At 42.3% G+C, this 280,476-nt stretch overlaps 3 protein-coding genes across 7 annotated transcripts; 1 reads left to right on the forward strand and 2 right to left on the reverse strand.

Moving 5' to 3' along the window:
• Positions 1 to 15,366: 15,366 nt before the first annotated feature.
• Positions 15,367 to 16,658, reverse strand: HTR1A (5-hydroxytryptamine receptor 1A). The gene has a single exon (XM_045022030.1). It carries the CDS (start codon positions 16,656 to 16,658, stop codon positions 15,423 to 15,425), a length of 1,236 nt encoding a protein of 411 aa, XP_044877965.1. The 3' UTR covers positions 15,367 to 15,422.
• Positions 16,659 to 102,669: 86,011 nt separating this feature from the next.
• On the forward strand, positions 102,670 to 218,481 carry RNF180 (ring finger protein 180). Of its 5 annotated transcripts, XM_045022047.1 has the most exons (10): positions 102,670 to 102,759; positions 103,873 to 103,940; positions 104,048 to 104,160; positions 108,943 to 109,081; positions 120,632 to 120,727; positions 129,198 to 130,163; positions 194,882 to 195,107; positions 198,134 to 198,259; positions 201,436 to 201,538; positions 215,853 to 215,990. In XM_045022047.1, the coding sequence occupies exons 4-9, from the start codon at positions 108,980 to 108,982 to the stop codon at positions 201,450 to 201,452; spliced, it is 1,533 nt and encodes a 510-aa protein (XP_044877982.1). In that variant the 5' UTR covers positions 102,670 to 102,759; positions 103,873 to 103,940; positions 104,048 to 104,160; positions 108,943 to 108,979; the 3' UTR covers positions 201,453 to 201,538; positions 215,853 to 215,990. The 5 variants fall into 5 exon arrangements, with proteins under 5 accessions (XP_044877982.1, XP_044877977.1, XP_044877981.1 ...); XM_045022042.1 differs by lacking the exon at positions 201,436 to 201,538 and having other exon boundaries at positions 215,850 to 218,481; XM_045022046.1 differs by lacking the exon at positions 201,436 to 201,538 and having other exon boundaries at positions 215,853 to 218,481.
• Positions 218,482 to 238,150: 19,669 nt separating this feature from the next.
• On the reverse strand, positions 238,151 to 253,700 carry LOC123373232 (mannosylglucosyl-3-phosphoglycerate phosphatase-like). The gene is made up of 8 exons (XM_045022098.1): positions 253,665 to 253,700; positions 251,830 to 251,981; positions 248,190 to 248,770; positions 246,362 to 246,509; positions 244,249 to 244,414; positions 243,271 to 243,418; positions 242,517 to 242,700; positions 238,151 to 239,055 (listed from the first exon to the last, which is right to left on the reverse strand). Exons 2-7 carry the CDS (start codon positions 251,873 to 251,875, stop codon positions 242,557 to 242,559), a joined length of 1,233 nt encoding a protein of 410 aa, XP_044878033.1. The 5' UTR covers positions 251,876 to 251,981; positions 253,665 to 253,700; the 3' UTR covers positions 238,151 to 239,055; positions 242,517 to 242,556.
• Positions 253,701 to 280,476: the final 26,776 nt, after the last annotated feature.

Below are 280,476 nucleotides of genomic sequence, written 5' to 3' on the forward strand. Positions count from 1 at the left end.
GACCCTGGTTTTGAGTTCACTGTTTTCCTTTTATTTTGGACTCTAATGCCCTGGAAAAGGTGGGACTCAAGTGTTCTATAGCCAGAGGGCTAAGGCACCACGGCACCGGACCCGTGAGGGGTGGCACCGGACCCTGGGGGACCCACAGCTGGGTGAGTCTGATGGGACACAAGAGGATACCACCTAGGCAACTTGCAAATTTGTAGGCATGGATCTAGCCCCTGTATAAGGGAGCAGGTGAGGACTTAAACCTCCCTAGTAGCATGAACATGGAACAATTATTGAAATAGATGGCAGGACAGAACAGAACTCCTGATACCAGCAACTCTTGCTGAGATGGCCACCCAGCAGCAGCCACTGATCTGAGATTTAGCTACTCAGCAGTAACAGCAAAAACAACAGCTGGTACAACAGCTCATGACCATATTGCAGCTTCCTGCAACAACTATGCCATCTGGCATGGATCCAACAGGTCCCCAGTACCGATCAGGCTGACAAAGATGGGACTTGAAGATGATCCAGAGGCCTTTCTTGAAACATTTGATCAGGTGGTGGCAGTGGTAAAGTGGGCACTGTATCAATAGGCAGTCTGACTGGCCTCATATTTCATGGATGGTGCAAGCTACCTATCACGAGTTAGACCCAACAACAGCGTGGGATTATGCATGGTGAAGTCAGACATTTTGGATTTGTTGGGCATCTCAGAGGACACGTTCTGCCAGTGATTTGGGGATGAACGATTTCCTCCAGGCATGTGTTCCCGCATGATGGCACAGAAACACTGATACTGGTGCTTGGTGATGGCTCAAACCCAAGGCAAGGATGGGGATTCAAGTAGCGGAAATAATTCTGTTTGAACAATTTACTTGGCTATTCCCTGCCGGGGGGAGGGATGGGATATTATGCCACCAGCCTGAGATAATGGCTGAAGCCATCCAGCTAATGGAGAACTATATGGCAGCTAGGACAACTGCAGCAACATCCAGAAAGAGGTCCCCTGGGACCAGAGCTAGGGGAGTTGACATCCTGAAAAATCCCACCCAGGTCCTCCCTTGCCAGGATTTAAACCTGGTAAGTTGCAGGGCTAAGGTACCACAGCACAACACTTGTGAGGGGCAGCCCCCAACCACTGGGAACCTGCAGGCCACAAGAAGGAACCGTGTAAGCAATGAAGTTACACCAAGTTTTGAATGAATTGACCAGATCAAATGACAAGCTCTTTCACTAAGCAAATGTGCATGATCATATAGATACTAACTTTATGATACAGCTAATACGTTGGTAGTTTCTGATAACTTTTCAGCCACTTCTTCAAAAAAGTCCGACAGGTGTAAGGTAGAATACATCACTCAGGAGTGCTATTTGCTCATACAAGCATCTATAATCCAACAAAACAATGGTAATGTAATTGGACAGCAAATTGCCTATAGTGTTCATGTTAATTTAAACTTTGGTTGAAATTGTTTAGCTTTTTACTGACCAGATTCAGCAATGCTTACAGCAGAAGTTCCATTGTCTTCAATTTTGAATGAAAACTACATCCTGCAATAGGCAACTTGATGCATTTTAATGTACAGTAGTATGTCATTTATACAATACCATTAACAAAACCATTCAAAATTATTAGAGTTTAAGAAATGATTTCTTAAGGGTTAGCATTTGCCAAATTAAAGTGCTAACCTTTCCTTTCTTAGCTAAGTGCTTAAGCTAGTAGCCTTCTCTCAACTCTCCAGTCGTCTCTCACACAACATCTTTAGCCAATTTGAATATGGTTTTCATGGTGGCAATACTCTGAACCCAATTTACCTGTATTGTTGACATGTATTGGTGAAAGATATTGTTATATTGAGAAAACAGTAAGGATATGGAATTGCCCATGAGAGAAATGTGGTCTGAGTACAGGCTCAAGAGCCAGGAACTCCTGAGTTCTAAGACCACTTCTGCAACTGACATCTTTTGAATTGGGCAAGTTTTGTCACTCCTCTGCCTCAGTTTCCCCATCTATAAAATGGGGATGGGTACTTACCACCAATATTTCACAGGGAGCATGAATTAATTAATGGTTTCTAAAATGCATCACATCCCAGTACTAATAAAAATAATACAGAAATAATAACCTGCACCCACAGAAAAATCCCAAGGCACTAATAATTTAACTTTTATTCATAAAAGCCAAGCAAATTTCTGGGCAGCAGCTTTAGCCCAATTTGGGTATATCACTTCATACACAAAGGTATTTTACCACCCACTTCAGATGAAAATATCAGTCTGAGAGCGAGACATGCTAATGAATTTGGTCTTCGAGGTGTATCTGCAGTAGGCATATGCCTATAATGTTCAAGACTTTGAACCTGGGAGTCTCCTACCTTACACCCAAAAGTGCATTGTTAACTAACTAAAAGGACAGGGCCTACAAGCCATGTGATTATGGTTCTGAGTCCTGAATGCATTCATATCCTAAGGTGCAGTTTGTGCATCTTGTTAGTTTGTTTGTACAGCATCTAGCACCTTGGGGTCCTGGTCTATGACGGTGCTGTCCGTGACTGGCAGTAATACTGCCACCGATGATGATGATCTGTGTAGATATTTTTTACTTACTGGCAGATAATTTCACTGCAGAGCAGAGCATCTCACTCTCTTAATGGGGAAAAGGAAACCAGGCTGTATGATGTGTACTGCCTCTCAGAGCACAAAGAACAGTGAGTTGAGCACAAACCAGAACCACAATACTGACCCCTTAGGAATCTGTTTAGTCACATTAGCCATCCTGGAAGCACTAATCCCAGCCCTAGTCACCACCAGGATCTGTGACCCTGACCTTTCTCAGCTGATGAGAAGCGAGAACATCTGGGGGCCCTGCTATTCGAGATTGTGACCACCACCTTGGAAGAAGGGAATCTGCCACCACCACCCTAAAGCTCGCAGTAGTCTGACCAATACTAAAGAAACTGTCACTCGGGGTTTGCAATCTTGCAAACTTGACTACCACTCAATATCAAACCTCTGCTCTCTAATCAAGCTGTGCAAGAAGTTAGTTAGCAGTCTCCAGTGTCAGCTGCCTGTCCTTGGGGCCTTTTCAGTCAGGCTTTAAGCCATGGCACATAACAGAGCACTTGTTGCTGTGGGGGATAACCTCCAGCCTATCAACAAGGGCCAAACCTCCATGTTCATGCTGCTAGATCTCTCCATAACGTTGAATGCTCTTTTCCCACTTTCAAGAGACTGGAAGTTTGAATAGACAAAATGGCTCAAGTCCAAACCCAGAAAGTTGTAATGGGCAACAGACCTCCACCTGCAAGGTTCTACAAGGCTCAAACTTCTCCCCATGTTGTTCAACATCTATTAGCCAGTGGAAGAAATTGTGAGACAATATGGACTGAAGTGCCACCAATACATGGGCAATACCCAGCTGTACATTTCATTTACATCAAACATAGAGTGCACCAACTCCCAGCTTGCATGATGCTTGGCTGAGATTCATTTGCGGATGAAAGGCAGCTGGCTGAATCTGCACCTGGGCAAGACCTCTGACTATGGCTCAAGTACTGTATCTGTAGGAACTTTACACTTCTCAAGCACTAAGGGGGTTGGAAGACGGCCCCCGGATTTAGAGCGGCTGAAGTGGTTCCCACCCCCCCCCACACTCGATCAGGAGACACACAGATTAAGCGCCGACCAGGTGTGTACCACTGGAATACGCAGTGCATAGAGCACCAATCAGGGGAGGGGGCGAGGAGTTGGATTGGGGTTGCACATGCGCATAATAGAATGATTTATGTAACCATTATAATAAAAGGACGTGGAAAACCCCCGCTTGGGGCGCTCCACTGGAACAGACTGACGGACTTGGCTTCATTTATTGCAACAGTATCTGACACATTGGGTGTTCTAGAGTTCAGTCAAAGCCCAGCTCTGTTCTCCTGGCAACATTATTTTACAGTATAATTTTAAGTGAAAGTCTAGTGACATTTTGAACATTAAAACAAAATGTTTAGGTTCTAAATCTAACACATTCTAATGGTTTCACAGCTATGCTTGAGCCCAAAAAACCTGTGGTTGGGCTGAAAAATCGTCCAACCTTTTCAGTGCTGTGGGTTGGATGCTAGTTTGGTGGCACCCGTGTGGGACACACACAGAAATATAATTCCACATTCTAGAATCAGATCATTTTTTTGTTTTGTTGATTTAGCCATTGAGGCATTGATGGGGCTAAGAAGTAACATTAAATTCAAATGAGAGAAGAGGTGAGCTATTAGTGAGAACCAGAGGAAAGGTGGGGGGGGGTTGCACTAGTGTCCCAATTTGGACATCAATATTTGTAATAGCAAGCTGGGGACAGCAGCAAAGGGTCTCACATGCTGGCACACAACGCATCATGGTTGTCCATTACTCTCAATGAACAAGCAATCTTCTTCCCACTTAGTTTGAAATACCCTTTTCTCTGCATTAGCTTTTTTTTCTTAGTTGCAGCCATTGCAGTTACTTGCACCCTGTTGCACCAGACTGTAACATGCCATGTTTAATTCCTTGCAGCACATACCACAATAAACACAATACACTGATATTCTCACAGCAGAGACTTGAAAGCAACTATCCTGACTCAGGGAGGAGAGTCTGGCAATGGCCTTACAGCTGCCACATAGCATGGAGGCACAATGGGCCTGCAGGGCTGCATGCAGGTGAAAATCATTCAGGGGCTGGACAAAATCATCCTGCAGGATCCAGCCCTCAGGTTGGACCACTGGCATCTCAAATAGCTAAATATTCTAATTATCTTTCGACACCATGTAGCATTAGATCACACCCAACAACTTTCTTTCAAACCACAGAATGATGTTTGACTTTAGTCACCTAAACAGAATATCACAAAGCCAGATTTACAGTTGCCTCTGCAATCTTAATTTTTCTGCATCATGCATATGCATTATGATACAGTCTCTTCACATAATTGCATACTATTTTTCCACAGGAATCTTTCCTCATTCAGTGCTCAGGAAGGACAGAAGGCAGAGTTGCATAAGGAGATAGGATTGAGGTTGTACAAGCAACCATGAATCTGGAGTGTGTGTGTGTGTGTGTGTGTGTGTGTGTGTGTGGATATTTCTGACTTTGGCGGTGATTGGTAGCTATTTAGCACCAAAATTCAGGGTTTAAATGCAATACCACTGAGGTTGACTCTGTAATTCTTTCTTAAAAGACCAAACTCCCTCTGCCAAGTGTAGGTACACCTCTACCCCAATATAACACAAATTCGGATATAATGCGGTAAAGCAGCACTCCAGGGGGGTGGGGCTGCGCGCTCCAGCAGATCAAAGCAAGTTCGATATAATGCGGTTTCACCTATAACACAGTAAGATTTTTTGGCTCCCGAGGACAGCGTTATATCGGGGTAGAGGTGTATGTGACTGTAAAAACACCTGCACATAATTTGCCCTGCTATAGCCTATTTACACACAGGGCCGCCCAGAGGATTCCGGGGGCCCGGGGTCTTCGGCGGCGGGGGTCCCTTCCGTTCCGGGACCCACCGCCAAAGTGCCCCGAAGACCCGCGGCGGGAGCCCCCCGCCGCCGAATTACCGCCGAAGCGGGACCCGCCGCCCGGTCTTCGGCGGTAATTCGGTGGCGGGGGGGGTCCCCGCCGCGGGCCTTCGGGGCACTTCGGCGACGGGTCCCGGAACAGAAGGGGCCCCCCGCCGCCGAAGACCGGGCTGCGCTTCAACGGAGGCGGGTCCCGCTTCTCCCCCGCCCCCCGGTTCCCGCCCGGCCCCGGCCCCCGCTTCTCCCCTGGCCCCGGCCGCCGCTTCTCCCCCCCCCCGGCCCCGGCCGCCGCTTCTCCCCCCGCCTGGCCCTGGCCGCCGCTTCTCCCGCCTGGCCCCGGCCCCGGCCCCGGCTTCTCCCCGGCCCCGGCCTCGGCCTCTTACCGAGCGCGTCGCGGCAGGGCCTGAGCTCCGTCCCGCTCAGAGCCGCGTGGTGAGGGGGCAGGGCTGTGAGCTCCACGCCGAGCGGAGGCAGCTGCCCCGCCCCCTCCCCACGCCGCTCTGAGCGGGGCGGGGCTCAGGCCCCGTTGGAGCTCCCAGCCCCGCCCCCTCACCACGCGGCTTGGATCGGGGCGGGGCTCAGGGGCTCGGCCGGAGTCTCAGCGCTTGATGCACCGAGGCTCCAGGAGAGTGGCGGAGGCGGGAGCCTCCGCTCTTCTCTTGGGGGCCCCTGCGGAGCCCGGGGCAAATTGCCCCCTTTGCCCCCCCCTCTGGGCGGCCCTGTTTACACATAGTTAACTGATGAACTTAAGGAACTTCAGTATTGCACAGCTAGTCTGGGGTGAAATTTTCCCTCTGATTTCACATGCTGTCTTCAATAAGCCTCTAATACCCAGTTTCTTTCTCTGAGTTTACATGCTGCTGTTAGCCTTCCATCCAGGCCACCCTTACAAAGGCAGCTCTGTGATAATTATCCCTGCATGATAGCTCAACATGTAAAGGAGTGTAGACAAGTTATATATAGTGCAAGTAAGTCTATTTAAGTAGCCAAAAACAACCCATCAGGTTCAAAATCTATGAAACAATATTTCACTCAAGTCCCTGAATGTGTAAGCGGCTCCTCTTAGCAACCCCCACACTGATATCCAGTGGGACAGCTTGACTACTGAGCAGGTGGGTGGAAGGGGGATTAACTAGTAGATGATTTAGGGCATCTGTCCCAAACTTTATTGTCATATTTTAATGTTTGGAAATTTTCACCAGCAGCCTCCTGCTGCTCACACTGGAGTCTGTGTGCAGCCACCACCATGAAAAATGTTTTGCAAGGGAGCTGGAAACCACAAGGCCTCCATCTGCCTGGGCATTTTGTGTTTGTTCTGGTGAACAGAGAATTTCATAAAGGGGTTTAAAGACACTCCACACAACCACCTTCTAAGGTAGGTGAACTCTGCCCATTTTACACAGAGGGGTTCTAAATCATTTACCAGCTCGCCAGAGATGAAGTCATTGTGAGAGCCACAATAGAACATGGGAGTCTCTTGCCACAATACATCTCATGATAGTCCCTCCTTGTGGTCAGAGGTAACTCTGACTGCTCAGTAAGGGAATTAGTTCAGCTGCAGACGGCTGGCTAGGATGGAGGTTGCCCCAGCACAAATACCATCTGTAACAAGCTGGGTTATCTTGTACCCCATAACTATGGACTGGTCTGGGATCCTCCCCAAAACAGGGAACTACAACCCATGGGTTTCCTGACCCCAAAAGCCAGCTCTGGGTATTGTAGAGGGAAAAACAGTGACAAACTTTCAGGTCTAGCAATTATGCTCTAGAATATTTTTGCCAGAAAAAGGGTTAGGAACTTATTGGGTATTTTAGAGAAAGCTAAGGTATTTCTAGGTCTACCAAACTGGTGGTAGGCAGCATGGCCAAGAGCCTTACAGTCCTGAAAGATTGGCTCTGGAAAGTGGCAAGCATCCAGTTCTTTCTCTCTGCATCCATGACTGACTTTGATTAGTGTTTAAAACTATATGTTCAGCAGCATTCATATCTTCTCTTCCCTTCTCCCAGATCTGTGCATGACTCAGGAGCTCCTTGCAAAGTATAGCCCATAGAGAAAAGATGTTAATTTAATGGAACATTACCCCTTCACCATTCTTGGTGTAGAAAGACCAATCCTTCAGTTACTAGCAGTAAGAAGTCACAGAGTGTACATTTGGGAATGGGCACCTAGAACAATCCATTGCAGTCACATTTGGCAGCCCTCTTCTGTTCTTGCATTTAGGAAACCACCATTTTGTCACCAACTCTCCTATAATTAGACAACATTAGTTGTGATATAGGAATAATGGGGTTCTTTGGAATTGCAGGGGCTTTTGCCACTTCCACCATATACAAATCTAAAAGCCCATTCCAAAGTGACAGTTCAGGGTGCAGAACGTTTACACATAGCACTTTCACTTAGAAAGCATGATGCCAGCAGGACAATGACAGGATTTTTGCCCATTGCAGCTCTCCGCAGCAGCGCAACCATTTTGGATTTTCTCACAGACATATTTGAAGCTTGAATGGTTAAAAATGTTTCTCTGAGAAAGCATAAGGGGCTGCAAAATCTCTCTCTCCCAGTCATCATCTTCCCTATGAAAAGTGATTCCCTGGTGAGCTCAGTTTTAAAAGTGAGTTTCAGGATGTTTCTTGGAGCAATGTTTGGAGAAGCATTTTGAAACTCAGTTTTAAAGCTTGAAACATGACTATTAGGACTCCTTTCTCATGCCGGATCTACATTGGAAACTTTTCCTAGTATAGTAACATGGGTTAAGATTGAGGTGTTTTTTTTTTTCAAATAACTTTTTTATACTGACAAAAGCCCTAATACAGTGGATGCAGTTATACAAGCATAAAAGTGCTTTTGCTGCTGTCGCTCATTTTGTTTGGAGAACTGATACAAGCTATACTGGCAAAATCACTCATTTGCTGGTATAACCTCCATCTACCCAGGGAGGGTTTTGCCAGCATAGCTATGCCAGCAAATCTTTTCTACTGGAGACTAGGCCTCAGGCCCTGGTTCAACACCTTTGAAATCAGTGGAAAGGTTCTCATTGACTTCAACGGGAACTGGATCGATCCCACACAGTAAGAAAAATTCCTTCTGCCACTGCTGACATTTTAAAATCTTTTCTTTAGTTTTGCAAAACCCCAAAGAAACATTTTAAAATGAAAAAGAACTTACCGCCTCAATAGCTGCCATAGGGAATCACTTGGAATTGATGATGTCTGTTGAGGATCACTTCCCTCCAGCCCCATTTCAGACTTTAAAAGCTTTTGCTTTCCATTTAGAATTTCTCTGTATTCATTGCCTGGTCTTAAACAACCATCTTAGAAAGAAAATAAAGCTTTCTAAACTGCGAGGAAGTTGCTTGTTAGTGGAGCAAATCTAATACTGCAACCAAGCACAAATATTGACTTGATATAGATTTGATTCTTCTTTTGAAAAGAGTAAGTCCTTTTTTAATCTTATTGGGAAATCAAATTAAGATAGTGTGAAAACTACATCCCACAGACAAAATGTCCCATCCTTGAAAGCAGGCTATTTATTCTGTATCAGAGATGATAAACTCAGCGCAAGAGAATGGGAATTTTGCCATTGACTTCAATGGGGCCAGGATATCAGCCTTCGTGCTTATTATATACCACTTCTGTGCCACATTTTCTGCATAGTGATTTTTTTCAAAACCACCTATAAAGAACGTCACTGGCAGCTGGGCAAAGGCTGACAATTGGTAAGAAGTTGAATTCTAGTAAAGCTAAATACAAATCAGGAAATTACATCAGTTAGTGAAAGCACATAGCTGACCCATTTGTCTGCACAACATTGTCTCTTAAGGTTTACTCAAATTAACTCTAATTGTATTACATCAAGATACTGGAAAAGGAAAAAGCTCCCCACAAGCTGCTGTACATATGTGATAATAGAGCTGATCAGAAGTCAGACCAATATTCTTCACCTCAAATACTCTCAAACCCTTGCTGCTTAGCACAAAGGTAGATTCTCCTTAGAATGTTTGCCTTTTTTTCTACTTGCTCTCGAGTTTTTTATTTAAGAGCTGAGCGTACTGTCTGATAGCTAATTAGTCTTTAGGCTAGATCCTGATGTCCCTGCGCATGCTGAGTAGTACTGAACTCTTGTGAGTTCTCCTCTTGATTTCAGTGGGACTATTTTCAGAAGGACTATTTTCAGAGTGTACTATTCAACACACCTGAGGGCATCAGAATCTGGCTTTTTGGTCTGAATAATCTTTTGTGTATCCTGTTGCTCACCCCGCCAAAGTAAATGAGGGATAATGGAAGTGATATCACTCAAAGAGGTGCCCGCTGTGGAGTCTGATTTTTTTTTCTCCTGCGTCCATCATTTCTCCACTCCCTTCCTAATGCAATGGACCTGCTGATCGGCTGCACACTGTACAGCTGTTTCTTTCCCACTAGAGCATGATACATTTTCAAGTGAGTTCTTGTGTCAAAGGCTTCTGTGTGAAAACCCTCCTTTCCCATATATTTTGTTTCCATCCTTCATTGTTATGTCTTGGGAGGTTATGGAATCTCCATCATTGGAGATTTTTAAGAGCAGGTTAGACAACATCTGTCAGGAATAGTCTAGATAATACTTAGCCCTGCCATGAGTGCAGGGGGACTGAACTAGATGACCTCTCGAGGTCCTGTCCAGTACTACAATTTCATGATTCTATAAACAGCAGCTTGCATAGCTGAATCATTTTATTCTAGGGTGGGGAGGAAACTTCTCTAAATTATACAGGTTTTATTTCCAGGTGGTTTATCTTCTCACTTCTCCTCCAATACCAGTGCCCTGTTGCTGCATAAAGATGCTACTTATTTCTTCTCTAGTCCCTATTTCTTTGGCATTATCCCCTGGGGAGCTTTTCAGAACCTGGTTTTGCCCTGAGCCTCCGACTTTGAGATCTTGGATTTCTCTGAATTATCATACCAAGTTCAAAAGTGGCATCTGACCCTTTCTTCTGACATGGTGTAGATAATACCAACCTTCTAGAAGCCTTTCCATAAACAGGCACTCTGCTTTGCTCCATGCTTAGTGACTGTGACATTCCCTTGTCTCAGCTGACAACAGAACCCAAACCTGGTTTTGTGTTTTCCTGCCATGATCCAAGTTTTAACGTTCCCTAGCAGCATTTTTTCACTTCACAGGTACAGACCCCACCAACTGAGTTTTCTCAGCAAAATAACTGTTTATCTCTTCCATGTACATGTGTTTTTCCCTGCTTCTTTTATTTTATTGATGGGAGCAGGGGGTAATCTGTTCTTTTCTAGTATCAGGGGGTAGCCGTGTTAGTCTGTATCCACAAAAACAACAAGGAGTCTGGTGGCACCTTAAAGACTAACAGATTTATTTGGGCATAAGCTTTTGTGGGTAAAAGTGAGGTGTTTTTCACCCATGAAAGTTTATGCCCAAATAAATCTGTTAGTCTTTAAGATGCCTTGTTTCTGTTCTTTTCTGTATTTCTAGTGTTTGCTACTTTTTGGTATGTAAAAGAAAAAGTTGGTAGAGTTATCAGGAATAACCTGGAAATTTGAAAATAAAATGTCAATATTTTGTGCCTATGTATTTTTAAATGTAGTTAATACTCTCAGAACTCTTTCCAACCTGGCCCTGGGATGAGTGTCACTACTGTTGATGATATGGAAGAGAGGGAGATCAGTTATACAGTGGTTTGAGCATTGGCCTGCTAAACCCAGGGTTGTGAGTTTTTAATCCTTAAGGGAGCCATTTAGGGATCTGGGGCAAAAATAGGTCAGGGATGGTATTTGGTCCTGCCATAAAGGCAGGGGACTGGACTCAATGACCTTTCAAGGTCCCTTCCAGTTCTGTGAGATAGGTAATCTCCATATAATGGATGCAGGCTCCTTGAGTGGATGCACACTTTTAGTTAAAAAACCACAGGGATAAAATAAGAAAAAGTGGATTGTTGAGAGCATATTTTTCACCTTTTTGTGAAACCAGTGGAAAATCTACACTAATGTGCTCTGGTTTTACATTAGAAACCTCCTCCCGTCATTATATATCTACCACAGCAGTTACACTCATTTTCTTTAACATACATATCAGAGTGAGTATTGTTACCTCTTCCTGTAGTGCTAATACACAGTCTTTACTAGGATCTAGTGCTCCTTTCTTTTAGCATTTTAATCCTCCTTTGGAGCACCAATTAGCATGGTCAATTAGCACGGACAGACTACTAAAGAGGCCAGAGTGCTGTCAGGCTGGTAGCTACCATCCCCTAGACAAATCACAGCATCTGCATTGAACTGAATTTCTCTCACTAGTTCTCCAGAGTTTTGCTTGCAGGAACTCTCCGGAGTCTGGGTACAAGAGAACAAAATCCCACCCGCTAAATCCCGAGCGATTGAGTGAGAGGTGCTGGGGCTTCATCTCCAGTGATCAGCTTGGAAATAAGTTTCCGTTCCCTGAAGAAAAAGGAAACAACTCCAGCCCCACACGAGTGCTCTGAGCCGGCCATGAGTGCGAGAGGTGAGGCTGCGGCCCTCCCCTCTGCCAGCTGCGGCCCGTCTCTCTGAGGTGGAGATTGTGGGGGCAGCAGATGAAGGGCCAATGGCAGACACTCATGGTTTTAGCAGAGGGCTGCAATCCTCGCCTTACTACTGTTCCTGGCCCGTAATCCTCTTGGAGCTGCTCTGTAAGTACCCGAGAGGCTGGTGAAATATAACCCCCGCCCCCTCCCCCCCAGAGGCCCCTCCTAGGGGCAGCTGAGGCACCCCAATGACTACAAAAAGAGGGGCTAGGGAGGGGAAATAGAGTCCAGGCTGAAACGTGCTACTGTCCCTTTAAAACCAGTTCCCCTGGGCTAGGGCTACGTCTGAGTCAGTCGTTAAAGCCCTTTACTGCCTTTTGGCTTACGTCATCCCTAAACTGTCAGAAGCCAAACGAGCCAGCACTCATGATCCAATGCTAATAATGATGGGTGGTTTTGTCAGCTGACCAGTGGTGGCCTGCCTCCTGCTCTAGGGGTCAGCGTGCGCAGGGGAGGCCCTTTAATGAAGAACTCCGCCTCGGTGCAGCTGTGCTCTAGCGTCATTGAGCATGGGATCACGCTGGAGCATGCTGCACGGATGGCATTTCCAGCCCTTTCACTCTAGACCCCGACCTGCTGGCCAGATCAATCGAGTGACCTTGGAGATGGCTCCCTCCTGCAAACACGTCCTCGTTTTTTGTGCTTCCACCCCTAGTGCAAAGCGTGTACGCTTCCTCATTGGGACAGGGGGACCACCTCGTCTGGACTGGAGCTATCGCTTCTCTTTGAGTAAGAGGGGGAGAGTGAAACTGAAACATCGATCTATTGGCTAGGATAAAAGTTTTCAGCTTTAGCAAGTGTTTTTTTTTTAAAGTTTCTGAAATGCCTGGGAGATTCTGATCTCTGCTGCAAGTAGAAAATGCGAGGGGGAGGGGGGACGGATTGCACCGTTCAGATTAAATTTAAACAGGTTTAAATTTGAAATATAAGTGAGATGTACATAAAACCACCAACCCACTCTCTCACACACATACACAGACGCAGTGTGATTGTACCATTGTTTCAAACACACGCCGGCTACTGGATGTGTATGTGGAGATAGATTCCTTATAGGTTCAACAAAATTAAAACTAGTCACTTAAAACGCACTTGCTGGTTCTTTGAACTCAAGTCACAAGATCTTCAATTTCAGTGGTAGGCTAAATTTTCAACTCCTTCATAAATGGCTACATTAATTTTCCTTGGTATCTTTTTGCACTTAAAAATATAACTTCGTTTTCAAATAAAGAAAACCCAGAATGTACACGTAGTGAGGAGTGATCAGAGAGAAAGGGGAAGATAAGATCAAAGTTCACTTTAATTGAGAAAATGAGGTCAAATAAATTTTCTTATAATAAATTAGACTATCTGAACATATTCAAAGCATTGCTATCATTTAACTTTGAAGGCTGTTTAAATTCATAAACGACTTGACATTTACATTCACGTGAAGCACAGAATTAACATTCCCATTTACCTATAGGTAGTACAGATTACGACAAACTAAAGAGGAAAAATATGTATTTTTGGCTCAAGCATTCGATCTCAAACTACCTTCCCAAATACAAAGAATTCAACCCGTTTAATAGTGCAAAATAATATGCAACCCTGTCAGATCTGAACAGAATAACAGATCATGATGCATACCCTGTATGAAACTAAGAGGCACTGTACAAAATAGACATTCTGGCAATTCCGTTGAAATCACAGTTTAGGCTACCCCAATTTCTGACTTAAGAAAGAGCTGTTAGTAATACCTTTCAGTACAAATCAGGTTATTTCTTCATTCTCATCAAAAGCAAAATATCAAAAAGAAAAAAGAAAAAAAACCTCTGCAAACTTTCTTGAGTCAGAGGTGGGTTTTTTTGTTTTAAAAGGTGTGTGTGGGGGACGGGGGGGGGGGAATTAGCATTAGGCCAAGTATTCAGGAAAGTTTTGTTGAACTGCCAAGAAGACAGAGCTGACAGTGTTTGTTTACTTTGCCATACTTTGCAAGTGAAGTGACTAGTACACTTCCTTTATGAGTGTTTGTTCGGCAACAATACCGTAGCTAATCACCTGTGCTGGGAGAGAGACTCATTGATTTAGCCCATAATTGCCCTTTTCACTACACAGCATTAAAATGAGATTACTCTGGTTTGGCGGGGGAAGAGGGCAAGAGAGAGAAAGCAGCACCTAGCAAATAGCTTCAAACTTCAGGAAAATGCTGCAAGGCTGTTTGTTTCCCAAACGAGCACTGTGATTCCTAGTAATACTTTTAAGGGACTTTTCAAAATGAAAACCTGCGTCTTATTTTCAAGAATTTTTAAACAATATACTTATTTGCGTCTCATAGTCACGCAGATGGGTTCCGTGGGTTTTCTTAATGAGAAATCCTCGTTCGATCAGGGTGGTTCTTTAAAAATCTGTTTGTAATTAGGTGAATTGTAATGACTTCATGTTTAGCAAAATCCTTCTCATGTAAACAACGTAACTCCCATGCACTGAAAGATAGTAACATAACAAGCGGGCTATTATAAATACATGGTACAGACATATCAGTTAGTAATGTGATCAGAAGCAGTACCTTGAAAGGTTATAAAATTATGCTCTCCCCCCCCCCCCCCCACAACGAAATTCACTTTTCAAATCTCGCTGCCAGCGACGTAACTTTTAAGCCCCTTCTTCCACTGTGGAAAGAACTGCTTCAACCCCTCCACGTTCGTACTTACTCGACCAGATCTAGGTTAGACTCAGAGCGCTCTGCAATCTTCTTTTAATCCAAGAAAAACAGACAAGAAGGTTTTATGCATAGGATGGTTTATTTTACCGATGCTACTCGGGCAGACAAGGTGGGTAACAGCGACCACAAGCAACGATCTGCAAACCCAAGGTCTACCCAAAATAAATACAAGTGGCGAAATAGGGTGTCATTACACAGGCTGAGTACTGTGTAAACTCAGAGGAGCAGACGGTGCTCAGGTAAGTTCGGGAACACGTGCCAGTCAGTTTCCAAAGCGCTGAATTGCAAGCGCTAAATTTGCAGTAGTTCAGAAAGGGGCTGACTCAGTTTGTAACGCTTTGAGAGGCGAGGGATTGGAATCCGGAGCGGCATTGTCTCCCCGGGGAACAATGGCAGACGCTGCACCAGAGTCTGAACTACTTGGATTTGCCGCGCGCTGTGTGTTGTGACGAGTCGAGGAGGAGACGCTCCGGTGCTGCGCGGTAAAGTGGAGCTGCCCCTGCCGCAGTCCTGGGGAGAGTGGTCACCGGTGGGGGGGGGGAGGGGGCACAAGCAGATACTCTAGTAGCAGAAGAGATGTGGAGTTTGATGAAGCAAGCGCAGGGAGCCCCCGAGAAGGGAGTGTCCTTCACTGCCTGCAAAACTTGCACTTGATAATTTTCTTAAAAGCACTTTGGAAATCTTTGTTGAAATAGGCGTAGATGACGGGGTTGAGGAGGGAGTTGGAGTAGCCCAGCCAGTTGATGACAGCCCCCAGCCAGTCCGGCATGTAGCACTCACTGTCACAAAAGGGCAAGACCAGGGCCACGATGAAGAAGGGCAGCCAGCAGAGGATGAACGTGCCCATGATGATGCCCAGGGTTTTGACCGTTTTCCTTTCCCTGGCCAGAGCCATCTTCCTCTTGGCCTCGGTGCTCCTCTCGTTCTTCTTCTCGAAGGACGGGGCCAGCGGGGTGCTGCAGGGGTCGCTGGGCAGGGGCAGGTGGGTTTTGGAGGAGTTGTGATAGTGCTGGACCTCGATGACCTCCAGAGCGGCTCCATCCTCCCCGTGTCTCACGGCCCCGTTGACACAAGCGCTGGGCTTGGGCTCCACCGTCCGCTTCCAGCTCTTGCTGGGCTCCCCGTTGCTTTTCTTCTGCTGGCTGTCCGGGGAGACAGTCAGGCAGGTGTCGGCGATCTTCTTCTTCTCCGCTTTCTTGACGGTCTTGCGGATCCGGAACCGGGCCGCCCTGAAGATCCGCCCGTAGAGCACCAGCATTAGCAGCAGGGGGATGTAGAAGGCGCCGAAGGTGGAGTAGATGGTGTACCCGTGGTCCTTGCTGATGGTGCAGGCGTCGGGGTCCGACCTGTCCTCGGGCGTCCGCCAGCCCAGCATGGGCGGGATGGATATCAAGAAGCCGATGAGCCAGGTCAGGCTGATGAGCACAGCCGCCCGCCTGGGAGTCCGCTTGTTGACATAGTCTATGGGGTCGGTGATGGCCCAGTACCTGTCCAGGGCGATGGCGCACAGGTGGAGGATGGAGGAGGTGCAGCACAGCACGTCCAGGGAGATGAAGATATCGCAGGTGACCTGCCCCAGCGTCCACTTGTTCAGCACCTGGTAGAGGGCGGCCATGGGGAGCACCAGCACCGAGACCATCAGGTCGGTGACGGCCAGGGAGCCTATGAGATAGTTGGCCACGTTCTGCAGGGAGCGCTCCAGGGCGATGGCCGCGATCACACAGGCGTTGCCCAGCAGGGCGCAGAGGATGAGGGCGCTCAGGAAGAGCGAGGTGAGGAGCTGGTAGCTGAGGGTCACCGCGGCGCCCTGGCCCCTGGCGGAGGACTGCTCGGTGGGGGAGGTAGTGGTGTTGGCCACATCCATGCCGGGGCAGCTAGGAGCGCATGGGCAGAGCGCGGCACTGTCACTCCTCCGGGCTCGGGCTGGCAGGTGGGGAGCGCTCCGCTCTCCTGCCGCGAGTCATCGCCTCGGGCCCCCGGGCGCGCCGCGCCGCCAGTGCGCCTGGCCACGCCGGAGAGCCAGGGGCGGGAGCGGCTGCGGGCATCCAGGGAGCGTCAGGCGGCGGAGAGAGGCTGTGCCTGTCCAGCCCGATCCGGCCCGGCACTCCCCTCCCAGCAGGCGCCTGCCGGGCTCCCAGGGGCTGGCACGGAGCAGCCTCGCTCGCGCTGGCTGCTTCTCCCCTTCGCTCCCTCTGGCTGGTCCTGCTCCCCCTCCCGCTCGCTCGCTGTTTGATCTGCGCTGCCTCTCCCCCGCCCTGTCCCCGCTTTCGCTCTCTTCCCCCGCCCCCTCTCCTCTCCTCTGGGGTGGCTCTCGCTGCTGGGCTGCCATTGTACTCCGGCCCCTTTCATCAACCGCGCGGGCGGAGCATCCTCTGCACCCGCCGGGTCAGTATCGAGCGACGCGAGTCCCCCCCTCCTCCTCCCCCTTGTTCGTCCCTCCCAGTCCCAGAGGGAAGCCCGGGCAGCCCGTTTGGAACTGGCTGGTGCCTCCACACTGCGCTCCCCAACTGCCTCCGGCGTCACCCTGTGATCCGCGCCAAGGCACCAGCCAGCCCCAAGGGCCCGGGGCCCGGCTGGTGGCGTTCGTGGGCTTGCACCTTCCCCAGCCCCGTGGCCAGGAGCCCGGCACGCTGGCGGGGGGAGGGGGCTAGGCGGTGCCGTGCCAGCTGTGGCTACGTGCCAGGGCTGAGGAATGGGGGCGGGGGTGGACGAGGCACATAACTGAGTGTGTGGCTGACTCCTGTTCCACTCCCCGCGCGGCTTCAGCCCTTTCCTTCGCGGTTCGCTTTTACATGCAAACTCCTGCCCCAGCGGGAGTCGCTCTGTTGGCCGCGTGGAGCCGGGAGTGACAGGGAAGGGGTCCCCGGCCTTAGCTAGAGCAGCCGGCTCTGCGGAGGCTTTTCCCGAGACTCAGGTGAAACTCTTCGGCCGCTGCCACGGGCCAGCTGCGTTCAGTCGCTTCGCGTTCCGCCTTCAGCACCCGGGACAGCGCCAAACTTCAAGGGCATTTGTCGCCACCTGCAGGTACACGGCGTCGGGCTTGCCAGGGATCGCGGTTCTCACATACCTGAGGCGACAAGGGTCCGGGAAGAGATCACACAAGGCAGCTGGAGGTGACTTCTCCGCAGAAGTCATTCTCTCTCTGCAGCACTTCAGTTCCTGGAACACGCGGCTTCGCTTCTCCAGGGGGAAAGTTTTAAATCGAATTGCCCTTCCCCGGGGGCCTTTGCAAGTCGCGCAGCAAGAGATGCAAAGGCGGGTCATTGGAGCCAAGCAGAACCAACCCAAACACGTACTTTTTGTATCATATACTTGGGGAAATTCTGCGCTTTATTTGCATGCCACACACAGATTACAATACATTACAAATTTTCCCACATTGCAGTTTATCACTCCAATTTGAGGTTATAATTATTTGGCTCCTCTACTAGACGGCAAAGGGTTTTTATAATTGCTTGAACGAAAGGAACAAATGAGTGGCAGTCTGAATTACAAAGGAAAACAAATGTATGCAAATATGGTGAGTGGCGTGGGGAAATATGCATGCCTGGAATTGTCAAGATACAGGTAACGCTCTCGTTTTATTGAGTCATGTATTTTTAAATCAAAGTAAATGGCAAAGTGCTACCAAGTGAAGTGTGCGGACCACGACGTGGGTATAGATAGGTACACACACACGCTACAGGTAATTCCTCGTACGCTGTGTCAAATGATGGTTCTGTCATCAATGATCATGAAACTCTTGGGCTGTTAGATGGGTAGCAGAGCAATCAATAAAGCAACTTAAAAAAATCAAGATAGGTCGATGTACAGTAGTGTGGTGTAGGTGTCCTGTGATGTATTGTTTGTGCACGGTTCCCACTCAACCATTTAAAAGCGCTGTAGCAATGAACCCCCTATTCGTGGTGATTCATGTCATTTCAGCCAAAGCCCCGAAACAAGCAGGACAGTCTATGTCATCGGTGCCTTGGTACCAGTGCGCTGAAATCTGATGTCAAAGTTCTATTTCCCTCCAAACACAACAGCGCCTCGCTATCTTTCTTAAAGCTGCATTACAGGAAATTACAATGCAACAAACTATTGCAATCACGATCCTCAGAAGATAAAAAATAACGTTACAGTTGCGCTTGATAAAAGAGGGAAAGGCTGGGTCTGAAAGAGAGAATGAAATGAGAAAAATATCACTGGGAACAATCTTAAATAAAAATAGTATCAGGTTGACATATCACAAATAAATAGGTTAATATCCAGTAAACATTCCAAACAGTCAGAAGAGTAGGAGACAGCTTCTGATCAGGGATCACATGCAAAGTTTTATGATTGAGAGGTTTAACTTTTGCTTTACTTGGAAGGTGACATTACTGGGAATCTTACTTGGTATGATTTTTATCCTCTTGTCACTCAATAATTTGAATGTCGTGAAAGGATCTTTCAGATTAGTTTGCGTTGCTGCCAAGCAAATGTCTTGTCAGAAAGATTTTTGGCAATTTCCAAATAAATTACATTTATAATTAGGACCAATGACCCATGTACACACACTCATACTTGTTAATCTGTACTTAAGAGTGGACCCCAAAGATACCGCTGTGTTCAGAACTTTATCAGGTTTGGATAACCTCTTTAGTTTGGGTGTGACTCATTGTGTAGAAGAGAGGCAATGCAGCTGCAGAACTTAACTTTCAGGCTTTCAATCATTCCTGCTTGAAATCCCTTGGGCACATAGAGCTGATGGGCAGACATAGTAGTAGCCTGGAATGTTTTCTGGTTATATACCCTATGCCTCGTTGTATGAAAGGTGAGGGGAAATAGGACATGTCAATGACTGATACTTAGGTATGGCTTACTCCTGAACACAACAGGGCTCAGACATTATTTCCCTGCTAATAGCAGGTGAAAGTCACAGCACATAAGTCTCGAATATTACTAAGCATGTAAATGACGGGAACAGTCCAAATGAGGCCTAGCTCCTCGACTGTTCCCCCCGACCATGGCAAGATGAGACCTTAAAGGACTCTGCTGCCCTTGCAGTATCCGCCTGGGCCATAATCCCCACTCTAGATGGAGGACACAGGGTACAGTGAGAATTAATTCAGTTGCTAGTACATTATCCCACATGGATTTCCACTCAGGCTTCCATCAGGTCTCAAGAGAAGCATGTCATGTAGCATGCTCCCCAGATCTGTCCCTGCCCTACTCCTGACATGCCACTTCCCCACCCTGAGTAACAACCCTGCATAGATGCTGCTTCCCTTCCCCCCTCAGCCACTCCAGTTCCCACAGAACACTACCAAAGGCATAACTTGCTCAGCCCTTGAATGTTTGGGACTGGTGCCCTGGATGAGCATGAATATGATTATTTATTTAATTTCAAAGATTATTCTGTATTTCAGAAAATTGATTTCAGTTGCTCAATATAGAGAAGGGAACAGACTGTCTCTAGTTGCACCATTCCTGGTTATGATGCTACTGAGGATGGTGTCACACATTGCTTTGAATTTTATACTTGAATACTAGCAGGTTGCAGTTAGCTACTTTTTTGTTTCACTTGCTATCCTAAATTATTATTGGTGCCCAATCAAAAATGTTGTCAGTGTTCATAGAGTGAGTCTCCTTTATGCCGGGAGCTCTCAGAAGAAACTAAAATTATAGCATAATCCTGAGTGAGGACAATTTACGCCTCCTTGCACTGGCCCTGAGAATCTGGGTCTCACTTTAGTGACTGAAAATTACATGAGAAGCATTAGGCCAGATCCTCAGGACTGGCCCTTCTACACCTGCTGTAGCTCTGGTGGGGAAAAGGGTTACAAAGGTATTGTAAGCCATCCCTGCACTTTCCTCATCTTCACACTGTTGAGCACAGGTCTGGTATCACAGAGCAAAAAAAGCCTTAGTTGTGTCAACTGCAAAGATATTCAGAGGAGCATTCATACCACCTGTGCCTGAGTTTAGGCTCCAATATTTTGGGATTACCCTTTGTCAGGGGAATACCCATGCAGTCAGTTAAACCAACATTAAGGGAGCTTTGCACCACCTGAATGGTGTGAGGCAGCCTTAAAAGGCCAGAATGTAACCCAATGATTTTAAAAGATACAATGTTATGCTTGTAATTGCCTTAGACAAATATACTCTCCCAGGTCATTTTTCTCATCTGACATTAGCCAAATAAATCTTTATAATAAGAGCTCACTGTTACATAATTCTAGAATGGCTGACTACAATAACAGAACTTCTTGGTAGAATCGGTCTTTTACTAGCTGCTAATTAAGATGACTGCATCTACTTCTCAGTAAACATTTATATTTATCTTTTAAGAGCAAACCATAAAACCAGTTTACTATTAAAATTATTAATTTTTCTGTAGTTGAACGTATACACTGGATTCCAGTAATTTGGCAATTAAGTTGTAGCTGGACAATTGCTAAAATGAGTATTAACAATCCATTTCAGGATTTATAAGGATGTTCTCAGCCTTAAATTGATATTTATTTTTATTTTTATTCACTTCACTTTTAATCTTTCAGCTTTCCACCCTCCTCTTTTTTTGGATAAATTGCAAGAGATTTATTTCCCCCCTAAAAATATAGAATAGCCTGTACTATATGCAAGAGAGACCTTTATTCAAATGATATAAAAAGGACTTTGAATAAATATTGGCTTCTAGATAATGATTTGTGAAGAAGTCAATAGGAATTGCCATTTCTGAAAGTAGATGTATAGCAGCATTCAAAGGAGCCAAAGTAATAGAAAGAGAAGTGTAAGTGTTTTAGAGTGCAGTGAAAATTCATCATTTCCCTGGCTATGTTTTTATAGGTCTCAGCTTCAGGGATGTAATAAAACAGTAAACCTGTTTATCATTTTATCAGAAATAAAAAAAATAATGTTCTTGTGTTAAATCACCAAAGCATAGCTGTTACTAGTGGCATCCGGCTGCTGTCATGTCAGGGCTTTATGCAACATGGAAGATTAAAGATGAGTTATGTAGGATCTTTTTTTCCCTCCTTAATCAATAAAAACGTCTGTTCCAGTGTTAAACAGCATTGCTTCTGAGGGAAAGAGACTGTATTATTCCATGTGTCACATAGGATTTTCCCAAAGGAGTTCAATGACTTAGTAAGTCAAGTGTGTGGTTTTATTCCCCAAACAAAGATTTGTGTCAGTTTGTGAAAATTTGCTGTGCAATATCTTACTTAGCTATGAATAGAAATACTATTTTAAACCAAATCTGTGTATAATCTCCTAAAACAATCACAGACTATACTGTATGTGTAATGGTAGAAAAGCCTAGTAGAAGAAAAGGTATATTCAGTGTATATAAGTTAAATTTTAGGAAGGAATGAGCTCTACTGACTGAATTTATCCTGTTAATTGGATAAAGGTCTTGCAAGTGTATATAAAACAAATCATTTGTTTTATGTCCAAATATCATGAATGTCTAATCACAGTGAGGACATGGGTCAAATTCCAAAACTTACTGCAAATATAGGGAAAATTACTTTTCCAATGACATCTGCCAAGACCATCAAAACTGTACTATTCTAAAAGTTGTTCTAATCCAACTGTTCATATGTTCATACTATCAGAAACCCCACACTTGAGGTACTTATAAATTATAAGTACTACATTATTGAAAAAATTAGTTAGAAAGCAATTTGCCCTTCAATTATCCATCAAGTCTTGTGTCCATGATTCTCTTTTAGCTCCAAGAAATTACAACTCAAGCAATTAAAACAGCCCAGGGAATTCTTATTTCACTTTCTGCTCTTTACAGAAGAGGTTAATGCTCACTCTTTCCATACTAACAAGTGCAACACAGTTATGAAATTAAAACAAAATAATTCTTAGGTTTGTAAAAGAAAATATTTGTGTGTCTATCTTCATCTTTTCATTGTACCTTTTGTATTTCTCTCATGGGACACAAACAGCTGGTTGAATCCCTGAGATCACTTGAAACTGCTGGAAGTAGCTATGTAGTGAATGCCATCTAATTGCTTTGTGTGTCCTGGGAATAAATACAAAGCCACTATATGCACTTCTTGGTTTTGCTTGATGCTTCCTATAAAAAGAGCCTGCACTTTTTATCTGTTCACAAAATAAAATCCGAGAGCATTTCAAACATGCTGCTGAGAACGTTCTGAACAACTAGAGTTTGAAATAGCCCATTAGCCAGGCCTTCACCTCAATATTTTTAGAAGTCATAGTTTATGGCCATTCATATTAGATCATCAAAATGGATTGTACACAATCTACTCATTTCAAGATATTCCATTTTCATTTAAAACAAACTGTTTTTCTAGCTAATGTATGTTTCATGTTAATCATTTGGGGCTAGCCAGTCCTTTTTCCCTCTATCCCAGGGTAAGAGGTGGCACATAACTGCATAGTCCTAGAACAGCCCAGGGAAGGAAGGAATTGTGTGCATCTAAATAGAGGAACAATTCCTTCCCTGCTTTCGGGGAATAGTATTAAGCTACTAGCCTTTACCAGTAGTTGATTAATTATCCTCCATCCTAGAACTAGCTCAGCTATGCTGGCCACCGCAATGGGGGTGGATGCAGAATCTCTTTCCACCACTGCCCTTCAAGGGGGAGAAGTACCAGGCATGCAGCCCCCGCTTTCCTCCCAAGCCCCTGCAGCAGATATGAATGGAAGCCATGCAGGGGCATAAAGACCAGTTTATTCCCCATTAGTCCCCATAAATCAGACCACAATCTGAATTCAGTTTAACCAAAAACTTAACAAAAATTCTTCATGGACTTTTCTAAATACAGTTAGTTGGAATTAATGCTACAACCATATATAAATTTTGCACGTCTATCCACTTCTACCACTCCTGTTCCACCTCCTCTTCCTTTTTAGGAAGAGGTCAATATTGTGATCCTTGACTTTGAATTCAGGCTGTTTGCAGCTACATTTTATTTGCTTTCCATTTTGTGTTTCTGTGGACCTTTCTGGTAACATTTATAAGTTAATACGCCAGCTAAGGATTCTTGGGGGGAGGGGAGGAAATTAGGAGTGAGATGGTGTTTTTTGAACAACACCCAAATAAATCTGGTTTTGTTTACCTCAATGTCAAAGCAAAATTGCCATCTTGGGGATAAATTATGTTGCATCCAATTATTACTGGACAAGGAGGGATAAGGAAGAAGATATTTATAGTTCCTTATTCTGGTGATAATATGATCCAAGAAAAATAATCTGCCTGGCTTCTAAACCACATAGAACTGGGTTCTGGAAAAACAGTATCTATGATCTTGCTTGTATAGCTCAAAGGCTAGAGGGATTTTCTGTTGAATTTGGGATTTATAGCCTCTAAACAGTGGTTAAAATATCATTGTTCAGTATTTCAGTCTAATCACAAATTAGTTAGAATGACAGTTAGATAAAGCAGGTTCTGAAAAAAATCAGGGATGAAATCCTGGCCCCACTGAAGTCAACAGAAAAACTGCCATTTGAGTGGAATGGAGCCAGGACATCACATCAGGTGCCTCCAAACACTGAGCCAGATTCTCCTCTCAGCTACAATGAGGCAAATCAATTGACTTTAAATTCTTGAAATCAAGGAAGTTGCACCAGTGTAACTGACAGAAGGATTTGGCCCAGTAGCTCTTCAGACGCTCACAAGCAGTTTTCTATCTGCACTTAGGTGATGCCCTACCAGTTCAAACCAATGGTCCCTCTTTCTATGACTATGGCCAGCACCAGAAGTTTCAGAGAAAGGTGTAAAACTGCATAACAGACAAGTATGCATTAAAATATCTATGGGCTATATCCTTAATCCCAGGCAATCTGAGATTGATGTATGTTCTGAAGCAGGAGGGTTTAGATTTATATCCCTTAATCTATATTAGCTATATTCTAGCTAATATAACTGAGAGCAATCTTCTTAGTGATATAAATCTCTTACTCTTTTTGGAACCCTCCTGTGTGCTCTTGGCATCAGTGCTAGATTTGGCAGTGAGTTCCACAGATTAATTATGTGTTGTGTTTAAAAAAAAAGTCATTCCCTCTATCAGTTTTAAATTTGTTACATCTTAAATTTAATTGGATGTCTTCTTGTTCTTCTCTTATGAGACAGGATAAATAGGAGTATCAGAATGATCTTCTATATAATAACAATAATTTTATATCTCTCTCTCATGCCCCTTTTTATTCATCTCCTTTCTAAATTAAATAATCCCAGTCTTTTCACTCTCTCTTCACATGGAAATCTTTCCATCCCTCCAAGCTCTTCTTCTGAACATCCCACTTGCTGCCATGTTTTTTATTGCAAAAGTTCCATCCCCAGAAGGAGTACATTTTTTGAATAAGGCTACAGAGTTAAGTCCTTTCCTTTTGAGGATAAACATGAATAAGTGTGAAATTTTAAAATACCTGTGCATGACATCTGGGCAACTAATTTACTTGATATTATGTTCTGGCTTTTCAGAACTATGTATGCTTCTGTAGGCAAGGTTTCTCGCTCCTTGCAGTAGGATACCCAAGGCATGTATAGTCAAATTTTAATCCTTAGTGGGTTATGTACAACTTTCAGTTTCTCCAGCATGTTTCTCTCCAACTTTTAAATACACAGCAGGCTTCCTAACCATTTCTTATCAGTGATAATGTTGACCATCTTACTAACTCTGAATAGTTTACCTGATTAATTGTTAACATTCAGGTGAAATAGCAGGGTCCCAACAGCAAATCCTAAAAATGTTCCTGAATTAAGAAGCTTGAGAAATGGTTAAAGTTAACCTTTTAAATGTATGGGACCAGATCCTCAGCTGCTGTAAATCAGCATAGCCTCACTGAAGTCAAACACATAATTAACCTGTAGAACTCATTGCCGCAAGCTATAACAGAGGCCAAGTGCTTACTGGGATTCAAAAATGAATTAAACATGTCTTTAAATAACAAGAATATCCTCTGTTACATAAGAAAGGGTAGAAAATTAACACTGATTTCCACTGAGTTATATCAGTTTACACCAGCTGAGGATCTGGCTCATTCAGATATTGTCCAGGCTTCTGTGTTAGCTGTGTGGCGGTAAGAAGAAGAGGCTGAAAAAATCAGCTGACAGAAGGCACCCTGCAGGGTCTCTCTAGTATGCAATTGCCTCTCAATTATTCTTTAGCACTCAGTAAAGCAATGCTGATAGTAACATTTTAAACCTGCCCCATTTTTATAGGGATGGGGATTAAGACAGTTTCACGAGACACAGGAAAGTGAATGGAAATCCATGATTATGCTAAGGTGCATGGACAATTGTGAAAATTGTGAACATGAAAATATTTGCCAACTGTTAAGTGGGACAGTCACTGGAATATCTGCCACACTGCATCATAACCATGAGCCTCTCACAACACTGATCACCATATCAGGAGGTACAGCCTCCAGGGCTGCATGCCTGATTTGGATGACAGACAGTTTTTGCTGCATCAGTGCACAAATTGTTCCCAAACAGTTCACTCTTACCCTAACAGCATCCTTGTAATACCTCTGTTTTCTATGGGAACTTGAGTTGCTTCTTGCATGAGAGACTGTTGTATAAATAAAAGCTGCCTAGGAGAAGTTTCAATTTGTACATATTACATTTGCTAACTTTTTTTTTTTAACATTTTCCATTCAATTGCCAATCTTTGTTCACTGAGGCTGGATCTGCTTTAGTTTCTTCCTTCTCTGATGATATTAGATGTATGATACACCTCATACGTATCAGATAAGTGTCCCAATTTATATCTAAATTCTCAATAGAGAAATATCAATTAATCATAAATTAGGGGCAAGTCATACAGTCTTTGCTCAGGAAAATTCCCCACTGACTTTAACGTGCATTTTGCATTCATAAGGGCTGCAGGATTAGCCACTATTTATGGAAAGCTGCCTAATGCCACTCTTTTCTTTAAAATAATTTGATAATCAGGATTATGGAAAGCATAAATCCTTCCACAAAGGGTCTTTGGAATCTACGTTCACATGACAACTATTTTCTTCTAGGCACCACTTAAATTCTCTCCAATCAAAGTGATTACTTATACTGAAGATATGGACCTTGAGTCAGCAAGGTATTTAAGCACTTGTATAACATTAGGCACTTCAGGAGGCACCAGGCCAATGGAACTATTAAGTATGCCCCTGAATTTGGGTTTATACTCAGGAAAATACTTTCTAGTACGAATAACAGGTAAAATCCAAGCCCCAATGAAGTCAATACGAGTTTTGCCATTGACTTCACTGGGACCAGGATTTCATCCAACATGTATTTCAGGCTTATAATTAATTGAATCAGGATCTTGTTCATTTTTCCAGGACACCACAAATCTCAAATCCAGAAATGTTTGAGCATAATCAGAAATTAAAATCCATAAACACATATTTGACTTTATCTAGAGGAACAAGAAACTTGAGAGGACAAAGAGCAGCAATAGTATTCCTAATTCAAGAAACAACCTTGTTATTATTAATGTTGTTAATATTGTTAGTTTATTTTTCACTTCCCAAATGCATGTTAGATACTTTGAATAACTACAGTGTCATCTCTTATGTAGTTTGGGTTAAGGTCCCAAAAAGAAGATGAACCAAATCCTGATCGCCTGATTCATGAGTCATGTGAGCAGATATTAACCTTAGGCTGGTTTATCTGTCCTGGAGCACAAGCATCTTTTACTTCACAAGTACCCAAACCCTGTTTTTATCACAGAAAGATGAAAATATTATGTTCAGGAATTGAGAGTCTCCTGTGCTATCCCAGAATTATTTCTCAGTCAAATCAGATACAGTTGTGGGACTCAAGAAAGACCAGAAAATCTAGATACATTTATAGTAAAGACCAGAGCATTGAAAGTTGTTTTAATTATTTGTTTGAAGTGTTGCTATAGCCGTGTTGGTCCCAGAATATTAGAGAGAGAAGGTGGGTGAGGTAATATCTTTTGGTGGACCAACTTCTGCTGGTGAGAGACAAGCTCTCGGGGTACACAAAGATCTTCAGGGACCTGTGTAGTTCGAGAGCTTGTCTCTTTCACCAGCAGAAGTTGGTCCACCAAAAGATATTACCTCACCCACATTGCCTTTTTAATCATTTTCAGTTATAACCAATTATCTGAAAATAGTCTCAGCTCTTTCAATTCCCTCTTCAACCTCAAAGCTCTGATTATTAATAAACACGTATTTGATTTTCTAAAATTCCTACTTTTGTAGGCAAAAAAAAATTTGTGAGAAATACTAAGGATGAATCTGACTTAACTGACTCAATTTCAGATTTAAAGCTCTCTGGGGTGGTACTCACTCATAAATTATCTACACTGTCTCAAATGCTGTTTCCAGTATAACCAACCTGGGGCCATATGCTTCAATCTTGGCATCCAACAGGATCCCCATGGAGTTGATTGCAAACAGAATAGTTTTCATGGAGATCTGAATTTCTAAAATTCCAACAGCAGCAAGTTCTAAACTGATAGCAGAGCAGGTAGGGCTAAGTCATTACTTAAACGGATGGTTTAGCAGCTACCACAGATGAACTACTGTTTGTAACTGCTTCTCCAATAGTGTTGGATCCTGTCCTAAAACAGAGTTTCCAGGAGCAGTGTCTCTGCCAAGGCTTCTCTAGAGACATTCATCTATGGATAGCATAAAGGTAATTGGCTGATTTGTCTCTCTCACACAATGAATTTACATCAGCATAACTCCAATGACTTCAATATACTTAGTCCTCAATTATACCAGAGTAATAAATGTCAAGGCCAATGGGTACTGCAAAGCTCAAAGGCAATTTCCAAGAGTCCCAGTAGCTGAACAGGACTAATAGGCCACAGGCTGCAAATCCACAGCCTAATTGAACAGTTCCAGCCTCTTTAAACCCTCTTCCTAATACAAGTGGCCTGATTTCTGATTTCTGAGAAGTACATTGGTGTTTGCGTGCCCAATTCTAAGATTTTTGTATGTGTGAGAACTTGGACATCAGACAATTATTAGTACACAATTGTACTTTCAAGAGTGTCTGTAACAGGACAAAAGTAAATAGTTAATGGATCAAATGTTGATAGGTGGCACTCAAGATCATGTACTATAGTTCCTAGGTTTCATAGGACCCAAAACACATTGTTGTACAATGCAAATAGCTTCCTCTTTGCAGCTCTTTCCATGAAGCCTTTAGCAGCCCCTACAGGACATTCCATCTCAAACTAGAACAGCCCTGAGGCTGAACCAGTTCCCAACTGCTCTAAGGACTGGGAAGGCAGAAAAGTGGTGGAAAGCCCCAAATGCTACTCCACCCATCCTTTATCACTTGGCAGGGCTCAGACACACCTGGAAATGTTGAACGGTCTGTGAAATTGTTGTGGCTTCTTCCTCCCTGCCCCAGCTTTGGTGAATCTGAGCCAAGGGAGGTATTATTTGTGCAAGACATTGTGAGAGCTGCCATGCAACCACACATTGTCCCAGATTTGAATCCTTTTTGGTACTAAACATTTGGAAACAACAGTGGAGGTCCAGGAGAATTCTGCTTGGAAAACATTTAAAAGTTAACTTGCCTCTCAGCCTATTGAGTGTGGATGTAAATTAGTCATTCATCTACAGAAGTAACAAGATTGGCTTTCACACTGGAAAAGAAACGAGTCTTCCATGCCCGAATCAAACAACAAGCCCAGTGATCTGGCTGACTGGAGCTGATAAAACTTATAGCTGAGTTGTGAAATGGCCAAAATTCCTCACATCTTCTTGTGACTAGTACTTGGAAAAGTTGGGCAGAAACCTTAGTAATGTAACAAAAAAGGGGGTCAGGAGGACCCTGTCACTAAATAACAAGCAGTTAAAGAAAGTGTTAAAACCATGACCAAAGTTTGTTGTTAAATGTTTCTTTGTTGGAATTACAAAGAAGTGCAATAAAAACCACTGACTGGAATTTATATAATCCAACAATAAAGAAACTGGTAATTTGAAAGAATAATCTTTCAATTAAAAAGGAAAAGCCAGGGTTTAATGTAAATGGGTTATAATGCTCACAGGGTACATGCTTAAGTATGGAAGCCTGGGGTAAAAAGCAGGGAAACCCATGGCTAATTATCTGGTTCTCAAAATAAATGCTAACGCGTCTTCAAAGACGATGATTAAGACACTTGTGATGAAAATACATCAAGGGAAAACTGATCCAGTCTATACTCAGTAATCCTGCCCCCTCCGCCCTGCGGCCTCAGAGGCACAGCCAGTAGAACTGGTGCAGTTTTGCTGGGTGGAGAGACCAGGATGCAGGAAACCCAGATGTCGTTGTGCTTTGCAGGGCCTTCATCTCTCAATCAGTAGGTGGGTTGTGGTGTAAGGCAGAGTGGGGATGGAAGTTTGTATGATGGACCTTTAATGATGCGGATACTTTGTGCAATCCTCTGTGTGAGTGAGAGGGTCACAGCTGCTGGGGGGGTTGCCGCAGCCATGACAATCTTTTTGTGGGTGCTACACAGTTGATTTCAATGGGATCAGAATTAGGGCAGGGCTGAATTCTTTTGAAAATCCCACCTCAGTGTTAAGAAAGTACTCACTGGGGAAGTGTGAGCTTTAGATATTAAATTATTATTCCCACTGTTATTTCCAGTGTGAAAAGATTGGTAATATCCAATGGCACCACCCAATTCTGCAGCTACAAACATACAAAATAAGGACCAAGACAGGAGGCCCAAGGTCCAATCAAAATTGCACACTTACATTTTCCTGTGCAAGTGCCACATATGTAAACACAGCTAGCTGGTGCCTCAATAGACAATTACACTTGCAATTGACCAGTTTGTCTGCTCACTAGCAGTAATTGCATGGGCAAACGTGGGTGTATAAACTCATGTCTCCTTTGTTATGGACTTCAGGCCTTTTTTATCTTGACAGTTTGTCCAAAGCGACTCAGCATCTGAAGTTCTCTCTGCTAGAATTAGTGAGGGCCACATGAATAATTATGATGTTGGACTAGAACTGCTCCCATTCATTGCACTGTTCTATAGTCCCCTGTCAAACAGCTCACGAAGTAGTGTCCCCAAGGCATTTATGAACTTACATTAAGAAGCATGTTTTATTCAGCTTACTAACTGATAATCTGCAGAAAATGACCTAAATGGAACCTCGCTTGTCATTGGCTAGCCTTGATTGATTTAAACAATGGTGACTTTAGACATAGGTTTTAGTCATCCCCCCACACTTCCTTGTTGCCTGTCTTCATGCCTGTGGCAGCACATCAGTATCATTACCAGCCAGTTGGAAGACATCTTTCACTCCTCCAACCTGAAAATATAATCTGTTTCTGCCTGCTGAGAGGCACTATGCAATGCTGGGTAGTTCTTCCTCAGCCCTTATGCTAGAGACCCAGGCATGAAGAATTAGGGGCGATGAAGAGGAGCTGAAAAGTGTGAGATCAACAAAGAAACCTGGAAGGGGTTCCTTGGGGTAATGGGGAATCTTGGAAACTTTTGCTGAGTTTCATCACAAAAGTTTTGGGCACAGCATCTGCAACTTCCCCTGTAATATGCTGCCAAGAGCATATTGGAGGGAGGATTGCTTTATCTTTTATCTTAACACATAGGATTGACTTTCCATTGGTTATAGGACTTGGGGGATTTTTGTTTTGCTTCAACACCTGGAGGGGATTTTTTCCCAAATGACAAAAAGGGAAGTTGATTGAATTTGCTTGACAGTGACACTGAACTTGGCTACAGATTAGAAGCCTTTGGCAGCTTCACTGAAATTAGAGATGAAACTTCACTGAAATTAGCAACATTCACAACATAGAAAAAGGTTTGGTAGATGGGTATGACAAGACCTCCCCCGCCCCTGTACATATTTGTTGAAGTAGCTTCAATTTGGTTAGTGAAAGAGCATGTTGGGAAGTAGAGAAAAGAGCCTTTTTTCATAGATTTATAGTTTCAGGCCAGATGGGCCCATTAGATCATCCAGTTTGAGCTCCTATATCTCACAAACCATTACCCTTTGCCCAATCCCCATGCATGGAGTCTGTGATGGAGTGTTCACCCCACACTTGCCCTGAAAGGGTTAATGCAGACTGAGAAAGGGGCTAAGTCACCCAACAAGCTGCAGCTGAGGGGAATCAGGTAGCTTAATCCCCTTATTGAATGAGGGAGCTCAGCTGAGGAGGAAGGAGCTGGGCTGGATTTACAAAGGTGGGAAAGTGTTAGTAGAAGAGAGGCTGCTGGGAAAGTCAACAGTCATGCCCTGGGAGGAGAGTTTGGGGACTGCAGAGATGTGTAGCCTGGGAGGAGGGAGCAGTGAAGTTGGCAAACCCAGAGAGGGCGGGAGTGCCAGATGGTAAGGAAAGGGCTCCAGGAAAGGCAGTAAAGTCCAAGAGGGAACAGGCCTTGACTTCTGGTGAGAGGGTCCCTGAGCAAGAATCTGGATTAGGGGGTGGGCCTGGGTTCCCCTGCCAGCCTCTGAGGAAATGGCATTATGAGGCAGTGAGTGGGAAGATTGTCTGGGATTGTGGAAGACACCCTTTGGTACTGTGGAAGGGGAAAACACGAATAGTGACCTGGCTGGAGGGCTGACTCACAAAGAGGCAACTCCCGGGTGAGAGAGAGGCTGCAGTAAGAGAGAAGCATGGAGAAATGGTGTGCAACTGTGGGATGGGGGGGGGTTGACCTCATGAAGCTAATCCCCAGAATGGCCAGAAGGAAGCACCATCCTAGCAGTGAGTAAAGCACCCTATCTCAGAGCCCAGTAACTTGTGTTTGACTAAAGCATAATTTATGCCTAGCTAAAGCATCTCTTCCATAAAAGCATGCAGTCTTGATCTTAAGACATCAAGAGATGCAGAATCCACTACTTCCCTTGGTAGTTTGTTCCAGTGGTTAATCACCCTCACTGTTATGAATTTGTGCTTAATTTCTAAACTGACTTTCTCTGGCTTCAAATTCCAGTCACTGCTTCTAATTTATGGGAATTAGAATCTTCTTTATAATTTTTTTCCTTCCAGTATATGTTCTGGATTTTTAGCTTTAGGATATTTCAAAGGACATAGTCAATGTATTTTTAATAACTTCACACCAATATTTTCTCCCTATTTGAATATCTCTTTGGAAGTTTGCAATACATGTCCTCACCATTCTCTCCTCTTCCCTGCCCCACTGCCGATTTATCAGTCATGAACACTGGTTTGTTGTTTTAGGGCTTCTCACGAGCGCTGAATAGCTTCCACTGATTTCATTGTGTAGAGTAAAAAGCAAACAAACAATCACTCATTTTTGAAAATAAAAACATTAAAAATGACTCTGCTTTTGCAAGGAAGAAAAGGCATATCCCACTTTAAACCCTGACAAAATCCTTTTCAGCTTGTGATGCTATAATTAAATGAAAATTAATTCCATGTTACTGCACGTTACAGATACATATTTAACCAAAACAACCACACTTTTTAAAAAGTATTTTGGCAGTGCTCAATATTAAATTATAGAGATCACTTTGCAAAGAAATGACTTTGGAATCAATTAACAGGTATTATTTGTGCTAAACAACACCAGAGCTGGTGTAGGAGGGGTAAAACCAAGGAATGGGATGACCTAGCACTCAGTGGAGTGTCATGCTGTACCAGCACAGATCTGTTCTTTCAGAATGTAGGTTTAAAAATCTATCCTTTCAAATGTGAATGAATGGCCATACAGTATTGCCTTATTGAGTCCGTAAGCAGACAGATTGAAACAACAGCCCCCAGAGAGGTGTGGATTGCTGTACTCCTCTCACTGTGTTGCTCTCTCTGAAACCTAATGATGACAATTTAAATATCAGCATGGTTAGCTGTTTCACTGCCGATCATTTGAGGAGAAACAGCTGCTGTATGAGGGACACCTGCAGCTGTGGATTGAGTTAGGGTTTGTGGGAGTAGAATGCTGCCATTTTTTTCCTCTGTGTTGCCCCCTGGGTAAAGTACTTATTCTATCAACTAGTATCTACGTGTAGCATTTAAAACTCAGACATCTCTCCCGTATGCTTGAGTGCATATCCTTTCATTGTCTGTTTCACTGCCTACTCTACTACAAGCTGAGAATGGTGGGCAGGAATCCTTCCTTTGAGTTAGGAATTGTTAATAGAGCAGTCCTATGTCACTCTTCAGAACCAGTTATGATAGATGCTTTATGATGTTTTTAATGTCTCTAATAATTAGTGTTGGCTTTTATCTTAGTCAAAGGAAAGTGTTGTCTAATGATTAGAGCAAGAGTTGCTTGCATGGGCGTGCGCTCTCTCTCTGTCTCTCGTACATACCCACCCACCCTGGGCTAAGAACACTGCCTCCACAGCACTGGTGCTGCTAGACAAGATTGGACCAAGAATTCTACTAGTCATAAGATGACCAAAGGCAAAAGAAATCCATAGAGGTCCATCAGTCTCTCCTGCCTTTCAGCCCCAGAAAAATGTTAGTGTTCTTAAAGGAATACCCCCTCCCCATCTACATATATACAAAAATTCTGGGGTTACACCTTGTGAAACATAAATGTAATGGTATATTTTTTCCAATTTGTAGAATAAGCACGCAGTGCTATATTAAGGCCAGGTTCACATTTATTTCCACTAGTGGAATGCCAGGAGCAGGGCCCTGGAGGCAGAATGTCAGGCAGTGGCAGAAGGCAGCTACAACCTGCTCTCCACTTTTTTTTTAGGGTGGTGGGGAGTGCACATAGGAAGCCAAAATAAACCAAAATATTAAATGCACTGGAGAGGGAGTAGATGCAGCTAGGGTAGCTGGGGAACATGCTGATTCAGCATATCCCATAAGGATCCCCCCGATTCTAGAAGTGCCTTTTCCCAGTAAAAAGCCCTACAGGGAGGGCAGGTATCAAACTTCCTCTTCTGTCTGTCTGATCAACTCCCATATACACCTCTACCCCGATATAACGAGGTCCTCGGGAGCCAAAAAATCTTAGTGCGTTATAGGTGAAACCGCGTTATATCAAACTTGCTTTGGCCTTGAGCATTTCCGTTATTAATAGTCAGCAAATCATTTTTGTTAGAACTAACATGGTGTATGCAGTAAATAAATCTGTTCTACAATTTAACCATTGTATCTCCTTTCTTTAATTACAACAATTATTTTATAAGCTTACTTAAAAGATACAGTGTATTAACACAGATACTAAACACTGCTTATGCAACCATGTGGGCTAGGTTTCATCATACATAAATCGTTTGGTCTGTGTGTAATGCTTAGGAAAATGCAAAATTCACATAAAATATCAGAAAACCCTTTTAATTACACATCCTTACAAATTGTTGTAAAAAGGATTTTGGTATGTTAGCAAATAGGAACATGGGCCACTTTGTCACTTAGCCAACTACTGTATGTTATACGTAGATTAAGTAATATGAACTGTTAACTATTAAATAGTTTGAAAACATTTTGGAGATGGGAGTTTTTACTTATAGAAAAGGTTAAAATGAAGCTAAAAAGGGAAAGTAATGAAGTTTTAGAGACATTGATAAAATGGTAAATCTCTTTTTGGGGTACAAGATACTTTCTTATTTAAGATGTACCCTCTTAACATTTTTTTTAATTTTAAAAAAATCTTGTTATTCTTTGTTGCTTCATGCTACTGCGAGCCTTTTTCTTCGCCAGGTCAGTTATGGATTTTAACTGCAGTATTTGCAGTCTATCCACATCCTGGCTTTCTAGCCACTTAAGACCAATCTCTAACCCTATAACTGCATCAGCAGCTTTGGGCAGTGGCTCCGAGGGTTCTTCGTCACTATCCTCAGGGCTAGATGCATTTTCTGAGGCACCAGGTGGTCGAGGGGCAACATTATGAATTATATCTACATCTGTAAGTCGTTCATAAGTTGGACACATAGCATCCACCTCCATCCATTCATGAACATCAGCTATCCCACTTTGAGCCATAAGTTCCCTTTAGACTCGTTCTGCCTCCATGGCCTCTTCTTCCGTAAAACCTTCAAAGTTGTTCTCATCTTCATCTTCCTCATCTTGGTGGTTGTCGCTTTCAGTGACAAAAGCACTTTTGAGACCACGATGCCAACATTTCTCTATCATTGATGGAGTGATTCCTAGCCAGACTGTCTCGCCTAAGTTAAATACATCCAGCAAATTCAATTTCTTGATTACATCCATTATGCTACTGTTGTCCTCAACAATTTTCTTTACTAAGGCTTTACGATAGTTCATGTTAAATATGGCTATAACGCCTGGATCGAGGGGCTGTATTTTGGACATCATGTTCTTAGGAAGGTAGCCCACCTTTATCTTCCCGTCTTTGCTGGTTAAGGTCTCAACTGGGGGGCTGGGCAGGACCGTTGTCAAGTAGGAGCAATGCCTTTGGCTCCAGGTTTTGTCTGCGTAGGTGGCTCCGGACAGCTGGTACAAAATATTTCTTAAACCATTCCTCAAAATATCCAATGTCATCCAAGCATTTTTTGAATGGCAATAAATGAATGAAAGCGAATCCATGTTCTAATGGTGGAAAGCCCTAGGTGACCTGGATTCGCCTATGCACAGAGGTTTAAGTTTATGTGAACTGGTTTTATTCACGCAGAAAAGTATTGTCGCTCTCTCTTTTACCACCTTAAAACATTAGGTCTTTTGTTCTTTGGTCCTAGAAGCAAGTGTTCTATCCGGCAGCATACGGTAACATAAGCCAGTTTCATCAGCGTTATAGATTTGCTCCGAAGCATAGCTACCCTCGATGATGATCTCTTGTAACTTTAGTGGGTATTCGTCGCAAGCTTTTATATCTGTGGAGCGCGTCACTCCTGAAATTGCGATTTGCTGAATGCCATGACGTTTTTTAAAACAATTAAGCCATCCACTGCTAGCTTTAAATTCGTTAAATTGATGTGCAGAAGCGTCCTCGCCTGAGCATCTAAAATTGAGATCCTTCTTCAATTTCTCCACTTGTTTCCTTATAATGTCACCGGAAATAGTAGTATAGAAAGAATAGTAAATATGACAGGCGACCAGCTTGGCTTAACAGTGAAATCTTTGCTGATCTTAAACACAAAAAAGAAGTTTACAATAAATGGAAGATTGAACAACTGCCCAGGGAGGAGTATAAAAATATTGCTCAGGCATGCAGGAGTGAAATCAAGAAGGCCAAATCAAACTTGGAGTTGCAGCTAGCAAGAGATGTTAAGAGTAACAAGAAGGGTTTCTTCTGGTATGTTAGCAACAAGAAGAAAGTCAAGGAAAGTGTGGGCCCCTTACTGAATGAGGGAGGCAACCTAGTGACAAAGGATGTGGAAAAAGCTAATGTACTCAATGCTTTTTTTGCCTCTGTCTTCACAAACAAGGTCAGCTCCCAGACTGCTGCACTGGGCAGCACAGCATGGGGAGGAGGTGACCAGCCCTCTGTGGAGAAAGAAGTGGTTCAGGACTATTTAGAAAAGCTCGATGAGCACAAATCCATGGGGCCAGATGTGCTGCACCTGAGGGTGCTAAGGGAATTGGCAGATGTGATTGCAGAGCCATTGGCCATTATCTTTGAAAATTCATGGTGATCGGGAGAGGTCCCAGATGACTGGAAAAAGGCTAACGTAGTGCCCATCTTTAAAAAAGGGAAGAAGGAGGATCCAGGGAACTACAGGCCAGTCAGCCTCACCTCAGTCCCTGGAAAAATCATGGAGCAGGTCCTCAAGGAATCAATTCTGAAGCACTTAGAGGAGAGGAAAGTGATCAGGAACAGTCAGCATGGATTCACCAAGGGCAAGTCATGCCTGACTAACCTAATTGCCTTCTGTGAGGAGATAACTGGGTCTGTGGATGAGGGGAAAGCAGTGGACGTGTTATTGCTTGACTTTAGCAAAGCTTTTGATACAGTCTCCCACAGTATTCTTGTCGGCAAGTTAAAGAAGTATGGGCTGGATGAATGGACTATACAGTGCATAGAAAACTGGTTAGATTGTCGGAGCCATTGATCACTACCCATTGAGCCCATGTCTAGTTGGCAGCCGGTATCAAGCAGAGTGCCCCAAGGGTTGGTCCTAGGGTCGGTTTTGTTCAATATCTTCATTAATGATCTGGAGGATGGCATAGACTGGACTCTCAGCAAGTTTGCAGATGACACAAAACTGGGAGGAGTGGTAGACACGCTGGAGGGTAAGGATAGGATACAGAGGGACCTAGACAAATTAGAGGATTGGGCCAAAAGAAACCTGATGAGGTTCAGCAAGGACAAGTGCAGAATCCTGTACTTAGGACGGAAGAATCTCATGCACTGCTACAGATTAGGGACCGAGTGGCTAGGCAGCAGTTCTGCAGAAAAGGACCTAGGGGTTACAGTGGATGAGAAGCTGGATATGAGTCAACAGTGTACCCTTGCTGCCAAGAAGGCTAACGGCATTTTGGGCTGTATAAGTAGGGGCATTGCCAGCAGATCGAGGGATGTGATCATTCCCCTCTATTCGACATTGGTGAGGCCTCATCTGGAGCACTGTGTCCAGTTTTGGGCCCCACGCTACAGGAAGGATGTGGAAAAATTGGAAAGAGTCCAGTGGAGGGCAACAAAAATGATTAGGGGCCTGGAACACATGACTTATGAGGAGAGGCTGAGGGAACTGGGATTGTTTAGTCTGCAGAAGAGAAGAATGGGGTGGGATTTGATATCCGCTTTCAACTACCTGAAAGGGGGTTCTAAAGAGGGTGGATCTAGACTGTTCTCAGTGGCACCAGATGACAGAACAAGGAGTAATGGTCTCAAGTTGCAGTGGGGGAGGTTTAGGTTGGATATTAGGAAAAACTTTTTCACTAGGAGGGTGGTGAAGCACTGGAATGGGTTACCTAGGGAGGTGGTGGAATCTCCATCCTTAGAGGTTTTTAAGGTCAGGCTTGACAAAACCCTGGCTGTGATTATTTAGTTGGGAATTGGTCCTGCTTTGAGCAGGGGGTTGGACTAGATGACCTCCTGAGGTCCCTTCCAACCCTGATATTCTATGAAATTGGCATGCTGTCAGAGCGTTCTTGGGTGAACCACGTAAATACTGCTCTATCTAGTTGGTTATCCTGGCCAGTTTTTAGGCGCTTCCTTTCCAGGGCTTCACTTTCATCCAGTTCAACTAGCATTGATCGTAATTTTTCCTCATCTTTGATCCACCCTCTTAATGTTGATTCCCCCACTCCTAGTTCTTTTGAGACCTTCACTTGGCTCATTCCTGATTTCTGTCTGTCCAAAGCTTCCAATTTTTCTTTGACTGTCCATGCCTTTCGTTTCCATGGCTGTGAACTACTTGCCATCACGTCAATGGTATTTTAATACTGTATTAATGCTAACAATTTTTTAAAATTGTTTAGAAAATGTCAGCACAGAGTTACAATGTTTCCAAAATACAACTAGTCAGACAACTTAAGCTTAGTCTATACTGCACACAATTTAGAAATGAGATTAAAATAGGTGGGAGAGATGAGAATGCCTAATGCAGGGGTGGGCAAATTTTTTGGCCCAAGGGCCACATCGGGATTTAAGATTGTATGGAGGGCCAGGTAGGGAAGGCAGTGCCTCCCCAAACATCCTGGCCCTGCCCCCTATCTGACCCCCACCTACTTCCCACCCCCTGACTGACCCCTCAGAACCCACGAACCAGCCAACCCCCCCTGCTCCTTGTCCCTTGACTACCCCCTCCGAGACCCCCCACTCCTAACCACCCCTCCCAAGACCCCACGCCCATCTAAGCCCCCCTTCTCCTTGTCCCCTGACCACCCCCTCCAAAGACCCCCCCCCGTCCCTAATCACCCCCAGGACTCCCGTGCCCTATCCAATGCCTCCATTCCCTGTCCCCTGACTGCCCTGCCCCCAGAACCACCAAACCATTTAACCCCTCCTGTCCCCTGACTGCCCCCCAAGACCGTCGGCCCCTTATCCAACACCTCGGCCCGAGCCCAGCACCCTTAACATGCCGCTCAGAGCAGCGTGTCGGAGCCAGACTGTATAAGTTACACCTCTCTTCCTCAGCTTCAGTAATATGGCCTGCCATATAGAATATTTTATTATCCTTATGTGTTGCTTTGAAGCTTCCCACTTTTTCACTGTAGAGTTTCTATAATTGATTTAATCAATTTTGCTCAAGTTCCTTCATACTCCATTAGCATCTGCCCTTGGAACATATAATTTTTATGAACAGATCTCTGCATACATCTTACATTGGATTATGCTTGATCGCTGGTCCCTAAATGTTCACCACAGTTACTCTCATTTACTAAATCTGGTTTGTAATTTTGGACTAAGTCAAAAGAGTTTCTAATTTCATTGCTTGCTCAACAAACTATAAAAGAAAATAGTCTTGCATTACTTGCAGAAATATGGTTGCTTCCTTTGCCATTTTGTGGTTTTTAATGCAGTCAGATTCAGGATCGTTGAATTCTCCGATGACTAGTGTTTGTTTGTTTTTTTCCCCTTTAGGAAATGTTTACATACTCTCCTATGCTTTTTGCCAAGCTATACTTGCATGTATGTATTTATTATGCATATAAAATGTGCGCACACAATATATTTGTGTATACATGGGTATACATTTATTTATTCATTGTACATATGTATATATAAAATGGGTATTACATGCACATGTTTATGTGTGTGTGTGTGTGTGTATATATATATATATATATATATAATGTGTATAAACAAACACACACACATCTATATACACATTCAAATATATATGAAAACTTGACTTCAGTGCAAACTGATATAGCCAGAGTAAATATGTGATAGATATCTGAAGTGATGAGTCATCCCTGAACTAGAGCCTGATTAAGCCACATGCACTGATGAGTCATTCTTGTGCTAGGCTCCAGCCAATCCACAAGCCAGAAGCTGGTCTGGTGATTCTCAGGGCAGGCATATAAACGTCACAGGAGAAAGAGCCACTCAGTCTGCCCAACATCACTTCATGGCTTGGAACTCTTCCCTGCCTGACAATGGTGATAGACTTCACAGGCTTGTTCCCAGCCCTGCCCTTGCTCCAGCCTGGCTCCCAGCCCTATTCTTGCTTTGTTCCAAAGACTCCTGACTCTGGGTCTGACCTTTGTCTCTGGTTCCTGGTTTGGCTGCCACTGCACCAATCACTAGACCTGACTGCCACTGCTCCAACCACTAGGCCTGATGCTCCATGTCGGTTTCTTTTAAACTTAATTTTTATATAAAATATAAACACATAATGAAACAAAACATATAAATCCATGCAAAGATGGAAATAGCATATCCATAGCAAATTTCAATATTCATTATTTGTAAAAGATGGAATAAAAACAAAAAAACCTGAACCTGTAGAGGTCATGCAGGACCTCAATTATTAAAGTGACTGAATAGATAAATAAGTGAGAATATAACCTATGAATATTGAACTAATAGATATTAAAATGCAAAAGTATCAATAGTTTCACGTGTGACCATCCATTCTCGTTTTTCCAGGAGTTTCTATTAGGCAGAGTCATTTTTTCATGAATGCACTAGTAGAGAGCTCACTAAGCCAATTTTTTGCTTGGGGCGGCAAAAAGCCTGGAGCTGGCCCTGGTTGCAGAATGCCCCATGTAGATGCAAAGATTGGCTTTTTTCCTTAAGGTTGTGGTTAGCCTCTTAAACTTATCAATTACTGATAATTACATGTCCACAGTTACAACACGTGTGATATTTGATTCTATAATAAGATAGAATCAAAAGTAGACCATCTTCTTGCATCCTAATAATTTACAGACACATTTTCATACAGTGAGGTCCAAAGTCTGTGTGGCTTTTTATGTATGCATTTGTAGGCCTACTTCTATGTGCACAGGTAGGATATTTGCATGCACAAATGATAGTCAAGCACCTAAATGTCCATTTGCCACTGTAAATGCAGTACAGGCCCAGACACAAACAGGCAATGCAAATACGTACTCAAAACATCATATTCTTTAGTTCTCCCTTTATGTCCATAATGTCTGTCGGGTATGTTTAGACAAATGGCAATTACCTCACTTCTTTCATCTTTTTCTTTAAATGTTGTATGTTTATATTCCTTTAATTTATGTACCTGAAACCATCAGTGAATAATACCTTGGCCTTGTAATGCTTTGCAGAGATTGAGTGTTGAAGGTGGGATCATCTCACAAGTTCTGTAGTAGAAGGAATTCTTTCCTCCACCCCCACAAAAAGGAGTGGGGTCAGCTTATATCCATTAGTCTGTCACTAGACCCACAGAGAGCCCTCTGCAGGCCCAGTGGCCCACATGTTGGGAGGGAACAGAGAAGAGGTAGGAGAGGGGGATCATTCCCATCTCCAGCAACCAACTGGGATTCTGGGCAAAAAGGAACATAACCCCAGTCTGTTTTACATTTTATAGACCCCTTTCTATACTATGAAGTTCAGCAGAATAATAATAGCGAAAGGTAGCAAAACTAGGGTGCTGTGATACATGTTTGGGAGGCTGGTTTTATTCCTTGCATGGTCTAAAAGCTTAGACAGCTTGTCTGCTTTACCCACTAAGACCATCTGTCCTTTCTTTATGCTACATAAATCATACAGAACTAACATAGTGATGCAATATGAAATTACTGTACTAGTTAGTGCCCAAATACCACAATGATGGGCAGACTAAAATATATAGATACAGTGTTGTAAATCTATCCATGTTGCATACATAATTCTACAATATACAGTACTTGTTATATCTTATGGGCTTTATTCCCCTCCACACTGTACTTATTATATTCATTTACACTTGTACAGAGTAGGTGCTAAAATGATTCCAGATCAGAGTAGTAGCATTTTATGTCCACTCTGTTTAGGAGTAAACCAGTACACAGTGTGGAAAATAATAGAGAATGCAGGCCTATATTTTTTTTATCTTCCTTACCTTCTGGAGTTTGATAAAAAGTGAGAATTTCCTTCTCTCTTGTATTTCAATACCTCTTAAATATGGCTGTAAATCATACCCACCTGTCAGTCATGCTTGTTATGGAAGATGAAGCACTTACGGGTTGCCAGCGATGTCTTTTGAGACATCACTCTTTCACAATTGCTACCCCAGTATTTCTTCACTGTAAAAATAACTCACCCTCATGACCACACTTGCAGATGGTTCACACAACTTTATCAGAGCCTCTCACACAGATGTATTCAGTTATTCCTCTTATGATAGTCTCTGTAATGGAAATAACTTTCAGTAATGTATTGCTTTCATCAGAACCATCAACACTGCATGAAGTTGTTAAAATAAAATCCAGGTAAGATCGTACAGCAGGCTCCAAAATATTCAGTTTCAACTGAGTGCCCTGGGAGCGAGTATTGTAATATACTGTATATGGAGAAGACATCAAAGATCCTGATCAGATCTTACAGCAAACAAAACAATTAAAAATAAAAATCAGTTATCAGGCTAAAGACTTTCCTGTCAAACAGATGAACCCTTATGCTTTTCCATGACTTTATATCACCACGCATTACAAAAGAAATGAAATTTCAGTTCTAATCCAGGACAAGTACCAAAATCTAGCATAACTGTAAATTGTGGGGTAGCAGAAGGAATAAAGGGCTACCGTATTCTTTAAAAATCCAACAAACTTTCATAGAGCCAGAGCCACACTGCTCCCCAAAAGGACTTTTGGTTTCAATTCTGTGCTCCCCCCTAGCCTCCCTCAAACCACAGCCACCAGCAGTCCAGCTACTGAGAGAGGGAAAGCCCATTATACAGCTCCCCCATCACCTGCCCAAGAAACATTCAATCCTGAACACAGTGCACTGTCCACCCACAAGAGTATGGGTGGGTTAGGGATCTATGGGTAGGCAGGCCACTTAGGGTGCCTCTACACTGCAGCTGGGAGCCAGCCTCCCAGCCCGGCTAGACAGGCGCACACTCGCATGCTAAAAATAGTGGTGTGGACATTGTGACACCAGCAGAGGCTTGGGCGAGCCACCTGAGCTAAAGCCCACCCTGCCTCCAGAGTCTGAGCTCAGGCAGCTAGCCCAAGCCTCCACTGGTGCCGAAACATCCACACTGATCACTAGCTTGATCCCCACTAACCCAAGTCTGTCTACCCAGCCTCAGGTAGCTAGACCTTTAGAATCCAAGCAACATGGACATGTCTTGGGTGGCCGGCAGATCCTTTGCAGTCATCCTGAGAGCTCTGAATTGCTCACTGGGTGTACATTTGCCTCACATCTGTAATGATACTGGATTCCTTGAAGGCCTGCTCCATTAACCAATCAGACACAGCTGGTGCCTTACATAATCCTATTGGCATTGCAGGGAACTGCCACAAGCCCTGGCCCCTGGGAAAGGCAGTCTGCACACAGGGTGACTCTTCTACCTCAGCTTACCAGCACCCATTGTGGAGATTCAGTGAAGTGAACCATTGGGAGCTACTCATGCCTCCAGCGTATTGTCAGTGCTTGGGATTGGGTGTGAATCCTTGTGGGTCACCTCATTCAAGTGTCAGTAAATGACACTGAGCTATGTCATGCCATCCTTCTTGCCCAGCAGTACCCCGGGGGATCCCAGGGACTGCAAGATGGTTCAGTAACTCCTGCAACTGCCATCCAACAAATTTTCTGTTCAGCTTCCTCTCTGTGGAGCAGGTGCATGTGACATGGGACTTGCTTAATACGCTAGGCATTAACTATGCTGATCTCACATTTAACCAGGCTAGGTTGCCCCAGATCATCTGGCTGCTGGGAGAATGCCTCTCAACTGCTATAAAATCATCCTTTGTCCTTGTCATCTAAGCTACAGCATGTGATGCATCTCCAATGAGCCTGCCAGAACCCATGAGCCCTCTGTTTTGAAATGGGAATCCACTTTCAGCAGACAGACATCCTTCCTCACCGTTCATCACCAAAATAGAAGTAGGTTCTGCAACAGCATGAAACAGCTAATAGGTTAATTTTTATTTGTTTGTTTGTTTTTGTTTTGTTTTTTAACACAGGCAAAGACTGTCACCAAGCAAGGGATTGGGCAGAAACAAACAAAATTATCAATGTAAAATAGATGGAAGGAAATATTTCCCTAAAGCAGTGAGAGGGCACAGAGAAAACACAGTGTAAAGCACTGAAACTTAGGCAATTAAGCAGAGGCAAACTAGGGAACAAAAATTCACTGAGAAGATTTCCCAAGAAATAATGATAGAGGGTTTATTTCTTTGCAAGCAATTCCCATCAGTGGCTATTAAGAGCTTCCCACTCAAAATAAGTCTCACTTAGAATCCTAGCAATGAAAAGATAGTTGACGTGTTTTCATACATGAACTAGTTTCCATAATTTCTGTATTTTATTCTCTTTAGCTCACAGCTGAGTAAACTCTTTCATCAGCATAGTGTTTTCCTAGTAGAGTAATAGAACTGGTCTAACACATTTTCTTTGTCAGTTGAAATTCACTTATGAAGTCTATGGTGAGATCTCTTTCCCCTCTGTTTTATCCAACCTGACCCTCTCCTGTGCTATTCACCAGTGCAGAATCATAAAGTGATAGGGCCCATACAGCAGAACTCTCCATTGATTTCAATCTCCTAGACCACTGCAAGCTCTGAAAACCCTTTCCCCTCTGTGAACTATGTCACCAATTTGTCAACTCAAAGAGCTGGTCACCCTACTCATTACAATTCAGTAAATCATCTCATGCCTCTTAAATTACTTGCCCATCTTCTTGCTCACATTTGCCCATAGAAGCATATTTTTTGACACAGCTGTGCATGAAGAGAGCTTTCTCTGTACCTGAGATCTGGGTACCAAGGCATTTACTTTTTCCATACTCTGCTTCCTTAAAATTGGAGTGCACATTTTAGTTAAATGCAGGGACTGCAACTGTCCCAGATCACAGCCAGATGCCATTTCAGCTTGGCTTAAAGAAAAGGGACCAATCCTGTGCCTTAAAGCCTGGCTGCCACAGATTCTTTTATCCTGTAACAAACTGTACTGTAATTTTTCAATCTTCAGCCATATATCATGACTCATTCTTGATCCCATGAGGAGCCTAAAGTTACAAGAAACCCTCTAGGAAACCCTCTAGGAAATCCTATGTGATGTAATAAGGAAGAAAACAGAGAAATTACTCTCTTGAATTTCATAGAGAATGGTATCCTTTCTAGAAGACTTCTTAAAACAATTCTATAGAATTCTGTAGAAGGAATTTATTCTCAAATTATATAAGGTGGTTTAAAGAAAAAAGGTCCTATGGAAAGATTATGTTTTCCCTTTATGGGACTTTCCCATATAAAACAGTTCTGGGGAAAAGAATAGAATCTGACAATTGAGTACACTGAATTGTGATAGATTTTTTTTAAATCTGAAGCAGGTAGAATTCATAGGTAACTAAGGCAGTGGTCCCCAAACTTTTTCTGTCATGCAGCCCCATCCCCCATAATGTAACCTGTCCACACCTGTGGTCTGGAGCCATGGGACTTGATCGGGAGCTGGGGGTGGAACCGGAGCAGGGCTGGATCCAGAAGGGGGTTGGGTGGCACTCCCTCCCTGCCCCCAAAGAGGGCTGGCCCAGACCCTGCCGAGCCCCTCTGAATGTTCCTCTGCATCCATCTAGGGAGGCACATCCCACAGTTTGGGGACCACTGAGCTAAGGCATTTAATACTCAAAAACTATGAAAAAGTTTATTCTTCTCTATAATGTTGGGAAATCTAAGAATTCTATCATCACAGGATTTCACTATGTTTTCTATAGCCTCAGGCTTGCTGTGTACTAATTCAACATGGGTTCTCAACTTGGGTGTTGTGAACAGGTTCTTGGAGGTGGCAATCATCCCCCTTTTCTTGATAGCTAGATGAGAGAGAAGATGGGTCCCAAAACTTTTTTTCTGTTGTACTGGGGGAGTCCCAGAACACAAGGACAAAAACCATTATTTTTGGTTGCTGATTCTGTTTGCTCATTTTAGGAGAAACCAAATCTAGTCTTAACCCAAAGGACCTACTTTGCAGTGATTGAATCCAGAAAAATTATTTTCTAGGGAAACTTTTGACAGCAGCTATGTATGTCTGCCTGGAATCTCAGGGGGTTACAGCCTATGGGACGTTGAGAGAGACTGGTGCTGACGTGGGGCAGGACTATGACACTGCCTCCTCCCCTCCTTCTCTGTCCCCTTTTTGGTGACATGCACTCCAAAGGGCAGGGAAGCCCTGTGCAGTTGCTCAAAGGCTCTCTGGTGCACCCCACCTCCCTTGTGCAGACTCTCACAATGGCCACTCACAATCTGGTCCTCAGCTTTTCTTTCCTCCATTTGAGAATCAGAACCCAATCTTGTCAACTACACAAATGGTTGTTTGCATGTTGAATTCAGTTGAGTCATCCATGTTACGTCATTTTTTATAACAGGAGTTATGAAGGCCTCAGGCTGGACAGCCAAAGGAAAAAAATTCCTTTTATGCTACATAATGCATAAATCATATGCTCTTTATCACATTATATTATACTGTGTATTGATTGTATAATTTATAACATAGGGTGACATGATTTATGCACTGTGCATCATACAAGGTTCTTGGCTGGTCACCTCACTGTCTAGCCTAGGGCCTCCCTAGCATTATGTTGAATAATGAGAACACATGTGACATGGATGATTTCATCCACTCAGATGCACTGCAATAGATTGCACGGGGATGATTGAAGATTACAGTGGTAGTTGCATATATTGTATACTTTTCAAACAAGCCCCACTGTGCAAAGACAAGCTGAGGCATTGATTACTCTCCAGCAATTTTTTTTTTCAAAATTGTGCAATCCATTGTAAAGCACCAACAGGTGGAAATGTCTGGGATTCGGTGAGTCTCCTATTCACTCTCAACATGGGATATTTACAGAGGAGATTCCACTATGAACAACTAACTATCCCATGAACGCCTGCTGCTTTCCAGAGGATTACATTAGTTTACTGTCTGATGCTAGTTTGACATGCTATGACATGGCATGGCATGTTACACACTACCACTACTGACATGGCATGAACTATGTAAAAATAATTTTAAAAGAAGAAAAAAATTCAAAACAAAACTTTCATTGTGAAGCAAATTTTTGAAATTTCTCCAAAACTACATTGTTGGAAACAATATTTTTTAAATTTCAAAACAGTTGTTTTCCACAGGAAATTTTGTCAAAATTATATGATTTCAGGACAAAAATTGGTTTCTTCAAAATGATGTTTTCCGATGGAAAACTGTTCTCATGAAAATTTTCTGACCAGCTCGTACTGTAAATTCAAACCCGACCTTTTGGAGAAATCTGGAAATTATCTGCAGAGAAGTTGTTACCATCTACCTATCTAACAGCTTTTTTTGTGGGAGGGTAAAGGGGGAAATGTGTCCTCCTAATTTGTACAGCTAAATTAAGAGGGGCTCTCACTCTTTTCTAAAAGATAGGAATGTATATATGCTCTGTGCAGATATGGGGGAATGATAGCTGAGCATGTTGCTAATTTTCCACCGGTAGGGGGGATTATTACAGCACACAGCCACCATTGATTAGTCAATTAGCATTGATTAACTAGAGGGAAGTTGAAAGACAAGATATTGTAATCATATTTCCAGTGTGCTGAGGATCAAGGAGTTCCTGATCTGCAGCCCCTAGTGTGAGCTGCTTATAACTTTAGCAGATTCTTATACCTCTTATGGTGAAGAGCTAGGGAATATGGGGGATTGGAGCAGTGAGGGGGAATGTGGGGGCATGTGGAAAAATTTGGGGGGGGGATTGGGAGAGTGCAAGGAAGGGAGGGGATTAGAGGGTGGAATAGATGAGAGGGTTGGGCTGCAGAAAGGGGAGGGGGAATTAGGAGAAGAGGATCAGTGGGGATGGGTTGTAGGGGAGAGGTCGAGGGGCTCAGGCCATGAGGAGAGGATTAGGAGAGTGGTGGGACACTGGGTGTAGGGACTGAGGAGTGACAGAGGCAGAAGGAGGTGATTAGTTCAGGGGTTCCTGTCAACTCCACATTCTCTCCTCTCGTATATGCTGGAAACTAAAGGGGGCCTGCCCCTCTGAACCTCTCTCCCTGCTCTTCCATGTGAGTTGGCACCCGAAGAAGCCCTACCCCTCTGGGGTGAGGGTGTGAGCCCCTCTCCCTAATCACCTGTCTGAACACAAGCTGGAGTGCATGAGGAGAATTCCAGTGGCTATTGCCAGCTCTAGGGGGCAGAGTTAAGGTTGTGTTAGCATGTACTTTAACTCTGTAATTCCTGGTTCTCATAGGTTTAAGTTTAGCTGAACTGAACATTCTGGAATGGCACAAAATACCAACAGGCAACCTTAACTCTGCTCTTAAGGGTTTTTTTAAGGGGGGGATGGGGACTGGTGAATACAGTATATATTGTAAAATCCACTACTTAGAAAGGTTCACGTCCCTACTATTACGTCAATATTTAAGCACTCATAAAGCCAACATTAATTTAGCTAATTAACATGTATACTAGAGGCACTATTTTGCTGTCACTACCTTGGTGTTTTGTTCTACTTGTGTCATTTCAGCAAAGGAGTCGCAGTGTACTGTAGTACTAGGGTTCTCTTTCTTCTGAAAAAAATGTCCCAAGTATCCACGATCATGTTAAAGTATCTCAGTGGGATTTCTCTCTCTAGCTAGGTATTGATTCTGTTCTCAGCACTTTAGTATGTCAGCACAGATGTTTTCATTACATATCCACAAAATAGAGAATGGATTTTAAGGGGGTAAAAAATATTGTAGGGAGCATTACTGGATGTTTGCCCATCTCACAGAAGTTTGCATTGTGGGATGAGGGGAGGGAGAGAAACTGCAGAGATATGAGAATGGTAATTCTGTAATGCATATGAGCACTGAATTTACAAAAGTCACCTGGTGGTGGTTACATGTCTTGCAGTATAACAAATCTTGGGGAAACCACAACCTGCAAAAAATCCATCTCTTTTCTGTCCATTTAGATCGAAGTACAGCTGTGGGGGATGGGGAAAATGTTGGTCAAACTGAAAGGATAATTTATTCAGTCGTTAGGAAAAAGATGCATGAAATTCATGATTACGGGGCCCTGTACTCCTGGGACTAGTGAGGTGATGTCTGCCTTGGCAAAGCATTAAAGGAAAACTGTATCAATTCAGAACCTCATAGCCTTTTCTTCAGATAAAGGTACAAGCAAACAGACCCAAGATTACTAATCTCGATACAGGTAAACATTAGCCCTCTGTGCAATTTAACAGTTAATATTTGTATAGTAAAGTATGAGCTAATGGTTAATGCACAGGACTGGGAGTCAGGAGATCAGGATTCTATTTCTGGCTTTGCCATAGACTTCCTATGTAACCCTGGGCAAGTCACTTAATCTCTCTGTCTCTCTAATTCTCTATCTGAAAAACGAAGATAATTACCTACCTCACATACATTTTGAGAGACTTAATTCATTAAGGTTTTAAAAAGTGCTTTGACATTCTCAGATAAAAGTTACTCTGAATCTATCATTAACAATTATAATTGCCAATTGTCATTATTGTAAATTCACTGATATCCTTCCAGTGCCTGTGGTAAGGAAGCTCATGAGAAGGCTGAATGGACTTTAAGAAATCATTATATGCAAACTTGATTGGATTCTGCTGAATCTGGGTGGAATTTATATATATAATCACTTCCTTCTCAATCATAGAGAAATCTGAAAATTGAAGGAATTTGTATTGCTTATTAATGTTGTTGCTTTTAAAACTTGTCCCTAATCACTAATGAATTAAATCTTAGAACTATTGTGTTGCCATGGTACCTAATTTTCAATATTTCTTTTTATGGATGTCTCATACTCTTTAGTCATAGAGTCAAATTAATTTTCTTTCCATAGTATCCTTTAGAACCCCTGTATCCCTATAATCAAAAACTGCAATACAGAGATATCAAGTTATTACCATATTATGGAGTTATTGCTATGATTGTATAGCTATATACAGACAGATTGCTACAAGAGGCTGCATTAAGTTTACTTAAGATATTATGTAATATGTAAGATAAGATGTAATATTACATCTATTTGACAATCTTGAAAATATGAATCCTTTAGAGGAGGTCTAAATGAGGTCACCTGTGTCATTTTACCAAAGGACTTATACTGTTATCTTTGCTAGCTATTACTGTTGTCGGGTATATTTAGACCAGGATAAAAGATGTTGGGGCGGGTGGGGAGGGGAGGCTTAGAATGTGTTGGCTAACACTTTCACCAACAGTTTTTAAAACCTTAGTGTACATAGGGCACGTTGTATTTTAACGTGTATTAGCTAGCTAAGGGGTCCCATTGGGGAATCAGAAGGTTAATCTTGACCAGCTAATACATGTTAAAATACAACTTGTGCTGTCTACACTAGGGTTTAAAAATGTATTAACTAACATGTCTCTTTAAAATACCTTTTATCCTATTCTAGACAAACCCATATAGAAGACCAGGTATGAAAATAATCGATAGGCCTGTACTGACGAGAATATTGAAGAAAGTCCCTTTTATATGACTGTTTACTGCAGGTGTTTCACATGAATTGTGCAAAACTCAACTGGTAACCTTTAACTGTCAAGAAAATCTGTGACTGATGGAGCTTGTCGGCTGGACGTATCTGATAGGACAGTATCAATTTGAAACATTAATTTTAAACATAGCCATGTGATGTTCGGTGCCGAAATATTTCTGTGGGAAATATTTGACGCGAGTGTCAGTCCAAACAGCACTGATTAAATTGTCTTTCCAAAATTCACATTGGCTCCATCATGCTTTCCAGCCTCCTGTGCAAAACCACAGTGAACCTTCAGTATAATTAGGAAAGTGATGTAGCTCGGATTTCAGTCTCTGATCATAAAGAACCTGGATGGTTGGGTAGCAAGTTATGGATGTCAGGATTTTGAATCTTAGCCGATAGACTAGATGCAGTTAAGAAGGCAATTCTTATTTATAAATAGAAATTGGCCAGACTTGTGATAGTATTGTGAGAGTTGACAAGATGACTAACTTATTAACAATAAGCCTGTGATGCTTTGAGGGCCTACCCAGACCAGTAAGGGGTTCTGTCACCACCTTCCCTGTAAACCTGGGTGCTCCTGTGCTGTGCAACTTTGGCTCCGAGCCCTGACACCGGCAGCCTGCTTATAGCTCAATGGCCTCACTCTGGTTTGCACCAGCCTGATTACTCCTTGAGGGTGACCCCAACAGCCCTCCAGTCCTGAGTCGCCCCCAAACCATCTCCCCTGCAGTGTCCAGTCCCTCTCACTGGATCCTGACAGAAGTTATCAAGTTTGCTGCCTCCAAAGAGAAAGCACACATCAGCCTGTTAGTTTTGGCTTCAGATTTTACCCTTCAGTTTGAAGCACAGCGCTGAAAAGGTTTTGTAGTATTGTAAACAAGATTATGTTTATTAACAAAGAACAGATTTAAGTGATAATAAGTAAGAATAGGAGACAGAGGAAAGGTTACAAATAAAACAAACACAACTTGCTTTCTAGTGACTAAAACTTTATTCTAGCAATTTGCAACCTTTGCCTACGCAATTTCCTTACTTGGATCCAGTTTTCAGCACCCCTATTCTGCCAGATTAGGGGACCCACCTTTCTTAGGCTTGAAGGGTGCTGAATCCTATCATCCCCTCAGTGATGAATACCCCAAAGTCAGTCAGCAGTTCCTTATGTCCCCAAAGTTCATCTTTGTTTTCAAAGTCAGGAAGACCGCCTCCTGTTCTTCCCTTCCTGATTGATTTCCCATCCTCCTGCTGATTTGATGTAAATGTGGATTCCATTGTTTGGATTCCACAATGCTTAATTTACCCTGGAGACAAGTAGATGGCTACCTTCCCTCCTGCCTGGGAGAGAACCTGTTTTCTCCCTTTGTTTAGTCATGGACTTTAAAGCATAATATCAGTGAGTATCCATAATTCCTCATGTGTGTAATACCCACACATTTCACAATATCATTGATCACCCATGTGTCACCAGCTTAAATAAGACACATTTTTACAGTAAAGTAATATTGTGTAATCTCAGTTGATTCACTTGCGTATGCTTTAGGGTTCAGACCCTCTGTTCTCCTGCTGACTGTCAACAACAATATTAAGTCCATCATCTTGTCCCAAGGCCAGAATGCTTCTAGGGCTGATAGTTCAGTGTTGCTCAGTCCACCTCAGACCGAGGAGCAGCCCACCTTTTTATAGCTTCCAGCTAGAAGGCCCTTCTCTTAAGACTGTTATTCCTGGCAGGTATTGCAGTACAGGGCTAACTTCAACCTGTGTCTGCAAGAAATCATGGATCCCTTCCTGTCTTCAATGAGTGATGGTGTTGGGTTTTTTTCCACCACTCCCATCACATACATTTTTTGCATGACAATAGTATCCTGGTGCAGCACTTCAGTATGGAGACTGCTGCTAGCCCCTCCCACATATATATTGTTCCACTTTGCGTTGAGAGATATGATTCTCAGGCATCAGAATGGGGCTTATAGGCAATTGAATAAATCCTTTGGTATTTGAGAGACAGGTGTGTCCCCAAAAACTAAAAATACAGTGAAATATATACATATTTTTACACAACATTCATTACATTTAAGTTTAAGAACACATATCCCCCTATGACATGTTTACTCACCTGAAGATAAAATAGTTTATAACCACGGAATAACTATAAACAAATCGCTATGAAAGAAACAAGTGAATATGGAAAGAATACTTTCATCTTGCTTTTAACATTTTTTTCTTTATTTTGGTCTTTTTTGTACTTTTAATTGGCTTTTTGAGTCATCTAATATAACTGACATCCTCAGGCACAAGTGATACAATTTTTCATTTTCTTAACATTAATTTTATTAACTTCAGTTCTCCTTTTTTTTCTTCTCAGATTAGTGTTCTGAAACAAAATTAAAAACATGATGGAAAGGCAATCATGAGGCTGGCAGAAAGGAAGAGACAACAACAGAGACACAGGCCTTGCCTATATACAAAAGTTTCATTAGTTTAACTAAATCAATTAAAATTGATAGAATTAAACTGGTGCAAACACAATATAGGTACACTTAAGCCTGGTCAACCCATGTATATATTTGTTTAACTTACATAGATAATTTACTGACTCAAGCTAAACTGAGTTAAACTAGTTTAAGTGAACCTACATTAGGATTTTAACATGGTTTAAGTAAATTAATTTTAAACTGTTGCAACTTTTGTGTACAGACAAGGCTACACACACTCCAGCCACAGATACAAGCTTAATGTAGGCGAATGCTAAAGATTGCAGTGTTAAAATTACACTTATTTTAACATGCACAATGGAGCAAATCCTGCCCTTGCCTCTGTCAGTGTGGAAAGTCTTCTGGTGGTGGAACTGGTGATCTGCTCTGCATGCGTGGGTAAAGTCAGTAGAGGCTATGCATGCATTCATGCCCACACAAACCTTTAGCTTCAGGCTCTCTTCCCTTAGTCTACTTGCCTCAAATTCCACTTTAACATTACATGCATTCCCTAGTGGCTTCCCTCTTGGGACTCTGCTGCATGACCATTGAAGAGGAGCGCCCAATGACAGGACTAGCAGTAGGGTATGGAAGAGGTAGCACAGCAAAGGAGGTTCTTGCATTGGCAGCATCCACCACATGAGTGTGCAAGTGGTAGCTACAATCAGCCACAAGACACTGATCACTAGCTGCACAGTGACAGGATAAGCCTGTGTCTCTTGCTGTGCAGCCAAAGCTCCTAGTTGTCCAGGGCTTGCTCAAAGACATATAGTGTGTGCTTCCAGGCCACCAGTGCCCAGTTGTATCAAGAGAATGTAAACCTAAAGCAACAGAAGATTATGTGCAACTAGGCTACAACGTGCAATGCAGTGGGACAATCTGACAACTGCTGCACCACTTGCAGTTGCCAATGCCTCCGCTTGAGCTCTGGCTAAACCATGGAGTGGGAAATCTCGAGACCCAGAACCTAGTACAGATCTCTGTGCCACCTCTGGAGGTGGAGACAGAGTTCTTATGTCCCTGGCCCCTTCCTTTCTTTTCTCTGAGAGAGAGAGAGAGAGAGAGAGAGAGAGAAGAATTGTGGAGTCTATTTTAACTCCAGAGAAGGTGTATAAATAACCTGAAAGGAAAATGTCCAGCATGTAAGGCTAACAGACTCTTTAAAATATAGTTAAGAAAACTCAGCTGACTCCAAAAGAGAGAAATGTACTGGCCAAGTAAAAAATGAAAAGAAAGAGCATTGATTTGAGTGACAGAACAAAAAAACAAATCCCTTCAAAACATATCAAGTGGAACAGGCTGTTAGATTTACATGGAAAAAATATCCTGTAAAAACTACTTGTAAAAAGCAGAAACATGAATGGATGACATGACAATCCAGTACTTCACCATTTCCTAGACATTTTAGTAGAGAAGACATGCAATGATTTTTACTCTACACTCCTACTTAGTCAAGGAAACACCTGAGGTTAATATTCATCATTGTTTCCAATACCAAGCTAAAGACCTTCACAGTTGCCCTCTTCAGTACTTTTCTTCATGTGGTGAGCTCAGCCATGTGGCAGTGTGCCCTGAGCTCTCTTCTGTTAGCTTTTGTTTTTCATTACTACTAGTGCAGCAGGGCCCAAAATCAGCCTGGGAAAAGAGGAGACATTTTGCATTTCAAAGTAAAAATGATACCCCATGAATTCATGGAGCTCAGTACCTGCAAGGAGATTGTGGCCATGAATGCACTGCCCAGACCTTCTCATGCACACCTCCTAATTTAGCTGAGCTGTATTCAGCACAATACCATTTTCTGGCCCCTCAGTACTTATTCAGTCAGCATTGGACCAGTCTCCCAGTAAAGCTCATTGCTGCCTGATAGCTGCTGTAAACTACCTGGCTGCCAAGAGCCCTCAGGGCTGTCTGGCAGCTGGGAATCAGTCACATACACAGTCTACCTTCTTTTCAGTCGGGAGACCCCTTGCAGTGGGGGCTATGGGGAGGGGGGTAGTGTAGTAGTCACTAAGGCAGCTGAAAATAACCTGGTGATCCCTTTCACAAGTGATACCCTCCACAGGCTGGATCCTTCCTCTTTAGGGCAGTTTCACACCAGGATGCTGAAACAAACGTATCTGAACTGACTGTCGAATCTAGTCCTTTGCCATTAATTATTGTCTTAATGTGAGTAAGGGAGTACAGCCCCCAACGTTTCTGACATGTATAATGCACATTATTAGGTAGTGCACAAATTACATTAGTGTTAGTGCTAAATTCTGCCCTCGTATACATGCCTTACTCCATTGAAGTCTGAGAGAATTTGACATTCAGTGATGCACCGGAGAGGTCTCCTATTCACACAGCAGAGCTAGCTCAGCTATACAGGAAAGACCAGGCCTCAGTTCTGCCTTGTGCATCATCATGGGGGCTGTATGAACAGAAAGGCCCCAGTTTGACTTTCAGATCTTGGATGAGTTTGAAATGTTGGTAGTTGCAAGGCAAAAATGCTTTTTTTGAAAGCTGGGCAGATCTTATATGGAAGTCATTGAGAGCATACTTGTGACAATATTTTATAACCACTTATCTGAGTAAAAGCTGACTTTATAGACTTCCGTGCACTATTATTTTCATGAACACTGTAGCAACAAAACTAACTATGGCCATTTCCAACTGCTCCGGGCTTTTTGTATAGAAATGTAAATGTAAGAAAAGCAGAGCAAAGGAGAAGAATATACGTCTCTAACCATTTACTTGAATTAGACTCTTAATAGATGGTAATGAAAATGTGCAAACTGGCTAATGCATAAAATTGCTGTAGCCCAGACAGGAGAGATTTAGTTAAGCTATAACCAGCTCACCTTGGGACATCAATAAGGTCTCAGATCAGATTTCTTTTAGGGATTTGTTAGTCAAAGTTCAAGGAAGTGGTTGGAAAGAAAAAAATCAGAAAGGATTTAACTATGGAGTGATTTTGCTTTACTTTTCTTGTGAACTGCAATTTTTATGCTATAATTATAGGAAAAGGGGAAGTGCTGAATTGTAGAAAGTTGCCTATCTGCTTATGTCCATGAAAAGTGGTCGTGTTTGTTTGCATTACCGCAGAGCATAGGAATCCTAGTGATGGACCAGGACTCCAAAAGTAGCATCTAAACAAACACAACTATTAGACTATTAGTAACCTCGTGAAAAGATGCAGCAGGGGAGAAAAGAAAAAAACAGTTGCAGGCTAGGACTTTTCCTGGGTGTTCGTGTTTAAAACACAAAAACAAACTACATTAGTTTACTCAGAAAGATAACAGCGAAATTCTGCAGCATAGAGTTCAAACTAGTCTTCACAAGTATGGAGCCTTAGCTCTCCATTCCCTTTTGCTTCCCAAACAATCACTTCTCTAGCCTTTCTTCTAAACACTACAAGGGGAGCTGGAGTTAATGCTGCTTTCTCTGAAGCCTGGGTAGCACCAGTACGCCAGTAACATGCTGCATTTTATACTAATTAAGGGATTTGTGATTAAACTTGTAATAAGAAAACAATGTTTAGAAAGCAATTAAGATGAATATTGATTTTTTGCACCATATTTCTCCAGGATCATAAATGTGTAACTGATTGTACAAGCAATTAGTGTCCATTAGGAAAATGAAATTTTGATTAACTGAATTCTGAATATTAATGGTATAATTAGAATAATTACACTTACAATTATTCTGATATTAAAAGTGATAGGAAAAAAAACTACATAAGTCAGAGCCCAGAAAAGAGCTGGGGAAACCAATGAAATTAGAAGGCCAAGAGGCAATGAGGTAGGGTACAGATGACCCAGTCTTTTTGCAACCAAGAATCATACCTATGGCTTGCAGAGCCAAGTAAAATATGTGCACCAGATGCAAGCAGCTCAAAGCTCTGGGTGCCCAAGTGGAGTGTCGCAAGACTATGATTGCAGACAGGGATGATACACAGCTGTACAGTGAGGGAATCTGTTGGTATCTTATAGGAACTCATGGACAGAACTGGATGCCATAGTTCCTCAGATGAGTGAACCAGAAACTTATTTTATTTAAACAATCAACAAAAATCTTATTGGTTCTTCAAAAGATTTTGTGAAAAACCTTAACAATCTTAAATATAGCAGTTTAGCTAAGGACCAAATCCTGCTTCCCTTGCTCCTGGAAAGTCTCACTGAAGTCATTTGGACTGTTCGATCGAGCAAATGTGTGAATTTTTTTACAACCATAATTGCTCTGCAGCAAAGTCAAATGATTGTTTCAAATAGAAAGAAATAACATGTGCGGAATACAGTTCCTGAGGTTTTAAGATCAAAATGCAGCGTAAGTAAGTGCATATAGAAGATAAACCTGAACGTTTTTAATTACTGAACTACTTTTTCAATTAGAAACATAAGAGAAATGTATTGATACACTAGAACATTTACAGCGCAGTGCCATAAATTGGCAAATCATTGTTAATGTTTCTATTTATTCTGTGAAGGAAGATAGTTTAGTCTTCTGACTTTGTTTCTGGTGTTCTGCTAATTATACCACCTATATTTTATTTTCCACTGACTTGTTAAATTCTGTAATATCTTCATATCTGTTTTATGCCTACTTTGCTGGAAACTTCGCAGCAAGTGATAGAATGTTTTTAAAATAGGAATCATAGCAACCCTATGAGCTAATCCTCATAAATAATCTCCTAAACCAATTGAGACAGAAGAAAGACGTTCTAGCTCAAATTGAGTGTGGCTATAAGTAATAGAAAAAAATAAAATTTAATTTTGGTCTGTAACTTCATTATTTCAACTGCTCTTCAAAGGATCTGTCAGACAAGACAACTAGTTCCAGGTCAAGAGTGCAATAAAAAGAAAATCAGGTCTATTGTTAAGAAACATGTTATCCCTGGAATATTTTGTCTGTGTCTTTATAGCTCAGTCTGTGCAGTGGCTGCAGTGCAGAGCCTTAATCTGACCACTTGACTCCTCCTGTCTGGTGTACCATTTAATTGCAGAGTTATTGGTATATAAAATGCAGACCTATTACAGCAGCTTCGGAAAATATTGCTGTACCTATAGGTCTGTATCATTGCCAGTATTGATGCATTAGGAGTGCATAAGACATAGGAGTTTGCTAAGCTGGAGATTTTATTGGTTCACAAGAAGAAAAAAGCTTGGTGGGGGGGGGAAGGTTTGTTTTTGTAGAATTTTACAGATCATTTGCCAAATTCTGTTTCCACCAAAGTCAATGTAGCAAAACTGCCATTCAGTGGCAGCAGAAGCATTCACGTGCATTGAAAATAATCTACCAGGCAAACTTGCTAACATTTTATCACAATTTTTAATATAAATGTCCAATGTATAACAATTATAATTGCATGCCCTTCCCCACCTCCTTTGTCTCTTTTCTGTGTCTGGATTGCAAGCTCTTAGGCTGGGGACTCGGACATTTAATACCCTACATGAGAGATCGTCAACCTTTGGCACACAGCCCGTCAGGGAAAGCCACTGGCAGGCCGGGACGGTTTGTTTACCTGCCACGTCTGCAGGTTCGGCCGATCGCAGCTCCCACTGGCCACAGTTCACCAGCGGAGTTCCCTGACAGGCTGTGTGCCAAACGTTGCCGATCCCTGACCTACACCTTTGTAGAACAGTTGCCAACTTTCACATGGTAAATAAGTACCCAGACTTTCACAATAAGCCAAAATCAAGCTAATCCCATTTCAAAACAAGCCAATCCCTAAGAATCCCAACACCCCCAACACTCTATGTGACTAGATCCCCTCAGCATGCAGTCTGGGACTGTGGTGGGCCCACTGTGCACCCCTGACTCTCTCCTCACACTTGTCCCTTGCCCCTGCTTGGCGGGAGCTGATCAAAAAAAAAAAAGCAACAAGCTACAAGCCACGAACTAGCCAACAAGCAACTCACAAGTCTATTAAGCCAAAACAAGCCTAATTTGTGTGGGGTTTTTTTTGTGTGGGTTTGGCATGTCTGCTTTGTAGTTGAAATGAGTCAATAAACTTCCTATCTGTCTGAGCTACATAATATACCTTATATGCAGGGGAGAAGCTGTGGAAATTACCCCTATACTCCAGCTATAAGTGGTCTCTTCCATTACTCAAAGGGCTTCCTTCTGCAGCCCATACTCAGGGAAACCTCTGAAATGAATAGGAGTTGTGAGTCAGAAAGCAGCTGGCCTTAAATGCTCATTCAGTTCCCACCCAGAGTCGATATATTTCCCTCTGTTTCTGAGGTTTGCATTATAGTTTACTGACTACATTGCACACAATTCATAGTCAGTACTCTTCTGGTATTTGTGCTGCATTCGCCTCTAGAAAATTCACAAATTGTTGCAGTGTGAAACTCTTTATAATATCTTTTCTGTATAGTCATTCTTGATGTAGCTTTACTTGTGTACAAGGGACCTGACCAAAGCATACTCAGATTCAGAAAGGATGAGTAACACAAAGGCTTGCCCAGATAGAATCCCTCCATGGGAGGACACTCTATATTTCTGTTCAGGATTTACTTTTACTTGGTGTTAACAACTCTTAGCTTGATGGCAAGGAAAGAAATTCAAAATGTGTTTTTGAAGCCTTTAACAAGAAGATTTGAAATTACATAAATTTGAACAGTCAACATTTCTTAATACTTAGGAGAGGAGAGAAACACCTTTAGATCTTTAAAATGTGGGATAAATCTTTAGCTTTTCTAGCCTGCAGGTTCATCATATTACGCTTTTTCTCTCTGGCTTCCAGAACATAGACTAACTTGGCAATTAAAGAAAATCTTGTTCCATCCATGTCTGAAGGTTCTTGCTTCAACCCAGTTCCATTGATTTTCACAGCCTCAAGAGCATCTGCAGCTGGTAGCAGCACGTGGCAAGAAGAATACAACTGCAATACATATTCCAGTGATGTAGGCAGATGTTAATGTGGCCTACAGGAAAGCCTTACCAGTTTTAGATATAGAATAGGACACCCAAATGTTCCTCCATCACTGCTGCATGTGCCATCTAGGACTTGAAGCATAAATAGAGGGATTGGATTGGATTTAAAGAGGGAGTTCCCCTTGTGCTAGTGATAGGAGCCCTGCTGGGGGGATGATGCGGTTGAAAAACACTTGACTACTCATTTCAGACATATATGGAATATATTTAACTTAGACTAATGTGATTAACAATTTAATATCTTTAACTTGCCTTCCTTGTGTTAAAGTGCTTCCCTGACACCTTTGTATTTAATCAAGCAGAATATTGTCTCTGAGAGTTAATCATTGTCTTCTGATTACATCATTGTATTTAATACATTGGTTGATCATGTAGAGTGCACATCATCAGGGGGGTTGGCAAAACAATGGCCCTCTTGGGTCGTCTCACATTATTTACATAATAAATAACAGCCCTGGAATGGAGGAAATAGTTATGGCTGCCTCTCTGTTAGTACTAAAGTAATACGGCAGAGAATTCTCAGGCTTCACTGTCTCTCTTCAGAGAGAGCTAAGTAAAGATCTTGCTCTTCATTGTTGAAAGTCAGCAGGGCAAAAGCTGCTCTCAGTAGTCATCACAGTGGGAGGGAAATGGACCTGTTGGCTGTATTTCTCCACCAGAGCAGAAAGACTATAAGGTAATGAATTAATGATGGCTCATTTGACAGCACCACATCAACACTTCTGCCCTCAAATAAAAATATTAAAGTGATAAACAGTGATGGTGTTACTGTTTTAGTGTTCCCGTTTAAAGTAATTTGAGGGTCAAACACAGTCTTTACCAGATTGACAAACACCTCCAAATATTTTAAGTCAGACATTTGTAAAGAAGGTACTGAAATGAAACCCCAAACCTGAACAACCCCAGACTGTAGGGAAGTTCAGATCTGATTTCAAACTCAAGTTGTCTATAAAATACTGTGTTAACTTCTTATTGGAAATTGACAAGATATGCAGCAAGGATCAACAACAATGAGAAACTCCCATTGACTACAATGGAGATTTTTTTCCCCTTTAGTCTGCCCATTTTTCCAACAGTGCAAGTATTTTTGTACACTGCTGCTGAAGAAGCATAAAAATGGAAAACATCTTAAGAGGAAGAGCCACTTGGCCAGATGGACAGATTATTTTTGCATGCCCAATTTCCTTTTTCTAGAGTATCTTCTGGTTTCACCTGTGCATGAGAGTTCTCATAAAAGGTAAACTGGAACAAATGAGGTTCCCAATGGAAATCGTCAGCATTATTTAGGATTTAAATGAACAAAATATTGTCCCCGTAGAACAAAAACAGTGAACATACCCCCAAAGACCCTTTCAGCTTGGTATTCCACATTGGCTCACAATCAATGGGAACAGTATTATCAGAAAGATAGCTAGACTGTGTCATGGAAATTCCAAGCTTTTACAGATCTTCTTCTGCATTTTTGGTATCTTTAACATTTTCTCCAGTACTGTATTTAAACTTCTTTTTGAAGAGGTGCTGAGCCCCAAAAGCATTTATTGACATAAAGTAAAGTTCTGGATGCTCAGCCTTTCTGAAAATCAGGCCTTAAGTTTCTAAGCTCTACTTGTGAAAATATTGTTTAAATGTGAAACCTGTGTGTCCTCTAATTGAATGGGGCTGTGATAAGACATAAGCCCCACAATGGCAAATAAATGGTTAACATGGAGTCTGAGGGACCAGTTAGCCCATTCTGTGACAGCTGGAGGGGAGATTTCTAATTAAGGCTTAGATCCAGCTGGGGAGAACCAGACTGGGTGGTTCTTATAAGGAAAGGACTTCAGGCCCAATGGGAGAGAACCAAGAGAGGACAGCTGTGGTAGGGCTGTTATACCTTGGGGCTGGTCCTGAAGAGAGAGGACAGCAAAGGTAAAAGGGTTTCAGGCAGCTGCCAGAGAGGCCAAGAGATGCCCAGAGGAAGCGCCTTAGTAACACAGCTACACAGAGAGATGAAACTCCAGGGAGAGGGGACTAGAGAGTGAAGCTCCATGACAGATGCCTGCAAGCAGGCAATAGAAGGAGGAATATGCAGTAAAGACACTGTGTAGTGCAGCTGATATACTATAGGATGCAGCTCACTTGGCTACTGCTGTGGAGTCCTGGCCCTACAGTACACAGATTGCAGGCAGCAGTAAGAGGAAGGGTAGAGGGTGAGGAACTGCAAACTTTTGAGGTGCTAACTCAGGTTTCTGCCACTGAGGCAAAGAACAGGGATTCCTCCACATGCTCCCTAGAGTCCCTGAGGTACACAGAGAAGGGACAGAAATTGAAATTCAATCAGAACACCCCAACCAAGACAGTAAAGGTTTCTGTGCACCTGCTCCCCCAGTTCTTCCCTTCCACCTCTGCCCCTGATTCTCCAGCCCTCAAAATAGGGCTTAAACTGGATGTAAGTGGTGCAGAGGAGGTGTGCTGGCCCTCTGCTCAGTGGTGAATTTCACCCATGCTTTGGGGAAATGTCCTCACAGATCACAGCACTTTTGTAATGGCTCTTCAGTGTTCTCTCAGCTATTTGGGGGGTATCATACACTAGGACCAAACTCTAAACCACTGAGGAATACAATGGAGAGTTTCAGATACGCAACTACAAGTGAATAGAGCTGGTAATTATCAGCACAAATTCACAGTATTGCTGTACAGTGGGAAAAAATCCTTTTCAGTCTGAACTAACAGGGTAGGTAAACTTACTCTTAATTGTCAAGTAAGTGAAAATTTAGCTTATAAATCCAGTAACTGATGGTAGGTTCATGATACAATCTGTGTTCTTTTAATAGGCTTTATTACCAGAGGTGCTTCTATTGATCAACCTTCTGCCAATAATCGCAGCAGATCTTTATTTGAATGTATATAGAGAGGAGCTGGGTTTGATGCCCTGAATCCAAATCAACTCACTGCTGGTTTGGAAAATATGACCCTATGTACATATCCTTAATGCATAGATAGTACTGAACCTAAAGTTGCAATAGTATGAAAATAATACTCATTGAAATTATCTGTCTATTCAGATGTTCATACCTTGCCTATCACAGTGAAAACTTTGCATCTCTATGGAAAAGGTTACAATCTGCTACAGGCCTTCCAATACATTAAGTGTTGAGTTAACAACCAAGCCACTCTGGGATGGATTGGCAGATATGAAACTAATTATAGTTGCCATTCCTCCTTTTTTCTGTCAGTTTCTCTCCCACTTCTCCCATCAGCCAGCCAATCAACAGATTAGAGAGGCACACGTGAAAAATAACACTTGGCAGAAACATACTCTATTCTGCCAAATAGGGTGCAATCAAGGCTGCTTTTACTTCCTGGGGAGGAGGAGCTTATTACCAGGGGTTGGGACTAGGCTGCAATCCCTACCTAACATGGCATTAATTGAACACAGGGGCGGCTCCAGGCCCCAGCACACCAAGCGCGTGCTTGGGGTGGCATGCCGCGGGGGACGCTCTGCCGGTCGCCTGCGGGAGATCCACCGGAGCCGCGGGACCGGCGACCGGCAGAGCACCCCCCGCGGCATGCCGCTGTGCTTGGGGCGGCGAAATGTCTAGAGCCGCCCCTGATTGAACATCAAGATCAGGACCATACAAAGGGGGAGTAGGAGGAGTTTTTGTTTTCCTTCTCAAATGAGCAACATTCTGCACCTTAAAAGGTCTGGGCTTGAAAGCTCCATTTCTCTTAAAGAAGACTTAAAGCCAGGTAATGTCTGACTAAGACACATTTAAGTGCTGCTAAATTTTGAAAGTCCTGCAGAGTGCAAACCTTTTCTTCATGCACTAACCTACTTCATGCAGCTAGGTGTTTGTGCAGTTGCTGGAAGACAGCAGAGCTTGTTCTGGCTGTGCTTGGTCTTTGAGTAGGTTCCTAAGACTGGGAAGGGAGTTCTTTTGATCGCCCAATGTTCACCCATGTACTTTCTTGTTCATACAGGGACTAGCCACCATCTGAATAAACAGTCACAGGATGTGGTGAGAGCCATATTAAGCCTGGGGTTGGTAGTGAGGAGCAGGGGCGGCTCTAGACATTTCGCCACCCCAAGCATGACGGCATGCCGCGGGGGGCGCTCTGCTGGTCGCCGGTCCCGCGGCTCCGGTGGACCTCCTGCAGGTGTGCCTGCGGAGGGTCCACTGGTCCTACGGCTCCACTGAAGCCGCGGGACCAGCGGACCCTCCGCAGGCACGCCTGCAGGAGGTCCACTGGAGCCACGGGACCAGCGGACACTCCGCAGTCATGCTGCCGAAGGCTGCCTGCCTGCCGCCCTCCCGGCGACTGGCAGAGCGCCCCCAGTGGCATGCCGCCCCAAGCACGCGCTTGGCGTGCTGGGGCCTGGAGCCGCCCCTGGTGAGGAGTGGAAGGTGGAGCCGGCCTGCTGAATAGTAGTTCAGAGGGAGAAAAAATAAGTCTTTTAAAGACTAACAAAATCCCAGAGGGAAACAAGCGCATTCTTCATGATTGGTGTTTAATATTGTATCTCTATCGGTTACTTTAAAAAAAGTCTGTGACTCCTGGATAGCTTTGGATGCTTACAAATTAGGGAAAGCTTTTGTTTGTTTATTTCAACAGTGAAATAAACACATCAGCCATGAGGAGAGACACTTGATAGGAGATTACTGACTGACCAACCCCATATATTCTTTACACATAGAAACAGATATAGCCAGTAAAAACCAATAAATTCCCTCTCCTAGAGGCATTTATTACATTTGGTATTTAAAAGAGCGAATGTCTCTCTCTCTATCAGGAAGCACCAAAGGCAAGGTTATTTACCGGCAAACAGGGCTACTCCTCACACTGAGATGATTAACAGCCAAGCATGGAGAGGGACGTGAGGATGTAAATGTGGCAACAGTGGAGTCGTACAGGGTGGATCAAAGGAGAAAAGCCATGAAATAGAAAGTACTTGGTGTGCCAGTCGCATTATCAGACTAAATACTCAGTAGTCCCCAAAAACTCAACCAGCAGCACCTGGATGTGTATAAGGTTTGTTCTTTTATCTTATGAAATTTCAATAAAGATAGTTTTATAAATTTTACAATTACAGAGGAGGAAGTACTCTTGCTTAGCAGAGACTTGCTGTGGTGAAGCTTGAGAAACCCTGTATTAGCTTGTGGAACAGTGCAGTGGTGGGAGGATTTTTATCAAAATAATTAAAATGCCGGTGCAGGAGCTATTCAATGTATTTCCCTTTAGCTCTAAATACATTTTCCCATGTTGAAGTTTTCAGGGGGAAACCAGTCTTATGTGCTTTTATGGATTTATTAAAAGGCTATGACGCTAAGCTAATATGTCATGAACCAATTTACTTCTAATTTCTCTAATCTAATATAAAGCAATGCAATTTAGGTTTGTAATTGTAATTAAATCAATAGATCAATGGTTTAATGTATCTGACTGGCCAGTTACTACAATGAATAATGACATCAATTTATTAGGTTAACACAAGAATTATTCAATACTTCACATGAAAGGTAAGAAAGAATGACTTTATTTTAATCTAATCAACTGGGCTAATAGTCTGCTAAAAGCAGTCGCTGAATCTCCCCTTTGTTTTAAGGAAGGTAAACAGATTTCTTTATAGCTTCCCACTTTGGTGTTTCATCTTAGGCTATGTCTACACCGCACACCTTACAACGGTGCAGCTGTGCCGCGACAGCCCCACCATTGTAAGTGTAGCCGCTCTTTGTCACCAGGAGAGAGCTCTCCTGACAACAAAATAAAAACACCCCCAATGAGAGGTGGTAGCTTTGGCAGTGGGAGAATCTCCTGCCCATGAAGTGGTGCCCACACCGGTGCTTTTTGTCGTTAAAACTTTTGTCATTCTGGGCTGTGTTTTTTCACATCCCTGAGTGACAAGTTTTAACGACAAAAGTGCAGTGTAGACATAACCTTAGGGACTAGCCTTGATCAAGCAGTCTCCATTGTCTATGTGCTCTCTCTGAGAAGTCTTCTGGGATGGCCAGTGGGAGAGTGGATTTCCCTTAACGGGCCATCAGCGCATCTGGCTATTCTATTGTTGCACCTGAAAGGCTGGTTGTGTGTGTTCCCAACTTCACAACATATTTCAAACACACACACACAGAGCAAAACTGCATAAATCCACGTATGATGATATCTCACTAGGCATGGTTTGTACAAAACATATGATTATATGACAGTGGTGAATGTGGGTGTTCTACGGTGCTGCTTTGAAGTATAGAGAGTCACAAAGTTATTAACTGTCTTTACCTTGCAGGTAAACAATAGGTGCACCCCAGTCCGAGAGTACCTTTGAAGCGTTCCCTGGTGATATCCAGACCCTGACACCAGCTACTCTCAGAAATCTCTGCTGCCCCAAAGGAGCAGTGTACTCAGGGTTTACTTTAAATCACTGCACAACACTTATAATAAACCAAAAGGTGGTTTAATTAAGAAAGAATAGAAATTCCACTAGAAATTAGAGTGAATTTTGTTTTTTTGTAACCATTAACAAAATTATAAAATACAAACGAGGGCCTACGCTTATTAATAGTTACTTTTCCTTTCTAATAAACTAGGTTCCCCCCCCCCCCCCGCCCACCAAAGTTCAGTCTCTTGAGGAGCTTGGCTGGCTTCAGAGGAACCAGGATCCAATCTTTCATGAAAATCCACCTCACTCACCTAGACAGATCCTCTGCATCCATTCACTGAGCAGCTTTCTCCAGCCTGTGGTGTACCGAATCAGGGCTTTTGTCTTTATTCGCAGAGAGGGTGATCTCCTGTCTGTTGTAATGTTCCTTTTACCGCCATGTGGTTTTGGTCATGTGTGGTTGTCTTTGATGGTCTTCCATTGACCGACTGACTGACTTCTGGATTGGCCACCTTCATTACATCACCAGCTGGCCAGGGAGAGGTGACCATTCACTCCCCTTTGAATGGGCCATCGCTGAGACATATGATTCCTGGTGCCTGACTTTTACTCTAAGACCATACCACATACTTTTTAATATAGTTACATTATTCCTTAAATATTACTCCTACACCCAGATCACAGTGATTGAGTATTGATAAGTTACAAGCTTCCAGTGGAGATCTCACATACTACCCTTCATGGATAAATACCTTGAAAGTGGGGGTATTGAGTTTGTTAGGTCTGAGACAGGAGTTGTTTGTAAAGAACAGTGAACTCTGCTTGTTGGCACTAATGGGCCTCTGTGTTACAATACCCTATCCACTAGGCTAAAGATTATGAGGGAGGTCATCCTTTTGAGCCTTGCATGCAACTAGGGCATTGGGCTATGTATCTTTCCCTGGTTCATGGGTCACAAGCAGAGACAAGCACCTCCCTGCAGCCAGACTTAGGTGCTGATCTCTGGAGGGGCTGGGCACACACCCCTTTAGGTCAGCATCTCCCATGGGCTGACTTCTCACCTAGCATGCTGACTTTGTGGATCACAATCGAAGGTGCCTCTCTCTCCCCATTCATTGTACAGAAACCCAAGGGCCTAACTGAAGCTATGTGAGCTGCAGGGCATTTCTGTGATTTTTTTTCCTAGATGTCTAAAAGTTAGGCACCCGATGCCACATCTAACTGTGCTGCTCTATGGGTCTGGAACCTACGTCTACAGGGTCCAGGGCAGCTGCCAGGGCCACCTGACCATCTTGGAGAAGCAACAAATAGCAGCCTATAGAGCTCTACAGACTTAAGCACCACTGGATGTCCCACCCACACAGGTCCTGACTGGTGGAGCCTAATGCATTCCCTGATTGGCCTAGGCACGCTATTTAAGGCCGAGGGAAGAAACATGGAGGCTATCTGTGTAGCTAGGTAGATCCCTGGCTTGCTGCTGCAAACAGACCTTCCTGATTCCTTGCCTTGCTCCTGACATCTCACGCTTACTAGCCTGTAATTGTGAGGATCATGTCTGGAGCCTTTTTTTAAAAATCAGCATTACATTAGCGATCCACCAGTCATCTGGTACAGATTTAAGTGATAGGTTACATACCACAGTTAGTAGCTCTGCAATTTCATATTTGAATTCCTTCAAACTCTTGGGTGAATACCATCTGGTTCTGGTGGCTTATTATTGTTTAAATTATGAATTTGTTCCAAAACCTCCTCTGACACCTTAGTCTGGGACAGTTCTTCAGATCTGGCACCTAAAAAGATATTAGAATTGGAAAATGTACAGAAAAGGACAACATACATGGTTAGGGGAAGGGAACAGCTTAAAGATTAAAAATCAACAGAAGAAGTGCTTCTTCACACAAAACAAAATCAACCTGTGGAATTCATTGCCAATGGATGTTGTGAAGGCCAAAAACATAACTGGGTTCAAAAAAGAATTAGATAGGTTCATGGAGGGTAGGTCCATCAATGGCTATTAGCCAAGATAGTCAGGGACACAACCCCATGAGCCGGGTTTCCCAAAACCTCTGATTGCTTGAAGCTGTGACTGGATGACAAGGCCTGGATCACTTGATAATTGCCCTGTTCTGTTGATTCCATCTGAAACATGTGACATTCGCTGCTGTTAGAAGACAGGATACTGGGCTAGATGGACTACTGGTCTGATCCAACATGGCCATTCTTATGTTAATCCCCAGGAACTGGTTTTGCTCTGAATGCAGTATCAAAAAATCAGAGAAACTAAATTTGGAAACGCCTGCTTGGTCATCCAAAAACTACATTCCCCGCCAGTGCTGAATTTTTTTATTTTCTACATTTTGTGCTGAACAGAGACACATCCATGTGACAAGTCAGTGCAATGTCTCCATTAACTTTAGTGTTCTGATGATAATTCCATTGACAAAAATGCATTTCCTTTGTGTGCCACCATTCCTGTTTGATCTTGATTTTCTATTTTGGTGGTGGCAAGTTCAAACTCCTTTATCTTTGTAAATGTTTTATTTCTCATAAAAATGTCTTTGATTGACAAGCATATAAATAATCGAATAATACTTTTCATTTGATTTTTAAGGTGCATTTGTTCTCTTTCGCCCTCTATGTTAGACGTATTGAATTCTGGAGACCAGTGAGGGTAGTTTCTTGGGATTCTTCTGTGAATCAAATCAGTTGTAATTCATTATTTAATTCAAATCTTTGTATATGTGGAGAATGTTATCAAAACAAAATATCAAGGTAAAAATACCCTTTCCCTTTAAACCACCCTGACAGGTACTTTTACCTACAGGTACTGCCACCGTGCAAACAATGGGGTGTGAACTGCAAAGTGTACCTAAGTGTTGTGCTGTAACTGCCCCATATGGACACTACTGGTGCAAGCTGAAAGGTACCTGGTTTGTGTCAACATAGTCCTCTTTCAAACAGGACTGCATTAATGTGGACAAAGTACATAGATGAATAGAGAAGAGTTGCAGCATGCTCTGAAGATCACTGTAGTTAGGCTTCCTTAGACAAGGGGTTGGTGAGGAAACTATTTCTGGACTCGAAGGCCTTCTATTGAGAATGCCTTGTGCCCAGTGCCCTGTTGTACAAATCAGCAGCCTGTCAGCTCCTGTTCCCCAACTCTAACCCATTGCATAAGAGGATGGAGATGCACTTAACTCCCTGTAGCAATATAGTCATATAAAACTATGTATATTTCACATAGAAAAAGTCATTACCCCATTTTATAGCTGAGAAAACGTAGGCAAAGAAAAGTTAAGGTCTATGTTTTGAAACGAGTTTGCTAATTTTGGATGCCCAAATTGAGACATCTAGGATTCTGAGTTTTGAGAATGGCTGAGCACCTGTCATCCATTTGAAAAAAACAAAAGTTGTGAATTTTCAGATCTCTAAAGTGGACTCTAAAGGCTAGACACACAAAAGTATTTCGGTGCCCAGCTGTTGCTTTAGGTGTATAAATCCCAGAATTAGGCACAGGGGCGGCTCTAGCAATTTCGCCGCCCCAAGCACGGCGGCACGCCACGGGGGGCGCTCTGCCGGTCGCCGGTCCCGCGGCTCTGGTGGACCTCCTGCAGACGTGCCTGCAGAGGGTCCGCTGGTCCCGCGGCTCCGGTGGACCTCCCGCAGGCACGCCTGCGGATGCTCTACCGAAGCTGCAGGACCAGCGGACCCTCCGCAGGCACGCCTGCGGGAGGTCCACCGGAGCCGCCTGCCGCCCTCCCGGCGACCGGCAGAGCGCCCTCCGCAGCATGCCGCGCTTGGCGTGCTGGGGCCTGGAGCCGCCCCTGATTAGGCATCACTGGTATTCACAGAACCCCCACTCAGATGCCACCAGATGCTGTAGGCACCTAGACCTCCTAGGTGCCTAAGTTTTTTGCCTAGGCCTCAGTGCCCATGTTTCTACCTCTGAGCAGATGTACTACTGCCTCAGTCTAGGTGACCAGATACCTAAGCCCCAGTGTGATGCACAGACTTGGGATAAGATAGGCATTCATTCCTCTACCTAACTCATCTGTGGACATCAAGCTTGTAAGTGTGCTCAGAGCAAGCTCACACAAAAGGAGGCAGCCCCCCCCCCACCCATAACTTTTTGCCCAGTGGCTAGGGTACTCACCTGGGATGTGGGAGATCACCAGTTCAAATCCCCCTCTCTGTCTGAAAGGGGAGAAAGAATTTGAACAGGGAATCTACTACCTCTTAGGTGAGTGCCCCAACCCCTGGGCTATGGGATATTCTAATGTTGGGCTTCTTCAGCCTCTCCTGTAAAAGTTGTTCCACTGTGGATAAATAATTGGAGCAAGGGCACTGAATCATGGATCTCCTACTTTTGGGGGGAGTACTGTAATCACCAGGCAATAGTGTTCTTCTCATTCTTGTGTGAGCTTTCACTTTTTGTCTAATCCAATGACTCTTTATGTATTTATCCACATTGGAACAGCTTCAACCAGAGACTGAGGGACTAAAAGGGAGAGTGAGGGGCTAAAAATCATGAGCACATCTCTTCCCCTCTCCTCCAGTGTTGCAGTGCCTAAGTTCCTTTGTGAAACTAGCCCTAGGTGTCTCAAATTAGGTACCTAAATCAGTGACTATTCCTGAAAATGTATCTGTAGATTACTTGCTTAGGACGCACTGTGATCTTGTGGGCTACCTGTAAAAATGGAAGTCAAGAGGTCTGTGTCCAAATCCTGGTTCTGACAGTGACTTCATGTGTGACACTGGGCATTTCACTTAACTTCTCTTAGCTTCAGTTTCCCTGTTTGCAAAAGAGAAGAAAATATTTACCTCTTTGACATTGGCAATTTGAGGCCCAGTGAGAGAAAGTACTTTGCTCTTATATAGGAACATTAGAGCAATGGCAGAAGAGAGAAGATGGGGAAAAGAACTCAGGCCTCTCTGCTCATTAGCTTCTCTACCACAAGGCTTTTGGGACAGCTTCATCTTTTCCTCCAACTTTTTCAAAATTCCCATGTTCAAACTTTCACACACAAGTAGCCTTTCAACTTTTTTGTATATTTCACTAAAAACATGTTTTATAAAAACGTGCAATGTCATGGGTGAAAAATCAGAAGTGCAATAAAATATCACAAAAAAAATCATTATTCTTTTGTTTGTTTGCCATTTTCACCTGGATATACTCTTCAGGTATATTTCAAATTATAATGTGTATAGATAATAATTCAAACAATTCTCATTATTTCTACTCTGTACTTTAGCGCTGCATATAGAAGCTGAATCTCATCAACATGTAAAAGATTTGCTTTCTGAGACCTCCAGATCACTCTATAATTTTCTTCTATCATTTGTGCTTGATTCCAAACTAGGAGGCAGTGCATCACAAAATTTTAGCAATCTACAAATTAATATATTCTCTGAATCATTAATGATAAATACTGAATAGCTCTGTTCCTACTACTGATTTTGTTGAACCCTATTTCTTACCTCTCTCCAGTTTGATGTACTTTGACCTGTTATTCTTAGTTCATGGAAACTAAGTGAACTGATGTTGTACCTAAACTATAGAAGCAAGAGAACATGTTTATGATTTCCCTATTTTCAGGTAGATTTTTTAACAAACTTCTGAATATATGGGAGAAGAGATACCTACCTGGTGACTGGTAAAAAGCAAGCCAAGTTTTAGACATATTCAAGGCTTAAGCTGAGGTTCAGGCCCATCTTTATTTTGTCTGAACCAGTTCACCTCTGTCTACCTACTCTTTCCTGTTTTTAGTAGAAACTGAAGGAAAGCAGTTGTTGAATACTTCACTAAACTCCTCACAGACACGTTCTGAGAACGGAACCATCATGTTCATCATTGATCCCTACATTTTACATACAAGTTCAAAGTTTAAACTAATAAAGATTAAAGTTACTTAAGCAACAGCTACTGAGTTGTATGTTCTATCCTGGGGATTAATGACTGGTTGTGAGACGTTGATGGCCCATGGCGAAGTTGAGGGTCATTAACCCTATTAATTTCCAGGAAATGCCCTTCATGGCAGTCCATTAAAAGTATTAAGAACAAAAGTTCAACACTATCATTTTTGGTAGGCTTTATATTGTTGCTTGTTTACAACATATTGATCATTCTGAGATGCCCAGTTTTCTGGGCACTACTACAGAATTAATTGCGCACTGCGCCAGTCAATCTGCTTGTATGAGTTGTTTGCTGCTTGTTCATAATTTTTTTTCCCAAACAAGTCATAAAATTAATGTTAACTAATAAATCTTTCTGCACAAAAATGTATCATTTCAATCTATACTCTAATGAACAGACGTGAAAAATTATATAATTCAGTAACAAAATAAATTGCCCTATTAAAGGCTTAATATCATTCATCAATATTTGATTTGTAGCAACCATCAATAATAAATGTCATCACAGTCCAATGATTTAAAATAATTCCTCAGTAATGTCTTACACTTTTACTCAAATAATCATTATTTCTGCGTCCTTGGTTCTTAGACTCTTTAAACTTCTTTTCTAAGATGAGAAGAATCCCAACCAATGCAAGAAATTGCTTTCCCTCTATATAGTTTGGGAGCTGGTTGTCTTTGACACCCCTCTCCCACGCCAGTGCATCATCATCAACATCATCATTGCTTTGTCAGGAGAGGTGCTATTGATTACAGTCTGTTGGTGTTTGTTCTCATGGGCTTAAGTCAGGGCATTCTTAATGGAGGGTCACTGACAGTGGAACTCACTCCCTCTGCTGGTCTGTTAAAGGCTATGGCTTTTGCAGTGTGATGAAAAGTTCATATTTTCAGCCAAGCCTTTGCCAGATGGGTCTAAACTAATGTCTACACATAAACAACAACAGCAGCACAGCTGCAGCGCTCAGCTGTAACACTTCAGTGCAGACACTACCTATGCCAGTTGAAGGGTTCTCCCATCGGCATAGGGAATCCACCTCCCCAAGAGGTGGTAGCTATGTTGATAGGCAAATTCTCTTGTTGATCTAGTGCTGTCTACACTAGGGGTTAGGTCCACAGAGCTATATCTCTCAGGGATATGGATTTTTCACAGCCTTGAGACATGTAGCTATGCTGATGTAAGTTCCCATAGCCCTTAGGCAATGTCTTCTGATCTCTCATCTGGTTAGTGGCTGATTATCTGGAGCAAAGTTAGTACTGACAGCCATTATGTTTGCCTTATGTAAGATACTCCTGGGTGCACTGTGGGCCTCAACATGTTTCCACTGAATTCAAGTAAGGAAAGGGAAAGAAGATAATAGAAAGAAAGAGATTTAATAGAGAAGGGAGATGTTTGACAAACGGAAGAGAAGAAAAAATAAAACGGAGCAAAACTGGAAAGAGAAAAAATATGGAACATAAATAAGAAATTAGGAGTGTATAAAAATGGAAGAGACAATATCAGAAAGGAAAATAGGACCTTGAAGATAGGAGATATAAGGAAAGTCTTTGAACGGGACAAAAAGAAATTTAGAAAAATGTTAAACAGAGAAAAATGTCTGAGGTAAAACACATGCTAGAGAGGATGGAGTAAAGATGCACCAAAATATACTGTTAAAATAAAAAAAAAGAAAGAGAAGGATGAAAAAAACAGTGGAAACAGAGAGAGCCAAATTCTGTACTTATTTTCATCTGTGCAACCCTATGAAATGCTATGGATTTATCTAGGTGCAACTGAAAGCAGAATTTGTCCTCCTGAGTTTATTTTATAAAGATATATCCCCAAACATTGTCAAAACACACATTGGCTTTTACATACTCGAAGATGAGGACATGGTGGTGGAGGAGGAGGGGCAAGTGAGATCAAGTGAGGGGTTGTTGAGGGCACATGGGGACAGGAGTTCAGTCTTCCTTCACTTTAAGGCCGGAATAATCGCACTAACTATTTCTATCTATTTAGGTTCTTTTAACGATTCTAAGGCTGATTCCCAAGGGTCCTGGAGGGACAGAATTTTTGATAGTAGGCCTTTACCGCTGGAATTAAGAACTGCAAGAAATTCATTTAGGCCGGAACCTACCTACATTCAGGTAAGTGACTTTCTCCAGGTGTTTAAATAAATCCCTCATTTTCCTTATCATATTGTTAAAAGGTCTTCCTTTTCTCTGTTCTTTTTAAAGTTGTGGTGCTTTAGGAAGTCAATAGATGTTAATTTTTATATGTAGGAAATGTTTTTAACTTAATCTAAGACATGTATGGTGCCTCCAGATACTGTCTGGCTTAGTGCTGTATAAAAGTTTGCTATAAATTAATTTTGATTGTAAAGTACAAACAATTCCTACCATTTATCCTCTGATCAGGTCAAGTAAGGAGAGTCAAGCATCTTTATCATGGGATATCTCTGTGGAAATATAGATATGTTGTGTTACTCAGGATTCAAATACAGGAAGATTCAGTTGCTTCACTTATTCCTCATTAATTACAATATTTAAAGTGTGGTGTAGCATGCTAATTTATAACAAAGTTACTGTGCTGTGTTATCTCATAACATAGTAGGTAAGTAACATGTGCCTCCCTGGAAAGAATAACAATGTTAACACAGAAATCAATAAACCATTATTTCCTAGAATGTCAGTGATGTTAATAGTCCAATTAAAAGGAAAAAGATTTCCAATGCCTCTTAAAATAACCTACTGGGACACAGCCAGGGATCTTGGAATTCTGCAGCAAAGAGGAGGGAATACTGTGGCAATGCAATGATAATGAGAAACCCGAGGATCAACTGTTCATTGAAGAATGGCAGCTCACCTGAAACAAGTGAGTGCCTACTAATTTATTGTTATTATTTATAGTTTGTCTTCTGGTAGCACCTAGAAGCCCCAGTCATGGACCAGGACCCCACTGTACTCCAAAGAGCTTACAATCTAAGTAAATTGTAGTGGACAAGAGAGTCACACACACTATCATTAAGACCAAGTTCCAGGGGTTCCCTATATTACAAACCCTTCTACCCAACCATAGTTTCATGCACACACCCTCCTGAAATAAATTCCTTTTCTGTGCACAGTAAAATGTAAATATCACATCATTATAAATTATCACATTCCTTTTCCTCACTTAAACCCAATCCCACCACGTCTCCCTTTACTTCTGAATGCATAAAGTCACATGTAGATTATAAACAAGTTGGGAGTGAGATTGTCTTTGTCTGTAAAATGCCATGTACACTTAGGCCCCAATCCTGCAATTTACAATGCACAGAGTCCCCTTGTCTCCTGCCCATTGTAAATGTCAGGATCAAGACCTTTAGGCACTCTATAAATGAATACATACTAAAATACCTACTGTATTGTATTCTCTTAAAGCATGATCTTGTATGCATTACTTAAATCTACCCAGATTTTTCCCTCTATCCAATTTACACTGTAAACTTTCATATATTTGAAATCCTGATATAGCATTAATCTAGATCAGTGTTTGTCTTCTTAAAATAAGTCAATTTAGTCTGTCCCTTGGCGTATTCAATAAAATGGCACAAATATAGTGATTACAGCCTAGATTTTTCTCCAATCTTACTCTAGTTCAAACTAGTATCTGCTCCTAGGTTATGTATTGACATGTAAGATTACGATGTCATAGACTCATAGACTTCAAGGTTGGAAGGGACAATCATGATCTCAATAAAGAATCAATTTAACACTTTAATCAGTTTTCTGTTTACATAATGACTTTATCCTGTCTGGCCTTTAGAACAGATATAGAAGATAAACATAGTCAAAACTAGCTTTTATACAAGTTTTAGAACAAGCATTCCAAGGTGTTTTACAAAAGGGCAAAATCACAGAGCTGAGTTGGCCAACTGAAAAGATTTAGAAAAAGAACATTTTCATTACAAGTCCACTTAAAACAAAGATAGAGCATTAGATAGTCCAGTGCCATTGATCAGGGAACTCAAAAATCTGACAGCCTAAAAAGTTTAGGCTCTGATAAACTGAAGTTCATATTTAAGAACTATAGAGATGATCAAATATTATGGTCATGGAAGCCATCTAGACAGAGATTGATAACGGACAAATAACTAAGGGGAACAAATCATTCATTGTAGATCTCACTGCAGAACACTTTTTAGATGAACATATGACAAAAAGATTACTTGGTATATCTGTGAGATGAAGCCAGAGGCATCATACTATGATTATTCATGATATACTTGCCATTATAAGACATGAGTGTGGGAGGTTCTTTTGAATGTAACAGAATATTTGAACAGCATCCTCTTACAAAGACAATGCACCAACACACACTTGTGTTTCTTTTTATATACTGTAAAATTAAAAATTCCAAACTCTTCACAATATTGATAGGATTATGATACTAGAATTCTAGTTTCAGAGCTATAGAAAGGGGATAACTGGCTCAAATGATAAATGTTAATATTTTCAAATAGTGACGATCTTTTATTTCCTCAGTTTGAAAGTAAGGTGTGATTGGAGATGTCATGCTTTGAGCGTAAAATGAACAAGAGTGCCATCATCAGACATTCCCAATTATTTGTTTGATTATTGAAACTGAAAGCATGTACTTAAACATGCTGATTTTAGAGTAACTGCTAAATATCTAAATGCCTTTTACTTGCAAATTGATTATTGTTACATATTGAGGGTTATTTAGTTTTATAAAGTATAGTGCCTTTGAACATACTGTATACCATAGAGAGGGAATTCAAAAATATGCAAATGGAGTCTATTGAAAGAATGTGAAACAAATATAATATGCACCTGAGAGTACTCACTAGAAATCCCTGCAAAATAATTATTATTCATGCAGAAAATACTTGACCCGTAGTGTGTTCATTTAAATTTGCATTATGAGATAGGTACATAGGTCTATCTTCAAACATCATTATCTGACTTCTAAATTGTTTGAAAATAATGCAGTTTTTCAAGATGTGCGTAGCTGCATTTCTTATAAACATCCTACCCAGCCAAGGTGATTTGTCCTTTGTTTTCTAAATATAACATGTAAAAGGAGGAATTGTGTTTAAAGCTGTATGTCTTAAAACAAAAAATAGATTCTAAAGTTTTCTTTGTCAGTCAAATGACTTATTCCTTCTCTCGACTTCTTTTTCTATTTATTTGACATTTGTCAGTTACAGGATCAAATTCATTAGACATATGTATAAACACTGATTAAAAACTAAATTGATTTAATGATTCTATAAACTCAAAGCAATTTCCAGTTTGACAGGCATAATTCATTTAATTTATATGTATCTCAGCTTAGAAGCAACTGAAACTGATATGATCTAGGGAGAGTTATATCAAGTTCTGCTCTCCAAGGCTATTTCTACAATGGAGAAAAAGATAGTGGTAAAAACATCAGAATTTACTGGAGTCTTGTGTAAATTAAAGCTCCCAGAAATAGGAATTTTTGAACAGAGCTGGTTGGAGAACTTGGGGGTGGGTGGTTCGTGAAAAATCTTCATTCCCGTTTTTGTCAAAATTTCATTTTATTAGGAATTTTCCAACAAGGTCTACAGCTGAATAAAAACTGGCAGTCCACAGATGCTTGTGTCTCTTATTGATCAAGAAACTCAATCTATAGAATTAATGAGGCTCCCCTTTACCAGAGATGATATAATTACCCTTTAATCCTCCCATTGCAACAAACATGTTTAGGTTCTTACAAACAGATGTTTCATAGGAGACAACCTGGACAATTAGATCCAACCATCTTTTAGAATAGTCTCTGAGACAGTTACTTCCTTGCCACCTGCTGATGTAACTTCTTCCTTTCTGTTGTCTCTGCTGTTATCCTTTCCACCCTTATCTCTAGAGTACCACATGAGGCAGGAGCTCCTGTGTGGGAAAGAGAGAGCCAAGCCAGGTTTCCCACATAATTCCTGCCGACCCAGCACATAGTCCTAGCAGTCCACCCCAAACTATGGGGGTCATGCTCCCCCTAATCTCTGTCTGGACCCAAGACGTAGCAGGTGTGGCCCATTTCCCATGGAATTACAGCCTTCTCCAGAGGCTAGTGAATTTAGTAGTTCAAATGAGAAATTAGTAGCAAAGTGCTGAAATTTCAGGCTTCAAACCGTGCTGATGACGCATGATAGGGGGTTGTTACAGTCGTACATGATTAACTTGTATAACTTTCCTTTAAAAAAAAAAAGAAAGAAAGAAACCTAGGAAATTACATACAAAAATCCTGCATTAAAAAATACATATTATTTGTGTTGCAAAGTCAAGCATTCAAAAGTTAGGAAATGCCAGATTCATAGTTGACCATGCAACCTTGCTTCAGTCCCTGCGTGCAGCTGTATTATAATACAGTGTTTAATTCCATGATCTTGTCCTATTTTTGTCCAGTGGATCACTGCTTCATTCAGTGCACAGGTGGACCACCAGGCGGCAGAATTAAGGTTACACAGGCAACCTAATTCTGGCATTTCCTAACTTGACTTTACAACCTAAATAATGTTTTTAACAGTGTTTTTGTATGTCAAATAATAAATATTATTACATTCCTTTAAAATGCCTTAAAGAACATTTGGTGAATATAGGCAGAGTACACTCCCATTTGTCTAATGGGACTATCCCCAAGGTCTGGGCATTCTGGAACTGGATATATCAGCCAAAATGTCCCATGTGTCACCTGATTAGAGAAGTTACTATTGGGTGTATGTAGCGTAATATCAATTCTACTCAAGAATTATATGGAAATGAGTGATGTGGGTTTATGTTAACTACATGTTGTATATTAGCATAAATCAGTGTGTGCCAGCAAGCTATGTTGTGATGCACAGGCGGAGAGTACCAGCCTTGTACCTTCTCCACCTGAAGTCTACCATCTTTTGGGAAGATCTCTACTTGTTGCTGGAGGGTGCATAGTGCACTGCTACCTTTGCTCCACATATCTGTCTCGATTAGGTCTTACATGGCCTGCATCACCATAGTATCTGAGCACCATACAATCTTTAGTGTATTTATTCTCACAATGCCCCTGTGAGGTAAGAAAGTATTATTATCCCTGTTCTACAGATAGAGAACTAAAGCACACAGAGACAGAATGACTTGCCTAAGATTACACAGGAAGTCTTTGGCAGATAAGGGAATTGGACCTATCTCTCCTGACTTTCTTGTGAATGCCTTACATTCTGGACCATCCCTCTTTACATGAATCTCTGCCTACACCCAGGTGGAATGATCATGCCCTGGATTAATTACTCCTACATGCTCTTACGCTATAGGACAGAGTGATATACATCAATGATGCATACATTTGCACTGAGATTGAGATAGAAGTGGGAGGCAAACCTGCTGAAAGTCTCTAGGTAAGGATAAAAGGAGTAAAAAATAAGCATGATGTTAATGTAGGGTGTTTACTAAAGACCACCTAACCAGGGAGAAAAGAGGTGGATGAGGCTTTTTTTAAACAATCAACAAAATCATCTAAAACACAGGACTTGGTGGTGACGACAGTCTTCAACTGCCCAGACATAACACAGCCGGGCACAGATTATCCAAGAAGTTCTTAGAATGCATTGGGGATAACTTTTTATTACAGAAGGTGGATAAAGTGACTAGAGGAGAGACTATTCTGAGAAATATATCCTAGACAAACCTACTATAAGTTGGGTGCACAACTGACTGGAAGACAATACTCAGACAATAATTATCAATGGTTCACAATAGAGCTGGAAGGGCATATCAAGTGGGTCCTGCAGGGATCTGTCTTTTGTCCGGTTCTATTCAATATCTTAATAAATCATTTGGATAATGGCATAGAGACTGTATACTTATAACATTTACAGATGATATCAAGTTAGGAGGGGCTGCAAGAGCTTTGGAGGACAAGATTAGAATTCAAAATGATGTTGACAAACTGGAGAAATGATCTGAAGTAAATAGGATAAAATTCAATAAGGACAAATGCAAAGTACCACACTTAGGAAGGAATAATCAATTGCACAAATACAAAATGGGCAATGATTGCCTATTAAGGAGTACTGCAGAAAAATATCTGGGGTGTGTAGTGGATCACAAACTAAGTATGTGTCAACAATGTAATACTGTTGCATTAACAGGAGAATTGTAAACAAAACACAAGAAGTAATTCTTCCATTCTACTCAGCACTGATAAGGCCTGAACTGGAGTATTGTGTCCAGCTGTGGGCACCACACTTCAAGAAAGATGCAGACAAATTGAAGAAAGTCCAGAGAAGAGCAATAAAAATGACTTAAGATCTAGATAACTTCACCTAAAAATAGGGTTTGTATAGTCTGGAGAAGAGAAGACTGAAAGGGGACATAAGAGTCTTCAAGTACGTAAAAGGTTCTTATAAAGAGGAACATGATAAATTGTTCTCCTTAACCACTGAGGACAGGACAAGAAGTAATGGGCTTAAATTGCAGCAAGGGAGATTAAGGTTAGATATCAGGAAAAACTTCCTAAATGTAAGGATAGTTAAGCAGTGGAACAAATTATCTAGGGAGGTTGTGGGTAGAATCTCCATCACTGGAGGTTTTTAAGAACACATTAGACAAATACCTGTCAGAGATGGTCTGGCTAATACATAGTTTTACCTCAATGCAGGGGACTGGACTAGATGATTTATCATGGTCCCTCTCAGCCTTACATTTCTAAGGCCTGGTCCACACTAGGACTTTAATTCGAATTTAGCAGCGTTAATTCGAATTAACCGTGCACCCGTCCACACCAGGAAGCCATTTAATTCGACCTAGAGGGCTCTTTAGTTCGAATTCGGTACTCCATCCCGACGAGGGGAGTAGCGCTAAATTCGACATGGCTATGTCGAATTAGGCTAGGTGTGGATGCAAATCGAACTTACTAGCTCCAGGAGCTATCCCACAGTGCACCACTGTGTTGACGCTCTGGACAGCAGTCCGAGCTCAGATGTTCTGATCAGCCATACAGGAAAAGCCCCGGGAAAATTTGAATTCCTTTTCCTGTCTGGCCAGTTTGAATCTCATTTCCTGTGTGGACGTCGTGGCGAGCTCAGCAGCACTGGCAGCGATGCAGAGCTCTCCAGTAGAGGAGTCCATGCAATCTCAGAGTAGAAAGAGGGCCCCAGCATGGACTGACCGGGAAGTCTTGGATCTGATTGCTGTGTGGGGCGATGAGTCTGTGCTTTCGGAGCTGCGCTCCAAAAAACGGAATGCAAAGACCTACGAGAAGGTCTCCAAAGCCATGGCACTCAGAGGATACAGCCGGGATGCAATGCAGTGCCGCGTGAAAATCAAGGACCTGAGACAAGGCTACCAAAAAATCAAAGTGGCAAACGGACGCTCCGGAGCCCAGCCCCAGACATGCCGCTTCTACGAGGCACTGCATGCCATTCTCGGTGGGTCTGCCACCACTGCCCCACCAGTGACCGTGGACTCTGAGGATGGGATAGTGTCGAGGGGCAGTTTCTCGGCGATGTTCGCCGATGGGGAAGATGAGGAAGGGTTTGTGGAGGACGAGGCAGGCGACAGCGGTTACAATACTGCTTTCCCCGACAGCCAGGATCTCTTCATCACCCTCACAGAGATCCCCTACCAACCCTCCCCGGCCGTTAACCTGGACTCCGAATCAGGGGAAGGATCAGTCGGTAAGTGCTATAAACATGTAAACATTTATTTCTTAACAAAACAGGAATAAAAACTATATAAAAAGAAGGTCAATGCATATAGGTATCGAACAAAAATCCTCTTGGGACAGTTCAACGAAGCTCTCTGAGAGGTACTCGAAAAGCCTCCTTAGGAGGTTCCTGGGGAGAGGTGCCTTATTGGGTGCTCCGTGGAAGCACACTCTTCCGCGCCAGGCCATCAGGAGGTATAATGGGAGCATCGCCTCGACCAGCATGGCAGCATAGGGCCCTGGTCTGTGCAGGGATTCACGCAGCATTCGCTCTCTGTTTGTCCTGGAGACCCGCCTCAGGGTGATCTCGCTCGGCGACTGCTGCATCTAATTAGGGGAATTACTTTAATGTTACTATTGTGAATGCTTGACTTTTCCTTTGCATAACAATGACCGTCGTTTAACAGCCACGTGTTGTAGGCTGCAGAGGAAAAGCATACAGGGATCTTTCCCGGGGACAGCTGCGAGGGGCTGGAACAGGGTCAGACTTTATGCTTTCCAGATTGCCTGCAGCAGGAGGGCCCTGCTATCCATTAACTGTTAAGCAGCCTAAAGTTTCCGGCTTACCAGGCCTGGCTGCTACACGGATTCTGCTGTCCTGCCCCGCTTGTCCGATCTCCAGTGCAAGACCCCAGGCAATGAAAGCGAATGCCGAAAATTCGAACTTGTCCTGAGAGCACATGAGATTAGGTGCCCTGTATGGTCTTGTTCACAGAAACTGAGTAGACTGTGTTCAGTGTTCGCAAACATGTATCTTTGGAAGGAAATCACTTCCTTTTTCCCATCACACAGCTGCGGCTCTTTCCCGAACTGCCCCGGCATCCCCCTCACAGAGGCTGGCGCAGATTAGGCGGCGAAAGAAAAAGACTCGGGACGAGATGTTCTCTGAACTGATGGCCATCTCCAGAGCCGAAGCAGCACAGCAGAGCCAGTGGAGGGAGACCCTCTCTCAGCAGCAGCGCTCACACAGCGAACGGGAGGACAGGTGGCGGCAGGAAGACCAGCAGGCGACTCAAATGCTGCTTGGGCTAATGAGGGAGCAAACGGACACGCTCCGGCGCCTTGTAGATGTTCTGCAGGACCGCAGGCAGGAGCAGAGAGCCCCCCTGAACTGTATCTGCAACCGCCCTCCCCCGCCACAAAGTCCTGTCCCCCCCTCACCCAAAATCACAAGAAGGAGGGGCGCTAGGGGCCGTGAAAACTGTCACTCCACCCCAGCAGAGCGCTCATGTACCAAACAGCTCTCATTCCCTAAAGTATGAGAATTGCTTGCCTTCCTGGCTCACCTGATCCCAAATCCCAGTTTCATCCCCCAACTGTGTAGTTGAGTATTAAAAATAGTTTGCTGTTCATTACTGTTTCCGTCATGTTTCTTTGCAGAAGACTTTGTGTGAAGGGTGGGGGAGGGGTTTGTTAATTGCATAGGACAGCCACCATTAACAGGGTACAGACATGGGGGCAGGATCAACAGCAGGTCACACACAGAGTGCAGTCACTAGGCACCCGGGTCACTGTGCGAGGTGTCTGCTGCCCCAGGTCAGTCTGGGAGGTATATGTTGCCCCAGGGTCCGAGCGCCTGGCATCCACAAATGGCAAGGCAGGCTGCCCTTACCATGCCCTTCCACCCTAGCCATGAACCTCTCCGATACCCTGAGCCCCAGCCAGAGCCATCATCCACCCACACCTACTCACCCTTCCCACACACCCCTCACCCCTTCCTGCAAACCCACCCCTTCCTGCACACCCTCCGGTAACCGTCCTCCCCCCAGAGACCGCTGTAGGAGCAGGAGCCTGTCAGTCCTCGAGTGTAGAAGCGGTATGTACATCACTGCACACCGTACCCACCACAGTCTGCGTCCCTGTTGTAACCCTTGAACGAGAATTCGTTAGTAAAGAAAACTTTGTTAATTAAAAATGTTCCAATAACTTTATTTTTAAACGTCTGTTGGAAGGGGGGAAACCTGGTGAATGGGGTATGTAACCGCTGAAAAAAGACAATAGTAACTGAAACTGGGGCAGGTTCAGCTTCTCTGTAAAGAGACTGGACAGTCATAGGTTACCCTGCTCTCTGAGGAACCTAGCTTTCAAAGCCTCCCGGATGCACAGCGCTTCCCGCTGGGCTCTTCTAATCGCACGGGTGTCTGGCTGAGCGTAATCAGCAGCCATGCGATTTGCCTCAACCTCCCATCCCGCCATAAAGGTCTCCCCCTTGCTCTCACAGAGATTGTGGAGCACACAGCAAGCTGCAATAACAATGGGGATATTGGTTTCGCTGAGATCCGAGCGAGTCAGTAAGCTCCTCCATCTCCCCTTGAGACGTCCGAAAGCACACTCCACCACCATTCTGCACTTGCTCAGCCGGTAGTTGAAGAGTTCCTTGTCACTGTCCAGGGCGCCTGTATAGGGCTTCATGAGCCAGGGCATTAGCGGGTAGGCTGGGTCCCCGAGGATCACTGTAGGCATCTCCACATCCCCAACACTTACTTTGTGGTCCGGGAAGAAACTACCTTCCTGCAGGCGTCTAAACAGACCAGAGTTCCTGAACACACGCGCGTCATGAACCTTGCCCGGCCACCCGATGTAGATGTTGGTAAAACGTCCCTTATGGTCCACCAGTGCTTGCAGCACCATTGAAAAGTAGCCCTTTCGATTAATATACTGGCTGGCCTGGTGGGCCGGTCCCAGGATAGGGATGTGAGTGCCATCTATAGCCCCACCGCAGTTTGGGAATCCCATCGCGGCGAAGCCATCTATGACGACCTGGACGTTTCCACCTTTGAGAGCAGTAGGTCAACGATTGCGTGGGCTACTTGCATCACAGCAACCCCCACGGTAGATTTGCCCACGCCAAAGTGGTTCGCTACTGACCGGTAGCTGTCTGGCATTGCAAGTTTCCAGAGGGCTATGGCCACTCGCTTCTGCACACTCAGGGCTGCTCGCATCCGGGTGTCCTGGCGCTTCAGGGCAGGGGCCAGCAAGTCACACAGTTCAAGGAAAGTGCCCTTACGCATCCTGAAGTTTTGCAGCCACTGTGATTCATCCCAGACCTGCAGCACTATGCGGTCCCACCAGTCCGTGCTTGTTTCCTGGGCCCAGAATCGCCGTCCCATAGCATGAACGTGACCCATTGCCACCATGATCTCCACGGCGCGGCATACCGTGCTTTGTGAGAGGTCTCTGCCACTCTGCCACTTCACGTCCTCACCACGCTGCCGGAGCCTCCTCGCCTGATTTCTCAGCAGCTGACTGTGGAAGAGGTGTTCGATAAGGTGCGAGGAGTTGACAACGGCCATAAGTGCAGCAATGATCGCAGCGGGCTCCATGCTCGCAGTGCTGTGGCGTCCGCGCTGTCACTGACCAGAAAAGTGCGCGAACAGAGTTCCCGCCGGCGCTTTCAAGGAGAGAGGGCGGGAGTGACGGTTGAATGATGACAGTTACCCAAAACCACCCTCGACACATTTTTCCCCCAGAAGGCATTGGGGGCTCTACCCAGCATTCCAATGGGAAGCGGGGACTGCGGGAACTGTGGGATAGCTGCCCAGAATGCACCGCTTCCAATGTTGACGCTTGCCCCGTTAGTGTGGACTCACAAATTCGAATTAGTGTCCTTAGTGTGGATACACAAATTCGAATTCATCAGGTCGAATCCACAAATTCGACCTAAGTTAAATCGAACTACTCCTGTAGTGTAGACATACCCTAAGATTCTGTGTGTAAATTGGATGCAGAAGTTCTGAATATAGATGTATTCAGTGTGGAACTACAACTATGTCTAAAGTAAATGAATGTATTTTCAATATTAAAGGACCAATACTAGTATGTCAGAGTAGGCAGAGAGATCTGCCTTTCCTTGAGCTTTAAAGTAATAAACCAGGCAGAAATCTTAATCCTAACAAGTTTTTGCATTCCATAGAGATTAAGAAATATTTAGTAACACACAGAAAAAATAATTACTAGCTATAACCAACTTTGTCTACTGTGTCTCTCTGTAGAGGCAAAAACCAAAGTCTGATAACTTTGTACAGTAAAAGTTGTTTTATTCACATGTTGGGGGAATGGGAGTGCCGGTAAGTGAAAAATGTCAATTAATTCAGAGGGAGGGAGTTTGGATGCAGGCTGGAGCTTGGAGGGTTGGCAGGAGGAGGCTCGAGGTGCTGGATCTGGGGGCGCTCACCTTGGGTGGCTCCCTCCAAGCGGTGACCTGTCCCGGCTGCTCCTAAGTGGAGGTGTGGGCAGGCGGCTCTGCATGTTGGCCCCGCCCAGAGCGCTGGCTCCGCAGCTCCCATTGGCCGGGAACCACGGCCAGTGGGAGCTATGGGAGTGGCACCTGGGGGTGGAGGCAGTGCTCAGAGTCACCAGCTGTGCCTCTGCCTAGGTGCAGCAGGGACAGGTTGCTGCTTGTGGGGAACTGCCCGAGGTGAGCACTCCCGGATCTGGCACCCTGAGCCCCCTCCCACAAACCAACCCCCTGCCAACTAGACTATAAACTGGACTTTCAATGATGATCAGAAATGCCAGTTTATAGAGCTTTCCGGTTGGTGAAGTGCCGAATAAAACAGTTTTTACTGTATATCTGTATATTTACTGGTCAGCCTTTAGAGTGACTGGCTCATATCCACCACAACAGGAGCTCAAAGGTTCTGGAATCCATGTTGCTTATTGAAAGCAATGATCAATATATGTTAACTTTACCTACAAAATCAACAGTGTTCCAGTTCAGGCACGGTTTATAGGGGCAGTTCTATGAACTGCTGGCAGGTGGGTCACAGAGTTGCCTCTCTTTTACTCCAGGAACTCCTCAGGTTTGGAACCCTGAGGTCTGGGGAGGAAATACCCAAACCGCATAGTTCTCCAACCTTATGTATTTCATAAACTAAACTAAATAACTAAGAAAAGCATAAAATATGTGTAAATAAATCATATTAAAAGAAAATGGGTTAACATCAAATCATCTAATTAATTAGCAGGTTGATTAAATCATCTAAATAAACCAACCAACACTTTTATAAACTCGACGTAATAATGTGCAAAGACAACAATCTTGTTTAGTTAAGAGTCCCAGAAGTAATAGGGTATTGCCAGTTTCAAAGCAAGTTGATATATTTAGGATCCAGCCAAATAGCTGACGCAGTTAGGATCAAATCACTCACAGGTTAAGCTAATTTTGAGATTACAGCTCTGATGCCAATTAAGGCAGCCTGTCCAAATAATTGGTGGTTAGAGAATAGCCAGTCTCTCCTCCCTCAACATAGAGTTCAGTGAAACAGTCCAATACAATTCAAAATGACACAACTTGTTACATTAATATGCAAATGAAAAAATGTAGGTGAAAATAACATGATTTCTCAGCATTAAAAACACACCCATAAAATATATATATGTGATCTTTTAGAGAGCAAAGTTGTTTAACTTAGAACTGCTTTATTTATTTGAAGAACTATTCTATAGATGCCTTTCTCACATAAATCCTGTGGGTTCGAGAAACATTCTCTCTCTCTCTCTCAGACACCTGCTGACGTTAAGAACAAATGCAAGAATGCTGGTGGGTATTATTGGCAGTGGTAGGAAGGAGCAGCACTGGCTGCACAGCTACCTACTGGTTTGGCCCCCCTGGTCCCTTCAGTGAGTTGTGATGAGGGGCCTGCTGGCATTGTAAGCCCTATGTGCGACAGGAGGATTGCAGCATTACTCACTCAGTTTTGGCCCCAGTGCCATCAGGACCGAGGCGCTGTGGAGGCAAACCTGACAGTGTGATACAGCAAATACTAGACAGTGAGGGTGTGGGGGCAGTGCTGCTGCTTTTTGTTGCTGCTATAGGGCTGACTCCTGCATCAGGGTTCCTGCCCAGGAACCTGCCTGGCCTTGCCCCACTTCCAGTAGCCCGGGTCCCCTCTCAGGGATGGGGAATGACACTGCCTCTGGGCGGGCGGGACTGGAAGGTGGGGGCTAAGCATGGCATGGACTTGGTGGGCGAGGTGCAGGGGCCAGTGACTGCAAGCAGAAATGACTCTATTGGGATTGATGGTGGGTATCATTGGAAAAATCTGGGGGGCATCCCTGGTTGATCATGCTTCCATGGCTACACTAATATTTTTTGCACACTAGTTCGATGGGAGTTAGCATGACTATTGTATTTCTCCTTGAGTTTGGAATCACATTCCCAGCTCCATTAGACATACCCAGAGGAACATCCCTCTTTTACAGACAGATGCTTAAATCTTCCCCTTTATATTTTGCTACTCAGCAGCTCAACGTGGAACAAAACTTTTTTTCACACAGACATAATCTGGGAGAAAGGCTTGCATATAATAATTGACCCTCCCCTCCCCACAAATTGTAATTTATTTGTCAGGAAACCTTTTTTTAAAAAAAATGAAATGATATTTTAACTAAATCTGCCTTGGTTTAGCTAGTGGGCACTGGCTCTTGCGGAGGTCATTTCCGTGATGTAAGCACTTTTTACAATTTTTTTCAGTAGCCATGCACAAAAAAGCACTAGATTTGCTGTATCTAGGGAATCCCTTGATCTTCTTAACTTCATTTTCCCCACACAGAGTAAAATTTTCAAAAGCACACAAGTCACTTAGGTTCCTAAACCACTTAACAGTTTTGAAAATGTTACCCAAAGTTTATCCTGGCCTTTGACCAGGCATACCAATTTTCAGGTTGACCTGATTATGCATAGAAATGAAATGAAAGCAAATGTTGTTTTGTTAAATAAGCTGGAGACCATCCCTTTTCTGTACAGGAAAGACTCCAGAATTGCATAGTAATATAATGACCCTACCAAATTAGATTTGGATCTAACTCCAAATATCTGTAAAGCATTATCTCCCAGGGAAGGGGAAGAAATTACATTTTGCTACGATTCACTTTGTAACCAGAAATGTTCCTAAACTGATGAGTCAAAAGTGAAAATTAGGTATATGCTTTTCAAAAGGTAGTGAAATGCACACAGATAATCATTGCCACACAGTAAAACATATTTATCAAAACAGAATATAATTCCTGTCTCTCAAGTCTAACTGCAATATGTAACCACTCAACAGTAATAGTTAAAGTGCTTAGATATTATGAGGGGGCCCTAGAAGTTCCTACGTAATAATAATAGGATAAGCAAGCATCATTGCCGATTATTATTAGATTTAGTTGGGGTTGGACCTGCTTTGAGCAGGGGGTTGGACTAGATGACCTCCTGAGGTCTCTTCCAACTCCAATCTTCTATGATTCTATGATACCTAGCTCTATGTGGAAAAGAGAAATCACAAAGATTTAGGCTGGAATTTTCAAAGGGGCCTATGCAAGACAGGCACTCAACTTGATCCGCGTCATGTAAATTTAAACCAGTTTAGTTAAACAAGTGCAAACCCCTGTGTGAACACACTAGTATTTCAGTTGGAGAGAGGCATGTTTTGGTTTTGGTTAAATTGATTAGGAATAGATTTAGGCTACACCTAGAGCTAGTTGAAAATTTTGATGATACAGTTTTCCAGCAGAAAATGCTGATTGTTCAGAATCAAAACATTCCCTGGGAGGTGTCAATTCTGTTGAAACTTTTAACGGAAACCAGCCTGGCTGGCTGGCTAGCTAGCTGCCTCTCTTCCTGGTTTCCTGCCAGTTCACACACCACGTCCAGCTTCTCCGCAGCTTGCCTGGAAGGCTGCAGGGGAGCCCAGACTTCCAGGCTCCCCTGCTCCCAGAGTGTCCAGCTCCATGGCTAGTGGGTGTTATATCCTTGGGCAGCCGGGAGTGATGACTGTGGCCGGAACCCATTTAGCTCTGGAAGTATAATTCCGAGCCAAAACTGGCTGTCCCGGGCTAAAGGTTCGGTCTTTTGCTCTGGGTGCCCGTCTGATGACTTGATATTGCTGCTGATGTTGCACAATTTGTCGGGGTTCAGAAGGTTTCAGCAGATCAAAGCAAGTGCGCAGCTGTCGTCCCATCATTAGAAAGGCCGGAGATGCGTGGGTCGTGCTTTTGAATGGAGTGTTGTCCCCTTGCTGATTTCAAAGCGTTTTTCATTGTCTGCACAAATCTTTCAGCTAATCCGTTGGTGGACGGATGATATGGTGCTGACATGATGTGGTGTATCCCATTTGCTTTCATAAAATTTTGAAACTCCTGAGAAACGAACTGCAGTCCGTTGTCGCTCACAAGTTGTTCTGGCAGACCAAAACGACTAAAGAGTCCTCGTAGTTTTTGGATAGTACTCTCTGCAGAAGTGGACTGCATTATAGAGACTTCTGGCCATTTAGTTGAATCTTCCCAAGCCAAGACCTACCCATTAAGGCTGGGTAGTTACCTCTCACCACAAACAGTGGCAATTTAGCCACCTGTCCATTGAGCTCCACCTTAACATCAATAGTGCCCAGCATAGGCACAGCTTCTCCCGTATACGTCTTCAGAACAGTTTTTGTTGCCTTAAGCGGAAGATGCTGTAGCTTTTCTTTATACACAGTCTCGGAGATCAGTGAGACGGCTGCACCGGTGTCCAGTTCCATGCGTATACGTTTGCCATCCAATAACGGGGTTACCCAGTATTCATGTGAGCCCATTGCCAAAGACAAAACATGCAGTGGCACTTCCTCTTGCGATGAGGTGTCACCTTGATCATCCTGGGTCTGCTCTAGGGTATGCAGGGTTCCTCTTTTTGTCGGCCAGACCACAGGCCTCTTTTTCTTTTGTTTACAGGCACACTCAATGTGTCCCTTTTTGCCACAGTGTCGACACACCAGGTCCTTACACCAGCATTCTGATGCCTGGTGACCCGGCTTACCACAGCGGTAACATTCTTGACTCTGCACAGTTTTGTGGGTCGGTTCTTGTGACACTTTTTGCACCCTAGGGGGTGCACCGATGTATTGTGCCTCCCTTGTAGCCAGTTCTATGGAGACAGCAATATCAACAGCCTTCTGTAAGGTAAGCTGAGCCTCTGTCAGTAAGCGCTTCCGTATAGCTTCACTGTACAGGCCACACACTAACCTGTCACGCAGGGCATCATGTAACATTTCTTTAAATTCACAGTGTTCTGCTAGCTTTTTTAAAATGGCTACAAATTGTACAACTGTTTCATCTTCCTTTTGGTCTCTTTTGTGGAACCTATATCTTTCAGCAATTACCAGTGGTTTTGGGGAGAAATGAGACCCCAGGATTTCCACAATGTCACTGTAAGATTTAGTCTCAGGCTTAACAGGGTGTAGTAAGCTGCGTAGCAGAGAGTAGGTTTTAGCCCCTACAACAGTTAAGAATATTGGCACCTTCTTTGCTTCTGTAATGTCATTTGCAATACCAAAAAGCTCAAAACGCTCAGTATACACATGCCACTGCTCTGTATTCTCATCAGTGGGATCTTTGGCTCCCCAGCTGGTAGGATACCAGGGCTCCCCAAACTGCCCTTTTGGCAGACTGCCAGGCTCCCTGAGTGGCCAGCTCCTCAGCTGGGGAAACAAACAGCACATGCATACACACCCACCAGGCAAGCAGCCAGCAAACCAAAAATGTCCATTTCAGTTATCCCCAATTCAGAATGAAAATCTGTTCAAAATCTTGAATATTTTGTGGAACAGAAAATCCCCCTTTCTGAACAGCTCTAGCTAAACCAAAATAAGCGACTCTGAAACCAAAATAAGAGTGTCCACACAGGGGTTTATGTTGTGTGTGTAGACAAGGCCTTAGAACAACTAGTTGGCTCCCCACAAGATCAGATTTCTAGTGACCAGATCAGTGAGTAAGTGATCAGACTTGCTGAATAAAATTCACCACCTGGTCTGAATCATTCATTATAATTAACACCCTTTCCAATGTATTGGCCAAGATTTTGACCAAATCTTTTATTTTGCTTTGAACAGTGATACTGCATAACTAAACTAGCATTGTGGGAGATTGTATTCCTTTTCTGTAATTCAAACAGTTACGCTGTTGACCACCTTTTAACAAGGAGCTAACTGTAAGCTCTCCCTTACTAATGTTAAAGATTACTGTTTCCCCTAGAGAACCAAGCATGCTGGGCCACCCACAGTACACTCCTATAGCATCCATCAGCAGCAAATTAGCAAAATAATAAAATTTCCAAATGCCCTCCATTCTCATGCATCCAGTATCTCACTGGAGTAGGCCCTAATCTAGTTACAAAACAGTTGTAGCCTGGTCTTTAATTAACTCCTCCTTGTTTTTCTATTTGATTTCTTGTTTCTCTCGCCTCTTTAAAAAAACTAGTGAGACTCTCCACTTAAGTGCCTGTTAACGCACAACAGTTCAGCTCTCATGTATTTCTTTTGTATACTGCTTCTTTCAGTTTTACTTTTTAATATATTGTACATTATTTAAAATTATTCCAAAATAATCCTCTCCAGCGTCTATGGACGATGACTCTTCAATCATGTCACAGCCAAAACATCTTTCAGTTACTTTTGTGAGCAACCGATGTGCTCTACAGAGCAATGTAGAAGCAATTAGCACAGCTTCCCAACAGTAATCATCACTCTAGACTCACAAAGGACCCCGATGATCCCTCTTTTCAGAAATAAAAGAGACAGCTTTTGTGACCAGGGAGTAGTAGCTCGTTGACAGATATGCAACGAGATGGAAAAAAATGGTTCATTCAGCTCATTTTCAAAGACGTTACCATGCTGTTTAATTTCTGTGACGTTTGAGTTTAGCAACTCAATAATACGGTAATGTCTTTCCTCTAAGCTGCAATAGCTGAAAGCAGGGCTATTCTGGTAGATCTATGTTGTGGTGGTGCTCAATATTTAAAGCACAATAGTGTCCAAAGGCTCTAATGAGGATTGGGGCCCCATGTGCTAGGAACTGAACAAATATATACAAAACCATGGTCTCTGCCCCAAGAAGCTTACAGTCTACATAGTTGTGTTGTTACCAGAAATCTTGTCAGAATCAAGACAGCACTGTCAATTTTTATCTGTGATTTAAACAATGGTCTTCACACATTCCAGCAGCAGAAATTTCAGGAAAATAAGAATTCAAAAAACTGACACTGTATACTGTTGTGTAAACTGCGGCTTGTTCCCAGCTGGGAGTATTAACTGTCCAATGTGAGTAAATGTGATCAAAGGCTATCTTGACCTGCCAACACATTATACAAAATTGTTCATAAAAATGAGCACAGGTTATAGTTAAAGACATTATTTGGAAACAAAAATGAGAGAAATTGTCTAAACGGTAAAAGTGAGGCAGCCTCTTCCTTCGGCACAGAACCATCACCATGAACGAGGCTGCCAAAGGGCTCTACTCTCAGATGAGGAAAGAGCCCTGAACCCCAGCCTTGCTTCTCCAGCGTTCACCACCACCTGATGATCAGGTGGTCATTTTATAACGTTAACTCAGTCATGACGAAATGGTAAGTGCTATCTCCTTTCCTTTCTTCTCTCCACCTCTCTTCCAAAGCAGAAAAGGGTGACAGGGACAACATGACAAGACAGATGACTTATTTGAAGGAAGTGGATGTCTGATGTCACTGATATTTCCTCCTGCTGGACTCTTTTCATAAAAGAGCTCACTGATACTTTGTCAGCAATGGTGGTAAAATGCACCAGACTTTTTGTCCTGCAAGATTTCAATAGGCATATTGACAAAGACAGATGCAAATATCCCAAAATTCATCTCCTCCCTTGCCTTGCTAGAACTTTCATAGGGTATGTCTGGTCGAACCCATGCAGCTGGTTATACCCTGGACTTGATCTTTGTCATAAATGTCAAGATTAAGGACATCCAAATCCAGCCACTCTCTTGCACAGACCATCTCCTCATTAAGGCGGTGCTCAGAGACCTTTCACCTCCAGGCATAAGATCAATTCTCCTGATTCAACAACGAAGGCTCATAGTCTTTGACAATTTCCAAAGCCTGCTAAAGAGCAACAGCACTGAACCCACAGGATGTGCAGTTGAGGACCCGGCGAATCATTATTATTGTACACTATCCTTGACTATAGACATATTGGCCCCCAAACAGTTCCTCCCTTCCCCACTACCCATACAGATCTCCTTGGTTTTCTGATACCTGTGCTGGATGAAAAGAAGAGGGGTGGAAACTTGAGCATCAATGGGAGAAATTCCTCAAATCCTATGCTGAGGCTGTATTATAGGTCAAGAAAACCTTCCTATCAACCTCAATTGATGCTGCCAAATCCCTCCCAGGAGCCATCCAGAATGACTGACAATTTAATCAATCCTGAGTGCCTATAACCTGCATCTGAATTGGGCACCAAGCACTGTGAAGAACGATCATCCGACTTCACTGAAAAGATCATGCACATTAGATTTATGAAGGTTTCTCAGATGGCATGGATCTGTTCCACCTATATCCATCAACCAACTGCATTCCCAGAGTTGAGTACATTCAGTCTTCAAGAAGTTCTGGACACCCTAAAGAGTCTTGACCAAGACTTGTGAATCTGACCCATGCTTTTCATTTTTTGTGAAAGAAAATCATGAACAACTAATGCAATTCCTGACTGAAATAGGGAATGCATCATTCAAAGAAAGAACTTTCCCCTTTTCCTGCAAACATGCAATAGTCTGACCAATACTGAAGAAACCCACCCTGTGTACATCAATTCTCCCTGTGTCAAATCTTCAATTCCTGAGCAGCCTTATAGAAAAGTTGGCCAAAGCTCACATACAAACTCATCTAATTTGAAGCTAACATTCTAGACCCAGCATAATTTGGATTCAGGCTAGGACATGGAACTTAAACTATTTTAGTGGCATTGATGGATGATCTCCTATTGTCCTTTAATAGAGAACAGACATCTATTCTCATCTTTCTGGACCTCTCTGCAGTATTCAACATGGTTGACCATGAGACACTTCTGTCTTACCCGAGAGATGGGGCAGAAGTCCAGGGTAATACGCTAAAACGGTTTGAGTTCTTCCAGAAGGGATGCACCCAACGAGTAGTGATGGGAAATTGCATCTCCACCACTAGACCCTGCACTTGTGGAGTCCAGTCCTATTCAGCATCTACATCCAACCACTAGGTGAATTGGTCAGATGACATGGACTCAAATGTCAGCAATATGCAGATGACACAGCTCTACCTATCCTTCACTACACCACTACCAACAAGATATCCCAGTGCTCGGATGTAATCAGCTCACAGATGAAGCTGAACCTGAGTAAAAGAGAGGTGATACTGGTGGACAGAGAAGAGTACTCTGAAGAGTTTGTACCCACAGTACAATCTCCTTTTGGTTGCAGGCACACACCTATGATTTGTCAGTTTAGAATTCCTTTGATTCCTCACTTACACTAAGCTCTCATGTAGCAGCATCCATGAGTAAAGCTTTCTACCAACTCAAGCTGGCTAGAAGACTCAATTCCTTCCTGTTGGAAGATGACCTGGCCTCAGTTATTCATGTCTCTGTCACTTCTCGGCAAGACTACAGCAATGTGATATAGCTGGGCCTGAAGCCTTTAGAATTTAGCAAACTCCAACTAGTACAGAACACTGCAGCAAGTCTTCTCTGCAACACTGGCTATGGCAAGCACAGAAGACCTGTCCTCTGCTCTCTACACTAGCTTCCCATAGAATTTTGAATCAAGTTTAAGGTCTTGATCTTTATCTTCAATATGATCCATGGGCTGGGCCTAGACTATCTAAAAGACTGCCTACGTCTCCTGGATGAAGATTGTGGCACAATGCAACTCTCTACAGTAATGGTGAAGCTCGTCTGTGCAGGAGACAGAACTTTCTTGGGTGCCAGGCCAAAACTGTGAAATGAATTCCCCCCAGGAACTAAAGATCCTCACAAACCTAATACCACATTGCCCTCCAAGTGCAAGGTTCATGTCTTTGACCTTGCCACCTTTTCATAAATACACAGCAATGTGAATTTTGAGACACCACCACAACAAAGAAACAAAAAATCACCTAAAAGGTAAAAAAAGGTAATAATTGGAGATATACCAATCTCCTAGAACTGGAAGGGACCTTGAAAGGTCATTGAGTCCAGCCCCCTGCCTTCACTAGCAGGACCAATTTTTTTTTCCCCAGATCCCTACGTGGCCTTCTCAAGGATTGAACTCACAACCCTGGGTTTAGCAGGCCAATGCTCAAACCACTGAGCTATCCCTCCCCCCCTAACAAATGGTACCAAAACAAGTCACTCTACTGCACACACTTCTCCCCCTGCAGAGAGTATAATAAATAAATACATGACATATGTTTAATCATGTTGCTTAATGCACTACTGGAAGTCACTCAGCTACTACAGTGATGACAATGGTGGTATAAGAACCTATATAGAATAGAATGTACTCTGGATGGGTTTGAAGTGAAAAACTTGAGATTAGGAGTTTCAAAAGCTCCTGGTGAAGTCACTGGAGTGTTATAACAGGCCAAAATGTTATTGAGATGTAAAGAAGTTCCCATATATGGATGTTTGTTTTGGTTGGCTAATTTCAATGAGACAAAGTTGTCCCCACTTTTTGAACAGGTTTTTTTTTTTTTTTTTCCAGATAGTACTTGGCAACTTGGCTGGGAACGAGGAAAGGAAGAAAAGTGTGACTTTGTAACACCAAGCTTCACCATCATGGTCCTCACTTGCTGAGACCCTAGGCCAGAGATTGGCAACCTTTGGCATGCGGCTCGCCAGGGTAAGCCCCTTGCAGGCCGAGGGATGTACTGGCCTCTGCTTCCCACCGCCCCCATTGGCCTGGAGTGGCAAACCATGATCGGCCAAACCTGCGGACGTGGCAGGTAAACAAACAGGCCCAGCCTGCCAGGATGCTTACCCTGGTGAGCCGCATGCCAAAGGTTGCCGATCCCTGCCCTAGGCTTTGCCATCTCACCATGTTCCTGATCCTGAGAAATGTCCAGACCAGTCTAGGTGAGAAGGGAGCCAGCTGATAGCACATTCTCCATTGAGTCAAATGAAACTTGAGCGACACCTGGGATGTGAATCTGAGGTTGCGCCTTGTGGATGCCAGGCCATCGCTTCAAGCTCAACATGGCTAAAACAAAGCTTTTAAACTTTCCTTTGCCCAAGCCCTCCCTGCTATCTCTTTTCTCAATCACTGAGGATAGCACTACCCTCCTGCCTGTTACTTACCCCAGTAATATGAATGTCACTTCAACTCAGACCTTTCTCTGGGACTTCACATCCAGGCTAAATTTTGCCAATTTTTTTTTGTATAACACCTCTAAATATGGCCTTTCTATCCATCTGCATAGCTAAAACTCTTGCCCAGGCTTTCATCATCTTACATCTCAATTACTAGAATTCTCTGGCCTTGACAAATCAGTCTTGCCCCCCATTTAGAATGCTGCTGCAAAGATCATTTTCCCAGCCAGTCACTTTGACTCTGTCACCCCTCATCTGGCTCCCCCACCCCACTCCCGCATCAAACATGAGCTACTTATATTCATTTTTAAGGCTCTTCACAGCCTATCATTGCTCATTCACTATCAGGATAGCAGCTCCTGCCTCCAATCGACCCATTATGCCAGCCTCCATCTCTCACTTGTCAATTTTTCAAACAAGTACCTTTGTGCTTTCTCCCAGGCTGTCCCTCATTTTCCTCTTCCAAATCCCTTGTTAAAACTCTCTTTGCTGTGATGCCTATAAAAAAAACCTCAGAAATGGTTAGGCTGCTGGTGTGCTGAGATGAATGCCTATCATGCTGACAAATACTGTTTCCTTGTACTCCCCTATCTGTCTGTCTGTCTGTCTGTCCATCTGTCGGTTGTCTCTTGGCTTATACTTAGTCCCTGCCCCAAAGAGCTTACAATCTATCTTTTTGTTTTCTTTGTACAGCACCTAACATAATGGGGTCCTGCTATATAATTAGTGCTTCTAGATGCTACAATAGTACAAATACTATACAATAATCATATTATTTTCTCTCTCATAAGCCTCTTTCTTCTGATGCCTCTTTCCTATCTTTGGTTCCTGGCTGATAAAAGCTTGGCTTAGCCAGTCTGGACAATTCTCCTCTGCACCAGTATTATGACCAGAAAAGCAAGCTAAAAAATGGCTTAATCACGTGCTTGAGTTTGCCAAGTTCCGGTGTGACTACTGTAGTTGTGCATAGGATTCTGTGGCAGTGTGAGATTGTGAAAATGAATAATAGTCTTTTTTGACCTGCGTGACTTGCCAAATTCAGATTCTTGTAGTTTTTTTCCAGTTTCAAGGAGAAATGGTGGAATCTGGTACCTTTGATGCAATCTTGTTTGTTTACAAAGAATGTACAAAGTCCTGTTTTCCTGAGCACAGCTGGAACCAAAATAAAGGGAGATCGTTTCTTTGCTTACAGCCCCAAAACATACGCTTACCCAAACAATGCCCAGCCAATGCCCTCTGCCTACATGGTTCAAATTTGTGGGTAGTCTCATATGTACCATTGTTTTAGGTGGCTGCGTAACTCTCTCTCACAACTATCTTAAATGAAGGGCAGCTGCTATGCCCACCAGCCTCAAGGATGCTTCACTGAACCCACAACAATATAATTAGAACACTATCTCCTGTTTTACTTATTTAGGCCAAGTCTACACTAGCGAGCTTTCAGCGACACAACTGTAGTGATGCAGCTATGCTGCTGTAAGATAACTCATGTAGTTGCTCTATGCCAACGGGAGAGAGCTCTCCTGTTGACATAATAAAATCACTTCTATGAGTGGCAGTAGCTATGTCGGCGGGAGAAGCTGTCCCGCCAACATAGTGCTGTCCATACCGGTACTTCTGTTGGTGTAACTTATGTTGCTCGGAAGGGTGTTTTTTCATACCCCTGAGTGACATAAGTTATACTGACAAACGTGGTAGTGTAGACACAACCTTAGATCTCAAATTCCCCACAAGGGTAGAGGTGGGAGGCACTTTGCCATTGGGAAAAGCACAAGCTAGATATTTCTGCTAAAACGAAGAGTAGTGAAATAGTTAAGTGTTGAGATTTAAAGTGTTTTTAGCTTACAGAGTTGGTGACCTATTGTGATGAATGGGGATAGTGCACACTACTGAACTATAGTTTCAGTGTTTGTGAGATTACAGGAAAACAACAATGCATCAATTTTTCATGTTCATGTTTTCAAGATTTTCTCCACAATCAGAAGGGCTAGGAACATTTTAAAAAACTAGAAGCTTAGTTTTAGGATCAGTCTTCTACAGTGAGGAGAAGATTCTATGGCAATTTTACAACTCTAGAATACATTGGCACCTTTTTATACCTCATTAAACAGCCATAGAATATCTATGATGGGAGTTTGCAGCATCAGAAAGTAGATGCACCCTCTCCTTCACTGAAGGAGTCTGTGAGCATTCAGCACAACCCCAAAACATTAGTAGAATTTTCCAAGGATGAGGGATGTAGCAAGGGCAGCTGATGAATATGCCGGCTGACTGGATCTGCATGACAATCCATCAGTGAGGTTCCTAGGCTCTAGGGAGTCATATAGCTACAGTCTCGAAAGGAGGGCAGTCCAGTGATGGAAACCACCTGTTCTTCTTGGGGATGAAGCCTATCTGGAGTGCAAGAAGCAAGACTGGCAGAAGGAGTTGAAAACTGGGTCTTCTTTAGAAATCGGAACTTTCTAAAGTCCTTCCTTGCATCAGGGAAAAATGATAGGTCACTGTATATTAAAATATTTACCAACAGACCACTCTGTCCTAAAATGGGAAACAGATCACTTCATCTTTAAAAGAGGATTTTTTTACATAAACACTTGTGTGGGAGGTGGGTTTACCTTATAGCACTATGAAAAGATGCCATGTTTGATCATTAAGTTTTTAAAGACAAATAATAGAAGTAGCGTGCAAATATCTGTACAGACACTGAATGTATACTCCAGTATGAAGGGAGATTAAAATATACCTCTATCCCAATATAACGCTGTCCTCGGGAGCCAAAAAAATCGTACTGTGCTATAGCTGAAACCGCATTATATCGAATTTGCTTCGATCCGTGGGAGTGTGTAGCCCTGCCCCCCCGGAGCACTGCTTTACTGCGTTATATCCAAATTCATGCTACATTGGGCCGCGTTATATCAGGGTAGAGGTGTAATTGAGACAGGGATGGAGTAAGGACTATTATAAACTCAGGTTCATGATTTAGTATTAAAGATGTAAATATTTTTGAACAATAGATGATAACAGAAAGTCTGGGTGCAAGATAAAGGCAAATTTGGTATACATTGAGTTTATGTAGACTGAGGAAAGAAATACAGGCAGCAGGAATATACTACTGATCACTTTGCCAGGATGGTGACAGTGATTGTGAAATGCCCAGGGAGCTTAGAGAGGCTACAAAAATAGAAAATTCAATAATAAAGGGGGATCTCAACTATCTCATATTGAATGGGAACATGACACCTGAGGATGAGAGGCAGAGATAAAATTTCTAGACACCGTTATTGACTGATTGTTGGAGCAGCTAGTCCAGGAACCCACAAGGGGAGCGGCAATTCTTGATTTAGTCCTAAGTGGTCCACAGGATCTGGTCTAAGAGGCGAATGTAGCGGAAGTGCTTGGTAATAGAGATCATAATGAAATTAAATGTAATATCCTTTTAGGGGAGAAAATGCCAAAGACTCTTAACACAGTAGCATTTAATTTCAAAAGGCGGAACTACACAGAAATGAGGAGGCTAGTTAAACAGAAATTTAAAAGGAAGAGTCACAAGAATGAAATGCCTGTAAGCTGCATAGAAACTTTGTAAATGTAAGCTGCGTAGAAACTTTTTAAAAACACCATAATAGAGGTTCAAACTATATGTATGCTCCAAATTAAATAAACAGTAAGAGCATCAAAAAATGCCACCATGGTTAAACAACAGAGTAAAAGAGGTGGTTAGAAACAAAATGACATATTTAAAAACTTGGAAGCAAGGGCAGCAGGTGGAGCCCGCCCTTTGGGGAGGCTAGCCCCCAGCTCCACCCCTTCTGCCCCCTCCCCCACCCGGAGGTGCCCTGAGCCAAGGCATGTTATGAAGGCCAAAAGTATAACTGGGTTCAAAAGAATTAGATAAGTTCATGAGGATAGGGCCATAAATTTCTATTAGCCAAGATGGTCAGGGATGTAACCCCATTGTCTGGGTGTCCCTAAAACTCTGACTGCCAGAAAGCAGGATTTGATGACAGGGGTTGGATCACTTGCTAATTGTCCTGTTCTGTTCATTCCCTCTGAAGCGTCTGGCATTGGACACTGTGAGAAGACAGGATACTGGGCTAGCTGAACCAGTAGAGCCATTCTTATGTTATATTCTAAACGGATGTGAGACTTGGACAAGCTGAATGAGGAAGATTTGTTTAAAAAGCCTGATGAGAAAGTTTAAATGTCCCATTGAAACAGCAGTATTTTTGCTGTAAGTTTATTGTGAATTATTAAGATATTTGGTGTTGTACTTAAAACCCCAGCTCCTGGAATCCTGAGATTACATGAGACTCTGCTTTCATTAAAAAAGTATCTAGTTCTTGTGGTTTTGGAGAAAAGCTTGGAAACGTGATGGCTCAAAAACCTGAAGGTAAATAAAATGAACCTAAAAGTTATTACTATTACAAATCTGATGTGTTTTAAGCCAATCATGATTTTTTTGGAGCCTGCCTCATGATACCTGAACATGAGGGGCTGGCAACACAGCTCAAAGCCAGTTTCTAATAGGGGATGCTCATATCGGCTGATTCCTACAAAAAACTTGACTAACAGTTACACTGCTGTTGTGCTGTGATTCCTGCCCGTCACTGATAGTGTCTCATTGTTTTCTTGTAAGCCCGTCTGCGTCTAGCCACCTGTTGTCTCCTGTGGTATAGTTTGTAAGATGTGTAGGGACTGTGTGTTTGTACAGGGCCTAGCCCAGTGTGGTCTGGTCCCTGACAGGGGCTCTGGAATACCAACACTAGAGTGTCTTCATCTGCCCCTCCATCCAAACGGCCATTAAACATGCAGCTGACCCCTGGGAAAGGGTAGAGCCCTGCCCTAACTCCCATCCCCACCCGGGCTGAGTGAAGAGGCACCTGGCGCTGCCCTGTTGTCTCTCCCTCACCCCAGGAGACGGCGGCGGGGGTGGGGGGATCAGCAGTTCCAGTTATTAACTCTGCCACACATTGGAGCCCCCACCCCGTCTCCCCGGTGCAGCAGCCGCTTCCCGCCGCCCCAGCCTGCCCCGAACGCTTTTCGCTGCTGTTTGTCTCCCGTCTCTTCCCGTCGGCAGCTGTTGCACCCAACCCGGACTCTCCGCCCGTACCCGGCCCCGCGCCTGTTCGAGCGGCCGGCCCCGCGGCCTGACTAACGGACACCCCCGTCCGGTAAGCGGGGGGCGCTGCTAGCTCCGCCTGGCCTGCTGCCCCTATGCCGGGACACAGCCACCCCCAGCGCTGCGGGGCAGGCCCGTTGGGGCTGGGCGCCCCTCACGGCGGGTGCGTGGGCTCCGTTACCGGGGGCGGCGCTCCGTGGCCAGCGAAGGGCCGGGGCGGGTTTGGCTGTGGGGTCGCTGTCAAACCGACCGAGTTTCCCGAGGCCGCCGCCCGCCGCCGCTGGGTCCCCTCCCCAGGCGCCTCCCCCGGGGAGAGGAGCCGCAGGTTGCTTGTGTGCTGGGGAGGGGAAAACCCGCCGGTGGCTCCCAACACTTACCCCCCCCCACCCCCCAGTCCTGATTTTTTACATTTGCTGTCTGGTCACCCTGCCACTGGGGCTGAGCCTCCAGGGAGCTGGCTGGAGTTCGTGATCTCGCCGCTTTGTGCAATGAAGAAATAGCTCAGCTGTCAGTGCGGCCCCGAGGCCAGCGTGAGCGACCCCCTCGATCCCTCGCCAGCGCTGCTGGTATCAGCGGGCTTGGCGAGCTCAATGGATTTCGGGTTCCTTCTGACAAAATGCAATTCAAATGGTTTGTGCCTTCCTGCTGTCAAGATGAAGGGTGGTAAAGACCAGCAAGTTGGGGCTTGTCTAGCGCTACAGCTGAACCACTGTAGTGCTTAAGGGCATGTCTACACAGGGGCGGCTCTAGCAATTTTGCTGCCCCAAGCACGGCGGCGCGCCACCGGGGGGGGGGGGCACTCTGCCGGTCCCCGGTCCCACGGCTCCGGTGGACCTCCTGCAAGCGTGCCTGCGGAGGGTCCGCTGGTCCCGTGGGACCGGCGACCGGCAGAGCGCCCCCCCCCCCCCGTGGCATGCTACTCCAAGCACGCGCTTGGCGCGCTGGGGCCTGGAGCCGCCCCTGTGTCTACATTTGCCATTTAAAGTGGAAAAAGTCCCTCTTGCGCAAAAAGCATGGGAGCATCAACATTTGCCAATGACTTTTTGTGGTGAAACTCAGAAGTTTCACTGCAATAAGAAAACCACCTCCATGAGAGGCATACAGCTCTTACTAGTGATACTTTTGTAGTGATGTGCAAGTGAAGACACATTCTTCCTGTTTACAGAGCTTTTAGCCTCTGGAGGCTATCCCATAGTGTCTAAGTGACCACTCTGGCCCCAGCTCTGCTGCCAGGTAAAGAGACATCCACCCTCCCCCTGTAAAGCCCCAGGAACTTTGAAACTCTCCTTCCTGTTTTCTTGGCAAGTGCTCACTTATCATCATCCTGTTTTCTTGGCCAGGTGACAGTGCCTGCTCCATGGAGCAAAGGATCTCCTGCTTGGATCAATGCTGAGCTACTGGAGCTGATCAGTGCCTGGGGAGAGGAGGCTGTGGATTTCTTCATTCCACCTATGTAAGAGCATTATAATATTTGCAGACATGTCTTCACAGAGCTATCCACAATGCTTACATCTTGTTTCTGAGAAATTAAACTAATTCAGAATGCACTCTGGTGTATATTAGTTGTTAAAGTTATGCTTTCCAATTTGAATTATTTTACACTTGTCTATGTTGAATTTTATCTTCTGTTGTATTGCCCAGTTGCCTAGTCTTCTCTGGTCCTTCTGAAGGTCCTCATGGTCATTACAAGTCTTGACTAATCTAAAGAATGTTATTGGCAAATGTTGTCTCTTCACTATTCACTCCACCTTCTATGTTGTTAGTTACCTATGTTGAACAATTGTGTGAACACTGATTCTTGGGGTACCTCACTACTAACCTCTCTGCATATAGAGGTGGCTTGAACTTCAGGTTCCACTCATATTCTGGCTATGATTAGTCTTTTAAGTTCACAGTGCTCTTCAGCTAAAGGTTTCTGAACAGAGGAGACACTGATTTAAATGTGAAGTTCTCCAGCCTATTAATTTAAGTCAGCTATTATAGTACAACACTGTACAATTAAAATTGCTATGGTACTACTGTGGAAGTACTTAACAAAGAAGCAGTCCCCTAAACACTACTCATTTTAGTATAGACTCTTTGCAAAATAACAAAGTAATCTATTGTTAAGACTGCACTGTTTTCCCCCTTATCAGCCACTTCAGTAAGAATTCGAATTCTGCTTCTGCAAAATACAAACCCCACAGACACATTTGTGCCAAGTCTAGCACTAAAGAAGCAGAGTTCATTATGGGAGATTATATGCAGGCATTTACTTTAAAAAACAAACCTTTTGTTACACAGATCTTTATTTGCAACAAATTGGGCTAAAGGTTGTCTGTTTCCTCCATAGTGAGAACTGAAGAAAAGCACAGGTGTGCAGAACTTTAATAGACCTTCAGGAATTTTCTCATTAAAAACAACTGCTAGGGCACAATAATACTGCAAACTGCTGTAATTTGTTCCTCCAAGTTATTTATTTCCATTTTTTTAAACTATGGTTTGACGTAGCTGTACACTAAAGGCATTGTCTGACAGAAAAAGTAGAAAGAAATGAGACAGTTACTGTAAATTTCTTATTATGAATGCATAAAATTAACTAAAATATCTTTGCATATACACATGGTGCAGTTAAGAAAAATCTGTTTTGAAAATGCTCATATTGTGAAGGAACAAAAAACAAGTGATCATCTATTTAGCAAAATAAATGATTGTGTGCCAGATGTTGTTATAATAAGATGGATTCTTTTAATGGTATGAAAAATGAAATGGAGCATAATGTAATATATAAACAGGCCTTGCTTGAATACAGGTAAATGTCAAGGACTAGAGCTTTATTTGGAAACTTCTGAAATACAAATTTGAGCTAGTGAAAGAAACTCAAAACTGTATACAGAGAAACACCCCTTGCAGTCCTTATAGATTGGTTGTATTCTGGTGCATTGTTGGACTAAATGCATAATTATTAAGGTATATTATAAGATAGACAAGAAAGACCTACCATTAGTCAAATAGATCATAGCTAATTTTGTAATATTTATAAATGCATAATTTGGAATTACATTTTCACAATACATTTCAGGTGTGTTCAATATTATATTTGCAGGAGCACTCCCTGAGGGGTGGTATTCATTACATTTCAAAACCTTAGTTTGAATTGAATACTTTCTTGAGACATTTAAAATTCGTATACCCTTTGACTGCTGCTTTCAAATATGTCATATGCTGATGGGCTATTAAAATAACCGTAGAAGCAGCAAAGAATCCTGTGGCACCTTATAGACTAACATAAAAAAAAGAAAAAAAAGAAAAAAAGGATGCTGATCAGGTGGTTCCTCAGTTTCTTCGATAGAGTATGGCATAATCTCTCACTGTGGTCTGTGTAGTATGTAGATAGTAGTGGATTTTTTACCTTTAGTCCATTAGGTATGATGTCCATCCGTTTGCATTTGGAAAGGAAGATGATATCTGTCTGTATTTGTGCAAGTTTCTTCATGAGGTTGATGGATTTCCACTCCATACGGCTAAATGCAGTGCCTTGCATGGTGTCAAGTATCAGAGGGGTAGCCGTGTTAGTCTGGTTCTGTAGAAGCAGGTGCCACAGGATTCTTTGCTGCTTCTACAGAACCAGACTAACACGGCTACCCCTCTGATAAAATAACCGTGTTGACAGTAACTGTGTAAGCAAAACTCAAGATACAGGGATGTCCTGTGTGGTTCAAAGCATTTGCATTTTATTAAATTCTTGCCATGTGCAAGACAAGGTCTTGAATGTGAATATTCTGTTTTTGCTTAAATGCACCTACCATGATCTTTCGTTCAACTAATATTGATCTGAAGCTCCTACTTAATACTAATTAGTTTGTCTAGAAATAAAAGAATACTGGAGTTGTAACATATGTTCATACTTTTACCTGTGGATTGAAAGCTGCAGAAAACTATGAAAAGCACTGAAGCGATCTGTCTTATTTCAGTGTCTGAGCATAGGTTGTTGTTTTTTTTAATAGTCTGGCTGTATGCTATAATCATAGTTACCATTTAAGTAAACCAAATATTGTTAGAACTAAAGCTTTGGTAAGAGAGCAGAAGCCTAGTTTATTGTGGAGGAAAAAGCAGAATGAAAAGCAAGTACTTTCTGCTGAAATAAGCACTCAGTTTTTTGACATAAATATGTGGATCATTTCATCGCTTTTCCTTTAATCAGATGATCTTTCTTCAGAAACTGAGCAGACAGATGACATGCATGTTAGACTATTTCTTGTTAGAAAGAAATGCAAAGGAAGGCAATAGGCTGTACAAACAATTTGTTAGATATCTCTCAGTGTATTATTAATGAAAAGTCAATAGAAATAAGAGTGAAATTGTTGACTCAGTTGGAAATAGATATTGCAGGCACCCACAGAATCCCTTCTGTGATCTTTTGCCACTAATTTTAAATGCTGATTTTAATTTCAATGTTTAATTTCGAGGCTTAGAGTAGGAATGCCCAGAGCACCATTATCCAGGGGGCCCTTTAAACATAAATCTTAGGTTTAATTTTCAAGTAGCTGGCCCAAGGAAGTCAGAAAAAGCAAGAACAGGAGGTGGATTTCTGGGAGGGCAGGGGGAAAGGGAGAGTTTTTATGAGGTCCCTGACAGAAAGATTGAAAGAGAAGAGCAACAAGAATGATTAAAGGTCTTGAGAACATGACCTACGAAGGAAGGCTGAAAGAATTGGGTTTGTTTAGTTTGGAAAAGAGAAGACTGAGAGGGGACATGATAGTAGTTTTCAGGTATCTAAAAGGGTGTCATCAGGAGGAGAGAGAAAACTTGTTCACCTTAGCCTCTAAGGATAGAACAAGAAGCAATGGGCTTAAACTGCAGCAAGGGAGATTTAGGTTGGACATTAGGAAAAAGTTCCTAACTGTCAGGGTGGTTAAACACTGGAATAAATTGCCTAGGGAGGTTGTGGAATCTCCATCTCTGGAGATATTTAAGAGTAGGTTAGATAAATGTCTATCAGGGATGGTCTAGACAGTATTTGGTCCTGCCATGAGGGCAGGGGACTGGACTCGATGACCTATCGAGGTCCCTTCCAGTCCTAGAGTCTATGAATCTATGGGATGGGGAAGAGTCTTCAGGGAAGAGTCATAGAGAAGATCAAAGAAAATTATGGAATACAGTGATGAGCAGAGACAGAATATCAAATGTCTTCTCTTTCTGTTTGGTGGTGTCTTAATTTAAGTCTCTGTCTTGCAAGTGGGCTGACCCTTGGGCCAGAGTGATGTCCCTGTTGACTATAGTGGTAGGGGTCCTCTCACACAGAGTAACTTGCAGGATCAGAGCTTTAGATAGCAAACTCAATGGGGAAGGGACCTTGTCTTTTTGGTATTCTAAAAAAACATGCATATATATATGACGTTATATAACTGTTTACTCCTGGGGGAAATCTGCGCTACTGCGCAATGCAGAATCTTGCAGAAATGAACATTGTGCCAGCTGAATTTTCTTTCCCTCACAGAAATGGGCTGCCATTAGGGGCCAATGGACCCAGCAGAGCCCAGCTCGCATATAGAAGACACTGCTGGGGGAAGAGAAATGAGCTAAAGGGTCCCCAGCAGCTGCAGTTCCCCACATGCCCTGAGGGAAGGAGACAGCGGCATGTAGGAAACTCCACACAAGCCTGGGACCAAGCGTCAGGCTATTTCTCCCTCTGGATCCCTGGGCTCTGAGGGGTAGAGGGGCAGGTGTCTGAGCTAGGGGGCCCCGCGGCTTTGGTTTGGGTGTATTGGCTGTGGGGTCCCATGGCTGGGTTCTGGGAGGGAGGGGTTGTGGGTGTCTGGCCCCCCAGCTGAACTCTAGGGGAGGGAGGATGCAAAGATACAGGAACTGGGCTGTCGTAGGGGTTTCTTTAACTCATCTCCTGGGGGAATTGTTATGAGTGTCTGTATTGTTACAGACATACTTGCTGACAGGTATTTTGAAATAAATTACCAAAATAATTGAAACTGACATGATTATGTAGTATTATTTTGACAAATAAAATTTGCAGAATTTTAAAATATTTTGTGCAGAATTTTTAATTTTTTGGTGCAGAATTCCCCTAGGAGTAATTAGCTGGATGAAAAGTAGTTTATAAAATCAAAGTAGTAGTAGTATATGTTGCTAGTGTGAGTAGGGACTGTTCATGTGACTAAGAATCGCAGGCTGACACCTTCTGTAATTTGAACAGATTATAGGTGCTTAAACAAATTATACATTTTTATTGTCTTTATAGCTCTAACAGATAAACAGTTGAAGAACCAGACGTTAAAATGAATAGCCTAGAAGTTGACATGCTTCGTTGCTGGAAGTGTAGAAAATACATAGCAAATTCTGATTGCCTCATAAAATGTAATGGAAAACAACTATTTGAAGTAAGTATAGCTTCTTTATTTTTTTCATTGCCATTGATTTAGTACCTATATATAATAAGATTCCAGGAACATCGCTGTGTGTCACTCTGCAGCCAAAATGTCTGTACAGCAGGGTTTCTCAAATAGGGGTCGCCGCTTGTGTAGGGAAAGCTCCTGGCGCGCTGGGCCGGTGTGTTTACCTGCCCCGTCCGCAGGTCCAGCAATCCGCAGCCAGTGGGAGTCACGATCGGCCGGACCTGCGGAAAGGGCAGGTAAGCACACGGGCCTGGCCCGCCAGGGGCTTTCCCTACACAAGCGGCGACCCCTGTTTGAGAAACCCTGCTGTACAGTCAGTGTGAAGGAATGAAAACAGCAACAAGCGTGGTTCAGGGCTCTTTCTGTTCGGAATATCACCAGGTTGAATCATCACTAGATTTTGTTGTCTGTTACTGTCCAGATTTTATGTTCTTAGCCATTTTGACTTAACAAATTACTCCTGTGTGGTGTACAGCTACAGTAAGGCATGTATCTAGGCCATTCCAAGAGTCTTAACCAATGCAATGTCAGAGGTATCTTAATCACCACCCTTACTTCTACAGCTATTTTGCATACATCAGTTTCATTGGTAATATGAGGGAGACTGCACAGGTGGTAGATTACTTGACCCAACTGCCACCTGCGTAAATCAACACAAATCTCCCATCATAACCGCCCCCCCCGACACAACAACACAACCCAAACATAACATCACAGTCAGCACACACAGTAACCCCAAATACACATAGTCCCTAACCACAGCACACACCCCTCATTTGCAACCGACACAAATCAACACAATTATCTGTCAACCTGCGCTGGGAGGCTCGCTCCTGCAGGCAGTGTAGACATACCTTTTGTGGCTCTGGTCCTTAAGCCCAGCCAATTTCCTCCACATTTCACTAATGGCTAGCTTAGGCAGCTCTCCATTCAGAGCTTTTTTCTGGCTTCTGAGAATCCCTCTCTTAGGCTCCTAACTCTCCCCATACAATGCATAGGGAGTGGGCACCTAATTTGGGACTGTGAATTATTGGGCAGCAGGGAACCTAGGAGTTAGGTGCTGCAACGCCTAAATCCCCTTTGTGAATCTAGACCTTGGTTATTACCTTTATGTTCTGCAGCATGAAGAGGATTGATATGCCTTATACATTTGTATGCTAGCTTGTGTAAATGTAGATATTTTTATTATTCATGTAAAATAAAAAAACCTTTGTTTGAATCCCGATAAACTTGTTGCCTTAATATCTTGTAGCAGTGAGTTCTGTGGGTTTCATACTGACATGCATTTTTAGTAAAGTTAAATTATATATGGTAGATATTTCTACGTGTCAGACTGACTGCTGCTATTTACTTAAAAAAGGTGGGGCATAGGAGATGTGATATAAAAAAATCATAACTCACCAGAGCTGACGTCTCTTACAACAGAATGGCCTACACATTTAAAATACTACTTTTTTTTAATTCACAACATCTTAATTAAAAATAATCATACAGAAAACAATGGATGAGCACCTCCTGCTGCTTTGCAACAGCAGTTAATTATCAAGCTATCTTTCCCAAGATATTCACCACCCCGCTGATATCTTTTATGATGTTGGATCAAAGAGAAAAGTAAACAGAATACACTATATTGATTTTCTGATGCACCAGAAACACTCCAAAATGCCATGCTTGCCAGTGGAGAAGGATGTAATGACTAGGGATTGACATTAATTTTCATTCTTTTAAGAGAATAATATAAACAATATAGCATTAAATATTGCTTTACAGCCAGTCAGTGATCAGAGATTTTATACAGTTACAAACTCACAAATACATATTGGTTTCCATAACTACACAATTTAAAACCCTAGAGTCTCATAGGCTATTGGTCTCAGAACTCATCATTCATATGTCCATACAAATATGGCTGTCTCAATGTATTGATTTTTTCACAACATTATTTTTATCTCAATTGTTACGCCCAAGTTCTGGCCTGAGGCATATCTGTAAAATGGAGCCCAAACACTTCTGCAGCCACAGAATCACATATGAATGCTGAGAAGGGGTAGGGTTGCTAGGTATCCGGTTTTTTTACCAGAACGCTCAGTCGAAAAGGGACACTGGCGGGCAGTCAGCACCACTGACAGGACTTTTAATAGCCCAGTCGGTGTCACAGTGGGGCTAAGGCAGCTGCCAGCTGTGGCTCTGCGCGGCTCCCGGAAGCAGCGGCATGTCCCCCCTTCAGCTCCTATGCGTAGGGGCAGCCAGGGGGCTCCGCACACTGCCCCCGCCGCAAGTTCCGGCTCCGCAGCTCCCATTGACCGGGAACCGCAGCCCATGGGAGCTGCAGGGGCGACGCCTATGGACGGGACAGTGCGCAGAGCTGCCTGGCTGTGCCTCTGTGTAGGAGCTGGAAGGGGGACATGAGACATGCCACTGCTTCTGGGAGCTGCTTGAAGTAAGCAACTCCTGGAGCCTGCACCCCTCATCCCTGACTGCGCCCCAATCCTCTTCCCCAGCCCGGAGCCCCCTCCCACCCTCCGAACCCCTCAGTCTCAGCCCGGCCACCCTCCCAAATCCCTCATCCCCAGCCCCATCCCAGATTCTGCAGCCTTCCCCCCCGCACCTCAATTCTCTACCCCAGCTCAGAGCCCCCTCCTGTTCTCCAAACCCCTCATTCCTGGCCCCACTCCAGAACCTGCACCCCCAGCTGGAGCCCTCACCTGCTCCCGCATCCCAACCCACTGCCTCAGCCCAGAACCCCCTCCCGCATCCTGAGCTTTTCATTTCTGGCCCCATCCCAGAGTCCGCACCACCAGGCGGAGCCCTCACCCCCTCCTGCACCCCAACCCCCTGAGCCAGCCTGGTGAAAATGAGCGAGTGAGTGAGGATGGGGAAAGTGAGCAATGGGGGGGGAGGGAGGAAATGGAGTGAGTGAAGGGCAGGGCCTCGGAGGGGGCAGGGCAAGGGTGTTTGGTTTTGTGCAAGTAGAAAGTTGGCAACTCTAAGAAGAGGTAACCCTCTAAAGGCAGCTAAGTAGCTCCAATAGCAGCCACTCCATCCCACCTCCTCTCCCAGGATGGAGTCACAGATTGTGTCCACAGTTAAGATATGGAAACAAGGTGATGAGGAATGATGTCAGTGGAGACAGGGCTTTCCTGGCTTACTAGTGTAGGAGGCTGGAAATCCTCACCAGTTGACTGACAATTGGGAAAAATGAGCAGGCCTCTGCATCCCAAGTGTTCCTGGCAAAGTTGACAGCCAGTAAGTGAACATGTTGCTATTGTTCCAAGAACTTACCAACTATCCCATGGGTCCTGGTGGTAGTGGGAAGGCTGAGAGCTTGATTTTTCATTTATGATAATGCCATTTACACCCTTCTAATCAAGTGAAGGGGCCCTAATGTGTGTGTGAATATAATGTACTCCCTCTTTAAAGCCGCGTGACATGGCCAGAGCTGTGTAAAGTGGCCTTAGTGGAAATGAAATTCACCCTGACCGTGTTGTTACAGATGTTCAGAATCTGGGTGTGTGTGTGTGAGGGGGGTGTTAATATTTTCTGTTTGGTGGCTTTCAAACAAAAGGGGATCTCTCTGATTTAGGATTAGATTAAAATGGATTGTTGGAAGGACTTTAATATAGAAACTTGTCAAAGTAGGATACAAGATTTTTTCAAAAGAAATAGTTTAAAACTACTGTAGCACTAAAGGGGTTATTAAGTACAAAACAGCAGTTAGAATTCTTTTTTTTTGCTGCAGGATTTTTAATAGCTTTTGAAGTGTGCTTAGTTATTGGGTTAGAAATGTAATATGTGAATAAACACATTCACTGTTTCACAAGAATAATAGATAAGAATATATTATTTCCTCAACAAACCCATGTAACTCTCATTGAAGAGAATGGGAGTTATGGTAGGTGATTACATTAAGAATTTATTCTGTCCTATACTTTATCATTGGGACTACACTTCAGTTTATGATAAAACGATATCTTCCAAGTTTTCCCAATTAGAAAATCTCTTTCACAGTACATTAACTACTGCATCTCAGAATGCCAATTTTGTTATTTCTCATGTTCTGAAGACATTTTTGTGTTGCCTTTGTATATTCTGTGTTCTTTAATTCTTTAAATTATTTTAAAAATCCTTTCTAATGATTTGATGAGGATCTATGATCCCTAAAGAGTGTAAAGCAGGGATCGGCAAACTTTGGCATGCGGCGCTGGTGGGCTGGGCCAGTTTGTTTACCTGCCGCATCCACAGGTTCAGCCAATTGTGGCTCCCACTGGCCGCGGTTCACCATCCCAGGCCAATGGGGGCTGCAGGAAGCGGCGCGGGCCGAGCGATGTGCTGGCCGCCACTTCCTGCAGCCCCCATTGGCCTGGGATGGTGAACCGTGGCCAGTGAGAGCCGCGATTGGCCGAACCTGTGGATGCGGCAGGTAAACACATCGGCCTGGCCTGCCAGGATGCTTACCCTGGCAGGCCACGTGCCAAATGTTGCTGATCCCTGGTGTAAAGAAATGCACTATATCTAAAATTCCCTAGCTACTTTCCTCTGTGTGTGTGTGTGTGTAAGTAAAATATAGTGTGGGCTGCAAGACATATGGTCATATTTTTAAAGGTATTTAGGTACCTAGTGGGATTTTCAAAAGCACCTGGGCACCTAACTAATTTCAGTGGGAGATAGATGCTTTTGAAAATCTCACTAGGTGCTTATCTGCATCATTGGCCACCAAATACTTTTAAGATCTGACCGTGAGGTGTTAGCAGCAACTCTTATTTGGTGAGAACACCTTAAGTAAATGGGCTTCGTATAGAGAAGTGGTCTCCAACCTTTTAATGCCCCAGATAATTTTTTGAATTTAAGGGCAACCCAGGATCTACCCCACCCCTTCCCCAAAGCCCTGCCCCACTTATTCCATCGGCCCCTCGTCACTCGCTCTCCCCCACCCTCACTCACTTTCTCCGGGCTGGAGTAGGGGATTGAGGTTTGGGAGGGGGTGCGGGCTCTGGGCTGGGGCTGACGGGTTCATAGTGTGGGAGAGGGTTCTGGGCTGAGCCTGGGGCAGAGGGTTGGGGTGCAGGAGAGGGTGTGGGGTCTCAGCTCTGGGAGAGAGTTTGGGTGGAAGAGGGGGCTCCGGGTTGGGGCAGAAGGTGGAGGTGCAGGAGGGGGTACAGGGTGCTGGCTCTAGGAGGAGGGTCAGGGCTGGGGCTTGGGCTTGGGGTACAGGAGGAGGTTTGGGGTGCTGGCTCCAGGAAGGGGTTCAGGGCCTGGGGTAGGGGTGCAGCCTCCCTCCGGGCAGCACTTACCTCCAGTGGCTCCCAGTCGGCAGTGCAGCGAGGCTGAGGCAGGCTCTTTGCCTACCCTGGCCCCACACCGCTCCCAAAAGAGGCCAACATGCCGTCGCGGCCCCTGGGAGGGGACAGGCAGCACATGGCTCCACCCGCTGCCCCTCCCTGCAAGTACCACCCCTGCAGTTCCCATTGGCCACACCTCCCCATACCCGGCCAATGGGAGCTATAGGGGCAGTGCTTGCAGGTAGGAGCAGGGTGCAGAGGGAGACCCCCACCCCAGGTGCCGTGGGGTGCGTTGGCCACTTCCGGGAGTGGGGTGGGGCCTGGGCAGCCCCGCTGCGCCTCGTGAGATTGCAATCAACTGGTTGGTGACCACTGAGAGACGTAGGGGGGAACGAATTCTTAGACCCTAGCTGTGTGTTGTGTGCCTCTCCAATGTAGGATTTTTGTCCAGTGCAACTGTTTAGTAGCATATCTACCACCAGGCCCAAAAACTGTCCTCCGAGCTATGGTGGACCAAGGCCCACCTCCAAGACTGTGCTCTGATATATTTTGAGGTCTGTGTCCCTTTCACATACTGCATTCCTCCCTCCTCCAGCCTAGCAGAACTGCACTTGTTCCACTGCATTCCAGTCGTTCTGTGATCCTTACTTGGACTGGAGACTATGCCTACTATAGTTGTGAAAGGGTTTTGGATGTTTTGGTTTTGGGGGCATTGCTAATAGAGAGTTGGCACTATACCTGTTATTTATGGCAACCAGTTTTCATGGACTCCACTTAACCCTCCCAGTTGCTAAACAACTTATTCCATGTTCTTACTTCATATTTAAATATTTAAATTTCTGTAGCCTCTAATTAGCTTTGAAAACTTATAATTTGAAGGTGATATACATCTCTGGGTAGAAAAGCTTATTGTTAGCTTATTGAAATAGAAAACAACTCTTCAATGTTCGTTCCATCAGAATATTTCTTGCTATGCCTTTAGGCTACAGAGTACATATGTAAAAGATTTACTCTTTGCTAAATCTGTTTTTAAATGTCTTCGTTTTATAGACTGATTTTCAGGGGAGAGGGCAAGAGAAGGAGACAGCCTTTTTAATGAAACATTGTTTCTAGTGGAAGAGTATATACAAGTTAGTGTACAGGGTAGGAAACTTTTTTTTTTTTTTACATATTTAGGATTTAGGGCTTTTTTCATTTTTTAAACTTGGAAATTCCTACTACCTTTCTTTATGAGTAAGGTAGTTTTTTCCCCCTATGTTTTGTATGATTTACGTTGTGAGTTTCAGTGATGCTTAATGCCTGACCGTGCTGCCATTTGATTTTTCCTTTTTATTTACAAAAAAATCCCCAGTCCTCTGTGCAAAATGAGGAGTTTCTCTCCCATAAGGTGAAGCTAAAGTTTTAAAACTGCTTTATAATAATTCTATGTCAAAATAAAAATATTTCAGAAAGTTGAAATTCTTTCCAAAGTCAGCAATATTTGAGAATTAGTTTGAGTTCTCCCAGATGGCATCACATAAACACCTAGACAGATAAAAAATAATAGTATTAGCTGTCAAGAATAACTGTCTTATATTTTCTTACCAAAGTCTTTTCATCTTTGCAACTATTCTTTTAATGCAATTGTTTGAATTTGTTCTGAAATGCTATAACAGTAGCATTCTGTCATTGATCTCTACAGTATAAACCTTTGCAGTGATTTAGGAGATTATGAAAGCTATTCGGTTCCTAATATTTTAATAATAAAGGAATAAAATAAATGAAATATGAATATTTTCTATTGTTGTCATCTTAGAAAGCAAAATAAAATGCTAACAGAGGGAATATGTACTACAATTATGTACAGCAGATGTACTTTTTATTTTCTCTGTATAAAAATTCCACCAGAAAAGTTACTTTGCAGACTGCACAGTTGATAAAACAACTCATCTAAAAAGAAAGCATCATTGTTATTTTTTAAATCAACAATTAAACTGCTATTTTAAAAAAAAATGTTTTAGCTATAGATTTCTTTTATCCTTTGACATCTTTATGGCGCAAACAAAAACTTGACACAACCAAAAGACAAATGACTATCTAGTAGTGTATCCTGTTACTGGTGTTAAAAAGGAATGTGTATATATAAATTGTAACTACTTAACATTAATTGGTCAGTTAAACAATGTAAGTAACTTTTCAAGAGTTACTGAAATTACATAGTAATCTTCTCTGGATGGTGCGCTAAAATCTCCCCCCAAAATAATCAGAACTGTTTTGAGTGATTTGTATGTTAGAGACATAATGCACATAACTTGTTCAAATATGCCATAATACATTTCTGTCTGAACCTTTTTGCTATGCACATTTTTGATAGTCATTTATGAATAATCTTTCTTTATACTGATCTTTTCTCAGAACAGTTATGGCCAAATTCTGCTTTCAGTAAAACTAGTGTAAATTCAGAAGTACTCCTTTGACGGCAGTGGAGTTATTCTGGATATGCACAGTTGTAACTGAAATTGGAAGGCTCGATTATCACCTACATGAAGACCAGGAAATTTAATAAAAAAACCTCAATCTTGTTAGACTTCAGTCTGGCCAGCATCCCATCTCTGAGGCCTTACCTGTCTGAGGTTGACATAGCTCCCGTTTACACTTAGTGTACTGTAGAAAGTTTGTTTGGAGCAAGGGAATCCAAACTTTCCCACCATATAGTTATCTTATTTTTGGAATATCTTTCCGTCTGGTGTATGTTTTAAGAGATGTGTTCTTTCTTTATCAAAAACATCAACATTTATTGAATGTATTCCTTCACGCAAAAATCTCCTGTCTGGCTACTGTTAAGTACATTAACCTTGTTTGCAGTTCCTACATCCTGTTGCATGTTTTTCTTACATCCTTGGAGCGTCTTAGTTTCCAAAGACTAGGGTTATATATCTTCAGAAAAGAGAGACTTAATTGTCTATTTCTGTCCTTTAAGTTACTGCACGTTATAAGCGATTACCTCTCTCCCGCCTCTACAGAGTTTGAGGTTTTGAAACATTTTGTTACTTTATCATTAAGGTGTTTTTAATATTGTGGGAGTAGTTTCACCTTCTGGGAAAGGAACTTGTGGTCAGAGCACTTGGGGGCATCAGTATTCCATTGGTGCATGCTGGATTCTTTAGAAATTAGTGCTCGGGGAACTCCATTTTCATCACTTATAGGGATATGGAATTGAAACTAGTGCTCTGCTGTGACATGTCAACAGAGGATAACAATTAAAGGTAAATAATTTTTCCGGGACATTGAAAAGCAAGTATTGCGCTGAAATGATAAGTTCATCATCTACAGGTTGTCAGCCAAACTTTTTTTTTTAACTACCCAGGCTGAGAGAAAGCATTCACTTGAAACTCATGGTGAATATAACATAATGGCAGCTGAATAATAAATAAAGAAGACTTGGAGCGGTGGAAACTTTAGGAACAAATCTTAGGATCAGATACCGGGGTGATGAACATGATCTAAACATTTAGATAGAAATCCTGACTCTTGTGCAAAACTGGAGTAAATTTGACTTTGTGCAGGTCTTAGAACATAAGAACATAAGAATGGCCGTACCGGGTCAGACCAAAGGTCCATCTAGCCCAGTATCTGTCCACCGACAGTGGCCAATGCCAGGTGCCCCAGAGGGAGTGAAGCTAACAGGCAATGATCAAGTGATCTCTCTCCTGCCATCCATCTCTATCCTCTGACGAACAGAGGCTAGGGACACCATTCTTACCCATCCTAGCTAATAGCCATTTATGGACTTAGCCACCATGAATTTATCCAGTCCCCTTTTAAACATTGTTATAGTCCTAGCCTTCACAACCTCCTCAGGTAAGGAGTTCCACAAGTTGACTGTGCGCTGCGTGAAGAAGAACTTCCTTTTATTTGTTTTAAACCTGCTGCCTATTAATTTCATTTGGTGACCCCTAGTTCTTGTATTATGGGAATAAGTAAATAACTTTTTCTTATCCACTTTCTCGACATCACTCATGATTTTATATACCTCTATCATATCCCCCCTTAGTCTTCTTTTTTCCAAGCTGAAGAGTCCTAGCCTCTTTAATCTTTCCTCGTATGGGACCCTCTCCAAACCCCTAATCATTTTAGTTGCCCTTTTCTGAACCTTTTCTAGAGCTAGAATATCTTTTTTGAGGTGAGGAGACCACATCTGTACACAGTATTCGAGATGTGGGCGTACCATGGATTTATATAAGGGCAATAATATATTCTCAGTCTTATTTTCTATCCCCTTTTTAATGATTCCTAACATCCTGTTTGCTTTTTTGACCACCTCTGCACACTGCGTGGACATCTTCAGAGAACTATCCACGATGACTCCAAGATCTTTTTCCTGACTCGTTGTAGCTAAATTAGCCCCTATCATGTTGTATGTATAGTTGGGGTTATTTTTTCCAATGTGCATTACTTTACATTTATCCACATTAAATTTCATTTGCCATCTTGTTGCCCAATCACTTAGTTTTGTGAGATCTTTTTGAAGTTCTTCACAATCTGCTTTGGTCTTAACTATCTTGAGTAGTTTAGTATCATCTGCAAACTTTGCCACCTCACTGTTTACCCCTTTCTCCAGATCATTTATGAATAAATTGAATAGGATTGGTCCTAGGACTGACCCCTGGGGAACACCACTAGTTACCCCTCTCCATTCTGAGAATTTACCATTAATTCCTACCCTTTGTTCCCTGACCTTTAAACAGTTCTCAATCCATGAAAGGACCTTCCCTTTTATCCCATGACAGCTTAATTTACGTAAGAGCCTTTGGTGAGGGACCTTGTCAAAGGCTTTCTGTAAATCTAAGTACACTACGTCCACCGGATCCCCCTTGTCCACATGTTTGTTGACCCCTTCAAAGAACTCTAATAGATTAGTAAGACACGATTTCCCTTTACAGAAACCATGTTGACTATTGCTCAACAGTTTATGTTTTTCTATGTGTTTGACAATTTTATTCTTAACTATTGTTTCAACTAATTTGCCCGGTACCGAGTTAGACTTACCGGTCTGTAATTGCCGGGATCACCCCTAGAGCCCTTTTTAAATATTGGCGTTACATTAGCTAACTTCCAGTCATTGGGTACCGAAGCCGATTTAAAGGACAGGTTACAAACCTTAGTTAATAGTTCTTCAACTTCACATTTGAGTTCTTTCAGAACTCTTGGGTGAATGCCATCTGGTCCCAGTGACTTATTAATGTTGAGTTTATCAATTAATTCCAAAACCTCCTCTAGTGACACTTCAGGAAGAAGACAGAATCTAGTCTTTCCAGACAGCAGTGCATTAGCAAAGCAACTTTTGTAGTTTCTGGAGCTCCTCCACTAATGGACAGAGGATCTATGTGTAAGGAATCAATTTGCCATGTCTGTGATACCTCCTCCCTTCCCCTATTTCCAGCACAATAGAACTATACCTGTCCTGCTGAGTTTCATACTTTATACATGCTGCAGTGACTTGTCCTATGTCCAGTAACTTCAGAATGAAAGGATGGTGGCTGGTTGTAATTACTTAAAGTGCAGTTAGTAAAACTTCAACAATTTTAAGGCTCAACTGCTGTCGAGCAATATTCTTAGTTACAAATACTTGTTCATCACAATTTTGTTTCTTCTTTTTGGTTGTTCACATTATTGCCATTGTAACACAGTAATATACCTTGGTAATACATTTGTCTATACTACAATAACCAGCATTTTAGAAAAACAATTTTAGAACTACTTTTAAGATTATGCAATGGCCTATTCTGGAACAGATGAAAGAAAGAAAGACAGAAAGAAAGAAAGAAATATAAATATATAAGACAGATGTTGCCCTGGCCTGGCAGAGAAACTATTTTTTAAATTAATGTCCTAGCACACTTGGTTGTAGTGTAGACAAGGTCAAACATTGTTCTGCCAGATCAAAAAAAGGCAAAACTAGCTATTTATATTTTCTCTATGGTATGAAGGAATACGCGTCAGAGAATCTGTCCACTGTCTGCAGAACCAGAAACACACTGTTACTTAAAGCAGTTACCCGATTACAGGTTTAGTGGGTGCACCAGGATCTATGGATTTAGCAGTTAGTAACTAAATTAATCAGTCCATGAAGTGCTTTATTTTTTTTAAACAGTTGTTCTCTCCCCTACCTAATTTTCTAATAATTTCCTTTGTATTTGATTCTAAAAGCTCTATTCTAAGAAACGAATACATACATGAATGTTGATTAACAATGTAATCTGACTTTATTTAACAGAAATCACTTTATTCAGATGCTTCTCAGTATACTTGCAATGTATGGCACATGAACTTGGAAGCTCTCCCAGGCTGGGTAAAATGTGCAATAGAAAAGGTAGGTTCCTGGATTTATAAACATATCATTTGTATTTTATTTGGAGAATAAAGAGGGGCAGCAGGCATTAGTCAGGGCATCATTTCTGATGTATCAGATGGATATACTTCTGGTATCTTGTATAAGGGGGACTTGAGTCAATCACATGCATTAAGGCAGTGTTCTCAACCAGGGGTACATGTATCCCTGGGAGGACACAGAGGTCTTCCAGGGTAATCAACTCATCTAGATATTTGCGTAGTTTTACAACAGGCTACATAAAAAACACTAGCAAAGTCAGTAAAAACTAAAATTTCATACAGACAATGACTTGTTTATCCTGCCTTTTATGCTATACACTGAAATGAAAGTATAATATTTATATTCCAATTAATTTATTTTATAAATGATAAAAATAAAAATGAGAAGTCAGCAATTTTTCAGTAGTAATGTGCTGTGACACTTTTGTATTTTTATTTCTGATTTTGTAAGCAAGTACCGTATTTATCGGCGTATAACACGCACTTTTTTCCCCTGAAAATAGGGGGCAAATGATGTGTGCGTGTTATACGCCGATATAACCTTAACAGGGCCGGCTCTAGGATTTCTGCCCCAGGCAGAAAAGAAAAGCGCCGCCCCCCCCCCCCAGCGGCGCGGAGCGGCGCCCTAGCCCCTGCCCCACTCCCGAGCAGCGCGGCCCTAGCCCCCCCCCCAGCGGCCCGAGCCCCCGCCCTCTCCCCCCCCCAGCGGCGGGGCCTGAGCCCCGAGCCCCGGCCTGCGCGAGCCCCCACCTCCCGAGCGGCGCGGCCCGGCCCTAGCCCCCTCCCGAGCGGCCCGGCCCGAGCTGCCTTAGCCCCCGCGCCCCTCCAGAGCGGCCCGAGACCCCGTCCTCCCTCCCTCCCCCCCGAGCGGCCCTGGCCCTAGCCCCCGCCCCCCTCCCGAGCGGCCCGGCCAGAGCCGCCTTAGCCCCCGCGCCCCTCCAGAGCGGCCCGAGACCCCGTCCTCCCTCCCTCCCCCGAGCGGCCCTGGCCCTAGCCCCCGCCCCCCTCCCGAGCGGCCCGGCCAGAGCCGCCTTAGCCCCCGCCCCCCTCCCGAGCGGCCCGAGACCCCGTCCCCGTCCCCCCCCCCCGAGCGGCCCTAACCCGCGGAGCACCGCCCTAGCCCCCGCCCCCCTCCCGAGCGGCGTATTTACATACTTACATATTTTATGTGTCAGTTGATTATATTATTCTAGCATATGATGACTGTTTTGCATTGTAAGTTACACCCACGTATGAAAAATATTGGACATAGGGTGTTTAAAAAATAAATACATTAGAGATGCTTACTACCGTTGTGTGGGCTGCACTAATGACTAATTTCAACAATAGGGTGACAGATGTTATAGGTTGTATCAACAACACTTATGGCATAAACACTAGTCAGCCAGGTGTAACATACTATACAAAGCTTGTGTATATTTTCAAGTTTGCCAGAAATTATTAAAAGAAAGAGGAGAGCTGCATTTCTAAGTGCGTGCAGATGTGAATTTTGGCTAACATAGCTGTTTGTAACATTCATCTGTGGTATTTTCTTGGCAAAGAAAATGAGTATTCAGAAAGCATGACCCTAACAGACCAGTAGACATGCTAACAATACTCTAAGGAAGCAACCTTGGAACACTGAACCTAACTCATAAAACAGTTATATCTTTGATACATATAAAAATACATACAGTGTGGAGCTGAAGTGGTTTTTTTCCCTGCATTTGAAATTTAAGTTTTTTCCCTGAAATTTCCCCCTTAAAATGAAGGTGCGTGTTATACGCCTGTGCGTGTTATACGCCGATAAATACGGTAGTTTTTAAGTGAGGTGAAACTTGGGGGTACGCAAGACAAATCAGGCTCCTGAGAGGGGTACAGTAGTCTGGAGAGGTTGAGAGCCATTGCATTAAGGTGCAATTGACATATAGTACTGTATTTGTTATTGTATTTATTTATTTGCATATATACTAATATATAGAAACAGGATCTTGTTCATTAAATTCATTAAAGTTTGTGAAGCATTCTGATAACCCATAGTGTTGCACAGCATAAGGAAGCCTATGAGGAAATTAATAATTCTGTCTTCAGAGCAGGGTTTGGATAGTGTTCAGTAAATAAGGCATGAGGCCACACATTGAACAATGAGGAGGAAACAAAATATTAAATAGCGGCTCATTAGATGAGTACCGTCCAATCTGTGCACTGAATAAGACATGGGTCTTTTATGAAAAAAAATAGTATGTGATCATGTAATTAAAGATTGTATCATAATATATATGCATAAAGGGAACAAATTAAGGTTGCACAGTCATTTCCTAATTTCAAGTGCTTGACTTTGTAACCTTAACAATGATCTTTTAACAGTTTTTTTGTGTGTAATTTCCTAGGTTTTAAAAAAAGTAGACAGAAAAAACAGTAATTCCATCATGTGGCATCATACTGACACTCACAAGATTAATCAACAGGGTTGGAGCCTTTAGTTCTTCTTCGAGTGCTTGCTCATGTCAATTCCATTTTAGGTGTGTGCGCGCCATGTGCACAGTTGTCAGAGACTTTTGCCTTAGCGGTATCAGTAGGGTCGGCTGTGGCAACCCCTTGAGTGCTGCACTCATGCATTGGTATATTAGGCGCTGCCAACCGTACGTACTCTCAGTTCCTTCTTACCACTTGTGATGATTGGTTGGAGCTCCTTGCCTTCTAGATCGCAAGAGCATTTGTGGTTCTTTACAGCCTTTGTTATCTTCTTTGTATATAGTTTGTAGGTACTTAGTTAGTTAAGTTAAGTGTTAGGTTAAGTTGGTAGTTAAGAGTCCCGGCTGGGACTTCACCCCAGAGCGGGGCATACCTCACTCTTCTGGCTTCAAACCATGCTCGTCATGCAACAGGCCGATGCCTATCAGTGCTCCCCATTACAGCTGGTTGAAGTGTTTGGGGGAATCCCATAGAAAGGACAAGTGTTGAATCCGTAAAAACTTTCAACCTGTAACCCAAAAGGAGTGGGCTGTCCGCTTGACGGCTCTCCTCCTGGAGGTTGCACTTCATCCTGCATCGGAGCACTCCCACTCGGACCCCACGCTGACCACTTTGGCATCGGTGCGGAGTGCACCACTTGCACGGGGTTGTGCCGGTCCCCTTACCACCGGTACTGGCGAGCTTCCTATCAGAGATTGCCTCAGCCCAGGTCACCCTCTCTCAGATGGTCTCCCAGACCTTGGTCCCTGCCTGGGCGAGGCTGCTCCTTGTCACGGCACTGGTCCCCTTCGCCCGGTACCATTCATTGGGCAGGCGCCATTCCTGGCCCTTGCCTCGCTGGTTGCAGACCAGAGTCAGTCAGCAGTCTCAGGCTTCGATGGCGTTGCCCTGGTTGGTGGAAGGGCAGTGGTCCAAGTCGGACTGGGAGTTCAGCTCTTCACCAAGAAGAGGTGATTCACCACTGACTCGTGAGACCAGTGCGTCACCCGCAGCGACAACATGGCACCAGGAACTGTGGCCCACTCAGTGGCTATATTAGAAACCGGTGGGCGTGCCAGTAATGCCGGTCCCGTGTTCCTGCCAGCCCTCCTGGCTGCTTCGGAGAGGAAGGGGGATGCTGCTCCTCCACAGATGGTGCAGTCATCATCGTCAGACCCGGATGAAGCGGTGGCAAATCACTCCCAAACAGGCAGTCCCCCCGATAACTTCAAGTGGCACTGGGCCTTCCTTAAAAGGGTGGCTGCTAACTTGAACCCACAGATTGAGGATGTCGTGGAGGAGTCCGACCACCTCTTTAACGTTATATCCTCCTCCATCCCGGCCCGGGTCGCACTGCCCGTCCACCTCGGGTCCTTAAAAATGCCAAATTGGTATGGCAAACCCCCTCTTCCATTCTGCCGGCTTCTAAGAAGATGGAAAAGAAGTATTACATCCCTGCAAAAGAGTTCGAATACCTCTACAGGCACCCTCCAGCGGTGTCATAAACATACAGCTAAGGGTAGCATAAAATCCCTCTTTACCCTGTAAAGGGTTAATTCCTCTTTTACCTGTAAAGGGTTAAGAAGCTCAAGTACCTGGCTGGCACCTGACCCAAAGGACCAATAAAGGGACAAGATACTTTCAAATCTGGGGGAGGGAAAGGCTTTTGTTCTGTCTGTTCCGTGCAGCTTTGGCTGGAGCAAGATCAAAGAAGCAAGCAATCCAACTCCTATAGAGTTAGTAAGTATTTAGCAAGGAAATGTGTTAGATTTACTTTTATTTTGGCTTGTGAATTTTCTCTGTGCTGAGAGGGAGGGTATTCCTGGTTTTCTTTTTGTAACTTTAAAGTTTTGCCCAGAGGGAAACCCTCTGTGTTTTGAATCTGTGAGATTATCTTCCATTCTAATCTTACCGAGGTACTCCTTTAACCTTTTTTCTTTAATTAAAATTGTTGTTTTAAGAACCTGATTGATTTTTCATTGTTTTAAGATCCAAGGGTTTGGGTCTGTGTTCACCTGTACCAATTGGTGAGGATATATTCTCAAGCCTCCCCAGGAAAGTGGGTGTAGGGGCTTGGGGAGTTATTCTCAAGCCTGCCCAGGAAAAGGGGTGTAGGGGTTTGAGGGGATAGTTGGGGAAAGTGGGGCTCCAAGTGACCCTCCCTATATGTTTGTTTAAATCACTTGGTGGTGGCAGTGTTACCTAATCCAAGGTACAAGGAAGGATCTGTGCCTTGGGGAGTTTTTAACCTAAGCTGGTAGAAATAAGTTTAGGGGGTCTTTCATGTGGGTCCCCACGTTTGTACCCTAGAGTTCAGAGTGGGGAGGGAACCTTGACAAGAGGTGTCACTGGTTGTGTCTGCTGTGAATGAAAGGGACAGGCAGGGCCATGTTAGTGGCACACCAAAGAACAAAGAAGCCAAGAGACTTGATTTATTTGTCAGAAAGATTTATTCAATGGCCAGCCTACAATTCAGGGTGTCTAACCACCAGGCTTTGTTAGGCAGATACAGTTTTAACCTGTGGGACTCCCTTAACAAGTTCAAAGAGGCCGTCCCACAAGATCGAGTCCAGGAGTTCGCCGCTTTGGTGGACAAGGGCACAGCAGTGGCGAGGGGAGCCCTCTAAATGGCTGGGATGCTACTGGCTCAGCAGCCAGGGTGGTCGCCTCGATGGTGGCCATGAGGTGCAGTTCCTGGTTGCAGTCCTCCAGGTTGTCCCAGGAGATGCAGGCCACTATTCAGGACCTCCCGGTTTGAGGGGGCGGATCTCTTCTCCAAGCTTACGGACTCAAGGCTCCATGGCTTTAAAGACTCCCGGGCCTCCCTCTGCTCCTTGGGCCTTCACACTCCTCAACAGGCCAGGAAGCCATGCTTTCCTCCATCTCCTCTGCCCCCATAGTCTAGGTCCTGGAGAACTCCCCAGTTGGGTTTCTACAGGAGAAAGGAGCGAGGTAAGGGGTCTAAGCGGTGACATCCATCATCTTCCCACCTGTCTGCTCAGCCTGACCCTCCCAGAAACCAGGGAGGCCAGAAGAAGTCATTTTGAGGGTACACTCGAGGATGACGCCCCAGTCACTTCACTGGATCCACCCTCCCTCTCTTTCCTTGACCGCCTCCGCCCCTTCCGATAAGCCTGGTCTCAGCTAACCTCGGACCGTTGGGTTACACCCTGCAGTTCATAGCTGACCCTCCCTCTCACCCCCCTCCCCGTCCCTCTGGAAGGTCGTGTTCCTGGTTGCAGTAACATCTGCCCACTGGGACTCTGAGATTAGGGCGTTCACTTTGGAACCGCCCTATATAGTCTTTTACAAAGACACGGTCCAGCTGAGGGTACACCTAGTTTTCCTGCCCAAGGTGGTCTCTCAGTTTCATACAAGCCAGGATATTCTATCTTTTTTCCAAAGCTGCATAAGTCAGAGGAGGAGGAGGAGGCATGTAGGCTGCATTCCTTCTACATGGAGAGAACCAAGCCATTCTGCAAATTGACACAATTGTTCACCATGATTGCCAACAGGATGAAAGGTCACCCAGTGTCCACTCAAAGAATTTCTTCTTGGATCACTGCCAGCATTCGCTACTGCTACGATCACGTGAAGGTGCCAGCCCCGGTGATTGTAACCACCCACTTGACCAGGGCACAGGCCTCTTCAGCAGCTTTTCTGGCTCAAGTGCCTATCCAGGACATCTGTAGGGTGGCTACCTGGTCGTTCGTCCACACATTCATGTCCCATTATGCACTTACCCAGCAGGCCCGGGACGATGCTGGCTTCGGCAGGGCAGTACTACAAGCCACTAAGCTATAAACTCCGAGCCCACCTCCAAGGATACTGCTTGTGAGTCACCTAGAATGGAATTGACATGAGCAAGCACTCGAAGAAAAAATGGTTACCTACCTTTTGTAATGGTTGTTCTTTGAGATGTGTTACTCATGTTCATTCCATTACCTGCCCTCCTACCCCTCTGTTGGAGTTGCTGGCAAGAAGCAACTGAGAGGATGTAGGGTTGGTGGCACCTAATATACCGACGCATGAGCGCAGAACTCAAAGGGGCACCACAGCTGATCCTACAGATACTGCTAAGGCAAAAGTCTCTGACAACTGTGCATGTGTGCGTGCACACACCTAGAATGGAATGGACATGAGCAACACATCTTGAAGAACAACAGTTACAAAAGATAGGTAACCATTTTATCTGTTGCACAGACTTCTGTCACTTCAGCTAACTGATAAGTCACATCAGCAGTAGGTTATCATCATCTGCATGGACTGGCACTAGAGGGGTGAGACAAAAACACTTTGTCACTGGGTTTCACAGATATTTGCTGACAGCAGAGAAATGGTGAACTCGGGGATATTGGGTTCCCATCCAGGCTCTACAGCGAAGTGTGCTCTAGTGGACACAGACCCTTCTGTCTGCTCCCTAAGCTTGACTGCTTTTGCCTGGTCACCACCAACCTGTTTCTGTCCGAGTCCCCTCTCTTCCTCAGCCCTGGTCCCAATCCGATGCTCCTTTGCCTAACCAGTCTCAGTCTCCATTCCTCAGGCTTCTCAACACTGTTCTGGTCTCTTTGCTCAGGCGGTCCTAGTAGTCCCTTGAGTTCCATCTGAGTTCCAGTCTACACCCACTCTCGCAGTCTGTAACCTTTCCTCCACTCCTGGTTCCTCATCCAATCTCTCTCCTCTCCCCCCTGGACTCCAGTTGTTTTCTCCCTTCCTGACTACTTTTCTTAGTTTTTTTGTCCAGCTAGTTCCAGTTGTCCCTCTGCAGCCTAACTCCTTATCAAAATCTGTCTCTCCTTTCACCTGCTCCCCAATTCTCCATCCTAATCTCTTCACTCCCCCTACTATAAAGCATGGGGGCACTAGAGCTTGTTAAAAACATTTCTGGAAACCTTTTCTTTAACATTACAAAACAATTTATTTTCCTTTAACCTCGTTCCCTGAAATGGCTATACCATTTTGGCTGAAACCTCCCAAAAAAATTCAGCCTGAGGCAAACACTAGTTATGGAAACTTTTTGCCCAAAGTTTGTCAGAGTTATAAACAACAGGCTGAATAATAGGAAGTGTCAGGCAACCTTAATAATAGGCAGTGCTACCAGCTCCTCTTATAATATAATTTTAGGTTCCTGAGTTAGAAATATCTAGCCTACATCTATAATGTTGTCTAATCAATTGGGCCTTAATCCTGCAAACACTAAAACGTATGTTACTTTACCCATACAAATAGCTCCATTGAATAAATTAATATATTAATTTGAACTACTCCATTCATGAGTAATGAATGTGCATGAGTGTTTGCAGGATTGGAGCTTTGGTATGTATTTCCCTTAAAAAAGAAGCAGTGACATAATAATGATAAAATATTGTTGATAATTTCACTTAATAACTCCATTTTAAAATTCACTGCTTAGAGAATGTGTTTTAGTACCTACAATGTTCAGCTTACCTTTACTGATGCCAGTTCTGCTATGGATTTATCATTTTCAGTGTATTTGCTTGTACCTTACATTGGTACTTAAAGTACAAAATAACTCTTTTGAATTTGTATGATAAGTGGAGCTTTTTTCATTTTTGTGGGAAATCTCTTCCCACTGTGTTTGGTTCACAAAAGGTGTATCAGCACTCAGAAAACTTAAGTGTGAAATTATACCTGCTAAGTCACCATTAGCTTTGTGGACTGATTTAATCATTTTAAAGAGCCTAATGTTTTATTAGAGTGAGGATGGTACTATATCACTATCTATAACATTTTCTAGGAATATTTAAGAATATTTTTAAGCAGCTATATTTTGAAATGTGTTGTCTTTCTAGAGGTTTTGGTTTTTTCCCCTCTATTTATAAAGGACAGTTTTCAAAGGTCTAGTTTGATTTATGTTTGGTTTTGTTTTTACTGTGCAGTCTGTTTTTTGTCTCACAAAACAAAAAGTGGACCCCTTTGTTGGAGGAAAAAATAATCTAGTGGTTACTTTCTTTTTTATTTACAATGATTTCGTTGTTTTTTTCTCTCATCTATAGGCGGAGTGGATGATTGGAAAACTGAACTGCCCATTCTGTGGTGCCCGTTTGGGAGGCTTTAACTTTGTCAGCAATACAAAATGTTCTTGTGGTCCGTTTGCAAATATACATCTCTGCAAGAGTCGGATTGATTATCAGCCAGCTTGTTCATTTAGATTAGCAAGATCATCAGTAAAACACATGTCACTTTGCAAAGTTCCATCTGGTTCTAACAACAAAATACAGCACAGCGTGACAGGTGGAACTTTGGGACCCAGAAATCAAGGGCTTTCATACATGGCCAAAAACACAAATGGTACTGGAAGATTAACAGAAGCACTTTGCCTAGAGGTGAGATCAGCCAGCTTTGAGATGAACAATAAAAAACTGCACTTCAAAGTGTTTAATAAAAAAAAAAGTCCTTCAGCTTCATGGCCTGTGAATGAGAGATGCACTATAAAAACTTGTCATAGAAAAACACACAGTTTGGATTTGAATATCAGAGAGAGACATGTTTTGTTGCCTTGTTTGTATGGCGTTTCCAGTAAGGGGCCTATTTATCACAGGCAAAATGAAACACAATCCATTTACCCAAGAGGTAGCTTGCAATTAGAGTCCAATAGAAATAATAATTCCTTTCAGGGCCTATATAATTCTGATACTGATGAGCTACCAAAAAAGTTTTCAGTTACTTCCTGCAATACATTAACCTGTAGAGAGACAGAACGTGACTGCAGTTTTGAAGCTTCTGATCAGTGTTCTGGGGATGCCACTGCTGACCAACTGCCTTTCATGATGGACCTCTCTTCATCTGTGAGTGCTGTAGAAGAGGACATTGGACAGCAGCACATCACATCTGTTGATCTTCTGCAGCCTGCTAATTTTTCCTTGGTTGCTGTCAATCAAAAGCTAAGCAAAAGAGAGAGAAACAAGTTGAAGAACTTGAGGAAAAAACAAAGAAAGCGGGAAAGGTGGCTTCAGAAGCAGGTGAGTGTATGAAAAATGACCCACACCTTTGCTTGTACAATTTGGTGTGTCAGTAAGAGAGGAGCTTGAAGAGACTTTTTTTTTAAATGTTGCCTTTTAGTGCCTGTGAAAGATTAATAGTACCGTCCAGGCATCATGAAAACAAAAGTTGTGGAACCTTCCTACATACTAGTTTTTTCCAGTTCAGTTTTTTCTCTACTGCAGCAATACCATTTTTGCCTACAGAACCACATTTTCATGAATGGAGATTGCTAGTCTAGTCAGTTTCTGTCACATTTCTTGTAGTTTTATGATATAGAAACAAATCTGCAGTAGTATTCTAATACCACAAAACTTACTTGATATGACCAAAGCAAACTTGAACCCAGTTCTTATAAATTGCAAGCACTGACTCTCAGGATTTCCTGACTACAAAGTTAACGTGACACACTTTTTCACAAGAGTAATAACCAGACAGGTAAAATTTGTAAAAGCTGTGTCAGAAGACTTACATTTAACTATTACTTATCATAAGATGATTATATATAACAATAGTAACAGATTATTTTCAATATGAGAGATAACAGCCTTTAAGAATTTTTAAAAATTGAAGGGGTCTGATTCTCTGCTCCCTTGCAGCTTTTGTGATATTTACCCATGTGCAAAGGGGGAATAAAATCCTACCATTGAGATCTGATAACATTTTACATTTGCTTTGTGCAGATGTGAATAGGGTGACCAGATGTCCCGATTTTATAGGGACAGTCCCAATATTTGGGGCTTTGTCTTATATAGGCGCCTATTACCCTCCACCCCCATCCCGCTTTTTCACACTTGCTGTCTGGTCACCCTATGTGTGAAAGACTACACAATGTGAAAGTCAGTAGAGAATTAGCCCCAAGAAGTTTGTTTTCATATGTAATCTTTACATTCTAACTATTTTTCCATTGAAAATATCTCACTGATGAATAAAGTATCCAGCTACACTCAACTCTTTCTGATTATTTTTTTTTAAATTATGTAATAGCAGTGTGAATGCGATTATAGTTTTCTATTTACTGAAACCATAAAAGGAAAGAACAGAATTAAAAGGTGAAACTATTTTTGTTGTACCAGGGATGGTCATGAGATGTTTTACAAAATGACCAGAAACAGGAATTATAACAAACAACAAAGTTATTGCTAGATCAGAGGAAATGAAGGAATGAGATTAATTATAATCTACTGTGTGATACAAATATTAATATAACGTCCGCCGTATAAAATTCAGGAAGGATTCTAAAACTTCCATCAGTAAAATAGCACATGCCTGATAAGAGGTAAAAATAGGTATTATTCATGTCAGAGAAATAGTATCTACTCAAGAAATCACTGCTGTTTTTATGGGGATATGTAATTTTAACAATGCTAGGTAGTGACATCATGCTACTATATTTCAGCTATGGAATGTAAAGCCACTGTAAACCCAATATTTAAGGAGTTAATAATTGATTGGTTTAAACTTCATAGTGCTTAAATTTGGTACACTGTTTTGAGTGTAAAATTATGATGTATAAACTATTTGAATAGGCTGTACTCTTTTAGTAGTAGATATCAAATGTAATATTAATTTCAGTAGTTTCAGATTTTTGTGTCTTGATTTTCTTTTAAGACAGTACTATACTCTGGAGTGAAATTCACCAGTTTGCCAGAGGGCCAGCACAAGGCCAAAGCACCACTCAGGCCCTACTCGTGAGGGCTTAAGTGGTATATAGGCCTTGCACTAATCCTCTGCACAAAGTGTATTTCACCCTTAATATATATACCATTGTATAGGCGTAATTTCATTCCAATTGGATTAGGTCCATGAGTCATTTAGACCCATTACAATACATTGTAAATGGAGCCAGTAGAATATCACAAAAACTCATATTAAAATCAATGAATTGATTTCAGAATTGGTACAGTGGAAAAAATCAATCTGGACAAATGACTATGCAGGTGCAGCTGCTGTGTTTCTAAGTTAAATACAGTGTTCCAACTTGTATCTGTGATGGGCCTTGGGACAAATCACAAGATTTTGCACTGTCCCATGAAACCTATCATATTATAGCTGCAATTTTATATTTCTTTCAAGGAGAGAATTCTCATTGCCATTATGTGACATTTTAAAATTTTTGTTTTGGCTTTAAAATACCTCTCTGAAATGAAGAAGAAAAAAAAAGCTATTAAAACTTTGAGTGGGATTTTCAAAGCTAACTGAGGGGATTTGGATGCCTATTTCCCATTAATTTAAATGTAGGTTAGGTATCCAAATCCCTGAGGTAGCTTTGAAAATCTCAGCCTTAATTGCTATTGTGCAAGGAGTCCAAAATGGCAGCTACTAGGACATTTTATGTGTGGAATTTCGCAGGTTCCAGAGTGCAAAACCACATAAGACCTACACAGCCACCGCACCTTTTAAAAGTAATGGCTGTTAAGTTTCTCTCTGCAATGTTTTGGTTTTTTTTTATTTCTACTTTGAGGGCTTGAATAAGGAGAAATACATTTACAAAATTATCTTTCCTTTTTTAACCCTCACCTCCCCAATTCCTCTCTGTTTATATATTTGATGCATCAGATGATGTTGTTACACATGATAAACATGTATTGAATGTACAAATTCAAAAGAAGGTATTTAGCGATATGTGTAAACAACATGTTTACTTTAACCGAGCTGGTTTTGGTCATATGTTATGTTTGTTTTTTGCATGGCATTGGTCCTCAATTATAGCCAAAATGTGATTTAGTATTTTAATTTTAATCTTAATATTTTTACATTTTACAGTGTAATACAATGAAAACACCAGTTTTTATTTTTAAAGGATTATCTGTATTATGGAAGTCTGACTGAAGCCTAGGTTATCACACCTCTCATCATAGGCGCCGACTCTGGGGCTGGAGCACTCATGGGAAAAAAAATGGTGGGTGCTCAGCACCCACTGGCAGCCCTGTCGATCAGCCCCTCCCCAGTGCCTCCTGCCCGCCAGTGATCAGCTATTCAGCGATGTGCAGGAGGCACTGGAGGGAAACTGGGAGGAGTGGGGGCAGGAAGAGGCGGAGCAAGGGTGGGGCGTGCTTGGGGAGGAGATAGAACAGGGCAGGAAGAGGCGGGGCGGGGGCAGAATGGGGGCAGGAAGGGGTGGGGAAGAGCGGGTGTGGGAAGAGGCAGGTGGGATTTGGGACCTTGGGGAAGGGGTGGAGTGTGATCAAGGCCTGGGTGGAGCAGGGATCGAGCATCCCCGGGGACAGCAGAAAGTCAGTATCTCTGCATCTAATGGTGTGATTGTAGCCACATAAATGGAAGCAGAATCAGTAATCAGCAGGATAAATATTAATTGGGAGGTTATGTTCAGTATAATCTGGGAAAAAACTAATTTTGTAATGTCCTTGAATAAATTATTTGTTAGTTACCAAATGTAGGCCTTGCTGGAGCCACTGACATGTCTATAAGTATGAACAAAAGTAGACTGTAAACCAAAGTAGGCCTTGTTAGAGTAGTAACAGTAGATGACCAAGCAAACACATTTCTGAGAGGATGTCGCAAGAATACACAGACCTCTTGTAAAGATAAGGCTGGGATGTCAGAATAATGGATGAGGATGTTTTGGTCAAACTATGAGATATGTGGTACAAGGGTGGTAACTAATATGGAATATAATATGTAACTTGTTTGTATCAATGTATAAAAGGAGAGTGGAAGAAGAGGAATCTTTGTATTGGTTAGGGGACATTATGTTGAATGAGCTGATACCTTGTCACGGGCATACATGCATTAGTGTGCTTATAACCAGTGAACCGTGGTACTGATACCATGCTTGTCTGAGTCTTCGCCACTGAACTGAGCCTGTGGTCTTTCTGTATGATTAACTTCGAAGTCTGCTGAGGCTGCAAGCTGTGCTAATGCGGATAACATTAGAGCTTCAGGAATAGCACAGAACCGATACAGAGATACAAAAATAACACCAGAAAACAAATTGTTTAGTTTTATATGTACTGTAAGGCTAATTTTCTTATTTAAGCTGGAGTACCTTTTATGTGAGTTTAGCAGGAAAGGCCATTTAAAATCAATACTCTAGATACTCAGGATGAAATTCTGGCCCCATTGAAGTCGATGGCAAAACTCCAGTTGACTTCAGTGGAGCCAGGATTTCACCCTCAGTACTCTAGTTTTCTCGAAAGTTACAAGCAATATTCACTTCTCAGTTTTAACATAAGTTTTGAGAAAGTGATGCCTAGTTTTAGTTTTTAACTTGTAATAATAGAGTTTACCAGCTAGGTCTTCATATCTTTGATGTGAATATGAAAGAAGAGGGATGGAATTATTTTGTTTCAAAAAGAGTGGGAATTATTATTGAAATCTGATCAGTAACATCACTGAGGATATTTCTTTTCAGTAGCTTGTCTGTAGATACTGTTATTCCACTGAAATCTCTTTTCTCAAAAATGCCTCACTTGAACACCCTCACATTTGGGCAAGAAACTTCTACTGCCACAGGTTAAACAATCAAAACTTGAAATGGAAATTGCTATGTTTTAGAGATTTTAGAAGGGGCCAAGATTGGGATAAAAAAGCAATGCAAATCTGGTTCTTTAGTTGTAGAAGCTATCACCTATCCATAGTTCTATTTTTTCGTTCATTTATAATTAGAATGGACGATATTTTTGGGCTGAAACAAAAACAAAATTTTGACATTTTCCAAATGAAACATTTTAATTTGAAATGACTTGACTTTTCTAAAGTTACTTTGATTTCATTAAAATATTAAGACTTTTTAAAATAACTCAGATAAAAAGAAATGTTTCATTTCAAATTGTACACAATGTTTCATTTAACCCCAAATCAAATATTTTAGAATTTTGGAATGGCCACCGAACCAAAAATATCAGTTATCTGCACATTTCTGGCTATAATAACATAGAGAGATTTTAAGGTATATCTGCTGAGTGGGAAAACTGAAAATTAGATTTCAATCTTAGTTCTATATTTTCTGACTTCAGAGTGCTTGATTTCTCAACCTTAATGTTGCATTAAGGCTAGTCTTATATGTGGAATATTTAAATGATCATTTATAAAATGTGCTTTTCAGGCTCTCTAATCATACATGGCAAGCTGTGCAGTCATCACACCCCTACCCCTGTGATATTACCTTCCCATAAGAGTTGGACTCAGAAGTGCAAACCACACTTACAGAAATACATGACCTAGTCCAACGTGTCACAAAACAATAAAATCCTCCCTCCTTACCATCACACCTCTTTCCAAGCCTGCCCCCCTAGTTAATCTGCAAACCCGGCCCTTCTTCCTAGGCTTCCTTCACTGACCCTACCATGTCACCCCACTTTGTACCACCCTACTTAGGACCAGAGGATGTGGGTAGTGCCACAAATGGACTTGTGTTTTGAACAATGAATTGTTCTGTAGTGTCTCAGTGCCATAATTTTGAGCTTGCTTGTTACCACATACTTAGCAATCAGATGATAAAAATTCACAAAAATGAAAGTGCATAAGCTTATAGGGGGTTGATTGAAAGAGGTTAGATCGGGAACATCTCACTGCCGTGCTCTTTGTGGGAATCTCTGCGTAGGACTTTTTCCTGATGTGAGGTGAATTTATCCTAATCCTTCTCTATACAAGTGTATTGTGTATTTCATTTTTATTTATTTTTAATTAAACCTTTTCCTCCCACTATCAGCTTGGGAGAGAGAGGATATATTTTCAGACTTTGGACAAATTCATCTGTAAATGCATAGGTTTATTCTCTGGATTTAGCCCATTGAAGGTAAGTGAATTTTTCCTGTGGTACACTGAGCCATCCCCACTGCAGCCGCTGGCCCCAGCACCTCACCTGTCTGATCTGTGCCACACTCAGCCCCCGACCTTCCAGTCCATCCTGCCCAAGTGCAGTGTCACTTCTCATTCCAGAGGGGGAAACGCGTTGCTGAAAGTGGGGCAAGGCTGGGTAGGCCTCCAAGACAGAGCCCTGGTGCAGGAGCCAGCCCCACAGCTGTTGTGAGAAGCAGCAGTGCTGGCTGCCGTACTGCCCAGTGTGCCCGCTCAGGTTTAACCCTGTGGCTGCAGGGCCAGACCTGAACGGTGCTGACGCCCTTCTTCCCCCTACCCCACCCTGAATACAGAGGTTCCAATGCCACTTACTCAGTTTTGGTCCTATGACAGAGGGACTGCAGGGCCAAACCTGAGTGTACGTAATGTGCATACGGCTTGTAGGTACCACTGCCAGCTATTGTGGTAAGCCAGACTATATCAATACATTTTGTGTGTTATAATGAGGTACATGTTACAGTGTTTATAATTGTGTTAAAATTCATCAGCCTTAAATCATAAGTAGTCTGTATAGAGAGTTCTGTGGAGGACTGCATAGAATGAGATGTAATGACTAAATTGTGTTTTTTAACAGCAGGGGGCACCAAACTTCCTCTAACTACAAAATGATGGAAAATTGTTAACTTCTATCAAAGAACAGCATACAGTATAGTTAAGGAACAGGTTTGGTACAGTACTGTATATTGTTAGCAAGGTAATAGAGTACAACAGTTACAGTATTTATTTCTAACAATCATATGTTTTAAGAATAACAGTGGTGCTTCTTACTGTTACTATAGCCAAGAATCTGCCAGCATTTCTATTATAAAATGTCTTTATTAAGGATCTTGTTATATATGTACTTATACCGAAAGCGGACCTTGGCCTGAAGCTTATGATAAAATGTCTAAAAGGGCTCATCCAGGGGACTGTCTTTTTGCCTTTCTGTAAATTTGATTTTATTTGGTTTTACAATTGTTTAGTTACAGAAAGAATATGTGGTTTGTTTAGAATTTACAGCATCTCATTGGAAAGGGTCATTGAAACTCAGGTCAAGGAAAAGTGTTGGGCTCTTGGCTTTAATTTATAACTTGACAACTGATATGTGTTTTTGTATCTCTTCAATAATATATTGAAGCTAAAAAGGGTCTGTCTTACAAAGATACATGTTGATCAATTTTTAAAAGGTTTATTTTCATTATGCTACTAATGTTAATTTAAACTCAGATTAAACAGGCAGATAAGAAATTATGACAGCTTTTAAAATGCAAACCTCGCAAGATGGTCTTGTGGTTAAGATGCTGGACTGGGACTCAGGATGACAATCTAAAATTTGGTCATTTTGGATGAACCAGAATCACCTCTACTGATGGGTACTGAAAGACTCTTGGTATCAGACTCTAGTTTCTTGCTGGTATTGAACCATTCCCTGACACAGACATGCTTTCTGGTGCCCACTCAAATGGGTAGACTCCCTGTCCCATATTCATGATCATCTACCCTATCTCTCCCCTGGACTATGATGAGGGAGCTCCTCTGACTGCCAGATTTCTGTTCAGGATTCACTCAATTTCCAGTCCAGAGCTGCCTCTCCCAACACCTTCTCCATAAAGGAATCCTCAAGGCACAGGCCACCCCTTGCTCCTCCTGGTCTGAGCATTCATGGGTGCCCGCTCCCTTCCCATATGAACCTCCCCACTGGTCATTCTGGGTTGCATGGGCTATCTGTAGGGAACAGTTCTCCTGAGCTCCTAGCTACACTCATAGATCTCTACCATTGGTCATCTCCTCAAAAGGAGTCTTTTGAGAGTCAGTGGATAGATGTAGCTTTTTATCAGCCCCTGCCACTAATCTCTCTTTCTCCTCACCTGATGATGCAGTGATGCCACCATCCCACTCAGACATCCATGATTTTAAGCAATATCGGGATCTCATGATATTGCAGATTCTCTCCAGATCCTGTTGGAAGAGATTAATGAGGTTTCAGCATAAACTGATTGACATCCTTCGTACTGCCTCCACTGATAAGATAACTGCCTCCAAACAAGGTTCTGCTTGAACTTGCAAAGACAATTTGACAGACTCCAACTACAATATCCTCTACTGCAAGAGAGCTGATAAAAACTACTATGTTCCCCTTAACGGATCAGAGTCCCTATATTCAACTTCATGCTCTTTGGTAGTTAATGCAGTCAGTGAATGTAATGAGCAACACCACTTTAAGATTCACCTATCATGATAAGGACCAAAAGAGGTTCGATTTGTTTGGCCATAAAAGTTATTATTCTGCTTCACTACAATTTAGAATCACCAGTAACAACTCCTGATGACAAAATACAACTACACCAACTATGGGAAGTTCAATGCCTTTATTGACCATCTGCCACGAGAGCAACTTCAGGCTCTCATCAATGCGGGCCAGTTGTTAGTGAGGACTTCTCTTCCAGCATCCCTGGAAGAAGCTTACATTGCAGCATGCTCAGTATCAACAGCAATTGATATGTGCTGTGTTTCTTAACATCAGTCATTGGGGATCCTAAGAGAGTCCACAATACTGTTGGGGATCTCTCCTTTGACAGATTCAAACTATTCAATGAATCCCCTGATGAGTCCTTGCACTCTTAAAAAAGATTCCAGGACTTCCCTTCAATCTGCAAATAAGAAAAAATTTAGCAAGTGACTAACAGCACAGATGTCTCGCCCCATTCACTTCCCAGTTGCCATGACCAACATGTCTCGGGCTTGGGTCCATAGGATTCATGGGAGCAGCCACACTCCAACCCTCCCTCTGTGACAAGTGACAGACGTGTCTCTCGTTGGATGGGGTGCTCATCATCACAGTCAAATCGTCCACTCAGTAATCCATTCCTCACATCAACTTACTGGAACTCAGAGCAGTCAGATAGGTCTGCACACACTTCCTACCTGTGATCAAAGGCTGATCTGTAAGAATATTGACAGATAACAGAGCCCCCTATATACTATATAAATTGCCAGGGAAGAGCAAGATCAGATTTTTGCTCAATATTAGAAAATAATCAACTGGAAAGACATACCCGCAAAAGTGGAAGAAGTTCCATCATTGGTGTTTTGAACAGCTCCTTCTGAATTTGAAGAACTCTGGGCTGTCTCTGAGTTCTGTTAGGGTTCATCCAGCAGCAATTACAGCTTTCCACTCCATAGTCAAAGGGCTCTCAGTCTTCATGCACCCCACCACCTCTCAATTTATTAAAGGATTATCAAACCTTTTCCCCCATGCTAGACAACCTTAGTCTGGCATGGGATTTAAATTTGGTCCTTAATTCCCTGATGAGGCCTCCCTTCGAACCACTGGCTAAGTGTGTCCCCGTCTACACCTCTCCATGAAAATTGCATTCTTACAGCCTATTACCTCTGCTAGAAGAACTGGAGAATCAGGATCTTAATGGCTGACCCTCCCTACACCACCTTTTATAATGAAAAGGTATCTTTCTGGACATAGCCCTGCTTTTTGCCTATGGTCACCTCAGACTTCCACATTAACCAGGTCACTAAGCTTCCAGTTTGTACCAGAAGCATCTCCAAATTAGAGAGGAAGCTGCTTGTCATACCCTAGATGTCAGAAGAGTCTGAGCCTTTTATTTAGAAAGGACACAACCGTTTAGGGCCTCCCCCAGACTGTTTGTCTCTTTCACATACAGAGTTAGAGGGTAGCATTCTGATATATTTTATACACGCTTCTTTAAAAGTCAAACATGGACCCGGGAAAATTCCTTTTTTCAAACATTGTTTGGGATTAGGTCATGATATAAAATTTGGCAAAATGTTTACATACCACACTTCTAATCTTATGAGGAGCTGAGCATCCTCAACTCCTATTGAAGTAAATAGGAGTTGGGGCACTTGGCATTTCATAGGAGTGGGCTTCAAAAGAAACAGCTTGATTTTAAAAAAGGATTTGCTAAACTTTAAGAGCACACATTTTTGGTCAGTAATAGTTTTCTTTTTGGCTCTGGGAGTAGTTCTTTTTTCTGTGACCCTTCTTAATTTGGGAGGCACTGCATGCTTCTTGCATACAGAACAGAGTTGTTATAAGTGGAGAAAAGAGCTCAACAGATGGTAAAAAGAAAATCTGCAGTACTAAATGAATTTTGTAGAAGGAGTGTTTTTGCAGAAGTACTTGTAATTTGATTGTGTGCCAACAAATGAATGTTACTGTTCTCAGTAGTGTATAATTTATGAGAAATCATTTTGAATAATTTTTCATTGTTTTGAGGCTTGGTTTTCAGATCTGGGCTCTATTTTTGTAGGCATAATTTTGTACACTCAATTCCTGCATACTTTCTCCAAGCAAGTCACTGCAGGTTCACAAGTGTGTGTGCATAACATTTAATAAACAAAATTCCATTCACAAAAATGGAGGCATGGCTTGAAATCCACGAGGTAACTGGAACATATCAAGACTGAGATAATATGTCTTTGAATACATACATGTGTAGCTTCTTTGTATCGCTTGCTTTTTTGTTTTTTTGGTTTTTTGATGTGATGATTTTGAAGTTAAACTGCATTATTCTCCAGAATTACTGTTTCAAATAATGGGCCAAATGAACACCTGGTGTAATTCCAATGATAGGCTTTGTTATATTTCTTATGTATATATTTTCAGTAGTTGTGCAGGTGGTACGGAGTCTTGCCATTAGAGCAGGAGCTCAGAGAGGCATTTTGTGTAGTGTATGCTAACCTTTTGGGGGGTTGCATTGTGTGCTCCTCTTTGTGGCAGGCCACATTTGCTGTCTGCAATGGCCCTGTTTCCTTGCTGCCCCTTTCTGGGATAGTTTAGCATTGCTAACTCACTGCTGCTCTTGTCATCAGAATAGCAGAAATAATGCAGTTGTGCCCAGCACTGCACAGGTTGGGTGGAAGACTCCATCATCTGCCACCTTGCAGGGTGTAGTGGGTTGCCCAAGAGCCAGGACATTTGGCAGCGGTGAGTTTGAGCAGCACCAGATGGAACTTGCAGGGGCAGGGTGTGTAGGTGAGTCCTTGCCACCCAATGTAGCAACGGGTGTCTGTAGGGGGGACTTTGGTGGGGTTCAGCGATCTGGCTCACTTTTCCCCTTGGGGGACTTACATGGGGCAGGGGAGGTTGGACCTAGCAGGGAAATAAATAGACCTGGGGGAGGATCAGGAATCCTTAGAGATGTCTGGAGTACACACACCTTTTGTAGATGCTAATGGTATTACACAGCTGCTGCAAGCTAACCTGCAGTTATTTCAGCAGCTGGGAGCACACATGGGTGTGGGTAGTAATGGAAGCCCAGCATGGTCCCGAGTTTGGGAGACAGGCAATAGGTGGGCTCGACCCCTCTCCAGAGGATGGGAGCCCCTAATGGTGGGAGATTTCTGGGCATCTTTCGAATCACCCATTAACAGAGACTGTAAATTCGTGAGATAGAATTGCTGCCCCAAGGGTTGCTGCGGCGGGGGTGTGTGTGGCAAAAATGCACTGAGGGTGCTCCAACAGTCAGTCATGAGGATGATAGGGTTGCTAACCTAATGGGAGTTCACCTGGCCAGTAGCACTAGGGATAAAATTTTGAGAGGTGACTATGTAGACATATTATCTTTGTTGCACAGGGAAGTACTGACAGACAGTAAGCCAGGACAGAGCAAGCAGGACAATGAAAAATCTGAGCAGCCAGGGGTAGCTAGAGCATGGGAAAATTGGGAGGCTGCCTTCCTGATCTATACAGGAGTTATTGCAGAGGCTTACCCAGACAGAAGCCCAGCATTGTTTGAATATATGGTTATAATCAGATGGTTATATAATATATTTGGGGCATGTCTTGGTTTAATTATGATTAACAGTTTAGACTGAGGGCGACAACACAAATTGGGATCCGGTGGGACATACCACATCATACGCTGGGGTTGGAATGGAATGGATAACACCACAGCAAGCCCAGCAAAGGCCTGAGGCGTGTAATGACATTTGCTAGGCATTCAATGAAAGTGATTGTTTTCAAAGCATCTGCAAATTCAGGCATGCTTGCAAAATGTGCTTTGGGACTCATATAGCCAGGGCCGGCTCCAGGCACCAGCTTATCAAGCAGGTGCTTGGGGCGGCAACTCCGGAGCAGGGCGGTACTTACAGGTATTTGGTGGCAATTTGGCGGAGGGTCCCTCACTCCCGCTCGGAGCGAAGGACCTCCCGCTGAATTGCTGCAGATCGCAATCGCAGCTTTTTTTTTTTTTTTGGCTGCTTGGGGCGGCAAAACCCCTGGAGCCGGCCCTGCATATAGCCTATTTTTGACAGAGCAATAAGAGAATATTGTAGTGGGGGAATGGGCTGGGGGATAGGTCAGATGCCACTCACAGGCCCATGGGGCATTAGCAGAGTATGGGGGACAAAACACAGGGAGGCATGGAGGGTGAGCTGAAAGCAGTGAGTTGGACAAGGGCACTATCCTCAGTTAAGACGGAGATTTTAAGGGTGCTCCTTTGGAATGACCCTAACAAAGTAGTTGGGGCATATTTGTGGGATGAGTTTATTGTGTGATTTAGCATCCTCTATATGGAGAAAAGAAGTCATGTGATGTCTGAAAATGTGAAGTCCTTGGTGGGGATGTGCCATATTGTAAAGAAAAAGATTACATGGGAATTAAATGAGAATAGTGTAGCAAGGTCATTCAATCAATTATGTATACAGAACTTATGGATTTGTCCCCCTTCGGTTGGTCCCTAGGAAGACTCCAGGTGAATATTGATTAATTCATTACCTGTCATACCCACAGGGTAGCTCAGTTAACAATGGAATAGATCCAGTTTTGTGTTCTATGGGCTATTCCTCTACTGATGAGGTCATGCACATGGTTAGGTCTTGAGGCCCAGGGCAATGATGGCTAAGTGTGATATCAGTTATGCTGTTTGACTGCTGCCAGTGCATCCATCAGACTTCAATCTTTTGGGTTTCTTTTTTAAGGAACAATTTTTATGTTCATAAAGCTACACCCTACAGGGGATGTGAAATATCCTGTTTGGCATTAGAAAAAATGTAGTACCTTGCTACACTGAACAAAAAATGGTCTAAAATGTACTGTTTGCTATACATTTTTTAGACTATATTTTGTTCGCAAGCAGGGCGAAGTTGGACAAGTATGTTAACCTGTTGGACACTTTTCAGGCCTTTGCTAAAAAATTGGGGGGTTTTCCTATCAGAGTTAAAACCAGAGGGACCTTCCACTACACTGACCTACCTGTGAAACGAGTTAGGTACAAAGGCTGCCATATTGCAGCTCCCTCAGGATAAGCTTCAGGAGCTACTGAGCTTGCTTAGGAGAGGTATAGGGGGCCAAGAGAGTTACACTTGGTGAGCTGCAATCTATTAATGCACACCTTAACTTTGCCTGCTGGGTGGTGGCCCAGGGCAGATATTCTGTGCCTGGCTGGCAGTGGCCACTACAGGCATAGCAAGACCTCACCATTTTATGAGAATTACTAGAGAGTGGAAAGAGGATTTGGAGTTGTGGAAACAGTTTCTGAGCCATTTTAATGGTGTATTGTTATGGAGAGAGGAATGGTTACTGGAGGCTGATTTTAAATCAGCTTGGGTGCTTTGGGAGCTATGCGTTTTGGGGTATTTTACCAACGCAGTTGTGTACCCAGCAATGGCCCACCACCTGAATGTAAAAAGAGATAGTGCAGGGCATGATGTTTCTGGAATTTTTTTCCCATTTTGGTTGCAGTGGTTGCTTGGGGGAACAGAGTTTGCTAATAAAGAGTAGGAGTACTTCTTTTTGTGGATACAGACTAACACGGCTGCTACTCTGAAAGCTAATAAAGAGTGTGTTTCTGGTGTGACAACATGGTGGTGGTATGTTGTTACTCGCCAGTCCTCCAGATCACACAGGGTCATGAGGTTGGTAAGGGATAGTGTTTCAGCCTTAATATCTGTTCCTCTTCCAAGGATGTGCTTGAGGTTGATAAGAGCATAGCAGACGCATTGATTCATTTGCAGATGGACAGATTTTGGGAGGTGGCACCAGGAGCCAGCAAGGAATCTTAGTGGATGCTGCTAGCACTATGTAACCTTGGCGTATGATCAATGTCAGTGTAGCAGCGTTAGCGCAGAGGTTGGTGACTCTGCAAGTGTTGCGGCACTATGAGAGAAGTTTTAATAAGTTTGTGCAATTTCAGATCTAGAAGCCCAGTCACCTATGTGGCCTCTATGTGGCCCATTACAGAGGAACATGTGCTCCATAGTTAAGAATGCCAGTCTTAGGCCACCGGAGATGGTGTCAGTTATCAACCCTTATGTTTGTCAGTAGACTGAAGATTTACCCAGATCCTTGCAGCAGTTTCTTAGTTTGAAGGTTTCTAGCGGGGTGGTCACAATCCACTGGAGCCAGGGAGGATACATGTCCCATCATAGTTGATATGCTTAGGGATCTGTATTGATCCTGGAGAACGTACGTTGCTGTGGACAGGAGGTGGTGGTGTTCAGGGTAGCATTTCTGGACTAGTATGTTTTAGAGCTTTTAGGCTCAACGAGTTAGTACCTGGGTCCTATAGGGATTCTTCTGGAAGGGCCTTGGAAGGAGAGAGAGACACTGGGAGGGGCAAACGGTTATATTAAACTCGCAGAAGTCAAATACAGATCAAGGAGGCCAGGATGAATCCATAATCTTACAAGCAGGGTGGTGAGCCCTGTGGAGGCTTTGAGGGCATATGTGGCGATAAGACTGGGAAGGTACGGGCCCCTCTTTATGCACTGTGACAGGAGGGCCCTCACATACCAGTTTGTTACAGGTTGTGGCTCCCAACCCAAGAATTTAGTTCCCACCCATTCAGGATTGGGGAAGAGACAGCAGTAGCTAAGCTGAGTATGGGGGCTAGAGCAATTCAGGCAATTGGGCCTTGGCATTCAGAAGCAATCAGAATGTATGTGAGAGCCGAGGTGGGAAATCAGTGTTAATTTTCTGTTGTGTTTTCATTCCAGAGGCAGGAAGACAGGCCAGGCAGGCAGTGGTGTGGTTCTGCAGACACAGTATTGCTTACTGAGCCCACAGGTGGGATCCCAGGTTGTCTGAGGGTTTGCAGGTGGGGCTCAGTGATGAAGCAGTTCTGAGCTGGCGAGGAAGGAGGGGCATGTTATGGGACCAGCTGATGCCTCTTCTTTATACTATGGGAGCCCGTGAGTGGGCAGCAGAAATAATTGTGGTGCCCCTAGGGAAAATGATCTGGGAACATGTAAAGGGGTAGTCTTAATGCTAAGAGGAGCTTGGGGCAGACCTTGGAACATTTCCCAGGAGTAAAAATTGGTAGGACATGCTGCAGTGCAGGGTGTGACTGGGAGCTGTGAAGCCCCCTCGGGTCGACAAGGCTGGGAGGTGTGTGAATAGGGAGGTGGCCAAATTTATGGGAGTCATAGCATGTTAGTAATTTCACATCCCAACATAGCATAAGGGGCACCATAATTATTCAGGGAGAATGGGGTTCACCTGTCAGACTTGGGGCTGACATGTTTTGTCGATATTAAAGGGGGCATTAGGAGATGTCTGGGAACCCAGCTAGGTGTGGGGGGAGGCAGCCAAGCTAATTGCTGGCACCTCCTTGTGGCGGCTGTCCAGTGAAGGTACTCCATAGGGAAGGGATACAGTGATCAGATAAATAGCTTGGTAAAGGATTTAGAGTTGTTTGTTAAAGAAATGGAAATGAGGGTTTGTGGCTTATATGACTGGCCCAGCAGGGAGTCAACTCCCCCCTCCTTTATAGCCCACCTTTAATCCTCATGCAAGGGTGGTGGTGCTCAGGTCCCAGCAGTGAGTTGGCTGGGAAACAGGATGGAAAGGGGGATGCTGAGGAAGCCCCCTGGGTAGATTTTTAAATGATCGTGGAGTTATCTGCACTGTATACTTTTATATGCCAGGTACTCCCAAACAGTTAATAATAAAGTTGCAGACTAATTAAAGCACATCCAGTATTTCCTGTCCTCCTTCCGTTATAGCCAGATGATAAATAGTTTTGTAGTAACTAAAGTACCTGTGAATTTTATTTAGACTCAGTCACTTTCCTTGGAATCTACACTAACAAACGTTCAGACCTGGGCATTCCACAATTACACTGAGTGGGAAACAGTCTTTTTACAAAAGGATAATATTAATTTTTACATTTCCTTAAAAATTACCACTTTGTGCAAACTGTGAATAATCACTGGGAATTGTAAGAAACTGCAAGCATCAATAGGATACCAGACAATAAAACAGAAAAATCATGTAAAAATTAATAGCAGCTGTAAATTTGATAATATAGTAGCGGTTCCTAGAGTGGAATAATTTAAAATAGCAAATTACTGGAGAGGAATTGTTGCATATGCCACTGGAAAAGACTACAGATATGTTGCATGGTAGTCTGCATCTCACAATTAAATGTGCTGTCAATAAGGTGAACTAATTAAATGGAGTCTGGATATGATTAATCTAATGATCCTGTACAGCACAATAATATATTTATCTTATACATCTGGCATTAAACAAATGAAAAAGGTTATTGCTTAGCAATTTATCCATAGTAGCAGAGGAGACATTTTCAAATTAGGCCTTTGACTATAAGATAACTGCAGCCCTTTTCCCATAAAAGATTTGGTACTTTTAATTGAAGCAGTGATGACAAGATAAATTTTGGCGTGGTGATTTGTTTGAATTCAGTTGTCAAAAATAATTATTATACATGTTTTTTAGTAATAGTCTAGCTGCTTTTGTGCAAACCTAATCAAAATATGTTCTAAATATGCATGCAGTAACTGCATTTTTTCATGAGGTTTTTTTTTTCTGTGTATGCCTTCATTTGTGTTTTTGACTTTTCATAAAGGTATATGCACTTCTGAGTATGCCATAGTCTGTTTATTTGCTATTTTATATGTTTGTTTTCTTTTAGATGTATGAAGTATAGAGAAATCATAGCTCAAAACAAGGAAGGACTTCAGTACTTACTAAGATTCAAAAGCTATACAACAGCAGGGAAAGTTTTCATTTGCAAAACCTTCCAGTGAAAAGTCTTGGTTAGTAACAGATTTTCACATTTATGTTAAGTTCCAGGTCTCTCAACCGCTTGTGAAATACTTTAAAATTACTTACAAGATAGTATCTGTTTCCTCTGGGAAATAGGTAAAATTCAGTCAGAGGTATGTAAGTACCTGTCAGAAGACCCTGAGCTGCTAAGGATAAGTCAAATAAATATGTAGTCTGGGTACTAAAATTAAGCACCTCATTGTAAGGTACTAAGGCCTGGATCCTCAAAGGTACTTGTAGTTGCAATACCTAACTTTTAGTTGCGTAGAAAATCACAGGAACAACAATGTAATCCACAAAATGTCACTTAGATGCTGAGACTCCCTGTACTTTGAATGAGGAGCGATAGGGCCTTGAAAGTGTGATCTACAAAAGTCAGCACACTTGATAGGGAAATATCTAAGTTAGCCAATAGGAGATGCTGATGACTGGGGTGTATCTTAAGGCCCAACCTTTTCATGGAGTTAGGCGTCTATGTTCAGACTGCAAGGAAGTGCTTATCTCTGCTTGCAGTTCACAGCCTGAAAACCCTCTCCTGGAGTCAGGAGGCTTAGGGGCCTATGTCATTTCTTGTGAGAATGAGTTAGACATCTGTTTCATTCCACACAATATTGCCAGAGGAGGTGGTGGTGATGCTGAACTTTTAGCTCAGTCTTTAGAGCGCTTACCTAGGAGATAAGAAACACAGGTTCAGTTCTGCCTGAGAGGGACAAAAGAGGTGGGAGGCATTTGTTCAAATCCTTTCTCCCCCTCAGGCAGAATTGAACCTAGGTTTTCCACCCAGGGCCAGCTTTAGGAAATGCGGGGCCCAATTCAAACATTTTTGGTGGGGCCCCGGCAGGGATGACTTAAAAAAAAAAAAAAAGTAAAAAAAAAAAGCTTTTCATTTCTTAGCAACTGTTTCCCTATAAAAAGTTCTGATTTAAGGGATGTGCCACAGTATGTTTTTTTTGTACCGATAGGGTTTCCATACATCCGTATTTTCCTCCCGGATGGCGATTTAAGAGCCAAAAAGCCTGACATGTCTGGGAAAATAAGGATGTATGTTAACCCTACCTAAAGTTCTTTTTTTAAGAAGATGGGCCTGAACTAGAAATGAGCTTTGTTTTACATGTGTGGGTCCACGCCACTCCCTGGGGGTGTGCTAGGGTGACCAGATGTCCCGATTTTATAGGGACACTCCCAATTTTGGGGTCTTTTTCTTATATAGGATCCTATTACCTCCCACCCCCTGTCCCAATTTTTCATACTTGCTATCTGGTCACCCTAGGGTGTGCACATGTGTGGGTCCCAGCTGCTCCCTGCCTCCCTCATTGAAGCAGATGTGCAGGGTTACTGCCCTGGGAACTGCAGGGCAGCAGTGGACATGGGGCTGGCTGGAGGCAGGGCAGGAGCTGACTGGAGGTAGGGTCTGGTTGCAGGCAGGGCAAGGGGTGCAGGGCTGGCTGGAGACGGGTGTGTGGGGTGGGCTGTCTGGCTTCAGGGAGGGCCAAAGGGGTGTGTGGCATGGGTTGGCAGGGCTGGAGACAGAGGAGTGCGTGAGTGGCTGGCTTCAGGCAGGGGGTGTGGCAGGGGTTGGCTGGAGACAGGACAGGAGGTGCGGGGCTGGTGCGAGCAGGACGGGGTGCGGGGCTGGTGCGGGCAGGACAGGGGGTGCGGCAGGGGATGGCTGGAGATGGGCTGGCTGTGGGCAGGGGGTGCGGGGCTGGCTGGAGACAGGCTGGTGCGGGGCTGGAGGCAGGGCAGGGGATTCAGGGCTGGCTGGAGACGGGCTGGCTGTGGGCAGGGGGTGCAGGGCTGGCTGCAGACAGGAGCTGGTGCAGGCAAGGCAGGGGGTGCGGGGCTGGTGTGGGTAGGGAGTGCAGCAGGGGCTAGCTGCGGGCAGGGGGTGCAGGGCTGGCTGCAGACAGGAGCTGGTGCAGGCAGGGCAGGGAGTGCAGCAGGGGCTGGGTGCAGGCAGGGAGTGCAGGTACAGGGGGTACAGCCCGCCCTGTACGGTGAGTGCCCCCTCCTCTGCCCTCCCCCACCAGGGTAGTAGCAGCAGCCCGGGGCTCGGGGGCTATTTAAAGGGCCCGGGGCTCCCTTGCTTCTACTGTCCCAGCCCTTTAAATAGCCACGGGAGCCCTGTGGAAGCAGTGGGGCTCTGGTGGCTATTTAAAGGGCTGGGGCGGTAGAAGCAATGGGAGCCCCCAGAGCCCTGCAACCTTAACCCAGGGCTCCAGCAGTGGGGCTCTGGTGGCAATTTAAAGGGTCTGGGGCTCCAGCCCCTGCTGGGAGCCCCAGGCCCTTTAAATTGCCCCCTGGGGAAGCCGGGCCACCCCAGTATGGCGCACCGGCTCTTGCCGATACGCCGTACTGGGGCTTGGGCACGGGGCCCTCTTAGGGGTGGGGCCTGATTCAGGGGAATTGGTTGAATTGGCCTAAAGCCGGCCCTGAAGTGCTCTATCCGCTGAAGTATGGGATAGTCTGATGTGATGGAGCTCCTTCAGTCTCTCTTGTTGCAGCTGTTCTGCCTTTCAAGAATCATTGGATCAGGGGACAGGATCTTTGAGTCTCCAGTCTCCCAGGTGGGTGTCCTAACCACAAGGCTACAAAGTCAGTCTCACTCTCTCACCTTCTGGGCCTTAGGCAGGAGATAGGCATCTGGATACCTAGAGTGAGGCAGCAGCATGCATACAGAGGCAGAAACATAGATGCTTAGAAACTTTTACCCTAAAATTGAGGCTCTGAGTCAGTTTAGGAACCTACATGATTTGGCAGCAGCCAAATGCGGATTTGTTGAGCTCAATCTCAGCTAAAGGTGGGGCTTAGGTGCCTAAACACCACATTTAGGCACCTAAGTATTAATGTGGATCTGGGCCTAAATTCCTTCATGTTCCATTCAGGTGAGTGGGAATTTAGAGATCTTGGTTAGCAAAATTTGGGCCAATTATGTCATAAGAACTATACCAGCAAGACAACACTTGAATGTACTGAATGGTTTAAGAAAGGAAAAAATACCAATTTGGTAGTTATCTTACATGTTCAGAAATTACAGCTAATTAGGGATGAGCAAGATGAATTATATTAAACAATGGTGCTTTTCCTTCCCCTTCATCCCTAAAAAATCCCAACCTTTTCTCAAAACACTTCTGAAACCCAGACTTTTAACTCTGCATAAGTATAAATGTTTTAGTTTATAATTTGAGTAAAGCATTATAAAAAAAGAATGTCTAGCAAAAACAAAAAGGGTGGTGCGGCAGCAGTCCAAAAGACATTTTACATCCAAAATCACCAAGTAAAAAGACAACAGACTCTTTTATCTTCATCTGGAGAGCAACATGTCTCAGCCCTAGAAGTGGGAGAGATGGGGTACAGCATTTCCTTTGAAATACACTACTAGAAAAGTAAACTTTGGCAGTGTCCATATCATAGTTGATATTTTAGATACAGAATCTGATTCACTGGTAACACAAATAACAGAGAGCTGTTTAATGCCAGTAAGAAAAAAAGCAGAAATCTCTGATTAAAACATGAAAAGGGGTGTGAGTTAATTGTCACACAGCCATCATGAAAGACAGCAAATAAAACCTGAAACAGAGTGGAGAATCAACTTGGCTAGAATGTTAGACTCATCAGGTTCCCTGAATTGGTTGGAGCAAATGAACTTGGAGCAGGAATGATTGGTCCCTAATATCTCGCAACTTGATATAACAGAAGATCCGATATATACTGAAAGAGCAAACAGGATTAGAAGAAGCATTGTGTTTAAGAATCCTGGGTAGGAGATAGGAGCAGTCTTTTTTTGGTACTCTTACAGACATCTGTGACAAAGTGAGAATTCCAGAACCTACTAGGAAAGCAAAACATACTACTATATATAAACATTCTTATAATGTTTTATTCTTTACAGAGTTAAACCCAGAAACAAAGGCAAAAGGGAAAGCATTTTCCTGTTTACGAAAATCTTTAAAAAGCTATTGCTGAAGCAGCAATTGGGTCAGATATTCAGGTAAAGAACATTTCTTTTGGGTGACTGATTTAGCACAGTGGCTCTGGAAGAGTTAAATAAGGGGATTCCACAAATGATGTCCCCCAGTTTTTATAAGACACTGAGGAAGAAGATGTCATCTTTCACTGCCTTCGTAGCTGTTGTCTATATTTTTTTCTGTTTTAAACCACTTGAATTAATGTGTAAAATGTTTGAGATTTTATTAGCTATTAAACAGTTTGGGGGTTAATCCTTTTTGGATGAAATAGATTATATATAAGGAGTTTATTTTGTTTAGATCACTAGATGCATATTGTTTAGATATTTGTTTGGGCCACTAAATACAGACAGACCCTGCAGTTCTTCCAGGCTATCTAGCTGCCAGATTTTAGTAAATAGAGCTTGTTCTAGTTAAGGTCATCCCGTGCAGGATGGGTCTAAATCCTAGCCTGGACTGACAGACATGAAAGGGTGTTCTGATTAGGATACAGTAAAGATGAAGACAGATTTCATCATTCGTAGTAGTGAAGTGGAAATTGATTATATGCATTAGAAGAAAAAGCATCATATAGGAGAACTATTCTTGGCAGATATAGATTTGTCTTGGATGGTCACATTCCTTAAACAGACAATTACTGAGCTGAAAAACAAAAACACCATCTTCATAGTTACTGTGGTGATATATTATTGTTTTCAGCTGCAACACAACAGAAGACCCTTCTGGTTTATAACAGTAAGATTTCTTTGCAGGATATAAACAGTACATCCATGAGAATTCAGGATAGCTTGAATGTCTAATTATTGTACTTTTCTACATACTATGCTAGTGACTATGTTAATAGTTATGCACACTTGCCAATGCCACATTTTCCTTAAATTAGGTGAGTCTATATATTTTTAGAGTAAAGAAATATAGTGAAGGCATCTAGATGATTATGCCAGTGTCATTCTCAAGATGAGTGTATTCCACATAGAGTCATACATTTCTAGACTAGGAAGGTCCATTGTAATTATCTAGTCTGATCTTGAACAGACTGTAATTATCTGGGAATGACTGCCAAAATACACAGTGTATCCCCCCCAAAAAAACAGGAGATTTTATTCACTGAGGTTCTTCGTCAAAACCCAATAAAGTCAATGAAAAGACTGTCACTAACTTCAGTGGACTTTGAATCAGGCCTGGAATCTTGTTTGTATAGTGCCAATAACTATAAACAGCTTTAAATAGGGACATTGCTATGAGACGGTGGCTGGTAGTCTGGAATATTAATATAATAATTTAACTGAGTTTTTAATAACTATTATTTTAAATATATACTGAACTTGTAAAAACCAATTCAGCAAAAAGTTGGACTTTAAAAAATGTTTTTAATAATAGATCCTGTATTCCTGAATAGTAAATGAAGCAAACAAAACCTTGTTCTACTTCTCAGTAGTGCTTGCACTATGAAATAATTTAGGCCCTGATCCTTCAGTCCTTGTGCCAGCACAGAGCTGCACTGAAGCTCAGGGACCCACTTGCACACAGTGAAGTGCAGTGTTAGGCCTGATTTTGTAGTTGCCTCACACTGGTGAAAACAACACTCATTCCTCATCAATAAATTGACTATATCTGTATCTTTATTTTAAAAGAAAAGAATCATCAGCCATTAAGAAATATTCCCTCCCTTTTGCCCCTTATCCAAAAATATATGCCTTTGGAATATTTTCATGTATATTGAACTTTGTAAACACTATAAACTTATACAGTGTTTAAAAAAAACTTTCAAACAATTTTAACTTCAAAAACATTTTAAATCTTTTAACTGCACAAATGATTTTTCATTAAAAGCAAATAGAAGAAGGATGAGAGCACAGCTGAACCAAAGTAATTCCTAATAAATTCTTACTGAAAATATTTTGCAGCTCCACACAACATATACTGTATGTGATATAAAATCATACAATGTACTGTGTTTCCCAAAGTCTTAGGATTTAAACTGAGTTAGCCATTTAAGGTCTGAGCAATAGGAACTGAGGGTATGCAGCACCTTACAAGATTGAGCTTTTGGTACCAAATTTAATTCCAAGGGCTACATCCTGAAGTCTTCACGTAATTCAGCACAGAGCAAAAAAGGTGAGCCATGTGCCATTTTGTATATGCCCCTGCTATGAATTGCATTAGGGCTACTTTGAAGCACGGGAGCCTCTAAGAGCCATAGACTGACCACCTACCTCAGGATTGGCATAGCAGAGTTGTGACCTAGCTACAACTTGTTTTCAGTAATCATACTTCCCTTTCCCCTCAATATCAACAGTAAGGAGGGCATGTAGTGTATGAATCCCTGTGAGCAGCATGCCACTGTAGCATCAGCCTTGCACATGGTTGATGCTGTCTGGGCCATTTACATAGCTTTTGTGACCAAAATACACAGAGTTGTGGTGGAAAGCAGGTGCAACACATCCTAGGATCTATCTCTGAATATTTTTAACCCATTTAGTTTATAGTTTAATTGTAGCAGAGTGGAACCCTGCTCCTGCCCTGAGGGGTTTAAAAGCAGCCTGGCAGGGCTTGAGAGCTGCTGCTCTAGGCTGGGCTGATTGAGGGAGTGGCTGCAGGTGAGGCCACGCCCCAAACTGAACAGGGCCTTATAAGAAGGCCAGGGAAGCTAGAAGCCAAGACAGTCTCTCTCTGCATTCAGAGGTAGAAGGGCCTGGCTGCAGGGAACTGAGATAAGGTACCTAGGGTGAAGCAGGGCTGGGGAAGGCTGGGGAGCTCCAGCCTAGAAAGCCCCAGGCTGTGGCCTAGCAGTGGGCCAACAGGTACTGGGGGTTGCAGAGGGCAGCCCAGGGGTAGGCTAAGGCAGCAGGTCCAAACCCCTTTGCCTGTGATGAGTAGGCTGATACTGCAGTCTGCCCCAGGACGTGGGGCTAGACAGTGACTGGCAGTAGCCACTACTGAGGTGAAGCGGGGATAGAGGGTGGGGGTTCCCTGGGCAGGGGAAACCCAGAGAGAAAGGGGTTACTGCCAGGGGGCAGCACCCGCATGTAAAAGGGCACCGGGTCTAGGGAGGGACACGGGGGCCAGAGGACAGGCGGATCACCGGCCTGCAGAGGGCGCTCCAGCGCTGGACAGAGCTAATTCCCGGAGTCACCAGCAGGAGGCGCCGCAGGGGTGAGTCTGACCCGTCTACAATAATACAAAACTTACATTTGTTATTTGTCCTACTAGTTTTGTGTGTGTGTGTGTGTGTGTATTTAAATCTCTTTGGATTGCAAGAGCATCATTGTAACCATGAGAGTATCAGTAAAAGAGACTTGGTCATTTGCCATTATAATCTCTCACTGATATATATCTTCAATTGAATCATTTTGTTACTTCCATCTTGAATCATAATTGTTCTCGGTGGAAATTTATAAGACATTATACTAGTGATTTCCTGTGAATGGAATTATGTTGAAGCTTGTACAATCAGTTTATTGATATTTTGCAACACAGACACAGAAATGTAGTTTATTGATCCATTGTCTACAGTTTGCTAAAATGGACTTTTATGTCTTCTTTGGAGCCGCTATATTCTTACGTGCTCACATATACTTAATGAACCGTTAATCCATGGATTATTAGTATATTATGTATCCTCAGGATATGTTGTATTGGAGCATACTGAGGGAATCTTTATTTTATGGTTCTGGCCATGTGCAATATCTCTGTACTACTGTAAATATCAGTTACATTTTTAAAGGAAACAGTGATCGGTAGCTGCATTAGAAATCAGTTTTTAAAAAATTGTTCAGAAATAAATGCCCTCATAATATATGGAATCTGACAATATTCTGTAGAGGGAGAAAAAAGAGAGACTCTGTGGCAAGAAAAATTTATTAAAATAATTCTATATATAAGTCCTTGATTAGGTCTGCGTATGTTTAATTCAATGAATGGGTGATAGATATTAGTGTAAAATGTTGAATTTTTTTATATCTGATGGGACAGATCCTAGCTCCCAGTTCCATTCCCTTTATGCCACTCTGCAATCTCAAAGTTGATGGCAGTTGTCTTAATATAGCGGAATCCCCAGCAAGTGTAAAACCTCGACAACTATGCCACTCTCTCCCCACAGGCATAGGGGTGTGGCAGGAGGCAAAACGGTTGTGACCAGGGTGGGTTGCACATCAGAAATCCACAGCCAATGGAACAGTTCTTAAGTAACTGGTATAACTAGCACAACTGAGGGATATGTGTTCACTGCACAGTTAATCTGGGCTCTTACCCAGGTTTTAACCCAACCTCCTTTTCCGCTACTATTCATATAGGGAAAACCTCTGACCCTGGTTAGAGGGCTTTAAGCCTGGCCTAATTTACATGGCTGTGTGGAATGGGTTAGAGCCTGACATCCACTTTAACTTGGGCTGGAGCCCACACACTTTGCAGTGAATTCACAGGCAAAACCATTTGAGAGCTGATAGTCTTTCAATGCCTTCCCACAGTTCCCTCTTGAAGGACAGACAAGTGCTCCTGCTATTGACACAACTGACTAGGAAAGAATCTTAGACTGTCTTAGCACAAGAACCATGGGATATGACCACAGACATATGGTCAAGTGTAGAAACGATGAGGACACAGTAGTGTGGTTAGGACTTTGCTGTGGGAACTCTCTGACCTGAACTAAGCTAACCTGGGTGTGCACACCAATGTGCCAATCACCTGAGCTAACTGTTCAGTAAAGACAAACCCTGAGATGAGATTTAATCCTCAATTGGTCCCAGAATCAGGGGACCTGAAAGGCATATCAAGGCACCCTTTCTTCTGTCCCTTCCCTCAAATCCTAGGTCCTCTGCTAAGTGTAGCCTGAGTAGAAGTGGAGAACTGACCATAAGAATATAATAAACATTGCAAACCAGCAATCGAGGAAAGATTAGTTATAACAGATTTACAAAAATAATCTGAAATTGCAAGAGTTATATTTTTATCCTATTGTAACATAAAAATGTCCAAACAGTTTTGAATAAAATTAAAAAATCACTGATTGAAGTTCTCTCTCTGGCAAATTTTTAACACCAAAGTCAGAAACTTCTGAAAATAAGGGTGTGTTTTGGGAATGCTGACACAACCTTAACTATAGCATTGACCCATTAATAAAAATTATATTGCATAATAGTACTGTTCTCTTATTACATCTCAGTGGGTACATTTTTCTTTTGCCATTGTTTTTCTTCAAAATAATGGCTTTTAGAAACATCTGATTCATTGCAGTTTCTTGAAAAATTGGAAAAGGATGCATAGTTGATACGTTTCACCACTGCATAACTGTGATAGTGGGTGCTGCTTTTGTAAGTAACTTAAAATGCTGCCATAATATGCAGTTACAAAAACTCACACAACTGAAGTAAAAAAAAAAAAAATTGGCAGAAAATCCGATCTAATTCTTGCAACACTATGCCCTGTTTTATTCTTTTCCTTGAAGCTTGTCTGGCTTAGCTTCGCTGTGCAAGATTAGAAATTCCTCTCCTAAACATAAGAAAATGGTTTTGTACTCTTTCTCCAGCTAGAGAAGTAAAGAGTCAAAAGGTTGTGCTACATCTGAACTGTAGTCCTCTTCGTGGATCTTATCTAGATCAGAATTTACATTGCCTTCTGAGGTGCATAAGCACCACAAAGCTGCATAACCTAGATACATTCTAGGTTGACCTATTCAGGAAAAAGAGCAGAGCAGCATGGAAGTGCTAAAACAAAGTCATTGGCTGCGTGCTTAGGATCTCATGAGCACATGTAATTATATAGTGTCCCTGTATGAATAGTAATAGTTTTTTACTAAAGTTCAAATCCAAAAAGTTCTATTTATAGCCAACATTTATTTAGCTATGTAGCTTTTCTTAGGAATGATTTATAGCAGCTTATTTTAAGTCTTGAAGAGTTCCAGTATTCTACAGCTTTCATTATTCTTTTATAAAACCCAATAATGTACCTCACAGTATAGCTAAAATACATGATGACTGCTTCAAGGACAGTCTACTTCAGGGGCATACAATCTACTTTCAGAAATGACTCAGTGGAAGGGAGTAACAAAACAGCAGGGAGGAGATAGTAGGAGAAGGACATGAGTTGGAGCAATAGAATTAAGCAGTTACTCAACAAAGGCTTGTACCTAGCCTGGGGCAACAAAAAACAAAAAAAACCCCAAATCCCCCCAAATAAAATAAATTCTTGTTTCTTGTAATCATTGTGACAGAAATCGGAGTTAAGGAGAGGGTAATAGCTGACCACACCATGTCAGGAAGGGATATTAAGTGTGTACAAAGCAGTATGGGAGGAAAATATTCTTATACAGTTGTTTGAGAAGCAAACAAACAGTGTAGAGTAGGAGGCATGTGATAAGAGACATAGTCAGGGTGAAGTGATTTAAATCAACAATTAGAGTTGCCAGTTTTGGTTGGACGTATTCCCGGTGGTTTCATCACACAACATCATCTTTAATTAAAGATTAATCTTTAATTCCTGGCAATTCCAGGGCAAGCCTCGTAGACTTGTAGACTCATAGACTTGAAGGTCAGAAGGGACCATTATGATCATCTAGTCTGACCTGCACAACGCAGGCCACAGAATCTCACCCACCCACTCCTGTAACAAGCCCCTAAACTATGTCTGAGTTATTGAAGTCCTCAAAACGTGGTTTGAAGACTTCAAGCTGCAGAGAATCCTCCAGCAAGTGACCCATGCCCCATGCTGCAGAGGAAGGCGAAAAACCTCCAGGGCCTCGGCCAATCTGCCCTGGAGGAAAATTCCTTCCCGACCCCAAATATGGCGATCAGTTAAACCCTGAGCATGTGGGCAAGACTCACCAGCCAGCACCCAAGAAAGAATTTTCTGTAGTAACTCAGATCCCATCCCATCTAACATCCCATCAAAGACTACTGGGCATACTTACCTGCTGATAATCAAAGATCAATTACCAAATTAATTGCCAAAATTAGGCTATCCCATCATACCATCCCCTTCATAAATTTATCAAGCTTAGTCTTAAAGCCAGATATGTCTTTTGCCCCCACTACTCCCCTTGGAAGGCTGTTCCAGAACGTCACTCCTCTAATGGTTAAAAAGCTTGGTCTGATTTCAAGTCTAAACTTCCTAGTGTCCAGTTTATATCCATTTGTTCTAGTGTCCACACTGGTACTAAGCTTAAATAATTCCTCTCCCTTCCTAATATTAATCCCTCTGATATATTTATAAAGAGCAATCATATCCCCCCTCAGCCTTCTTTTGGTTAGGCTAAACAAGCCAAGCTCTTTCATAAGACAGGTTTTCCATTCCTCGGATCATCCTAGTAGCCTGTCTCTGAACCTGTTCCAGTTTGAATTCATCCTTCTTAAACATGGGAGACCAGAACTGCACACACTATTCCAGATGAGGTCTCACCAGTGCCTTGTAAAACGGTACTAACACCTCTTTATCTTTGCTGGAAATACCTGGCCTGATGCATCCTAAAACTGCATTAGCCTTTTTAACGGCCATATCACATTGGCGGCTCATAGTCATCCTGTGATCAACCTGCGATCAACCAATACTCCGAGGTCCTGGAGGGTTGGCAACCCTATCAACAATCAGGAAAGTTTGAGTAACATCATTGATATTAATCATGTTTTACATTTGTACTTTGTAGTGATTTTCCTAAAGAAAGGTTGATTCTTACTGGTTGGTAACCATTGAAATGTGTTGATTAGCAGACTATATTTAGTTTGCTAATCTTTACACTGAATTTGGTACTTCTTTTTGCTAACCAGGAGGATACACTAGATCTTTAAAAATATAATTGCTGAAATAAATGTGTAACTTACATTTATTTAGATTTTTAATTTTTGCATTTTTATTATGCTAGAAAATGATGCACTTTTATCTACCAGATGATGATTTACATGTGATTTGTGTCAAGCTATGCTTGGATGAAAATTCAAACAATAATCCCAAAACAAGCATTTTAATTTTTTTATTAAATAAAACTACCTTAAATGTGCTGGATATATAAGAAAAAATGTGTTGCATTTAAAAATGACTTATTAAACAAAGGAAGTATTATCTGAAGTTAGTGAATTAAACTGATTGTTTCTGTTCATCATGTCCTTCAATATTTTAGAATTAGTAAATCTCCTCCTCTCACACCTAGCTTTTATTCATAGATAGGAAGAAGAAAATAAACTTTCCTTCTTTTTCACCTTCCAATTGGTTTCTTAACTTCAAATGAACAAGTCATTGAACTGAACTAATTTAATAAACTGAAATGAAGAAAATATTCTCTTTGCACCTGAAGAAGAAGCTACTGCTGTCAAAAGTAGGTTTTGCACTTCAACAAACTCTGGTTCGAGGTGGTTAGCTTGTGACTTCCATCAGTTTAGTGGTTTGACTGACTTTGCTGCCAAATTTCAAACATCTACTGGTTGATATTATTTTTTATTTACAATTCAAATGAAATTAAAATATTATAATAAGCTTAGGACTTAAGGTAGGTTTCATTTTGAAATTTTATTTTAAATAAGAGGTTTTTTTTTTTAATTCAATGTAAATAAAAAAAATAACTTTTTTTTTAATGAATCAATTTTTATCCACCATGGACCCAGAATCAGAAACACTGTGAGGGAAGAATTATAACAGGCCTTCACATTTAACCTTGATCTGGTGGAAAAAGGAAAAACAAGTATTCTTTTTTTTTTTAGGCAAAAACTGCCATTGTGAGCATGTTGAATATGGAATGCAAAATTAGGCACATTGAGAGCGGGGGAGAGGTGTGGCAGAATGCATTTAGTGATTTTCACTGATTAGAAATAGGAAAACTTTTTTCCAACAGGCATTGTGCATTATAAAAGTTCACGTAAATCATGTGGCTGACTTAATTAGTATATGAGCTACTTAATGCTGCAGAGTATTCACTGAGGCTGGTAATTTCTCCTTATTTTATTTTCTTCTACTTGCTAGCAGCCACAACCATTTCGTCCTCTAATATATGAGAACTATATTTGATGTGTGTCTGGTGCAAAGCAGGAATTAACTCCACATTTTATAAGGTATTTTTAATAAGGTATTTTTCTCCGGTTGAGTTAAAAGAAGTTGTATTGATTGTGGTGTTTTGGAGCAGTCTAAATTATTAATTTAGCTTCATTTGGCAGGTAAGAGTTTTCAGTCAATGATCTTATGAAAGACTATGCGCTTTTTCAAGAGCTGTTATCTTCATTTTTAAGATATAATAGTATTAATGAATATTTTATGTAATGTCTGCATAACTAAGTAACTGTGGTCGAAAACAAAGTATGATCTCAGTCTAAAATGCCTACTTGACAAAAGTACAGCTCCATGAAAAGCAAATCTTTCATTAAATTGCCAAGTGCCTAAGATGTTTTTCTTCAGATAATGGCCTTAAAAGTTAAACAGTTAAGTTTTTTGCCAGCTGACCATTCTGCACTATCCAGAATATGTTTTCCCTTCAAACTTTATTTAAATTAAAAATAAGAGAATCTTCTTCAAGGTGGTGTATGCAGATTCTCACTTATGGAATTCACCTTCTGGTGCTGCTCAAATTTAGTAGATGTCCAGAAAAGTAATGGCAGTTGGTACTGAATAACAGCCACCTTATGTCTCTGAATATTTGCAATTGAGGTTAAGAGTACCCCTTTTCCTTCCTTTCTCTGTGCACACAGGGATATTCACTTTTTGTTCTGAAAGTGTTCCTTAGAAGAGCTAAGATTTTTAGGAGGTCAGCAAGACTTTGTAACTTTTCTGGATCAGTGTAAAGACTTACTCATTTCCACTCCATGCGGGTCTAAATGGATTAGATTGTGCACTGAGAGATGTTATGCCTTTAGTAGGGAGACACTACTTGTAGATCAAGAGATAAGGTGTTGATGGCCTGCTTCTGTAGTGTTTTTTACATAGTTAAACACCGCTGTTTTTTTATGTGGAATCTAAATCAGATGTTTGTTTTAGGAGGGTGGTTTTGCAATCCTTGTTTAAATAGGAATCCCAAGTCTGTATTTTTAAGTTGTATTCCCATAGGAGGAAATATGCAGAAAGGTTATTTGCCATCAACATCAGTTGCTGACCACATATTCACACTATCTACCCACCTTCTGCAGCCCAGCACCTCCCACAATTCTGTGATGCTTGGGCTGTTGCAGTGTCACTGATCATGGCCATGCCCGCTTCCCCATTACCCTCCAGAATTCCTTTGGAGGTCATTTGGGGTAGAGGGCCAAATTTTATTTTTAATTATGATCCATGGGCTGAGGTATAAATTCAAGACATGGTATTCCCCGTAATGCACAGTGCTTAGTAATAGTAAATGAACATTTAGTTATTTAATATTTGTTCAGCACCTTAATGTCACATTATCAGTAAGAATATATATTTTTTCCTTTAGCCACATTGCTATTTCTGCCTTTGTTTCTGTTCCGTCCTCATTCTCCTTTCTTTGTTTACCTCTCCCTCTTTCCTGGTTTTGTGACACTTCTCTGTTCTCTTCTCTGCTTTTTTTTACCCTGCAGCAGCTCCCAGTTCCCAACTGAGGGCAGGTCAATACTTAAAATGCTGCATCAGTGCAGCTGCACCACTGTAGCTCTTTATTGAAGATGTTCCTATGCTGACAGAAGAGCTTCTCCAGTTGGTGTAGTTAATCCACCTCCATGAGAGGCGGTAGGTCTGTCGACGGGAGAAGCTCTCTCGTCGACATAGCACTGTCTACACAGGAGGCTGGGGGAGAGGGAAGGTTAGCTCAATATAACTACATTGCAGGATGTGGATTTTTCACACCACTGAGTGACAGTTATACCAATGTAAGTCTGTTGTGTAGACCAGGCCCCAGTCTGCTTCACTCCCATCCTATGCCCATTCTATCCAAAATAGTTAATGCTGACATTTCATTGTGATCTGGACTTTAAAGTTAATGCTACAATCAAGTTAATGGAGAAGAGACGTTCACACCTCTGGATGATTGTTTCAGGCTGTCTGCACACTCAGGTTACTGCATCGGTTACATTTGGTTCACATTTGAAACGTTGTCTCAACCGCTATGAGGACAAGAAACTTACTTCTTTTTGTAATTACAGCTTGGATTGTGGAGAATCAGAATGTGTCATGTGAGCCACATTAATATTCATGTATGCTAGATACCGCCCGTGGACTTTGTTTCCTGAACTAGGGCCTTAGCTTGAAATCTATGAGGATCCAAAGCACACTCTAAAACTACTAAGAGTGTTGGTGTGCAAGTAATACAGGTTCTGTCCCTTAGGAAGTAATTATCACACACTTTTAACACTGGCCTAGGTATTCTTACACAATAAACTGTAGAGGTTTGGAATTTATTTTCATAGAACTGTGAAAAGACTCCCAGGGAAATTAAACCACAAAAATGATTTCAAATAACATTTTCTATTCAACTCTATATGGGTTTCTATTTGATTCTATATGGATACCATCCTCATCATAGTGTTTGAATGCCTTCCAGTAGCCTATTAAACATGATGTCCAGTATGGGGCCTGGGCAGCCTGGCCTAGGGATTAGTGTCAGGCACAGGTCGAGCTGCCAGGAGCCAATTACCAGGAATCAGGCTGGGTTGGAATGCCAGGAGATCAGAATTGAGAGACAAACCGGAGGGCAGGGATCAAGAGTCAGTTACCGCGAGTCAGGCCAAGTCAGGGTATGAGGAGGTCAGGTTTGGGCAACGGAGCCAGAGAGCAAGAACCAGGAAGCAGTACCAAGAGTCAGGCCATAACAGGATACTAGGAGGTCAGGGTGAGAAGTCAGAAACAGGAAAACACCAGACCAGTGGTCAATGGCAAGATAAGCTGCCTGTACAACTGAGCTTCTCTGTTTTGTTCTCTGGCTTAATAGGGGCTGCGACCCCAATCAGGAGCCGTGGAGCTCTCCCAGAATGTAGGGGCTGGGCTTATGCCCCAGTTAGGCTTCCTGGATCCCAATCACAGCTCCTATCTGTGAGCTGCTGGTTAGAGAATTGGAGTGTGATGTCTCCTAAGACCTGCATTCGAGACCCAGGGGGCCTGACACATGACTACAAATCTGTCACATGTTGTTTGTTCTCTCATCCTCTCCCCAAGGGGAGAATTGAAGGGGCGGGGGAGTGTCTTGTTTTGGTAGTGTTGGGAATTTTTATTTTTTTTTACAAAATTAATGTATCTGTTGCTATGTATTTTTGTTAAAGAATGCCCCGGTCAAATAAATGTGGCTTGGACTTGGAACAGAAAGTGGTGAGGTTTGTGATGGTTCCTGGGAGAGTTCATTCCACCATCTCTTACTGGCCCTGAGAAAGTTCTGGCTCCTGCATAGACAAGCTTTACTCTTAATATTGAGAGTTCCATTGTGCCAGAGGAGTGCATTTGTCGAAAATGGTCTCTGTCCTTGTTTTAAACAGTCTTTTAGATATCCTAGGCCCAGGCCGTGGAAACCTTTGAAGATAAGGACCGAGACCTTTAACATGATTCAAAATTCTATGGGAAGCCAATGTAGAGAGCAGTGGCCAGGCATGATGTACTCATGGTAGCCTGTGTTGCTGAAGAGATATGCTGCAGCACCCATTATTAGCTGGACTTTACTAAGAACTGAAGCCTTCATGCTCAAGTATGTTGAATAGCTGTAGTCCAGCCCAGGGGTGACAAAGGTATAAAAATCACAAGAGCTAAGAAATAGGGTAATATGGTCATGGCTTTTTAGAGATGTTCTTTCATCCTTAACTTTGAATTTCTTTGCTTTCATGGATTTTGTGTTAGACACTTAAAGCTTGGATGTGCCTTGAAGAATCAGGGCTGTGTTGGTGATGGTGCAGAGACATTTCTTTCAGAACTCTACACAGCATGGGGATGCATGATGACTAGATCTGCTGGCTGGGAGTTGGCATAGCCCCACTCCCATTGTCACCAATGGATCTATCCTCAAAGCTCACACAAGAACTGGCATTTTGTCCCTGGATGGGAGGCTCCACACACACACCTTTTAAGGGTACGTTTACACTGCACATTCCTTACAGCAGGCTGTAGAGTACATACACTATACACACCCCTAGCACAGGTATAAATAGCAGTGTAGATAGTGAGGCACTGCTTAGTTGAGTAAAGACATGCCTGAACCCTGTGGGTATGTATCCTACAGAGTTCTCTAAATGCCAAAGCAGTGTCTTCTCCATCCACACTGCTACTTTTAGCAGGGTAGTGTCCCACTGTTTCCCTGTTGCTGGAGCCTTTTCCTGCCACAGGGAATTGAGGAAGAACCTGTCTCTGCTTCCTCTCCCCCTACACTCCCCAGAGCCTTTCACTGACACATGTAGCTACGCACTGCAATGTGGATGCATCCTACTTTTCACTGTGATGTATGGGTACACATACCCTACATGCTGCCATCAGTGGTATGCAGTGTAGATGTATGCTAAGACTGCACTTGTTCTGTTAGGTAGTATTCAGGAAAGTGGCAAAAGACATTTCCATTGAAACCACAAGATGAAAAGAGTGAAGCTTGGTGCATTTTATTCCTTGAACCCAACAGAAATATAAACAAGTCTGTGATTAAAATGTAAAAGTAAATTTCATTGCTATAAACATGCTCTATTTTTTATTAAGGAACTGACATAAATCACATATTTGATAATGATTTCTTTAATAATAACAAGTATGTGGCAGGCCAGCAGCCAATCAAAAGCTGGCACACTAATGATGGTACTTTGCATGCTTTATGGAAATGGGTTAATTGTCTTCCTGGAAGTTATAGTTCCTTTTCAGAACAGTTTTTTGTTCTCTCTGTGGAGGAGTGGAACTTGAGGTGCTGCACTCTGGAAAGAAATAAAAATTAAATTTATTCTGCAAATGTCTTTAGAGCATCCATTTTAACACCTTAATGTATTTGTACAGTTGTTTAAAATATACAATACTAAAGAACACTCTTACCTATTAACCTCAACTGTCAAAATATAATTTACCCAGCAAAAGAGAGCCTTCCCTCATTCAGCCACCTAAGTCTCTTAGCACATCCGCTCACCATAAGTCCAAGAGAAAAAATGTGAGTCTTACAGCATTCCTCAAGATCACACATCAGAACTGCAGCGGACTAGAGGAGAGGGCCAATTTTAAAGTTCAGGCTTTTAAAAAGAGGCTATTAAAGAGCTATCTGTAGTTGCAAGTGCCGTGGTATTTCATTGGGATCGAGCTACTTCTTTCCTCCCTAACTCCTGCCTCACAGCAGTCACATCTGAGCGGTCTAGACAGTTTTGATATTAATGTTTATCCCAGGACACTGGTCAGCATTCTATATATCTAATTGGGGAAAGTTTACAGGATCTCACTTGGGAGACGTGAATAATGTGGCATGTTCTCACGGGAGACCTCTCATCTGCAGAGGTTTAATAAGGTTATTTTGGATTTTCAGGAAAGATTATTCTGCTTTTTTCTAGGTGTAAATTTGTACTGTATGTATAAACAGATTAATTAAAAATGAAAATACACTTTGGTGTCTTGCATATTCATGTATTAGTGGAAACGCCAATGTTTTCACATGTATAGAAATCTGAAATCCGTTAAATTCTGGTAATCTGAATACATATTTTTTGTATCAGATTAGAATATAGAGCTTTGACACAAGAAGTAATTTAATAGTTATTTTGCAGGGAATCTGTTTAGAGAATGGTTATCTCCTTTCTATTAAGTTCCTCTTATCATGGAGCATATTTTAAATAACTGTACATTCACATTAAAATGTTATATAACAGTTTAGCTGCAATGCACAACTATCTCCCATTAATTCTACAAGTTTCCAAACTTGCTTGTATCTTCTTAATGTCACTTTTGAAAGGGCTTTTAGGCTGGCAGCAGTGAAATTTCTATTCTTCGGTAGCCTTTCATGGCTGAGACTGCAAAAATTGATAAATATTTCTACGAAGTGGAAACGATATTCATAATAGGTTTATGTGAAGTATGGTAAATATCCTACCATACAAGTCACTAATGTGAGACAGTTTTGACAGTCACTGGAAAATATTTTGAACTGTTTTCTCTCTAGTGAAAATACTTATTGATGTTACCAATATTATTATTTACAATTACAGTAATAGTGTCTATAACACAATGTTTTAATAACACATTATTTTTTGTAAGACATATTGGTTATCCCCAAGCACCCATTCTCTAGCCATAATCACCCAGTTAGTTTTTTGTATGCTTCACAATAAACGTGTGTCTTTAGGAAAGACGTGAACCAATTTGTATCCCAGCATTCGTATCCCAGCCTTCCAGAAGATTTGCTTCTTCTGCAAAATGTTCAATAAACTAAATGGCTGATTATGACTAGGATGGAGTTTCTTGAGGATCATCTGTATATCTTACAAAACAAAATTGTTTTGTCATTAAAATATTTTATTACCAATTTGGTATGTTTTACTCTTTTTCCTTACCCATTGTCTGTTTGTTTGTCAGTCCCCCTTTTAGATAGCATAGTCTGTGCCCTGGAGACTAAACTTTCTTTTATGTTTAGAAAGCAGCACATTGAAAGCAAACTATTGGAAACAAACAATAATAATGATAGTTTATATCTAGAAAGCATTTTACCATAGAGAGAGAGGTTCTGGGGCTTCATCTTAAAACCATCCAGAAAGTGAAGCCAGGGGAGAATACAATAGCCCATTTCTTAAATTTAATGCCTTGATGTGAGCATGTTCAACCAGTGCTCCATAATCTGCATTGGTCACCAGTGGATTTTTAATGACTGTTAAGGAGTCTGTATAAACCTGTAAATCCTTAAGTTGCCGAGGGCCTAACTCACTGAGAGATCACCAGATTCCCACAGCTGAAATCAGCAAAGGTCTTCAAGGTCTTTGAGCAGTTACTTGCATTCCTGGCCACCTGAGTGCAGGCTCCCAGGCCAGCTACACTGCCACCTACACTTCCTGAACCAGCCCTACTCCCTGAATCCCCTCCACACTATTGTATCCTGCAGACTAGTCAGCCTTTGGGCAAATCAGGGCTTGGCTGTTCCATGTCACAGGCTAGTATATGGAACAGTTGTGGCCCACACGTGCAAAACAAACCTTTCTCTGTTTTTGCACTGTGTTTGGTTACTGTGTTGTATGTTTGGATGGCAGCTGGTTTGCAAGTCAGGTTTTTACATTGGTATTTTATGTTTAAATACATGTTTAAAATAAAGTGTTGAATTTGTGCACCAGGCTGCATTAGCAATTTTTATTATATGTAATGAAGTGGAACTTCATCATGGTGCTCCATAAATTGTGGGTTTAAGTACATGGCCAGTCTCAGTAAAATTACAAAAAATGCAAGAAAAGTCATCACGGTAATCCATAAGTATAAAAAAATCTCCATACATTTCAGCACACTATGTGTAAAGGTACATTAAAAGTGTTCGCAAAATTCATAATAAAATATATTTTAAAATGCTCCCTCAGCTGCCCCACACCCAGAAACAGCACAATTACAAATACTATTTCACTTTCCCTCCTGCATGGAACCATGGATGCCCATTATGTGGGCGCACAAAGCATCCCTGATTTCTGTTGCACATGTGGATCCAGCTCCAGTAATAATAAGTGCACTTTCTGGCTGTGTGTACCAGTTCAGCAATGTATTAGGGCCTTAAATCCACTCTTGGCAAAAAGATTTTCCCTTATCCTCTCAGACATTGTGCAGAACACAGCAGGCCACAATAATGCAGTCAGCACTGACAACACTAGCATCCAAATGTTTCTGAAGGCCATACCAACAGAGTTCAATCTGCCAAATGCACATTCAGCCACCATCCTACAGCTACTGAGTGTGTAGCTGAATGTTCTTTTACCTGCTCCTCTGAAATCAGGGTTTGGTTTTGTAACTCATGGCAAAAGGCGGGAAGCGGGGGCCCCTAGAATAACAGTGGGGCCAGTGACTCCGTTTATAACGATATCATTCAGTGGGAATAATGTCCCAGCTTGTCCAGGAAGGTAAAGTTCCAATTTCCAGAAAACCCTGACATCATGCACCTTCCCAGTGCATCCCACATTAGCATCCATTAATCTGCCTCTGTGGTCTCTCAGGGCCTGCATAGCGACGGAGTAATACCTCTTGCAGTTTATGTACTTGTGTTCCTTGTGAAGGGCAAACTATGGCAAGAGTCTCATCAATGGCCTCAGCACAGTTTGGAAAAGCCAGCAATTATTTCAGGAACATTTGTAATGCCCATCACCTGTAGGTAAACCACCATCCTGGTTGCCTCACAAACCTCTGCAACAACACCCCCCACAATTGACTTCCAAACTGATTAGTAACAGACCTGTAGCAGTCAGAGGTAGCCAGCTTTCAGATAGTTGTAGCAACCTGCTTCTGGACCAGCATAGCCTTCCTCATTTGTGTTTCCTGGCACTAAAGGGTCAGGACAAGCTGATGATAAACCTCCAGGAATGTCTGCTTCATCATGCAAAAGTTTTGGAGCCCCTGCTGATCATCCAAGGTCCACATGACAAGGCGATCCCACCAATCTGTGTTTGTGGCCATGCTCTTACATACAAGGAATATGTGGATATGGCAACAGGCATGAGCAGCATCAGGGGAGAGGTGCTTTGGCAGGTCAAATATTGCCACTAAAATGTCCACCAGCATCTCACAGATGCTCTGCATGATTCCCGAAATAGGACTGACAGCATGAGTTGGAGACGTTCTTCCACTGAGTTGAGATCATGTTGATGATGACTCTGGCTTCTGGGAGCATGCAGATTCAAAAATGGCTTGGCTGGATGTGTTGGTGGGCTCAAACCACCACCTCTGATCAAGTCAGGCAAGATGGACTGACCACAATCCACTATGAACCAACCCTAGAGGCAGCTACAGCTGGCGAGGGTGCTAGGACCCCTGGGATATGTTGATGCCTCCCCAGAAGCAGATCTTACTCGGGTCTGCGTAATGCAGTATGGACACATCAGCATGGTCGGGTGGCCTGGATTTACAATGCAGTGTGGATCCCAAGCACAAGCTTTGAAATACCAAGTTCGCAGGTGCGAGTCTCACAGCCCAGGCTTACTATGCAGTGTAGACATAGCCCCCAATATTTAAGTTGAGCATCTGGCTGTAGAATGGGACCGTGAACCAGGGGGGGGAAAAAAAGAGAGAGAGGATGATCAGTCCCCCCTGCATGTGGCATTTTTAGTGCTCTTCATTCGCCCAAAATCTGGGTCTGGCTTCCAATTTATGCCTCTGAATAACTGAGCAGGATTCTTGTGGAATGTGCACAGTGAGCACACATTGGTTAAAGGAATATAGCCATAATAATTGTGCAGTATTAACAAAGCATTGTGAAGTGAGGGGCAGGTGGTAGAGAACAGGGCAGTACATGCATGCACGGTATCCCTTTTGAATGCCACATTTCCTGCTTCTGCTCATTAACTGCAATACCATAAGGTAAGTACAGGTTTCATTCCTACCTGAGAGCCCAAGTAATTTTTTGTTTTGTTAAAAACAGTAGTTTAGCTTTTTATGTAAATCCATTTCCTCCAAAATACAGACATACTTCCTCAAATGTGTCCCCTTTTCATACTTTTCTCATGATCCTTTTCTGTGGAAATTTAGCAAAATAGTCCCATTGTTGTTAATACCAGTGCAATTTCACTTGTTTTAGCCACATTGGGGTCCCAGTGTACACAAGGTAATAGCAGTCATCAGCATTTTGAGCAAGTCTCTTCTAAACCTATTCAAGGCATGTTTAATCAAAGTGGTGCTTAAACTATGGTTGACCCTGCAACACTGGGAGTCCTGGGACTCCGACAATTTGTAACTCCAGTGACGTTGTATTGGTGTTGGCAATGATGGGGAAACTTTGCAAAATCTCTGTAGTGTAGACAGGCCAACGTTTGCAATGTTGAGTAGTGTTCTGGGAGGGGAAGGTCTTAATGTACAGTGTGGCAAGTGAGCCTGTCTACACTTGGTTTTTTTTCTGCAACTTCTGATTCAGCAGGAGTACCTGTTTTTGAGTGCCAAACCTCTGTTCATCCACTTCAGCACTGATTATCCTTAATGTGCAGGAACAACCCCTTGCTGAGATCTTGAAAAGAATTAATAGAGCCACTTTCAATAAAATATGACAGATTTTTAGTTTTTTGTTTGGGTTTTGTTTTTTAAGTTTGGCTTTAAGTACTTTGTACAAGCATTTGTTCTTGATTTTTATTCTGTTGTAGAGTTGACTTAACTATTTTTATATGACTATTGATTTTATATAACTTATTTTTCTATATTTATTTTTAACAGATTGACATGAGTTTGTTGAATAAGTAGCCTCATTTTTCTTTGATGCTCTGGCATCAGTAATCTGTGTGTCTGGTTGCAACCTACAATATGGGCACTTGTGTCAAATTCTGCTCATTCTTCTGCACGTCAGCTGTATTTCCCTGGAATACCAAAAATATGTTTGGTATTTTCTTCTGAGAATCTTTTCAGCCGTTTGAAATTCCCAAAACCTACCACTGAATCCAGTGATTTGCTGTCTTCTATTTTCCCTGATCCAGGAGACCGTGTTCAATTTATGTTCTGGTTGGTCAAGATTTTTAAAAAATGAGGCCCTAAATTTAGGGATCTCAATAAGTGGCCTGGGTTTCAGAAGTGCCTGTCACCCAGCACCTCCCACTGAACAGAACTATTTAGGTACCTACTGATCTGAGCTCTGAAATCAATGCAAGCAGCTTGGTGCTTACAACATTTTCAAAAGGTGTTTATATATACACCTGCCTATCTAGATACGGAAATTGTATATTAAAGCTGAATTTTACTTTTAAAGGCCTCCCCATCCCACTTTCTATTCTTTTTTTTTTTACTTACTGTATGTGGTTTCTTACAATGTTTTCATTTTTGTTATTATTTGTTTTTGCTTGTGCAGTGCTCTTGGTGGGGGAGGGCCTAAGAAGGGAGCTTTATCATTTCAATTATTTGAGCAAAGAAAATACAGGACATTAATTAGTATCTTATAGGAGGTTTACATATATACATGACATTCATCACATCACTGAGATGTTAATACTTTGGTAATTTCACAAGCCATCCTTGTCATTTTACAACTGCAACAGACTGACAGATATGGTAACTTCAATTTCTTGAGAGACTATCTATTACAGTGTTTTTAATCAAAGTGGCCATTACAATGCAATTAGTATAAAATGTTCACTGTACAGCTTCCCCCTACAAAGCGATTACAGTTTTTTTCAAACAAATAATTGTAGTTGAAAATAATGAGAACACTAAGAGCATATATATATATATATATATATATATATATATATATATATATATATAGGTCCTTTCGTTAGTGAAATATGTAGCTGTTTTAAACTCTGCTAAAAATGGAATGATTAGGAGAAATTACAGATTGGTGTGCAATATGACTGTAAGTGTTACAACAGAAAGAACACAAAGAACGCACTAACGAGAGAACTCCAAAAGACGAGAACTGTGCTCATCCCTACGAACCAGTTCTCCCTACAAAAAGGGCAAGAGTAATTTTGAGTCTATTACTTGCACCTTGTGATATGAGTGTATATTTCCTGTAATAGGCTGGCATCACAACATCCTACTTGGTATTCATCAGACTTTGTCATTGTGACCAGAACCTCTTTGATTATCTCATCTCTAACCTCTCTGACGTTTGACTCTTATGTGTGCCATTTGACACAGATAGAGATAATTCAATCTATTATACAAACAGGCCTCCTTTGCAAATTGTAGCTATTAATGCTCATAAAGTGGCTAAAAGTTAGGGACTGGAGTCATTGAAAAAATGGATGTGAATAAAATTGCATTTTCAGTGCCAGCAAAAATAAAATAAAAATAAATATCTGTTCCCATTGCTGTTTTTATTTTAACTGTTAATAAATGCAAACTCTTATTGCAAATATTGTTTAAATGAAAATGTAGGGCACAAAAGCACAGAAAAGTAATTCTAGCAAACCAGTATATGTATCCTACATGCAGCTGTGTCCAGCTGTTTTATACTCGTTTGTAATGTTGCTGTGCATTGTTAAAAGATGCCCTGATTAATGCTGCGGTGGCTTCATTTTAGTGGTAGGCATATATTCTGTATAAAAGATGGGGCTGCCTGCAGGGTCTTTGTTAGAGCCCCTTCTCTTGAGAATGTTCTCCTCTTACTTATAAAATAGCCTGAATCACTTGGCCGTAAGGACATATTGCAAGGCTCATCTTTTTAAAGGGGTTTTTGTGGAATGAGATGCTGTATGAGAGCAGAGCTGATAGTTAGGGATGGTGTGGTATTTCTTTTATTTTATCTATGATGTATAATTTATTTATTTATTTGTATAACTTGTGGGGTTGCTGCTGGTTCTCTTTTGTTTATATTAATTGTGATTTTAGTTAATTTTCCGGGACACCTAGAGGGGGAGAGACTTGTGTTTTTTAAATCTAAATAAAAAATATAGTAACAGAAATATGCAGCTTTTCATCTAAGGATCTCAAAATACTTTACAAAGGAAATAAACATGAAATTCCCATTTTACAAATGGTTAAACCAAGGAGCTGAGGGGACTTGCCCAAGCTCATACAGCACACCTTGGGCAAGCTAGGAATAGAACTGATGTCTCCTGAGCTGCAGTTTGATACCTTAGCCACTGTGCCAAATATGTTGTTTTTAAAGCAGTTTATGATCCTTTGGCACAAAGATGCTATGTAAATGTAACCTAGGATACATATCTGAAAACTGAATTATTTTCAAGATGCAAAGATTATGAAATGATGGTTGAAGATTTGAGTGCCAAGTAACACAAATTTGAATAACCAGTTTTGCAACTATGTACTTCCTGAACACCTGAGTATTGGTTAATCAAAGATTTCTAGTGGGAATATTCAGTTATGCATCTTCTCAGCACTTAGGGTTTGCATGTTTACTTCATAGAGATTTCTAACATAACTGTAAATTTCTTTTTATAGTGCTCACTGTATGGGGATAATTTCTGAAGTTAAATAATCCTAAATATGAAACAATACAACTGATGTTTACAAGATACTCTAAATTTGTTTGTCATGCTTAAATAATGTTTTCAGCTGGTCTGCTTTCAAGTAGCTCAAATAATACACATTTCAATAATTATACAGATTTATTTTGATGTTTTGATTATGAAAATATAGCTCATAAACCAAAAAGCATAACATCTCCAATCATATCTACATTTCATTTGTAAGGAAATAAACAATGTAACTGTTCTGACATGTTTATTTCTTGGAGCTGAACAAATTAACTATATGACTTCACTGTATAGATCATGTAAATGTCCTCTGAATATCATGCATGGTTTGCTATTGCCATTGTTCGTGAAAGGAAAACAAATTATTCCTTTTGGAATAGTACTTCTGAGTTAACAGTATAGTCAATTAGCAAACACATTTTACTGTAAAAAATGGTAAGGCTGTATCCAGGGGCGGCTCTAGGTATTTTGCCGCCCCCCAAGCACGGCAGGCAGGCTGCCTTCGGTGGCTTGCCTACGGGAGGTCTCCGGTCCCGCGGATTCAGCGGCACGCCTGCGGGAGGTCCGCTGAAGCCGCGGGACCAGCGGACCCTCCACAGGCATGCTGCCGAAGGCAACCTGCCTGCCGCCCTCGCTTTGACTGGCAGAGCGCCCCCCGTGGCTTGCCACCCCAGGCACGTGCTTGGCGTGCTGGTGCCTGGAGCCGCCCCTGGCTGTATCAAGGCTGAAGTGCAGAAGGTGGGGGCCTGCAAGGATTTTAAAAATTAATACTTGCAACTCCAGGCTTATATTAAACTCTCAAGGTTACAACTTCTCTCTGACCTTAGATGGTTAGATGCTGCCACCACCCAAGTGCAAACACCCCCTCTTTGAAACCCAGGAGGGCACACTTGGGAATTCCTTCCTGTGGAGTACCCTCAAGCCCTTTCACTCTCCCTCCGGGGAATAGCTGAGAAAGAAAACAAAAAAAATTAGTTGTTGCCACCAGCTAATTAAACAACATATGCACAAACCTCTTAGCGACACAAAAATACAATCCTGTTCTTAAAAAAGGTAAATTTTATTAAAACAATACCAGGATTAAGCATTATGATAGCTTCTTGAGATCCAGCTTAAAGGTTACAAGTAAAACAAAAGCATCTTGGGTTAGCACAGAGGAATCCACAAGCCTTACAAAATAAAAGAAATAAACCTAATCGCGTCTTTCTAGATATTCCTCATTTACTTACACATCTGGGGGTTTCCAATTAGTATTTCTAGGTATGATCTGATGCTTTTTCATACCTGGCTTAAAGCTTCTGATAATATAACTGCTGCCCTGTTCCCCTCTTTCCTGGAGAACAACAACAGACAAAGGGGAAGTTCTAGCCATCCCATTGGCTCTTTTGGTCAGGTACTCCTTTCTTTTACCTAGCCAGGGAGACTTTTTAACCCTTTACAGGTAAAGCAAGCAGAGAACAGCCACCAAGAGGGACTTTATAGCTAACTGGTTGGCTGGGTGTCCATAAAATGGGCCCCCCCACTCCCACCCCCTGCCGCCTTCATTTATCACAGGCTGAAAGTGTGTTTCGGGTCTGGTCTACATACAGATGTTGCCCTGGTTCTAACTAAATGTGTGCCATTAAACTCATGCAACTTTCTGTGTGGACACTCTTCCAACAGGTTAAATGTAGTTTACACAGGTTAGCTTGCTCCTGTAATTTATAGGTGCAAGCTAAACTAATATAAGCCAAGTTTAAACCTACTTAAGAGTATCTACACAAAAGGATGTACAGGTATAAAATCACACCTGGGTTAAACTGATGAAACTTCTGTGTGTGTAGACCCAGGCCTCAGTGAAGTCCAGCTAAAACTCCCAAAACCTAGTCTCCAAGAATCCTGCATTTTTTAAGCTCTGGAAATGAACCATTAAAGGATCTGTCCTGTTCCTTATACTTAAATAATCCATCCATATTCACTATTGCCTCACCCAATTTACACTGCGCATCAGATGTAACTTTGACCCTCAAAAACAAATGCAAGGATATACCAATGTGAAAACTTAGTAACAAGGATTTTTAAAGTTCTAATTTGGAGCCATTCTCTGAAAGAACTTCCTGGTTTGACCTCTGGGAATCCAAAAACACCCAAGCATAACTACATTTTCCTTTCTTTATACAAGCAAGATTTACAGGGAATAAAACTGCTGCTGAAACACCCAGGAGAGCAAATTCATTCTTAAAAACCAACAACTTCTTCCATCATGCTTGCATGGGAAATGCTCCTTTATCCATTCTCTGGGAATGAGCAGAGGAATATGAATTCTGTTACTATTTTACGAGGATAGTATAATAACTGGATCGTAATAAAATTGAAAGTATTAGTTTTCCTGTGGAACTCATTTATGCATTTTCCTCGTTGAACCACTCACTAATATGAACACATTGTGTGGTTCAGCTTTGGCATATGCTTTCATAATTTTGAAAGGAGGATGTGAGATGCCATCAATTTTCTAAGACCAGTCTCCTTAAATTTTGCTCAGAACAAATTTTTTGGTGCCAATGCAGCAAAGTGCCACATCCCACATGAATAATAGATTCATAGAACTTCAATGTATTTGGTCATCAGAGCCATCTCTCTGCCAATGCAGATTTATTCTCTATAGTAAGTTTTCTAGTGCTTTGTCCAGTTTATTGTCTTAAGTCCCAAGAGATGATCTTCCATTACTTCTAATAGGATATTATTCCACAATTGGTTGGCTCTCATTATAAGAGAAGCTTCTCAGCCATTCAGCCTAAATGTTCTTTCTTAATTTCATCCTGTAATTTCTACTTATATGCCCATTCTGTTTATGCTCTTCAAATGCTTTTACACTGTTATCATGTCCCATTAATTGTCATGTAGCTAAGCTATACATAGTAACCCTTTTATAGTAACCTGAATCTGTTTGTTTTTATTTATTTATTTATTACAAACCAATCCCTAGACTCTGAATCACTTTTGTTGCTTTTCTTTAGACTTCTTCCATTTTCTCTCTGTTTTCTGGTACTGAAATGCACCGTACTGAAGGCAGTGTTCCAGGTTTGGTCTCACCAATGTAATGCAGAGAGGGACATGCAGCTCTGTTTTGAGACAATTCAAAATTGTCTTGTCTTTCTTTTGTCCATTTCGCATTTCAAGATTATATCTAGTTTGCTGCCATCTATCACCCAGATGTCAGATCTGACATTACTGCTTTCTAGATGTCATCCATCACAGAGAAATTCTGAGTTTAAAAACAAGAACAAGAATCCCGCTCCGTGATGTGAGACTATAGGAGGTGTCTTTGTGTAATGAATGCCTGGGCTTGGAGAGAGAAGCAGCAATTATTCATTCCGTTAGTACCATCTGGTAATTGATTCCCAAAGCAACTTTGGTGTCTGTATCTTTCTCAGACAGAAGTCACTGCAATGCAAGACATCCAAGAGAAGCAGCAGTTGAAAGCCCACTGATGGATGCAAACATAAGCCGACTCCATGGGTGCTCCAGGGCAGAATGGTGGATTGAGCACGCCCCCCGGCCCAGAGGAAGTCAGTGCCAATGCATGCAGATCCCAGAATGAATGAGTACAGGAAAACTACAAACTCTGCTAGACTGGCCTTCAAGTTGGGGCTGTAGCCTTTTATTTTATTTCATGTTAATTATACTAGTTGGGAATTGGTCCTGCTTTGAGCAGGGGGTTGGACTAGATGACCTCCTGAGGTCCCTTCCAACCCTGATATTCTATGATACTACAGTGGGTTCGGCTCTAACAGCTACAGTTTCAAGTTTAATAGTGTTCTCTCTCTCTGTTCTGGATCTAGAGCCCATAGGAGCCATAGGCAAGTAACACATACAATCACAAAAACAAGGTCCACTATCTTTTAGCAGTTTTATTAAGGTTGCCAACAAAGTTATAAATGTCACAGCATATAGACTTCCTAAATATATCCATGTACTAGTTATAACTGTAGACATACTCACATCCTCCTAGATGGTGTTAGAGTCTGATGGCCCTTTCATGGATTGATCATCAATACACGGATGCACCTTAAAGACTAACAGATTTATTTGAGCATAAGCTTTCATGGGTAAAAAACCTCTGCATCTGAAGAAGTGAGGTTTTTTACCCACGAAAGCTTATGCCCAAATAAATCAGTTAGTCTTTAAGGTGTCACCGGACTCCTTGTTGTTTTTGTGGATACAGACTAACACGGCTACCCCCTGATACTTAATACGGGGATGGTTCCTGTTGGAGGTTTCCCATAGGAATCTCTATTTTCCCGCTCTGGGCACTCTTTTTTAATACAGACCGGTTTACGCGTGAATCCGCTTAATGCACAGTAGCACCATGCCTCCCAGTGCTACCTGTTTAACATGCGAGACTCGTTAACACGCGGTACAGGAACTCGCTATGGAGCGCTACAGATTTGCCCACTAACTCACTGACATAGAAACCAACAGGAAGTGCAGAGTGGAAATGTGTTGTACGTCTTTACTGCCAACGGAGGGCGGGGGAGGGACAGCAACGTTCAAGCACTGCCGCAGCAGTGCTTTAAGGACGGTCCTTTGCTGTGGAAGTGCTTTAAGGACGGTCCTTTGCTGTGGCAGCGCTTTAAGGATCCTCAAAGCGCTGCTGTGGCAAAGGTCTGTCCTTAAAGCGCTGCCACGGCAGCACTTTAACGTTGCTGCCCCTTCCCCCAACCCCCGGCAGCGGCCCTGCCGGTAGGGACCCTACCAGCAGGGCTGCCGATGGGAGAGGCAAAAAGGGCAGCTAGGCTGCCGATGGGGCGGGGGGGGGGGCACAGCAACTTTAAGGTCCCTGCCCCTTTTGCCCCCCCCCCGGCCGCTGATAGGCGGGGAGAGGGCAAAGGGAGCAGCTGCCCTGGGGCCAGCGATTTAAAAGGGCCCCGGGCTCCGGAAGCCGCTACTGCAGCAGCGAGCCCCAGGCCCTTTAAATCACCATGGGAACCCCAGACAGCACGGAGCAGGTGGCCTGGAAGGGCTGGCTGGGGGATGCTGACCCCTAGCCCTGTCCTGTCCACCTAAGGCCCTGCCCCTTCCGGGGGCCAGAGCCGCCCCCGCCCCATACCGGTAATTGTCCTGAGTTACTTTCACCCCTGTGTAGTAGTAATAATGTTTTAATTAGATTACACATTTGAATTTATATTCTTGCAAAGCGTCGTTAACAGATAGGCCTGCAGTATTTGGTATGCTGTGAATACGTATGTAATCCTAGATAATTATACGTGTGTGTGTGTGTATATATATAGATATTTTAAGATATTTCAGCATGGATCTCTTAACCTGCGGTCCGTTAACACGTGGTCATGACGGCTTGACTCCCGATATCCGCGCGTAAACGGGTCTGTACTGTAATGTGATTCTGTCTATACCTACATTCTGTGCATGTACATGAAAGTGTCAACCCTCTCTTTCTTATTGGTCTGTGTCCCCTAGAAACACAAGAGATCCCAAATTCTATAGGCTGTGCAGGTTCTCATTAACGTTGACATACGATCTGTATCCTGTGGTTAAGACACATGTTGGAGACAATATTGGCTTTTACAGCGTTTTATAATTTAAAATTTAATCTTCTTGCTAGCCTTCTGCAATATTACCACTTGGTACCTCTTTTCCCATAATCTTAGAGCATTGGGTTATTTCTCAGTTATTTTCTAATGTCAGGATTTCTTGTCTCCAAGGCCTAAAATAGTTAAGCTAAAATCTTGCAGGCCTCAGCCTACAGATTCTTGTATTTCAGCTTGTCTTACTTATGTCTAATACATGTTTCCTTTAAATACTGCTCAATCTTATACACCTATAATCCTCCAAATTAACTCTAATTAACAGACAATGAATATAGATGATATAACAGGTTGATTAATCATAGCATCACACAATAAATGAATAATAAACTAAAATCATTGGCTACAGGACCAAGCACCAAAAAGAGTCCATGGCCAAAAAAAAATTAAAAATTGAGAATCATTCTGATTACTGTATCCACAATCACGGTATGGAAATATCCTCTTCATAATGTGATCAACAATACTGAGTGTTAATGGGTCCCTATACATCTAGGGCACTTACCAGATTCTCAGGTGCACACCCCCTCTGGAGGGTAAACCCAAAATGATACAGTCTTGCGCTGCACAGGAAATTGCACAGCATAAGCTCATGAAATTCACTTCCTCCCTCAATGCGGAGGAAGATATGCAACTGCTTTCTGCCCCAAGTTATGATTTCCACACATTGGTTTTAGACAAAATAAAAACAAGTTTATTAACTACAAAAGATAGATTTTAAGTGAGTATAAGGGATAGCAAACAGATCGAAGCAGATTACCTTGCAAATAAACAAAATGCAATCTAAGATTAATATACTAAAGAGATTGGATATGAGTACCAAATTCTCATCCTAATTGTTGATTTAGGCAGTTTGCAGAGATTCTTGAGGGCAAGCTGCTCTTGTTTGTAGCTTAAATACTCCAGGTATTCCTTTCACTGGCTAGAAATCCTTCTAGCCTGGGTCAAACACTTCTCACCCAGTCCAGTCCTTTTTCCTCAGGTGTTTCCAGCAGTTTTCTTGGGCAGGGAGTTAGAGAAGAACCATGATGAAGTCACTCCCCTGCGTTAAATAGTTTTTGCATATGGCAGGAACCGTTTGTCTCCAAGTTTGGTTCCCATGCCTTTCAGTGGAAAAACACTGGTATTCCAAGATGGAGCCCAGTAGCAGGTGACTTGATGACATGACCCCATAGTGTCATAGCAGCCATGAGTCAGATGCTGTTTGTAGCATCCCCAGGAAGGCTCCCTGGAGGGAGATTAGCTTCTTCTAAGACCTGTTGTTCTCCCTAATGGCCCTTCCCAACCAGCAATCTGGACTGATTGCATTTTGCCTAGTGAGCATTCCCCAGGTGTAAACACATTTGTAATAGATGCATAGACAATATTCCTAATTTCAGATACCAAACTGATACAATCATACAAATAGGATAATCATATTCAGAAAATCAAACCTTTTCAATGATATCTTACATGACTTATCTTGGATAAAATACATTATAATGTGATTATGGGTTAACTGTAATGATATTACTATAAAAATATGGGGCAAAATGCCACACTGAGTATTCTAGACCGGTTCCAATGAGCATTTTATATAGCAATACAGTATTTTTTGTTTTGCATTCTTTTTTAAAAAATTAACCATGTTAATCTTTTTTATATATTTAAGTAAACTATGCTTATGTTTTCAAGGACTTTGATACATTAATCATTAAATCCTTGTGTTGGTCAGTATACTGCACCAAGGTTAAATGTAATATTTATTCCCTTTTTTTTCCTGAGTCCAGGCAGACAAGTGTAAAATAGCCGATGTTAAACTGCATTTCCCATTTCCTTGCCCTGCCACTCAAAAAAAAGTCTTAAATCCTCTGAATTTGTCTCGAATCACCTATTTAATTTTTGAGCAGCTTTGCAAGAAAGCTCACAGAATAAAATTCTGTGATATTAAACTATAACAGGACAGAAAGGTTTAAAATCATTAGGGCTCATTATTCAGTCCCTTAGAGGATTTTGCAAGAAGGCTCTCAAAGAAGGGAAACTTTGCCAACCTGAACCCAAAAGGCATAGCATGAAATAAGATGCAATGTGCTAATTATAAGCCAAAAATATATTACATCTTTTTTAAGGTAAGACACAATATGTCTGTGTCTCATAATATTCATAGGCATATCAAATATAGCTTGTGTGAGAGAGAAGATGTACGAAGTTGCTCCATATACTATGAAAACACGTGTGCAGGTGTTTCCATGGTCATTATTAAAAATGCACTGGCTTACTTTTTATTTCCTTTTAGTATATTATTCTTTGTCTGGTATTTTTTTAAAAAAAATCTAATTGAATAAGAAATATGTGTAAAAAAAAAAATAATAATAAAAAAATAAAAAATAACTTTTTTGGAACAAAATATAGATGACTAGGTTGATTTGGTAGGATATTCTGGAAGTAGAGGTTAAAATATATCGGGCCTGACTATTGTCAGTTATTTCCACTGACTTCACTGAAGTTTCTTCTCCTTTACCCCAGTGGAAGTGAGGAAAGTGTTTTCAGGCTCAGACGCTTTAAAACGTTTGGTCAGATGATCCATTGGGACTGGCTGCTTGGTAGCTGGCCTCACTCAGGGAGGAGCCACAAAGGACTCTGTGAGCTGGCTTCCAGTCTGATTACAAACAGCAACTTAGAACAATCCCAAGGTTCTCTAATTTGTCCTGGATGCAACAACCACTATGGGGTTGCTCTGGGAAGAGAACTCCAGTGATGCCCCTTTTCCTTGACACGTCTCTTGGCCAGGAGGACGGCTGCAATTAGTGGCAGTGTAGCGCCGCAGTGGGGTGTGACGTAGAGCCAGCTATCCAGCTTCATGCCACTGGAAGATTCCCCTACACAGGAGTACGGTGGGGCAGCTTCTGAGACCTTATCCACTCATTAGCCTCTAAGACTTTATCCACTTGGTTCCTGAGAACTCAGCTTAACTCTGAATTCATCACTGAGGTTTCTTTATTAGCATACAATCAAACTACACTTGAGTCGATCAGGCTCAGTTGTATAGTGTCTGGGTACAGGGCTTACCACACATCTAAAGTTATACAGAAACTCCCTTCCTTTATATATATTTACACATGACATTACATTCACCATTCATTGTATCACATATTTTGGGATTGGTTTGGTGACTTTGCAGGAACCAGTCTCTGTACAAAACTCTCTGTCCATGTGCTGTCCATATTTGCATTTACACTTTCTCATCTTTATGTTCCCAAATTCTCTTGCCCATTGTTATCTTGTGTTTAGGTTCCCTAGGTATTCCCCCTCTTACCTTAGCTAGCTCAGACATTCTGTCTTTTAGCATACTAACCCATTTACTTATTTTAGCAGAAACATTTCATTTTCAGCCTGCTGATTTTGTTACCTCCCTAATCCTGTCTTCCAAGAAATGAGGCCTCCCCTATGTTTAATTACTCATGCCAAGCCAGGCCTACGAATAGGTGGCCTGAGTTTTCAAAAATGAAGATTACTCAATAGCTCCCACTAGGTACTCAGAACTTCTGAAAATCAGGCCACTTATTTAGGTGTCTAAATATTGGTTTAGGAACTTAACTTTATAGAACTATTTTTGAAAATCTTGATCTCATACAAATAGTGTTGGTAGATCTATCTCCTGTGAACCTGTTTGGATGAAGTTTCCTACAGTAGCCCCAGCAATTTTTACATAGGTTGTACTCTGTAAAGAACAAAATGAGCTCTACAAGAAACGTTTCACTTTATTTTTTCCCCGTCTTGTTGGAAAACTTATGTCTGAATCTTGTCAGTGCCAGTAATGTGGATGAATAGCTATAGGTTAACCACTACTAATAGTGACTATGGTCAAGACTATATGTTTATTAGCTGTAGCCATATAATATTAAATCATTAATTTAGGTTGAAATTTACCCTCTTCCTCTCACACAGCTCCCCAGAAAAAGCTTGTCATCAGGCTTTGGGTAGGGAAATTAAAAACATTAGGGAAAGTAATGGAATCTATGCTAACCTTAAACTATGGACACAGTGCGGTGCTGCAACACATCCTCTCTGTGGCTGTTATTACAGGCTTTTGGCTGGAATAGTGGCAGTTATGTAGGGGCTGTGATTGCTGGCTATGCATAAGTGTGGATTCTTTAGTTCTGTAACAAGGTTGCTGAGTTCTTCTGTTGACCCATTGTGTTTTCAGGTATTAGACCCCTGCTGGGAGTTGCTGACTCTTTTCTTGTTTCTGCTTGGTAGTCTATCCTCCTTTATATCCAGACTGCAGTCATCTGAAAAGAGGTAACTGGGATCTAGAATAGAGAATAGAATAGAGGAACAGTGAAGCTTGGGCAGAAGACTAAAGTTTATGTTGTTGTTACTTATAAAGCTAAACCCCAGAAAAAGGGATAAATTTGGACTGCATTGATGAGTATTTGTGTAGATTCTGTTCAGAACAGGGTGAAAATTCTGTCCCCCTTCTCTCTGTCTGCTATCTGGAGACCTGTTGTAATGATAAGAGGAGTTGGTATTCTGCATAAAAATAATCTTCATATGCTGTCTATTAACTGGGATTATTCCATCCATACTGTGTAAATGATGGTTGATATTATGGTGGATGACAATAAGATCAGATGCATTGTTTAGAATACTGTGATTATATTTATACAGAGCTGCCAAAACTGTTCCAGACATCGTTTTGCAACCATTTTGTTATATTTTTCCTGACAGAATGATATATACACATAGAGATCCAGCATACTGAGAGAATGCCAGAATAAATGCAAATACTCAGCTATTATGTCAGTGCAGCAGGTCAATTGATAGACTTGCAGATTCCGAGGCCAGGAGGTACTACTGTGATCTAATCTCACATATAATACAGGCCATAGAACTTTCCAAAAATAATTCTTAGAGCATATCTTTTTGAAAAACATCCTGTGTCATGACTTTAAGATTAATATGCAGGCTATTTTCATAAATACAGAATTAACATTTCAGCACAAATAGATTGTATTAGTTTTATAGTTCTTCATATAGTTGAAATGAATAGAAAAGAACCTTTTTTATCATGTAGCAGTACTTTTACTAATAGAGGAAAATATATATTTTAGACAGAAAGACAGTGATTGCTCAGATGTATCTACTAAACCAGAGGTTCTCAAACTGTGGTCCCATGACCACCAGTCATCCGCAAGTTCCATTCAGTGGTCCGTGGATAGTTCCCTCTAAGGTGCACGCCTGGGCGGCTGCACACAAGAGAATGAAGGGCTACCCACCTGATTAGTGGAGCCATGCAGGCATGGCTCCACTAATTAGGTGCTTGGACCCTGGAGAAGATGCACATGTAAGGTGAGGTGGTGGCCTTGTGGGGAATAGGAGGTAGGTGGGAAGGGGCAGTGGGGTGAGAAGATGGGGTGAGAGGAATTTCATAGAATCATAGAATATCAGGGTTGGAAGTGACCTCAGGAGGTCATCTAGTCCAACCCCCTGCTCAAAGCAGGACCAATCCCCAACTAAATCATCCCAGCCAGGGCTTCATCAAGCTTGACCTTAAAAACCTCTAAGGAAGGAGATTCCACTACCTCCCGAGGGTAACCCATTCCAGTGCTTCACCACCCTCCCAGTGAAAAAGTTTTTCCTAATATCCAACCTAAACCTCCCCCACTGCAACTTGAGACCATTACTCCTTGTTCTGTCATCTGCTACCACTGAGAACAGTCTAGATCCATCCTCTTTGGAGTCCCCTTTCAGGTAGTTGAAAGCAGCTATCAAATCCCCCCTCATTCTTCTCTTCTGCAGACTAAACAATCCCAGTTCCCTCAGCCTCTCCTCATAAGTCATGTGCTCCAGCCCCGTAATCATTTTTGTTGCCCTCCGCTGGCTCTTTCCAATTTTTCCACATCCTTCTTGTAGTGTGGGGCCCAAAACTGGACACAATACTCCAGATGAGGCCTCACCAATGCCAAATAGAGGGGAATGATCACATCCCTCGTTCTGCTAGCAATGCCCCTACTTATACAGCCCAAAATGTCGTTAGCCTTCTTGGCAACAAGGGCACACTGTTGACTCATATCCAGCTTCTCATCCACTGTAACCCTACGTCCTTTTCTGCAGAACTGCTGCCTAGCCACTCGGTCCCTAGTCTGTAGCAGTGCATGGGATTCTTCCATCCTAAGTGCAGGACTCTGCACTTGTCCTTGTTGAACCTCTTTAGTTTTCTTTTGGCCCAATCCTCTAATTTGTCTAGGTCCCTCTGTATCCTATCCCTACCCTCCAGCGTATCTACCACTCCTCCCAGTTTAGTGTCATCTGCAAACTTGCTGAGGGTGCAGTCCATGCCATCTTCCAGATCATTAATGAAGATATTGAACAAAACTTGCCCCAGGACCGACCCTTGGGGCACTTCGCTTGATACCGGCTGCCAACTAGACATGGAGCCATTGATCACTACCCATTGAGCCCGACGATCTAGCCAGCTTTCTATCCACCATATAGTCCATTCATCCAGCCCATACTTCTTTAACTTGCCGGCAATACTGCGGGAGACAGTATCAAAAGCTTTGCTAAAGTCAAGGAATTTAGGATGTTCAGGGCTTCAGCAGCCAGAGAAAGAGGCAACTTTCCCCAGCTCCAGGGCTGCGGCTGCTGGGGAGAGACCCCCCCTCTCCTTCCTAGCCCCAGCTCGGGGGCTGCCATGGCGGGGGAGAGACCCCCCCCTCTCCTTCCCAGCCCCACTCGGGGCTGCTGTGGTGGGGGAGAGAGGGAGAGACCCAACCCCTTCCCAGCCCAGCTCGGGGGCTGCCACGGCAGAGGAGAGGGGGCACATCCATCACATTAGAAAGGTAAGACTACTGATATTAAAATGAGTTGTGTACTTTTATTTGTAGAACAACATTTTTTTTTTATTATTAAAGGTTTTTTTATATAGCGCTTTTATCCAAAGCGCTTTCCAAACAACATTTGGAAAGATCAGTAAGTGGTCCACAAAGACCCTCAGCAATTTTCAAATGGTCCACGAAAAAAGAGGTTTGAGAACTACTGTACTAGACTATAGTCCTGTTTGCAGAGTGAATATTACTTTGTCTATCATTTAATCTTCCGATTTAAATACATCTGCAAATCCCACCACTATGTTTAGTACATATGTAGCTCCCAGCACAGCATCACATCAATTTGTGAAATGAAAAGGAGATATTTAATGATGAGGAGCAGTACACTGCTTCATACTGCAGCTTCTGCCAAAAAAACCTGGTGTGTTCTCTTTGGGAGAAATTCTCACAGAGAGAGTCCATGCAAGGTTTTATGCACTATTTAAATGCTGTATCAAAGCTTTAAGTGGAAGAGAGGCGCTTGTGCAGGATTCTGTTCTGGGATTAATTTCACCCTCTGTGTGAAACACTGATTGAGATTAGATTAAATTAAATTATTGGTATTAAGTATTTGCTTTACTCCTAGATCAGTGTTTCTCAAACTGGGGTCACCGCTTGTGTAGGGAAAGCCTCTGGCGGGCTGGGCCAGGCTGGTTTGTTTACCTGCCCCGTCCACAGGTGCAGCCGATCACGGCTCCCACTAGTCACGGTTCACTGCTCCAGGCCAATGGGAGCTGCTGGAAGCGGCGCAGGCCGAGGGACTTACTGGCCGCTGCTTCCAGCAGCCCCCATTGGCCTGCAGCGGTTAACCACAGCCAGTGGGAGTCGCGATTGGCCGGACCTGCGGACGGGGCAGGTAAACAAACCGGCCCAGCCCGCCAGGTGCTTTCCCTACACAAGCGGCAACCCCAGTTTGAGAAACACTGTCTTAGATGCAATGACACTGTCAATGAGTGGCCTCCTCTTGGGCACCCTCTCCTGGCTTCATGGCAGACCTGTAAGCGGCACCGTGCCTCATTTTCCCCTTTTGGTTCCTCAGTTAACTCAAAACAGGCTTTTTACAAGTTCAGTAGCAGCAGCCCTCCTTAGGCTCTGGTATGTTAACTTAACTTCCAGATTTAAACACAAAAATCTTCCCTCCAGCCTTAAGCTGGACACAGCCCCAAACCCTCCTGTTGTCTCAGGGTTTTTCTACATTAGCAGTCTACTCCGAGCCCTTCCTACCTGGGCCTTAGGATCTTGGTCTTAGGATCTTCCCTGGAGGAGCAGCTCACTCACTGCAGTCTCTACACAGATCCCCTCTCCTCTCCCCAGTTGCAGCTTCCTATTGCTCAGATAGTGGAATCACCTGACCCAACCCAGGTGTGCCTCTAGTAATTAGGGTTGACTATCCCCAGGCTTTCCAGCCATTAAGAGCTGAGCCACTCTGTGACACACACAACCCTTTGAACCTTGCCCACCCTATGGCATGTTCTACCTGAGGGAATGTTTTATTTCTTTCACTGGCCTCTGTTGGTCTCACTCTGCAGCCTCTGTCCCTCTCCTTTCATCTGACTACTTTCAGATAGAAACTGTCCTCTCTCCACCTCTACATCTCTGCCACCTAAAGACGAAGCCTGTTCCTTTTGTCCACCACCACCAGTATATCAATTTGCCACTCCAAGCCCTTCTTATCCATGGCTAATTCATCCTTTCCTTCAGGGCCAGCTGCCTAGCTTCTTTAAAAGCCGCTTGTTCCTTCTGATATCTCTCCATCAAGGAGAGCAGCCCATTAATGTCCCTTCCCAAGAACATGGTATTGACGTCCTTTTTGCACCCAGCAGGCCTGTCCTGACACCCTTAGATGTTTCTATGTACTGATTATGCATCCACTTTCCTCCTTGACAGTAGGAGGGTCTTGCAAATCCTGTCAATTTCTCCAATGTCAACAAGTGGCCTCCTCCCGGCTTCCCCCTTGTGGCCTCAGGGTAGCCGTGCAAGCAGCCCCTCACCTCAGTTTCCCTCTTGGTTCCTCAATAAACTTCAAAAATAGGCTTTTACAAGTCCAGTAGCAACAGTCCTCATTAGGCTCTGCTTTATTAACTTATAGTTCAAATTTAAACACAAAAATCTTCTCTCCATTTTTAAACTGGGTACAGCCCCAAACTCCCCTGATCTCTCAGTGCTTTTCTGTTTTAGCAAACTACTCCCAGACCTTCCTAGCTGGGGCACCTCCTCTGGTCTTAAAGGGTCTTGCAGGGAAGACCCTCTCACTCACTGCAGTCTCTTTCTCACTCACCTCCCCCTGGGTTTCAGAGCCTGAGCTCCAGTCCAAGCAGGATCATCTACACAGCTATTTTTAGCGCTGTAGCGGGAGCCACACATGTAGACCCGGGATATGAGACTCACTGCTACAGGTACATTCACAGAAATGTTTTAGTTGCCAACATCAGAAATAGCTTTAATGGTTATCATAACTCATTAAGTGAAAATTAATATTTATTTTATTAGTTTCAAAATCAAAGTCAAAATGATGAGGCTCATAGAATGATAGATACTTCCTATTTTCTTGCTATATGAACGGTAGGCATAAATTCACACACGTTAACAAGAATTTGATTCTAAATACGCAGAGTATTTTTATGGCCTTCCTCTATATTAATCTTGATGATTTAATTCTTTTAATAGAAATAATACAATTTTAATGTATTTATTCAGTGAAACAGTTGCCACTAGCTTCAGGAAGAGCTGTTTTCCCAAGAGTTTAATGTGATAAATATAATTTTTCTAACAGCAATTTTCAGGAAAGTAATAATATCTTGAATTGCCAGTTTAGATGTGTATTCTAAGAGGCGACAGCTCAATTAGTGCATGGAAAGATCCAGAGGGATTAATCAATCAACATAACAAAGAGCGCCTAAATAATTTCATATCTAATTACTTGGATTAAGCTGAATGTCATCATAACTTCTTTAAAAAATAAAACACATAATCTGTTTTTGGCAGGGGCTGCATCTTTATATGAGCACAGCATCCATCACAATGCAACCCAATCCTGATTGGGAATTCTGGGCACTACCATAATGTAAATATATACAGTAGTGCTGTAGCCCTGTTTGTCCCAGGATATTAGAGAGATAAGGCCCAACTTCTGTTGGTGAGAGAGACCAGCTTTGGAGGTTACTCAGAGCTCTTCTTCAAGTCTGGGAAATGTACTCAAGACTGTCTCAGCTAAATAAAAGGTGGAACAGATTGTTTAGCCTTAGTAGTTAGCACATATTTCGAGGGACCATTCGAGATGACACCTCTCCAGTCCAGTCATAGGGGAAAGGGAAAAACAATGATCAACATTCCCCACAACACACCTTTCGAGATCCATGTGTCCTACACATGCCTATTACAACATGTGGTACACTCAATGGCCCAATAACAACTATGTGGGTGAAACAAGACAATCACTATGCTCTCAACTGAACTCACACAGAAAAATGATAAGAGGAAAATACCATATCACCTGTAGTTGAACACTTTTTACAAAGGTGTCACTCTATATCTGAACTTTCAGTCCTCATCCTCAAAGGAAACCTGCACAACATCTTAAAAGACGAACCTGCGAGCTTAAATTCATAACTTTCCAAGATACTAAAAAAATCATGGACTGAATAGAGACACTGGATTTATGGTTTATAACAACAATCTATACCCCATTTAAACAGGCCCCTTCCCCAGCTTTTTTCTCCTTTCTCACCTATAACTAGAGGGATGTTAATGGGCCACTTTACCTTGGATGCTCCCTTGAAATATGTGTTAACTACTTATACTAAACAATCTATTCTATCTAGTTGAGACACTCTGATAATCTAAAAGCTTGTCCGATAAAATATATTGCCTCACCCACCTTGTAGCTCTCTAATATATGAAATAAAAATACATTATGTGACTGATTAAAAAAAAATGCTGTAAGCCCAATGCCAGGTGTGCATAAAGGAGGGCAAGAAATAGGTAAATACGTTCTCTACACCTTTATTGGTCTTCATGGATGTTGTGTTTCATTTGTTCCACGAAAAGAGTGCTTTTTTCTTTAAAATAATATTAGACTGAATGATCAAGAAAAATTAATCAATTTCAAACCGTAATAAAGGATGTACATTTAAAAGTTCTTGAAATAATCCAGTCATGTCTTCAGATACTATTTTCACTGAAAATAGATTATGTTAATGATAGACTCACTTAACTGATACTTTAAATAGTATATGGCAGTAACAGATCATTGGGGTTATCACATTTCCTGCAGCTCTAATGAAGCTTTAAATTAAAAATTTTGAAATGTTTTTTTCCCAAATGATTATAATTAATTATTTTGATAGGAAGAGTTAGAACTTCACTGAGAATGTAAAAAGGACACAGTTCTCTAAGCAATCAGAAAACAGACCTGCACTTACCAAATGGCTTTTTCAGTGTGAAGTATCTCACTTCCTTGCAATAGTTTTAGATAGCTGTTTGGGGAATAAAAGAGCTAGAATAAGATACTGACTGTAATCCATCCCAATGTGCATCTACTGCTACTGCCATGTAGAGGCTTTGTGAACTTTCTGGGCTGCACAGTATGTATGCTGTTCCCTCTTTTAAGGAGGGACTTCCACCTCAAATTTATTCATATAATGCTATTTTGGCCTTATGTAGTTGCCCAAGCATGCCTATATCAGGTCAATTACCTTAACACAGAACTGACAACATGCTCATTATGTCTTTGATGTCTTATAACAAGGCAGGTTCTTCTCTGGCTGAAAGAAATGATCTTTAAATGCAGTTTTAGTGTAAGACATTCAAAGATGTTTAAAGCCCAAAGGCCCATTATGATGATCTAGTATGAAATCCTACAGGGTGATCATTGTGAAAGCACTTGCAGGACCAGAACGTGGGACTACAGAGATCTGAGACAGCCAATGCTTGTGCATGATCATCAGGAGCTCAGGCTATATTTCTGCTGGGGGACTCTGTGAAGCTAGATACTGTAGGAAGTAGTGCCCAGTGGGGTTTGAGTGGCGGCCCCCTGCAGTCCACTAATTGGCCCATGCCAGTAAAAAAACAGGAAGTCATTACAGGGAGCTGTCTGAGAAATGATGTAGATCATCTGCTTGCTTCTGCTCCAAACCTTGCCTGTCTGTGAACCTTAGACTCCAGCTCCTGTCCCTGGTGTGTCCCAGAGTCTACTACTACTTGCTTCCTGTCTGTAACCAGGTGCTTGACCCTGACTTCCTGGTATCCTAACCTAGCTCAACCCTGACTCTGCTACATGTCTCCTGACTATAACTTGCGACAAAGAGTCCTAGTCTATAAGGTGTCACAGTACACTCTGTCGCTTTTTACAGATCCAGACTAACATGGCTACTCCTCTGATACTTGACTATAACTTGGTAACTGACCAGTACCCACAGGCTGCCTATGGCCTGGCCCTGACATACTATCTCTGCTGTAATCTTGCAGAAGCCTTTATGAGTAGGAAGAGGATAGAGCTAGTGTAATGGCTTGTGTTTACAACATGGTCTGACCCATCCCCAACACTGCAAGGAACATACACATACAATTTTATCCTTGTACAGCGGCCAGACACAGTCTGATCTACAAGGTTCAAATGAACATATTGTAATAACTGGTAGCTCCCAGAACAAACATCTACTAAGAAGGAAAAGCTGTTATAAATTGGCCCATTTATCCAACATACCAATCCTAATTACCATCAGCAGCAAAGAAGAGTTAGGACTAATCCAGTTTCCAGTTGGAATGTCTTGCTGTTCTGCTATATTAGCTGTGCATTTATCTTGGTTTCTTACTAAATTCTCATCACACATATAATAATACACCACCATAAAACATAATTTATTTTGACAGAAAGTATCCAAATATCTATCCAAAAACAGATTTTCTTTTGCCATCCAGTGTACTCTAATGGCTCAAATCATTTCCTTACAGCTTACCCCCATGCAGGGGGCTGGAAAATCTCTGGTTTGCATTCACTTAGCTTCTACTTGATCAGTTTGTACATGATGGAGTTTGTTCCCTCACTCTGTATCATGGGATATGAAGAAGTTCATCCAGTGAAACTATCTTGGGAGGTCTGGTGGAGCTAGTTATGCAATGGAATATCACCTGCCTCCAGTCGTGGCTTCCATGGCATGGCAGTACACTCCTTCAAATACAGCCCATACACTAGAATACATAAATTTCAATGAATTTGAACTCTATGAAAAGTTTGAGTTCTATTATTAAATCATTCAGGACAAAGAAAAGACTGACACTGATGCTAAATTTCTTAAAGGACCCAGTTTTTAATCTACTTTAATTCAGAAACTAATTAATGGACTTTTAAATTCTTGAAAAATCACTCTGTACCCAAAGAGTTAGTGCTGTAAGTTTAGGGAAGAGATGCTGTATTTTTCATACAAAACAAAGAGGTTTAAGTGGAAGATGGAACTCAACTTTAACTATGGAGCCATGACCAGCCTTTACATAATTCTATTTCAGAATTGGCGGCACAGTGAGTTCTCTGGGATGTCAGTTTATACATTCCTTGTGAGAGGGACAGAGCTCCGAACAGAAGTCATCATAAATATATGCACTGTATGTGGGGTTTGGAGGACGGTTTTTGGTAGATCTCTGTAGAAAACATGTTTTTTAAAATAAAAAGATTAATTTTTGTTCAATTAAATAATCATCTGAGTGGTCTTTTAAATGTTGACACGTTTTATGTTGATATTATCTTATTTTAGTTGTTAATCATTTTACGAGTTTGTTTGAGTGTTTACCCAACGTATTTGTTGTTGCCTTGTTTCTTGCCTTATAAGAGATTAATCAAAAGTTTATGCTCACTACACATAATTAATCATTGGCTCAGAAACTGTGGTCAGTGAAGTATTTCATCATTTTAGATGACCAGTCCCATTGCCTGTAGCTTCTTCTAAATATGAAAACAAGAAAAAAAGAAGATATGGTATCTGCTTTAAACAAAAGTTATCTGTAGAAGAAGGTAGCATTTCAGTTGTTTTTCCCATGAGCAATTTATCCAGCACAAGCTGCAAGCTGAAGCAGAAAAGCCTGAAAGGAGGACATGGCTCCTGGCAATAGGTAACTCCTGAGAGCTGCTTAAGCTACTTTGCTCTGCTCTGAAGTTTTTAACTTGTTTTTGGATTTTAGTGAGAGTGGCTGTATGGGGAGAAATTTAGAGTGCAAGTAGCATAGAGTGAATTATTAACTTATAATATAGATATGTAGGCCAGGGGCATTGGCCTCTCTGCTCCTCTCTGATCTATAGGTTTTAAGCTTAAGTTTGCCAGAAGCCTGCGAAAAAGAAGGTCTGCACTGAATATACTTGTCAACTAAAACACAGTGCCTGAAGGTACACAAACCTCAAAGGGCCTCTTGGCCTAATTTGGAAGAACTTGAAGGAGAGCTCTGTGTAGCTCAAAAGCTTGTCTCTCTCACAACAGAAGTTGGTCCAATAAAAGATAATACCTCACCCACCTTGTTGTTCTGATAAAATGTGTTTTATATTTAAGGGTTTGAATGTTTACATGTTGATGTATCCCTTTTGTTACTAATTTAAAGTGAGACAGCCTTTGTACTTGCACAATTAAAAAAAAAAATCCAATACCAAAATGCTAATCTTACATTAATTAGATGGAAGGGTGGTGTCCACTGCACTCGGTTGTATCAGCTTTTGGTAAATACAAAGTCTACAGGATAGGAGCCTAGAAATAAATAAATGGTGCTGACTTTCTCCTCCTTGTGTTATCAGTCACTCACCATTTCAGGACAATTTATTGACCTAAATATAATGAAATAGTAAATTAGCTACCAGTCAGGCTTGGAGCGGTGCTTGCATTGCCCAAAACATATGTAGGTATCTTTAGGCTTTTGTGCCTCTGTTTCAAAAGTGACTTACGTTTATTTTACTCCAAGGCCATTTAAAATGGTCTAACTTTGATCATTAATTTTTGCTAGGTTAGTATTTTTTCCAAATAAATTTTGCATGTTTTCTGCACTTTTAATTTGGGACAGGTATTTTTGCAAGATGATTTTAAAAGTGTAGTACTGATTTTTGTCTTCCCTTTTTTATTTCCTGCTGAACATGAACATTTTTTGAATTTACTCAGTACATTCTAAGCTGGTCAAATGTATTCTTTTTAAATAAGTCTCTTAACAGGGAGTGATTTTTGCTATTTTGGTATCGTGGGATAAATGTTTTTGTGGGACTTATTGCATAGTTTACTTCTTTGGTTTCAATTACTTGGTTGTAAGTATTATCCCTCTACCAATATTTCCTAAATCTGGTACTCCACCTCGGACCTCTCCTCCTTCATTCAGCCCCTCATTTTCAGTGGTCTTTCTAACATTTCTATCTGAATGTCCAGCTGCCAATTCAGTCTGAACATGGTGTACACAAAACTCCACCATCCAGTTGTCCCCACGCCTTTCTCTGTTACTATATATAGTGGTACCATCCTTCCAGTTACCCAGGTTTACAACCTCATTCTCATTCTAGACTCCTCTCTCACATGCTTAATCTCCTGGTTTCCCCATCTGCATTTAAATGTATCCCTTCATCCCTATTTCTGTTTCTGGGGAACATAGTGGGTAGAGCACTGGACTGGGACTCAGGAATCCTGAGTTCTGTTATCAGCTCTGCTACTCACCTTTTGGATGATCTTGGATAAGTCACTTTTTTCTGTGTCTAAGTCCCATCTGTAAAATGAGACTAATGCTACTTGCCTCTTTTTATAAAGTGTTTTAAGATCTCAGGCCCAAAAATGCTATATAAGGATTGAATATTACCGGGGAGGCTGATGCACAGGTCCCATTTCTGAGCAAGAATGAAAGGTTGTCTGAGGCTAGTACTTGGCATAAGGGTGTAAGGTTTTAGTGCTCATGCATTCTGCAAACCATATGGAAGGACCAGGTTGGTCCTCCTACAAGTAGATTAGCTTATGAAAATGTAGAGCAACTGGTTTTGGCAAAACCATGCACTTGCCAAAATTTTTGAGTTCTTATCCCCACTGGAGCATGCCTTCCACAAATAGACAATGTTCTTTCAAAGGCAGAAGAAATGCACATAGTGTTTTTTTATGTTTTTTATGGTTACTAATTTTTTGTGTTAAACTTAGCAGCTCTTTATTGTTATAAAATTACAGAGAAAATATTAAGATTTATAGGAAAGGCAGGAATCTGTAAATTGCTTTATTTTTATCCAGTTTTTTTGGTTCCATGTTTCTCTTTACTTTTAGGCTCCCAGGTCTAATGTCCATAATTGTTTCCCTCAATATGCTTGTTGTAAGAAGCATTTCTGTCACTTGAGGATGCTTCATTATCTCTTTGAAAGAATTATGTATTAACCATTGGGAATCATACCTTTATTTCTTAGATATAATACAAGACCACCTTCCCTCCTACTTGACTGATCCGAAAGTTTTAAACTGCGCTGTGAAGAGATTTTTCTTTTTTTTCCTTGCAGACTCTGAGTGATAACCTGAATACAGATGATGAGCATGAACAAAGAGGAGATAAAGAAAGCTACCTCTGTGCAGTGTGCTTGGATGTTTATTTCAATCCGTATATGTGCTATCCATGCCACCACATCTTTTGTGAACCTTGCTTGCGGATGCTTGCCAAAGACAACCCAACCAACACTCCATGTCCACTGTGCCGTACTATAATTGCCAGAGTCTTTTTCCAAACAGGTATAAAAATGAAACTTTTTTAAATATAGAAAACACTTGTAACTTTTTCTTTTCCCATTTCTGGTCTGAAAAAATATGCAGCTAAAAATATAGCAAGAGCCCTGCTAACAGTATACAGTCAGCTGAATTCTGTTGTCATGTGTAAATAATAATGAACATTTCGGTAAATCCAGATATAAGTATATTCAGAGCAGAATTTGGCCCAGTGACACACATCATTAATGACTCCATAGTTAAGAGTGCATTGAGATTTGTTTGCATTTAAAGTGTGACTAAAATCCCTCTATTTCAGACTTTAGTGGTTGCATTTAATTTCCAGTTTTGGGCAATAACTCTTCCTGTGCATTCCTTCTTAAATATTTATTAGCTTTTGCAGAGGAAACACTTTAAAAATGTTTCCTTTTTTAAATTTACCCTTGAAGTCTCGTTTCTTTGGCTCAGTGTAACTTAAGAACCACAAACTCCAAACTTTATACGTGCACGCATTGTCAGAATATGTCCCTAAAAGGCAACTTTTCAAATTTTACACTTAATCACAAAAAGAATTTATTTCTCTATTCATCTTAAACTAATTTCATCATAGACTAAAATAAAACCTGACAGAACTGTCAAGGTCCACCATCTAATTCTATTCTTTGACCTAGATCCTCGAGGGTAGTTTTAGATGCCTAACTTCCATTTTGCATATAAATACCTTGGAGGATCTGAGCCTTAGACACTGGCCAGCCTTCCCCCCAGACTCCTGAGCTCTGCTCTTCTGATTCTATAGAGTTCGGGAGGCAAGGTGAATTGTAGTTGTTGCTCAACGTGAACAGGGATGTGTGGAAAGCAAGGGGTGAGTAGTACTTCGTGAAATGAGTGAGGTCTTTGGGGGAAAGGTGGGGCAAAATGGGCCAGTGGATCTTCTGATTATGCAAATCCACTGACCTTTACCTCCAATAGCAAGGGCTATGCGCCCTAGTCTTCCTCACTAGTCTTTTTTGGAACCTGCCTACACCAAGCTCAGCTTTCTCTGCTTCAGCACAGAGGAAAAGATTTGGATTTTAAAAATTCAGAAAGCACCCATCACTGACAAGGCATCTAGGGCTGTACATAAACTTGTATCAAAGTTTTTAAAGTAATAAACAGAGCCCAGTGACTCTGTGTATCTGGGGCTTGATTTTCATCTGAGCCTTACGTGGCCTCTGTCTTTTGAAGGCACAATTTTAAAAATTGTGGGCACAACTTTTAGTAGTTAATGGAAGCCACATTGACTTGGCCCTGGAAGGGAGTCTCATAGTTCTGGTAGCCAATGCTTGGATTTTAAAAGCCTTTCCTCTTACCTACTGATTCTGCAAATCTGTCTCTTGAATCTGCAATCCTGTTCCTTGCTATGGTAGGGAAAACATTTTAAAGATTTTTTTTCCTCACTGTTGGTTTCTTTGGGTGTATTGCTATAGGCAGGTTAATGTGGCCAGCAAGGTCCTGCCCATGCTGGGTTGTGTTCCTATTTTCAGAACATTTTAGAATAATAAAATTGCCCCCCAAATATTTCTTAAGTAACTAATGGCTGCTTGAGACTGACAACTCTTTATCCCAGAGGGTTATTAATCCCATCCCCCTAGAAAATGTCTTTGGTTCCAATCAGCATTCATTAAATAATCATTCCTGTTAACTCATAATATGGGTGTGATTGTAAATCAGGGGTGGGCAAACTATGGCTCACAGGCTGAATTCGGCCCACCAGCCATTTTAATCTGCCCCTCGAGGTCCCGCTGGGGAGAGCGAGGGTCTGGGGCTTGTCACGCTCCAGCCAGGGAGCAGGGTCGGGGGCTGCTCCACACAGCTCCTGGAAGCAGCGGCATAGCCCTCCTCCAGCTCCTACACATAGGGGCAGCCAGGGGGCTCTGCTCTGCATGCTGCCCCCGCCCCAAGTGCCGCCCCCGCAGCTCCCATTGGTTGGGAACTGCAGCCAATGGGAGCTGCAGGGGTGGTGCCTGCAGATGGGGCAGCGTGCAGAGCCGCCTGGCCACGTCTCCACTTAGGAGCTGGAGAAGACACATGCCACTGCTTCCAGGAGCCGCTTGAGGTAAGCACTATCTAGAGCCTCCCCCGCAAGCCTCCCCCTGTGCCCCAACCCTCTGCCCCAGCCCTGATCCCCTTCCTACCCTTCTGCACCCCAAACCTCACATCCCTACCCCTACTCCAGGACCTGAACCCCCAGCTGAAGCCCTCCCCCACCTGCACCCCAACCCCCTTCCCCAGCCCAGAGCCCCCTCCTACACTGCAAACCTCTCATCCCCAGCCCCACTCCAGAGCCTGCACCCCCCCACACCCCAACCCCAATTTTGTGAGTATTCATGGCCCACCATACACTGTCCCAGATGTGGCCCTCGGGCCAAAAAGTTTGTCCACCCCTGCTGTAAATAATTGTTCTAAACAATTTTTCAATCCCCAGTCCTGTCTACTAGGCTTGATAACTGGTATTGTATCACTGTGTTTAAAGGAAATACCAGAATGTAAGCTGAGTAATGGAATCACAATCAGATGTATAGACTCTATGTTCATGAAAATGCTTTTATATTTACTAATTGTACATGCTGTACATTGGATCTAATTGTGTATGTCTGTACATTGGGTCATCACTACTTTCTAATAGGGATTGTTTGAGTAAGTGTGTGATGTATGCTGCCTGTGGTCACTTATAGCTTGTCCGCATCTATTTTTAATGTGTTTTCCTACTTAATTTTAAAAGTGGAATATTTGTAATTCCACAAAGTATTTTTTCTTGGTCTTAATTTCGTTTGCCGGTAGGAAGCTTGGAGACAAGGAGGTTGAAGAATAAATTTAAGAATTATGCTTTCTATATCTGCAAAATCTCATTCTCTTGTGATCTTCATCAACTTGAAAAGATCTAAAGATGTAGTAATTACGGAGATGTTATACAATAGAGAAGACATTTTTATTTTTTGTATTATACATTTGTCCAAATACCTTTTCTGAATGTATTCATTTTATAATTATATCTTCTTTTCCATTAATTACAGAACTGAACAACTCCACGAAATCTTCCTTCCCAAGAGAATATTTAAAATTAAAAGAGAGCTTTCAAAAATCAAGTTCTGCAACATGGCCCCTGCCCAGCTGCAGGAAACCATTCAGAGTTTGGGAAGGTAAGAAAATTGTTGCAAAAAACATTACTGTTTGGACAATATAACACTGTAGACATGCAGAGCCTAGTTTTCAAGCATGTTCATGTGCAGTTAGGTCTTAATTTTCATGTGCAAATGATTAGTTATAAATCTAAATGTCCAGTGTGCATGCACAGTTATGCTAATTGTATATACAATTGTACACACCTTTTGGAAAATATTTTATAAACATAGAGAGGTATTTGTTTTATTCTCTGTGAAAAATTTCCGTACCAGGTGTGGTCCTTAGAAAGAAACCACAGAATCACTCTCTTGTAAAAGTGTATAACGCCAGTTTAGAAATCTGTTAAATAGGGCCAAATGCTGCTCGCTTTCTGCACATGACACAGAATAAGAAATGCTGAACCATCGTTTTATGTCCTTTGTTCTTTTCTCACTTTGCAATACTGTATCTGTTTATGCAGGAAACAATAGTCCTCTTGTAACTAATTTAACACCAAAATATTGGCTGTTAACTAAAAATTATGTAGTGTCGACTAGAGGATTAAAATGTCTGATTTTCCCTCTTCCCCAGTGTATCCCTTTATTTCAGTCCAAGGTCTCTTCTTTTCTTTTCCTGGGCTCCATCTATATTTGCTGTTATAGCTGGTGGTGTGATATAACACCAGGTGATCAGAATATTCTGGTTGTGAGAATACTTCTCCAGAGGACTGTCTTGCCAACAATAGTATTCCAATAATTTTTCCTGTTTTTAAGACCAAGGCTCTTTGATTCTAAAAATATGTCACCTATTTTTAACTTTCTTGGTGACTCTATCCAGTCCTGTTTGCAGGTCAAATAAGGTGGATTCTAGGTTACTACTTATAAAACTGGGTCAAGCAAGGTCATCATTTTGACACTGAAAACAACAAGAAATGCTCCAGGGCATAATATTGTGCATGTAGACTTGTGAAGTTTAATGGTTTGGGAGGACTTCTTTGGTATTGCTCACAGGCAAAAAGCTCCTGACAGCAACCAAGAAATAGCAAGCACATGACTTTCTTTTCTTTTTTTTCTTTCAGCCATTTTTATTTTTATATTATATTTATGCTGGGCTTATTGTGTTGTTGTAACACACTAAAGAGCAAACATGGGCATATAGTTGGTAATGTTATTTCACTCATTTATTAAGTGCCAATTGCATGCTCAGCTCAGACAGAACATAAATAAATAAGGACAAGGTCACTGCCCCCAGGGGACTACTGTCTAAGATGCCACTGGGCAAGATGCTGGGCATAGAGGGAGTTGGGCACGCTTGGCATCTATCAGAATTGCTGTTTGCAAGATCAAGCTGTAAAAGGCAATGATCAACCAAGCACTCCCTAAGCTCTGGAGAATGGTTATTGCTTAGACTATATTTTTGTTAATTGGGGCAGTAACAGTGTAATACTGGAATAGGTCAGCGTTCGTCCACTTGGATTTTAAGGAAGGATTTGAATAAAGAGAGTCTGAGTTTCTGGGATAAGGATTTCAGGCAGGAGGTGAAATTAGAGGAGAAGGAGAGAAGGAAACAAAAGATGCAGTGAGGTTGTTAGTGGTGGATGTGATTAGAAAGTAGCAGTGATGTAGGCAGGGACTGGAATGTCCAGACCTTTGAAGCTGAGGGTTCCTTTCTTTTTACAGTACAGTACTTTACTGCATTGCTTAAGTATAAGAACACATTTTGTGGGTGTGGGGGAAGTGTACAGAGAACTGACGGTATTACATACCCAGCAGCTGTAGTAGTTAGTGCAGAGCTGGTTGTTGTCTTCTAATTTAGTGCAGGACAGGCTTCCCACAGGACAGAAACACCCCAAAATGTGGTGTTCAGCTTTAATAGTGTGGAAGTCAGAATAAATGAACCTTGAAGATAATAGCCTCCCATCAGAGAATGCCAGATCTGATGAGAGTGTAAGTCCACAATGGATTTGGCTAGATGTCAGCAGAAGGAGGCTTTTGACAGCTGAACAGACTTTAGATTATGTAGGAAGATTTATTTTATCTGAACTGATCCAAACTTGTATAAAGTGCAGGATTATTATAGGCTTGAGGTCTGGACCAACAATTTTATTTTCTGAATTTATTCACTGATCTAAAATGATCCCTAGGCAGCGTACAAATCATAATTGCTGTAAGAATTGTCCTGAAAAATGTAAAATTGTTGTCTTTCAGAATCTAAATAGCAAAGAAGAACATGTTCACAGATTCTTATTTTCTTTACACAAAAATTCTCAGTACTGTAGCTTTTCTATTTCTAGTCCTGAGAACTCCTTGCTAGCTTTTCTTTTCCAAGCATCAGTATAGCACATCTCCACTGTGATTGTTTCCCTTAGAACAGATAAAATATTTATTATACTCTTTATTTTGAAAAGCTTTTTGTCAAATGCAACCAATTGCTGTATGAACCATATTTTAATAGGAGTGCATTGTATATATGGGTGCCCAGATGTCTGGGCTTTCAAAACCTTCAGTGTTCAAGAAATGATGTATTGTTATAGATGGAGTATGAATTTTCATCATAAAACACCTAATCCGTATGAAAGAAAATATTTTTAAGTCTTATCTTTTTGAAGGTTGTATTAAGTATATAGAACATTAAAATCTACAGTGTCATGGAAATAGTAAGAAGGGTTCAGGCAAAGGAAGTTATTCATACAGAGTCCACTCCACCAAACGTGCTTGCATTTGCTTAACCCGTCTTGTTTAGAGAGAGCATTCTCCTGGGAGAAAACAGGAAGGGAAACAATGAGTACACCCCACAGTTTTGGCAGATGCTTTGATTTTGCCAATTTGTCATGCTATGTGATATAAATTTTAACTGGTAGGATCCTAGTTAGAGCCTAGGGACAAAATTTTTAAGGGCCTCCCTTTTATACATAATTCTTTTGAATGTATAACTCATTTGCATGTGTTAATCAGTAATTAGATGCCCTGATATTCAGTTTGCATATGCAAATACCCATTTGTATTTGCAGATGTGCTAACTGCACATACAAAAGAGGAACTTCAAAATGTGCTGAAATATTTCACAAGAGTGCATAAAACTGTACTATAAGTACACAATTACCGAAAAATAAACTCATCAGAAATGTTTTGATGAAAGATCACTTGTGTTATGTAAGAGCTAAACCAAGAGATTAGATTATATTCTAGCATTCATTTTTGCTTTATTTTTGAAGATGAAATTGTAAAGTAACTCTTTCTGGAATTGAAGAGCCTCTGCAAAACCAGAGCTTAAAAAGATATTTAAAGAAGGGACCGGATTAATTTTTTTTAATTGTGGTAAGTGTAATTAAGTAAATAATGCCTAGATAGATTTTTATACATTGGACGTAATAAGCCAAATTCTGCATTCATTTATATTTATATAAGCCCCTTAAATTAAAGGAGACTTCACAGGTGTAGTCAAGAAGACAATTGAACTCACACTATATAAAACACTCATCAAAGCCAGATCCATTTATATACTATATTAACTGGTATTCTAATATTCAATTAGATCAGGGGTCTCAAACTTCATTGCACCATGACCCCCTTCTGACAACCAAAATTACTACATGACCCCAGGATGGGGAACTGAAGCCTGAGCCTGTCTGAGCCCCACTGCCCTAGACGGGGGGAGCCAAAACCCAAACGTTTCAGTCCCAGGCAGGGGGACCTGGAATCAGAGCCCTGCCACCCAGGCCCGAAGCCCTTGGGCTTTGGCCACGGGTGGTGGGGCTTGGGCTTGGGCTTGGGCTTCAGCCCTGGGCTCCAGCTTGTCTAATGCCAGCTCTGGCGACCCCATTAAAATGGGGTCGCAACCCACTTTGGGGTCCTGTCCCACAGTTTGAGAACCGCTGAATTAGAGCATTACACTGTTATAAAAAATTAACGTACTTTCTGTCTACAAGGTAATTATGCTGGTGTGGCAGCGCCCCTATAGGCAAGTCTTCTAAAGTCAGCTTGCTTAGTCAGATTCCTTTGTAATATGATGTGCCTCAGACAGTGCAGGGTAGGATTAGTGACCCACGTTGGGGTCATTAGAGCTAGGGTTTGTGGAGATATAAGCCCTGGAAAAAATAGCCATTTTTCAAAAAGTTTCTAGATTTTTCTTTTTTTGTGCAGAGCTAGAGCTCAAACTATTGTTGTACTGCGGATCAACATGGTCTCAATCGGTCCAATTTTATCCAGGGTACCACTTCATCTTTGGGTGGCGCAAACTGAGATCAGTATTAAGGAAATGTACACTTTTTACAGTGTGCAAGTGCCAGTATAGAAAAACAGCTAGAGGGTTTCCATTCCTGCCAGTTTATGAGCCTTAAAGCTTTACTCTTCTAGGTCCTCTAAAATCTAAACAGTTAATTGGATTGTTTTTAAATTTGCTGAGCCTTAAGGGAGCTCAGGGTAGGACTAATGATCCAAATTTGGAGTCTTTTGTTTGGGGGTTCCTGGATTACATCTCCGCTCGCCCACCCACCCACCCAAAAAAAAAGGTTTATGTCTTCTGCTTGCACTGTTAAACTGAGGGCTTGTCTACACATCTCTGCAATTTGGACTACAGAGTTGTGAATTGCAGCACACACTATCACGCTGCGCTGTGGATGTTGCAGGCACGAACTAAAAGAAACCTAGTTCTCATTAACTTAGTCCTGTTTAAAAAGGCAACATTAATGCAAACTATTTTACCTGGACAGCACCATAACGCACTCTGCAGTTCATGCTCTGTAGTCCAAACTTCAGGTCTGTGTAGATGTAGTCTGACACATACTAATGACTGGATGAATCACAGATGTCATTGAGATTGCTGGCTGTGAACTCACCATTCAATCTGATTTGTCTAAGGATAAGTTAATCACAAGCCCTCACCTAAGACAAAAGAAGGTTTGAACTGAGTGGCTGGAATTTGCTACAATTTGTGAGTCATCGATGACAGTTTTCTTTTGAGGAGAATATAATCAAAGTCTTTGGGGGGGAAAAAAATAAGACGTTTGAATGCTTCTTAGAAGGGTGAAGGGCACTAGTTGAATTTGATGCAGTAGGAAAGGAGAAACCGGTGGAGGCATTTGGAGAATGAGGTGACGTGATTACAATGATGAGCAAGGAAGCTGAATTTAACAATTGTATTTTGAACAAACTGGAGCAGGAATATGTATGTCATTCATGGAAGCCAGAAATGCTGAGACTACACTGGGGGGGGGATCGATCTAAGATACGCAACTTCAGCTACGAGAATAGCGTAGCTAAAGTCGACGCATCTTAGATCCAATTAAAATTACTTCACGTCCTCGCGGCACTGGATCGACGGCCGCCCCTCCCCCGTCGACTTTGCTTCCGCCTCTTGCACTGCTGGAGTTCAGCAGTCGACGGGAGAGCGGCCAGGGATCGATTTATTGCATCTACACTACATGTGATAAATCGATCCCCGATAGATCGATCGCTACCCGCCGATCTGGCGGGTAGTGTAGACATACCCTGAAAGTCAAGTCAGGACATAATGAGGATTTAGGTTAGTATTTTAGCTGTGTGGATGGAGAGAAAAGTCTGAATCTTAGATATGTTTAGAGGAAAAAGAGACAACATTGGACATGATCTGGATTTGCAAAACAAAGGTTGGGAGAGTCAAAGGTGACAATCAGGTTACAAGCCTGGTGGGATAGGGATTAAGGCTTGTCAACAATATGAAACAGAAATAGGGTATCTGGTGATACAGACATTTTAAAATTTTAATTATTTTTGTTTTAAATGAGTTCTGTCATGATAAGCTTTACAATAATTTTTTTCTATCAAATTGAAAGTTTTGCAAGATAAGCTGTTTGCTTTATGGCCTTTCTCCTAAATATATAAAGATTATTACATTGTCTTGTTTGCAAGAATGGTAACATCTGGTCATAAAATGTTCAAATTTAATTTTAATTTTGCTGATGAATAAATGCTGAGTGCCTGGCTGTTGGTAAATCTTTTCAATTTATATTTATAGGATTTTGGTCAAACTTTCCATAAACTGGTGATTTTATGTCCTCTCGAGACCTTTTTACTCAGACAAGACCCTATCAGCTTATTCAAAAAGTGGTCTTGTATTTTGTGTTTTTGATATTTTAGGGGGATCCCATACTTACAGTCTCTGGTATTTAAACAACAAATATTTTTAAAGATACTGGCTTAAGCAGGACATTGGGTAAGGATGACCTAATTCAAGCATGTTTGGACCAGGTTACATGCCTCCTAGGTAGACTTTGCACCTCATTTCTCTAAAGTCTTTAGAGGGCAGCACTGCTAAATGGAGTGAGCAAAGCTCAAAAATCATAAGACTCAAGGATCAGGCCAAGAAGCCTCACCTTTTGGGTCAGCAAGTCATCCAAGGGAAGACTGAAGTTCCAGAACCCCAAGATCATAGGTGCTGGAATTAAGGGTGCTGAGGGGGCCGTGCTGTCGCATCCCCTGGCTTGAAGTGGTTTCCATCATATACAGGGTTTATAGTTTGGTTCAATGGCTCTCAGCACCCCCACTATACAAATTGTTCTAGCACTCCTGCCCAAGACTGATCACTTCAGGGAGAAGAAGTCATGACATTAATGAATAGACCTCTGCAGCCTTTCAACAGTCTCAGCACTTAAAGAAAGCCCGCTCATGACTAGTGCTGTTCTAGCAGCAACACTGTCTGGATGATTGACTGAAGTTCCAGTTCCAATTTCATGAGATTCCAGAACACTATGAGAGCTGAAGAGTTCCACTGTTATATCTTAAATATCCTGTTTTTCCTTTTCTTATGTTGGTCTTTTGTTTTTATTAGCTGGGAGATGGCCCAGGCTTTTTATTTTTTAATTTTGGGTTGTGAAAGTGTGATTGTATGTATGTGTGCATGAGCACCGGTAAAGTGTACATGAAGAAAGTGCCAGAAAGAAACTTCCCCAAATGTAAAAAGCCTTAAAAGATAGTCTCATAAAGATACTCCTTGAAGTGTGATTTGTATTGTTCCTTTAAATGTCCTAAGAACTTTAAAGTTGTCAGCTGTAAACTGCTAAACCAGCATTGTGAAACTTCCACTTCTCCGTGTTATTTTATGGCCTGTATTGGAATCTCTGCTGGGTGAGTGGGGGGGAAGGGGTAGCCCCCACATAAGAACTGAAGTCTAAGAAGGAGGCTTTGTATTTGGCTGTGAGGTTGTGGTTCAAACATTAGATGATGATTTGGTATCAGTATGAAAATATTTAACCAGATCTAAGTTATAAATTTGATTGACTCAGTAAAACTGTTTAGCTGGAGTTTATAACCAAACAGACAGCCACCTCTTAGAGCTCTTTTTTAAGATTTAGAAGGATGGATTATTTGTTGTATTCCTCTGATGATTTAACTTCATTTAATTTCATTTCATTTCATTTAATTCCAGTTCAGTATTGATGCTAACTTGTTGATTTGGTTTTTTATTTGATAGTTGTATTGCTTTATTCTTAGTTTAGTATTAATAGTAGCTTAGCTTTAGTGATTTTGGTTTTGATTTTGTGCTACAGGGGGAGTAAGTAGCTTCTCTCTGAGCTGCTTGGATTGTCCTAGGTGCAGGAGCAACGGCAGGGGCTGCAGATGGGCAGGGAGTAAGAGGAGCCAGACCGTCATGATCCCCTCCACAGGGGAATATAAGCTGCACCTTGAAAAGGGGTGAGGCAATTTATTTCCCTCCCAGAGTGAGGGGAGCAGGGTAGGAACTGTAACTTCTGGTGGTGCCCCTGATATGGTGCAGCTCTGTGCCCCCTAAACAGAGCTAAGACTAAAAGTTCTATCTAGCCCTATGTGTGCAGAGCGACCTATTGTGTGGCATTCTTGCGTGTTCATTTACTTGTTTTAAGTATTTGGATTTTGTAAACTGTGATACATAATATATATTATTGTTACTTAGCAACCTTAACTGGTAAAGTTTTGTGGTTTTAGAAGAGGAAAATAGGATTTGCCATACAATTAACATCTGGTATGCTGCCTTAGGGCAGTCAATACCGTATGCTTCAGAAGAAGGAAAAAAAACCCAAACCCACCACACAATGCACCTGTTGCTAGTTGGACAATCATGTGCTTAGCAAGAGGGTGTCAGAATTCCATCCTGACTCCTGCAATAACTATGTTACATCCTGAAGTGTAAAATTCAGTTACCCCTATTTTAGCATGCATTCCAAGATGCAGAGAAGCCAATAAGCTCATGTCTCTCAAAGTATTAATTATAGAATTAGCACAGATGTCTGGATGGAGAAAGTATGGGTATTCTAGCAAGTCTCCCCCCACAACCCTCAGTTCTTCTTTCATGTGCTTATGTCCAAGGGAAGAAAGTCTGAGACAGAAAAATACATTATTGCTAGCTTTACATTATGACTGTGGGGAGGAACTGTGCACAGCCACTTTCCAGTATGGACTAAATATTTTAATGAAACTGGTCAATGTGGTGCACCGAAAAAATAGCAAACAACTTTTTTGTTGACATTAATAATGCTAGATTAAGAGTGTACATGCAAACCACCTGCATAAGTTTTACATGGATTTGTAAATTCATGCACTACAGAAGTTTCTGTAAGGTCATGCACTACAGAATCTCTGTCCTTCACTATATTCTTTACCAATCTGATCCCTCATTAAGATACACTATTCAGCTTTCTGGGTTGTATTTTAATCAGTGAGAACCAAATTATTACTCCATAAAACAGCATGTGGTTATTACTGTCACTTATTTATATTTGGTTATCTATTTAATGTTCAGAATATTATTGCTGCTTTGTGTGGAATACAACAAAACAGACAAAAGCATTCTATTGAGGTCCATGGAATGTAAGTCTATAGACTCAAATTAATGATAGCAAGAGTTAGTGTGCAAATACCTAACTTATAAATAGGAGAATAAACCTCATTGAATGGCAGTTCATCTTATTTACACTGAAAATCTCACCTTCATTTCCTGTCCAAACTAAGGCTGCCAGTTTTCTGTAGCAGCTGTAAAAGCTTGTAATTTTGAATTAAATTACATTAAATTAATCTTGCAATATTTCAAAGAGCAAAAGACTTCAGATGAACAATGGTGGATGGCTGTTTTGAAGGCCTATATATTACTTATGAGAGGTGTAAATTGCCTAAGAGTTTGGCTGTGCATTTAACAGTGAAAGGCTAAAAAGAATGCTGAACTCAAAAAAGCGGTTTTTTTTTAATATGTTTTGCCTTTTAGCGTTTAAAACTTGGAAACCTATGCTGGAACTCATTGTAATTTTATATATGTTAAGGATTGTAGGAGCCACTACAAAAGAAGTATTGGTGATCCTTTGTAAAACCTCAAGGAAAAGTATTGGACGTTACAATGTGAAATAACTACTGTATGTATAAGAAATAACTTTATTGGAGCAAGAACTTAATGATAAGATTTGTATGTAAACAATACATAAGGCCCTTAGGGTCCAGAGCCCAGGACTGCAGGACTACCAGGCAACTTGTATCACCAGGCTGCCACTCAACAGTAACTGTAACCTGTTCGTGCTCCATTCCCATGACCTGCTGTGGACACAGACCATGGGAAGTTCTACTCAAGGGTTTGACAGACAACAGCCTCAGGGCTCCTGATTGGCTCCCTGCCCTATGTAAACCCAAAGAGCACCCAGGAAGTGTTCAGGCAACAGTGTGGATATCTTGTAGTTACCATGACCCTTCCTGCTCCTCAATTCCTGGCTTTGAACTCATCTTGATTTGGACTTTGCTTCCGGACTTGGACTCTGACCCTGGTTATTGACACAGGCTTTGAACCTGACTCTGAATTCCTCTGCTAGTCTCAGTCTCAGGTTTGCCCCTGCTCTGACCCTTGCTGCTGACTGCCTTTGTTGGGATCCTGCCACTGTAATCCGATACGTTAGTTTTTTATTTTTAAACATTGAGCATTTTCCAATATAATTATGTAGATTCTAATTTCACAGTTCCGTGGGCTGTATAAAACAGTGAGAGAATACAAGATTGCTATGGAGGTACCAATAGTTATGATGTTACTTGATAAGAATCAATGTTTTTCCTATCAACTGATATCTGGGGACTAAATTTCTCTAAGTTGGCTAATTACTTCTTTTCTTGTAATGTCCAAAGAATCAAATCTATATCAATCATTTTAGCAATAGCTTTATGATAAATTAAAGGTTATACCACAATTTTGACTCTAATTTGATTTTCTTTCCATTGTTATGTTAGTTGCCTTATAACAGGGTCTCAGTGAATGAGCTATAACTATGTAGAACATAGTGGATATTTGGCACTCCTACAGAAGCAGAATGATTGGAAAAGCAGGTATAAATTATATAAGCACAACAGAATGTCCATCATTTGGTATCACTACTGCCCAAATCCTGATGAAACATGTGATTGTCAGAAGTCAATTTGGAGATTATTTAAGGATGTCTGGCAACCTGCATGTTAATGGAGCTCAACTGAATTTGCAAATGAGTAATAGTAATATGTATAAGCAGAGAAAATAACTTTTTCAGCCCATATGAAAGTTAATCAAATAATGGCAGATGGACATCCAGCATATTCTGTGACTATGCCAGACTCCTTGTGGCCGACCTGGTGTAATTCTGCTATAGAAGGGGATGGGCTGGATAGGTGAGTGACCACACAGGGACTGGGCACGGGCAGATTGTAGGAGGGGCAGTGAATCCACCACTGCACAGATCCACCCATCCTCCCACTCCTTTGAGGACTACATAAATCTCCAATAAGACTGCCCTACCCATTTGCTTCAAGTAGCCTCCATGAAGTGGCTCATCAGCTGCCAGACAGGGAGGAGGATTCCAGATCTTCATACCCCCAGGCATCTGTCCAGTTAGTAGGGCCAGGTACTGGGCTCTGGACTGAGTCAGATCAACTATGGACAGTACTTGATACTGCTGTCAATGTAAACAATGGCAAAACACTCATTAGTTTCAAAGGGGTATGGTTGGGCCAATAGTGTTAATATTGACTTTATGATACAATAATTAATTGATGTGCAGAAGAATTGTCAGAATTTTATTTGACTGATTTTGATTTATAGAAATGCTAAAAGGGGTACACATCCATATGGTGTAGGTGCCATTGTCATAACTTAAAAATATATACTGTGACAATTTAAGATAACCTGCCAGAGGCAATTCACTGCCCTAACAATTACAATTCTCTTCCCCCCCGCCCCATTCCATTTTTAGATGCCTGGGAAAGATCAGTCTTACAATTATTCCTCATGGTTCTTTGATTCAGGCTTTTTCAGATTCAAGGGAGGAATTAAATGTCAAAATCTAGGCGCCTTCAGAACATGCCCTGCCAGCAGCCCCCCTCAATTTCTGTATATCAAACCATACTCTGTACTCCTGATACTCTGTGTGTTTCAATAAATACATTAATTAAAATAAATATTCATTTTTAAACAATGGGTTTAGCTTACAAATTCTCCATTGCTAAGAGTGAGTGTGTGTTTTCGTTCATACAAGACACAAATGTAATGTAACAAAACAAAATGGGTGATATTTTACTGTCAGAAAAACAGCAAGTGATATAAAAAGTAAATGCTTTTTAAGGTGCCACAGGTTTCTTTGCTGCTTTTACAATCATTCTGTAAGTCTCTTAATGATGTTTTTATAAATGTAATTTCATAGTGAAATTAGTGAAACCAACAGACTATTCTGAGGAATTTCTCCACTAAAAATTTTTTTTAAAGAGCAATTATAAAATATTAATAAACCAAAGAGTGGTAGTATTACCTACTATCATCACATCAGTGCCCTGCATTTCACCCTACTGGTAGGTGTAGTTTTAACTGGGAGAATCACTGCATGCTTTCATGTTAACTTTATTATTCCAATGTTGCACAAGCATGTCCAATATAAGTATTCTTTTTCAATTGCATATTATTCTGTCAGACTTTTTTTTTTAACTGAAATTTTCCTCAGAGTGACTTATTTCTTTTAAGCTGGAGCAAAATGGGTTCAGACATATTAAAAATGAAGAAAAAAATGTATTATTGTTTGCAACTTTATTTTGACTACCACTAGATCTTCAGAATGAGGTTGTAGAAACTTGAAATTTGGCAGGGATATATATAACAGATGTGCCTTTTTTCTGTGCTTTGTGAAAATCCTTTTTTATTTCTGTGACTTATAAGGGCTAAAAAGCCTACTTTGCACATGGACTTGTTTCTGTTACACAGGAACAGGTTTTTACTGAATCTGCCAATGTTCCAGTGACACTCTGCATGCTTATTCTTGTGATTTGGGTGGAAATTCTTGTTCAATGTCTGATTGTGCTGGCATATTTATGAAAGTTGGGTAAAACTTGTTTTAATCTACAGGTGCCTGGAGATCATGATTTCAGAGGATGTTTATGGAATGAGACAAAGCTCCTTTTGGAGTTCTCCAATTTTCTCCTGCACTCCAAAGAAACCCTGCCTCGTTCCATACAACATGGAAAAGCTACTGTTGAATAAGATCAGGATCACAAATTTGCTTCACTCAGTTCATTAAACGGGGCACTCAATGAAGCATGTCTCCACACAGAGGTTCTTCTTGCAAGGTCACCTCAGAATATGCATAATAGGCAGGACAGAAAGTTCTACCGCTGTCTAACAAATAACAGTTGCTGTGGTATGCTACTAAGAACACATGATAGAAATCTTTCTTTGTTTAACTGTTTTTGTTTTAAATAACAGCACTTGAAAGTCAGTCCCACCTATTTAGGCATCTAAATATGGACATCAACTTGATTTTAAGAATCTTAGCCTAAATATTGAACAGCAGCATCATTCGCTAAAGACTGTTCATCCTTCACAGTGAATGAGGCAGGGGTCCTGTGGATAAAATAGTATGTCCTCTTGTTAAAAACTGTATCAAAACGCATACATACAAGGGAGCAGAGTTAAGATTTCACAGACAACCTTAACTTTGATATTTTCTAATTTAGAGTGCTGTACTATGTTTTCTTCAACTGTGTATATTTAAATTAGGAAGGTCACTGGTGCCCCACAATGCACCTTCATGAGCTTTAGGAGGAGTTAGATGGAGAGGGATGGGGAACAGGTCTCAGCCATAGTATGGTTCTTTGGACTCCCACATGCCAACATACAGCACAGTCCCTTCAGCCCCAAATGAACCGACATGGTTTCAATAGAGACTTGTGACCCTACAGAGGTCAGTAGGGTTGAAGGTGGTTCCTATAGCCTTCTTGAAGCTTATGGGCATTAGAAGTGGCCCCAAATGAGCTTCCTAAAGGTAACTGAAGATTCTTCTCTCATTCACACCTTGATAGTCCATATTTAGACAGAGGGGAAGGCCACCCTGATTGTCTTCTCCCGGGTTTTCTGCTCACTCCAGCCCTCCCCTAAAGTTTTCAGGATCAGGGCACTAATCCTACAGACCTCAGGTGACTTGTAGAAAGTGGGGTTGGATGAGAGCAGGAGGCTAGAGGAAGTAATCAGGGAGTTTTTCCTCCTTCCTTTGGAAATCTTGAAGTCTGTAGGCGGAAAGAACCCCCCATGGCCCTTTGGGCAGAAAGATTTTTTTTTTCTCTGATTGACCAGCCTCCCTTGCAATCACTTATGCTTTGAGTTCTATTTGGGCAAGGAAACAAGGGACTTCATTTGTATTTTTTCTTTCAGGTTTAGATCTCCACCAGTAATGTGACATTTTATACTGACATTTTATATGTGACATTTTATGCAGTAATGTGACATTGTCACGCTGAAATTGCTGAGCTATGTTCAAATAATCCAAAGTTATGAACTTTTGAAATTAGATTTCAGTCAACTAATTTTGGACCTGGACACCAAAAGAGAAAATTTCACAAATACTTAGTGCTTCTGTCCCATTTTCAAAATGACTCAGGCACCTGGGAGCCTAATTCTGATTGAAGGTCAAAGGGATGTAGGCTCCTAAGTGCCTGAATCACTTTTGAATATTATACCCTAGATCTTAGCTGGATGGGTCTAGTAAACTAGACTTTATAGTCTTTTCACTTCTCTAGTTTTCTTCGGGGGGGAAGAGGGCTTTTTGGATGGGATGGTTTTTGGAGGCGTGCTTGTTCCAAAGAAGCAAAATCTGTTAAGTGTTTCTGAACACCAGTAAATTCCCCTATTTTTAGGGTGACATAATTCAGGAACCCTTGTTCATGTCATGAAAATTTAGTAGAAGAGTCTACACGTTTTGAGACAAATTACTTTTTTACGTAGTTTAGAGGGATTGCCAGAATCAGAGACTTATATTCAAAACTCATTTGCAACCCTAGTTATGCAGTGATTGTCAACACACTAATTTTTGTAAGATGGCCCAAATGGCCTTTTCTTATCAGAAATTACTCACCTAGAATCACTTTTCTAAAGGAGACAACAAGCTCAGTGTGGATTAAATGCTTTTGCAGTAACATTTTTTCATAATGATGTAGTGTGGAAAAATGTAGCCCCTAATTTCTATGATTTAAATGTATCCAAATAGGTTTTCGGTGTATTTCAGGGCAAAGGACCATTTTTTGTTCTTTACTAGTGCGTGCTGAGAGCAAGGATTTCGTTTCTAGCCTAGTTGTACTATGGCCACTTTCAACTGAATCTTAATTGATTAACAGATGGTAAGTTAGGGTATGTCTACACTGCAGCTGGGAGCGAGTCTCACAGTGGAGGTAGACAAATTGTGCTAGTGTGGCTCAGAATAGCTAGTGGATGTGCTAAAAATAGCAGTGTGGACGTTGTGCCTCTGGCATAGACTCAGGCTAGATGCCCCAGATTAGACTCAGAGGATAGAATGGGTTTGAGAGCTGGAGCTACTGCCCAAGGTGCAAAGTCCACACTGCTATTTTAGTGCACTAGCTTGGAGACACATCCAAATAATAGGGAATTAAAATCTGTTCCATATGTTGGGTGTCAAATCCTGATTGCTTTGCTCATGGAAATCAGTGGGATTACTCGTGTGGATAAAGTGAGCAGGATCTGGTTGTATATAGTCTTAATGCAGTATCAGAAGCATTTCTGTGGGTTTCTACAGCAAGAACAATTATAGAATAGCAGTAGTTTCCTATATTAAAATTGCTGTTCTTGAATGCAGAATGATTACATTATAAAGTCTAATCCAGGATAAATTTAATGCAGGTTGCTTAAAGTAAATCACATAGAGATACAAATCAAGGATTATATTTCTCTAAATCTTTTAGGCTCTAGCAACTACCCAGTCATAACTAATGTCACTAAATGTTTGCATAATTATACTTTGATTACAAGATGATTCAAAATTGTTGATGCAAAAATAGCCTTCTGGCATTTTGTGTTGTATTTACTATAAGAGTGGAAAGAAATAAAAGCAAATCACACATAGCAATCTTGATTAGGACCCTCTGGAGAGGATAATATACACTGAGGATTTATGTATAAAAGCACATAGTTATAACACTGGTGATAGAACTTAACATCAATTGCAAATTCATTCAAAAAATGGAAATCAGATCAAATAAATCCAGATTTATATTTGGAAATGATGTTTAACAAGTGTTATAAAAGAGAAGCAGATAACAATATGCTTCTAAATGTCAAAACTAGATTTGAAATACAGGTTTTGACTCAAGATGTGGTTTTTATTAAATCACATCTTTGTAGTGTCAGGACAAGTTGTAAACAAGACTCCACTATTTTTCAATAAGTAAAGGTAATGTTTTCCAAATGTAAACATAAGCCAGGCCCATGCCCTGCAAAAACTTAAGCCTCTGCTTACCTTTAAACATGTGAGTAACCTCGTGGATTTCAATAGGGCTACTTAATTTCTTAAATGGGTATATGTAAGTCTTTGCAGGATTGGGGCCTAAAATAGCCTGCCAGTACAAATCCATAGAATAATTTTTTCTCTCCCTCAGTAGCTTGGCATTTTTTTAAACTATAGGTTGCAATTGTATCCTTTATGAAGTCAATGGGAGTTTTGACATTCACTGCATTGGAGTCAGAATTTCACCCATAATCTCTTAAAATGCATGGGGTTAAACTGTTAGGGGGGTTTACAGACTAGTAAACCTTATCTATCCATGGTAAATTAGTCAGTTATACTTCTAGATGTTTTATAATTCTGTTTAGTTGATTATTATATAAGGTCTAACCAGAACAGATTCTACAAAGGAAATTTGTGTATCACTAGCAGACTAGCACTTTTTGAATGAATCAGTAACAGTGGATATAGGAAAAATCAGTTGATCTGATTTATTTGGACTTTCAAAGGGGCTTTCAGAAAGTCCCTTACAAGAGATTACTGAACAAACTGAGTAGTTTTGGTTTGAGAAGCAAAGTATTCTCATGGATCAAACTCTGGCTGAGAATCAGGGGAAAAAGAATAGGAATAAACGGTCAAATTTTGTCCTGCCTGTGAAAGAGGCAAAACTGTTACAGTATAACAGAGTTTAGGGAAAGACATTCTACATCCATTTAATGAGGGGAAACCCCCTGGCAGAGGGGAGTGCTTTCATAAATCTTTGGCTCCTGGGTCTGCAATGGACTGTACTTTTGGGGGTTAACAGGGCCGCCGCCCAGAGGATTAGGGGGCCTGGGGTCTTCGGCGGCGGGGGCTAAAGACCCAGCACTTCGGTGGCGGGTCCCAGGGCGGAAGGACCCCCCCACCGCAGGTCTTTGGGGCACTTCGGTGGCGGGTCCCAGGGCGGAAGGACCCCCCCGCCGCGGGTCTTTGGGGCACTTCGGCAGCGGGTCCCAGGGCAGAAGGACCCCCCGCCACCGAATTGCCGCCGAAGACCCGGAGCGGAAGAAGCTCCGGGGGCCCGCGCCCGGCGAGAGCTTTCCGGGTCCCCTGGAGCGAGTGAAGGACCCCTCTCCAGGGGCCCTGAAAAACTCTCGTGGGGGCCCCTGTGGGGCCCAGGTCCTGGGGAAAATTGCCCCACTTGCCCTCCCCCCCCCCGGGCGGCCCTGGAGGTTAATCTACTTTATTGGGTGGGAAAAGTAACTATTGATAAGCTTAGATTCAGATTTGTTTTATGATTTTTTTTGTATTGTAACCACTTGCTTCCACCACTCTTTATTTATAGTAAATTTTTTATTCTTACTTTAAAAAATCTTCTGTTTTATTATAAATGCTCACAAGGGCTATGTGGTTTACAGGAGTAGTGGGTTAAGATAAAACTGCTAAACTGAGATACACTGCACCTCTGGGGATAAAGGATCTGGAATTGGTGTGGGTAGCCAATCTCGGGGGCTGGATGTCACAGGGGAATGATTCAAAGGGATTCGGGGATTGGGCTGCACCTATTTGTTAATCTACAAGGCAAAGACAGGGCTGGCATAAACCCATAGGATAATGCTTAAGTGGCTGAAAGGCTGGCAGTGTCAGGAATGCCCAGCTACCATAAGACTCCTCTCATTAGCGACAGTGGGTAAAAAAGTGACTCAGAGTCTTGGGTGCCCTGAGATCCATCATAGTTCTCTCCAGGAAAGAGGGATGTATACTGGTGGTGAGATGTGCTGCTTCTATTCTGCATTAGCTCTTCAGATAGAGGCTATCCATTTCTGATGCTCTCAATCCAGCGCCTTTCATAAGCATTGTATTCACTTAAAATATTTTTTTAAAAGAATAAGTAGACTGAAGTGAGATGATCTGTTTTCCAGCAGGTTTCCAAAGGCATACAGATCCTGTAGCAAGAAGGCACTTCCCACATGCTGCTCACAGGATGGACTACATGGATTTTGAGGATGATAGCCGTGGATGGTGGTTTGACATGGACATGGTGATAATCTACATTTATTCTGTCAACTGGGTCATAGGATTCATTGTTTTCTGTTTTCTTTGTTATTTTTTCTTTCCTTTTTAGGGGACTGCATTGTTTGTTTAGTGAAACTGAAGCATCATGCAAACAAAGACAATGTAAATAGAAATGGTTTGAAGTAATGAATGCAGATCTTTGTGTGGTCTGGAGTTTTTATGATTCAGAATTGTATTAGCCTACACCAAACATGACATGGGGCTAATGATCTAATTACTGGATGCTTCTGATATAGGCATCAAAGACTTGCGCTTTGCTGAAAACATAAAGTGAAATCCTGGCCACATTGAAGTCAGTGGGAGTTTTGCCATTGATTTCAGTGGGGCCAGGGTTTCCACCCATAATTTGTAAAATCACCAGTATATAGAAATGAACCATCAAGATTTGTTTTGAGGAGTTACTGCTCAGAGGGCTGCAGCATGGTCTGAACTCAGTTCAGTTTTTGGCTCTGTACTTTGCAACCTTAAGCAAGTCACATCATCTACTGGTGCCTCAGTTTCCTCACGTGTAAAAGAGGGATGATGGAGGGAGGATCCTCCAGCACAGACAGTGTGTGTGTCTCAAAGTTAACTATTAGCACCTTTCATGTGGAAGGATCCCAACGCACTTTAAGGTCTATATATATGGATCAATCACTCAGTATTGAAATGCAGCCACTTTTGAGGTGGGATGCAACCACCATTTAATGCTAGCCACACTACAAAACATTTTTTAAAGTAGGGGCAATGGAAGAACTTCTCCAGCTGATGCCACTGGAGGGATTTCTGATACTATAGTAAAATGTCAGTACACAAAGATAGGACACAGTGGCTAAAACATCTGTGTTTGAGAAGTACAGGGGAGTGTTTAATTTCAAGGGACTCAGTCTTGTAAGCTACTGAGAACTCTCGCCCTGATCCAGGAAAGCACTTAAGCATGAGTAGTCCCATTAACTTCAGCATTTGCATTGGTAACCTCAGGAGCTGCTGCTGGTTATTCAGTATGTAGCACTCTTCCAATTTAGCTAATACCATTCCATCCGATTGCTAGGTGGAATTGAATAACTGTAATGGGACTGCCCATTAAGCATGTGCTTAAGTATTTTGCTGGCTCAAGGCCAGAAATGAGCAAGGCCTCAGACTTGTATCTCATCTGAAAGTTGGCACCTCCAGCAGCACATTGGCTCCTAGCATTTAGTTTTCCTCAAGCTGCATAAAATAACTTCTTAAGATTAGACATCCCTTTGAGGATTTTTTTGCAGTTAAAATACCTGTACAGCTAAAACTATGTTGATTGAATGGATTTGGTCACTTTCTTTTAATATTGCTCTAAAGGGTAGTGGGAAGTGTAATAATTGAAATTCACCATCAGTGTAGTTGTGGGCAAAAGAAAAATTAATGTATGCAATTACTTTACCTCTAATTACAATAGGTTGTCTTGTACTATTGATAGATGATCATTAGGCATAATGTCCCCCCCCCCCACCATTAAAACTTTAGAGGTTTTATTAAAACTCATGGCACAATAAAACTCTCAGCAAACTTAAAACATGTTTCTCAGCTATGCCAGAACTCCGGTTATAGCTTTTGGTTTTTTAAACTTGCAAATCAACTGTTCCTGGCTCAGCGAAGAGAAGGGATGTGAAGCACCTTTTCAGCCAAAATATATTTGCACTTCCTGAGGTCAAAAAGTGTTAGACTGAAAGGATGTATCATGAAATAATTGCTTCAGCTAATTTAACTAACTTGGTGCTAGTTTAAAATGTGAAACATGATTTTTTGGGGGAAAGTATTAAATCAGATTTAAGAATTTAAGTAGGGTGTTTCTCAGATGAATATATCAATTAGCTAATATTTCAAAATGTACTCATACATAAGAAATCTATTCCAGACAACTCCAATTAAGTGAAAGTAAACTTATATAGAAAATTTCTAGTAGCATTTTATCATGGGTTTATTCTGAAAGATGAAACAGGAAGGGAGACAGTCAAATGTAGTATTGCCTTCTCCTTCTGTACAGTTACAAAAGTTGATAATTGTGGGTGGATGGATACACTCTTCTAAATTTAGTATAAAAATTATTTTATATAACATTTCTAAGGTGCATATACATATTAGTCAAGCTGTATATGTTGTCTATACTGTTGCTTTGGTTAATACTATTAATTGCAAAGAGTAATGAATTAATCAGATAATAAAGGAGATGGACTTAGTGTTTCAGATTTTTATATAAAGCTGTTTCTCCTTCAGAAAGACCCAGAAGGGGTAGAATGGTTGTAGTTGCTTTTCTCTATTGCCTCTTTCCTTTGAAAATGTTAGTTCATTATTACGATCTCAAATGTGCTTCCATTGAAATGTTGTCACAAAAATCCTGTTGACTTCAGTGGGAACTGGACTAGGTCCTTTTGTGAGCAGTTTAAGTCTTAAGCACTTGGTCTTGTTCTGGAATGTATTTTTATCTATGAGGTTATTACAATAAAATTTGCAATAAAATCTGAAGTTGTTTATAATATTTTTCAGTTGTGTCAATAGATATTGGGTGGAATTAAATTTGAATATTTTTTCAACCAATTTTATGTTTCTCTTTTAATTCTGTTTTTGGGAAGCAGTAGAGATTTTTGGGGGAGGGGAGTTACAATTAACACGATTATCTTTTTTCATGCTAGCATTCTTAATTGTTTTTGTACTTTGCGTGGAAACCCAAAGGAACTAGAAGCATTGAACTATCAAGTTTGTCATAACCCACAGTGGCATGTCAACTCTTTATTCTGGGTCTGAATCCATTCTGTGGATGATTTAGTACTAAATGCCCATGTTATTCTTCCAAACAGATATAACTGCATTAAACAACAGCATAACGCGAGAGACCTAATGAGATTTTAGCGGCTGGTGCACAGTTGCTCATACATGAGGTTTCATGCTCAGCTGGTGACAAACTTTTGATTAGCAGTTGCACTTTTACCCTCCACAAGTCCTCCCCTGCACCCCCATAGTCCCCTACTTCTCACCATTAAACATTTTTAAAAACTAGGAAATTAATACACAAAAATGTATTTATGAAGCACATAGGCTTGCAATGCACAACACATTCACAGACATATACCTGTAATGTAACTGACAAACCACAAAAACAAGAATATGAGAGGATCACACCTTACCATTACCACAACTATCAAGGGCCCCAGACCGTACTCCACAACCTTAACTCCACTCTAGCCCCAGAGATGCCTGATTTCCATCAGCCCCCTGTGACCCAGGGAGCCCCTAAGTGCCAACTGGCAGAGGGTACACCATATCATAACTCTCATCTGGCCTTACATGCTCATTGTCCCAACTCGCCGTCATAATCTGTCTCTAAAAGTTGTCATGTAAGGTGTCATATGCAAACTGGTAACATTAGTCTTTATCTGTATGGGTGGTATATAAAGAATTCTAGATGTTTGCTGAAAATATGTTCCTCAAATGTGTTTCGTGGACAGTGCTGAAGCACAACCTGTCCTACAAAGGAATATTGTTTTGCGGGCTTCGCCGTGTCTCCAATGTAAATTAAGCAAGACGTGACCTGAGACAATGAAAAACACATTTATATGCAAGGTAAACAATGCCATCAGGCAAGCGAATGGTGCGGGGGGGAATGACCAGTTAACAGTCTTGACAAGGGATGGAGACTGCACCCCTAGGAAGCCTTCCTGCCTCTTGAAATAGGGACAATGAACTTTGAAAGCTAGAACAGAAGGCAAGAAGCCATTATGTCATCCTTCACCTGAAGAGACAAAGAAAAGTGCTTTGGGCTCCATGTTGGATCCTGGCTAAAGATGGGCCAGCCGAGCTGGAAGAATGACTGTAGTGAGAAAACTATTTTGAACAAAAGACTCTAATTTAAATTCAGTTTTAATTTTAGTTTTTACTTTTGTTTGTAACCATTTCTATCCCTACTCCTTCTATCTGGTATCACTTAAATCTAGGTTCTATTGTTAATAAACTTATTTTACGTTTACAAAACCACCTCAGTGCTGTGTATTAAACTAAAGAGTAAAACTCTCAGCTTATCTTCCAGGCTTGTGTGTATTCCGTCTCTTTGGCAGTAGCAAGTTTAACTCCTGTGAAGATGCAGTGAGAGGGACTGGATGCTGCAGGGGAGATGGTTTTGGGGAGACTCAGGACAAGAAGGGCGGTTGGGGTCACTCTGCAAGGAGTAACCAGATTGATGGAAGCCAGGGTGAGATCACTGTGCTGTGAGCATGCTACTGGCGGCAGGGCTCTCAGCCAAAGCTGCACAGCCACAAGCACCCCGGGTTACGGGGCAGACCATGACACAACCCTTTCCTGGTCTGGATGAACCCCTGAAGCATCACAGGCCCTTACTCTTTGCATGCACTCATGTCTTTTTAACAAACTATTCTTGCCCAACACAACCAACTCCTACACCACACGTACTAGTGCCGGGGACAAGTACTCTGGGTAAGAGGTGTGTAAAAGGGTGAAAGAGGAGCAGAGGTTAGGCTATGTTGGGTGGTCTGTGGTAAAAGGTACTTGTGCTAATGGCCAGGTGTTTACTCGGGGAACGAGGAAGAGGAGGAGCGAGTATGGACAGTTAGGCGGCTTACTTGAGCAGTTCAGTCTCTTTTGTGGGTGGGTATGTGGCAATCCTAACTGCTTCACAATAAAGCTTTTTCTGTATTAGCAAATGAATCCTCACAACACAACAGGCCCCCCCTTTACACAGAGGGAAATGGAGCTGAGAGTTTGATTCTCCCAGTGCCACAGAGGGAGTAATTGGCAGTGCCAGTATTAGCACTGTGACGTGTTTGGCTCCCGCTCCTGTCTTCAGGCTAAGTTGGTCGCTTTGGTTTCTCTTATAATATTAGAGAGTATGAGGAAGCTCACATTACCACTCCCTATCAGGTGCCTCTTCTCTGGCTAAATGGAAAAAGTGAGTTTCCAGTGCCATCAGCACCTTTTATGTTTCGCTTAATTGTTTTTTCAAGCCTGCAAAAGAGCTAAAAATAAAAAAGCAACTCAGAGCTGAAACAGCTTGTCATAAAAAGCCCTCTGTGAACAATTAATTCATCTTTGGAGTAAAAGGCTAACCTGTTTGAGGCATCAAAAGAGCATTGGCAACAAGAGCAGGAACCTGAAAGAAAGTTTCTACTCCACATCCACATGGTCCCCAGCACTTCCTTGGACAACATGGAGACTTCATACCTAGCTTGTGGGCGTAGGGGAGCAGGGATTGTCTCCTTCATGGTATGCTCCCTCAACCCTGTAGAAACCCTTCTGAAGTTCCAACTGTGTAGGTGGAAAGGGGTGCAGGTCACTGTCCCGTGTGGGGAGTGTGTGTGAAAAACTCAGATTTCTGCACTCACCTCTCACCCACATTTTTCTGAGGTTTGTGTCGAGGGGAGTGAGGGGAAATACTTCGGCTGGAGGGAGACATTCTGAGGGCTGTCCTGCCTGGCATGCAGGGCCAAGGTGCAGCCTAAAGGTAAGGAGCTCTCCTTGTGGAGGCTCCTTCCCTCCTGTTGTTCACACACAATACTCTGATTAAGGAATGGAACAACTGGACCTCTGCCTTTACAAACTTTAGCCATTACTGTATAGGATGCTCTAATGGAGGGGTTTTTTTTTCAACATCTTCTGAAATTAGCTTGCTCATATTTCCTGTAATGCACATATGGCCAAATTTTATCTATAGTTACACTCGTGTAAGCCCAATGATTTAAAAAGGGAAAAATCTGAAGATCCACTGGATTAGAAACATGCAGGTTTCTTTAGCATTTATCTAACTTTAGTAATTTAATTCTGGTAAGCATACATTAACATCCAACAATAAAGTAAAAGTGCTCTTGGGAATTACTTTCCTGCATTATTCAGTGAAAGCTTAGCCGTAAACTATAATCTTTAATCTAGGACACTATACTTTTTACTTGATTGTATTTTTATATGGTAAATTATTATCAGAGGGGAAATTGTTCCTAAAATTGGTCTGCAGGGGTATCTGGGCTGGTGATGGGATTTCATTAAGCTTCTTTAATTAAAAATTAACAGTCAAATCTTATGGGACAAACAGCTTCATTTCTGATACATTCTGGAGGAAAAATGCTGAATAGGCCAACAAATATGATCTGAAGAATGATCCTGGACTTTTTAGTAGATATGTACTTAGTAACAAAAAGTCCAGGGCTTGCTTCTCAAAGAAATCCTATCAGCAGGACAGAATTAAATTGGAATTCAAAACCACTTTTTATTAGGATCAGATTGTGCCATCTATTGCATGCATGTAATTCCCATTCAAGTCACTGGGAGTTGAGTCAGGGCATTTGAAGGCAGAATTTATTCCTTTGAAGTTCCTTATGCAAAAATTCCTGAACACTGTCAGTGCATCGAGTGCCCTCTGCAGACTGCCATTCATGGGATACACATCTGTTGAAGCTCTGACAATGGACCCTTTGATAGCAGTGCTGCTGGAGCGTGCTCACACCCCCTGCTGCCCCTTTCCTCACTGTTTGTGAACATTCTGAGGGTGAGGCTATATAAGAGAGGTGGATGCTCTGGCTGCTTCAGTTCCTTTCAAAATCCAGCTGGCAGATCAGGAAGCAGTCTAGGTCCTTGGCCTGAATTCTTAGCCTTAGGTAGTGCCTTCTACACCTTTATCATTCTCATTAGATTTTAGTATAGTTAGATTCAAGCGGCGTGCCTCATGTTCCTGGTTTCCTCTGGGCATTATATGCTCACACATGATGCCTAACCTGCCTCAGGGAGAGACAGACTCCCTCCAGAAGCTTAGTCTGCAGTATTTTCACCCCAAGGGCTTGGAATGAATGTCAGAATAGACTTCAAGCAGTGCATCTGCAGGAGGTTCTGGCAGCCAGGCCTTCCAGATCTGGCATATCTCTTGGATCGACGAGCAAGCATAGACCAGCATCATCTCCTGATGCTTCTAGGGAGAAGAAGCTTGACAAAACTTTGCAGAAGGTTTAAAATTCCAAGAAACCTGTAGTACCCAAGAATGATCCTAAGCGATTGGATTCAAAATTGAAAAGCAGAGAAACCACACAGGTAAGAGCCTCTGTGAGCCGAGTCAATACATGGGAGGGACACGATTGGATCCAGTCACTTTGGGTCTGTGAAAAGACAGTGCACAAGAAAGAATCTGCAGAGCCAAAAAGCACACTCAGTGGATGTTACAGAGCCATTATCTACGGATCCTAGACCATCGGATCTCCTATATTAAAACAGAAGGATTCTGGTCTTATAATGAAGCAGACAATGAACATTTTGGATATGCTGAATCCAGCTCTCCATTCCAAGCCGCCTCAACAACTAGCTATATTTGTTGCTCCTATCCATCCAGATCCGCAACGCAAACATAATTTAGAGAACTTTAGATTCCCCATACTATTGATTCTCTTCCAGAGAGGAGAAGCAGGGTGGAGAAGCTTCATGTATAATCACCTTATGCTTCCATAGGTCTCCTGGTAAGATGCTACAGACCTTTTCTATTCTGTCCCCGAGATCACTGATCTCTCATCTACTATTGGAGTTGAATCCAAGGTTGAATCCTCAATCAGAAGTGGAGTCTGAGCACTCTAGTCAGCCAGATAGGGCTTTTCATAAGGAGAGATATTCTGCAAAACAAACATGCAGAGGATCCATACCATGACAGACACTGTGAAATGGAACTGGGCATAGATTTCTGGATGGATTAGCATGTAGCCTTTGGGCTAGATGGCCCTCTCCCAGACATTCCTCAGAAAATCGCTATTCTACTAGAAATCTTCCCTCTCTAAGAGTGCAGGCAAGATTTCCATCATCGGATCTGACACTCCTGGATTTGTCTGGAATATATAAAGAGCAATTACCTATCATCATACCAGACACATTCTCAGAAGAGGGGGAGCCAGAGATGCCTGAGGAATAGCAGCAAATGGATCCTGAGCAGAAGGATCAGAGTTTTCCAGATGGAAATGTGGGGATTACAGTGCCTAGCTCTGAGGGTGCAGCACTATTTCACAGATTAGTTGACAGGATGGCAAATGCATCGAAGATCCTCTCTGTGACAGTTGAGACTTCTAACCTAATCTTTGGCATTGTTGGCTTTCCAGAATTACACTGCTGGTAAGTCTGTAGCAACTGCCAAAAGCAGTATGGTCTAATCCTGCGTCTGCTCAGTCAGTGTAAAAAAGGTGGATAAATTATACCAATTGCCACATGAAAGTTTCTTGTTTTTTTCACACTTGCCCAGAGGCTTCTGTCCAAAGGTCTTAGGGTGGTTAGATTCACTCCACATCTTCTGAAAAAGCAAGAAGGATGGATGGGATGGGCAAACAGGTATTTTCTTCTATGTTTGGTATAAGAGTGGCTAATTATCAAGTTGTTGTCACATGCTACTAATACCATTTCTGGGAAAAGATGGTGATATTTGTACAATCCTTCTGAAGGACAGCTTATTGCAAAACATGGTTTAAGGGGTTTATTTTTTTGCCTCTGACACTCTAGCCAGAGCAGCTGCTTCTGCCACCTCTCTCAGATGATATGCATGGCTTAGATCATCAGACTCCCTCCAGAAACAAAGACTAAACAGATGAGTTCTGTGAGAGGATGAAGGATATGAGATCTACAGCCAGCCCTTTTGGGAATATACCAGCAACCCACAATGGTACACCATTTTTCAGATAGCAGAGGAAACAATACCCATCAGTGCACTTACTGAGAAAAGAGATTGATGTACACTTGTACTTACAACTGGCTAATCAAAGCATCAGCAGCAGAAAAATGTACTGGGAACCATGGCTTACACATGCACCTTATTCAAGAAGTTAGACCTCAGGATGAACTGGGAGAAATCATTATTGAGACTGGCACAGAAGATTCCTATCATAGGGGCAATATTGGACTCCCAAATTGGCAAAGCATTCCTGACAAAAAAGAGCTAGCAAAGATTCAATAGCTATAGTCCTGCTGCACCAATTCTCAGTCATCTTTTCAGATCCCGTAACCTCAGCCACATATATAACACTTTACACCCGACTCAAAATGAGATGTCTCCAGCACTCACTGGCAAAGAATTAGAGACAGAACTTAGACAGTAGATCTGTATCACTGATCATACTTAAGGCTAAGATTTTGTCATGGATATTTTTACTAAAAAGTCACAGGCAAAAGAAAAATTTACAGAAGCCGTGACTGGTCCGTGACTTTTACTAAAAATATTCATGACAAAATGGGGATTTGGGGGTCCCCACACCACCTGAAGTGGGGCAGCTGTGCAGGGGCTAGGAGCTGCCTGCAGCAGCTTGGGGCTGTGGGGTACCCCGGCTGCCTGCAGCTCTGGGGGTCCCCTGCTGCCCATGGGGGCCAGGAGCTCTGGGCTGCCACCGCCTCTCGTATCAGCCAGCTCCAGGGGTCCGCAGTGGCTGGGAGCTCAGGGTTCACCCACAGCTGTGGCAGCTGGGAGCTGTGGGGTTCCCTGCCACCCGTGGGAGCTCAGAGATTCCCCCGTGGCCAGGAGCACCTGGGTTTCCTGCCACCCATGGCATCCAGGAGCTTGGGGGTTCCCCCACTGCCCACGGTGACCAGTAACCCCTGCCACAGGCAGATCTGGGGTCCCCACCACCACGGCAGCCAGGAACTCTGAGGGTTCCCCACCACATCAGGGGACCCTGCAGCTCCCAACCACCGCAGGCTGAAGTCACAGAGGTCTCTGGAAGTAACAGATTCCGTGACTTCCATGACCTCCGTGACTAAATCGTAGCCTTAATCATACTAAAGAACGAGCTCCAGTCTTTGCCATGGTGGACTCAGCAGCTCAGTGTTATGAAAGGAGTGGCTTTCAACGCCCCAAGCATCATCAGCTACACAAACCTCAGATGCATCTAGCCTGGGCTGGAGTGCTCACTTCAACAGTTTGATAGTGCATGGCCACTGAAATTCCCAGGAAAAGAAAATGTGCATGTGTATGTTAGAACTCAGAGTAATATGTTGGGTTCACAAATCTCTTCTACCTTACTTACATCACCTGGTGGTACAGGTCATTTAGATAATACAGGACATTATAGACAGTGGTGTGTTATATAAACAAGCAGTGAGGAGCTTTGCAGGGAAGCTCTGTGGGAACAGTATTACTCAGTATGACATCTACCCAGCGGCTGTACATCTGACAAGGAAAGACAATGGTCTGATGGACAAGCTGAGCAGAGATGCAACAGAACTGCACAAGTGGCCATTAAAGACCGAAGTAATGTGCAAGATCTTTGACTCCAAGGGGGGGGGTCATCCAGAGGGAGACCTCTTTGAAACCAGCAAAATGGCCCGGATTTTGCTCAAAACCAGGAAGAGAACACTAATCCATCTTGGATGCATTCCTGAAAAGCTGGAGAGAGGGTCTTCTCTTTCCCCCAATTCGCCTCATCCAGAAGGTGATAAGAAAGACAAAACAGAACAAAGTCAAAGTAATTCTGGAGGCTCTGGCATGGCCAGGACAATAGTTCCCAGACCTCCTTTATCTACGGAAGGGGGTTTTGTCAATCTGTCCCTTTTATTCTAGATCTGTTGATTCAACAGAATGGAAGTCTTATCACCCAGACCTATATTTGCTACACCTGATGGCCTGGGATAGACTCAGAGCAATCTACCTCTCTAGAGGTACATATCCTGTTTATCTGGAGGAGAGAATCAACATGTAAGTTATAGCCTGAAATAGAACAGGTTTATTCTCTGGGCAAACAGTAATAATGTTGTCCCAACCACCATTCCAGAGCTGCTAAAGCTGAAACATCTAGGTCTTTCAATCATCAGTTAAGGTGCATTTGGCAACCATGTTGATGTACTACACTCTTAGTGATAACAAATCTGGATTCACATATGAGTCTCTTATGTGATTTGTGAAAGGGATGACTAACATCTACTCAAAGTCCCTTCTGCAGTATGAGACCTCAGTATGGTCAGCTAATGAATCCTCCATTTGAACCAATGAGAGAATGTTCCTTATTTCATATTTCAAGTTAAAACTGTTTTCTCTATATCAGTAACATCTGCTAGAAGAGTGAGTGAACTACACACCCTCAACATCTCCTCCCCCACTCCATTTTACTGTTTTTCATAAGGGCAAAGTAGTGCTAAGCCCTCATCTGAAGTTCCTGCTTAAGGTGATATCTGAGTATCACATTAACCAGTCAGGTAACCTGCCAGTGTTTTTTCCAAGGCCACATGTCCATGCAGGAGAAAACAGGCTTCATACTTCAGATTCAAAAGGACTTTAGCTTATTTGCCTAATAGGCCAATTTAGGAGGTCCTATGCTGACAAGAAAAAGGGTCAAGCAATCACATCTCACTATCAAAATGGGATAGGATGTGCATTCACGAGGCTTACACTTTGGCTTCAGTCCCTGTTGCTGAAGGAATTAGAGCACATTTCACTAGAGGACTAAGATTTCTTCAGTGGCATGCCTTAGGCACATACCACTTATAGGCATCTGTAGAGTGGCACCATGGGGTTCCATGTATACATTTATAAAACAGGTTTCAGTGGGGTAGCCGTGTTAGTCTGTATCAGCAAAACCAACAAGGAGTCCGTGTGGCACCTTAGAGACTAACAAATTTATTTGGGTATAAGCTTTTGTGGGCTATAACCCACTTCATCAGCTACATGGAGTGAAAAATACAGAGGCAGGTGTAACTATACAGCACATGAAAAGATGGGAGTCGCCTTACCAAGTGGGGGGGAGGGGGAGGGGGAGGGTCAGTGCTAATGAGGCCAATTCAGTCAGGGTGGATGAGACAGTTGACACGAAGGCGTGCGTATCAACAGAGGGAAAATTACTTTTTGTTACTACCCCACCCCTTCTCTGAGCCCCCCCCCCATGCCACCCTTTCTCTGAGGCCACACCCACCACTCACTACATTCCCCCCCTCTATCTGTGACTTGCTCTCCACACCCACATTCACTCATTTTCACCAGGATGGCTCAGGGGTTGGGCTGTGGGAGGGGGTGAGGGCTCAGGCTGGGGGGTGCAGGCTCCAGGGTGGGGCCAGAAATGAGTTCAGGGTGTGGAAGGGGGCGCCAGGCTGAGGCAATGGATTGGGATGCAAGAGGGGTGAGGGCTCCAGCTGGGGCTGTGGGCTCTGGGGTGGGGCCAGGGATGAGGGATTTGGGGTGCAGGAGGGGGCTCCAGGCTGGGGCTGAGGGGTTCAGAGTGTGGGGGGGGCGCTACAGGCTGGGAAAGGCAGTTAGGGTGCAGGGGGTGTAGACTCAAGTGGAGATGGGGATGAGGGGCTTGGGGGTGTAGGAGGATGCTCTGGGCGGGGGGGGTGGAGCCCAGGGGGTTTGGCGTATGAGAGGGAGCTGCAGCAGCAGATTGGGGTGTGTGGGGGGGTAGGGCACCGGTTGGGAATGCGGGCTCTAGTGTGGGGCCAGGGCTAAGGGATTTGCAGTGTAGGAGGGGGTTGGGGATGCAAGGGTGAGGGTTCCGGCTGGGGGGGGTGCAGGCTCTGGGGTGAGGCTGAGGATGAGGGGTTTGGGGTGCAAGAGCGTGCTTAGGGATGGGACCAAGGGGTTCAGAGGGCCTGAAGGGGATCAGAGCTGGATCAGGGGGTTTGGGGCCAGGAGGGGGGTCAGGGGTGCAGGCTCTGGGCAGCGCTTACCTCAAGCAGCTCCTGGAAGAAAGGGCATGTCCCCCTGCTCCAGCTCCTATGCAGAGACGCGGCCAGGCGGGTCTGAGCACTGCCCTGTCCACAGGCACTGCCTCTGCAGCTCCCATTGGCCATGTTTCCCAGCCAAAGGGAGCTACAAAACTGGTGCTTGGGGCGGGGGCAGTGTGCAGAGCCCCCTGGCTGCCCCTACGTGTAGGAGCCAGAGGGGGGGACATGCTGCTGCTTTCAGGAGCCTCACGAAGCCATGGCAGACAGGGAGCCTGCTTTAGCCCCACAGCACTGCCGAATAGACTTTTAACGGCCTGGGCGGCAGTGCTGACCGGAGCAGCCAGGCTCCCTTTCGACCAGGCATTCCAGTTGAAAACCGGACACCTGGCAACCCTATTAGCAATCAAGTAGTGGTCAGGCTACAGCAGTTTCCTTCCCGAGTCTTGTTGGCACTCTCAGGCCAGCAACGATGACGGAACCATGAAAAAAGCAAATTAACAAGAGAAAAAGAGAGCAAGGCCTGCCTGGAGAGCAGAGAGAGACAGAGAGTAAAGGAGCCCCCCATGCTGCTGAAGCTGGACAGGACAGAGAAGAGTTAAGAGTTAGTGACAGCAAGGAGCTCTGCTGACCACTGTCAAAAAGGACTGTTTCCAAGGCAGCAATTAAGCTCTGGGATGGTGTGAAACCACCAGTGTCAGGGGGTATGTGGCTTGTGATCCTATGCCTTACGGTGCTTAGGGACCAAGAACCTTAAGATGCTGGATGAGTCTGCCTGATTTGTGCTAGGGCACTGCCACCCAAGCCTAACTATCCTGCATGATGATGATACCATCAGTGGAAAAACTGTTTTCAGCATGTTGTTGGTAATAAATGAAAAATTTTACTGTTTAAAAATACACCTATGAAATAGGTTGAACTGTATGACCAGAAGAAATATGGGGGAACTGACTAATCTAATCTCTATTACAGCAGTGGTCAGGGTGTTGTTAATACAAAATCATGTATTAAAATTGAACAATAGTCTGGTCCCACAACGTATTTCTTTATTTCTGAAAACAACCTCGATTTTTCAGTATGCGGTGATTGTGTAACCAAATCGGTCCCGGGATATTAGAGAGACAAGGTGGTAATAGAGTTTAGTGGACCAACTTCTGGTGGTGAGACCTGAAGAAGAGCTCTGTGTTAGCGTGAAAGCACCACCAGACGTTGAGCCACTAAATGCTATTACCTCACTCACCTTGTCTCTCTAGATTTGTCAGGGACGGCAGGAGTTCCAGATTCCTTCGAAGATGTCTATCTTGTGTGATGAGCATGGCACTCACTTGAGGCAATTCTACCATAGCTTTCATCTATTCTTCTGTTAGTTGGGGATTCTTATCTGACTGCTTCACCCTCTCCTGTGGAGATACCTTAGCAGTAGCCTGGGTAGGGAAAATGCCAGACATATTTTTTTAGGGGTTCCCCAAATCATTCTTTAATTAGGCAGAAACGATTCCCAAACATTTAGTGGAGCCCAGGGAACCTAAGCTGCCATTTTTCTTTTTGTTAATGGCAAATAAAAAGCTAAAAGCTGCAATTGCAGACAGTAAATACCCCATATCCAGGTGCTAGGTTTGCACTTTTTAAATGTCTTTTGAGAGTGTGCAGGGGTGGGCAAAAAGGGATGGGGGCTATAACTTTTTAGGTCTCAATTCTGCCTCTTAGGGGGTCTGAGCTGTGCTAGGGTGTAGTCAGAGGTGCACCACCACCACCACCTGCGCAATCTCAAGGAATGCTGATGCAATGAGAACCTCTTTCCAGAATGGGCAGCCAACCACCACCCTTCCTCCTGCACAGGCTGCTTGATGGTAGCGGTGGCCTTTTCTAAACCAAATACCACTCCTTCCCCAGAGCCACCAGCAGTACTAAACTCCTTCCCACAACTTGCACTCCTAATGCTTACACGTTTGCCCCTTGCATGAGTACACTGGAATGGGGAAAGGCCTCCTGCATCTTCATTGCCTCCAACACGTCCCTGTTCAAGCAGCTGTAATTTAGTCCTTAGCATTGATGTTATTGCTAAATAAAGAGAACAATACAAATGGATTGTTTATAGTGAGCTGATAAAACTGTTCCATTTTTAAACAGTGGCAATCACACTGGTTACATTATACATAAGGCTGAGATTTTGCTCTAGGCAGAGTGCAGTGTGGTAAGTGTATTGTGGGACATCACTTTAAGTTAATGGTAATCTGTTCTATTTCCAATCAAACTATTTTGTTTCCAGCAGGAGGATCTCTGCATGCCTTACTGGAAGTTAAAATGTAAATCAGGCAATCACTTAAATGTGCTGCACATGTCCTTATTTTCCTCTACCAAGAGGCGGAAGAGGAATGTGTAAATGCAGCCACTAAAAGGTGGACCAGCTCATTTTGTTTTCCTATTGAGCTCATGGCATAAAATCCCACTTACTGTGTCATACAAATTTGGTGTTTTAAAAGTTGTAATTTTGCAGCATACTGTAAAATTTCTGAACTAGAGGATGGAACTCAGAATCAGTAAAGGGAAGTTATATACATAAGCGAATTTCTGTAAAATGAATGAGGTTGGGTACTTTCTGACATAAAATAGTCTATATTACTGTCTTCATTTACTGAGGAAGTGAAAAACAGAAAACCTTCGCAAAATCCTAGAATGAGCTTTTTCTAGGGAAACCAACTCTTCATATAATTTAGGTGCCACTAAAGAAACATTCTTTAAACCTACAATCAAAAATGTGAAACACAAAGCCTTTAAATCCAAGAGGCTGTAGATACTTTTAGTTGTTTGAGTTTAATGCCTCATTACCAGTCATTGTATGGCATCTGCCAGTGTCTTAAAGACATAGTCTAATTAGAAACACATACTAAAATTGTGGTTACCTTGCCCATGGCTTTATCTGCATGCATTTAATCTTGCAAAAGTTCATTTGGTTCTGGAATGATATGAATAAAACTGGAGGAGGGAAGAATATGGTAACTTTATAGTATATCCTCCCAAGAAGAGATCTCTGGATAGTGTATGCAATGAATTAATGTTATAGACACGCTACTGCCCTGCCTGGTTTCCTGTCATGAAGGATGTTAAAGCATGGTTTTCTGGTGATCTTGCTCTTTGTCTTTTTAAGAAAGTGCTGAATGCATTTAGTGTACATAAAAGTGAGTGATTAATATAACTGGTTTAAACAGCGTAGTATCAGAGGGGTAGCTGTGTTAGTCTGGATTTGTAAAAAGGTATACCTGCCTCTGGAAATTTCCACCACATGCGTCTGACGAAGTGGGTATTCACCCACGAAAGCTTATGCTCCAATACGTCTGTTAGTCTATAAGGTGCCACAGGATTCTTTGTTGCTTTAAACAGCATAAGCTTCCTCCGTGAAAGCTTCCGCATACAGCTCTGCTAGTGGAGTGTTTTTGAGCAGACGGCCAGCCATGACAAACTGGGTGACAATTGTGTGAGCTACACAACAAGGAATTAAAATTAAAATAACAGCATCAACTCATGTTGATTGGCGATCTGGCCAGTGATTGGCATTCAGGACTATAGAGGTGAAAGGCACTAGTCTGCCATGTCCCCAGATTTACAGTTTTTGTATGTAATGTTACTTAAAGTTGTTTAAGAAAGCAAGGTGGTGTAATGGTTAAACCACAAGAACCAAGTCAGGAAATTTGTGTTCCATTGCTGGCAGTTCCCCTGGTGATTCACTGGTCATTCCTGCAGTCCCTGCTACAGTGAATACTCCAGTATTTCATACAAAGTGGAACAGCTTCAGCAGGAGTGACTGAGATTGAGACATGAGTTAGGCACTGGGCATCAGCACTGAGAGGGCATTGCACATGCCCACCAGCAGAAATTTGCAACCGAGGAGCCTTTACCATGGGGAATTGAAGCACCTACGGGGTAGGCCACAGCTGAATTGGGGGTTGAGGGTTTAAATTTTGGATTTAGGTGCTTAATGCAGCAGTTAGGCACCTAAATCCCTTTGTGGCTCTAGCCTCCTGGTCTTTTAAGTACCTCTCGCGTTAGGCAGAAGCTGAGAGGTAGTTTGTGAATGCCAGCAGTGCCTAAATGTTGGACTTCAGTGCTTACCTGACCCTTTTGGTGCTTACGTTCCCCTTGTGAATCTGGCCCTTAGAGCCTTGTAGCTGCTGAGTTACACCCTTTAGTAATAGCTTAGGGGCTGTTACATTCCCCGAGCACAGTGTGCTCTGACTGCACACTCCCCTCCCCGCTAACACCAGGTACAAAGCCAGCGACACTGGTTCTAAGCCATCTGAGGATTCTTGGACTACAGGAGGAAGCTTACAGCACTTTTAAATCCACTTTGGCTGTTGCAGTGGCTTAGAGAGATCTGAGCCTAAGCCAGGATCTGGCCCTTGGAATGGCTAAGGCAGGAGGAAAGGCTCAGGCATTAGAACTTAATGGGTGTTTTACTGATCTGAGACCATTACCTTCTGCTACCTGGAATCACCAGCTCCTTTTAAAGCTCCAATCAGATGTTCCAAATTAAATTACCTGTGCTTTAGATGGCCATGTCAGTAATCTAATCAAAGTGCAACGGCATAAGCAAGAAGTAGGCAGTAACACAGAGAGCGAGAGAAAATCACAATTGAGTAGTGCAAGGTATAGGAGAGTCAAAGGATATGAGATGATAGGAATTTATTTCCTCCAGCATATTTAATGGCCTGCATTGGGATTTGCTGAAGGATGGGGGAAAGGCTTGGTGCACTGAGGGGACTAGAGAAGGCAGATCACTGAAAGGGGTGAGATAGGGTGGGAGATGGGACACTGAGGAGGTGATGAGGTACAGGGTTATAACCAGTTGGGCAAGCACTTGAAGACACTGAATAAAACTATTCCGCAATGAGAGCTCATTTTAACTTTACAGGAAAATAAACTGATTGATGCGGACATCGCATCTGCTCCAGCTCCCATTCAAGACAGGATAAAATCTCCCATTGACTTAAATGGGAGCTGGACTGGACCTACGTGTAGGCTAAAAAATTTTCCTAACAGAGTTGAAAGGGCCTTTTTGCATGGTCTAGTTCAGGGGTAGCCAACAGGTGACCTGGGAGCCAAATCTGGACCACCAGCAGCTTTTGAACGAACCGCAAAAACTTTTTATTTACTTATTGACATTATTGTTACTATTTTTGTATTATTTTCTCTGGAGTCTGGACCTTGCCTATACCTTGACCAAGAAATTTGGACCTTGACAAAAAAAAAAATTGATGACCCTGATATAGTCCATCTCCCTGTGTTGCAAGCCAGTTTTTGTATGTTTGGCTAAAGCATTTCTAATTGTTAATTTATAAGCATTTCTGTAGAATGCATCATCATAGTAGTCAAGTGCTTCTGGTTTATTGTCTTGTAAATTCCAACCCCTACTACTTTCAGATTTTTGTTTACAATGTTTATTAGACTTTACCTTAAAATAGGGTCTGCAAACAATCCTAGAGCTCGCTGTAACATCTGACTATTGCTAGCTGAGAAAACTGACTGCAGAGTAAAACCCTCTCTCACAAGTCTATACTGCACCAACTCTCAGAAACAAAATATTCCTTTCTTGTCCAGGAGCAGCTCTTAAATATTTGAATATATCAAGCATGAGGCGTGGCCAGGGCCGGGACCGGCAACTGGCAGCACGCCCCCCTGCGGCGTGCCGCCCTGCTTGGGGCGGCGCAATTCCTAGAGCCGCCCCTGGGCGTGGCGGGGGGGGGGGGGAAGCTCAGGCTTTCACAAAAGCCTAGTTCCATTTTATATGTCAGACATCATTTACAGCTCTCTGAAACCATCTACATTGCATTTCAATTCAAACAAAAGTAAAAGCAACATACTATAAAAAGACTTCATGCTGTGCAAACATGCTAGAATAAATGTATTAAAGTTAGAAATCAGCTGTGTGCTCACCTAAGGTATATCTTTACTGCAATTAAACACCTGCAGCTGGCCCACGTCAGATGACTTGGGCTGGCAGGGTTTGTGCTGCAGGGCTGTAAAATTGCAGTGGGGACCCTTGGACATGGGCTGGTGCCCACACTCTGAGGCCCTACGAGGGGAGAGGGTCCCAGAGCGTAGGCTCCAGGCCACACCCGAATAACTACCCCACAGTTTTAGAACCCTGGAGTCTGACCCTGAGTCAGCTGGCATAGGCCAGCCACTGGTGTTTAACTGCGGTGTAGATATCCCCATATAGTGCAGGCAGGCTAGTCCCCATCCTTCTCGGCGGCCCCAGTAGACTAATGACCGTCAGATACACTGCAGTGGTGTGTTCCACAAGAAAACCCACACTCATCGAAGCATGGCATGTTAGTAAGGAACAAACAGAGATACTCACAGTAGCTTTTAGAGCGTTACTAGATGATCACTAAGGCAGTGAATTTAAACTGCTCTCTGGGGGAGAAGTTGCTGCTTGCATTGCTGAGACTCTTCCACTGTATGCAATTGCTTCCTAAACAGGCCTTAGCTTGTTTTGGAACAGCTGCTGCTACCTGTATTCTTCACAGACAGGCAGTTCATTGGCTAAAGTTTAGGACATCAAGGCACGTGCTTACACTCCTTGACTGCAACAGAACGGGCAGGTGTGCTTAATGTGCTTTGTGGAATCTGAGCCTTGGGGTAGATTCACAACGGGACTTAGGCACCTGACTGCCACTCTTGGTCCAATGGGGCCTGCAGCTGTACATAGGTTACACGTGGTGCGTACAACTGGCAGGAGCAGAGCTAGGGAGGGCAGCGGTTCAGCTGTTCCTCGGCATGCTCAGCCTCCCTTGGGCATGCTCAGTGGCTGCAGGGCAGCGCAGAGATGGAGAGCAACGCTGCACCTGGGTGGGCTGGGCTGGAAGGTGAAGGCTGAGCATAGCATAGTGGGTGAAGCACTGGGGCCAGCTGCTGCAGTGGGTATGATGCCACAGGTTTTGTTGATGACACCTAACTCTCGCCAGCTCCCCCTGCACTGGGCTTGGCAGCTGCCATGCTTGGAACTGCTCCATTCTTGGTGGGGGACTCTGTTTTGTTTCCTTGCTCCAAGCAGGAGTTTTGCTGGAAAAGAAACTTTGAGCTGCAACAGCCAGAGGGGCTGTGCATGCTGCCTACCATGTGAAGAATTGCTTGGGCACCTCTAGCTCAGGCCAATATTTAGACTCCACTGGCCTTCACAAAACCCCTGCTCAGCTGCTGCCTAACCCTAAAGTGCATAGGTGCCAACTCTGTGAGTGCTCCAGGGCTGGAGCACCAATGGGGAAAAAATGCCGGCAGCCCCTGCCCACTGGCAGCCCAATGGATCAGTGCCTCCCCCCTCCCTCCCCATGCCTCCCACCCACTGTGAATTGTATTGTGGCATTCAGGGAGGCCCGGGGGGGTGGTAGGATGAGGACACGGCGCGGTCGGGGGAAGGGGCGGAACTGGGCTAGAAGAGTTGGGGCAGGGGATGGGGCAGGGGTGGGAAGAGGCAGGGCAGGGGTGGGGCCTTTGGGGAAGGGGTGGAGTGGGGGCAGGGCCTGGAGCAGAGCTGCGGGTCACACACCCCCAGCAGTTTGAAAAGTCGGCACCTGTACTACAGTGCATAGGGCACAGAACTACAAAGGTATTTAGGTGCCAGTCTCCATCTCCACTGCAATCCACAAAATGCCTACCTCACCCTATAGGTACCTAAATTCACATGGGGCCTATGATTTCAGGGTAAACGTTCCCTTTGTGGATTCAGGCCTTGGGGCCTATGTTTCTGCCTTTAAAGACCCTAAGATACCTAAATTTCAGCAGGTGGGGATGGACCCAGCCACCTCAGCCTTGACAGCCAGCAGCAGGATTCACAAATGACAGCTTCCCCCATCCTGCCTTTTGGGTCCAATCTGGTAGGTGTGGTCAGAGCCCCTCGAAAACAGCTAAAGTGGGTGGTGGCATGCGTTCCACGTTTAGCTGATGGGTTAGAGCGCGCACCCAGGATGTAGGCGGCAAGGATCAATTCCCCCCTCTGCACGCTGTGAAGTAGAGCTTTGAACTTAGCTCTCCCACCTCCCAGGACAGTGCCCTAACCATTGCAGAAAGAGTGAGAATGACTGTATAACCTAGTGGTTAGGGCACTGCCCTAAGAAGTGGGAGAGACAGGTTCCAGGGCCCTTACTCCAATGGGCTAAAGATTATATATGGGACTCCTCCCTGTCTATTTGTGAAAATCCACTACCTGGGCTTAAGTGCCTAACTTCAGGGAAGAGTTTGTGGTTGTGAATCCTAAGTGGAAAGAGAAGTGTCTCCCTTCCTCCCTCCAGCCCAGCAGGAGGTGCCTATCTCCTCACTTTGAGAGCTAGAGTCACACCCTCTTCACCTTTGCATGTTCTATTTGGATAACTTAGCTGGCTCCCCAATTCAGCTTCCTGGTTTTAGTGAATCCCATTTTTAGGCGGTTAACTGTTCTTCTGCATTATATGGGGAACTTGGGTGCTTAGGATTCACAAAGGTATTTAGGCACCTAAATCCCATTTAAGTCAGAGTTAGGCACCTAAATCCTTTTGTGAAGCCCACCCTAGGTGCCTCACTTGGGGTTGTGAATGCCACTAAGCAGCAGGGCTTTAAAGTTCCAGATATAAAAGATGCTCAAATCCAAAGACAGCTCATTTCAAGTGTGACCAGCTAGTACACAAGCCCAGTCTAAAGTTAATTTGGGGAATTCTGGTTTTGTACAGCCCAACAAATTAGATTTTACAGATTAGACATAACGAATCCTGCATCTTGGCAGGGGGTTAGACTAGATGACCCTTGTGGTCCCTTCCAACCCCATGGTTTATGAACACACTACTCCTGAAATTCATATGAGCTTTATGAGTTGCCAAAATAGAAGGCCAGATCATTGGATGCATGCTCAGTGCACCAGAAAAGTGGGTCTGGAAGAGCTGAATTCTTGCCATCTTGGGGCTAGCAAGGGTCAGTTCCACCTTTTGCTGGCTTTATACCAGCCAAGGATACCCTTTGTTTAGGGAAATCATGACTGGCTTTTTTTAAGCTAACTTTCTGTTCCTTTGGCTCTGTGGGAATGGCCACAGATGGAAGGCAGAAGTGGGTTGAGACTATGGCATTGGTTTTGGATTTGACATTTGACATTAAGAAAAGGGTAAAATTGCAACATTCGAGTAAAAGTTATATCTCATCAATGTTGTATGATCCTCAGCTGGTGTAACTCACCATAGCTGATTAACATCATTTAGTTCAGGCTGTGACCCATTATCTTGGGGAGAGACAGAGGCACAAATGGTAGTTAGACACGTAATTGTCCATGAACGTCATTGGGAGCTAGGCCTTAACTTCCATTTGTGCCTTTGAAAAGTTCGCCCTTCATTTCTAAGAGAATATGATCTACATTGAGCATGTATGACGGACGTCTCAGAACCTGCTAAAAGGGAAATGTCGTTAAATGCATCTGAATAAAAAAGTCTCTTTTTATAATTAAAAACAATTAATGCATTAGAGAAACATGTCAATATGTTCATCAACCCTTTGTATAAAAGTTTTTATTGGTTTCACGGGCTTTACAGGCAGCATGGATAATCATAGTAAAATATCAGACAAGTTATAAACATCAGTATATTAAGGAGGGTACACAGGTTCTTCTTTATTGGTTCTAAGTGGTGATCGTACAGGGAACAATGAATATTTGACATGACACTTTCCCGTTTTGTGACATTTTAGTGGCCATGCAATAGTCAGCCAAGCACAGTCTAGCATCATCCTTTGACCATTACTATAATCTGAGTTTTACTCTGATGCGGTGTAAGCATTTTCTCTATGAATGCATTAGTTAGGCTTATGTCAGTAGACAAAAATAACTTTCAGATTTAATACTGTAAATATTATATAGCTTCGCTATAAGCTAGTACTTATGGGTAGTGAACATTATAATTACAAGTAGAGCTATATGTAAAATGGCAACAATATGAAAAACATCAGTTTAACAAAGGCAACCAGAAGTTATTTCCAAAATGAACAAACATTAGTTGTATATTATTTTAAATACAAGAAAATGGTTGTACTACATTTTTCTTAGAGAGAGATTTGATGAATGCAAGAACTATTTTAAATTGTTTCAAATGAACAAACACTCATACCCAGGGAACATTTTAAATACAATGGGAAGGAAAAGCTAAATAATTCTAATAAATATGTAGAGCACATATAACAAATGAAGTAGCAGATCATATGGTTTCAGGTACTATAGCACTGGTGACATTATCTATCATGTTAGTCAGTCAGAGTCAGAATTCTCAGAGTCTTTGCGAAGTGGGGGAAATGTGTTTAGCCCTTCTTTCCTTGCCATTCTTAGTTGTTGCAAGTGTTCCTTCATTTCCTTGGAAATGTGACAGATTCTTCCTTCTATGCCAGGCACTGCAACTACTGATGTGCTTTTATCTGTTCTCGTTTCAAAGGCTTGTGGTAAATTCATGAAACGTTAGTGCTAATTAAACTAAATTAACTTCATGTAAACAACCTAAATGTGCATCTGACTATACTGCGAATAAGCTATTAAAATAATTAACATACTAAAAACCTGCCTTATTTATGAGTAACTGGAATTTTCTGATTGGACCTTCATAAATTCATGCTCCACAAAGCTCACCATGAGTACTCCCTTTGCAGACCCAGAGAGCTAGATTTTTCATAGTGTTAGCTCAGACATCAACAAATAAGGTAAGCACCATTCTCTTACTGGCTAAAAATATGTCAGAATCCAGGAAATAATTTCTGCAGCATGTGGGCCAATCTGCCATTATAGCTCTCTAGGGTTAAAATATACGAATCTGAGGTTAATGCCTGTTCAAGGGATTAATAATGGGATGACCTACTGCCTTTCACTTTTAGTTTCCTAGTTCAAATCTTACCCAGACTCGTGGAGATTGAATGTTGGAACTATTCAGCTATTTTAGATATTCTGAATGTATCCATCACTCAAATTAAGGCTAGCACATGTTGTACAAAAGGGACATCACACACTACCATTCTGATAGACGACAAAGCTAAAAGTGTGAAAAGGGAATCAGTACAGGAGCAGGATTAGAAAGAGTAGAGAGAAAAAGGATAGGTGTACAGCCTGTAGATAAGGAAGAAGAGTTTGAATGTGATGTGATAAGAGACAGGAAGCCAACATGGAATTCAAAGAGGGCAAATAACATGGTTTGAGGTGAAGGTGAGGAAGATGCATTTTGGACACAAAAGAGAGTTGATTGGCTGCAAGGCCACACCAGGTAAGCAGCTGACCAGCTAATGGACCTGCGTTTAGCCATGGATTTAGTAAAGAGAGTGGATTTTGACAATATTAAACAGAAATGTGGTTTAATGAGAGACTGGATATGTGGGAAGAAAAAAGAAAAAGAAAAATGGCCAGATTTTCTGATGCACTGAGATTCTGCTTGCTACAGCAGAAGGGAGCCTATCAGGTTATGGCTTCCTGATTCTCTGTCCTGGATCCAAGTAGAGCAATGTAGGGTCTGCTCTACATGCACCAGCTGATAATACCTCCTAGTTTTGGATAGCCTGAGTACAGCATGCTGAAGTCATGCCTCTTCTCTGCACCCAATGCAGCTATTGTGGGGAAAGGAGATTAGGGAGCCAGCTATGCCACCTTTATGCCCATAGAGAGGACCCCATGCAGGAGGCAGTCCCAACAGGGAGACAAGGCCAGGTTTTCTCCCCTTTGTGCCACCAAAATGGTGCAAAGGAGAAAAGTAGGCCCTCTGAGTCCAGAAGACAAGGAAAGACAGGCAATGGAGAAGAGCGAGGGAAAGGGATTAGAAGAAAAGATAAGAGGTCAAGTTTTGGAAGGTGAATCTGAAATGGTAACTGGGCATCCAAGAGGAGACATTAACAAATGCTTTTGTCAAAATGCAGGTTTCTGTTCAAAGTAGTGTTATCTTGATACCTAAATTGTTGATTGCTAACAGTAGTTTTTTAGCTTGTGTTCCTGAATAGAGTATACAGTACTTAGGTAATACAGGAGAAGCCAGGTCAAATCCAGGGACAATATTCCCATTATAGAGTTTACAGATGCTTTGTGAGATCTGAGGTTAGAAATTAGTTTCGCAGCCTTACAAATAGGGCTAATGATGCATGGAGTTTTGAGTTAGACTTTTTAGAAAATTGTTTATATTTTTTGGCATATAACTCACAGGCACATATGGCAGTCTGTCCTGTCCAATTTAGAGCTATGTGGATATTTTAAAGTCCAGTTATCTTCACATTCCACAAAGTTCCCAGGATTAAATGGACTGGACAAAAAAACATATAGCAGACTGCTTAACCACAGAATGTCAAGACCATCTTCTGGAGGGATTAAAGCATACTTGACATTGTACCTGCTGCAAAGAGATCTATCTAAAGCATATCCTGCTTCACAAAAATGCTCTGAATTTCCTGTCTTTCCTGATGGTTCTGAATGAAAATCTGCTCTGAAATATTGTGAGGTGAATTATGATGTGTAAATAAGGCAGATTCTGGTTTCTTGGAAATAGGGAAAACTGAAAAAGACTTAAGATAGAGATTGTTAGAGGATTCCTTAACTTATTCAGTTATGGATAGAGACTTTTTCTGTGCAAGGATGAAATGTACTATGGATAATGCCATTCTTTCTGGAGTCTGCATGGCCCTGGCTAAAGGAAAAAGTATATTTTAATGCAGAGCTCCCTGGATTACTGACAGGATTTTACTGACTGGGTGAAATTGCCAGAAGGGAATTATACCTTTTAGGTTTCTCTTCTATACTTCAACTTTATGTCTTTTTTACTGTTATGGAGATAAGAAGAATTTAATATTTCATCCTATTGAAGTTGCTGAATAGATGCACAAGTGTCTGGCAGATAAGGTCTACAAGTTGGAGTGGAATCAACTGAGGATGTCTCAAAAACATAAGGTGACCAGACGGCCTGATAAAATCGGGATTGTCCCGATTTTAAGGAGTTTGTCCCGCATCCCAACCAGAGTACGGTCGGGACGCCATTTGTCCTGATATTTTGTTTCCTGGTCTTCGGCAGCAATTCGGCGGAGAGTCCTTCAGTCGCGGACGCTCTTTGGAGGTATTTCAGCGGCGGGTGCTTCTGTCTTTGGCGGCAAGGTTTATTACCCACCACTGAAATACCACCGAATACCGTCCGCTGAATTGCCACCGAACTCCCAGACGGGTGCCTGTGAAAAAAAACAACAAAAAAAACGCCCCCCCCCACCTCTCCCCACGGCAGTCCCGATATTTTCCCCTTAACATCTGGTCACCCTACAAAATCAATACCTTCTCCTTCAGGCAAGTAATTAATATTCTTAAAGAAGGCAGCTTTTGCCTAATATTCATTTGGAAGAGACTGACACTAAAAAACTGGGTATCATGGTAAAGGACTTTAAAGAACAAAATGCTGGGTGGGATTTTCAAAACTACCTAGGTAAATTAGGAGTACAAATCCCTGTGGCTAAACACAGGTCCATTAGCTTGTTTAGGTTGTTCCTTCATGTTAAGTCCTCTTACTGAAGACTGACAAAGGAGACCAGAATTTCATACTAATTTAGGGGTTTAAGCTTTTGAAGTCTGTTACGTTCCTCCTCCAGCCTTCCATCCCTTCAAAAATCTCCCTCCCTCAACTTCCCTGTGCAGCCTGCCACCCCTCCCTCTGCAGAAGACAACCTTCTGGGAGAAAGTGGTCAGTCCCATTCCCACACAATGGACCATATGCCCTGATTGTTACCTTTCGTGGATAAAGAGATTATTCTTTGGTAAATCACTAAATGCTGCACAACAAATTTAGAAAGTTAGGAACAAATACACTTAATTATTTGTAATTGCAATGGTGACCGAAGTCCACAGTAAGGATTGTAGCCCATTGTGTCTCAAATGATATATTTTAAATTACCTGTTAGTGATGCTGATTTTGACTTAGTAATTAAACTCATTCAGTGACCGGAGATGCACTTTTTGATGCCATGCACAATCTTGATAGATTCAAAGTGATTAACAACAACTGTGGAAAGTATCTGTGCAGTTTCTGTATCATACATCCTAGGACAATTCTGAAACATTACATAGCCATCCTTTCCCTGAAAAGTAATAATTATATTTAATGAATAATATCATTAAAATATAAGCACTTAAGTCACTTTCTAAACCATTATAAGTAAGTAAACAAATTTGTTAGAATAGTAGCTTTGGTTGATTTGATTAAAAATATTGTATTCAGTAACTGAGTAAAACTGAATGTTAGGAGACAGACTTTCAAACAACTTCCAAATTGAACACACATACATTTTGCATATAAGTACAGTAATTGGGTCTACTGGGTGACCGACCACTTGATTTAAATATGCAGAAACAATATTTGCATGTGCAAAATTCACCAGTAGAATTTTAGCGTGTGGTCTGAAAGTTAAAGCACACTCAGAAATCAGGTCTTATATTTTGTAAGGAATGAGCAGAGAGGTGGAGAATTATAGAAATAAAGACAGATAGAAACTCTGGGGGTGGAGGGAATGAACAACATCTACAATGGAGTCAAATTGCAATTCCCTACACTGTCATGATTAAGCCATCAACATAAGTCAGTATTTCAGAAAAACAACATTCCTGAAGCATGAAAATCATTCAAAATATTTAAACACATTAGAGCTTACATTAGCTAAGTACTCCTTAATGGCAAGTTGATAGACTTTGTTTTTCTTGAGATATTGTCCTTGAATCTTTACAGAGTCTCTTATAATTCGGTGCCCTGGTTCTGCATTTGGATCAAATCCAAATTCCATTCCTGCTACTTGAGGAAACCTGGTAGTTAAAATATATATATATATATTTTTGGTATGAAGAAAGAACCAACCAAAGTACTGACCCTTCCAGAATTCTGAACAAGTACACTTCAGTAAACTGCTATATAAACTCACAATAATGAATTCAGTGTTTGAAGTATGTTTGTAATACTATGTTTCCAAAGACAGTACTTTCACTGATTACTCTATGAAATATCACACTGAAAAGGCTCTTCTTACCAGTGGCCATTGGTCTCAGGGTTAAACATCTTGGCTACCGGATTACAGAGTGAAAGGTCTGAATTCTCCAATTCTTGCACCATTGTCACAATAGTTTCCAGGTTTCATTTTTAAGAGCCAAACTGAACTTTTGGACCAGTTGCTAAATCCCATCCTGTCATACTGACCCAATTAATTCATATAACCTGAACATTCAATTAATCAATCTATTATCTGTGGAATCAAGTTAGTTCCAGAATTTAACACCTATTAGCCAGCCATATACAGGATTCCTCATTTTTGTTATTTTCACTATAAAAAGTAAGCTCCAAATAAAAACCACATTTATTTTGTATAGGTTTTCATACATTGTGTGTGACAAAGATTTATCTGTATCCATAGGTTTTATGTTTGTACTTATATTAGTCACTTGTCTTGCCTAGAGTGGTGTATTAATATGCTAAATACAGTTATCACATAGGCTTGTGAATTCATCATTATCATTACCTGGAGCATTTGAATGTTAGCATTAAAGTGGCTGCTCATAGGGACAGTGTGGAGAATTTGCACAAATGTTCAGAACAATTGGCATTTTCATATAAAAAGGGGTTGGATAAATATTCTATATACCTTCCATCAAGAGCTGGATATCTGTAGACTCCATTTTCAAGAGCTTCCAACAGTTGTCCTCCTGTAATTCTGACTACTAGAAGTGGGTCCACAATGGGAAGGATAGTTAAAAGATCATGCATAGTAAAATCTCCTGCAGGATGTATATGGTTTGAACAAAGGGTACCTACAATCATCATAAAATAAAATGGTCCTTTTTCTACCATGAGAAAACAAACTGATTATCTAATACAAATGTTACAAGTTTTAAGGTTTGTTTTCTTGATGAGAATGGATTCATATCGTTGTTTATGATTATTTAAATGATGTCATGGGCCCTGGTACTGCAAAGATTTAAATACGTCTAACTTTATGTGCTGTAAATAGTCCTATTGATTTAAAAAAATAAGAAAGTATGCTAATTTTAGAGACTTCAATGGGACTGTTCACACTGCATAAAATTAAGCATATGTGGAAGTCTTTACAGATTGTAGACTTATTTCTCAGGGAAACACAAAGTGCTTTGCAGCTATATTAGAGTGGATGCTGGATAGCACCGACTATAGTTAAGCTTACCGAACAGTTTCCACGAAAATTCCCTGTTTATACATATTTTTAACTTTCTAAAACTTTTTGGCCTGAAAGTTTTAATTTTAGTTCTCTGCCAAAAAGGTGAGTTTTCCTAGAACAATAATTTCAATTTTAAATTAACAAAAACCTTTCTGACAAGAAATCTTGCCATTTTAAAAATGAAAAACCATGACAAATCATTTCCTTCTTAAAACAAAAAACAAAAAGACTCCAGCTAGCACCATCATGTTTTCAGTTTTAAGACATGCAAGCAACAACTCCCTTTTGGAATTAAAAAAAAGGTACATTCAACATTTTCCCTTTAAAACAAACGTTCAGCAAGAACCAATCAAAAGCCCAATTCTACACTGAAGAACTACTTTGCTGGCAACATTCTCTTAAAAAAAAACACAAGAAGATGACAAAAATCAGAATAGAAGTGCAAATACTTGTGCAAATACTTACACATATTGTGCAAATACTTACACATATGGGACTACTCGCATACGTAAATTCTGCACAAGAATGCACAACATGTGTCTGGAGGATCAGTCTTCATTTTTAAACTGAAAAACCATGCTTGTAACAACAAATAATATGTCCAATTTAAAAATAAAACCATACACCAAGCAAAAACTTTTGTTTTAAAGGGAAACTATTTATAAAAGAATAATTGCTTACTTAGGAAAAGAGTAGCAGAGTAAGAGAGATTTTAATCCAACCAAACTAACTTTGTCCATGAAGATTTGTGGAAGGTTTTTTTAAACAAATTTTGGAATAGGTAATAAAGGGAAGCAAATTGTTCTTTGTACCAATGTGAAGTGTTTACAGTGGAAATGAAAAGGTTTTTAAAATGCATTATTATTCTTAATATTTTTTATTTGGGAAGGAAAGGGGGAAGAATTACAAAATGGGGCCAAGATTTCACCTTAGATATTTAGTCTCATTGCGATATTGTTGTACTATAACCCCTTTGAATCTCATTTACTACTATTACTATCATTAGTTTGTTTCCAGCAACAGTACAAACACAATAGGCATGGTTCCTACCTTGGAGAGTATATGCTTTAAGAGATAAAGATGGAGGGTAGAAAAGGGTACAGTTTTCAAACAAGGTGGTAACGGATGACATCCTGATAATATAATGCTTTAATACCATTTGCATTTGTTTTGGTATGGCATATAAACTTACCACGTACTCCAAAACTTTACCAAAATCAGCCAGTCAGTTTACTTGTTTCCTTATGGCATCCTAATATTTTGGACACATGTTATAATTGTCACATTGTCTATGAACCAATCAAATTTACCTTAATTTATTTTCCACTAAAAATTCTCTAGTTCCCGATTTCTTCGGGGGCTTTGATCAGCGAAAGGTAACTCATTTGACCTTTACAAATCCCTTGACTTCTTGATGTACTCTGACTCTGATGAGTGGCTGGGACCACTCCTAATTAAGTAATTAAATAATATTCCAAACATTGCTACCGTCTTTAACAAGTAAATTAATGTTAAAACATTCCAAACATTCTGGATTACAATAAATGTTTTTTAAAAGGACAACCTGAATTGAGTAATGCTACATCAGCGTGAGTAGCTTCTAACATTGCATTAGTTATCAGGTTTCCCAGGTTGCTCTCTGATCTTCTTACAGTAGAAACACGACCGTCTAATTCTGTGTCGATGGGACAAAGAACTTCCTCTAAAAGAGGCTAAAAAAGAGAAGGGTTTATAGCAGACTCTATTTATTTGAAACAACTATGTCCTGAAAACTAAAGGATTACACTGTAAAAATGTTTAAAATTTTGAGCAGAAAAAAAAAGAAAGCCAAGCCATGGAAAAATATAGTTTCTTCTCAATCCCCTGTGAATCTGAATAGATGCACAGAAGGTGATTTATTCTGGCAATGGACAAATAATAACAATTCCAAATCCACCTGTCTTCTATTATATACCTACACTGATGAGAACTTAACATTCCATACAGACCTACAAAAATACATTTCTCTTGAGTTTGACTAGGTAGGGGAAATCCCATTCTGTCATTTCTTGCTGTTATACTGTATACAGACAGCGTGCAGATAATAGTAATCAGCAAACAACAGCAGAGCTCAAGAAACCTGTTCTGAGGTTTTAATCACCATTTTTTAAACGTCTTTCTGAAAAACAGTTTGTTCTTGGCTACTCTTTCAGCTAGTCATATGCAGCACAAGTTCAAGAGTACTGGTTGACGCTCATTGTCAGAAATGGATACTTTTCCTAGCATAGAGACTTTAAAAATAGATTCAGCCATCCTGGGATTAGAAACAATTTTAGAGTCAAGCTGAGTTTAACAGTTTCAAAGTCCCCCTATAATGTGTGCTAGTTTTTAGTACCCCTGTGGATACAGACTATCCAATTAAAATGTCCTTGTGAGATTTAGTCTCTTTAGGATTGTAGAATATAGTAGTTCATAGATGCACCCTCCTACCCAGACTAAAGACTGCTGTGCAGGAAGCTGCCATGGACTATAAATGGTATCAATATTGCATGTCAGAGGAACTAGCTTTTTTAGCATTTTAACATTTTGTCAGAAATATTTTATTCTCAGTGGAAATGTCAACAGTCATAAATGAAATGTACTTAAATATAAAGCTCTAGGTTCCCAGGTGCAACAGTAATACAAATAATAGACAATAGCTCTAATAATAAAAGAAGGGAAATTCTTAATTAAGGCCAGTGGCTTTCCATTGAAATGAAGGATTCTATCACTACTTCGTTAATTCACACATATATAGGCACTGCAATTCTTCAGATTCACTGACAGAGGGACTTTAATGGTGTTCTTTTTTGCCATGAGAGGTTTATTATATATTGTAGGGACTAGGTTTACTGTAGATTCAAAATGGATAAAATTGCCTATTGTTCTGAGGCTTCTGTCCTTATACTTGATCTCAAAACTAAGTTTGACAAGGTGGTGTCTTTTAATAGCAATTCACTCATGGATTCGCTACTTTAAAGTTTAACTTTCCATTAAAAAAATAAGCTGAAGCCATTAAAATGTAATGGGCCAAATTTTTTCTCGGTATAATTCCATTGAAATCAGTGGAGTTACATCAGGAAGGAATTTTGCCCTCAGTTTCACCTTAATGGGCCTGTCAATTTTGGTAGGCTTGAAATGAAACGAGTTTTTTTATATCTGTTTGCAAAAATCAATTTAATTTGTATTTGTACAAGCAGAGTAATTTCACTGACTTCAGTGTAAATATCGTTGAATAGAATAGAGTGGCGTTAATCCAGATTTATGTCATAATTGAGATCAGAATTTGGCCCACTGTTATCAGTCTGATCACTTAAAACAATAACTATTATCTTCTTTTCCTAGAACAAAATATTTAAGGAAGTTGTACCTACCTGCAGGTTTTGAGTATAATCATCCACCACTGATTTTATAAAAGAATCTTCTTCTAGGTTCCTCAAAATGTCAATCCTCTGAAATGTATACTGAAATGATGCACCAAACTTTCTTATATTTATTTTTGAGAAATTCCTGAAATCAGACCCACTTTTGACAATCCAAGTTCCATTCACCTTTTTGATTCCATAATCATGGTCATGGCCCCCCAGAACCAGATCTATTCCTTGGGTGTTCTGGGCAAGTCTGACGTCATTAATCCATTTCATGTGTGTCATAGCAATTATAAGTCCTGCTCCCTCTGCTTTAAGTTCTGCAGATATTTTATTACCTGCTTTGACATAATCTATGTAGTTTAGGTTTGGTTTGTTAATGGTAGGCAAGGTATCCAGCCAGTCTTCTTCTACTAATCCCATTAAACCAATTTTCGTATTATTCCATTTAACTACTTTTTTTACTGAGCCATGGCCTAGTGGTTTAGAGGTAAATCTGTCATATACATTGCTGAGGAACCATGGAAATTTCATTTGTTGTATATAATCTTCCAGAACATCAACACCAAAATCAAATTCATGGTTTCCTAAAAATACAAAAGCCCAGAAGCTAGCTTGTTAAGGTTAACAACAAAAGGTGGTCATATGAGATAATTTGAGTTTTTCTATGTCATTTAGAATAGCATTAGAGATATGAAAGCTTGTTTTCTTCAAACTAAAGGACCAAATTCCTCTCTTTTACAGCAGTGAAAACCGTTAGTCATTACATTTACTTCTGTAGTAATCCCAGTTTTATACTGTAGCAAAGGAAAACAATGCTTTGCCCAAAATATCCATTTTTATGCAGCTACTTCTTTTTATACATAGATTATCTAAATTTTAGCAAGCCCAATATTTATGGCTAGAAAAAAAAACATCTGTAATACCCAGGGCAAGATTCTTGGGAGAAAAATTAAGATACATCGCTCAGTTTATCATATCATGTCTTTGGTTGGCCTTTGAAATGTAACGGGGGAAAGAAAAAGGTGCTTTCTGGTACCATGCCAAAAGCTACCAGAGATTACAAAGGTGTGCGTAAATGATTAGGCCTATTTAAGAGCGACTTTTGGTACAGCCAGGATTAAACAGGTCAGTGGATCAAATCCTGGAGCTATTATTTGTAGCATTGTATCTGACTTTCAGGAACCCTATATCTACTGTGCATTATGCCAAATAATTCTGTATGCCAAACTGCTTGAGAGGACGGTCCAAACGTTAATGTACAAAAACCCACAGGCCTGGAACAAACTCTATTAACATGCAAAAGGGGACAATTTCATGCACAACTGTCTGTTAACATGAACAAATACAGGTTTTTATAAACATACACATCTCTGAAAATATGGTCCTTTATCTAGTGCTATGGTCTATATAGTGCTATACAAATGTATGCTGTATATTTAGAATAGGAAGACTAGGAAAACAAAAAGTTGGTGATACAGAAGTGTGGGTTGGTTTTTTTTGTTTGTTTTGGGGGGGGGGGTTTGGACTTTTGAGCTTTGCAAAGCAGTAATGAAAAAGTAGAAAGGAAAATAAAAGACTAGCTGACCTTGCTCGACCACTCAAATAAGTTTGCATCGGAAAAGACATTTGAAAAACCCAATATAATGAAGAATACGTAGCTACTTTATACATTTCTCTTCCTTGCTTTTTGCCCAGGAAGAAGCTCTGGCACTGGGCAGAATGGCACTTCCAGTGCTACTCTCGCCTTAGCTATACATATACACAGTGGTGAGCTGGAGCCGGTTCGTACCGCTTCGCGCAAACTGGTTGTTAAATTTTGAAGCGGTTTTAGAACTGGTTGTTAACCCACTTCCCTGCGAGGAGGGGGCGCTGTGGCTTTGATGGCCTCCGGCTGGGAAGTGTGTAATTCCTCCTCTGGCCGCCAGGGACGCTGTGCTGCGGGAGCCATGTGGGCCGCCACCTGGCCCTGTTGCTGCTGCTGCTCCCCCAACCCCTGGCCCTGGGGTCAATAAGCTTCAATAAGGGGGGCAGGGAGCAGCTGGGACCCACACATGTGCACACCCTAGGGTGATCAGATAGCAAGTGTGAAAAATTGGGATGGGGGTAATAGGAGCCTATATGAGAAAAAGATCAAAAAATTGGGACTGTCCCTATAAAATCGGGACATCTGGTCTCCCTAGCACACCCCCAGGGTGTGGTGGGGACCCACATGTGAAACGGAGCTCATTTCTAGTTCAGGCCAATCTTTTTAAAAAAGAACTTTAGTTGGGGTTAACATACATTTGTATTTTCCTGGACACGTCAGGCTTCTTGGTTCTTAAATCACCGTCCGGGAGGAATTTTTTAAAAATTCCTCCCGGGAAAATACAGACGTATTTTTAATTGTTAAGTATAACTCCCAATGACTCAATGCATTGCCACTTCTTATGGAGAAAGGTACAAAAAAAACATACTGTGGGACATCCCTTAAATCAGAACTTTTTATAGGGAACCGGTTGTTAAAATTTTGGCAGCTCATCACTGCATATACGTCTGATTATATATTTACCTAAGAGAACTCTAGACCCAGCTAGAGTTTGTGTTTGTTTGATTTGTTATGGTTCATAGGGACACGTTCTTCTACCTGAAAAGATCAGTTAGCTTAGCTGGTCTACTGGTGCTGACATTATTGGGCTGAGGTTATTCAGAGGAGTGGGCACTTGCTCCCAGGATCAAAAAGAAAGTTGGTTTCATGAGGAGATTATATTACTCTGTTTGCTAAGTGCTGTTCCTTTTCACAAACACATTAAACATGTTTTCTATCTTTCACACAGGCTGCCTATTGGTTTGCAGGTTGATTATAAGACAAAAACCAAAATCTTATAAAGCCCTAAATAGCCAGGGACTCTAAGAGGACTCCTCTCTCCTGTGACATATGTCGTCATACTCATGAATATCAGAGGCATCTGAATTAGAGCCTGATTGGTGTATATAAAGAAGAAGAGGTGGCTGCTGGCAGGGCATTCTTTGTTATGAGCCCTTGCCTCTAGTATTTGCTTTCCCCTTTGGTCCCCTATTTATAAAGGCAAATCCTGCCACCTCCTGTATAGCTGCAGAGGGCATCCTGCAAAGGGAACCAGTGCAGTTATGCCGCACAAGAAAAGAGTGGGTTTTGGAGGGTTCTGCAGGGTGCACCCTCTCCCTTGTGCATTGTGAAGCCTTGCTCCACAGAAACTCCCTTGTGCAGTAACCTGCAGGGCAAGGCCAAAGGAGCTGCCATTATACAGATCCTGTGGTGCTTGCTCCAATGGAAGAAGAGACACGTGTCTGCAGAGCACTTTTCAGCTCTCAGGCTGAGGTATTCTCTGCTGAAAGGCTCCCCACCTTCCTGAGAGAGGGGACGATTACTCTCCCACACACTTCTGCTTGTCCATCGAGCCCCCGCCAGCTTTCAGACTAATTGCTGGGTTGAGGATTTGATCCATCATGCAGCAACATAAATGGTGTTTTACAAGACATAAGAACACTAGGGACACACAATCTAAGTCTTTTTGTCACTATAGAGCTTACAATCTAACTGTGGGTGCGCCTGTAAAAGGTAGCTGTAAATAAACTAACATGGCACAGATATTATGAAATTCATCTGTAAATAACATTTACTTACCAAAGACTGCGAAGTGTACTCCCACTGCATTTAATATAGGAATCATATGTTTTCCTTTTGTTATTGAACTTAAGGCTGATGGATTTAAGCAGTCTCCACCAAATATTATAAGTGGATTCAGGGAACTGAATTTTTTTATAACTGCAGCAAATCTACAAGAAAAAACACAACTTTCAGCTTGCTTTATTAGATGGTTAGTGCTGTTGGACCATCTTTATAGCTTTCTTTTCTGGATGGAATTAATTCTGTTTTAGAGTTTGTCAACTGCTTCAAACTAGGAAAACATGCTTTGACACAAAAGAAAAGTGAGGGAGTGTTCACTCTATTCTTTGAGTTTTTATAGAAGAGAGTCTCTGAACAGAAAGGAGAAGGAGACTCTGGAAGAATTCCACCACGATTTCAACTGCTTACACCCCACCATCAACCTCAGCCTGGAGCAATCTACACAGGAAGTCCACTTCCTAGACACCACGGTACAAATAAGTGATGGTCACGTTAACACCACCCTATACCGAAAACCCACCGACTGCTATGCCTACCTTCATTCCTCCAGCTTCCATCCCAGACACACCACATGATACATTATCTACAGCCATCAGTAACATCCACCTCTTGGAGAGGACCCGTCAACCCCCAGTAGAGGAAGAAATTAGAAGGAGAAGGTGGGGCTGGATAGGACACACACTACGCAAGCAGCCAACCAACATCACCAGACAGGCATTGCGGTGGAACCCCCAAGGCAAGCGGAAAAGAGGCCGTCCTAGAAACACCTGGCGATGCGACCTTCAGGCTGATAGCACAAAAATGGGCTATACCTGGAACCAGCTAGAGCAAATGGCCCAGGATAGAGGACTCTGGAGATCTGTTGTTGGCGGCCCATACCCTGATTAGGGTGACGGGCATGAATGATGAATGAACAGCCAAGCACTGAGGTATAATTGCATTTTCTCCAACCCCTCAGACAGAGACCAACACCTACAAGATCTTCACCAAGCATTCTCAAAACTACGATACCCGCACGAGGAAATAAGGAAACAAATCAACAGAGCCAGACATGTACCCAGAAGCCTCCTGCTGCAAGACAAGACCAAGAAAGGAACCAACAGAACTCCACAGGCCATCACCTACAGGCCTCAGCTAAAACCTCTCCAATCCATCATCAGTGAGCTACAACCCATCCTGGACAACGATCCCTTGCTTTCATAGGCCTTGGAAGGCAGGCCAGTCCTCACCCACAGACAACCCGCCAACCTTAAGCATACTCTCACCAGCAACCACACACTGCACCATAGTCACTCTAACTCAGGAACCGATCCATGCCACAAATCTCGATGCCAACTCTGCCCACATATCTACACCAGTGACACCATCACAGGATCTAACCAGATCAGCCACACCATCACCAGTTCATTCACTTGCATGTCCACCAATGTAATATATGCCATAATGTGCCAGCAATGCCCCCTCTGTTATGTACATTGGCCAAACTGGACCTACGTAAAAGGATAAATGGACACAAGTCAGATATTAGGGATGGCAATATACAAAAACCTGTAGGAGAACACTTCAACCTCCCTGGACACACAATAGCAGATTTAACTGCAGCAAAAAAACTTCAGGACCAGACTCCAAAGAGAAACTGCTGAACTTCAGTTCATTTGCAAATTTGACACCATCAGCTCAAGATTAAACAAAGACTGTGAATGGCTAGCCAACTACAAAAGCAGTTTCTCCTCCCTTGGTGTTCACACCTCAACTGCTAGAAGAGGGCCTCATCCTCCCTGACTGAATTAACCTTGTTATCTCTAGACTGATTCTTGCCTGCATATCTATACCTGCCTCTGGAAATTTCCACCACATGCGTCTGACGAAGTGGGTATTCACCCACAAAAGCTTATGCTCCAATACATCTGTTAGTCCATAAGGTGCCACAGGACTCTTTGTCGCTCTGAACAGAAAGGGAGGAAAAGAAACAGGGAGAAGTTGGAGGCAGAAAATAGCAACAGCATTTTCCCCTTAGCACTATGTTAACACAAATAATAAATAACAACAACAATATCCCTCCTGTCTTTTCCATTTCTTCATTTCAACTTTCACGCCCCCATGCCCTTCCTCTTCTATTTCCATCTTATCTGTTTTCTTCTTTTCCAAATATTGTCTCTTATCTTTTAGCCTTCTCCCCTGTCTTTGCTTTAAACACATATTTCTAGTCCTTTCCTTTCTTTCTTCCATATTACTCTATCCTCCTCATATTTAAAACATGTACAAATTACTGGAATATTTCATCAATGCTGATGTTGCTGCCATTAAATCACTTTACCAGTGTTCTGTCAATCCTTCTGAGAACAGCACTTCCTGAAGCAGATTGACAATAAAGGTTGCTTTCAGGAATATTGATTCTGCAAAGTGAAAAAAGTGTGTCAGGAATGGCAAATGCAGTGGGAGAAAAGGCTCAGTATCCAAGAGTTACATGACTAGTCATAACTGAAGTGGTGTTACCCTTAAATCTAAAGTTGATTTTAAGGTTCTTGGATGCTAAACTAGATAACAATATTTTTATATTGTGAGTGTTCATTCCATAGTGACTATATTGTGTGTCAATTTCATAGTTATTACTTTAAAATACAAAAGAATGTAAAAAAAACACCTGTGCAAATCTGTGTGTAGATGAGTCCTATGTCACAAGGAGAAACCGAAAAGCAGAAACCAACTGAAGATCATGTTTTACAGAGTCAGTTTCTCCTTTCCCTGGTTAGTTGTCTTTGTCCTGAACTAAAATGTGTTTTTAATGTAGGAAAATGTATCGATAGAGTTCTCCTGTAGCAGTGAGAGGCCATCTTAAATCAGGAGAGGGTGTATGATTGAACAGAATTTATTAGAGGTGGAGCTCAGGAACTATAAAGCCTGCTTCAGTGCAAAGGGGCTCACTCTAGTGTGCTAATCCATTTTAGGTGATCTCAAATCTTCAAGGTGTTGTTCCAGTTTGAAAGCTTAGTCTAGGTAGAAGCCTGTGGGTCTTAATCTGGTTGGAAGTTGGTTCATGTTTAAGGAGAGCGGGAGGCTTTGTGAAAGGATGCAATTAGAGATCTTTTATGGGAAAAATTTATAAAGGGGTATTTCTTATGAAGCTGTCATGGGAACTTTAGTGATTTGAATTCTTACTTCCTATGGTATCTTAAATTAAAGATATTTTAATGGACTCCTGAGCTTTTCTGTTCCTTTTCCCTTCATTACACTGATGTCAATGACCCACATGGAGGTACACATTAGTCATTGTTTGCATGCGAAGAACTGATTTGGGCCCAGTAACAAAGGTCATATGTTTGTGTAACTCATAGTTTGTTCCTGAAGAAAACAGAATTGGTCTGACTCTTTTTGCTGTCCTTTAAATAGACATCAGATTTGATAACACTAGCACATCCAACTACTATCTTACAAAGCACTGTCTCCTAGCTTCAAGTTTCAATCTTATGTCTTTTCAACCAGCTGTCCAACATTCTTTGTACTTCCTTGACAGCTGATTTTTCAGATTTACATATGGAGGCACTCAGAAGGACATGGATACTTCATGTCTGGATCACCATTTTTTTTTATCCTGTCCATTTAAACATTCAGACTAAATACTTTATTTAATAGAATTTAACAAAGTACAGTACTTTCCCATGGGGCCTGGGTAATGTTAAACAGATGTCTGCTTAATATGTTCAAGCCATCTGAAATACTTCTAGTTAATGAATATAATACCCTGACACACACATTAACACTTATCAGTACCATGCCTTTCTTACTAAAGTTAGGAGATTTGTTTACATTAGACCTCAGTACATTTAATTTCATCAATCCTGCTTAAATTTCAGTGTGACCTATACAAGAGTGTGTATTCCAGTTTGTGTCAGTCATTATAGACTGGCAGTGCTTTAATTCTTTCTCTTCCTACTTTGGGTTAGATCTTCAGGGGCATCAAGTTCTGCTCAATGCACCTTCGGGGGCACTTCTCCCATATTTCCAATGAGATTCCTCCTGCCTCAATCCTGGTGCAAGATAGAACATCTGCCAGCACAAAATCACTCCTGCAACTTTCTCTAGCAATGCCCCGCCTAGCCCTGACTGTCCCCTATCCTACAGCATGTGACAATAGCTATAGCTATGCATACAATATGCAATCTTGGAATTCCCCACAGTAGGACAGCTTTTTGCATCACCTCTTCAGCACAAAGGGGCCGGGGCATGACTAAAAATCTGGCCCTTTATGTCTACCAACAGAATAGATTCTACATCTTCTGATCAAGTTGTCTCTAACTTTTTTTTCCCATTCATATGTACATATAGTATTTTGGTCAAAATCAGTTCATCATGAATTCTTCAGGATGGTGTTTCATAATCTTACCAGCTTTAGCCCCACTGCAAGGAAAAGATGATTGAATTCTATCTTATTTGCACATCAAACATCCTAGCTCCAAAACTATCATTCTAATTCTCACTTGGATACAAAAGAAAACAAAGCAATGAACATGTCCACTTGGTTCGGAAAAATACAGGATATATAGAACAGAAAGTGTGTGAAAAAGTGATTGATGAGAAAGGAGATGGGAAAAGCGCAGGGCAAAAAGAAAGATGAAATTAATAAAATTAGAACATGAAGACAAGTGAAATATAAAAATAGAGGAACAGTAGGAAGCATAGGAAGCAAACAATGAAGAAATGAAAGGAAAGAACAGATGACAGAAGGACAAAGAGAAGGTGAAGAAGGAAAAATGAGGAAGAATATGCAAATGAACAAAACATTTGAAATTAACCATATTTTCTTTGCTTTTAAACTATAATTCAAATCTACATTTTAAAGGAGAAAATCCTATATTCTGAAGAAAAAAAAATCACAACTTTTAGCTCAATCTAGACAGGGAATAAGTAGCAGCAGCTATTGACAGCAACACAATACTTGTGAATGTTAATACAAGAACGTGCTACATCTTTTTGAATCTCTGCAGGATCTCCCCACCAGCTGTCTTCAATTTCTGAATCCAGTAATCATTAAACATTTAAGCTGCTTTCTTAAAGTGGGGATGTGATCCTCTGGTGAAAAGACTGATGGAAGGCCAGTGTCTATAGGGGTTGCATTAAGGTTCTGGTGCATGGTCTCTGGTGTACTGTCGTTGTGGGAGTGGTAACAGTAATGTGCCTGTGGATGGAAGAGAAGAAGGTATAAACTGTTAGATGGCTTACTTTCTCATATTCTTGTTTTTGTGTGAGCATGTCAGCTGTGTTATGTGTGCAGTAATCATAACTGCTTCACAATGAATATTCTGTGTATTAATTCCTAAGATTTTATAACATTTAAGTGGGGTTTGGGACTTGGCTGAGACAGGGTGGAGGTGAACCTGGCTCAGGGAAGAAGTGCAGCTGCTCACAGAGAAAAGTTTAATTTGCCAGCCACCGCACACAAAACCCTTCCTCTGTTATGCCCAGTGGCACATAAAACCCTTCCACACTGTAGCATAAAAATCTGAACAAAAAAATATAGTTCCTGATGGAGAAGGTTTTATCTGACAGAAAAAGTTTCGTGCCACAGGTGTTTACGTGCCAGTTTATATACTAGCACACACAAAAAGTTTATGCATCTGTGCTGGCACATTAACATTCAGCTATAATGAATAACAATAAAAATGACCCTAAGTACAAATTTTAAAACACCCAAACAACTACACATTGTACCACATCTACCCAGGATTTACCTCTGCACGAAATTTAGGGCAGGGTCGCCCAGAGGATTCCGGGGGCCTGGGGTCTTCGGCAGCGGGGGCCCCTTCCGTTCTGGGACCCGCCGCCGAAGTGCCCTGAAGACCCGCGGCGGGGGCCCCCCCCCGCCGCCGAATTACCGCCGAAGCGGGCCCCCACCGCGGGTCTTCGGGGCACTTCGGCGGCAGGTCCCAGAACGGAAGGGCCCCCCGCCGCCGAATTACCGCCGAAGACCGAGCTGAACTTCGGCGGCGGGTCCCGCTTCGGCGGTAATTCGCCAGTGGGGGTCCTTCTGCCCCAGAGCGGAAGGACCCCCCGCCGGCAAAGACCGGGAGCGGAAGAAGCTCCTAGGCCCGGCCCCGCAAGAGTTTTCCGGGCCCCCCGGAGCCAGTGAAGGACCCCGCTCCAGGGGCCCCGAAAAACTCTCATGGGGGCCCTTGTGGGGCCTGGGGCAAATTGCCCCTCTTGCCCCCCCTCTGGGCGGCCCTGATTTAGGGTAGCTAGACAATACTTTTCAAAAGATATCAGTCAACAATGAAAGGTTGGATTGCCAAGGACAAATTTCAGACAGAACCCAATTTCAAGGACTACTAATGGAAAAATGTATAAAGAGATACCAAACAAAAACTACTGAGAAAACTCAAAAGTACATAAAAACTAATTTCACAAAATCAGTCACCTGCTTTTAGAGCAAAACAAGAATTTATGTCCGTTTTCAGAATACAAACATAACTATGGTTCACAAGCAGGTGCCACCATAATGGGTAACATTATACAATATATGTGTAAACTTTCTCAAATACTATACTAGCTTGTGGTGGTTGTTGCTGATTTCTGCATCCGTTTGCCCAACATGGGAACTATGGGCCAAATCTTGCCTCCCCATCCCTTTCCTAATATAATGGAGACAGTGGTGTAAGGCCAGATTCCTTGGTTCCATCCTCTTCCATTATTAGAATGGGATTGGAGGGATAAAAGGAGAGGGCGCTTCCCTGTTCTCATACTTTTCCTGGTGGTATCCTAGGTGGGAATTAAAGGGTGGGAGAATTTCCTCAGAGCACTCCTTTTCCTGGTGTCACAAAAAAGCCTGAAAGGAATGGTGCCTGGTGCCTCCCTTTCTCAGTATCCAAGAATGGTGTGTGTGACAATATCATGAGGTGATCACCTGGGAGTCCCTTCAGGCCTTAACCAGACCCCACTACCATATTTTATTGTATTTTATATTTACAGTGAGTCACTACCTTCCCCTTTTGCTTCTGGGGAAGGGTACTATAGCAGCAACCAGGCCTACCTATTTCTGCCTTCTGCCTGTTTTTCAATCAAAGTTCAAGTAATGTACACGGGTGGGGATTTGAGTGGCAGGATGCTGAGTTAGCTCTGGAGTCAGCACACCCTGTTAAGTACAGATTTGGCAATTTCCTGCAATATACATAGGAAATCCTATTGAATTAGGCTTAAGTATCTTCGGGGTCCATTGTATTAAATGAAGGGTTTGTGTATTATTGGGGGCCTGGATTATATATAACCTCTCAAGGGGGCAGATGTGACAGATGTGATACCTGGAGGTTCAAACGACTACACCGAACAATGTGCCAGAAAAGAATGGACTCTAAGAACAAAATGCGTTAAGTAGTTTTCCTGGGGAATATCTAGGGGAAAGTGAACGCAAATTCCCCACCTTTGGTTGTGCAAATACCCAGCCTTTTGAAGATGTGCCCTGAGGAGTGAGCCATTGTCTGCTGATCACCTGTTACATGAGGCCAAGATCAAAGGCCCAAGCTATATAAAGGAAAAGACTGAACATTCCTGGAGGTGCTGGTTCTGAATCTGACACAGTTATGAACTTACAGAGAAAACCCAGTTGTGGGTTTTGAACAACTGACACCTACCAGAGCCCAAGGTTGGAGTTGCAGAGCGGGGGTGACTTCTGGTAAGATGTTTAGCATATATGTAGGTTCTTTTTTTTTTTTAAGATGTTTTCTCTGTAATGCTTTCATCTGAAGAATAAATGTTTGCTTATAAAGAGTTGTGCTATAACTTATAACTGTAGGCCATTAGGCTGTTCATAGTCTTCAAAGAGAACGCAAAGTGCAGACACTAGCCTGTTTAAGCAGTCTTGCTGGGAATATCTTATTTAGGCAGGGAACTGTGCAGCCTGGAGAAACCCCAGTCCAGAGGAAGGGAGATTGGGGTCTCTACCCAAGAGAGGTGATGGCTGACAAGCTGGTTGCTTAGGCTGGGGGCTGTTGGTGGACCACAGAGGGGGGAGTACAGGTGCAGTTGCCCTGAACTGTGAGAGGGGGTAGGGATGAAGTTACTTTCCCTTACAGTCCACCTCTCCCACAAACATTTTATGTCAGCATGGGAGGGTGCAGGGAGAGTTATTTCCTTAGTTCCCCATCTTTCCTGGTATAACAGGGAGGGGGAGGGAATGGATGTTCTTTGCATCTCATATCCCAGAAAGAGAGTGGGGAAGGGAAAGGATATTTCCTGGCTTTTACCCACCCCTCACAGCTGCCAAATTGTGTGTAGTTCTGTGTGTGACATCTTGTGCAAATTATTTAATGAAATTATTTGCAAATAACCATAAGCTTCAGTTTATGGTCCACACTCTGACCAGAAGTCACACATGGAGTAGCACAAAACTAGGCTTGGTGGGTTTCTGGATGTGTGGGAAGATGAGGGTGCCTAGGGGTGCGTGGTAGGTGGGTGGTGCAGGAAGGTGTCTGGGAGTGCCTGGATCAGTGGGTACTTGAGGGTGTTGTTTTGGAGTGTCTGAAGGGTGCTGAGATTGCTGTAGTGCATGGGTGCTGGAGTATCTGGGCTGAGGGTAGGGATCTAGGGTGTTGGTGTGCTGTCTGGAGGGTAGATGGGGTTACGTGGGAGTGGCTAGGATAGAAGGATAAGTGGGGGCTTTGGGGAATCCTGAGTGCTAGTGGTGTGCTGCCGGAAAGGTTACTGGGATCTGCGTGTGGGACTGCAGTCTCATTGGGATGCTGGGGACTAGTAGGGGCAGCCCAGGGCCTGTAATAAGCCAGCTGGCCCCTGTAGCTACTGCCTGCTTCTCTCACCTGCTCTTACCCTGCTGGGATTCAGCCGAGGAAGCAGCAACAGGAAACGCAGAGAGGCCACTTGTAGACCTGCTCATCAGGCCCCACAGAAGTCCTGTGTGGCAGAGAGGTGGAACTACAGCCTGATGCTGGCTGCCTTCTTTCAGGCCAGCAATGTGGTCGAGGCGCCAGCCAGGGGGCAGGAATGCACGGGGCTGTCAAACATGCTTGTGCCCTGTGGGATGGGGCAGCTATGCCTGCCCTCACGCACCCCAGGAGGGACAGGGTGTTTCTTTCCCTCCCTCTGCGGGAGGGAAGTGGCGATTACGATTCCCTCCCACCCCCACATCTCAGTATCCAGGCTGGGCCAGGTGTGGCTCCTACCTGGCAGCGCCTCCTACCGGCTCCTCCTGCCTGGACTTCACCTCATACACGTCGTTGAAGTGGAGGATGACTAGGTCACTCTGGCTCTCGTCTAGGAGCTCTGAGCAGGGGTTGGGGCTGTCCTTGTTCCCAGGCCCAACTGCAGTGGACAAGGGGGAGCCGCCCTGCTCCTGAGGTAACAAAGGCTCCATCCCCACATCCCCAGCAGGGCAAGATGGCGCCTGAACACCCACTTCCAGAGGGGCGGCGGAGGGGATGGGCCAAGCCCACTAGATTCATGTGGTCTGGTGGGAGGGGGAAGAGAAGCTGCTGTGGCTCTCATGGAATCCCTGGTGTTTTAGCTGAAGGGCCATGAACATCTCAGGGTGCCACCCTCATGGTTCCCCCTCACTCCCATACTCAGCCCCAGGTGCCTATGTGTAGCACCTCACATGGATGCTATTATCTCTGCCCTGCTTCACACACAATAATAGGGTCCCAGAATTGAAGGGCCCTTCACAATGCTGATCAGAGAAAGTGGGCAATCCTCTCCCAAGCCATGGCAGCTTGACAGGAAGCCCTACCCGTCTACCATGAACTAGAGCTGTGTCCTCTCTGAAACACTAGTGTCAGCACTAAAGCAGAGTGAAGAGTTGATTTTTCAGTTCAGAGGTTGAACAATAACAACAACAAAAAAACCCAAAATTACATTTCAGGTCAACCCAGAATGGAAATTTTTCAATTTTTCTCCACTGAAACCAAAACTGAAAAGATTTAGTTTTGAGTTAAATAAAACATTTCATTCACCCCAGCACAAGTTGGGGTTTTTTTGTTTAGTTTTTGGGTGTTTTTAACCCTCTTTTGTTTTTTAAATAAATTTAGCTAACTTTTTAAATGAAACATCATTTCTAAACAAAAAGTCTCAGAAATGGCGAAACAAAACAGTTTGACCTTTTCAGATTTATTTATTCCATTTTTTCCGAGCCCAAATTTTTAGGTGAATTTGATCCAAACTCACGACTAGTTTCGGTTGACCCAAACCTGCATTTTTCATTAAATAAACTATTCATCCAAAAAAATGTGCAGCTTTAGTCAGCACCTATGTTACCAGATTGCTGAGATCTCAATGACATTTTACACAATGAAACTTGTTGCCTCTGCAGACTGCTGTTACTACTAACAGCGAAGGTGGCACAGATTATTTATTACTCGTGGATGCAAGTTAGATCAGGTTAATTTTACCTCTCAGGAGGTATTAAGAATTAGGCATAAATACATGGAACCACTTAAAAATATCCCATTAAAATAAGATATATTAAATGTGACTGTGATGGGGTGACCCCCATCACCTGCAAGGCAAGAGAAAGAACCCTGAACAGTCATGCTCCACACATGGAAGGTGACTGAACTAATTGCCACCTGGCCAAAGGAGGCAGAGCTAGACTCTATAATGAGCTGAGGGAGCTCAGTTGAGGAGGAGGCCGGCTGGAAGGTTGAGTGGCTGAGTGCTGGCTGGGAGAGACTGGCTGAGTTGGCTGGACTAAGCTGGAGGCTGGGGTGGTGGCTTAGAGGCTGCTGGTGACTAGGCTGGCTGCAGCTGGCCCCCAGCTGAAAGGAGGCTGACCACTGAAACTGATGGGTAGGGGAAGTTGCCTTGGACTATGAAAGAGAAGAAGCAGGGGATGAGGAACGGTCTCAGATCAGCAAAAAGAAAAAAAAACTTGATATCAGGATTTGAAGAAGGAACGTGTAGAAATGAAGAATGAAAATAGGATTAAAGTCAAAATTTTATAATTGTCTAGTCAGTGACAGAAGCTATGAAAATAGGAGATGTTAACCCCCGAAAATGGCAGAATGGATAAAGCAACGTGATGGTGACAAACAGCTAAAACAATGCAAGGTGGAAATCTACTGATAGAATGTACATATAATGGCCACTTTTCTCCTCTCTCTTACCAAGTAGCCATTCAACAAACAATACTTTTTATTCACCTGTATTCTTTTTTATATCATCCTCAGACAATCCTAGTAGGACTCCATCAGGAATTTAGGCATTTGACAAGTAACTTTTATTTTCCCTAAGGTCTTTCTTGCTGCATTTCCTTAAGGGTACTAGATTGAGTGAAAGGGAGGAAGGGGACTTGCCAAAAATGAATGAACCAAGTGGCAGTCATAGCCTCGTATGGTGAGGCTGGTGCACCAAAAAAACAAAGATAGAGACAAAGTTGAGGAGGAAATGAGCTAGGGAGGGGGAACTCCCTTGAAAAGAGCCTAGAGGAAGGGCCAGTATTTTGGGATTGTCTATGGCCAGAAAGCATTGCTGCAGCAGTAGGGTTATCTCCCTGCAGCAGGACCCTAGAGTGGAGGGGAGCCCTGGGCTAGGGTCTGTGAGGCTCAGGGAATGAGATGGAAGCCAACAAGGGGCCAAAGGCCAGTTTAAGTGGACTATTATCAGGGAAAAGCCAGGGGGTCAGCACCCTGACATGATGAGGTATTAAAGTTGAGCCCCAGAGAGGTGAAGGACCTTTGGTTCAGAGTTGGGCCTCAGTGCGGTGAGAGATCTTTTTGTTTATGCCAACTGGGAGTGTGCTACCCCAAAAGGGGACTGAACTGTTAGGTGACTTACCTGGAGGGCTGAGCCACAGAAGACTCACTCCCAGTGAGGGAGTTGGGGGAAGATGCTGGCTGGGACTGGTTATCATGGGCAAGAAAGCAGCCACCAGAGGGAGATGAGAGCAGTGAAGTCCCCTGCAATGCTATGTTTGGGCAGGAGGGTGCACCCTAAAGGTAAAATAACAGGCTGTTACAGTGACCTATTTTGATAGGCCTCCTATTTCAAAGGTCTATCTAGAAGCATGGGAGGATTTCTGTCCTCTTCCCTCCCTCTGAACCAGTCCCTGCCAACTAGCTTAACAAAAGAACAGTCACATGACTTTCACCATGGCATGCTACAGCATATCCTACAGCAGAATCCTGCAATGATTGCATTCACTTTCTTATGTGGTGTGAATCTAATTTCACTACCGCTCTGTGTTTATGCCTGTAGAACAAAGGGTTAGACAGAGCCGATTAAAAGAATATTTAAGCCTTCATTAAATGGCAGTGATAGTATGAAAATGGCTGTTAAAATTACTTTTTGATAATCCATATGTATTGTTCCCCAATGATATGTATATCAAATTTGCTCAGTTTACAACTAAAACCAGAAGTTGTTTAACTATCAAAATTGCAAATTCATCAAAATAATAAGATAATACTAGCAAGCTTTTCATAAATACCTTTGACAATAAATGTAATTAAAGTAGTGAAAATAAATGCTTTATTTTTTCTTTTAAATTTCTCTAGCAAACTACCCCTAACTGAGGACTACCTTTGTTTTGAGCTATCTTATTAAAAAAAAAGGTAGTATAATAAGTGCATTACACACACATACAACTGAAAAATGGCTGAACACAAATGGCACTTATTTTCTCCAGAAAATTCAGCTTACAGCAGAGACCAGACATAGAACACTTTGGTCCAAAAATAATTTTAATAAATATGAATTTGTAGTACCAGTTTTATGGCTTCATTTTGCAGTAACGTTTATCGTGACACTTGTAGCCATCTGGTAGTGAAAAAAAAAGACAGGTTGGAGTGAGCTGTTGCAGCATGTTTAACATATTTTACTAGTTATTGCATATATGTTAGAACAAAGGCAAAAAAAAGGTTAAATTGTAGATTGTTAATCTCTAGAAATCAGAAAAATCAAGGGATATCTCATTCATTTTCACAATCTGGATACAACCATAAGCAGATGATAGTACACAAAGAAATACAGAATATTTAAGTGACATTTACATAAATTGTTTCCCCCTTGATCAAAATTTATAGGACTTGATTAAATTTTCTCTCTTGCATTTTAAAAGTGTGAATTTTTAGTGTTTGTGAAAATGAGAGGGTTGATAGCCCAGAAGCATAAATTCCTCAATTTGTCCTAAGAAAAGGAATTTGGAATTGATCCTGAGCAATGGGAAATCTTGGCAAGTGATCATAACAAGTGGCGCCATCATCTCCATCAGGGCATCAAAGTCCATGACAGGAGCTGGCTCCTACAGCTTGAAGAGAAAAGAGCCTGTAAGAAGCAAGCAGCTCCCAACCAAGATACATACATTTGCAATAACTGCCAAAGATCTTGCAAATCTCAGATTGGACTATTCAGTCACATGAGACATTGGAAACTATCTACATCATAGGCTGCAATTCTCACCGTCTCTTATAGATGAAGATGCCAACCGTCCTAAGAAAAGATACATCATAGACACCAGCAATGCATGATTTCCCAATGTTCACGTTAAGGGTTGTATGCTTTCAGTAGAACTACTCATGACGGTAAAGTTTAGCATGTGTGTAAGTGTTTGCACGATGGGAGCCCAAACCTCTTTATAAGAAGTTCACGGAACACTTGACTCAGCCCACAAGACAGTCTCAATGTAGTAATCAGCAATGTTGCCTTTCCCATGTACAAAAGACAGATTGGGCTGGTATTTGTGGTGTGCTGTAGCGACACCTTTATGGAGGCCACATCAGTTTCTGCAGGATTTAGGTTTTATTTAAAAAATAAAATTCTTTAACCTTCATGGTTAAGAAAATAACCTAAATGTGAAAAATGATTGAGTGATCAGACTAACAGCCCAAAACAATAACTCTAAATGGGATATGATCTGTTTCTATTAATCTATTAACTCAGGAGCATAATAACAATTAGTAAACATTAACTGTATCTTATCTGATCATTTTAACAGAAATATACATTGGTGTTGTGGGTAAAGCTTGTTTACAATACCACTCCTCTCCCCCAATGTATAGCTAGCTAGTGTTTTTCACTGACTATACGCAGGAGAGCACAAATTTGATAAAGCCTCAAAAGACAGATGCACAAAAGCCAAACTCACTTGGCAGGCAGAGGAGGGTTCAGAATGGTTTCCAAAGCCTTGATTATACATGCAGGGGTGAAAGTAAGGTGGTACGGGCCAGCATACTGGTAAAAAAGTGGCCGCCTGTACCGCTGACTTTAAAGTTGCTGCCCCTTTTGCGCCCCCTCATGGACGGCCCTGCCAAGTCCCCCCAGTGACGACCTGGGCTGCGGTAGCAGCAGCGGCAGCCGGAGCCCTGGGCCCTTTAAAGTGCCGCTGGAGCCCCGGGCGGTGCAGGTCAGGCAGCACAGATGGGCTGGCTGGGGGACGCTGACCCTCAGCCGCGCCCCTTCCACCCAAGGCCCCGCTCCTTCCGGGGGGAGGGGGGGGTGGAGTCAGCCCCGTATCAGTAACAGCTCAATTTTACTTTCATCCCTGGATACATGTGACTTAATTAATTTTGAGATGTTCATTCATCTCTTTATCAGAAGAATGTAAAATTTTGTCAAAGCCTTTGCATCTTCTCTCTTGAGTTATTTCCCAGGTTACTTCCTGGTCACTACCTTTCACTTTTCTTTTAAGTCTTCTTTACAATAGCAAAATCATATTTGCTTAACTACACTATACACACACTGTCACATTTCAATGTCCTTGATTTACATTTGAGTCTGCCTTATCCTTCAGTAAATTTTGGCAAGGTTTACTGTAGCTTAGTTTATTTAAGACACAAATGAACAACTGAAATATTGCATAAATTCCCTCTCTAAATTATTATATAACATTCATATATGCATCAATGGCGTGAATGGCAATTCACAGAGAGATGTTTTTATCCCAGTACTTTGCAATATAAAATTCTTAGGAAAACAATTTGTTAGCAGGAATCAGCAGTAGGAACTTTAAAACATTTGTCTATAACAAAGTTTAATTACTTTTTTTAGTCTATTAGCTCACTTAAGCTGAATACCTTGTATTAAATTGTTAGTAAGGTCCATATCCATACAAGGAATTATGCACCTAAATCCCAGTTTTTGGCACCACTGCAACCCACAAAATCCCCTCTTGCCTGCTTCCTAACACTGTAGGAGCCTAAATATTTGCTGTAAAAGTTACCAAGGCACAATGCTTCCTCACTCTAAGCCCTATCTCCCACATAAACCCGAGCACAACACACAAACCAGGGAAAGATAGGCGGAGGAACACCTATCTCACCTATAGGGCCTGACCTGGTAGTTGTGCTCAATCTCTCCTGTTGAAGCTGTTCCACTGTGTATAAATAAGAGTCATTGGGTCAGAAAGAGAGAAAATGAGTGATTTTGTACCTGGGTGGTTAGGCCAGCATCTGGGAGGTAGAAGACTCGGGGCTTGTCTACACTTACCAGGGGACCGACGAGCGGCGATCAATGCATCAATGGTCTATTCAGTGGGTCTAGTGAAGACCTGCTAAATTGACCATATATTGCTCTTCCATTGACTCCTGTACTCCACTGGATCAGGAAGAGTAGGGGGAGTCGACAGGACAGCATCTCCCATCGACATTGCGTAGAGTGGACCCTGTGGTAAGTAGATCTAAACTACGTTGATTTGAGTTACACTCGTCATGTAACTCAACTGTATAGCTTTGACCAAATTTCCCCTGTAGTGTAGACAAGGCCTCAGAGTACATTCTCCCAGCTCCAACAACTCTTTAATTATTTATACACAGTGGAGCAGTTTCAACTGGAGAGGTGGAGAGAGGCCCACATAAGAATATCCCATAGTTCAGGGAGCAGAACACCTCTCCTGAGAGGTGAAAGACCCCTGTGCACCTCCTTTCTTTCCCTTTTCCTGAGCGGGGAATGGAACCTAGGTGAATGCTCTAATCACTGAGCTAAAACCTCTAAGGACGGCACCAGCACCTACTCCACTCGTTTTGTGTGAAGGGGGTGTGGGGCAAGCTCATTCTCACAAGAAACTACTTAGGTGTCTAGACTGCCTGATTCTAGGAGAGCTTTCCCAGCTGTGGCTCACAAGAAGCGACGTATGCACCCAACTTTGAGAGGGGCAGAGCTCAGGACACAGCCCTTTCATGGACATCTCCCATTGGCTAGTTCAGGCACCCTCTGCCTAGTGTGCTGGCTTTTGTGAATCCCATTCTTAGGCACCTATCTCTCTCCATGCATTGTATAGGGATCTAGATGCCTAACTCGGGCTTTGTGGCTCCTATAGTCAGAGGTGAAATTAAGCCTGTCCGGTCAGGTACGGTGTACCAGCAAGAGCCAGTACACCGTGCTGGACTGCACCGGCTTCCACGGCGGGGACTGAAAGGGCTCTGCGCTGTCTGCGGCTGTGGGCAGCCCAGAGCCCTTTAAATCCCTGCCGCGGCTCCGGCAGCTGGGCAGGGGTCGGGATTTAAAGGGCTCAGAGCTCCCCGCGGCTGCAGGCAGCCCAGAGCCCTTTCAATCCTGGCCGCAGCTGAGATTTAAAGGGCTCAGAGCTCCCCGCCGCTGCGGGCAGCCCAAAGCCCTTTGAATCCCGGACGCGGATGAGATTTAAAGGGCTCAGAGCTCCCCGCGGCTGCGGGCAGCCCAGAGCCCTTTGAATCCCGGCCACGGCTCTGACGGCTGGGCTGGGACCAGGATTTAAAGGGCTCGGGGGCTCCCCTCAGCGGCAGGAACTCCGGGCCCTTTAAATCCCTGCCCCTGCCCCAGCCCCGCAAAGCTCAGGGTTCCCCCTGGTGGCCGGAGCCCCAGGCCCTTTAATTTGCCCCTGAGCCCCGGGGGGCTCCCAGCCACCTCTTCAGCTGGGAGCCCCTGGTTGATTTAAAGGCCCTGGGTCTCCCAGCCATAGCTGGTGCCCCAGGGCCTTTAAATCTTGAGAGGCCACGCCTCTTCTGGATGAGGCCACGCCCCCTTCAGGACTCCAGCAGTACCGGTAAATCCTGTAAGTTACTTTCACCCCTGCCTATAGTTTTTCCTATGATTTTCTAGGAACATACAAGTTAGGCCTTGCAATGCTGATTGTTGCCATGCCTCATTCCCTTTGTGGATCTGGGCCTATCTATGTCCATTTTCCTCATGTGAGGAGGTTACGTTCCCACCTTGCTGTAACCAGTCTTCAATGCTGTATAAGATCACACTTAGCCTTTCCTGGATTTTGGCTGCATTGGTAATTCATATATTAGCCAAACACAAATTTCAGCTTAAGCTTTTCCACAAGCCTGGCTCTTCTGAGGGATTTTTGAAGCATCCCCTTTTTTCTTCTTGTAGTTCCCTATGGTCAAGAGGATAGTGCCTTCCTCTCATATCCTTGGCAAGTTAACAAGCCACACTTGCCACAGTCAGTGACCAGAATTTACTCAGCAATTTTGTGCAGAGTTCTACTCCTGCCGACAGGGTGGGTAAACACCAGAGGAGCCCTGAATGGCTCCTGTACATGCTGATGTATCTTGCTGCCTGTTAGACTTCTCCTTTAAGATTAAACCCCAGTTTTTAAAAAAATTTCTAAACGTTTTCTTTCTTTACAAGTTCACCATCGAAGGGTACGTTCACAGAGCTCCTTATAGATCTTTGGGCATCTGAATAGACTTTGTGTCAACAGCACTCATTCAGCAGCTTTGGATTGTGTCTTTTCCCAGTCCATTTCCAAGTGCTATGGGATTTTCATGGCTTCATTTAGCAGTGGCTCCTACTTGGCATCTCTGGTCTGCAGATCTCAGCAGCACTGTTCCATAGTTGTCTATGTCAAAGCTAATATGTCTTGAATCCTGGTTACTTGAGAGCCCACCCCTCTCCATGAGTAGCCACTTCAACAGAAGACATCTGGAGCACTTAAACTAGCAGTTCCTGGATTGTAGCATCAAAGTATTGGTACTTGGGTGTTCTCAGTGGAGGGCCTTTGACTCTGGAATTGCTTTCTTAGCTGGTTCAGAGCCTAACCTTGTTTTCCTTTAGGGTATAGTGCAAAGCCCACATCTTACCCCAGACATTTTTCTGAAAAGAGCAGGTGGGAGAAAGATTGGTTTGGGATTTAGATATTATTCTTTTGCTTCTGAAAAGTGACAGGCTCGCAAGTGCTTTTACTAAATTAAGTACATGTACCCTGAACTATAGAGAGGGTGCAATTCATACCTGTAATACATAAAACTATTTACTCTAGATGGCCACCAAACAATCTGCCAGTACAACACAGCCAAAACACTGCGTTCTCTGAGTAGGCTTGCATCAGTATGTTTAAAAAATATTAATTTAACAAACATTTTTTTGGCCAGAGCTGTATTCGCCCACACTTCTGTCCAACTGCTGCATCACAAAACCACCACTTTTCATACTTATTTCATTATTTGTTCTATTCTATTCAGATTCTTAAACTGCTCTTGCTGATTCTGTTATTGCCCCTTTGAAAGTTTAATTATCGCTGCTCTGTAAGCAATGTACAGATTTATTGCACTGCTGTATTTCTTTTCTTATTTTATTGCCAACTACCCATGATTTCTTAAATGAAATATGTCACTAGATATGTCAGTCATCAGGATCTGACAGAACCTAAAACTAACCAATGAATTGTTAGCTTTTAAAATGCGTTTAAGTCCTTAAACTGAAAATGAGGTACATGAAAAACTATAGTTTGAAACCACTGGATTCTGTTTTTGTTCTGTGAATGTTATGAAATTCTTATATGTAAGGTCTAATTTTGCCAGATTGTATTATATATAAATTAACATGGAAGTTTATCTGTACTACGTTTTAATTTTATACAGAGTTTTATTTTCTCTTCGATTAATTTTGTATCATATAAAGGGGAACTAGTGATAAATTCATATCTAATTAATGTAAGCACATGCAGTTCCATTGACTACTGTAGAGTTATACCTTGGGCTAAACTGGGCTCCTACGGTCTACTTTCCTCCCTGCTGATTATTTCATAATAAACTGATCTTGATCTTGTCAGAAATCATTTTCAATTTCTACTTTTTAAAGATTTGTAATGCTGCAACTTCCCCCCTCCCCCAACACTAGAAATTCTGGATTTTTCCTTCTTTTCACCTCTCAGTGCACCATAATCAGTAAGTTTTGATGATGGTACCAATTTTTGATAAATGAAATGGTCAAATTACATTTACACCGTTTGAAAGTAGAGAATACATCTCTACCCCAATATAACATGAAGTCGGATATAATGCGGGAAAGCAGTGCTCCGGTGGGGCGGGGGGGGTGGCGCACTCCGGCAGATCAAAGCAAGTTCAATATAACACTGTTTCACCTATAACACGGTAAGATTTTTTTGGCTCCCAAGGACAGCGTTATATCGGGGTAGAGGTGTATGTGGTTTTATTGCCATTTTCTGGGATTTCACTGATGTTATAGAGTCCTATATGTTGATGGCCAAATTTTCAGAAGCTCGCAGACCTGCATACAACTCTCCATATGGGTGTTTATTTTGAGACACAAAGGAGAAATGGGAGGATATTGGAGGCTGGGTGTACCCACAGCCTGTGACCACCAAAGGATGGGTGTGCACAAACAGGCTGGCTTGAGGGCGGGTCACTAAAATAGACTTCCACAGCCTATCTTCCGAATCATGTGGGATTTGGCCAAGCCATCTTTGGTGTATGCAGATTAACTGTGGCTCAATTAACTTGGAGGTACAAGACAATATGGTCTTCATTCAGTCCTCTCATGGCTCCTACACAAAAGTAGTAGTAGCAGCTGCCAGAGAGGGAGTCAAGGAATAAGCAAAAAAGGTGAAATAGTGGATAATGCAGGAATCTATTGTGTGTTACTGTTCCCATCTGTTTTGGATCCAGTGGTTAGTATGCATGTTTTGCTGTGCACACCCAGGATGCATAATGTGGCTTGCAAGAAAATAGGAAATCCACTCATTTTATGAGTATGATGACTGGTTGCAGTGCCAGAAAGGTTTTTGCTGCTATGTGGACCTATTCCCAGGTTCCAGTCCTAATGCCTTAATCCTAGGACACTCAGAACTTTCCAGGGCTCTTTGTTGGTGGTATGGTCCTGATAGGTTGGCTGCTCGTTGAGGGCTGCCAAAGGCATGTTATACATAAATCTCTATATATTGATATAATGCCACAATGTGTAACAAGGGTAAATCCTTTCATTTATAGCTTACCCAGGCACATCTGGCTCATGACCTCTGTAACCCATTCTCTGACTCTAGCAGAGAAGTAGTGCAACAAGGTAAGTACCAGAAAGAGTCTTTGGCATCCTCAGGACATGACTGAGGTGTCTTTAACAGTCTCTTGAGAGACATTTACATAGCCTGGAAAGGAAAAGATGACATTTTTGCCAACCTAAGGATGATGCTGCAAACTAGCATGATCTGTACTGGGATGATTTCCATAGTCACTATCAGTTTGCATATGCTAATATGACAGGTTAGCCAGCCTCAGTAGTGGTGACCACATTTTGAAAAGATCAGTTGACTACAGTGGTGCATGAATTTCCACTATTGCAGCTTTTCCTACAACAAGCTTTCTATCTTCCACCTGTATTTTCTATCCTTTTATCTCTTTGCTCCATCACATGGGCATTAGCTTTGTTGAATACTCTTACTGATGTTAACCTCTGAGGATAGAAAAAGAAGCAATGGGTTTAAATTGCAGCAAGAGAGGCTTAGGTTGGACATTAGGAAAACCTTCCTAACTGTCAGGGTGGTTAAACACTGGAATAAATTACCTAGGGAGGTTGTGGAATCTCCATCATTGGAGATTTTTAAGATCAGGTTAGACAAACACCTATCAGGAATAGTCTAAATCATATTTAGTCCTGCCATGAGTTCAGGGGACTGCACTAGATGACCTCTGAAGGTCCCTTCCAGTCCTAAGATTCTATGTTGCTCCTGTAGCTTCTCCATTACCCCCATCTAATATCTTTATACACAGTCAATTGAGCCTTGGCCAAAGTTTGTTACAATTTCCATATGAGTGTGGCCTGCTGCATCCTGTATAACATGTGCAAAGCTAAAGGTGGGTATTCTCACATGGAGTGGTCTCAAGATGCTGCTGATTTGCAGGCCTGGTACAGGCAACCATAAACTGCCTCTAGTATCACTGGGGCTGGGTCCAGGTGGGCATGGGAAATAAGGGATGCCTTGTGTGCCTGCATTCTGGGTGACATGCATGAGGAGATGTGATGCTGCAATAGCAGCCTGTAATGCAGTAATGATTTGAACTGTTTTAATAATTTTTTACTGATTGTAGCAAGATCCTCCACTTCCAAAGCAACCCCATATAGCATGAGATGATGCTGCAGGCACACACATACTCTTCAGTTCTGTCCTGAGTCTTCCTGTAATTTTCCACAGTCCAAATATTTAAAACATGATTCCCCTTCTGGGGTCTAATTTGCTGAATCTTTAGATGATTTCCAGTGGCCCTCCAGGACCAAATTCTTCCCTCTTGGCTAAGGGATCACACAGCCCTCCTTTCCACAACTTGTGTTGTGCTTCTGCCTAATCCTTTAAATTGCCCTCTGCTGGTTCTAGCCAGGCAGGAAACAAAGTCTTTCAAGACACAGAACTCAAAACAAAACCTTCATAACAGTAGCATTTCCTCCAGGGCATCTCTGCAGGCTGCAGTCTTCCAGCCTTCCCTATCTGGAGGCTAGGTCATATCACATCACCTCAGTGCTTTTTCCACTAGACTGTCTCCTCTGGTGTCTTAGAGTCTCCTGCAGGAGCCTTTTTGCTCCCTGAAGCTCCTCTGGCTCAGACCTCTGCTCCACCCTTAGTCTCTCCCAGGCCTTTCTTCCTTATCTACACCAGAGGCCTGATTGGGTCACATGACCTTCATTTTCCCCATCTGGGTAAGAGAGTTGGCTGTGTCACAGGTGGGGCTCAGACCCATCTCTCCTTCAAGGACCAGCCACCCTGTGACAAGACTGTATTATACTACTATACAACTGTCAGTTTGTTATAGGTTTTATATTCACCCACGAAAGCTCATGCTCCAATACGTCTGTAAGGTGCCACAGGACTCTTTGCTGCTTTTACAGATCCAGACTAACATGGCTACCCCTCTGATACTGTAGTTTAATGTGATTTTTAGGATTTATGTGATTGTGAGATTTTGCAACATTATTAAAAGCTTAGGACACAACTTCCTAGCTCTTCATTCCTTTGCAAACTCCCACACAACAACCTATTGTACAACCAAACCAATCTGTTAACAACACCAACAGAATTAAAAGGGAAAAAAATTTACAAAGCCATTACAGGCATACCAGCTGCTTATTCACAAATAAGAATTAACAAATGTGTAGCGTGAACTGAAGTGTGTGTGTGTGTGTGTGTGTGTGTGTGTGTGTGTGTAAAACATTGAAAACCAATGCAGAACAGTGAAACTATATGAACCCCAAACTTCAAGCTTCTGTCTGTCTCTCTCAATGGTAGTGGAAGCCGATATCTGAAGTGTTCCTCCTGTTCTCCTTCCCCCGGCAGAAGCTCTGTACAGTGTGTGCAGGTTGTACTGGGGTGGAGTACACAGCGCACACCTGTCCACTCCAGTTCATGGAGATGTGCATTGCCCAGCCAACCCCAGCATTTTCGAGTGCCTTCAGTACTTCAGATGGTCATCACTCCATATTGCCAAATATCTCAGCCTTGGCTCTCATCCATTTCCTCCATTGATGGATAGTCCTGATCATAGGAGTCCTGGATGGGGAGGTAGGTCCATCTAAGATGGAAATGTTCCAAGACAATGAAAGCACATATTTTTTTTTGTCCTGGGGAGAAAAGTGAAAAAAAAATTCCCATTCTACATTCTGCATCAACACAAGGACATAGTTTGAATGTTTTTATCTTTCTGGAATGCTTTCATTACTCCTTTATGAATTGTTCTGTTCAGAATCTCCTGCTAACATTGGCACTCCACGGACATATTGTGGTAAGAACTATATATTCATTTCATTTAAAAAAATTAACAATTTGGATCTAGCAGAGGGAGGGTGAAGAGAAGTCTTAACAAGGGCAGCGTTACCATTATTTCAGGCGGGAAAAGCCCTAGAAGGTATAAATCTCTTGTAAATTCCAGATGGGAAAAGGAAGTAGGTTCCTGGGCCAGTGGTGGAATTCCATCTATCCATGCAAAAGAGAATTTTTTTGGTGTCTGGTAATTGAACAGCACATCAGTGAGAGGAGAAGATTAGTAAATTACTAGGGTGGTGCTAGCAAGTTTGCCCTGCCCAGAAATCTGACCAAATAAATAGAGGTCCTGCTGCATGAAAAATTGTCAAGCAGCACTTGCCAGGAGTGGATGAAAATTAGGGTGAACATTAACAGGATGCTGAACTAGGATGCAGAGATTTACTAGCAATGGAATGGATTCTGCCCTCTTTTGCCCTGCTCAAGCCCAGGCAGCATGTCACAAAGTGACAAAACAAGAAGGACAAGCACCGAGTCCCAAAAAGACTCTACCACTTTGAACAGCCCAGGGGATTTATAATCCATGCCATCAGGGACAATGCTTTGCTAGCCAAGTTCAAATATATAACATTACATCAAGGTGACAGAGTTACTAAAGAGTACTCTTCACAAAGATTCTTGCCAAGTTTGTAACCCTGGTGTTGTTTGTTTGTTTGTTTTGTTTGGAGGGGTGCAAAGAATAATTGCAAAGGTCATATAAAAAGTCACTAGTTGTGTGTTTAACTCCCACCCCCATCCATCTTGAATCACAAATGGGGGGGAGGGGAGTGAGATATGGAATGTTATATCTTCTGCTCTCAACCACAACTGAACCCACCCCATTCCATGCAATATTCTCCATAACAATTTTATTGGTCGTAACCTGGAGATCCCTCTCTCTTAAAAAAAAAATTTTCCCATGGCAATAACAAAGGTGGTGGGCGGCTGTGTGGATCTCATCCCTGGCCCTGCACTGCTCCCTTAGTCCATCCTCAAAGATCCTTGGAAAGTAGAATCAGAACATCTGTTGGACCATCTGGCCAGTGCAAGGCTTCTGTCTTAACTGTTTGTTCCTGGGACTGGACATCCACTGCTGTCCCCACTCCCTCTTCCTCTGCATGAAAAGGTGACCACCCTCATTCAGTACTATGTCATGAAGGACAATGGGCTCTGTGCTTGGGACAGTGGCACACACCCAGTTAAGCTCTTAATAGAAAGGGCATGTAGAGGGAGCATTGCTAGATCTGACATTTTCATCCCGGGCCTTGGGGTACACAGTCTTCAGGTGCTTAATCCACTCCCTGCATTGCACAGAAGTCCACAATGTTTGATATGGTCTTGCAGAGGTGGATATTTCTGGAGCACCTCCTGAAATCATGATCCTAGGTGTAATCACAGCAGAGGTTAACTAGAACTCTAGTATGCCCTTTCAGCTAACTACCTGCATGCTGGATGGTGGGCATCTTCTGCACTATTTAGCAGAGCAGGACTGAGCTGTTCACAAACTGGAGCAGACTCCATGAAAAATGAAGGGTTAGATGCCCAGCAAGAGTACGTGACCCGGTAGATAGCTTCCAGAGCAGAGACGGTGACTTGGAAGTGAATACATAGAAGGGTCTTAAGATACAGGTACAGAGAATTGTGGGAATGGTGCTAGTGGAGGACTATCTAAACTTGAGCCCAAGTGCCCATGCCATGCCTTTGTTACCTTCACACTGTAAAGTGAGCGGATAGAATACAGCTCACCGCTTAACATGCACTCTGACCTGTACCTCCAGAGGATCATGTCAGTGTGGGTTCAATGAACCCCTAGATGTGCATTTAAGGGCTTTGAGTATGGATGATAGGGGTGTTGGGCAAAAATGCATATCATGACATACAGCAAGCCTGCAGTGTAGACATACCCTTACTCTTTCCCCCTCAAAGCCTCCCCCACTCACTTCCTTCCTCCATCACTGTGGACAGCACCACTATCCTACCTATCACTCAGATCTGTAATGTGGCATCATCTTTGACTCAGACCCCTTTCTAGGTCCTCACATCCAGGCAATGTCTAAGTCTTTCAGATTCTTTCTGCATAACATCTTTAAGATACAGCCTTACATATCCATCCATACAGCTAAAACTCTTATCCAGGATTTCATTACGTCACATCTCAATTACTGCAACATCATTCTCTCTTGACCTTGACAAATGCTATCTTGGCCAACTCGTATCCATTCAGAATCCTGCTACAAAGCTCATTCTCTTAGCCCATTGCTTTTACCATGTCACCTTTTTCTTTGAATACCACCACTGGTTCCTGCTTTTCTATTGCATCAAGCATAGGCTAATTGTCTTCACTTTCACAGCCCTTCACAACCTGTCCCCATCCACTTATCCTCTCTCATTCACTATCAAAATGTTGGCTCTCACTTCCAACCAACCTGTGATACCAACCTCCATTGCTCACTTGTTCAAGTTTCAAACAGGCACCTTTGTGTTTTCTCCCATGCTGCTCCTCACAGTTGGGAGGAGTTCCGCATAAACATATTCAAAATTAGCTCATTAGCCTCCTTCAAATCCCTCCTTAAAACTCTCGTCAGATGCCTCCAAAGAAACTCACAGTGGTTAGGCCACTGGTGCGCTGACACCACTACCTATCATGCTGACCAATACTGCCTCATTGTTTCCTTATTCTCCCCAGTTATATCTATCTGTTGTCTCTTTTGTTATACCTAGATAGTAAGGTCTGTGAGGCAGGGACCATCTTTTTATTTTGTATAGTACCTAGCACAATGGAGTTTTGGTCCATGACTGGGGCTCCTAAGCACTATGGTAATACAAATAATAAACTAGAAGGCTGACACTTTGTAACTTCTGTAGTTTGAGCTCATTGTACACACCAGGGTCTTCTTGCATTCTGTCAACTATTTCAGGACTCCATATAACACCCTTAATGGGGTTCTGTACACCTCTCATTTCCTCCTCTTCCCATAACAAAGAAACATTTGTTTCTGTATAATTTCAGAAAAAACGTTGCTGCAAATATACCTGTCTTTACTCAGGAGATTATTTTGTTTCCTTTTGGTAGGAATTTAAAGTAGATCCTCGTTTTCTTTTATTCAGAGGCAGTCTTTGATAGTGTATTTTGGAATTCTTCCCCAAAGACTTTGAGAATCAAGAAGCTGTATAGAAATGACTGTTTTTTCTTGATTTCAGAATGACTTGTTCTCTGTCTTTCCTGCTACTCCTAAGTAACCTTTCTGATGTCATGAAATCCTTAACTTTCCATGATGATCTCAAAAGTCTGCTGCAAGGATAAACCAAGAAAAACTGACAAGTGCAAAATCATCATTTTTATACGTGGCCAGAAAAAAAGCAGAATTCATATACATTCTACAATGGGGACATTTTGAAAATGTAAGCCATCAGGTACGGATGCCTCAAAGATTGTGGGGAGTTGAAGGTTGTGACAAATATACGTTAAAATGTAACGTCTCATTTAATCTATTACTTCAGTGTCATATGGTGAAAATTTCCAGGAGTGAAATCCTGAGCCTATTGAAGTCAGTGGGAGTTTTACCATTGACTTCAGTGGGGCCAGGATTTCACCCTATATACGAAATATACAATCAAACAAAAATGCACTCTTTTTTGGATTTGCTGTTATTATCATTATTTTGTTATTTGTGTTATGGCAGCTTCTAGACACTCCAAACATGACTAGAATACTTTGTGCTAGGTGATGTATGAACTAAGAGTAAAAGACAGTCCCTGTCTCAAAAAGTTAGAATATAATTTAAAACAAGATGCCAATTATTGGGTGCAACAAAAAATAGGAAGAAACAACAGAGGGAGGATGTGAGAAACAGTAATAAAAACATGTGTTTGCATAGGCCAAATACGTGCATGCCTAGATGGTTATAAACTGGTAAATATTTTTTTTAAATTATGACAAGATAAATATCAGAAGTCCCTGGCCATTTATCTAGCCACTATCTAGAATGTCATTTTGCATCAATTCAGTGGTTCAAATTCATCCTTGATGTAGTCCCAAAGACACCAGTGGGTTTACACTAGGGGTTCATTTGGTCCAATAAGTAGAACTCATTAATTTCTAATAATTTATTTACACTGGATATACCAGCTCTTCAGACACGCAACTCCAATAGCTCAAACTAAGTTCCTTAGAAAAGATAAGTATTTTTTGTTCTGCAAGGACTATGTAGGACGGTGTACCCATTGGTGAGTGAAAAATTAGTCATCTGTGCTTTGTCGGTGATATTGATCCGATTGAAACATTGCAAAAATAAGTGCAAAAATTGCTAGAAAGAATAGTGGTGGAAGCAGAGAAGTTAGGTCCAAAGATAATGTTGACATCTTAGTCTGTTGAAAAAATATTCCTACCCAAATCTGAGGAGGCATTGGAGTGCACTGAGCACTTCAAATAGCTGGGTAGCATGACTACAAGGGATGCTAAACATCAGAGATCTGAAATAGAACTGGATTTGCAAATGCTGCTTTAGCAACACTGAGCTACATTTGGAGTAGTAAAGGTATTACTATGACATGTAAAATGAAATTATGGCAGTCTCTTGCTATATGGGACGTGGATGCTAAGGAAATAAGACATTAAGAGGCTTTCTGCCTTCGAATTGAAATGCCACAGGCAATTACTGTGCTTTAGCTATACCTTGCATCCAAATAATGAAGAGGTAAGTGCACAAACTTACAACATAACCGGGATGATACCTGATATCATCTAGACCAGTGATTCTCAAACTTTTGTACTGGTGTCCCCTTTCACATAGCAAGCCTCTGAGTGCGACCCCCCCTTATAAATTAAAAACACTTTTTTATATATTTAACACCATTATAAATGCTGGATGCAAAGCGGGGTTTGGGGTGAGGGCTGATGGCTCATGACCCCCCATGCATGGATGCCCAGGGCGGGGCAAGTGGAGCAATTTGCCCCAGGCTCTGGGCCCCACAGGGGCCCCCACAAGAATATAATATTCTATAGTATTGCAACATTTTTTTATGGAAGGGGCCCCCAAAATTGCTTTGCCCCAGGCCCCCTGAATCCTCTGGGCAGCCCTGCCCCCATGTAGTAACCTCATGACCCCCTGAGGGGTCCCAACCCCCAGTTTGAGAACCCCTGATCTAGACAACAAGAGGAAGAAAACTTGAGCTTGTGGGACAAGTGAGTCGGATGAGCAGAGGAAGAGCGCCAAAGCAAGTTTTGCAGGGTCTGGTGCTGGGGCAAGGGGTACTTTTGGCAAGTGTGATTAGAAGATGGGGCTGACTGGACAGGATGCGGTATGCTGCACTTCTCAAAGCTGCGTGAAGACTGTAAATTGTGTAGGAAGGCTGCTGGCCAGTGACTCCCAGGTGGTGTGTTTACTGTTCATTGTGATGTGATTTAATGGTGCTTTGTACTAGGAAAGTATAACAAATAAATAAATAAACACACAATGACAGCGAGAGGAGAAATTGCCTTCATATATTTGCTGTCTAGAGAAGAAGTGTAGTCCCATGGCTAAAGGCACAGAAGCCTGGACGTTTATGTTCTTTCTGGCTCTGCCCAATGAATCAATGTGTGGTCTTGAGTGAATCATTCACATCTTTCCAGGCTTCACTCTTCCCATCTGTAAAATGGTGATAAGGATAATTGCCCACTTCTGTAAAGCACTGAGATATACCAATGAAGTACCAAGTAT

This window comes from Mauremys mutica, chromosome 6, assembly GCF_020497125.1.
Source record: "Mauremys mutica isolate MM-2020 ecotype Southern chromosome 6, ASM2049712v1, whole genome shotgun sequence".
In the NCBI taxonomy this organism is placed as follows: domain Eukaryota; kingdom Metazoa; phylum Chordata; order Testudines; family Geoemydidae; genus Mauremys; species Mauremys mutica.

Bases quoted from the DNA above. Each gene is read 5' to 3' on its own strand.
- RNF180 (XM_045022042.1), top strand. From the start codon at position 108,980: ATGAATAGCCTAGAAGTTGACATGCTTCGTTGCTGGAAGTGTAGAAAA. The intron at 109,082-120,631 runs GTAAGTATAGCT...TTTATTTAACAG, and splicing joins ATGGAAAACAACTATTTGAA to AAATCACTTTATTCAGATGC. The intron at 195,108-198,133 runs GTATAAAAATGA...CATTAATTACAG, and splicing joins CAGAGTCTTTTTCCAAACAG to AACTGAACAACTCCACGAAA.
- LOC123373232 (XM_045022098.1), bottom strand. From the start codon at position 251,875: ATGATTCCTATATTAAATGCAGTGGGAGTACACTTCGCAGTCTTTG. The intron at 248,771-251,829 runs GTAAGTAAATGT...TTGTATTTTTAG, and splicing joins AGTACACTTCGCAGTCTTTG to GAAACCATGAATTTGATTTT. The intron at 246,510-248,189 runs GTAGGTACAACT...TCTCTTTTTTAG, and splicing joins ATTATACTCAAAACCTGCAG to CCTCTTTTAGAGGAAGTTCT.
- HTR1A (XM_045022030.1), bottom strand. From the start codon at position 16,658: ATGGATGTGGCCAACACCACTACCTCCCCCACCGAGCAGTCCTCCGCC.